Raw genomic sequence first — 248,871 nt, 5'->3', positions numbered from 1 at the left:
ATCTTACTGTGATTTATGTCAAAGAGTGTTCTTCCTTTGTTTTCCTCTAAGAGTTTTATAGTGTCCGGTCTTACATTGAGGTCTTGAATCCATTTTTAGTTTATTTTTGTGTATGGTGTTAGGGAGTGTTCTAATTTCATTCTTTCACATGTAGCTTTCACATGTAGGTCCAGTTTTCCCAGCACCACTTATTGAAGAGACTGTCTTTTCTCCATTGTATATCCTTGCCTCCTTTGTCATAGATTAGTTGACCATAGGTGCGTGGGTTTATCTCTGGGCTTTCTATCTTGTTCCATTGATCTTTGTTGCTGTTTTTGTGCCAGTACCATATTGTCTTGATTACTATAGCTTTGTAGTGTAGTCTGAAGTCAGGGAGTCTGATTCCTCCTGCTCCGTTTTTTTCCCTCAAGACTTCTTGGGCTATTCGGGGTATTCTGTGTCTCCATACAAATTTTAAGATTTTTTGTTCTAGTTCTGTAAAAAATGCCATTGGTGATTTGATAGGGATTGCATTGAACCTGTAGATTGCTTTGGGTAGTATAGTCATTTTCACAATATTAATCCTTCCAATCCAAGAACATGGTATATCTCTCCATCTGTTGGTATCATCTTTAATTTCTTTCATCAGTGTCTTATAGTTTTCTGCATACAGGTCTTTTGTCTCCCTAGGTAGGTTTATTGCTAGGTATTTTATTCTTTTTGTTGCAGTGGTAAATGGAAGTGTTTCCTTAATTTCTCTTTCAGATTTTTCATCATTAGTGTATAGGAATGCAAGTGATTTCTGTGCATTAATTTTGTATCCTGCAACTTTACCAGATTCATTGATTAGCTCTAGTAGTTTTCTGGTGGCATCTTTAGAATTCTCTATGTATAGTATCATGTCATCTGCAAACAGTGACAGTTTTACTTCTTCTTTTCCAATTTGTATTCCTTTTATTTCTTTTTCTTCTCTGATTGCCGTGGCTAGGACTTCCAAAACTATGTTGAATAATAGTGGTGTGAGTGGACCTCCTTGTCTCATTCCTGAGCTTAGAGGAAATGCTTTCACTTTTTCACCATTGAGAATGATGTTGCTGTGGGTTTGTCATATATGGCCTTTATTATGTTGAGGTAGGTTCCCTCTATGCCCGCTTTCTGGAGAGTTGTTTTTAATCATAAATGGGTGTTGAATTTTGTCAAAAGCTTTTTCTGCATCTATTGAGATGATCATATGGTATTTCTTCTTCAGTTTGTTAATATGGTATATCACATTGATTGATTTGCGTATATTGAAGAATCCTTGCATCCCTGGGATAAATCCCACTTGATTATGGTGTGTGATCCTTTTAATGTGTTGTTGGATTCTGTTTGCTAGTATTTTGTTGAGGATTTTTGCATCTGTATTTATCAGTGCTATTGCTCTACAATTTTCTTTTTTTTGTAGTATCCTTGTCTGGTTTTGGTATCAGGGTGATGGTGGCCTCATAGAATGAGTTTGGGAGTGTTCCTTCCTCCGCAATTTTTTGGAAGTGTTTGAGGAAGATGGGTGTTGGCTCTTCTCTAAATGTTTGATAGAATTCACGTGTGAAGCCATCTGGTCCTGGACTTTTGTTTGTTGGAAGATTTTTAATCACAATTTCAGTTTCATTACTTGTGATTGTTTTGTTCATATTTTCTATTTCTTCCTGGTTCAGTCTTGGAAGATGATACCTTTCTAAGAATTTGTCCATTTCTTCCAGGTTGTCACTTTATTGGCATAGAGTTGCTTGTAGTAGTCTTTTAGGATGCTTTGTATTTCTGCTGTGTCTGTTGTAACTTCTCCTTTGTCATTTCTAATTTTATTGATTTGAGTCCTCTCCTTCTTTTTCTTGATGAGTCTGTCTAAAGGTTTAGCAATTTTATCTTCTCAAAGAAACAGCTTTTAGTTTTATTGATCTTTGCTACTGTTTTCTTTGTTTCTATTTCATTTATTTCTGCTCTGATCTTTATGATTTCTTTCCTTCTTCTAACTTTGGGTTTTGTTTGTTCTTCTTTCTCTAGTTCCTTTAGGTGTAAGGTTAGATTGTTTATTTGAGATTTTTCCTGTTTCTTGAGGTAGGCTTGTATAGCTATAAACTTCCCTCTTAAAACTGCTTTTTGCTGCATCCCGTAGGTTTTGGATCATCGTGTGTTCATTGTCATTTGTCTCTAGGTATTTTTTGATTTCCTCTTTGATTTCTTCAGTGATCTCTTGGTTATTTAGTAACGTATTGTTTAGCCTCCATGTGTTTGTGGGGTTTTTTATGTTTTTTTCCCTGTAATTCATTTCTAATCTCATAGCATTGTGGTCAGAAAAGATGCTTGATATGATTTCAATTTTCTTAAATTTACTGAGGCTTGATTTGTGACCCAAAATGTGATCTATCCTGGAGAATGTTTTGTGTGCACTTGAGAGGAAAGTGTAATCTGCTGGTTTTGGATGGAATGTCCTATAAATATCAATTAAATCTATCTGGTCTATTGTGTCACTTAAAGCTTGTGTTTCCGTACTAATTTTCTGTTTGGATGATCTGTCCATTGGTGTAAGTGAGGTGTTAAAGTCCCCCACTATTATTGTGTTACTGTCGATTTCCTCTTTTATAGCTGTTAGCAGTTGCCTTATGTATTGAGGTGCTCCTATGTTGGGTGCATATATATTTATAATTGTTACATCTTCTTGGATTGATCCCTTGATCATTATGTAGTGTCCTTCCTTGTCTCTTGTAACATTCTTTATTTTACCTGTTTTTTTTTTTCTTTTTTTGTGGTATGTGGGCCTCTCACTGTTGTGGCTTCTCCCATTGCAGAGCACAGGTTCCGGACACACAGGCTCAGCGGCCATGGCTCACGGGCCCAGCCGCCCCGCGGCATGTGGGATATTCCCAGACCAGGGCATGAACCCATGTCCCCTGCATTGGCAGGTGGACCCTCAACCACTGTGCCACCAGGGAAGCCCACATTCTTTATTTTAAAGTCTATTTTATCTGATATGAGTATTGCTACTCCAGTTTTCTTTTGATTTCCATTTGCATGAAATATCTCTTTCCATCCCCTCACTTTCAGTCTGTATGTGTCCCTAGGTCTGAAGTGGGTCTCTTGTAAACAGCATATATATGGGTCTTGTTTTTCTATCCATTAATGAAGCCTGTGTCTTTTGGTTGGAGCATTTAATCCATTCATGTTTAAGATAATTATCGATATGTATGTTCCTATGACCATTTTCTTAATTGTTTTGGGTTTGTTTTTGTAGGTCCTTTTCTTCTTTTGTGTTTCCCACTTAGAGAAGTTCCTTTAGCATTTGTTGTAGAGCTGGTTTGGTGGTGCTGAATTCTCCTAGCTTTTGCTTGTCTGTAAAGCTTTTGATTTCTCCATCGAATCTGAATGAGATCCTTGCTGGGTAGAGTAATCTTGGTTGTAGTTCTTCCTTTTCATCACTTTAAGTATATCATGCCACTCCCTTCTGGCTTGTATTGTTTCTGCTGAGAAATCAGCTGTTAACCTTATGGGAGTTCCCTTGTATGTTATTTGTTGTTTTTCCCTTGCTGCTTTCAATAATTTTTCTTTGTCTTTAATTTTTGCCAATTTGATTACTATGTGTCTCGGCATGTTTCTCCTTGGGTTTATCCTGTGTGGTACTCACTGCGCTTCCTGGACTTGGGTGGCTATTTCCTTTCCCATGTTAGGGAAGTTTTCGACTATAATCTCTTCAAATATTTTCTCTGGTCCTTTCTCTCTCTCTTCTCCTTCTGGGACCCCTAAAATGCGAATATTTTTGCGTTTAATGTTGTTGCAGAGGTCTCTTAGGCTGTCTTCATTTCTTTTCATTCTTTTTTCTTTATTCTGTTCCGCAGCAGTGAATTCCACCATTCTGTCTTCCATGTCACTTATCCGTTTTTCTGCCTCAGTTACTCTGCTATTGATTCCTTCTAGTGTAGTTTTCATTTCAGTTATTGTATTGTTCATCTCTGTTTGTTTGTTCTTTAATTCTTCTAGGTCTTTGTTAAACGTTTCTTGCATCATCTCAATCTTTTTTTTTTTTTTTTCCCGAGGTCTTGGATGATCTTCACTATCATTATTCTGAATTCTTTTTCTGGAAGGTTGCCTATCTCCCCTTCATTTAGTTGTTTTTCTGGGGTCTTACCTTGTTCCTTCATCTGGTACATAACCCTCTGCCTTTTCATCTTGTCTGTCTTTCTGTGAATGTGGTTTTTGTTCCACAGGCTGCAGGATTCTGTGCTCAGAATTTGATGCAACTACATTTTATTCTTTTTACAGTGATTTTGATGGGGACTTCCCTGGCAGTCCAGTGGTTAAGACTCTGTGCATCCACTGCAGGGGGTGTAGGTTGGACCCCTGGTTGGGGTACTAAGATCATGCATGCTACACGGCGCAGCCAAAAAATAAAAATAAAGTCTTAATATAATTAATTAATTTTAAAAAGTGATTTTGATGTGTTAACAGTAGTATGAGTTCTTATACATCTCTAACCTATTAGCATAACATTTTATTAAGTTAACATTAGGAAGGAAGTTAAAGAAAAAATAGTTTAAAGTAGCATTTGGTAACTTAGTATTCCACAGTTTTGTTTCTTTTTTGTTTGTTTGTTTTAATAAGTTTTTACATTTTTTAATATATATATTTTTATTTTTTGGCTGCGTCGAGTCTTCATTGAGGCATGCAGGATCTTTCCTTGCAGTGCACAGGCTCTTTCTTGCAGCACCAGGCTTCTCTCTAGTTGTGGTGTGCACGTTTTCTCTTCTCTAGTTGTGGTGTGTGGGTTTTCTCTTCTCAAGTTGTGGCTCACGGGCTCCAGAGCACATGAGCTCTGTGGTTTGCAGCATGTGGTCTCTCTTGTTGAGGAGCACAAGCTTAGTAGTTGTGGCCTGCAGGCTTAGTTGCCCTGCGGCATGTGGGATCTTAGTTCCCTAACCGGGGATCGAACCCACGTACCCTGCATTGGATGGTGGATTTTTTACCACTGGACCACCAGGGAAGTCCCAGTATTCCACAGTTTTGTATTCTTGATTAAGGAAGCTACATTCTTACATTTCCCAAATGAAAAGCTACATTCTTACATTTGTAAGAATGTAAAATGCTTACATTTGTAGCTTTACAAAAGCTACATTCTTACATTTCCTTACATGTAGGAAGCTACATTCTTACATTTCCCAAATGAAACGAAAACAGGAAAGCACTTAGCTACTACAACAATTAGAGCTTCAAACATGTGTAGACTAGTATGTAGACTGAGCACACTTACTGCTAAATAGAATTATTTTTTAAAAACACAAAGCCTTATTCTTCACACTGGATAATTAGGTTTTTAGATTTCTGTCATTTTATTTTATTTTTTAAATTAATTTATTTATTTTTGGCTGTGTTGGGTCCTTGTTTCTGTGTGAGGGCTTTCTCCAGTTGTGATGAGCAGGGACCACTCTTCATCGCGGTGTGCAGGCCTCTCACTGTCGCAGCCTCTCTTGTTGCGGAGCACAGGCTCCAGACGCGCAGGCTCAGTAGTTGTGGCTCATGGGCCCAGTTGCTCTGTGGCATGTGGGATCTTCCCAGACCAGGGCTTGAACCCGAGTCCCCTGCATTGGCAGGCAGATTCTCAACCACTGCGCCACCAGGGAAGCCCCTTATTTTATTTTTTAAAATAAATTTATTTATTTATTTATTTTTGGCTGCATTGGGTCTTCGTTCCTGCCCGCGGGCTTTCTCTAGTTGCAGTGAGCGGGGGCTACTCTTCATTGCAGTGCACGGTTGTCTCGTTGTGGTGGCTTCTCTTGTTGTGGAGCACAGGCTCTAGGTACACAGGCTTCAGTATTTGTGGCTTGCGGGCTCTAGAGTGCAGGCTCAGTAGTTGTGGCCCACGGGCTTAGCTGCTCTGTGGCACGTGGGATCTTCCCAGACCAGGGCTCGAACCCATATCCCCTGCCTTGGCAGATGGATTCTTATCCACTGCGCCGCCAGGGAAGTCCCAGATTTCTGTCATTTTATAAAATTAAGTACCAAGGATTTCTATACAGGCTCTTGCTAGGCTTCCTTGCAACCCCTCATCTCAGGCTTTTTTATTTTTTGAAATTTTGGTAAAATATACAAACAAAAAATTTACTCTTACCCATTTTTAAAAAATATTTATTTGTTTTTATTTTTGGCTGTGTTGGGTCTTCATTGCTGTGCGCAGGCTTTCTCTAGTTGTGGCAAGCAGGGGGCTACTCTTTGTTGTGGTACACAGGCTTCTCATTGCCGTGGCTTCTCTTGTTGCAGAGCACAGGCTCTAGGCGTGCGGGTTTCAGTAATTGTGGCACACGGGCTCAGTAGTTGTGGCTCGCGGGCTCTGGAGCACAGGCTCAGTAGTTGTGGTGCAGGGGCTTAGTTGCTCCATGGCATGTGGGATCTTCCTGTGCCAGGGATCAAACCCATGTCCCCTGCTTTGGCAAGTGAATTCCTAACCACTGCGCCACCAGGGAAGCCTTACTCTTACCCATTTTTAAGTGTGCTGTTCAGTGGCATTAAATACATTCACATTGTGTAACCATCACCACCATACATCTCTGGAACTTTTTCATCATCCCAAATTGAAACTGTACATCCATTAAAAAATAACTTTCCATTCCTCCCTTCTTTCAGCCCCCAGTAACCGTTATCCTACTTTCTGTATCTATGAACTTGACCATTCTAGGTATCTCATGTAAGTTGAATCAGACAATATTTGTCCTTTTGTGTCTGTCTTATTTCACTTAACAATGTTTTCAAAGTTCATCCACTCTGTAGCATGTATAAGGATTTCCTTCCTTTTTAAGACTGAAAAATTTAAGATTCCATTGTACATATATGTCACATTTTGTTTATTTGTTCATCATCCATCAAAGGACAACGGGGTTTTTTTCATCTTTTAGCTACTGTGCATAATGCTGCTATGAACATGGGTGTGCCAGTTCTCTCTTTGAGACCCTGCTTCAGATCTTTTGAATATATACCCGGAAGTAAAATTGGTGGATCGTTTGGTAATTCTATTTAATTTTTTGAGGAACCACCATACCATTATCCACAGTGGCTGTGCCATTTCACATTCCCACCAGCAGTTCACAGGGGTTCAGATTTTTCTACATCTTTGTCAACACTCATTACTTTCTGTTTTCTTGGTAATAGCTATCCTAATGGGTGTGAGGTAGTATCACATTGTGGTTTTGATATGAATTTCCCTAGTGATTAGTGATGTTAAGCACCTTTTCATGTGCTTATTGACATTTGTATATCTTCTTTGGAGAAGTGTCTATGTATGTCCATTGCTTATTTTTGAATCAGGTTGTTTGTTTTGTTGTTGTTGAGTTGTGGGAGGTTTTTAAATATATATATGTATTTTGGATATTAATCCCTTATTCAGATATATGATTTGCAAATATTTTCTCCTATTTTGTGAGTCAACTTTTCACTAACTTGATAGTGTCTTTTGATGCAAAAAGTTTTACATTTTGATGAAGTCCAATTTTTTTTTTGTCACCCATGCTTTTGGTGTCATATCTAAAAAAATCATTGTCAAATGCATTGTCATAAGATTTTCCCCTATGTTTTCTTCCAAGGCTTTTATAGTATTAGCTGTTTTATAGTTTTAGCTGTTTAACTGTCTTTGATCCATTTTGAGTTAATTTTTGCATATGGTGTAAGGTAAGGGTCCCACTACATTCTTTTGCACGTGGATATCCAGTTTTCCCAGTATCATTTGTTGAAGAGACTGTCCTTTCCCTGTTGAAGGGTCTTGGACTTGTCAAAAATCATCTCAAGCTTTTAACCACAGAAGGTTATTCTTATCTTTCTTCCCAGGCAAAGCCATATATTTGAAGAAATAACACTATAATTATCAGTATTTATGGATGCTCAAGTAACTATGACACAAGGGGTACATGGAGAAATAAGATATGGACTCTGGTCCTGAAACTATCAATTTGTTGGGGAAGATAGAATATCTCATTAAAAGACAACTACAAATACAGGATAGCACATGCTAATTTTAAAATAAATGACACAGAAATTACATGTCTCGAGAGTTCAGAGGTTGTGGTTTTAGGAATGGATTTTAAATATGAAGTTACCAGTATGTACACAAATGTTCATAGCAGCATTTTTCATATCAACCAATAAAAATAGAAACAATGCAAATGTCCATCAGCTGATGGATAAACAATATGTGGATATATATATACACACAATGAAATAGTATTCAGTAATTAAAAGAAAGAAAGTACTGACACATGGTGTAACATGGATAAACCTTAATAACATTACGCTAAGTGGAAGAAACCAGTCACAATGGACCACGTATTGTGTTATTCCATTTTTATGAAATGTCAAGAATAGGGAAATCCATACAAACAAAGTAAATTACTGGTTACCTAGGTATGGAGGATAGTGGAGGAACAGAAGGGAGGAATGGAAAGTGACTGCTAATGGGCATGGCGTTTGTTTTGGGGGTGATGAGAATATTCTGAAACTGATTATGATGGTGATTGTAGGTTGAATCGTGTGGTATGCAAATTGTATCCCAATAAAGATGTTATTTTAAAAATAAACACAAATAAAAACCTCACCAACCACATCTCTCTAGGAAAAAATACGAATTTTATCATATGAGATCATATATATCTCAATAAAGCAGTTAATAAAAAAGAAAGAAAAGACAGTAATCCAGAAAGAACTATAGTCTGGGCCAGATGACCTGTTTCTCTTAGGTTTATATAATCCTATCAGAAACAGTGCAAAAGAGTGTGAATTTTTAATATCTGAGGCAATGAGTAATTATTGAAAGTTTTTGATTAAGGTAATAAAATACTAAAACTGTGTTTTAGGAAGATTGATACTGGCAGCTCTCAGTAGGCTGGACTGGAATGGAGAAGGACTGGAAGAGGGAAGCCTGCTTGGGTGGCTGTTAAAATATTCTAGAACAGTAGTTTCCAAATTCTGTCCAACAGTGTCTGTATCACCTAGGAACTTGTTAGAAATGCAATTCTTGGTTCCCACCTCCGAGCTAGAATCAGAAACTCTAGATTAGGGTCCAGCAATCTGTGTTTTAATAAATCCTCCTGGTGATTCTGATGCAGGAAAATACTGAGAATATTTCTGCTCTAGGAGAAAAGTAATGGGTATCTGAAAGAAAGTGGTAATAATGTGAATGAAGAAAAGCTTATGATGTGTAGGTAATATATTTCCAGCCAGCTATTTGAAAATAAAGGCAAGAGGAAGGAAGGAAGCAAAGAAAATTCACAGATTTCCTTTGGTATCATTAACAGAAATAAGGAGGCAAGAAAGAGATGCAGGTATAGGAAGAAGACAAGGAGTTCAGATGTTTACATTCTGAGCTGATTTATGAAGCGAACACTGTTAATTGCCTATCCAAATTTATTTCCCTCACCTGCCCCATCCTCCTTCTTAGCCAAGTCCCTTTTTGTTCAAGCGTTCATCCTCCACGCAGCCGTGTGCTCAAGGGAGTCTAGGTCCCTCCTAAGACCTAAACGGCGACCCTTGATTGACCTAATAGCCATGGTCATCTTAATTAGATTAGGCATAAGCATGTGCCATAATTCTGGCCAGTGAGCAATGAAGGGAAATCTGTGGGGGGTCTGAGATAGAAGGAGCTTTCTTCAAAAGGACTTAAAGCAGGGTCATTCCTTTTTCCCTGCCTCTGGGTTATAACACTGAGGTGGAACTCATGACTGTGAGGGTACTATTTAACAGTGATCTGGAAGTTCTAAACAGTTCAAAATTCCAAGGAATAAAAGGAACATTTTGAGTGCTTAGTTAGTGTTAGGCATGCTTCAGGTACTTTACACATGTGATTATGTTATTAAAATGTAAATTAGGGCGTCCCTGGTGGCGCAGTGGTTGAGAGTCCGCCTGCTGATACAGGGGACACAGGTTCGTGCCCCGGTCCGGGAAGATCCCACATGCCGCGGAGCGGCTGCGCCCGTGAACCATGGCCACTGAGCCTGCGCGTCCGGAGCCTGTGCTGCGCAACGGGTGAGGCCACACAGTGAGAGGCCTGCGTACCACAAAAAAAAAAAAAAAAAAAAATGTAAATTAACTTTTAATCTATAATAACCTCATTTTGCAGATGAGGAAACTGAAACATGGCAAATTAAGTAACTTGCCCAACACAAAGTTAAATACTAGGAAGTGAAAAAGACAGGATTCGCATAGGTCTTTGACTCCAGAGCCTACACCCTTAACTTCAATGCTTAAATTACAGTGATCGGAAAACAAGGGACAAGATTATAATTATTTGTACATGCTCTGACTGTTTACAAAAGAAAGAAAAAGTATCAATTGAAAATTTTTTAGAAATATTGAATTCAGTACATGTAAAAAATTAAGTAGTGTAAATCTCAACTAAATAGAACTGGGAGATCAGAATAGGGAACTCTCACGCCCTGCAATGATAACAGAACCCAACAGGAAGGAGAAAGACTCCTTTTTTTTCCCCCGGCAAGGACTCAGCCAGTGAAAAGCTATGGACTCTCTGTTTACTACAACCCTCCCAAATCCTTTTGCATCCTATAAAAGTGTTCTCCTTCCCTTGCCATGAGGGGGACTGCATATGGTTGCAGATCCCAAATTGCAATCCTCTGCTGATCCCAAATAAACCCATCTTTGCTGAAGAGATATCTGGCAGAATACTTGTTTTAGGTCAACATTTTGGTGGCCCATATAGGGACCAGAGAAGACTCCAGAAGACTCTGGGGCTGGTGAGCAAACAGGTGCAGTTCCTACAAATTGAGCCCATTGTACTCACTGCTTTTGTCACCGACACTGAAGCTTGGAGGTACATCTTTCTCCAGGATCCAAGCTCACACCCTTTTTGCATTTTGAAGGTCCCCAGGTTTTTAAGGTTTTTTTCTTCCAAGTTAAGTCCTGGTTCTGTATTCGACTACTTGTTTGGCACTTTGTTCTGATTTTTAGATCAGACTGTTTGAATCAAAGGTGGCTGACAATGCCTTCAGCCCATTCATTTGGAAACAGGGGCTGCTTCATGGAAACTGTGCCAGGTTTTTCAGCTGGAAACTGGCTTTAAAAAGCCTTTGGTCTGGCTCCTCCAGGACCAAGCTGTTTCCTTAGAATTGACTGTGATTAACTTGCAAACAGTTTGAACTGAGCTGTTTGAACTGTAAGGTGTTTGAGCTGTTTTAAAATTATTCTTTAGGGACTTCCCTGGTGGTGCAGTGGATAAGACCACATTCCCAATGCAGAGGGCCCAGGTTCAATCCCTGTTCAGGGAACTAGATCCCGCATGCACGCTGCAACTAAGGAGCTGGTGAGCTGCAACTAAAGAGCCCACCTGCCACAACTAAGGCCTGATGCAACCAAATAAATAATAAAAAAATTTTTTAATAAATTAAAAAATAAATAAAATTAACCTCTGAGAATTGAAATCCAAGTTATCTAAATATTTTGAGGGTGCTCCCTCCACAGGTTTCCAGCTGATTTTATGTTTAAGAACAATGGTCCCTGCCATGCTCATTTCTAACTAAATGGACTGACCTGACAAAAGGCAATTTAGAATATCAGTGACCATTATGGGGAGCTCTTGAAATTCTCAAACTTAATTTCCTTAAAACCAAATTTAATTAAAATAGCTCAAAAATTTCAAGAACTGAGTGGAATGGTTATTTCATCTGGTATTTTGAGGTTTCCCAGCATTATCAGGAGTCTAAATTTGCCTCTGTAAAATAAAATTTTAAGATGAAATAAAGCAAACAATTAAAGACAAAATGACTCCCAAAGCTTCAGGCTCTTCTTCCTTGGCTTCTTTATTTCAGGCTCTGCCTCCAGTGCCATCTTGTCTCTCTCCTTCTGCTCCACCTCTGGTGCCATCTTCCCACTTCCTTTCTATGCCACCTATACCTCCTCTATACCCTCAAATTCCCCCACACAAATTCTGTCACCAAACTTCCTCTTTTCTCTGAAACTTTCCCGACTCCCTTTTCCTCTGAACTTGTCAGAACCTATCCCTTTAAAATTAAGCCTTCTGAGGATCCAAATGCCAAATCCTTCATTTCTTGTATTCCCTAGACTAAAACTGAACTGCAAGCCATAGTCAAATATTTTCCCAAAGTAACTGAAGATCCTCACAGATTTGCTGAGGAATTTAATATTGTCATTCAAACTTATTGACCTGGTTTTTCTGACATATATCAGCTAGTTCATATGCTTATTGGTGAAGGACAGGCCCAGCAATTAGATGAAAACTGTTAATTGGGAAAATCCTGAAAGTTCTCTAGAATTACAACCAGGAGACCAGTCTGCTAACTTACTATATAATCAGGTTTGGGCAATTGCTAGGCAACTTCACCAAGCAGTTCCTAGAACTTTTCCAAAGCCCATTGATTGGAACAAAATTCAGGCTTGCACACAAAAGTCTGATGAATCTGTTCATGTCTATCACAATTGATTTCGTATTATTTTTGAAAATCCGGTCTTCCATCAGATGTTGATTCCACCTGGGTAGCTTTTAATTCTATGTTTATTAATTGGCCAAACCAGGACCTTTCCCTCTAGTAAAAAGGACCAGGATGGAATGGAAAACTATATCCACTCCATATTTAGTTAATCTGTCAAATCAGCTCTCTCACACTCTAGATGAGTCACCTGAAAGGAAGACCACCAAAAATCTTAATCTTCAACTGCAGCAAATGAATGCTTCTAAATGAAACCAAAACCCTCCTAGTTTCTGCTATTATTGCAAGAAGCAAGCACATTGGAAAAGAGAGTGTTACAAATGTAAGCACTTTAAGTGTCTTCAGTCCTCTAATCAGCCTTTCCAACATCCTCCCAATTCTCAATGACAGGGTTCTGAGGAACTACAAGGGTTCTTCCCAATTCTCCCTTTTAATTAGCTTGGAGAGACATTTCTCCAGATTGGGGATTAATCTCTTTCAGTTCTAACTGACACTGGAGCCACACTTTTGATGCTTGACCCCACTGCTATAAAACAGCCCCTGCCTCAGAGTACTAAAACAGTTCAAATAGTGGGGATCACTAATGAACCTCAAGAGATACCTGTCTCTGAACCTGTTCCCATTTGTTTAGGCCCTTTGAGAGATACACACCCTTTTCTCCTAATTTCTCCATCCTTACCCATTTATTAGGCTTGAGACTTCTTAGAGAAATATAGTGCCAGAATTTCTCTCTCCCAAAAGTGCGAAATAATTCTAGAATTTGACAGTAGTTATCAAAATAACCCACCAGGTGAATTAAATGATCCTTTGACATTTTTAATTTGTTCTATCTCTGACAGTACTAGAACAGATTCTGGAAGCACCTTCCTAATGGACAAAATTTCCAGCTGATGTTGGCAGAATTCATAGCTCACTTCCCATCCCCATTCAAATAGATCCCTCAAAACCTCTTCACAGAATTAATTAATACTCTGTGTGTAAAGGAGCCCTTCAAGGCATACAGCCAATAATAGAAGATTTTAAGGCTTACAGCCTCATTATCCCTTGTACTAGCCACTGTAACAACTCCCAATTTACCAGTGAGAAAACCTAAGGGCTGAGGGTACAGGTTTGTCCAGGACCTCCAAGCAATAAACAACATCGTTATCAACACCCTGTTTTTCACAGCCTCCATACTGTTACTAACTTGCATTCCCACAGGATGTAAATTCTCTGCTGTAATTGATTTATGCAGTGCATTCTTTAGTATTTCAGTTGATGAAGCTAGCCAATATCTTTTTGCCTTTGCTTGGGAAGAAAAACAATTCACTTGGACAGTGATGACTCAGGGTTTTACTGAGAATACTTATGTCTCAAAGATCATGAAGGCTGATTTGGATGATATAAAGTTCCCTAGAGGCCCTACTTTGTTGCTGTATGTGGATAATTTGCTCTCCTTCTCAAGCCTCTTCACAGGAAGGCAGCATTCATTTACTAAATTTTTTTTTTTTTTTTTTTTTTTTGCTGTACGTGGGCCTCTCACTGTTGTGGCCTCTCCCGTTGCGGAGCACAGGCTCCAGATGCACAGGCTCAGCGGCCATGGCTCACGGGCCTAGCCGCTCCGCGGCATGTGGGATCTTCCTGGACCGGGGCACGAACCCGTGTCCCCTGCATCGGCAGGCGGACTCTCAACCACTGCGCCACCAGGGAAGCCCCATTTACTAAAATTTTTAGCCTTAAAAAAAAAAAAAACAAATTTAGCTTTAAAGTGACATAAGATAGCCAAAGAAAAATTACAGTTTGCCCAAACCCAGGTTTGATACTGAGGGCATCCGAAATCAAAACAAGGGTTCCACCTAGATCCAGATAGATTTCATGGTGTTCTAAGTGTCCCCAAACCCAAAACTAAACGCCAACTGCAAGGTTTTCTTGAGCTATTTGGTTATTGCTGAAATTGGATTCCAAATTTTTCTCTTATGGCAAAACCTCTATTTTACTAAACAATAACAACCTCGACCCAATTTTATGGGAAGAATGGGACCACAGGCCTTAAAGGAGAGTGTGATGAACCCACCTGCCCTGGGCATCCCAATGATCAGATTCCCCTTTTCCTTTTTGTATATGAAAAGTAGAGACTTCCCTGGTGGCGCAGTGGTTAAGAATCCGCCTGCCAATTCAGGGGACACAGGTTCGAGCCCTGGTCCGGGAAGATCCCACATGCCTGGGAGCAACTAAGCCCGCGAGCCACAACTACTGAGCCCACATGCTGCAACTACTGAAGCTTGTGCTCCTAGAGCCCATGCTCCACAACAAGAGAAGCCACTGTAATGAGAAGCCAATGCACTGCAATGAATAGTAGCCCTGCTTGCCACAACTAGAGAAAGCCTGTGTGCAGCAACAAAGACCCAACCCAGCCAAAAATAAATAAATAAAATATAAAATTACTTTAAAAAAAAGAAAGAAAAATAAAGTAATGTCCTTGGGGTACTCACCCAAAAATACAGGGACCACCATCAACCCGTAGAGTATTATAGCCAGCCATAGGGAACACACGGATACCTCCCTCATTGCCTTAGAACAATTACAGCCACCGCCCTTTTGATTAAGACCAAGAAAATCATCGTGGGATCCCTTTTAACTATTTTTATACCTTATGAAATAGAAATTCTCCTGAATTCTTATCACACTCAACATTTCTCATCAACCACATTACCTCCTATGAGGTCCTTTTGTTAACTGCTCCTCACAAAGCTCTTTTACAATGTAGTGACCTTAACCCTGCTACTATTTTCCCCTTTGTCACTGATGAAGTCCTTCACAACTGCTTAATGCTGATGGATCACCTCCTGACTCCTCATAATGATCTACAAGAAACTCTTGTAGGTAATGCTGACTTTTTATAGTTCACGGATGGTTCTTATTTAAAAGGTCAAATGATGGCAAATGTTGTGCTGGGTGTACTATTGCAACTCCTTTGATGTTGCTGAAGCAGCATTTTTACCTAAGGCTACTTCAGCCCAACACGCTGAATTATATGCTCTTACATGGACTTGTATTTTAGCCAAGGATAAAACTGCCTGTATGTATACTTATAGTAGATATGTTTTCAGAGTAACTCATGATTTTGGAATGCTGTGGAAGCATTTTCCTTCCTTACAAAAATAAAAATGGCCCCTAAGTTCAGGAATTATTAGATGCAATACTTTTACTTGCCCCTTTAGCTATTAATTACTAACATTTCAGGGAATTCTAAACTTGACTCTTCGGAAGCTAAGGGAAATTACCTTGCTGATATTTCCACAAGGAATGCTGCCCTTAAAGTGACCAACAGCAGCCAAAGCTCTGTCATTGTCCATAGGGATATTACCCCAAATGATAACTTCGAAAAACTGGCTAGAAAAGGCCAGAAATTGGCCTCAGAAAAGGAAAAACAAGATTGGAAATTCAACAATTGTTGGTTTGATAAAAAAGAAAAAGCTCTGGTTTGGACTAAATAACAACCCAGTCCTATCAGAGACTCTAAAATTTCCACTCCTCACCACTGGACATGAATTAAACCATGGGTCTACTGACAAAATGATAGCCGCCTTTTTTTTTTTTTTTTTTGCGGTACGCGGGTGCCTCACTGTTGTGGCCTCTCCCGTAGCGGAGCACAGGATCCGGACGCGCAGGCTTAGCGGCCATGGCTCACAGGCCCAGCCAGTCCACGGCATGTGGGATCTTCCCGGACCGGGGCACGAACCCGTGTCCCCTGCATCGGCAGGCGGATTCCCGACCGCTGCGCCACCAGGGAAGCCCCATGATAGCCTTCTTGAATCACCATTGATGGGAAAACATTAACAGGGCCACAAAAAGTGCCTGACTCACTTGTCCCATTTATCCGAAGTACAACCCAATGAAGTCTGTTTGTACTGCTCCCAGACATTTTGAAGTGCCCGATGGACCATTCAAGTTCTGGCAAATGTATTTCATACAACTTCCTCCTTCTCATGGATATAAATATATTTGTAGTCATGGTCTATTTGTTTTCACACTGAACTGAAGCCACCATTACAGTATCATACAGAAGTTTCACTGGCCTAAAATATCCTCTGTGAATGAAGTGACAAATAAATGAATGGCTGTCATAAGCCCACGTGGTCATTGGCTCTGAAACAAAATTACCTCAGTTTGAATCTCATCTCCCCACTTACTAGCTGTGTGATCTTGGACAAAATGACTTAACCTTTCTGTATTTCAGCTCCCTCATCTGAAATGGCTATAATTGTTACCTTATAGGATTGTTATGAAGATTTAAAATCTAGCACAGACTTCTCCTTCCTGGGAGAAATGGAGCAGATGTACTTTTCCCTATTCCTTCCACTAAATGCAACTAAAATCCCTGGATATTCTATATAAAACAAAATATAAGGAGACTCTAAGAAATGTAGAGGGAAAGCAGACCAGCTAAAGATGTCAGGACCCAAGGAAGAATATAGTGGTGAGTTCCTTGGGTTTTCTTTTCACCAAATATATTCCAGTCTGGATACTGGAGAAGCCAGCAGCCTGGAAACACCAATGGTTGCATACAGAAAAAAAAAAAAAAAGCCCCAAGAGAAACCTGCTCTCTCCAGCCAAAGGACCAGGAAAGGGGCAGTCTAGCGAAACAGAAAACCTTCAAACAATAACTGCTTTACTTTAGGCAAACATCACAGAAAAGAACTGAGGCTCCACCCACACAATCTCCCATAAAGGCCCAGTGGGGAGCCAAGACTTCCACTCTTTCCAGGCTGTAATGAGTCATCCCACACCCCCTGCCAGGGTAGTAACAGAGAAAGCCAAATGGAGAGCCATGACTTTCATCTCTGCTTGGTGGTAAAGAGCACCAGATCCTCCCCGCCCCAGCTGTCAGTGGAGACCTCACGGGGAGCCTGGACTTTCATCCGCACCCAAGGCACACATCCTCCTCCTTGCCCAGTGATGTCAGAGTAAGCCTAGTAGACAGCCAGGACTTTCACCACCTCTCAGTGGTAACAATGCCATATGCCCCTCCACGGAGTCGGCAGAGGCCGCAGAGGGAGCCAGAACTCCCACCCCAACTCAGCAGTAATGAAATGCCCCTCCCTCCACCGAGGGTATCACAGAGGAGAGCCAAGACTTCTTCTCACACCTGGCAGTGATGAGGTAGCAACCTCCTTTACCCACCAGAGCAGCGTCAGAGGAGGCTTGCTAAAACACAAGCTCTAAATAAGATCTAGAGTCTTATTAGAACATCCCAAATGCCCAGGTTTCAGTAAAAAAATCACTCATCATACCAAAAACCAAGAAAATCTCAAAGCGAATGAGAAAAAGACAATTAACAAATGCCAACACCAAGGTGACACAGATGTTAGAATTAGTTAACAAGGATTTTAAAGCGGCCATCAATTGCAATTATAAGCATACTTGAAACAAATGAAAAAATAGAAAGTTTCAGCAAAGAAATAGAACGTCTTAGAAAAGAAATAGGTTATAAAGGAGACCCAAATGGTAATTTAGAACTAAAAACTACAATAACCCAAATAAAAATCTTGATGGATGGGCTCAACAGAAGAATGGAAATTAGAAAGAAATTACCTAGCCTGAACAACAGAGAAAATGGATTTTTAAAAAAATTAACAGATGAAACCTGGAGATATATGTATACATATAGCTGATTCACTTTGTTATACAGCATAAACTAACACAACACTGTAAAGCAATTATACTCCAATAAAGATGTAAAAATGAAAAACAACAACAACAACAAAAATTAACAGAATCTTGAGGACCTGTGAGACTATAACAAAAAATCTAACATTCATACCATCAGAGCCCTGAAGGAGAGAAGGAAGACAATAGGGCTAAAAAAGCATTTGAAGAAATAATGGCTGAAAATCTTTCAAAACTGGCAAAAAAACATAAACATGCAGTTCATGACTATTTGACTGAACTCCAAACAGGATACTTAAAGAAATTATGTCAAGGCACATCATAATCAATCTTCTGAAAACTGAAGACAAAGAAAAATCTTGAAAGCAGTCAGAGAGAAATGAAACATTACCTATAGAGGACAACAGTTGGAATAATAGCAGATTTCTCATCAGAAACCACAGAGGCCAAAAAGAAGGCTCACAAAACTTTTGATGTGCTGAAAGAGAAGAACTGTCAACCCAGAATTCTGCATCCAGAGACAATATCCTTCAGAAATGAAGGATCAATTGAGACAACCTCAGATGAAGGAAAACCAATAGAATATGACACCAAATTCACTAAATTAAACCTACCCTAAGACAATGGTCAAGGGAAGTTCTCTTCTAAACAGAAAGAAAATGATAAAAGAAAAAATCTTGGAACAACAAGAAGGAAAAAAGGGCTTGCTTCCCTGGTGGTGCAGCTGTTAAGAATCCACCTGCCAATGCAGGGGACCTGGGTTCAAGCCCTGGTCCGGGAAGATCCCACAAGCCGCAGAGCAACTAAGCCCATGCGCCACAACTACTGACCCTGTGCCCTAGAGCCGGTGCTCTGTAACAGGAGAAGCCACCGCAATGAGAAGCCTGCGCGTCGCAACGAAGAGTCGCCCCCGCTCGCCGCAACTAGAGAAAGCCCATGTGCAGCAACGAAGACCCAACGCAGCCAAAAATAAATAAATAAAGTAAATAAATTTATTTTAAAAAAAGAAGGAAAAAAGAACACTGAAAGAGCAAAAATATAGGTAAATACAGTAGACTTTCCTTGTCTTGGGTTTTCAAAGTTATGTTGGGCAGTTGAAGCAAAAATTATAACACTGTCTAATGTCATTCTCAATGTATGTAGAAGAAATCATTAAGGCAATTATAAACTGGGGAGAATAAAGGTACATAAAGGGAGGTAAGGTAAAATGTCAACACCAATAAATTTTCTCCATATGTGTGAGAAGATGACATATAACTATGCACACACATTGTACTGATGTCAAATTCCTGGTTTTGTTGCTGTTCAATAATTATATGAGGTAACCATTGGGAAAAACTGGGTGAAGCATATGTGGGACTTCTCTGTAATGCAACTTCCTGTGAATCTACAATTATTTCAGAATTAAAAGCTATTAAAAAGTTAACATACAGGGACTTCCCTGGTGGTCCAGCGGTTAAGACTCCGCACTCCCAGTGCAGGGGGCCCGGGTTTGATCCCTGGTCGGGGAACTAGATCCCGCATGCAATGGGAAGAATACCTTTTAAAAGATATTTGTATAGTGAACAGCCTTGGAAGAAAGAGATAGTGTCTTCCTCTGGGGCAGAGGGCAGATTTGTTTCCTCTGCAGTATAATCAGACAATAATATGATACTGTCACTCTCCAAGGCAAAGGTTGGGCAGATTTGCTTGCAGCCCATTATAAAAGATTGGGAGGGGTTTTTTGTTTTCTGTTTTGGTTGTGGGGTGGGGTACAAAATGAGCTGTATGAACAAGAAGCTTATGCAGCCTGCTATGCTGTGAGTAATAAAATCCTCTATCTGTAACCTGGGAGTCTCATGTCTTCTGCTAGATCCATGAACTGTGTGGGCAAAATCTGAGCCTCTACAGTTTGTAACACTGTGCACAGAGGTGAATTCTGGGAAATGTAGCTTAGCTAAATTGACAACACAAATCCAATGCAGAGGACCAGAGAGAGAGAGGGTGCGGGGGGAGGAGAGACACAAATGTGGCAAAAAGTTAGCACATGGTGCATCCAGAGGAAAGCTATGTCAGTATAAATGGTATTAGTCTTTCAACTGAAATTTACAAAATAGAGGAAAAAATCACTCAGACTGCTATGTGAGACAGTAGAGTGGGAAGAGTTGAAGCAGGGGTATTAGTTAGGAAGTCTCAAACAGCTATCCAAATCACAAACCAGAAATCTAGTAATAATACTTCGGTCAGGACCTAGACTAATAATCTCCTAAATGGTGATCCTGCCTTGAGTCAAGCTCTCTACAAGTCATCCTTCATCTTGCTGCCAGGATGATTTTCAGAGATCTTTCTCTGACCAGTCATTTCCCCACTCAAAACCCTCTCATCCAGGGCAAGGTTCAAATTCGTGTACATGGCATATATGGCATCACAATCTGTACCTCACACTCCATTTACACACTGCACTAGAACATTGGTCATCTTTGTTTCTACACACATCATGTTCTTTACATGGCATGTCTGCTGTCTGGAATGTCCTTTCCACCTTCTTGCTGCATACTTATTCACTCTTTCATATCTGTGACTGCAACATTCACTGGTGTTCTGTGACACTTTCCTGAACCTCACAATGAGAATATCCTCTTTTGCACTATTTCACTCCCTTGCACATGCTTCACTTGTTTCACACATCACACACTGTTGTATTTTTTATTGACAAGGCTATCTTCCCAACTAGGCTTTGAGTGCCTTAAAGTCAGAGACTGACTCATAGTTATAATCCGATGCGAAGGACAGGCAATATGTGTGGCAGCTGTTCTAGAACAGTTCATTGAAGTGAACTGAAAATCCTGCCACATTAAGAGAATTTAGGAAAAGCAGAGAAGACATAAAATGCTGAACATAAACTTTGCAGTAGCTGAATCCTAAGATGCCCACCCAAAGAGTCAGCTCTGAGTCACCTCTTTTGAGTTTCAAAATCACATAAATGAGGCTTCCCTGGTGGCGCAGTGGTTGAGAATCTGCCTGCCAATGCAGGGGACACGGGTTCGAGCCCTGGTCTGGGAAGATCCCACATGCCGCAGAGCAACTAGGCCCGTGAGCCACAACTACTGAGTCTGCGTGTCCGGAGCCTGTGCTCCACAACAAAAGAGGCCACGACAGTGAGAGGCCCGTGCATCACGATGAAGAGTGGCCCCTGCTTGCCACAACTAGAGAAAGCCCTCACACAGAAACGAAGACCCAACACAGCCAAAAATAAATTAAAAAAAAAACCAAAAAACAAAAAACTTGTATGACCAGCACATATAATTTTTTTAAAAATCACATAAATGAAGCAACTGAATGTAGAACCTAACCACTTACTTTGAAGAGGGTTTCTTGCTAGCTATTTGGGGAAATAGAAAATTATGTAAATATCTTTTTTTAAATAGAAAACCTGTGGATATTCAAATCAAGTATTAAATTGCAAGGCTATCTTATCTCTCCAGAGAGAATGAATAACTTGCAAGGGGGGAAAATGGTCTAAACAAAATTTCTATTATTAATATACAATAGTATTTCTTTTTTTTTTTTTTTTGCGGTACGTGGGCCCCTCACTGCTGTGGCCTCTCCCGCCGCGGAGCACAGGCTCCGGATGCGCAGGCCCAGCGGCCATGGCTCACGGGCCCAGCCGCTCTGCGGCAGGTGGGATCCCCCCAGACCGGGGCACGAACCCGCGTCCCCTGCATCAGCAGGCAGACTCTCAACCACTGCGCCACCAGGGAAGCCCTACAATAGTATTTCTTATTTTTCCTGTATTATCATTTTGTACTTTCTGAGAGATGGAACTCAATTTCTATTTCTACCATTTAAACGGGCTTCCATTTAAATCTAAAAAAAGCTGAATGCAGAGAAACAGAGAGAAGAGTGGTGGTTACCAGGGACTGGGGGATATGGGAAATGGGGAGATATTGGTCAAAGGGTACAGACTTCCAGTTATACGATTAACAGGTTCTGGGAATCTAATATACAGCATGGTGATTATAGCTAATAATACCATATTATGTACTTGAAAGTTGCTAAGAGAGTTGATCTTAAGTGTTCTCACCAGAAAAAAGAAATGGTAATTATGGCACAGGATGGAGGTGGTAGCTAACACTATGGTGATTATCATTTTGCAATACATAAATGTATCAAATCATCAGGCTTGTACATCTTAAACTTATACAGAGTTCTATGTCAATTATATCTCAATAAAGCTGGGAAAAAAAGGCCTCCATTTTAACAATAAAGTTGTTGAATTGCTGTCTGATACTCTACATTTTAGAGAAAATGTTATAAATAGAATATAGTTATTATTTCATAAAAGAACAGCTATAAAAATGCTTTGAAATAGGTAAAATATTTTTAAAAGCAAGGTTTTGTACTAAGCTGCCTATGATGTATTTTAATAAATTAATCCCAAAATACTAACTTGTAATAATAGTGTTTAACAGCACTAATACATAAAGGCAGTGTCAGGAAAACTGATGTTCTGAGCAAGAACAAGGAACAGAAGTTGTAATGATAACAGATGACAGAGGAAAAAGCAGAATTTATCAGCTCCTACTTTGCTTTCATTTTCCATCACTGAGAACTATCCTCAAATTGGAAAGGGTAGGACCTACATGGGAAAGAGGGAATTATTATTTTTTGGCCGCACCATGCAGCTTGTGGGATCTTAGTTCCCCGACCAGGGATTGAACCTGGGCCCTCTACAGTGAGAATGCCGAGTCCTAACCACTGGACAGCCAGGGAATTCCCCTCATTTTCTAAAAAAAGAAACTGTAAGCCCGTGAGCACATTTTTCCTTGGCAAAATTCTGGAACGGATAATTAAGCAAATGCTTTGTGAATCTTTAGAAAAGTGGTAAAAACAAGGCCCAGCTTGAATTCACTAAGAAATAGGTGGATGTTGCTGATAGGTTTCCTACTCTCCCTGGTCTGACCCCTGCATGGTCGTACAAGGGGAGAAAGTGGGCCTTGGAGTGGAATGAGGCTGAATTTCCAGACACAGCTCCACTACTTACCAAAAGTGAGGCTGGACACAACTTCTCTGAGCCTGTCATGTAACCCAAATGTAATGGAGCTTCTTTGGGCTAACTCTGCTCTCATCCAGGGCCTTCTTGGAGACCAATCTCACACACATGGTCTTACCACAAAACAACAACAACAATCCAAACTTTGAAGGCATTGATAAATAATGGGGATTATATTATATATGACACATCAAAAACTTCATAAAAATCCCCTTATCTAACCTGACCCTTTCCCTAAGTTCCCCCTAGGGAATCTACATCATCTCCTTCACTTCTAACTCCCTCAACAGAACAACAACAACAAAGATACTCCACAGCTTCTCCACTTATACATGTGCTTTCCCACCAGTCAGTAAAAGAACAATACTTAGAAAAATACGTGGTTAGCCAAAACCAAACTACATCCATGTATGCCCTAGGGAGCCTGAATTATTCTACCATAGCAAAACTTAAAATAATAATGCCTACTTCACAGAGTTTTTGAGAGGACTATATTTAAAATAATATATGAAAAAGGCTTAGACTGGTTACTCAGTAAGTATTCATCACTATTATTTTTCATCACTACTCTCACTACTGTGGTAGATCAAGAAAATGGTGTGAACCTTGTTTTTTGAGGCATTTGACAAATCTTCACAAATAAGGAGGGCTGGATGATAGCACAGTTTGTTGGAAGTTCAAATGATTTCTACAAGGGTGAAATAGAAGTGTCCAGCAGTTTGTCAAAGCCCTCCATAGCCCCATCCTGTTAAGCATCTTCATGAATCACTTAATATGAATGAGCATACTGGAAGCTCATTATCAAGTTTACAGATAGTACAAAATGGGGAGTGTTTAATAGGTGATAAGCTAAATGACAGAATGAAGAATCCAGAAGATCTAAAAAGGCTGATCCAAAAGATAATTTAATACGGGTTAATGTAAAACTGAGTTGTGTGTTTAAAAAAAAACCCTGCTGCTTAAAAACAGAATGGTGAGGCTTGGATTTACTTGTATATCAAGTGAAAAAAAAACACAAAAAAAACTCCAGGAAAGTCTTCTTGACTACAAGATCAAAATGAGCATTCAGTATTGTATGAAAGTTAAACAGCAACTACAGCCCTACAAATAGAATGCAAAGAGAGGTGTCTGATTTTGAGTTACGTTCCCACTTCCTGTAGCATAGAGTAGTGGTGTCATAGCCTCAAGATCCCAGCTTCTCGTCTTGGCTCCGAGCAATCATTACCCGTGTGACTTTGGCAAGTTGGTGAACCTTTCTGGGAGCTCCTTAATCTTGAAAATCAAGAGAAGTAGGGAAGAAAGTTTAGACTAAATTATTTATTATTTTTTACATATATTTATTTATTTATGGCTGTGTTGGGTCTTCGTTGCTGCACGCGGGCTTCTTATTGTGGTGGCTTCTTTTGTTGCAGAGCACGGGCTCTAGGCATGCGGGCTTCAGTGTTTGTGGCACACAGGCTCCATAGTCGTGGCTCATGGGCTCCAAAGCGCAGGCTCAGTAGTTGTGGCGCACGGGCTTAGTTGCTCTGTAGCATGTGGGATCTTCCCGTACCAGGGCTTGAACCCATGTCCCCTGCATTGGCAGGTGGATTCTTAACCACCGTGCCAGCAGGGAAGCCCCCTGGACTAAATTATTTCTGAAAGAACTCTGGCCGTGAAGTTCAATTTCAATTATTTAATTCAAGTAGTTTAAGTAATTTAAACTAATTTACCTTAGGAGATTAACTGCCACTTTAGATATGAGGGATATATTAGTGGTTATAAGTGATATAAACCCAACTAAAATTATTTTAGGTAAAATGGAAGTATATAGGCTCTCCGAATGTGAAGAATGGTTCATGAAATCATGAGAATAACAGAGAAGCTGGACTTCAGGAACACTGATGTCCACACAAAGAGAATTTGGTTCTGAGGGAAGTAAGGTTTGAAACTGGTTAGCTGATGTAGATGGGAAAGTCAGCCTGGAGTGATAATTTAGGGAAAAAGGGAGAGGCAACAGGAACTAAGCTTTGTTGAATGTCTACTATGCGTCAGGTTCTATACTAATCTATTTCAAGTATGCTATCTTCTTTAATCCTTACTTTTATAGAAACTGAAATTCAGAGTGGTTTAAGAAACTTGCCTGAAGTTAAGTAGCAGAACCAAAGAAATGGCAATGGCCAATGTAGTTTTTAGTGGTGTGGCCTAAAGATGCTTGACTAATAATGTGCTTGTAGATGTTGCTTAATGATGCTAGCATAGGGAATTCCCTGGCAGTCCAGTGGTCAGGACTCCAAGCTCTCACTGCCAAAGGCCTGGGTTCCATCTCTGGTTGGGGAACTAAGATCCCGCAAGCTGTGTGGCAAGGCCAAAAATATAATTAATTAATTAATTTAAAAAAATAATGGTAGCACATTTATAGTGCTTACTGTGTAACAATAACTATTCTAAGTGCTTTACGTATGTTAACTTTTTAAAAAATATTTTATTTATTTGGCTGCGCCTGGTCTTAGTTGCAGCACTCGGGATCTTCACTGCACTATGTGATATTCTTCACTATGACCAGAAGGGGAAGTCAAATACAGCAACATTTCAAAAATGATTTTCTCTTTCTCTTAGTTATGGAATAACAAGCTTCTTATTTTTTTAACTTTTCAGTTTTTTCCAATTTACTTCAATGAAAAAGTATTCCCTGTATTCAGGAAAAACCTACAGCTTTAAATATATGTATATTTCTTTTTTACACTTATAATTGTCTTGCTTCTACTCTGGGGTGGACACACTCTATTTTGAAGGTCAACATTGCATTCTGGGATTGAGTTGAAAAGGTCATTAACTAGGAGAACAGTAGAAAACAAACACTGCACCAAGGAATTGGGACATAATGCTTCTCTCTAACATCATGCATGCATTCAAGATACGAATAAGGGTAAAGGTGAAAAGCAAAAGGAAGTACGAATGCCAAATGAGTTTATCCCCATTCTATTGGTAAGAAAGAATAGGTTAATTGATATTGGGTAGACAGTTTGAAATCTCTGCCTAGCAATTGAGACCTAAGAAATTATCTAATTCATACTCATTTTGCAAATGAGAAAACTGAGGCCTGGAAAAGTTTGCCTCCAGTCACATAGCTTATTAATTATAACAAGTTGGAGTAGAAAGAGCATGGGCTTCTAGAGTCATATTCTGGCTCCACCACTCCCTAATTGTGCAAATTTTGGGTCAGGTTATTTACTTCTCAGAGTTTCAGTCTCTTCATTTTCAAAATGATAGTAATCTTACCTATTGCAATTGATTGTTGTGAGAATTAAATGTATAAGTACATAGCTAATCCCAAATAGACAGTTGGTGTTCAATAAATTTTATCTTCAAATTCCTTCTGGTTATTTGCAAAGCAAGGTCACCATCTATAACTCGTAGAGATTGTACAGTATACTGCTTTGAATAAAGAAATTTGTAAGACTCAAATATTGAAATGATACCCTTGTTATAAAACAGTGGTGCTGGAAACATTTTAAAGAGTATGCAGGACAAAGAATTAAACGTATTAAAATTTTTTTTTTTAATTATTCTTATTTTTAAAATATTTATTTATTTATTTAGGCTGCTCTGGGTCTTCATTGCAGCATGCAGGATCTTCGTTGCAACCTGTGGGATCCCTCAGCTGCAGCATGCGGGCTTCTTAGTTGTGGCATGTGAACTCCTAGTTGCGGCATGCATGTGGGATCCAGTTCCCCCACCAGGGATTGAGCCCGGGCCCCCCTCATTGGGACTGTGGAGTCCCATCCACTGGACCACCAGGGAAGTCCCCATATTTTAATTTATATATACTGATAATACCTATGATGGTTAATTTTATGTATCTATTTGACTGGGCCACGGGGTGCCCAGATATTAGGTCAAACATTATTCTAGCTGGGTATGTGAGGGTGTTTCTGGATGAGATTAATATACGAATCAGCAGACTAAATAAAGCAGATTTCCCCCTAATTTAGAGAGTGGGCCTTATTTAATCAGTTGAAGCCCTGAATAGGGCAAAAAGAGTGACCTTCCCTCAAGTAAGTGAGAATTTTTCCTGCCTACAGACTCAAACTGAAACATCAACTCTTCCTGGGTCTCTAGCCTTCCAGCCTTTGGAATGGAACTGAAACGTTGACTCTCCTGGTTCTCAGACCTTTGAACGTGGACTGGAAGTACACCAGCTCTCCTGGACTTCCAGTTTAACTACTCACCCACCCTGCGGATCTTGGGACTTGTCAGCTCCCATGATTACATGAGCCAATGCCTTGTAATAAGTCTCTTTATAATTATAAATAATTATACACACACACACATCCTAACGTTCTGTTTCTCAGCAGAGCACTAATATCATACCAGAGGTATACACGTGCACATACCTATTCCTCATGTTTTCATAATAGTCAACAAGTAAGTATCCATTTCAAGGAATGCTTATGCAAATCCACAAGAAGTTGGGAAATACTGAGCAACAGTTAACGTCTCACATCTGATAAACCTCTTAAGAATATATCCGCCTCTCTGAGAGCACTGCTCTTCTCCAGAAGAACATGGCTAGTTCCAGGAGAAGTAGAGGTGACTTAGGAGCAGCAGAACCAAAGAATACATGTCAATCAACTCATTCTTAAGAGGGTTACCTTGAGGGATAGAAAGTTTGAGCAACTCTTTTTTAACCTTTCCTATTCGTGGTGGCCTCAAGCAACCAGCTTTTGCAATGCTCTATCTATGGCATTCTTTTTAGTGGACTTGGCAATATCATGAATCATATTTTCATGATCTGTCTCTTCACTGGTTGGTGACTGGTGGCAGCTGGATAGGGAATCCATTAAATAGAACACATTTTTCTAATCCTTTCATATGTTTGGTGTAAGTGCTATCATCAATTCAACATTAAATCCATGTTTTATGATTCTGGCTTTTAAATGGCTAAAATAGGAATAATAATGCCATCTATATATTTTTAAATATGGTAGGAAAATTATAAAAAGTAAAAACATTATAAAGTATTATAAGTTAATACTTTTACTTTTCAGATGTGTTGAAATGGTGCAAACACAAAATATTGCAAACACTAGAAGGCACTATTTCTCTACTGAGGCAGAAAATGTTCTACCACAAATTTCTTGTGTCCTAAACTCCTCCTCTTGCCTATTTCCTTTTCAAGAACAAAAAGTGCAGTGTGAGAAACTTTAAAATATACATTTCTGCAATGTACTAAGCAGTGTAAAGAAAAGGGAAAAGGAGAACTAGTGATATAAAGGACCCAAAGAAAAAACGTAAATCCAATAAAAAGAAGACAGAAACAAAAAAGCTGCAAAAGATGATAAAGGGGAAGACAGATAATGAGAAGAAAATGAGGTCAAAGCAAGTTTCTTTCTTTCTTTTTTTTTTTTTTGCGGTACACGGGCCTCTCACTGTTGTGGCCTCTCCCGTTGCAGAGCACAGGCTCTGGACGCGCAGGCTCAGCGGCCATGGCTCACGGGCCCAGCCGCTCCGCGGCATGTGGGATCTTCCTGGGCCGGGGCATGAACCCGTGTCCGCTGCATCTGCAGGCGGACTCTCAACCACTGCGCCACCAGGGGAGCCCAAAACAGTTTCTTTTATACAATATAATATGGGAATGGTTTTCCATGTCATAACTCTTTGTCATGTTATATTTAAAAACCCTAATTTATAATTAATCAGTGGCTCTCTAGGTCTGTGCTGTCTTCCCTTTCCAATCTTCTCACCCATTGCACCTTGCAGGGAGGATACTGGGGATGCATCAGAATCTATAATGAAGACAAGAGTGACTGAGGGGTTTGGAATTAACTGTGGAAATGCGAGTGCTGTTTTCATAGGAAGGAAAGTAGACAAATGTCCTACTTACCCCTCCCTAAAAAAATTGTGTCTGAACAATTGGTTCAGACTTACAAAAAAAATTGAGGGGATTGTGAATAATGGAGAACTAAACAGTCCTGGACTATTTGGTTAGAGGCTTTTTAAAAAATTTAACTTTTGGGACTTAAGGTTTCACAATAGCTTGAGGTTCATTTGTTGTTGTTGGTGGTGGTGGTTTTATTTTTCTCTCTTCCTCTGAAAGGATGCCTTCTTCACCTTTTAATTGTTTTTTAAAAAATATTTATTTATTTATTTTGGCTGCACTGGGTCTTCGTGTGGCATGCGGGATCCTTAGTTGTGGCATGCAGACTTCTTAGTTGCAGCATGCATGCGAGATCTAGTTCCCCAACCCGGCTCCCTGCATTGGGATTGCAGTCTTACCCACTGGACCACCAGGGAAATCCCCACCTTTTAATTCTTGACAATTAAAGGAATCCAGGAGGAGGCAGCACAGAGCTGCCTGGCTGCTGAGGATCTGACCTAGTTTTAAAGAGTGATCTTGAGGTTGGCTTCTACTAATCTATCTTTGAAATCAACTTAGAAAAGTAAACAGGAACTGAAAGTCACATTTGTCAAATCAAATATTGTACATTTAAGGGCCAAGGCGATCATGTTTGATTGAGACTCAGGAAATTTTACTAACTGTGCTTTGAGAACAAGGAAATCGAAGTGCCTCATTTAACACATTTAGATTGGAGGTTAAAACCCCTGGCCAAACAATTTCTCAGCAATAAATACTCTGTTAAGCTATGAGCTCTCAGAGAATCATGTCTTGCATCTTATACACCTCAACTTGTCTTTGTACCCACAAAGCCTAGTATATATCAGGCACTCAATAAATGGTAGTTGAATGAATGAACATGAAAACATTCTCCTGGAGTTAGGCATTCAGGCTATCAACTGTTTTGTTTTGTTTTGTTTTCCTCCGATCTTTTTTGTCCTTGCTTTCATTGAACCATGCTCTTATGTTGGAAAGTATTAATTAACAATCTCTTTCTCACCTCTTATCAGGAAGAGTGTCTGAATCCAAAGAACATAATTGAGACTGGTGCGAATCTCTGAGTTAGAGGGAGAGAGGAGACTTTAATAGCCAGTAAGTAAATTTGTGGTGCCCTCAAGTTCCTTGGAGGAGTAGGAAAAAAAATTGGGAAGTTATTAACTCAACTGGGGGTCTTGATGACAGAGGACACATTATTTCTTCAGTATGAATTTAGACTTTGATGCCTTCAAGAAAAATCATTAATGCAAGTCCTTGGGAGATATTCTCACCTCGTATATGACCAAGGGACTGGCAGTGTTAATGCTCACCTAGTTGAAGTTCAGAAAGTTCTTGTCCAGCAAGAGAAAATTAGTACTGATGTGCAATATAGTCAGCCTTCTTATAGTGATTTGTGCTGCCTTTCTTCTGCTCTTGTAGTCCCTCTTTGAGACCATAGGGCTAGACTAGGGAAGATTAAGGGAGACGGGTCCAGGGGATGAATCTCTTCCTATGGAAGGAACAAGAGCAGGTTTTTCCCCACCAGGAATAGGGTGAGGTTTGTAGGACTGAGTGTCTTAAAGAGGGGGTATTTGGGGTAGGGGAAGGGGCAGAGCCTGGAATTTCCTGTTAGGAATGGAGGGGAGGGCCCAAAGAGGACTCCCTCCTAATGAAATCTTTGGGTGCTTTCCCTTTTGGAATGCAAGGGAAAGTTGAAGTTAGTTGATATGTTAACTCTTGCCTCTTCTATAGTATGATTTTCTATATAAATAACTAATTCCTATTCCAGCAGAGTCTGTTGTATTTATATGTGGAGGCTGAAGGAACAGGGTAGTGAGAAGGAATGGGCTCTTCTACCATATTCTTTTTAAGCACTCCAGTAGAGATAGGGTATAAGCCCAGCAGGTGGACTGTGGCTGTTGACTGGAGACCTCAAATCTTTGCCAAGTGGACCTCTTCTCATGATATGAGTGATCCAAGAAAGACCAACACAGAAGTGAGCCTTTACAACCTAACCTTGAAGTGGCATACCATCACTTCTGCCATGGTCACATAGACCAACCCTGATGCATTGTGGGAAAGCATTACAGAAGGGAGTAAATACCAAGAGACAAGGATCATTGGGGACTAGCCTGGAATTTGGCTACCGCAGATGAAATTCCTAAATTTATTTGATCATAACATCTTTTTTGAAAATAATAATTTCCTGGGGCTGTTATTCTATGGAACACATTTTAGGAAATGCTTTTATAGGTAATGGAAATCCATTGGAGTTTCTACAAGATTGTGACATGAATCTATCTATGGTTTGGAAGATTACTGGCAGAAACATGCTGAATGAATCTAAGGAAGAGGAAAGATTAGAGAGATTACAGTTAGGAGGTTTTACAGTGTTGTAGATGAGAGGTGATGGAAGTGGGGAATGGGAATTGGGGAGGAAAGGAGGAACCAAGGTGAGATATATTGTGGAGGCAGAAACAACAGAACGATGTGATTGCGAAAGAGGGAGGCATCCAAAATGACTTGGATTTCTGGCTTAGGTGATTAGGACCATAATAAGTCCATTAACTAACATTGGAAATACAGAATGAGGATCAGGTTTGGGAGAAGCTTTGATAAACTCACTTCTAGATATCTTGAAATTTTGTGTAAGTAAGCGTATTTACAGTAAGGAGCCTATTTACATGAATACATCAATTAACACATTTTGGGCCACAAACAACAAAAACCCCTATTCAAAATGGCTGAAATGATAAAGACAGTATTTGGCTCACAAATTGGAAATCCAGAGGTGGGATTGGCTTTAGGGTCGACCTAAAGTGTTTACAGTTCCATTTCCCAGTGATTCTCTTGGCTCTGCTCTCTTCCCTATGTCAGCTTCTTCCTTAGGCTGGTTTTTAAGAAAACTGCAACTATTCTGGCCTCACACCTGCACATGACTATACTGGAGAAAAAAGGGCCATCTCTCCCCCTGAATTGGTCTTTCCTCATTTGTCAAAGCCAAGATTGAATCTCATGTCCAGCATTAATCAGTCCCTGAGGCCAGAAGAATTCTTTGTGCTCATGTAAACCAATTACTGGCAAGGTGGTTGGATAGGATTCTTAGACCATGGAATCATTCTTAGACCAATGAAACCTGCCTCTGGAACTAGGGTGTAATGGATATAGAGGAGATAAAGTCCACTGGAATGAGTCCAGTAGGCAATTGGAAATGTGATTCCAGAGCACAAAGAGTTGCAGATTTGGGAATCATTTGCACTGATGTTAATTTGAAGACTTGGCAGAATTTGAGATCATGTAGGGTGACATTGTATGGTAAGAAGAACAAGAGAAAGTTGAGGAGCAGTTACATTAAAGGGTCAATGCTTAGTGATGGCAGCCAGCAAAAAAAGTGAGGTGTGGCCAGAGAGGCAGGTATTTGTGGAACCAGGGTAGTAACAGCTTCTCTGTAGCCATGAGAGAGGCAAAAGAGTTTATTTTTCATTTGTTTTTTCTTACCTCTCCAACTCAGTAGTTCTTCATAAGCAAATATGCCATGTCATTTATTTCCTTTCCTCTCTCACAATGTCCTTCAAAGTCTCATATATATGGCAAATGCTCAGTAATTATCTGTTGATTGATTTTTTTTTTTATGTTGGAAAATTTGGCTAAGAAAGCACATTTTATGTATAGGGAAAAGTGTAACCAAAAGCAAGAACATTTGAAGAACTCTGGATTTAATTAAACTCAAACATTGGTGTCATATTTAAAAAATTGTTTTTGAAACTAAAAGTTATTTTTGTGCTAGTAAAACCACTAGGAAGCATCTCCTGAGTATACTGCTGTCTTCAGAAACATTGTTTAAAACATTTACTAAAAATATGACAAAATTGTTTAAAATGTAAAAGTTTGCATTTGGAAAAAAGTCCACCTTATGTAATGTGAATTTAGTGGTTCTTCTGTTGCTTTTCTCCTCTCAGAATATGAGTTTAAGTGTGTACATTTTGCATATAAGTAAGATAAGGGCAAAGAAGCACCTCTTTATCAGACAGTTCAGCCTCTGTTTTAAAAACTTTTATTTTGCATTATCTAATTTTATCATGCAATGCCTTCTCAAAATTTGTGTAGGCAGGGATTGTTTTGCTTCATTGAAGGGAATGGGCACCTGATAAAATCCCCAGCACACTAGGAAGCATCAGGAATCACACTGGGAATTAATGAAACTTTTGATTTATTGACTGATTGATTCTTTAAGATTCTAGCATCTATGCCATGCACAGTTTACAATTAACACTGGATGATGATGATGATGATGAAGAAACTATTTTATAAAAGTGGAAATTTAATTGGTACTGTGACCTATAAATTATGCACAACTTATATAAAAAAAGAGGTAGAATAAAAATTCTTTATGATGAATTCTGCATTTGAAGTAATCACTTTTGGGTAACTAAAGTCTAGTAAGCTGCTTTATTTTCAGAAATTCTTTCTCCATTGTTGCCCCTAGCCACTCAGCACAGGTCATGAAACAATGGCCTGAAACAATGTAGAGACAAGAGTTTTAGAGAACAGAGATTAAAAGCTCTGGCTCTGAAGTCAGAAAGTTGGAGTGGAAGTTTTAAATTCCAGTTTTAAATTTCTCAGTTTCCTCATCTGTAAAAAGGTAATAATGTTATCTATTGCATTATTGTGAGAATTACACACAGCGTGAAAGCCGGACATCAAAAATGTTCAGCTATTGCTGGCTAGTGACTGTTAGGTTTTATTTTAGACTGTCCCTGATGATCTATCTACTCCATTTGCAAGGAATTCGTGGACATAGTCATCCATAATTTAATGGCAGTTGCTGCTTATGTGATTTCCAGTATTTGGGTGGAGAACTATTTATCAAAGCCAAGGACTCTGTGTTCTGTTTCTGTGTCATGTTTATTCAGTCATTAAGTAACCACAGTGTCTTGTCTTTGGCCTTATATTACTCAGTATCTATGATTTAATTGTTGAAAATGATATCTGGACCCAAATTATGTTTGTAAGTCAGGTCAGTCTTCCAGTAGAGAAAGCAGGCCTCCGCCCATATAGATCGTCTGCTCAGAAAACTGCATCCTAGATTTTGTTCCTGGTTCAAATACAAATACCTTGGTTTTTATAGTTTTAGAGTAAGACTTCTTTGTTCTTATACTGTACTTTCAAACTATTGCCAATATAATCTCTTTTTCATTCTTGTCATTTGGATCTAACTGATCTTATGCTGTCTCAAAACTTTTGCCCTAGATAACTTACATTCAAGAACTGAGAGTTCTGTGGGAGGTATCTGTTTCCAACTTCTTTCCATTTCAATTCATGTTGGATGCTACAAAGTATTTCATCAGACATACCAACTTATTCATGAATACCTCTCCTTAAACTTCCCCGGAGTCTCATTTAATTAAATTAATTAATTCGTGTATTTATTTATTTATTTTTGGCCACACCATGCAGCTTGTGGGATCTTAGTTCCCTGACCAGGGATTGAACCCCAGCCCACAGCAGTGAAAGCACAGTCCTAACCAATGGACCACCAGGGAATTCCAATCAGAGTCTCATTTTAGACATAAACCATGGTGTCCTTAGCTCGGAGTTAGGGGAGACTGTAGGATTATATGTTTTAAATATCATAAAATAATTTGTTGGAATCTGACCATACTCTTGGCCAACCACACTGTGATATCATAGCAGTTGAAAGTTTAGCCAAGTATTTTAATTTCAAATAAACTTCTATGTGTTGAAGATGGTTCTGACTGGAATTGGAGCAGCCAGTGTTGACTCTCCTCTTAAGTAGTGGTGGGTCTAGAGTCGAAATATTCTGCCTATTATTTTTTCTCCTAATTAGGTAACATTATATCCTTTTGTCATCCTTTCTTATCTTTTAAACAGAGCCCCTGATAATAACCTAAACTGTATGGGCTTATTGTCTTAGAATACTTTATTTAATGTGTAATATCTATACGTGCACTAACAGTAGTAGTTAAATAGAGTTTTATTGCTAAAGAAGATTCAAATGACTCAAAATGACAATGCTTGTAAATTTACAGTTTAAGGGCTTCCCTGGTCGGTCCAGTGGTTAAGATTCCGTGCTCCCAATGCAGGGAGCCCAGGTTTGATCCCTGGTCAGGGAACTAGATCCACATGCCACAACAAAGATCCTGCATGCCGCAATGAAGACCCAGCACACCCAAATAAATAAATAAATATTTTTTAAAAGATAAAAATATAAATTTACAGTTTATTACAGGAAAAGAATATATCAATGACATTAAAGTAAGGATTGCATCCCTGCAAATGCTGACTCACTGTAAGGGGTCCAGAGAGGCCAGGTCTTGCTGCCTTGTTCACCTTCTGTAAGAGTTGAGGTCAGATGCAGTGGTTGGGAACCACTGATGTGAACACAGAATACCTTGAAAGCAGAAAGCCCCAAATGGAGTCTTAGGTGGAGTTTTTTGTATTTTCTGGTCACATAGACAAATTCCTGCCGAATAACCAGTCTCAACAGCAGAGCTGAAACCAGGTGTAAAACACTGATCTCACTGATATTAATAATCAATGTTGACAAAGTGGTACAAACTGCAACTACCCCGAAACTCCTCTGACCCATGGTTACAAAACAGCACTGTTAATGAATATGTTTCATGCCTTGACCAGGGTCAGTGCCATGCAGGAACTTTAGCAAAACAGTTCAGGCTGATTCCTGAAGGTAAGGTTCACAGTAAGGTTTACCTGTCACAGTAAGGGTCACCACCCTAATCTGTGGTCAAGACCTTTCTACGACAAAACAATTATCCTTAGTTTGACAGAAATTAACTTGCCTTACAATCAGAACGCACACACAGATTCTAAATGTAATTTTTTTTTTTTTTTTTTTTTGCATTATGCGGGCCTCTCACTGTTGTGGCCTCTCCCATTGCGGAGCACAGGCTCCGGACACGCAGGCCCAGCGGCCATGGCTCACGGGCCCAGCCACTCCGCGGCATGTGGGATCCTCCCCGGCCAGGGCACGAACCCGCGTCCCCCGCATCGGCAGGCGGACTCTCAACCACTGCGCCACCAGGGAAGCCCCCAGATTCTAAACATTTGCAATAATCAGTGAGGAGTTGGTACAGATTTAAACAGAAACTAAACCATTCAATAAGAACAGCATAACTTTTCTCATACTTTCATAATGATTTTATAATTCTTTTGCCTCCCTGATCTATAGCTATCTGAACTTTAAGGAATACATCTGCTGAATGATTAAGAACCATGATCAATCTACCATTAATTAAGTTAACATCTTCCTTAGGCTAATTCTTCTCCATAAGAATAATGTCCTATGAAACAAAAATCAAAAGACATAGCCACATTAGTATTTTTCTATGTAGTCATAGTTAGAGATCTCCTTTTTCATTCATTTTGAGAATGTAGACTACTTCTGGATGTTTGTTTTTCATTCAGCTCACTTCTTGGCTCTTCAAAAGGGAAAAGGTTTCTTCAGGGTCTTTCTCCCCAACAGGCACTGAAGTCCAAGCTAAGACAGAATATTATTCTTTTGTTTTAAGCCTCATCAGAATTGCTGGATTTTCCCTTTTGTAAAACACATTTATTGGCTCCTTTCCTCTCAGCAATAATTTCACCTCTCTTTCATTAATCATTAATTTAAATCCAAACCTTTCCTCCCTGAAATAGCTCCCTGTGGTTCAACCACTGGGCTAGTCCATTTGACTTGTAGCAAGATGAGACATGGCTGGATTTCCCTTTCAGTCCATACCTAATTGTAGGGGGTCAGATTGGGTAAGTAGAGAAAAGGGAGCTATCCTGTCCACCAGCAACAAAACATTGGTACAGTTAGCCCCAATGTGGCAAAGTGGGGGAAGGGATAATCTATCCCACCAATCTCTTTGGAATTCTTGCATTATGTTCAAATTAATAGCAACAGTATCTTGTTTTACATTATCAGCCTCTGGAGCCCTTAATTACACACCTGGTCTAGAGACTACGAATTTGTCATTTGTTATGGACTGAATTTTGTGTAACCCCCCCCCAAATTAATATGTTAACCCCTACTCCCAACGTGATGGTATTAGAAGGTGAGGTCTTGGGGAGGTAATTAGGATTAAATGAGGTTATGAGGGCAGAGTTCTCAAGAATGGAATTAGTGTCCTTATAAGAGTCACAAGGGAGCTTGCTGCTCTCTGCTCTCTGCCTTGTAAGGATATAAGCAGGTGCAGTTTGCAGCCTGGAGGAGGGTCCTCACCAGAATCTGACCATGCCAGCACCGTGATCTCCAACTGCTAGCCTCCAGAACTGTTGTTCATAAAGCATCCAGTCTATGGCACTTTGTTATAGCAGCACAAACAGACTAAGACAGCATTGAAATCAAGAAAATTATGGAAGACTTGTATTTAAATTCCTGCATCATTCCTCATTCTCTTTTCCCTACTTCCACTGTAAAAGCATAACAATTTATCTAATGGAGACATGATGTTAGTCAACTTCGTGTTAAGTTGCAAAATACAAACTATAGGTTTGTAGACCAATCCTTCAATCCATCGTCACCCCTACATCTTTTTAAGCAGTTGTGTTTAGTTCAATTGTCTATTAATCTACCACTTTGAGGGTGATAAAGAATATGATAAGTCCAGTCCATTGAACGTGATGTTTCTTTGCCCATTTTAGTACCATGTGGGCAGAGAAGTGAGTGTCTTGATCCAAGGAAATGTGACTAGGAGGGCCAAACTGGTACAATATTTTTGTTCTAATATTTTTTTTTTTGGCTGCACCACGTGGCATGTGGAACTTCTCCGACCAGAGGTTGAACCCATGCCACCTGCAGTAGAAAGTGCAGAGTCTTAACCACTGGACCACCAGGGAAGCCCTATTCTAACTTTTTGATAGTATTGAAAACATTGGCTTCAGTCACTGGGTATGCAAAGCCAAACCCAGAATATGAATCAGGTTCTGTCAATACCCATCTAAGTTCCCCTAGGGCAATAGATAAAGGGTCAATATTACCTACTTGCCAGCTATGAACTGGACATTCTCCCTTGGGAATACTTCCCAGAGCTAATTGCAAACACTGCTTTTCTGATAGCAAACAGAATAATTATTATTAATGGTTTAAGCTTCAGTAAGGGGCACTGGTATATTTGTCATTTGGTCCATCGATGCATGGTTTGAATTCCCCCATGTCAGCTCATTTCATGGACCCAGGTTGCCACTTCAGGTGGTCAAGCTAAGTCATCAACTTGTTGATTCCTTGCATAAGGCTTCTTTGCTGAGCATTCACATGTCCCACTTTGGTTTGCTCTTAGAATTTACGTAAAGATTTCCAAAGAGCAGTACCTCTTTTATCATCCAGTTATCTATGGCCCACTTGCCAGACCAAATTGCATATCCATTGGTCAAGAGTCAGTACACACTCAAAAAGTAGGACATTTACTTGTATCTAATTCTTCTATCACTGACAGGAATACATCCTATAATTTAGCTCCCTGGACCAAGTTGTTCTTATTTTCCCTCATGAGAATTTTACTATCTGCTGGACACCAAACCTCAGCTTTCCTTACTGAGCCATGACCTTCAATTCTGGAACATCTATCTGTGAACCAGGCAAATTGCCTAATATCCTTGAAAAATTGGTTGAAGTGAGGGGCCCAATTCCACAACAGCAGCAGGCAAAGCCAGGTGTAGGTTACTCTAAAGGCTCCCATTTTGCATATTCAGCTAGTGTTGGCCAAAAGGTCGATGAATGTATCATTTCATTTTAAATTTTACCTAATAGAGGAGAAATTTCCATTCAAACATACCTATACCAATTATACATTCAGGTAGAGGTGATACTTTCACATAAATTTAAAAAATCATACATTCTACATTTCTTCTTTTTTGGCCACACTGCACGGCATGCAGGATCTTAGTTCCCTAACCAGGGATCGAACCTGTGCCCCCTGCATTGGGAGTGCAGAGTCTTAACCACTGGACCACCAGGGAAGTCCCATACATTCTAAATATTAACCATATTTTAACTTTCATTCCTTTTACAGTAGCATGCCATATCCCTTAAATTAATTCTATCACCCTAAGGGGTTGATTAGCAAGCCTAACCAGTATTGTACATTGTGCACATATATTCAATGAATCTAAAAGTTTATTCTTTACTCCCAAGCCATTTTATATAATCTTGGTGTTCAACTGATATACCAAATTATCATCTTGAGCTGAATACTGTAAGAAAAAAGAGCTCATAAATCAGTGGCTGGATAAAATACCCTATAGACAAACATTTTAAAATTAGGGGTGGAGGTTGCATAGACCACTCGACTCCATTAATTACACCTTTGGATTTCTTATTGATAGGAAGGATTCTCAAAGATTGTGAGTATGTAAAGCTGTAATAGGATTTGATCAGAGAAACCACTGGGAATAATATAGTATTTTTTATAGAGATTTGACCTTACACAATTGTGGAAACTGGTTAGATAGTTTATGTATGGCTTTTGCTTCTAGGTCTGGTGCTAGACCTGATGCTAGCATGGCAGGAAGTCAAGAAGGAAAGATGGACATGAAGTGGGGAAGAACAAAGACAAGCTGGAACCTGCCTTGGTCCCTTACCACCTCTAAGCCTCTAACCTTAGTGATTCAGATGACCTGCAATAGAAGCTAGTATCCTTCATTATGAAGCTAAATGTACAGTTGACCCAGGAGTAGAGTTGGAGAAACTGAGGAAGGAGATCCAGCAGGAGATGGATTGCTGTGGACCCAGCTGCTGCCTCACATCTCCAAAGTGAGTCAAAAAATCAGTGACAACCTGTGTGAGCTACAGCAGTACCTGATACTCTGCACTGACCCTCTGAGTGTAAAAAGATGACGACAATGGTGAGTTGTATGGTATGCGAATTGTGTCTCAAAAGAGCTGGGTTTTTTTGTTTTTTTTGTTTTCTTTTTAGATAGCTGCTGTTTTACTGCTGCCTTCTTAAATCTCGCACAAAACGTCTTTTATTGTCCAGGCTAACCTTGTAAGTATATAGGGGAGGGAATTTCTGGGAATCATAGCTCCGCTTAAATAAGTTACCACTGTATAAACCTGCTGCAAATGTTTTCTGTTCGGTTATATAAATTTTTTAATTTAGTTAATTAATTAATTTATTTTGCTGCACTGGGTCTTCGTTGCTGCACGTGGGCTTTCTCTATTCGCAGCGAGTAGGGGCTACTCTTCCTTGCGGTGTGCGGGCTTCTCATTGCGGTGGGTTCTCTTGTTGCAGAGCACCAGCTCTAGGTGCGCAAGGTTCAGTAGTTGCGGCTCGCGGGCTCAGTAGTTATGGCTCACAGGCTCTAGAAGGCAGGCTCAGTAGTTGTGGCGCACGGGCTTAGTTGGTCCGTGGCATGTGGGATCTTCCCGGACCAGGGTTCGAACCTGTGTCCCCTGCATTGGCAGATGGATTCTTAACCACTGTGCCAAAGTCCCAGATTATATAAATTGTGTTTAAAAATGTAAACTTTGAAGCTAGATGGAGAATCCATGCTCTAATTCTAATAAAATCATCATTGGATATCAGTAAAAGGTTCTCTATCAATATCTTTGCACTTTAAAAAATGGTGTGCTTATAAAGGTAATTATAGGACTAAATAACATGGGAAAGCGTTAACTAGTACTAAAAGTTATATTTGTAAATACTTACACTTTTTTTTTGTCCCTAAGAATAATACAAGCTATCTATTATTGTACCAGGAATCATTATTTTTCAAAAAGCAAATACAGGGCTTCCCTGGTGGCGCAGTGGTTGAGAGTCCGCCTGCCGATGTGGGGGACACGGGTTCGTGCCCCGGTCCGGGAAGATCCCACATGCCGCGGAGTGGCTGGGCCGGTGAGCCATGGCCGCTGAGCCTGCGCGTCCGGAGCCTGTGCTCCGCAACGGGAGAGGCCACAACAGTGAGAGTCCCGCGCACCGCAAAAAAAAAAAAAAAAAAAAAAAAAAAAAAAGGAGTACATAGTGTATGAATTCATTCATAATATATAAAAGTCTAGAAAATGCAAAATAATCTGTAGTTACAGAAACTAAGATCAGTGATTGCCTGGGGGGGGAGAGACTCCGATGAAGAGGAAGGAGGGATTACAAAATCAACACTTGGGTGTTCTACATAAATTAGTTTCCTTGGTTGTGGCAATAGTTTGATGGATGTATACATATGTTAATTCTCATCAAATTGTACTCTTTAAACATGTGCAGTTTCTTATAAGTTAATTTTATCTCGCTAAGATTGTAAAAAAAAAAAAAGAAATCCTTGATCTTTTGCACAGAGTTATAAAAACTTCTTGGTGAAAATTGGTATAGTTTTAGTGAACCTCACTTCATACAGCAGACTTATTTATGAAAACTTGCAGTAAGCTAAATATGGATAAACAAAGTAACATTTTTAAGCATCAAGGAAATTCTTTATGCAGAGAATTCTTTTTTTTTTCTTTTGAATTAAAAAATTTACATACAAAATTGTGTGTATGTGTGAGTGTGTGGGTACATTTCTAGGAGATTTTATACACCCATAAGTTCTTGTAACTACCACCACAGACAGTCTAGAAAACAGTTGAGCACCTGAATGAATTCCCTCCCGCTGCCCCTTTGTATTTACATCATTTTCCACACCCAGTCTTGCCTACCACTGACCTGTGTGCATTATATCTGTTCCTATATTTTAGCTTTTTTCAGAATGTCATATAAAATGGAAACATACAGCATGTATTGGGTTCTTTCACTTAGCATAATGCATTTGAGATTCATCCATGTTGTTGTATGTATCAGTAATCCATTCCTGTTTATTGTTGAGTAGTATTCCATTGTGTGGATGAACTACAGTTTATTTATCCATTTATCTATTGAAGAACAAGTGGATAGTTTCCAGTTTGGGACACTTATGTATAACAATACTTATACAGAGAATTATTTTACAAATTAAAAACTATTTGCAGTGTAAATAATCGTTATTTCCTTTAATAGTTTTGTAAACTTTAGCCTCTAATGTATCAAACTTCCTTCAAGAGGGGCACCTTTTTTTTTTTTCTTTTGGCTGCGTTGGGTCTTTGTTGCTGCACACGGGCTTTCTTTATTGCAGAGAGCGGGGGCTACTCTTGTTGCAGTGCGTGGGCTTCTCATTGCGGTGGCTTCTCTTGTTGCGGGGCACGGGCTCTCGGTGCGCGGGCTTCAGTAGTTGAGGGGCATGGGCTCAGTAGTTGTGGTGCACCAGCTTAGTAGCTCCGCGGCATGTGGGATCTTCCCGAACCCGTGTCCCCTGCATTGGCAGGTGGATTCTTAACCACTGCGCCACCAGGGAAGCCCTGGAATCTTTATATCTTTTATATCTTGACCTGGGTGGCGGTTACATGGGTATTTACATATGTAAAAATTCAAGTTGTATACTTAAGTTTTTTTTTGTTGTTTTTTTTTTTTTGCGGTACGCGGGCCTCCCACTGCTGCGGCCTCTCCCATTGCGGAGCACAGGCTCCGGACGCGCAGGCTCAGCGGCCATGGCTCAGGAGCCCAGCCGCTCCGCGGCATGTGGGATCTTCCCGGACCAGGGCACGAACCCGCGTCCCCTGCATCGGCAGGCGGACTCCCAACCACTGCGCCACCAGGGAAGCCCTATACTTAAGATTTTTAACGTGGATTCCCAGTTGTCCCAGCACCAGCACAGAACTCCACACAATGATTTGCTCATAGAAGGCGCTCAATTTAATTGAACTGAACCAAGACTGCAACAGCAAGACCTGTTCTTCTACAAGCACTCAATAGGTGTTTGTTATCATTGCAGACTGTGATGACTATTTGTGGACTGTGAACCTTCTTCCTGGTCCAAGAAACATTTGCCTGGAAGTCAGTTACATAATGATTAACTAAAGCTACAGTTATTCCAAGTTAGTACTTTCTCTTTTTCTCCTTGAGATTTTTAACTCAAAATGGAAGATTTGGGCAGGAAATGGAACATGTTTTCTTTTTACAATAGGTCATGTTCATGATTTCGGTTTTATCAAAATATTGGTTGTAGATAACTGTGCTATGATGTCTCTCATTTCCTTTCCACCCTTTCTCTGCTTTAAATTAGCTTGTCTGTGCCTCTTCCTCCAAGAGTTTGCTCACATGTGATATTCCCTTTTCAGCCCCTAGCACCCAGGAGTAAACTAAGCTAGGCCAATTGGCTTTTCTCTCCCCAGAATTTGGAATTGGGATTTAGAAACCCCAGAAGTCTCTTTGGCTGCTTGAAATGGGTAATATAAGGCTGGTATGGGTATGCATTGCATATGCATTTGTGCATATATGTGGTAATGGGCCATTGTCTAGGACCATGCTATACCATGCAGTACCACTTGACTCTTGGGAATCTTTTCACCATTCCAAACAGTAGAAATAAAGAGTGCCCCACCACTCTGACACCTCCCTCTCTCAGCTTTCCCTGCTCTCTCATGTCTCTTTTTCTATTCCCTAGCAGCACCAGGACAATGGTTTGGCAATTTTTAGTCCAGAGGCTATCACCAATCTCAACTCATTGAAGCTGATAATGGTTCAGAGGGTTCAAGCACCCCTACTTTATTAGTGATTCTTTTGGTGACTCCCTCCCCAGTCTTAGAGAAGGGGAAAAATCTCTACCCTCTTTCACAATGTAAGGAGAGAGAATAACCTCTCTTTAGAACACTGCCTTCCCCCCAAAAGGCAACCTTCACTTGTTCTGTCTTCCCCTTATGTGAGGGAGGGGAGAGTGGTGCAGGTAGTGATGATTTTCTTAACTGGTACCTCTCACTGGGCCCAGTGGGGAAGGGATAGACTCCAAAAGCTGATGGTTCTTCAAACATAGAATAGGTAGCATTGTGTATTCTTAGCTTTGGGCTCAAAAACAGGATCTAATTTCACTTAAAATGAAAAAAGTCCCTGACATAGACAATGATATGAGTTGGACTCCTTTCCAATGTTGTTTCTTATAATTAGCAGCATAAGTGAATCATTTCTGGTAGTGACTTGCAAATATGTGCATAAGACAAATTTTACAAGTTTCAGTACTGGTTGGTTTTTTAATAGTCTAGTTCATTACTGTTTACAAAGCATTTTCACACATATTGTGCCATTTAATTAAGTGTCTGGGCTGTCACTGATCCACAACCCTATCCAGAGATTACATTGGAACCTTCCAGAGCACCCCTGATATCCTAGTTTACTTTCCAATTACCTTTCCTCCTCAAGGTGCATAGCCTCCTTTCCAGATCCAAAATAATTCTAGTCAGAGCTGATCATAGATTAAAGCCTGTCTCAGGAAAGAACATCTTTTCATCAATTTTATTCTCCCATTAATTTGGGATTTAGGTTATTTTTAACAATTGCATTGGAATCCATTTCAGGATTTTTGTACTGTCTGCATATCTACCTTTATTTATCTTTGTTACAATATAAGAAAAAGCACAAGGCCCTGTGGAATTCCTGGGCTTCTTGACCCCTCCATGATTCTATTTCCTCTTTTTTTTTTAATGTTTATTTATTTATTTGGCTTCACTGTGTCTTAGTTGTGGCATGAGGGATCTTCCGTTGCGGCATGTGAGATCTAGTCCCCTGATCAGGGATTGAACCTGGGCCCCCTGCGTTGGGAGCATAGAGCCTTAGCTGCTAGAACACCAGGAAAATCCTATTTCCTCCTCTTTTTAACTCTTACAACCTTTGCTAGTATGCCATTTGGATTGTGGCTGAAGCTAAAAGACTGTGGATTTAATCACATAAAGAGATAATATAATGGTTAGGAAGAGGCATTTAAAATCCTCCTGTAATACTTGGGGGTCCTTCAAGATTTACAATCCTAAATATCACATTAGGAGAAAAAATATCCTGATAGCAGAAGGTGATATCCTTTTAAACTTTAGGGAAAAAGATTGAAATACCTTTGTGATGGATTAGATGGAGATTGGGGAATAAAAATAGACATAGCTTAATGAATTCCAGAACTCAATTATCTCTTTGTGTGTGTGTGGGTGTGGGTGTGGGTGTGGGTGTGTGGGTGTGTGTGTTTAACATGCTCCAGAGGATGAAATAAGTAATATTTCTAAAAAGAAGAAATGTTGAAGCGCAGTTGGCAATAATACTGAAGCTATCACATCTGCTTCTCCACACTTATTATTAAACATTATCCCCAAGGTCAGAGCACAAATAGTTTGCCTTGTATTTATTTCATCCTAAATGTCTTTCTTTATTCCCATAAAATTTCTGAAGTCTTCCTTATTTTCCTTCAGGAGGCCCCCTTCTTCAATTTTTTATTACACAAAATCTTGAAAAATCATTCTATTACTTTCTTAAAAATTGGTACATAGGATATTGTCAATATATCAATTACTATATAGCAAACAATGAATATATAAAATCTTGTTTGCCTTTGAAGTTTTAAATTATGAAAATACAACTCATGTTCTCTATCTTCAGGAAATAGTAAGATAGCAATGAAATGTCAAACTTTTCAAAATATAGGAGTAATTTGATTTATTCCTATGACTATAAAAGTGAACATGCTTTCTCAAGATCTATTTCTACTGAATTTAAGTTGTATAACTACCTTCAACAGTGAAGGTTTTACACCGAATAATAAAACAGCTCTACTGTGAATTTGAACTGCCTCATTAACTTTACTGGAGTAGCATTTTTAACCAAAATTAATTCCAAACAAATTAAGAGTTTAAATATAATAAATAATTCAGAAGTGAGAAGACATTTGAACTAAATATTTATTAAATGTTTGGATCTGAATGTTCTTTGTAGGCCTCAGGATTTTCATATTCATAAATGTGCCCCTAGTGCCCAACACACAGTAGGTATTCAACAAATACCTACTGAAATGAAGATAACCTTCTAGCTCAGAAGTAAAAAACAAACAAACAAGAATCTCAAAGGAAAATAGGAAGCAATTGACTAAATTTTTAAAATTTAATCTTAGTACATTAAACTTATAATGAATAAAATGAAAAAGAAGATAGTGAAATGTAAGAGTATTTGAAGAAAATTTGAGAGATGAAAAGTAGAAATCTTTATTTAAAAAATTCCATTTGGGCTTCCCTGGTGGCGCAGTGGTTGAGAGTCCGCCTGCCGATGCAGAGGACACAGGTTCGTGCCCGGTCCGAGAAGATCCCACATGCCGCTGAGCCTGCGCGTCGGTAGCCTGTGCTTTGCAACGGGAGAGGCCACAACAGTGAGAGATGTGCGTACCGCAAAAAAAAAAAAAAAAAAATTTCCATTTATAATAGCATCAAAAAGAATAAAATATTTTGGAATAAACTTAACCAAGGAGGTGAAAAACTAATACACTGAAAACTAGAAACCACTGCTGAAAGAAATTAAATACACAAATAAATGGAAAGACATTCTGTGTTCACAGATTGGAAGATTTTATATTACTAAGATATTGATACTATCCAATGATACTATAGATCAATGCAATTCCTATCAAAATCCCAATGACATTTTTTTTGCAGAAATAGAAAAATTTATCCTAAAATTCAGATGGAATCACAAGAGACCCTGAAGAGCCAAACCAATCTTAAAAATAAAAAGAACGAAGTTGAAAATCTCACATTTCCTGATTTCAAAACTTACTATAGAGCCATGGTAATCAAAATAATGTGGTACTGGCATAAAGATGGATATATATAAACACAAATGTAATAGAATAGAGAACCTAGGAAAACAACACTCACATATATAATAAAATGATTTTTGACAAGGGTACCAAGATCACTCAATGGGGAAAGAACAGTCTTTTTAAACAAATGCTGGGAAAAATGAATATCCAAATGTAAAAAATGAAGTTGGACCCTTACCTTATACTGAAAATTGATTAAAGACCCAATGCAATAGCTAAACTATAAAGATATTAGAAGAAAACAGAGGAAAAGCTTCATGGCTTTGGATTTGGCAATAATTTCTTGGAGATGATACCAAAAACACAGGCAACAAAAGAAAAAATAAATTAAATTGGACTTCATCAAAATAAAAGATAAATTGAACTTCATCGAAATTAAAAACTTTTGTGGACATTATCAACAGACTGAAAAGGCAACTCACGGAATGAGAGAAAATATTTGCAAATCATGTATCTGATAAGGGATTAATATCCAGAATACATAAAGAACTCGTACAACTTAACAACAACAAAAAAACAACCAATTAAAAAATGGGCAAAAGGGACTTCCCTGGTGGCACAGTGGTTAAGAATCCTCCTGCCAATGCAAGGAACATGGGTTCAATCCCTGGTCCAGGAAGATGTCACATGCTGTGGAACAGCTAAGCCCATGTGCCACAACTACTGAGCCTGTGCTCTAGAGCCTGTGAGCCACAACTACTGAGCCCACGCAGCACAACTACTAAAGCCCGCATGCCCTGGAGCCCGCACGCCGCAACTACTGAGCCCACACACCGCAACTACTGAGCCTGCGTGCCTAGAGCCCGTACTCTGCAACAAGAGAAGCCACTGCAATGAGAAGCCGGCGCGCCACAACGAAGAGTAGACCCTGCTCGCCACAACTAGAGAAAGCCTGCGTGTAGCAACGAAGACCCAGTGCAGCCAAAAAAAAAAAGAAAGAAAAATTGGGCAAAGGACTTGAACAGATCGTTCTCTGAAGAAGGTATACAAATTGACAATTAGCACACGAAAACATACTAATTATCAGGAAATACAAATCAAAACCACAATGAAATACCAACTCACACCCATTAGGATGGCTAATATTAAAAAACAAAAACAGAAAGTAACAAGTGTTGGTGAGGATGTGGAGAAATTGGAACCCTCATGCACTGCTGGTGGGAATGTAAAATGTGTGCAGCTACTGTGAAACAGTATGATTATTCCTCAAAAAATTAAATACAGAATAACCATATGATCCAATAATTTCCCTTCTGGTTATATACCCAAAAGAATTGAAACCAGGGGCTTGAACAGATATTTGTACAGCCATGTTCATAATAGTGTTATACACAGCAGCCAAAAGGTGGAAGCAAGCCAACTTTTAATCAACGGATGAATGAATAAACAAAATATGGTGTGTGTGTATATATATATGTAACATGGATGACCTTAAATTATGCTAATTGAAATAAGTCAGTCATAAAAGGATATTGTACAAGTCCCCTTATATGAAGTACCAAAAGTAGTCAAATTTACAGAGACAGTAAGTAGAATGGTGGTTTCCAGGGACTAGGAGGAAGGGAGACTGGGGAGTTACAGTATAGTAGGCACAGAGTTTTAATTGGTAAAGATGAAAATGTTCTGGAGATAGATGTTGGTGATAGTTGCACAACAAGATGAATGTATTTAAAGTCACAGAACTGTACACTTAAAAATGGTTGAGATGGTAAATTTTATGTTATATATATTTAACCAGTTAATGGATTGACTTGTGTCCACCCAAGTTAATATGTTGAAGCCCTAACCCCCATTGTGACTATTTGGAGATAGGGACTTTAAGGGCATAAGTAAGGTTAAATGAGGTCATAAGGGTAAGCCCTAATCCAGTAGGAATAATGTCCTTATAAGATAAAGAGAAACCAGGAGTGCCTTTGCATTGGAGGAAAGGCCATGTGAGGACAAAGTGAGATGGTGGTCATCTGCAAGCCAGGAAGAGAGGTCTCACCAAAAATCAACCCTGCCTTGATCCTAGGGATTTCCTGCCTCCAGAACTTCAAGAAAATAAATATCTGTTTTTTTAAAAAAATAAATTTACTTTTTTTTTTTTTTTTGGCTGTGTTGGGTCTTTGTTGCTGTGTGCAGGCTTTCTCTAGTTGCGGCAAGCAGGGGCTATTCTTCGTTGCAGTGCGCAGGCTTCTCATTGTGGTGGCTTCTTTTGTTGCGGAGCACGGGCTCTAGGCGCACGTACTTCAGTAGTTGTGGCACATGGGCTCAGTAGTTATAGCTCGTGGGTTCTAGAGCTCAGGCTCAGTAGCTGTGGCGCACAGGCTTAGTTGCTCTGCAGCATGTGGGATCTTCCCGGACCAGGGCTTGAACCTGTGTCCCCTGCATTGGCAGGCAGATTCTTAACCACTGCACCACCAGGGAAGCCCCTAAATAGCTGTTGTTTAAGACATCCAGTCTGTGCCATTCTGTTATGGCAGCCTGAGCAGACTAATAGAACCACAATTTTTTTAAGTTAAAAAAAATTATTAATGATATTTTGAATTGTAAAAATAATGCATTGATATGAAAAAATTCAAATCACACAAAGGGTAAAAAAATCATAAGGAAGCCTCTCACCCCATCCCCAGAGTAACCAATGCCAATAGTTATAAGAATATCTTCCAGAAGGCTTTTATGAATATATAAAACATATATTTATATTATAAACACTTTCTTCTTCTTCTAGCAAGAATCAAAGTAGGGTCTGGTTCAGAAAGGGAAGATACCTTCAAGTTTGTTAATGCCTAAAACATAGTTTAACATATTCATCCATTCCATCCATTGTATATTTAGATTATTTCTAGATTTTTTTTCCTCTGTCATAAAATGTGATTAACTTCCTTATAGTCACTTAAAATTATTTCTGTTCTGGAGTTTTTTAGATCCTAATGTACAATGCAACATTTAGCCTTTCCATTACTATTGTTTACATAGGTTATTCCCTATTTTTCTCCCATCATATAAATGTAATTCATATCTCTACAATGTTACTCTTTTAAATTATTTCATTAAGTTCCTAGTAATGAAAATCGGTCAACAGATGTGATACGTTTATGGAACTTGGTATATATTGCCAAACTGATTACTTGCCAACTTACATTTCTACAGCAGTGTTAACAGTACCAATATTAGATACTCCTCTTTAAAAATATCTCCCTCTCAGGCTTTCCTGGTGGTGCAGTGGTTGGGAGTCCACCTGCCGATGCAGGGGACACGGGTTCGTGCCCCAGTCCGGGAAGATCCCACATGCTGCAGAGCCATGGCCGCTGAGCCTGCGCGTCTGGAGCCTGTGCTCCGCAACGGGAGAGGCCACAACAGTGAGAGGCCCGCGTACCGCAAAAAAGAAGAAGAAGAAAAAAAAAACTCCCTCTCTGCTAAAAAAAGAACTCCCTAAAGTAGTAGTTAAAAAAGGAAATCTTAATTTGCATTTTTGATTACTACTGAGATTGAAGATTTTCAAATATCTATTAGTCATTAGTATCTCCTTTTTGTGTGTAAACCATCAACTCATACTCTTTACTCATACCTGTATTAGAGGCATTAATATCTTTCTTATTGATTTGTATGAGTCCTTCATACATTATATTACTCCTTTATCTATCAATATTTATTCCAAATATTTCCCAGTTGGTTTCTGTCTTTTAATTTTATGTGTCCATCCAACAAATATTCACTATCTACTATGTTCCAGGTACTATGGTCGGAATTCTAAGTTATTTTCTAAATTACTTTATATAGAGAATTACACACATACTTTTTCATTCTTCCATTGTTTAAAGTTTTGAAAGGTTGAACTTAGATCAGGGCAAAAACCCACATATGATTCTGTATCACTGTCTGCGTGTCAGAGCTGGGCCTTTCTATCTCTCATGAGATTGCAAGCAGATGTTGGGCAAGGAGTCATTGAATGCTTGTTTGGGGTTGCAGGATGAGCCCAATCAAGGTAGTTCACTCACATGCGGGTAAAGTGGTGAAGCTGTTGGTGGAGGCTTTTGTTCCTCTCCACATGGGCCTCTTTATACACAGGTCTGCTTGAGTGGAGTTTCGTGGAGCCTAGCTTCCTCCAGAGCAAGCAATCCAAGAGAATGAAGTGGAAAGCTGCAATCAGTGCCTTTATGACCTAGCCTCAGAAGTCACACACCTTCAGCTGTATTCTACAGGTCAGAGTAGCCTTCATTCAAAGGGCTGGAGGAGTATATATTTCCAGAGTGGAGAATCACTGGGGGTTTTCTTGGAAGCTAGCTACCAAAGATCCTAACATCTTGATTTTCCTGTAATTTACTTTATAAAGCAAATACTGATAATTTTGCAATATTGTGTACCAGTCCAATTTTGCAGCATACTGTTCTTTTAAACACAGCTGTGTTTTCAAACACATATGTGCGCATGGGTGCACCCAAGTATTTGAGACTTTCTGTTCCACAATTAAGGTTCCACAGATTAAAGACCCTCTGTTACAAGGTCAGCCTATGAACTTCATTAGGGCACTAGATTCCACTTCAAACTCTGAAATTTGAGTAAACAGAGTTCAAGAGTGCAGAGTAACAGCCAAGTAGCTGGACTTCTATCTACTTGTAACCTGTTAATTAACTAGGAAACACTTTGAGTCTTACCAGAAATTTTCATTTTCTAGAAAATTTTACCTGCTTTAATTAAAAAGCTCTTCTCTTTGTTTACCTACCTTTATCTAGAACAGGATTTTCTAAGTCCATGTGGCATTTTATGAATATTTTATTTTAAAGGCACAGCAATTATTCCCACGTAGGTTATTCTAAAAGAACTCAGGGCACAAGGAGACTTGGCAAAATAAGCAGCCAGACATCCCCAAAAGATTGTCCTCGGGTCTTGCCTCCAGCTTAGTCCCAGGTCCCCTCCCGGATGCCTGTTACCTCATATGCTCTAGAGCTGTTCTGTCTCATACGGTGGCCACTAGCCACACCCTACACTTGCAATATTGAAAGTCTGAATTGAGCCTTGCCCTAAGTGTAAAATACACACCTGATTTTGAAGATTTAGTATGAGGTAAACATTAGTATGTCATTAATAATTTTTATATTGATTATATGTTGAAACTAATATTTTGGATAATTAGGTTAAATAAAGTGTACTATTAAAATTTAAAAAAAGCTCTAGCAGATGATACTAATTTACTGAAGGTGATTCAGCTAGTTGAGGTGATTAACCAAATACTGAGGTAGAAGGCCAGGTTAGATGAAAAGGTCAACTCAGAGTAAGGAAGACACTTTCTTACAGCTAACCTTCACCTCTCCTGCTGGATAGGCAAATAGGCACCTTCGTGAAATCTTTGTTTGGAACTCACACTTTCATTTTACCACTAGTCCCTCTTTAAAGTCTGTCAATTCATGGACCCAAGAAAACAACAGAGTAGCCCTAAGTTTTCCCAAATTGGGAAATCTCTTGGGTCCCAGTTGTTTAGCAGGGAAACTAAGAAGGTTAGAATGAGAGAGTAGGAAGCACCAACTTAGTTTACAAAGAAATGAGGTTCTTACACCACAAGTATTATCCTTATTTCAATCCCTAAGGTCAAAGCAACAAAGGTTTAAGCTGACTGCCTCCCAGTTCCCCACTATCTCTGGATCAGCCTTTAATACTCGTCTTGAACTGATTTTTAGTCAGCTTTCTGGATGCACTGTTAGGGAGGGTACAGGGGAATAACTGCCACGTTTGACGTACATATTGTACGTCTTATATTGTTGTACATATAAGACCAAATCCTGATCCCCAATTTTCACCTGGGCCTGAGTGATCGAAAACAATCTCTACATGTCTCAGAAGACATCAACTTGCGCCCACGTCTACCAATACCCCCGCTATTCTAAAGACTCCGGCCGAGGAAAGGCATCAGCTTAGGCAAAGGGAGACACACTGCAGAGGACGTTGTCCACGACAGACGACACAGAGGACACACTGGCCACTTCAACAGACACGTGACCTCCCTCTCCACTTCAGAACGCTCGGCTCCACCCCTCCCACCCGGAACTACAACCCCCGCGCTCCACGCCCGCACGAACCGCGTCGCTCGCGCCCGCCCCGCCTACCCGGACCTACTGGGCAGGCGCAGGGCGCGCGCATGCTCGGCAGGCCGGCTGCGGGGGGCTTCGGGATGCTGCAATCTGTTGCGCCGCCACCCGCGGAAGCCGGCAGATCCGGGCCTTGTGGCTAAGAGTGACGTGGTCAGTCGAATCAAAACAGAGGAGGGGAGGAAGCAGCGGCCAGGAGCGGCGGCGGCAGGGACGACCGGAGCAGCTGCTGTGTTCCGGAAGCTTCAGGCGGTCTTTCTGCCGAGGCTTGGTCCCGGCCCCCATCTTCCCCGCCCTATCGGTTGTTGTCTGGGCGGGTGAGTGTCTGCCCCTTCTCCCACCGCCGTTTGCCGGCCCACCTTCCCCTCACCCCGGTTTTTCCTGGTGGCTACTCAGGCTCTGGCGGACTGCGGCAGCTGTGGCAGAGCGGGGCTGCTTCTCGGGCTTGGTGCGTCCCCGGCTGGGCTGGCGACTCTGCACCTGGAGAAGCCCGCTGCTGCCGAGCCCGCGTCCCCCGGCGAAGAGCGAGGCGAAGAGCCTGAAATTTGGCTTTCTCTGCAGGAAACCAGAGTCGGGACTTGGCAGGGAAGTGGACGGTAGCCAGGGATGGTTTCATTTTTAGGGCAAGCAGTAAACTCGGGTGGAGGCGTATAATGGAGTAAAAAGAAGAGAGTCAGTCGTAGCTGGAAGGAAAACCCCACAAACCTTGAAATTCACACTATATAATTTACCTCTGTTACTCAGCCTTTGCCGGGTTTGATGAAGTCACTAGGTTACGTCCTTTGTTGTGATTAATGAGACTAGAGAGCTGCCGTCCAGAAAGCGGGAGCTTTTAGCTCTGCTCTTACTGTGTTGTGAATTTGAAGGATTCCATTTTTCTATTTGTTCAGTAAGTGGAACCAGAGCCGACAGTAAAGAGGTAGCACCCTTTATTGGAACAGATAAAGTGCGATAAACTGGTTACCAGAGTACCTGAAGTCTTATGTTGCCATTTAAAGCCAGTTTTCCAAAGTGGCTGTTTCTGTGTGTTTTTTAGCCAAGATGATGTTTGTTAGCCGTAGAGAATCAATAGGATGTTTTCAGTTGTCCTAGTTTGCAAAATCGAAGATGTGGCCTTAAGAGAATGTCTTGGCTTTGCAAAAAGTCGGATGAGCTTCCTGCACGTAATACCTGTGTTTAAAGAGATCTTCCAGTTTTTGTGTTATTGTTAGAAACCACTGGCAGCTGTACGTAGAATAACTTGGATGGCGTAAGACCTTTCAGACGTAGTCTCGAGACCCTTAGGAGGCGTTCTCGCTGCCCAGTCTGTGGAGCTTGCAGAAGGCTTGTGTTCCCTTCCACTTTAGCTGATCGGCCACGCAGATTCCTCTAGTGTAGCCTGCTTCGAGCCCTGCCGCTCTCCGCACTTTTCCACCGCAGGAATGAGACCGGAAGACCAAACCTCCCTTTTGTCCTAACTTCGTTTTAAAAAAGAATATTTTTCCCCAGAGAACTCATTAATTGAGGTGTTTCTTTAGCAAACGGCAGGAAATAAAAACAGAGCTATGTGCTAAATTGATTGTCACTTATCAAATCCAGGTCTTAGGAAGTTAGACTACTCCCTTGAAGGGTATGTCCTTGTGTGGCATAACATGGACCTCTTCCTAACAAATTTCTTCCTTCCTTGTGTGCAACTGGGATCTTTTTTTCTTAACACCACAGTTGGAATCCTGCTGATTTACACACAAACGAAATTATGTTTTCTTGAAGTTCTTTTTTTTCTTTTACCTTTAATGCTAACCTATAACTGAATATTTTTGTTTATATGAAATAATTTGTGATAATTGGAGAAAATGTTGATTAAAGCAGATAAGCAAAAAAAAAGAAGAAAATAAGTCATCAATATTCTTGCCATCCAGAGATCACCAGAATGTCAGTAGTGGTTTTATATCCTTCCAGACTTTTTTGCATTTATGTATTTTATACAAAAATGGTATCATACTGCATATGCTTTTCTGTAACCTGCTTTTCCACATAGTAGTCCTTCATTTTTGAGTAACAAAGTTTAAATTTTTGCAGATAGGGACTTGTAGACCTTAACTTTTAGGGAATATTCACTGTATGTTTGCCACCATAATGATTAAAATCGTGCTTCTAAAAGATTTCCTTTCAAATCTCTTATGATGATATTGTAAGATTTATGAAATTAATATGCACTGTGTGACAAGACTTTGCTTGTTTAACTCTTGAAAGAGCAGGCACAGAATAGCCTGAGATGACAATATGGAAGTTTAAAAAGTTTTTGTTCATTTAGTGATCTGATTCAGGTAAAGGTTTAGTTCTATTCCATAGCTGCTATATACTCCATATACTGACCTGCTGTCCAGGCTTCTGGGAGTAAGATACTAAAAGATTTTACTTTACTTTAATATTCTTTATTAACATTGAGTCTTGGATGTATGCCCATTTAGTCCAGTGCTTTATCAGTGGTGCCAAAAGAGAAGAAAGTTTCCCCTTCACCTCAATTTCAAAGGATAAGTACATACTACAAAGTATCCTAAACATGCTAATAACGTATTGGGGTCTGTTAGTCATAAACTTAGCTAAATTTGCCTTAAATTATAGTGTTCAATATATATTCTGGATTTGTCCACTTCTTCCCATCCCTACTGCTACCACCTTTGCCAGCTAACCATCTCTCACCTGGCATACTGCAGCAACCTCCTGGTCTGGTCTCCCTGCTTCCACTTTGGCTTTCCCCTTGCCACAGCCTAAGGGATCCTTTAAAATGTAAATCAGATTGTGTCACGCCTCTGTTGAAAAGCCTCTCCTCACGTTCGGAATGAAATCCAAACTCTACCAAGGTTTGCCAGGCAGTACATGTTTTGGCACTGCCTTCCTCTCTTATCTTGTATCCGAATGCCTAGATTAGTACCCAGGAGCCTGGTCATGTGGCACTAGCATTGTCCTAGGAACTTGCCAGGCTTGTTCTTGCCTCAGGGCATTTGCATTTGCTGTACCGTGTGGATTCGATCTTTTCCCAGATCTTCCCATGGCTGATTCCATCGTGTTATTCAGGTCTCAGTTCAGCTTCTCCTTCACGGAGATTGCCCCCACAATTATCTCACCGTCCTCTCTTCTTTATTCCATCACTGTCTGGAATTTCATTATTTTTTGTACTCTGTCTCCTATACTGGAAGTTGAACTCTGGGAAGATGGGGACCTTGTCTGTCCTTTTCACTGCAAAGTAGGTGCTCAACGCATGTTGGTTGAATGAACAAACCTGAACACACCTGCATCACTCTTGAACGTACTGTCTATTTTAAACCAGTTCTTTCTATGGAAAACCCCTTATTTTCAGCTTCTTTTTGTAGGGCTGTACCTTGATTCTCCAACTTCAGTAGTTCCTGATGTTTGGGCCAGAGAACAGTCACATTCTACTTTAGACCTATAGAACTAATCCCTGGGAGGAATTGGTCCCAGGTATCTGAATTTTCAACAAGCCCTTTAGGTGATTTGAATGCTTGTCAAAGTTTGAGAATGTGTTAATATTTTAATGGCTTTTCTCTGGGAGATTTCTTCTTGCTCTATAGTAGTAATGATAGCTGTCATTTTGGGGAACACTTTGTGTCAGGTACTATGCTAAAAACTCTAAGCATGTTTTTCATTTAACTGTAGAGCAATTCAGATGTAGGCATTCCAGCTCCCACTTTACAAATGAAAGAACTGAGACATAGTAAGTAGCAGAAAGTTGGATTTGATCCCATGTCTGTTGTCTTAATCACTGTACCCTACTGCCTCTGAACTACAGTGTTTAGAACTGTACACAGTACTTTGGTTTTGATAGGCCATGTTTTTGTTAAGGCCAAAGTAATGTTTTTTGTCCTGTTTCCAGTCGTGTCCTTAATGAAGTCCATTGTTCTGTTGGTCTTTTTGCCTGAGGTTGCATAGCTGGTAGATGACCTCAAGAAACATTCTGCAAAGGTCTTCTTGCTTTGTTGTATTGAATTTTCAGAGCCTACCAGGTTTAAAGTAAATTTGGATTATTTTCTCCTTCCTATGCATTACCTTGCATTCCACACCCCAGAAATCCATCTATCACTTTTTACCTGCTGGTATAGTCATTTGAATTCTTCCTACATTTTTTAAATTGATTTGGGTGTTTTAATATTTGGACAGCCATTGAATCATCATAAAGTGAATAGATTTCTCACTGCAAGACCTCTTTCCAAATGAGTAAAAAAAAAAAAATTGATTGATGCATTAATTTGGAGCAGTTAATCCAGAGAAATACCAGTTGTCTTTACTCTCTTCCTAGTCTTGAAGCCTGACTAACTATGTTTATCTGTTGAAGCTCAGGTCATACATGACCTTTAGCAGAGCTCTATCCTAATCCACCTCAGGATTCTGTAAAGAGCCCTTTGTGGCTCCCATCACTTCACCTTCCATATTATCAGTAAATTGTCTGTGGCTCTCTGGCCTATTCGATTGGGAGGCCCATGAGGTCAGGGAGAACCAATTAAGCAATCAGTAGGCTTGCTGATGGAATAAATAAATGAAGAAAAATCACAACTTTACCTGTATCTGTAAAAAGCAGTACAATGCTAAAAGGAAGTACAGTATTTGTAATAATCTTTTCCCATATAATGTAATAAGACTTAGAACAAAAACTTCAATAAAAGACACTGAATTGTCTAAATTGATAATTAATAGTGATATATTAGTATACGAGTTGTAAAGACTTTGAAGAAAATTAAAGACTCCCGACTGTTACATTGTGGCTTATATTAGGATTTTTTTAAGATTGTAAAACTTCTTAGACAAATATTACTACAGGCTTGTGAGTAAAGGTATTCTTTTGGTGTGTGTTTATGTGCATATTCATATTTTGGCCCATACAAAAAGTGCTAATCATCTGAAATGGTTGGGCATATGTCAGTAGATCCTAACGTAGGTAAAGAAAAGCTTGGGCACTTCAAAGGCATTTTAAAAGAGGGCTGAAAATTATTTGAGTCTGAAATTTAAAAAATGTTACCTGTCTGAATATCAATAACAATGGCATTTACTATTCATGGAGTATATATGCCAGCCTCTTTACTTTCTTTACATACTTTATGTTTAGCTTACACATCGGCCTTCCAAGTCAGATATTGTTACCCCTAATTTACACTGGAGGAAACAGGCTCTGGTTAGGTAAGTTGCCCAAGGAAAAGCCACTGGAACTGTTGGGATTCAAACCCAATTTTCTTTGACCCAAAATTCATATACTTTATATTACAACAGTGTTGACCAGTCTTTTTGTCTTACACAATCATGGAAGTTATAACAAGTAAACGTACTTGTTCTGGCTGTCAGAATATGCTAATAGAACTGCGATCATGAATTGTTTTGTTCTATTTAAGCCTAAATTGGATATGCATTTCTAGTAGTCCCTCTTTCTTTTTTTTTTTTAAACACAAGACACGCTTGTTACTGAAAAGCTGCAAAGGATAGTAATATATAAAGCCAACAACAAAAGCTATAATCCTGTCATTCAGAAGTCATCTCTGTACATGTATTTCCTTCCAGTCTTTTTAAATTCATCTTTGGTACAAGTGAGATGTAATACTCACATAAGCTTGTATTCTTTTTCGGGCATTGTGGAGGGGGTTAACATAGTGAGCTCTTTACTGTGGCCTTAGAAAATTTCTAAACTTGATTTTAAATGGCTACATTTTATAAGATATTTTGAATAAACTGGTTTACTCGAAGTTTTCATTTTATGTTGGACATGAATGTAGTTTCCAGTTTTCACCATTATAAATAATGTGGTGAACCATGGCTTTAAATAGTCAACCAACCAGTCTAATTATTTAAAAAGTCATAATTGGGCTTCCCTGGTGGCGCAGCGGTTGAGAGTCCGCCTGCCAATGCAGGGGACGCGGGTTCGTGCCCCGGTCCGGGAAGATCCCACATGCCGCGGAGCGGCTGGGCCCGTGAGCCATGGCCGCTGAGCCTGCGCGTGCGGAGCCTGTGCTCCGCAGCGGGAGAGGCCACAACAGTGAGAGGCCCGCGTACCGCAAAAAAAAAAAAAAAAAAAAAAGTCATAATTATGACATTTAAATGATTTGAAATGTGATTCAATCATAGTTCAGCAAGTATATATAGCATACATATACTTGTAATCCGAGAAAATTTACATGAGAGTTTTTAATAGAGGTTGCCTGTGAGAAGAGAGTACCTTTTACTTTTGCTTTTTTTTTTCAACTTTCTGTATTTGAATTTTAAAATTAAATGTGATTGCTTTCAAAATTTAAAAAAAATGTTTAACTCCTTGGAAAAGTGTATATTTTTCTATACTAAAACCAATTTTTAGGTGTGTAGCAGGGCTTATATTTTGTTTATAACATTTTAAACTTCATTGCTTTTGTTTTGAAGAAAGTTACCTTCTTATTATTTTCATATTGAATTTTCATTTCCTTTTTTAAATTTAGGTTAAAGAACAGATGTGAGTCTCAGTTTTGTAAAAATACAGAATAAAGCTGGGTTTTGCTCGACTGCACTCATTGACAAGTATTACAGGTGCAGCACTTTCAAATTTTAACAGCTAATAAAGATGCTTCAAATCAAGTTAGGGATATAGTAAGCATCTTCTTCGTAAATGAAGACTTAGAGGACAGTGTTCTGGTTGCTGTCTTGTTTTAACTTATACTTTTAAAAAACAGTAATTTTTTCCTATAGTATGTATTTTGTTGCTTTGTACTCTGGGCAAAGGTAATATAGAAGAAACTGACTTGCTTGAAATTTAGAAGACTTTTTTTTCTGTGGTGCTTACTCAAGTTTCATTTTTTTAAATAACATTGCTTTCTTTATCACAGAGGTTCTAAGCGTTTTTCCTGTCATCATGAATGGCATTGATGTGCAGCTATGTGCAGATATGTCATCTAGGCTATAGCATGGGTGAGAGAAGCTGTGAGTTACCTGAGTTGGGAGAGCAGTAGCCATAACTCCTTTCTGCTTCCAAAAATCATATAGGCAAGGAAGTGAATGGGAGTGATAGTGAGGAAAAGTCTTGATTCTGCTCTAGCTTATTTGAATGGTGTAAATCATTCACAGATTTGTAACATCACTTGTGATATACCTCAGAATTTCAGAACATACTAGTATTTTGTAATACAGCTATTGAAAGCTGGTTTTTTAACATTTGTAAGTAATTTATATCCACTATGACTTGGGGTCACAGAATATGGAATTTTTATATCATCTGTTGAATTTTTCTGTTTCTTATGAAACAACAGCCTTTTTTCCTGAGTTTAAAAATTTTTATTCAGAATATAACTAAGTAGTACTCGAGTAGAAATTTCAGAAAATACTTTTAGAAGATGAAACTTTGGGTTAAGATATTGAGTATAAACAAAAATGATTCAGTTGGAAAGTTTTCCTTTGTTTGACCATTTATAATAAATTTTACCCCGGGATCTTGAGAGAATCTATGAGATTGTTTAAGAGCAAAGAACATCTAGGGAAGGACAGGAAATTTGTAGGTGAGGGACCAAGGTTCAGAACAGAAGACTTCTTTCTTCCCTTTTCGCTTTTATGCAGAAGAGTGATAGCTGAGCCCCAGGAGAATACAAACACCCCAAAGCAGTATACAGAGAACTTGGGCTGAAGGTTGAAGTTACATTTCAAATCTAAGGGCTTAAGAGTTACTGGCTCAGAGCATTTTACAGTTTATAAAGCACTCTTACAAATTCTCACTTGATGAACAGCCCTTTAAAATGAATAGTTTCAATTATCACTCTTGTTTTATAGATAATCTGAAGTCACAGAGAGGCTAATTTATCAATTTCTCAGTAGTGCCGTAACTTAAGTCATTTATCTGAGATATATTCTTTCTGCTATCCCATGCTGTTTTTAGCAAGTGTTGCCTAAGGTGATTCCTAGAATACAATCAAATACAGGTAAGGGAAAAAAGGGTCGCAGAGGAAAGTAAAGGTAATGTCTAAGGTGTAGGAAAATAGGGTCACATTAATGGGGAATTTCCAGAAAAGTGGTGGCAGCCCTGGGGTGGACCTTTAACAGAGTCCTGTTCTGCAGAGACATCAAGGAATTAAGGAGGTAAGGAAATTCTAAATAATCTTGAAGAGTTCAGCTTTTAATAAACATGGGATAGAAGTTAAGTTGGTTAAGTAGTTCTCCTTTTGATCTTTCTCCAGAGAGATTATCACAGAAGTCATTTGTCTGTGATATTTATTTTGGCCATTAATTATATACTGGTATGTGATTATATTATTATATGAATGAATTATAATTAATAATTAACTTGATAGCAAGCTCTTGGAGGTGGGGCATGCCTTTTATTTCTTCTGTATCCTCCTCTGAACTCTTCTGCTAGTTACCTAGTCCCCTGGCGACTTGTTAGATATATCCTTTTCAGGAAAGGAGAAATGAGAGAAGACAGGGGTTTGAAGCCCAGCTCTACTGCGTGACTTTGGGTAAGTCACTGACACTCTCTGGGCCTCAGTTCTTTCCTCTTTATTTTAATTTATTGATTGATTGATTGATTGATTGATTGTACACGGGCCTCTCACTGTTGTGGCCTCTCCCGTTGCGGAGCACAGGCTCCGGACACGCAGGCTTAGGGGCCATGGCTCACGGGCCTAGCTGCTCTGCGGCTTGTGGGATCTTCCCGGACCGGAGCACGAACCCGTGTCCCCTGCATCGGCAGGCGGACTCTCAACCACTGCGCCACCAGGGAAGCCCCGAGTTCTTTCCTCTTTAAATGAGTGGATGAGAACTGGTGCATCCCCAGAGTTTTAAGAGTAACACTTGTCAAGTTTTGGTTTGTTGAATATAAATAAAGACTTAGCATCCTCTAATCTGTACCTTATCTATACAGTGATATCTTGCACAGGCCTCCTGGTCATACTGACCTTGTTTCTTCTATACATTCCCATTCCCATTCTATGAAAAATGAACATTTTGTTGTCATTCTTTCTAGCGTGCTCTAGTCTCTTCCTTTGGAATAGTATGCCCCCAGAAAGAGTATCTATAAGTTTTTTGTTATCCTGTAAAAATGTTTTATGGTAAGATTTTCAGAGGTGGTTTTTATTGTAGTTTTCTCTTGTAAATAGCTAATTCTAGATGGGCCTGTTGATTTGAAAAAAATGTACAACGTAAGAGCTGTGAGATGAGTTTATTCAGTGTCTTACTGAGGACTGTAGCATGGGAGACAGCCTCTCAGGTAGCTCTGAGGAACCGTTCCAACGAGGTGAGGGAGGAGCTGGTGTGTGTGTGTGTTTATGCAGTCAAGTGAAAGGTTACTGCTAGTCGCAAGGATCAGATATCTCAATTTTAGTGCTTTTCTGTGCATGAGAAGATGCAAGAATCTGGGGTCATTGGAATTCTTCCTTAGATATGCATTTTTGACTATCTAGGGGCCCATAAATCCAAAACGCAGAATACTTCATCCTAAATTCTTTCAGTGTGTACTTATAGGTCAGCAATGGTTGTGGCTAATGATTTGATCATTATAGAACTGAATGGTAGGCAACATTCTTTGTTTACAAACAATATAGGGTCACCCTATTGGATCAATTTGGGAGTATTATAAGGAATTTGTTATTGTAATTGCTTGGCTATTAATGTGAATTTTAAAAATTTGTCATGATAGGGACTTCCCTGGTGGTGCAGTGGTTAAGAATCTGCCTGCCAATGCAGGGGACACGGGTTCGAGCCCTGGTCTGGGAAGATCCCACATGCCACGGAGCAACTAAGCCCATGTGCCACAACTACTGAGCCTGCGCTCTAGAGCCCACAAGCCACAACTACTGAGCCCACGCACCGCAACTACTGAAGCCCGTGTGCCTAGAGCCTGTGCTCCACAGCAAGAGAAGCCACCACAATGAGAAGCCCATGCACTGCAATGAAGAGTAGCCCCTTTTTGCTGCAGCTAGAGAAAGCCTGTGTGCAGCAACAAAGACCCAAAGCAGCTAAAAAAATAAAAAAATAAAAAAAAAAATGTGTCATGATAGAATTCAGTAAGTCTTAACTCCTAAGCATAAAGAATTATGGTATTTAAGGTACATAATAGGGTTTATTTCAACATTTAATTTTTAAAAATGACTTTAACTTCCCAGGCATAGCTTTACCGTTTTTTAACAAATAACAGTTGACTGATTTGAACTTGAGTCTGCATCCTTTCCTTGCCCTCTTCCCATCAGAGAATCAGAGATGCAAATGTAGTTTAAGAGAAAAGTATGTCACTAGTAAGAAGTATTAGGAAGTTGGTTGATGGTTATCTCATTTCTGTACTGCTCTAAAGTTGTGTTTATAAGAGTGAAACAAATATACCTAGCATGATTGGTCGTATCTGACAGATGTGGAATGAGTCTTGGTCAGGAATTTACATTGTGACTTCCTGTCCAAGATCTGGCTCATACTGGATGGATGTGTGATCATGGTCAAATTGCTAGCTTATCTGAACCTATTTTCCTCGTTTTAAAACGGATAATTTTCCTGCTTTGACTTTGTCGGAAGGGCTGTTGTTAAGATATGAAAGTAGTTAGAAAGCTACAGGCAAATATAAACTATTATTAGGTATGGCTATGTTTGATTGAGATCCATTTCTGATAAAAAGAATAAAGCAAATGAATATGTTACAAAAAAGTATTGTATACGAGTGAATTTGAACACCTTATTGCATTGAGATGTTGAGTCAGTTGATAAAAGTAATCCCAACAACTAATTATAGCATATTAGTACATAGTACAGTAATGATAGTATTACTGAAATTGATAGGCAAATATTTTGTTCTCCCTGTTTAATATGCAAGGTAGCCAGAGTTTTGGGATAGCTCTGCTCATTTGGTTAATCAGTTTTCTAATTGGCTACTGGGTAAAAACTTGGTATCAGAAAGCTATTTATAGAAAAAAAATATTTTTTAGAGGTAATTACCCCTTTGATATAATTGGGAATAAGATTAAAAATAGACAGCAAACTCAAGTGTAGTCTCCCTGAATGTCTGGGGGGCAGTTCCAGCAGTTTTTGGCACATATGTTTCACTTTCTTGGTTTTATAACTTTGGAGCTTTAATCAATAGCATTGATGCTTTTTAGATAAAAATGCATAGAATGCTTCTTCTGAGTTCCCCATTTCACTGACCAGCATTTCTATTTTCTGTCTTATAAAAACAAATTGCATGCGTTCTAAATTATTACTCTGTATTTTGCCCTTGCTCTGGGTTTTTATTATTTTTTAAGATTTTTGTTTTTGATGTGGACCATTTTTAAAGTCTTTATTAAATTTTGTTACAGCATTGCTTCTGTTTTATGTTTTGGTTTTTTGCCCGTGAGGCATGTGGGATTGTAGCTCTCCAACCAGGGATCGAACCCGCACCGCCCCCTGCACTGGAAGGCGAAGTCCTAACCACTGCATCACCAGGGAAGTCCCTGTTTTTAATTTTTAAATGGGAAGAGTTTTGATACTGTTCTTGATCACTGTAAAGATTTGGCTATTTGGAAGAGTGATTTTATCATAAATCACCTTCTTAAAATTACGGTAGAAAGATAGTTTTTATTCTCTGACCTTGAGTTAGGTTTGGTTATCCCTACTTTCTCAAGAAGAGCCCTATGTTTGCGTGGGGAGAAAGAAGAGTTTTTGTTTTGTTTGTCTGTAAAAATGTATTTATAAAAAATTTAGGTATGTTTGAAATTTTTGATACTAAAAGGTAGAATAGTATCATGCATCCGTATGTACCCATCAACTGGCTTCAACAGTTATTCAGCTTATGGCTGTTTTATTTCATCCATACCTCCCCCTTTGGACGATTATCTTCAACTGGATTCCAGGCATAAAATCTCTTTTAACTGGAAATACATAGTGAGATCTCTCAGAGATAATGACTCTTTTCAGATGTGTCAATTGACTTTGTAATGTTAAAAAAAAATTAGTAATTCCTAAATAACATTTAATCCAGTCAGTGTTCAAAGTTCCTGGTTGTTTCACAATTGTCCTTTTGCTAGGTTAGTTTGAATCAGGGTTCAGACAAGGTCTCTACATGGCATTTGATTGTTAATCTCTTAAATTTCTTCAACTGTAAGCATATCCCTGCCATCTCTTAAGAGTTTTATTTATTTTTTACCACTTATTTATTGAAAAATCTGAGTTTTTCTTAGTTTTGCTGCAGCCAACATTTTTCCTGATTTACAAGAGTTAATATATAATCATTATATGATATTGAAAGATAAAATATACAAAATGAAAACTAAAATCCTGTCACCCAGAGATACCCAATGATAGTTTTGGTATGTTTTCTTTCAACTTTTTTGAGTGTGTTTTTTTTTTTTTGTGGTTTTTTTTGCGGTACGCGGGCCTCTCACTGTTATGGCCTCTCCCGTTGCGAGCACAGGCTCCGGACGCGCAGGCTCAGGGGCCATGGCTCACGGGCCTAGCTGCTCCACGGCGTGTAGGATCTTCCCGGACCGGGGCACGAACCCGTGTCCCCTGCATCGGCAGGCGGACTCTCAACCACTGCGCCACCAGGGAAGACCCTGTGCTTTTTAAATATGTGCATGTGCTTTGCTTGTTTTTATATCCTATTTAATATACCTCTGTGTCGTGTTTATTTCCCCATGTCATTATGAAAGAAAATGAAACATTTGACTGCATAATACTTCACAGTATGTGTCATAATTTAAATATTTCCTTTTAGCCAGAAATTTAGATTGTCCCAATTTTTCACTATGATAAAGCTATGATAACCATGTTAGTACATAAATCTTTGTATTTCAGATTTTTAAATTTTTTTTAATTTTTTTGGTCGTGGTGCACGGCATGCGGGATCTTAGTTCCCTGACCAGGGATCGAACCCACACCCGCTGCAGTGAAAGTGTGAGTCTTAACCACTGAACTGCCAGGGAAGTCCCTCAGATTTTTTTTAAATGAAAGAACCTTAGAAGTGGAGTTATTCACAGGACATGAACATTTTTTGACTTCTGGATTCGTATTGCTGTAAAAGTTATAGCTTGTGATCTCAAATGCAGTCTCCACTTTAAGAATCTGTTTGTATATGCTCCATGTTATTAAGATGTCTTTGCTTGTATTAATGGAATGTGTTTTTCTTTAAATTCTTTGGCTCTTTTAATTGTATTTGAGAATTTTTTTATGCACACATTTTTATGTTGTAAGTTTGTTGATATTTTTCATTGTGTGTATCTTTAGGAAATTCTTCCACTAGAGGCCAAATAAATACTCACCTAAATTGTCTTCTGGAATCACTGATGGGTGTTTTTTCCTTCTTAATTGCTAGCCGATTTTCCTAGGGACCATTTATTAAAATGTTGATCCCATCCTCATTTATTTGTAATTCAAGTTTTGATATATAAATATATATATGGTTGGTATGTTCAGAAAATTCTAGAAAAAAGAATTGATTTCCTATTTACTGGGTTGTAATATTATCTCTTATCTCTCTCCTCCCTCCACCCTCTTTTTTCTGCCTTCCAGCTATAGTATGTATCCAGATGTCTTTGATTCTGAATGTGCCTTGGGAAAAAACCTGAAAGAAAACTAGTCTCATCTTCATCTGTTTTCTTTTATTTTCCTTGTTTCATGTGTATTTTTAAAATGAATTTAAAAATGAATTCCCCCCCCAAAAAAAAATTCCCATTTGCTTTTATTTTAAACTCAATTTACCAAACATTACCAAAACATTATACCAACATTAGTAGTTTGTGACATATACTCTGTTGTTTCAGTATTTTGATTCTCTTAATTGTTAAAGCTTCCACCAGAGAATGAGTAGAGGAAGGGAAAGGTAAAACACTGAAAACTGATTTTACAAAGAATGGTTACCCAGATTTAGGGCAAAGGTTGACTTTAGAAGTATCCATTGTATGGTCTGTTTATATACTTGGTCATTTCTCACTGATAATGGGATTTGGTTTATTTTGTAACACATTCACTTACAGAGTTTAGAATACCTTTTTGTATATATTAATTCTAACCAGGAAATTCAGTGATGATGGAAGGTCAGATAGAGGGTTAAAATAATTTAGCATGTTCAGTTCAAGAGAAAAATTGAAATGTAATTATTTGTCTCTAGAGCTAATGGTTCTTGTACGGGAAGAACAAGACGCTTACTCTAAGGTTATTCTTTTTAAAAGTTAATAGTTTTTGAGTAATTCAGAAGATACAAAGCAGTATACAGTGAAAAGTTTCTTTACTACTTCTGTCCCCTGAATGCTTAGGCTCTCTTCGAGAGGCAACCAGTTATATAATTATTTTTTAATAATTCTTTTTTCCCCCTAAATTCTTATGGTTTTAAACCGTTCGCAAGCATCCATAGAAGAAAATTTATCTGTGAGTTATTAATGCAAGGAAGTTCGGCATCAACCTTTAGTATTTATTTTGGGTAGAATCTTTTGTTTACATGTGTATGTAAATGTTTACATATACGTACAAATTTATGTACCCGTATGTAAATATGTGATTTGATTTAAAAAGTAAAATATAGAAAATTAGGAAAACAAGAAGAAAAAACATCTGATAACCTTAACAGAACCAAGTATAATCGATTTAATGTAGAATACTTCTTCCCTAGGTTTAAATTCTAGACACATAGTAATTTTACATACTTTTTTTCCCATAACTACAAGAATTTCACGTTGAGCATACTGGGTTTCTGACTCATTTCTTATGAAGGATATGAATTTCTTAGTTATATTGCTCTTGGAAGCTGGAGCAGGGAACTAACCCTTATTGAAGACAAGAGGAAATGAGAGGTTGGCAAGAGTAAGGAGGTTAAATAAGGGTACATATTTTTATAATTCAACCTTGAGAAAAATAAAGGAAAAATCAAGCTGCAGTATTTCTGGGTTCTTAGAACTGATTGCTCTTCTTTTTTTGATTTTTTTTTTCTTTTAAGGGAGGATTGGATCTGAGATGTGTAGAGGATAAGCTGACATTTTATTGTTTTGAATGCTTGCATGGAAAAACAGAAATGCCTAATACACAGTACTCTGCCTCTAATCAAAATTAATTTATAAATTTCTTGGTAGAATTTCTTTGAGGGCAATCCCCTAAAGTTTCTGGAGAACAATGAATGTTTGTGGAATTAGTAGTACATTACCCAGGACTTGGCGGTCCAGTGGTTAAGACTCCACTCTTCCACTGCAGAGGGCGCAGGTTCTATCCCTGGTCGGGGAGCTATGATCCTGTATCCCATGCGGCATGGCTAAAACAAAAACCAAAAAAACAAAAATAGTACATTACCCAGTATTACTAACTTAAGTAAAATGTCAGTGCTGATTTTTTTTTTTTTTTTTTTTTTGGCGTGCTGTGCTGCATGTGGGATCTTAGTTCCCCAAACTGGTGCCCCCTGCATTGGAAGCGCAGACTCTTAACCACTGGACCACCAGGGAAGTCCTAATCTATTTCTTTTTATCATTTATAAGGACTTTCCTAGGGTCACCTGGAAGTAGTGGTAGTCTGCTTTGTCTCCTCTGTTTTGTAGGCTTTCCTTGTTTTTTTTTTTTTGTTGTTGTTTTTTTAATGTCCTTGACAGTTTTGAGGAGTATTTGGTTAGATATTTTGTAGAATTCCCCTCAATTTGGGTTTGATTTTTCTCATGATGAGATTTGGTATTATGGTTTTGGGGAAGAATACCACAGAGGTGAAATGCCCTTCTCATCACATCATGTCAAAGGGTATGTGATATCAACATGACATATCAACATGATGTTTACCTTGATCTTTTGGTTAAGATAGGGTTTGCTAGGTTTCTCTACTATAAAGTTACCTTCTTCTGAATTCTGTTCTTTAGAAGTGGGTCACTAAGTCTAGTCCACGTTCAAGGGTGAGCGAGGGTTAGACTTCACCTCCTAGAAGGTGATAAATCTACTAATATTAATTGGAATTCTATAAGGAAGATTTGTCCGTTTCCCTCCTTCTACTTTCGCCTCCCTCTGTGAGAGTATTTTAAAGCAAACCACAGATAACACACATCATTAATAAGAACGTTTTTATAGTTCTTGATACATATTGCCAAATCCCTGAAGGGTTGTAGATGTTAACTGTAGGACTAGCAATGTATGACTGAATTTTCATGGTACTTTTTTGGTGTTTTTCTTTTAGGTGAAAGTTTACATTTTTTTTTAGAAGTGAATTTTTAAAAAAATTTATTCATTTTTGGCTGCTCTGGGTCTTCACTGCGGCGCACAGACTCTTTGTTATGGCGAGCAGGCTTCTCTAGTTGCGGCACGCAGGCTCTGGAGTACACGGGCATAGTAGTTATGGCTCGTGGGCTTAGTTGCGGTATGGGATCTTAGTTCCCTGACCAGGGATCGAACGTGGGCTCCTTGCATGGGGAGCATGGAATCTTAACCACTGGACTGGACCACCAGGGGAGTCCCCAAAGTTTACATTTTAATTTGCATTTATTTGATTTACTTAGGGTGACCTTTTAAAATGTTTGTTAATTAGCTGTAGCACCTCTTTTGGGAATTATCTTTTCCTTGGTCTTTACCTATTTTAAATATTTTTTAGAGACTTTCTTGGCTATTTTAACTCTTTTGTCTCATAGACTTAAGAGATTTATTTACCATTTTGCTTACTGGCCCTTCATTTTTTTTTTTTTTAAATTAATTAATTTATTTATTTATTTTGGGCTGTGTTGGGTCTTCGTTTCTGTGCGAGGGCTTTCTCTAGTTGCAAGCGGGGCCAGTCTTCATCGCAGTGCGCGGGCCTCTCACTATCGCGGCCTCTTTTGTTGTGGAGCACAGGCTCCGGATGCACAGGCTCGGTAATTGTGGCTCACGGGCCCAGCCACTCCATGGCATGTGGGATCTTCCCAGACCAGGGCTCGAACCCGTGTCCCCTGCATTAGCAGGCAGATTCTCAACCACTGCGCCACCAGGGAAGCCCCTGGCCCTTCATTTTTAATCATCTTCAGGGTTTTGTCTTTTATTCAGATCTCATGACCACATCATTCATAGTCCTGTTGTATTCTTTTAAAATTTTTTCCTCCTTCTGTTACATTTACCTACGTGTATGATAAGGAAATTTGCTAGCTGTTGGTAAAGCAAGAAGTAAACAAGTAAGGCTATTTTAGGTAAAAGTCATGTAATGGTAGTTCCATTCCAAATGAATGTGAGAACTATTGTGGGTTAATCTAGCATAATTTAGCAATAATCTAAGATTATTTGCTTTAAAAATTCATGACTGATTCTCCCAAGCATTTTATGTTAAAAGTACTTTTAAAATATTTACTATTTTGCAGTGTGTTACAAAAAACCCATTTCAACCCATTTGAAAATTACTTTTATAATCTTGAAACCTATGTTGACATTTTATTATATTTTGGGAATTTTTGTTACCCCTAGGTATTTGTAAAATACTTTCTTTTAAAAAAGCATAATTTATTTTAAAGAAGAAACTTAGGAGATAACAGCTTCTTACAAAGATATATCCCAAACCAAATATTTACTTCTGTAAGAGGAACCAAGATGAACTTGCACACACACATACAAATGTATTAATGCTTTCCCCCCTAAATCTTTGATGGCTGGAAGACTTTTTTTTTTAACTTCATGTTAGTCCTTAACACATATGGCAACAACAAATAGCTCTAAAATAAAAGCTGAAGTAAAAGTGTCAAAAAAAAAATCCAGGGTTTATGTTTATCCTTCAGTTCTTCTAGCTTGTCCTTGGAAGAAGTTAGTAAGTTAAAGCATTAAAGAAAATGAAAATACTCTCCAATTAATATTTCACATTGTCATTGGATGTTATTTCCAATTGCTCTCTTGTGATTTTAGATCTATTATTCTGTGATTTGCAGTTCTGTTAACTTTTTAGTTAATAGTCTGATAGATATTTAAATAGAAAAATTTGTCAAAAGAGACCCTTATAAATCTGGGTTTGGAGCCATCTAGAAGAAAGGGAAGCAAATAATGTATAACAAGTTCTCAATCTTACTATGACATAATGGACTAATACTCAGTAATACAAAGAGCTCCTAAAATCAACTAGACAAAAAGAGTTTGAAAAAGAAGAAATACAGATGCCAATAAACTTGAAAAGATGTGCAGCCTCATTAGATAGAAAATAAAAGCAATGAGACATATTTTGGGGGTCTGACATTCTGGCAAAAATTTTTTTTAATGTTATAGCCATATATTATTATACTATTAGTGATAGTAATAATGTATGTAATTACGATGCTATGCAATTCGTGATATGTACTATGTGCTATTGATAGAAATAAAATTGGTAAAGGCTTTTTGTGAATGCCCTTAGACCTAGAGATTTCATTTTTTTGTACTTAGTCCTACAAAAATATGGGCACAAAGATGTTGCAACATTATGTTAACAAAAATGTTGGAAAGGCCCTAAGTTATCTCTACTAAAGGAATGCTAAAATTGTATGTTTGTGTTTTGGAGTATTATGTAACCATTAAAAAGAATGAAGTAGAGCTTTATATATTGGAAGGTCTCCAAGACTTTTTATGTTATAAAAAAGCAAGTTGCAGAACATGTATAGTACTCATAAAACCTACTAAAATGATGGGTATAAATACATATAAAAAGACCTGAAAGTATTCACACCTGGCTGTTAACTATGGTACCTCTTGGGAAAGGGAGTAGAATTGGGGAGAGAGGAATGGGAGGGTTGGCATTCGTCATTTTACTCTCTGTGCTTCTAGGGATACCACTGATACTAAATATATAACACTGGTAATGTTGCTGTTTTACAAATATTTGCTACTGAGAGTATTTGCCCTAATCAAGAACCACTTTTGAGAAGTTTATTTCCCAAGGAATCAATCCTGTATATAATAAGCATGCAGTTCCATGGCATAATCCTAGAAAACACAGTAGTAGAACTACAGTATCTACTTTTCCACCTTTTCCAAAGTTATAAATAGGCAGTTCAGTTTGACTCCCCAAAGATGAAATAAGGTAGGTTAAACCCACCCAGCATGAGCTGGAGAGTTTAAGGTTCTATCGGCAGGTAACAAATTGGTTAACAGCACTGGAAAATTCCTTCAGCTCATACAGAAACAGGATGACTCAACTGACTTATTACAGCTGAACTCTACCAGGAAAGGTTTGTTAGTTGTAGTTGAAGGAAGAAATGACCTGGATCTGAGGGATATGGGGAATTAATTGCATTTGCCCTCCCAAGATACAGAGTGGATTATTTTACTGCTTTCCTGTGCTAAGAGTTGTTTAGGAGTGGATGGTTTGAGAGCTTTAGATGTATTTTGTCCTTTATGCTGCATAGAAAGTTATCTGTAAACTGTTGCTTAATCTACCCCCAGAGTCAGATTGCTATCACAAATATTCATTATACTGGGAAAATACTGATAAGTTAAATACTTATTATGGAAAATCTTAAAACAGAAAAAAGTAGAAATGTATAAAAGCTCTCCTGTACCTATCACTCAACTTCAATAATTATCAACTCAAGGCCAGTTTTATTTCTTCTATGCCTGTATTTACTTCCCTCTCTCCTCTCCAGGATTATTTTGAACTTAGTGCACTATTCTTATTTTTATGACTTAGGGCTTTTGTGACCAATTGGAATAAAGCTGGTTGTCTCAAGGGTCAGACCCATGTCTTTGACATTATTTAGCATTGTTCTTACATTAGGGGTATATATCGAGGAGGTGAATAACTCCTCTGAAACATGAAAAGCAAAAGCATTGTTTTAAGTTACTTTCTATCAAAAGCCTCTTCTAGGCTGATTTACCAGAATTCTGACTCAGTAACCCGGTTTTGTCTTACTCAGGATAGAGCAGCTTCTTAATGTCTTTGGACACCAAAGGATTTAAATGTGGGGTGGGATTGGGTGAGTTTTTTGCTCTAGTGCTTAGCTGGTGGTGTGCATTGACACTTGCTCTGAGGTCCGAGCCAAAAGAGGACTTTCCATTCTGTTTTTTTAAAAAGTAATTTTAAAGTGGAAACTATTAACTGAAAACTGTATAGTACTTAAAACAGCTCAAGTTTACATGCAGAAAGTTCCACAGAAGCATAGCACTATTGAGCAATATCCTGTTTATAAATGCATTTTCTCATTTTACTGGAGGCTAATTAAGACCAACAGATACTTTAAATTCTAGCTGATATACATGTTCCTGGCATATATAGATACAGAGAAAATAAACATTGTCCAAAATTCAAAAATATTTATTCATTGCTATGGCTTAAGCAATGAGGGAGGTGTTTAGAGACAGAGTGATGACTAAAATAGGTTCCTGCCTCCAAGCTGTATTTTTTTTTGGGGGGGGGCGGTGGTAGTGGTGGAATCTAATTTTGTAAGTCAGATGGATTAAAAAGAGACTTAAAATACCTGTTTTACAATTTTTATGGGTGATAAAAACAAGTCTCCCTTTATAAAAGTCAGTTTGCTAGTACTTTGCATTTCTGTGTCCAGGGGCTATAGAACTGGATAGACATTGGGCATTTTAGTACTTGAATTTTATTTTAAAAAAACTTAGGACTGTATCTTTTAATTTCAACCAACATTTTAGTGGCCTGGCAAGGCATTGAGAGGGAGGAAGGACCAGTATCTGTAAGTGGACACTTGCATATGTCCACACCCAGCACAGTCTGAGCCCTTGTTTCCTCATGGACAGTTTGAAAAAACAATTGAGAAAGACTTTCAGGGGTGAACTTTATCTACATATAAGGGTAAATTATATATTTTTTCAGGGTTTTCTGTGTTGGGATGTACAGTCAGTTGTCTAACATGAAGGCTTATCAATTAAAAAAAAAAGGGTGGACACAGAGTGGCCTCAGACAAAACTGTGAAGTAGTCAGAGTTTGTGTTTGGTATTTCCTACCTTCTGGAGAGTAAAACTCTCCAGCTTAGGTTGCCTGCAACTCCACTTCCTTCCCCTTCCAATCCCACCTGCCCTTAACTCAGGCAAGAAGATATTAGATGGGAAGTAGGATTTCCCTGACTGTTCTGCAACTAGACTTCACCTCAGTGTATCTTGGATGTTTCCCCAAATCATCACATAGAAATTTGACTCATTCTTTTTAACAGCTGTATAGGATTTCAGGTACTCATACTATTGTTTATTTAATTAGAGCTACATAAATAAACACTTAGAATTACCATTTTTTGCTCTTATAAAAAGTGTTGCAGTGACCATTCTTATACAAAAATTTTGCATGCTTATTTGGATATGGATATCTAAGTTATCTACATAAATTTTCCAATTTTCTGATAAAAGTGTTTAGATTTGCACTTCTTCCATTTTGTATTTGCTTATTGGCTCTGTTTTCCTGTGAACATGCTCTTTGCTCCTTTTTTTCTGTTAGATTGCCGTTTTCATATTGATTTTTCAGTTATCTGTAAATTAAGGAAATTAACCCTGAGATGTGTTGAAGTTTTTTTTCTTTAAAGTTCTTTGTCTTTTTATTTTACAGTATATTTTTGGCTTATAGAAACTGGATATCATTTTTGGCTGTCAAAATGATTGGTCCTTTATAGGTTCTTGGATTTATGTTCTTCTACATGTATCCCAGTGGTCTTCTTGTAGTTATACATTTGTGACTTTTTTAATTAAATTTTTTCCATATTTTAAAAGTTTTAATATATAAGTACATAGTCATTGTAAGAAATGTTTAAAAATTGACAAAATGAATGGCTGTCCCCCAAATTATATTCTCTCCCCCAGAGCTAACCACTCATTAAGTTTGATGTATTTTCTTCCAGTCCTTTTGTATGCATCATACTTTAGTTTAAAAAAATAGACAACTATTCCACCATTTCTGAATAGTTATGGTTTAAGATGGCACCTTTATCATATTCTAAATTCTAAATAGTCCATGGTTTAAAATAGCACCATTTTAGAAACACAGCTGAAGATTTTGGCTCTGATTTTTACTAAGAAATTTCAGACAGTAAACTAGGAAATTTTTCAGAGTGACAAAATGTATAAAATCAAACCTTTGGATATGTAATCTCTCACAGAAAACTATATTTCAGATTATTACACCTGTGTCATATGTACAACACAGTAGTCCTTTGAAGTTCATGTTTTCTGGAATAAATGACTTTAATTTTCTTGTCCATAAATAACAAATAAGTAATTCTTGCTTAAGAGATTCAAAGAAACATATATGATTCCATTTATATGAATTGTTTGTAATAGGCAAATTCATGGAGACAGAAAGCAGGTTAGTGGTTAACTAGGGCTGGGAGGAAGAGAGGGAAGTGAGGAGTGATTGCTAATGGGTATAGGTCTTGTTTTGGAGTGATGAAATGTTCTAAAATTGTGGTGATGGTTGCACAGTTCTGTGAATACACTAAATATTGATTAGTACACTTTCAGTGTCTGAGCTGTATAGTATGTGATTTATCTCAAAGAAATTGTTATAAAAAAATCTAAGACATGTATATAGATATAACAATAGTAAATATTTGAAGAATAACTTTTATAAATATTCCAAAAATAAATAACTAAAATAAAACAGCACCTTTACACATTATACATCCTGCTAAAATCATGGCGTCCGTTTGTCAGCATTCTTTTCTGATCCATTGCTCTAGTTGACTATTTCTGTGTGTGGCCTCATTTAAAAAAATCACTCATACATCTAGAATTTGTTTTGGTATAAGGAATGAGGGTAAGGAGTCAGCTTTCCCCAATACAATTTATGGAATAACTTGTCTTCCCCCCCAGTGATTTGATGTGCTGTCCTCCTATAAATTTCTATAATGGACGTCATCATCACTGACCTATTGAAGGAGCATTTTGACTAGGCTCCCTATGTTGTCTTTAGCTTCTTTACTGTCAGTTTTCCATAGTGCAACCAAGGTGATCTTTTAAAAACACACAGGCATTAAACCTTATGGACTTCACATTGATCTTTGGATGAAGCCCTAATCTTGAACATCGCCTGGAAAGCTGTGTGTGGCCTGGCCCATTGACCTCTCTGGTCTCATTTCAGACCACTCTTCTTGTTGTCTGGATTGCTGTCTGAATTCCAGCACGTCGCGGCTTTCTTTCAGTTCCTTCATCAGGTTATACTCTTACTCACTACAGGGTCTTGCACTGCTCTTTACTTTGTGTCTAGAATGCCTCCAGCCCTAGATCCCCATACCTTCTACTTCCACCTTACCCTATTGTATTCCAGTGCATCCTTCCACTTTCAACTCAGCATTAACTTCTTTAGTAAAATCTTCCTAACTCCCTAGATAAGTTTAGAACGTGTATATACTCTATAGGCACCTTTTATCTTTTTTTTTAAAGTAAGAGCTTTATTGAGATATTCACATACCACACAGTGCACCGTTTAAAGTGTACAGTGGTTTTTAGTACATTCATGGAGTTGTGTGACCATCACCATAATCAATTTTAGAACATTTTCTTCACTCGAGAGGAAAGCCTGTACCAATTAAGCAGTCACTCCCCATTTCTCCTCAAGCCCCTCAGTCCTGGACAACCACAATGATTTTTTTTTTATTATGATAAAACATACATAAATTTCACCTTTTTAACCATTTTTTGAAGTCTGTAATTTAGTGGCATTACATTCACAGCATTGTACAACTATCTCCACTATCTGTTTCTAAAACTTTATCACACCAAACTCTTAAGTTATTACTTATTAAGCAATAACTCCCCATTCTGCTCTCCTCCAAGTCCTGGCAACCACAATTCTACTTTGTCTATATGAATTTGCCTATTCTAGATATTTCATATAAGTGGGATCATATGAGTCCTTTTGTGTCAACTTATTTCACTTAGCATAATGTTTTCAAGGGTCATCTGTGTATCAGAACTTCATTAATTTTTGTGACTGAATAATATTCCATTGTATGTATATACTGCATTTTGTTTATCCATTCATCAGTTAATGGACATGTGAGTTGTTTCTACTTTTTGGCTGTTATGAATAATGCTGTTATGAACACTTAGCATACAAGTATCTGTTTGAGTCCCTGTTTTCAAATCTTTGGAGACAAATAGCTAGAAGTGGAATTGTTGGGTCATTGATAATTCTTATGTTTAACTTCAGGACCCATCAAACTGTTTTCCTGAAAGGCCATTTAGGAGGTTTCTAATTTCTCCACATTATTTATTTCCTTTTTTAAAATTAAAGTCAAAAATAAATAAATAAGTAAATAAAATTAAAGTCACCCTAATAGGTGTGAAGTGATATCTCATTGTGTTTTGTTTTGTTTTAAATTATTTATTTATGGCTGTGTTGAGTCTTCGTTGGCTGTCCACGGGCTTTCTCTAGTTGCGGCGAGTGGGGTCTACTACTGTTCGTTGCAGTGCGCGGGCTTCTCATTGCGGTGGCTTCTCTTGTTGCAGAGCATGGGCTCTAGGTGTGCAGGCTTCAGTAGTTGTGGTGCATGAGCTCAGTAGTTGGGGCTCGCGGGCTGTAGAGCGCAGGCTCAGTAGTTGTGGCACACGGGCTTAGTTGCTCTGCGGCATGTGGGGTCTTCCTGGAACAGGGCTTGAACCTGTGTCCCCTGTATTGGCAGGCGGATTCTTAACCACTGTGCCACCAGGGAAGCCCTGCATTGTGTCTTCATTGCTGCACGTGGGCTTTCTCTAGTTTTGGCGAGCAGGGGCTACTCTTCGATGTGGTGCGCAGGCTTCTTATTGCGGTGGCTTCTTGTTGTGGATCACGGGCTCTAGGTGCGTGGGCGTCAGTAGTTGTGTTACACGGGCTCAGTAGTTGTGGCTCGCAGGCTCTAGAGCACAGGCTCAGTAGTTGTAGCACACAGGCTTACTTGCTCCATGGCATGTGGGATCTTCCTGGACCAGGGCTCGAACCCTTGTCCCCTGCATTGGCAGGTGGATTCTCAACCACTGCACCACCAGGGAAGCCCCCTTTGTCCATTTTTAAATTGAGTTGCTTTTGTTATTGAGTTAGAGGGGTTCTTTATGTAGTCTGGACATTAAGCCATTGTCAGATATATGATTTGCAAATATTTTCTCTCATTTTGTGTGTTGTTTTTTCCAGTCTTTTGGTCCATTTATCTTTTATAACATTTACAAGTTTGCATTTATAATTTTTAAAATATTTAGATTAATATCTGTCTCCACTATTAGAATGTGAACACCCTTAGGGTAAAGACTATCAGTTTTTGCTCACTTTTATATTGCTAATGCCTAGCACAGGTGCTAAATATTTTTTGAATGAATGAAGGTCTTTTAAGTTAATTTACGAGTTCCATTGATTGCCTATTCCATCTTAAATATCTGTAGTACTCCATCTTGTTACTCTTATTTTTCAAAATCTTCCCAGCTATTTCCTGGCTTTTATCATGTTCATTCATGTAAATTCATGCCCCTCCTGCCCCCCACATTGGTATCATTTTAGATAACTCATTTTTTTCTTTTAGAGGGCTTTCTTGGTAGGATAAAGGCTGCAAAGTTGCCATAGTCAGCTTAGGCTGTTATAGTAAAATAGCACAGACTGAGTGGCCTAAACCAGCGGTCCCCAACCTTTTTGCACCAGGGACCAATTTCATGGAAGATAATTTTTCCACGGGGGGTGGGGAGGGATGGTTCAGGTGGTAATGTGAGCCATGGGGAGCGGCAGATGAAGCTTAGCTCACTCACCGGCCACTCACCTCCTGCCATGCGGCCTGGTTCCTAACAGGGCGTGGAGCAATAGCCGTCTCGGGGGTTGGGGACCTCTGGCTTAAACAACAAACATTTATTTCTCACAGTTCTGGATTCTGGGAGGCCCGTGATCAAGGTGTTGGCAGATTCAGTGTCTGGTGAGGAATCTCTTCCTACTTTGTAGATGGATGCCTTCTTGCTGTATCTTCACATGTTAAAGAGAGAGAGATATCAGTCTCTTCTTTAAGGGCACTAATCACATTTATAAGGGCTCCACTCTCATGACCTCATTACCTCCCAAAGGCCCTACCTCCAAATATCATCCCCTTGGGGATTAAGGCTTCAACATACGAATTTTAGTGGGGACACATTCAGTCCATAGCAGTACTGGGGCTAACAAAGTTTAAGGATTTGGTAATTAAGCAGAGTAGGGCTCTACTATCATCAGCTTCACAGATGGGGCCAGTATAGAGTATCTGAAGACATTTGCATTTACAGGAAATCAGTTTGATGGTAAAGTGGTAGCCAACCATTTGTATAGATTCATAATTCATATAAGATTAGTAATAAATTCATAGATTTAAGTCAATAAATATGAACTATACTTAATTTAAGAAAACTATTATGAATCTATACATACATGAATTCTTTATAGTTCAAGAGAAAGAGTAATTCTGAATAGTAGTCTTATGATATTTTTTCCTTCCTCCTAGATTTAAACAGTCAAGTTAAATCAAGCTGGGTAATCATGGCAGAAGGTGGATTCGATCCCTGTGAATGTGTTTGCTCTCATGAACATGCGATGAGAAGGCTGATCAATCTGGTGAGATGAACAGAACAGTCCTATTCAGAACTCAACTGTACCGCTCTGTCTTGTTTTGGGGAGCATGTTGTTTATTGGAAGATTTTCATCTGATGGGCACTAAAAATTATTTCATAATTGAAATTCCACAGTGGTTTAAGTCATAATGGTTAAAATGCTTGCCAGCAGTTCTTTTATTAGAGATAAAAACAGATTGCTGTCTTTATTTATGGTAGATGTTTGTTGGCGAAATTCACCATCATGGGTGGGAAACACATTTGTGTAAAGGCTTTTCTGTTCCGTATTTTTTTTTTGGCCACACCATGTGGCACGTGGGATCTTAGTTCCCTGACCAGGGATCGAACCGACGCTCCCTGCATTGAAGTGCGGAGTCTTAACCACTGGACCGCCAGGGGAGTCCTCTGTTCTGTATTAATGCATATGATTTTTGGCTATATGGAGCTTGTTTACCTGATAAACTGCTATGAAGTCACACTTCCTCTTATGGTATAGTTCAAATCCTACTCCAACAAATGGCATGACAATAAAAATCTCTATATAGTTTATTTCCAGATCCAAATCAATTATTTGACAGAGGCAGATTTCTGAACAACAGGCTTTGAGTGTAGTGAGATTTCAACTGTAGGTTTTTATAGACTTTTTTTTTTTTTTGCTGTACGTGGGCCTCTCACTGTTGTGGCCTCTCCCGTTGCGGAGCCCAGGCTCTGGACGCGCAGGCTCAGCGGCCATGGCTCATGGGCCTAGCCGCTCCACAGCATGTGGGATCTTCCCGGACCGGGGCACGAACCCGTGTCCCCTGCATCGGCAGGCGGACTCTCAGCCACTGCGCCACCAGGGAAGCTCCTTTATAGACTTTTAAAGCTTAAATACAGGGCTGTTTATGTACTGTACTTTATACTTTTTATATACAAAGGAAACATTTGACCATTATTAACAATAAAGTACAATTGACCCTTGAACAGCATAGGTTTGAACTCTCAGGGTCCACTTACATGCGGATTTTTTTTCAATAGTAAATACTGCAGTACTACACCATCTGCAGTTAGTTGAATCCAAGGATGTAGAACTGCATATTTGGAGGAATTGCGTTTACTGAGGGCTGACTATAAGTTACATGCGGATTTTCAACTGTATGGCGGGTTAGCGTCCCTAACCCCTTCGTTGTTCAAGGGTCAACTGTATATTATTATTATGTTATACATTATAACAACATTTTGCTGTTTTAAAATACTCTTGTACTAGGGTATATTATTATAGGCCAGTTAATAAAGGCAGGTACAAACATTTGCTGGAATACTTGAATAAGCAAGTTTTCTGCTCACTCATTGTCTGTGTACAGTGATCAGAAGTACATTGATTGTGAATGATGTTCCTTCGAGAATTAGCATATACTAGGACTTAGGATCCTTAAGAATGCCTTAGAGGGATAGAAACAAACTAAGAACTTATAAATTAAATCAGACTCCTGTGAGTATAGAAATAAAATGGCAATGTCATATCTGGTAATTGATGTAAAAATAGATTAATCTGAGAAGAGTTTAAAAAATATTTTCTCCTGTTTATGAAGTTTGAGCTGATAGTTTTTAATGTCTTATTTCAATCAAACATAAGGCAAATTTTTTTCAAATTACTCTGATACTAGGAACAAAAAATAGACTTGTAATTTAATTGTGGTAAAATTTCCCAGTAGATTAGTTTTTAATAAGGGCTACTACCTCTTTTTATTTCTTAGTATAGTATTTTTTATTTTTAACATGCTTTATTCTATTAGCTTTGCTGCTTTTTAAGAGATGACTAAAACTAAGCCCTACTTTTTTAGGATTCCCTGTACACTTTACTTTAGTAGATTGTCAAGGAAGCCATGTTTAGCTTTTTTTTTCTTTTTCTAATGGGCACACTAAAATACATGCTTGATGGGACACATCAAGCTTGATGTGACATTACATGCTTGATGGGACACACACATGCTTGATGGGACATTACTTATAGCATTCTTGGTTTGAAATACTTCGTAATTGTGTGAATTGGTTTGAAACCATTCTTGGTTTGAAATACTTCGTAATTGTGTGAAAATAGATTTTAGATTTTTACAGATCTTTTAAAAGTCCACATTTTTTAGTGTAGGGTGGATATTTTCACACAATATAAATTACTGATGGGTGATCCCCTTATGTATAACATGCTGATAGCAGTATTGAAGATTCCAGAGGGAGGAGAAACTCATTTGATTCATTAAGGAAACTTGCTGGCAAAGTTTGGTAGATGTTTGTTTGAATTGAATTGTGCTTTTTAATTTTTATTTCATGTGTATTTCTTCTTCTTTTATTTAAATTCAGAATCAAGCAGCATTTTTGGATCATATCTACATTGTTGATATTTAAGTGGTTTCTAAACATTTTTCCTAAGAAGTATCGTTAGAAATATGGTCTCTAAATTCAGAAATTCAAAGATTTAGGAATAATACTATTTATTGTAGCATTATTTATAGTAATAAAAAGTTATAAGCAACCTTAATGTTGACTAGTAGGACAGTGGTTATATCATGGAAATTCATATGGTAAAATCTTGTTTACAATAGTTGTCTTTGAAAAATATTTTAAAACAAGGGAGATGTGTGTGTTATATGAAATGAAAAAAAAAAAGATATACAAATGGCGTTTAGTAGATCTTGCGTTTGTGTACACATACACCCACACACCCACCCCTTTCTTGTACATGTGTGCATAGGAAGAAAGACTAGAAGAGAGTACACCGAAATGTTAAAAGTGGTTATCTCTGGATTCTGGAATATGGGCTGAGACTTCTCTTTTATACTTTCTTGTATTTTCTGTGATAATAAATCTTATAATCAGAAAAAGGTTATCTAACAAAAACTATCAGTATTTTCATTTAAACGTCGTTGTATTCTTTTGTAATATGTCAATACTAGACTTTTCTGCCTCTCATGCATCCATTATCTTCTACTCATAATTTATAGGACCTTTTTCCCCCAGTATCTGTTATCTTATTACCCTGTGGAACTCTAAGTCTACAGCCTATATTTTATTTTATTTTATTTAATTAATTTATTTATTTAAATTTATTTATTTTATTTATTTATTTTTGGCTGCGTTGGGTCTTTTGTTGCTGCGTGCGGGCTTTCTCTAGTTGCGGTAAGCGGGGGCTACTCTTCGTTGAGGTGCGCGGGCTTCTCATTACGGTGGCTTCTCTTGTTGCGGAGCACTGGTTCTAGGTGCACAGGCTTCAGTAGTTGTAGCATGCAGGCTCAGTAGTTGTGGCTCATGGGCTCTAGAGCACAGGCTCAGTAGTTGTGGCACATGGGCTTAGTTGCTCCGCAGCATGTGGGATCTTCCTGGACCAGGGCTCGAACCCGTGTCCCGTGCATTGGCAGGCGGATTCTTAACCACTGCACCACCAGGGAAGCCCCAGCCTATGTTTTAAAAGCAATTTATCTGAGGGTATAATTTTTCTATATTAGTTATAACTACCAGAATTTAGATGTCTGCATGCTTAGGAAGCTCATAGATACAATAATACTGTGTTATAGTATGATAACAGTGCAGAGATTTATTCTCATTTTTTAAAAAATGGACATCTAATTCATCTTTGTAATAGTGTACCATGTCATTAATTTCAAGTTCTAATTTGGAATTTTTATTATTTTTGACCTTATGTAATAAAATTGGATTTTCTTGTGTATGATGGATATTTTCACACAATATAAATTACTGGTGGATGATCCCCTTATGTATAACATGCTGATAGCAGTATTGAAGATTCCAGAGGGAGGAGAAACTCATTTGGGGAAACTTGAGGATTTTAATGATTTTTTTATGGTTAGCTCATTAGTTGTATGTTGGGTTGCAATTTTTGTTTTGCCTGTTCTGTGGAAATAGATGGGCTTTTCCAAGGGATATATTCAGCTTAGAAGCAGTTAAGATTTTACCATTAGTTCCTTTCCATTTTAATAAAGTTCTGTTCATTCACAATTTAAAACTAGTTTATTTTCCTGATTTAGTAATGATTTCAGTTAAGGTTCTTCACTATAAGTAATAGTTTTAGGTGATTTAAGCAGAAAAGGACATATTAAAAAAAATATTATGTGGCTCACATTGGATAACCTGGCATGGAAAATGAATAGAATCAAAGGGAATGTAAATGCCAAAACGAGCCCATGCTCCAAAACAGCCCAGCCAAAAAGCGGCTGCTCCTGAATTCCAGACTTTTGTGTATCCAACTGTTGATGCAACATCTCCATTTGGACAAATAGTAGACATTTTGTACTTGATGTGTGCATAACTGAACTTTTCTTGTCCCCAACCTTATACTTCTGTCTTCTCTATTTTTTTTTTTTTTCTTTTGGCCACTCCATGAGGCTTAGTTCCCCGACCAGGGATTGAACCCGGGCCATGGCAGTGAAAGCACCGAGTCCTAATCACTGGACCGCCAGGGAGTTCCCTGTCTTCTCTATTCACTCCATTATTCTGGTTGCTCAGGCAACAGCTTTTGTGTCATCTTTTACTCTGTTCTTTCAACCCCATGGCTAATGCAGAACCAAATCCCTTTGGCTCAACCTTAAAAATATATATCCAGAATCCAGCCATTTCTCACACCTCCAGTGAAACACCCTGGTCTAACCTACCATCATCTCTTGCCTAGGTTATTGAAATTAGCCTCCTTGTTGGTCTCCTTGCTTCTACCCTCTTGTCATCTCCATTTTCTTCAACTTTAGTCTCACTACAGGAGTTGAAATGATCTATTTCCGATAAGTCAGGTAATGTTCCTCCTTTCCTCAAAATTCTGCAGTAGTTCCCCATGACACTCATAGTGAAAAAAAAAACAAAATTTATGTGGCCCTATGTGATCTGTCCCCCTTCACTCCCCTGGTTCCCGTTTGCTCACTTTGTTCTACCGTTTCTGGCTGCCTTGCCATTCCTGAAAATACAGGTCACATACAAAGGATCAAGTGTCTAAATGGCTTTTAGACTTTTCAGTAGCAAAACTGGAAGGCATTAGCACAGTGACTTTAAATTCTGAATGGAAATTATTACCAATCCATCATTCTATATGCAACCAAACTATCAAATAGGAGGAGAGTCTTCAAAATTTTTACCTCATGTACCTTTTCTTAGCTGGTTACTAGAGGATGAACTGTTTTTCACCAAGATGTAGGCATAAACCAAGAAAGAAGAGATTTCGAGTGTAGAAAGCAGTAGATGCAGCATATGAGAGAGGCAAAAGTAATTTCCAAGGTGATGGTGAATGGAGATCCCAGAATAATGGTGAAGGGACATTCCAGGGTTATAGCTACCCACATGCTTTCTTGATAAAGGAAGCTGTTTGTATACCCTAACTGCTCACCCAGCCTAGTCCTTCATTAATAAATATGAACAGAAAAACAAGCAAAGAGTTGAAGAAAATAAAAGGACTACAATGTGGTCGCAGGTACAGCTACATTAGAAGACAAGATGAAATAGTTAGATCCTTCTAATATGAAAAGTCATTATGAATGTATAGCTATAAATGCAGACCCATACAAGTATGTTATGCTGTTCTTAAGTACCATCAGCAACATGATTTTTTGAAATGGTAAAGTTTCAAAGTCACCAAATTCTTGGTAGAGTCATAAACAAAACTAAGTATAGTCTTCCCTTGATTTAAATGTGAAAGTCCAGTTAAATTCCTCGATAATTCTGTGTCGAGTATAACCATCCAAAAAATACTTTGTGTTTTTCTTTGAAATGGAATTAGATTATATTATAGGCTCAAGTTTTTCACTTAGTGCATGTGTGGCAGGACCTTTGAAAGTTAGGGGGGATACAAGCCAGTCACAACAACCAAAGAACTGCCTCTCAGATATCCGTATGCCCTAGTACTGACACATTTGAGAACCTTTGAATAGGGGGGAGAATTAGGGTTTATTTAAAAAAAAAAAAATAGAAAAAGGAAAACCAAGTAAGCTGAAGGCAGGCAGGAAGAAAGAAGAGAAGCATAGTTAATAGAAAGCATAAAGTAAAATGTTATGTGTGAGTGGATTATACTTATTAATAGAGACAGGTTGGAGTTTTTAAATGCTGTTATTTATCAAGGGAGACAGACACTGAAAACAAAATCTCATAGATAAGTGATAAAAGGAGCAGGGGTGTAGGGGAAGCTGTCCCCAAAGAATATGATACTCTTAATCTCAGACAAAATTAATTCAAAGCCAAAACAGTTGAACACAGGAATACTACTGACAAAAGAGAGAATCCATCACGTCTGGGACAAACTGTTTATGTCCCAAACAACAGAGAATGCAAAAACAATTAGAAATAAAAGAAGAAACATATTTTAGAAGTATCTGAGAAATGTTAGTGAAAGCCATAGAGATGCCTTTGCAGGTTAAGGTTAGAGTATGTGTAGGTCAGGATAATGTTTGTAAATGCATAGAAGAGGTTCCAAGGAATATATCTCAGATTCATAACAGTGGTTATATTGGGGAGAGTTTGAAGGGAATGTAGGCACTATTTTAAACCCACAGAAATCCTCTAATGTCGATCCTCCTTTTACAAATGAGGACACTGAGGTTTTCCCAGGTATTGGAGCCGGCCAGGGAGTGGCAGAGGCACATTCGAGCTTGGCATTAGCTCTAGGCCCTGTGCTGTTTCTTTGGTACCATGATCTGCTCTGCTTCCTGTCGGTTTCCTTCAGGTACCTTAAAAAAAGCACTATATTTGCAGTCAAGGAGGCGGTAGGAGAAAACTGTGGGAGAGACTCTTCACTGTATTTTTACCTTTTAAAACTATGAGAGTACATTACCTATTCGAATATTAACTTAAAAATAAAACTTTGTAAGCATCTTCAGAGGTATTATAAGCAGGACAGTTCTATAGAAAAACTAGTAATCACAGACTTTTTCCACTGAAGAATAAAATTTTTGAATGCACTGTTATGTGATTTGCAAAGAAAATATATTCTACCATGTTTAGCTTTTTAATAATTTTAATAAGACTGTATTCTCATCTTACCTTTGTTGATTTCTAAATTGGTACAATTTTTTCTCATGTTAAAAATTTGTATGCCTTCTAAGGCTAAATGGACATAAACAGCAATTCAAACTCTTTACTATTGCCTCACCAGTTCTATGTACATTTTGATTATTTAACTGCTAAGCTGTACCAGTACAAAGAATATAAATCTGATTTTCATGCATTTTATTGTATTGGGTTGACCAAAAAGTGCCTTTGGTTTTTAAGTAAAAATAAGAGACACGTTTTTCATTTTCACCAAGAACTTTATTGAACAATGTAGTCACCCTTTTGTTCCACTACCTTCTGTCATTTTTCAGCCAACTTCATACTTCCATCTTCCCAAAACTATCTTTTTTATAAATTTATTTATTTATTTTTGGCTGTGTTGGGTCTTCATTGCTATGCGCAGGCTTTCTCTAGTTGCAGCGAGTGGGGGTTACTCTTCATTGCGGTGCACAGGCTTCTCATTGCGGTGGCTTCTCCTGTTGCGGAGCACGGGCTCTAGGCGTGTGGGCTTCAGTCGTTGTGGCGCGTGGGCTCAGTAGTTGTGGCTCGCAGGCTTAGTTGCTCCGTGGCATGTGGAATCTTCCTGGACCAGGGCTTGAACCCACGTCCCCTGCATTGGCAGGTGGATTCTTAACTACTGCACCACCAGGGAAGTCCTTTCCAAAACATGTTATCTTTTTGAGCAAAGAACTGTTCCACGTTCCTTTTACGGTCTTCCAGGGAATGGAAATTTTTTTCTATTAAGAGAATTTTGTAAAGACTGAAATAAATGGAAATCTGAAGGTTCAATGTCTGGTGAATACGGCAAATGAATCATAACTTCCCAGCCAAGCTGTAACAATTTTTGCCTGGTCATCAAAGAAACATGTGGTCTTGTGTTATCCTGATACAATATTATGCATTTTCTGTTGACTAATTCTGGATGTTTTTCGTCAAGTGCTGCTTTCAGTTGGTCTAATTTGGAGCAGTAGTTGTTGGAATTAATTGTTTGGTTTTCCGGAAGGAGCTTATAATAGAGGACTCCCTTGCAATCCCACCATATACACAATCCAACCTTCTTTGGATGATAACCGGCTTTTGGTGTGGTTGGTGATGGTTCATTTCACTTGCCCCACCATCTCTTCCGTTCCACATTATTGTACATTATCCACTTTTCCTCACCCATCACAATTTGTTTTAAAAACAGAACGTTTTCATTACGTTTCAAATGCAGAAATATGGTCAAGAAGGTTTTTTTCTGCTTGACTTAACGCAGAACCCAAACATCAAAGCGATTAACATAACCAAGCTGGTGCAGATGATTTTCAGTGCTTGATTTGGATATTTTGAGTATGTGGGCTATCTCCTGTGTGGTATAACGTTGATTGTTCTCAATTAATGTTTCAATTTGATCGCTATCAACTTCAACTGGTCTCCCCGACCGTGGAGCATCGTCCAGTGAGAAATCTCCAGCGCGAAACTTCACAAACCACTTTTGACATGTTTGATCAGTCACAGCACCTTCTCCATACACTGCACAAAATCTTTTTTTGCATTTCAGTCGTTTTTACCTTTCTTGAAATAATAAAAGCATAATATGCCGAAACTGTTGCTTTTTTTCTTCCATCTTCAATATTAAAATGGCTACACAGAAGTTCACCAGTTTTGATAAGTCTTTTTTTAAATGCACGCTGATATGAGAGCTGTCACATACAATCTAAAAAAATTGTTTCGAATGAAGTTAAAGACAACTAAGTACTACTAGAGCCATCTTAACGGAAAAGAACGAACGAACTTTTTGGCCAACCCAATATATCTGCAATATGGACTTTTAAAGCAAATGACTGTATCACTGTATTTTTATAGGAGTGTTTTAAATGATACCTTATAAACAGTGTTTCAGTTCAAGGTTGGTAAGACTGCAGTACAAAGAATGCCCATTTTGGGGTGCTCATGACAAGTAAAGCTTTACTTATTCTATTGGCATGTTTCCTTCCTATGATTTAATTACACCCTTGGGTTACACAGGTATTAGACTGTTTTTAATGCAGTTGTATTTTGCCAGGTAAGTGTTTTGCCAGGATTTGTTTGCCAGGTTCTGTTTGTCTCAGGAATGTTCAGAAACATTAAAAAATGGAGGCATTATCTGACATTACAGGCATTTTTCTAACCTAATCTAATACTCTAATTAGAACTTTAATGTTTTACTCATTAAATACTGGCTAAGAAGACTTAAAGGGGTGGATAAGAATATACAGTGAGTCCCTTTCAATTAAAATCGGATATCTTGGGAGACTTCCGGGAAGATGGTGGAAGAGTAAGACGCAGAGATCACCTTCCTCCCCACAGATACACCAGAAATATATCTACACGTGGAACAGCTCCTACAGAACACCTACTGAATGCTGGCAGAAGACCTCAGACCTCCCAAAAGGCAAGAAACCCCCCACGTACCTGGGTAGGGCAAAAGAAAAAAGAATAAACAGAGACGGAAGGATAGGGACGGGTCCTGTACCAGCGGGAGGGAGCTGTGAAGGAGGAAAAGTGTCCACACACTAGGAAGCCCCTTCGCGGGCGGAGACTGCGGGTGGCGGAGCGGAGGAGCTTTGGAGCCGCGGAGGAGAGCACAGCAACAGGGGTGCGGAGGGCAAAGCGGAGAGATTCCAGCACAGAGGATCAGGGCCGACCGGCACTCACCAGCCAAGAGGCTTGTCTGCTCACCCGCTGGGGCGGGTGGGGCTGGGAGCTGAGGCTCGGGCTTCAGTCAGAGCACCGGGGGAGGACTGGGGTTGGCGCCGTGAACACAGCCTGCAGGACGTTAGTGCGCCGCGGCTAGCCGGGAAGGAGTCTGGGGAAAAGTCTGGACCTGCCGAAGAGGCAAGAGACTTTTTCTTCCCTCTTTATTTCCTGGTGCGCGAGGAGAGGGGATTAAGAACGCTGCTTCAAGGAGCTCCAGAGACGGGCGCGAGCCGCGGCTAAAAGTGCGGACCCCAGAGACAGACATGAGACGCTAAGGCCGCTGCTACCGCCACCAAGAAGCCTGTGTGCGAACACAGGTCACTATCCACACACCCTTCCGGGGAGCCTGTGCAGCCCGCCACTGCCAGGGTCCCGGGATCCAGGGACAACTACCCCGGGAGAACGCACGGCGCGCCTGAGGCTGGCTCAACGTCACGCCGGCCTCTGCCACCGCAGGCCCGCCCCGCACTCCGTGCCCCTCCCTCCCCCGGCCTAAGTGAGCCAGAGCTCCTGAATCAGCGGCTCCTTTAACCCTGTCCTGTCTGAGCAAAGAACAGACGCCCTCCAGCGACCTACACTCAGAGGCGGATCCGAATCCAAAGCTGAGCCCCTGGGAGGTGTGAGAACAAAGAAGAGAAAGGGAAATCTCTCCCAGCAGCCACAGAAGCAGCGGATTAAAGCTCCACCATCAACTTGATGTACCCTGCATCTGTGGAATACATGAATAGACAACGAATCATCCCAAATTAAGGAGCCGTGTGGATGAAAGGCTCTTGGTGCTGCAGCCAGGAGTTAGTGCTGTGCCTGTGAGGTGGGAGAGCCAACTTCAGGACACCGGTCCACAAGAGGCCTCTCAGCTGCACATAATATCAAATGGCAGAAATCTCCCAGTGATCTCTATCTCAATGCCAGCACCCAGCTTCACTCAATGACCAGCAAGCTACAGTGCTGGACATCCTATGCCAAACAACTAGCAAGACAGGAACACAACCCCACCCATTAGCAGAGAGGCTGCCCAAAATCATAATAAGTCTACAGACACCCCAAAACACACCACCAGATGTGGACCTGCCCACCAGAAAGACAAGATCCAGCCTCATCCACAAAACACAGGCACTAGTCCCCTCCACCAGGAAGCCTACACAACCCACTGAACCAACCTTAGCCACTGGGGACAGACACCAAAAACAACAGGAACTACAAACCTTCAGTCTGCAAAAAGGAGACCCCAAACACAGTAAGATAAGCAAAATGAAAAGACAGAAAAACACACAGCAGATGAAGGAGCAAGATAAAAACCCACCAGACCTAACAAATGAAGAGGAAATAGGCAGTCTACCTGCAAAAGAATTCAGAATAATGATAGTAAAGATGATCCAAAATCTTGGAAATAGAATAGAGAAAATGCAAGAAACATTTAACAAGGACCTAGAAGAACTAAAGGTGAAACAAACAATGATGAACAACGCAATAAATGAAATGAAAAATACTCTAGATGGGATCAATAGCAGAATAACTGAGGCAGAAGAACGGATAAGTGACCTGGAAGATAAAATAGTGGAAATAACGAATGCAGAGCAGAATAAGAAAAAAGAATGAAAAGAACTGAGGACAGTCTCAGAGACCTCTGGGACAACATTAAACGCACCAACATTCGAATTATAGGGGTTCCAGAAGAAGAAGAGAAAAAGAAAGGGACTGAGAAAATATTTGAAGAGATTATAGTTGAAAACTTCCCTAATATGGGAAAGGAAATAGTTAATCAAGTCCAGGAAGCACAGAGAGTCCCATACAGGATAAATCCAAGGAGAAATACGCCAAGACACATATTAAACAAACTGTCAAAAATTAAATACAAAGAAAACATATTAAAAGCAGCAAGGGAAAAACAACAAATAACACACAAGGGAATCCCCATAAGGTTAACAGGATCTCATTCAGATTTGATGGAGAAATTAAAACCTTTACAGACAAGCAAAAGCTGAGAGAGTTCAGCACCACCAAACCAGCTCTACAACAACTGCTAAAGGAACTTCTCTAGGCAAGAAACACAAGAGAAGGAAAAGACCTACAATGACGAACCCAAAACAATTAAGAAAATGGGAATGGGAACATACATATCGATAATTACCTTAAATGTAAATGGACTAAACGCTCCCACCAAAAGACACAGATTGGCTGAACGGATACAAAAACAAGACGCATATATTTGCTGTCTACAAGAGACCCACTTCAGACCTAGAGACACATACAGACTGAAAGTAAGGGGATGGAAAAAGGTATTTCATGCAAATAGAAACCAAAAGAAAGCTGGAGTAGCAATTCTCGTATCAGACAAAATAGACTTTAAAATAAAGACTATTAGAAGAGACAAAGAAGGACACTACATAACGATCAAGGGATCGATCCAAGAAGAAGATATAACAATTGTAAATATTTATGCACCCAACATAGGAGCACCTCAATACATAAGGCAAATACTAACAGCCATAAAAGGGGAAATCGACAGTAACACATTCATAGTAGGGGACTTTAACACCCCACTTTCACCCATGGACAGATCATCCCAAATGAAAATAAATAAGGAAACACAAGCTTTAAATGATACATTAAACAAGATGGACTTAATTGATATTTATAGGACATTCCATCCAAAAACAACAGAATACACATTTTTCTCAAGTGCTCATGGAACATTCTCCAGGATAGATCATATCTTGGGTCACAAATCAAGCCTTGGTAAATTTAAGAAAATTGAAATTGTATCAAGTATCTTTTCCGACCACACGCTATGAGACTAGATATCAATTACAGGAAAAGATCTGTAAAAAATACAAACACATGGAGGCTAAACAATACACTACTTAATAACGAAGTGATCACTGAAGAAATCAAAGAGGAAATCAAAAAATACCTAGATATAAATGACAATGGAGACACGACGACTCAAAATCTATGGGATGCAGCAAAAGCAGTTCTAAGAGGGAAGTTTATAGCAATACAATCCTACCTTAAGAAACAGGAAATATCTCGAATAAACAACCTAACCTTGCACCTAAAGCAATTAGAGAAAGAAGAACAAAAAAACCCCAAAGTTAGCAGAAGGAAAGAAATCATAAAAATCAGATCAGAAATAAATGAAAAAGAAATGAAAGAAACGATAGCAAAGATCAATAAAACTAAAAGCTGGTTCTTTGAAAGGATAAACAAAATTGATAAACCATTAGCCAGACTCATCAAGAAAAAAAGGGAGAAGACTGAAATCAATAGAATTAGAAATGAAAAAGGAGAAGTAACAACTGACACTGCAGAAATACAAAAGATCATGAGAAATTACTACAAGCAACTCTATGCCAATAAAATGGACAACCTGGAAGAAATGGACAAATTCTTAGAAAGGCACAACCTGCCAAGACTGAATCAGGAAGAAATAGAAAATATGAACAGACCAATCACAAGCACTGAAATTGAAACTGATTAAAAATCTTCCAACAAACAAAAGCCCAGGAACAGATGGCTTCACAGGTGAATTCTATCAAACATTTAGAGAAGAGCTATCACCTATCCTTCTCAAACTCTTCCAAAATATAGCAGAGGGTGGAACACTCCCCAACTCATTCTACGAGGCCACCATCACCCTGATACCAAAACCAGACAAGGATGTCACAAAGAAAGAAAACTACAGGCCAATACCACTGATGAACATAGATGCAAAAATCCTCAACAAAATATTAGCAAACAGAATCCAACAGCACATTAAACAGATCATACACCATGATCAAGTGGGGTTTATTCCAGGAATGCAAGGATTCTTCAATATACGCAAATCAATCAATGTGATACACCGTATTAACAAATTGAAGGAGAAAAACCATATGATCATCTCAATAGATGCAGAGAAAGCTTTTGACAAAATTCAACACCCATTTATGATAAAAAACCTGCAGAAAGTAGGCATAGAGGGAACTTTCCTCAACATAATAACGGCCATATATGACAAACTCACAGCCAACATCGTCCTCAATGGTTAAAAACTGAAAGCATTTCCACTAAGATCAGGAACAAGACAAGGTTGCCCACTCTCACTACTCTTATTCAACATAGTTTTGGAAGTTTTAGCCACAGCAATCAGAGAAGAAAAGGAAATAAAAGGAATCCAAATCGGAAAAGAAGAAGTAAAGCTGTCACTCTTTGCAGATGACATGATACTATACATAGAGAATCCTAAAGATGCTAACAGAAAACTACTAAAGCTAATTAATGAATTTGGTAAAGTAGCAGGATACAAAATTAATGCACAGAGATCTCTGGCATTCCTATACACTAAGGATCAAAAATCTGAAAGTGAAATCAAGAAAACAGTCCCATTTACCATTGCAACAAAAAGAATAAAATATCTAGGAATAAACCTACCTAAGGAGACAAAAGACCTGTATGCAGAAAATTATAAGACACTGATGAAAGAAATTAAAGATGATATAAATAGATGGAGAGATATACCATGTTCTTGGATTGGAAGAATCAACATTGTGCAAATGACTCTACTACCCAAAGCAATCTACAGATTCAATGCAATCCCTATCAAACTACCACTGGCATTTTTCACAGAACTAGAACAAAAAATTTCACAATTTGTATGGAAACACAAAAGACCCCGAATAGCCAAAGCAATCTTGAGAACGAAAAACGGAGGTGGAGGAATCAGGCTTCCTGACTTCAGACTATACTACAAAGCTACAGTCATCAAGACAGTATGGTACTGGCACAAAAACAAAAATATAGGTCAATGGAACAGGATAGAAGGCCCAGAGATAAACCCATGCACATATGGTCACCTTATCTTTGATAAAGGAGGCAGGAATGTACAGTGGAGAAAGGACAGCCTATTCAATAAGTGGTGCTGGGAAAACTGGACAGCTACATGTAAAAGTATGAGATTGGATCACTCCCTAACACCATGCACAAAGATAAGCTCAAGGTGGATTAAAGACCTAAATGTAAGGCCAGAAACTATCAAACTCTTAGAGGAAAACATAGGCAGGACACTCTATGACATAAATCACAGCAAGGTCCTTTTTGACCCACCTCCTAGAGAAATGGAAATAAAAACAAAAATAAACAAATGGGACCTAATGAAACTTCAAAGCTTTTGCACAGCAAAGGAAACCATAAACAAGACCAAAAGACAAGCCTCAGAATGGGAGAAAATATTTGCAAATGAAGCAACTGACAAAGGATTAATCTCCAAAATTTATAAGCAGCTTATGCAGCTTAATAACAACAAAAAAAACCAACCCAATCCAAAAATGGGCAGAAGACCTAAATAGACATTTCTCCAAAGAAGATATACAGACTGCCAAGAAACACATTAAAGAATGCTCAACATCACTAATCATTAGAGAAATGCAAATCAAAACTACAATGAGATATCATCTCACACCAGTCAGAATGGCCATCATCAAAAAATCTAGAAACAATCAATGCTGGAGAGGGTGTGGAGAAAAGGGAACCCTCTTACCCTGTTGGTGGGAATGTAAATTGATACAGTCACTGTGGAGAACAGTATGGAGGTTCCTTAAAAAACTACAAAAAACTACCATGTGACCCAGCAATCCCACTACTGGGCATATACCCTGAGAAAACCATAATTCAAAAAGAGTCATGTACCAAAATGTTCATTGCAGCTCTATTTACAATAGCCCGGAGATGGAAACAACCTGAGTGTGCATCATTGGATGAATGGATAAACAAGATGTGGCACATATATACAATGGAATATTACTCAGCCATAAAAAGAAACGAAATTGAGCTATTTGTATTGAGGTGGATGGACCTAGAGTCTGTCATACAGAGTGAAGTAAGTCAGAAAGAGAGAGACAAATACCGTATGCTAATACATATATATGGAATTTAAGAAAAAAAAATGTCAGGAAGAACCTAGGTGTGAAACAGGAATAAAGACACAGACTTACTAGAGAATGGACTTGGGGATATGGGGAGGGGGAAGGGCAAACTGTGACAAAGCGAGAGAGAGGCATGGACATATATACACTACCAAACGTAAGGTAGATAGCTAGTGGGATGCAGCCGCATAGCACAGGGAGATCAGCTTGGTGCTTTGTGACTGCCTGGAGGGGTGGGATAGGGAGGGTGGGAGGGAGGGAGATGGAAGCGGGAAGAGATATGGGAACATATGTATATATATATAACTGATTCATTTTGTTGTGAAGCTGAAAGTAACATACCATTGTAAAGCAATTATACTCCAATAAAGATGTTAAAATGAAAAAAAAAACATAATCAGTACTGAAAATGAATTAAAAATGAGACATAAAATGCAAAAAAAAATCGGATATCTTTATCATGTTACATACAGTTCTGTGTTTCATTACTTGTTAACATGGGAATATGCCTATGGATAAATTTGGGTTTTTATTGATGTAGTAGTAGAATACTACTAGATATGTAGAAAGATGCCAACACAAAATCATAGTCTAATTATAAATCATTCTTTTAAGTTGTAGGTTTTTTGGTGTGTGTCTCCTCTGAGGTTAGTTTTGTTTTTAAGGAGGTATTTCCTTATAACTGATATATCTAGTTGTTTGGTTTTTTTTTAAATCACTTATATTTCCTTACAACCATAAAGATGGCCTGGCGAGAGACTTTTTCTGTTCCCCATTTGCAGAATTATTCTGTTTTTATCCTCTTCTGCTCTCTTGCCACCTACTTCTCCTGTTCTCCTTGACTTGGCTGTCTCTTGGTATACAGTTTCTTCTATTAATGATAGGAGTTCCAGAAAGAGAACAGATGGATTTAGAAATGTGAATTTAGGTTATGCTTTGTGTTTTTCCTCCTTTCTGTTGTAAACTAAGGTTTGGAATGCAGATAATCCCCCTTTTGTTTGTTTGTTGAGCTCTGTATTTCAGCTCTAATCTAAACCGTGTAACTGAAACTTCTGCATCTCTAATTTACTTACATTTGTTTCCGTATTAAAGTACTGTAAGCATGTGATCTGGGAGATCATTGGTCAGATTCCCCTTACAAGCCTGAAGGCCTTGTAAATTGTGACTAATGTCCACTGTACTTAAATAAGTCACGTTAAGTAAGACCTATTATTGGCCTTTTCCTGGAAGATGTATGCCTGAAAAGTTTGAGAAACTTCTCTACCCAGCAAATATATCTACTGTTAGTGTATTTTCCTATTAATTTATATTTTTGTAAAATGTTTATTAATATGAATAATATACTAATGTTTTTTCACAAAATCAATACATTAAAAGTAAGCCCAAACTTCTCACTCACTTCTCTATATCTGGCATGTTCCTACTTCCCTAGATGAATTTGGTATGCACCTTCCCGGATCTTTCTCACAAATAAACATTTAGATACTATGGTATATATATTTTATCCCCAATTTAATATTATTTAGCAAGTCCAAGGAACAAAGGAGAGGGACATTATTTTATAGAGAAAAAGGAGTAAGTTGGGAGGTGTTGTTTTGAACAAAAACCCATTGGAGAAAAGTGAGAGCTCAGGGTGATGATGGCTTCTCATTGGCTGAGTTGCTGGGGTAGTCAGTTTCTTGTAGGAGATGCAGTGTACATCTTTTCCTGTTGGGGCCTGTGATTGATGATCTTCTGTTGAGGCCTGTAATTGACAATTCTTCTTGTAATTGACATCAGGTTGTACTGTGTGAGGGGACCCCCTTCTGGCCTCCTTCACAGAAGTGAGGTTATGTTTTATTTAAAAGATAAAATAGCGGGCTTCCCTGGTGGCGCAGTGGTTGAGAGTCTGCCTGCCGATGCAGGCGACGCGGGTTCGTGCCCGGGCCCGGGAAGATCCCACATGCCGCGGAGCGGCTAGGCCTGTGAGCCACGGCCACTGAGCCTGCGCGTCTGGAGCCTGTGCTCTGCAATGAGAGAAGGCCACAACAGTGAGAGGCCCGCGTACTGCAAAACAAAACAAAAAAGATAAAATAGCTAGTGCATGTCCTCATGTCACAAAATTCAAGCAGTACTAAGTGTAGAAATGGAAAAGTGAAAATCTCCCTATTTTCCCCAGCCTCTCATTGCCACTTCACTGATTTTAAGCTATTTACAATTTCTCTTATATTCCCGTTATTATGGCTGTATAACAAATTACCCTAAAACTCAGTGGCATAAGAAAAACCTTTTAATTAAGTTAACAAATTGTGTGTCTAGAGTTCATACAGAGCACAGTGGAGATGGCTTGTCTGCTGCATAATGTCTGGGTTCTTAACTGGACGACTGAGAGGCTGGGAGCGAGAAAAGCATCTGGAGGCTTGCTCACTCACTGTCTGGCAGTTGATGCTGGCTGGTGGCTGAAACCCTACCTAGTACTGTCAGCCAGAACACCTACATACAGCCTTTTCTTGTGGCTGCTTGGCTTCCTCACAGCACAGTGGCTTGGTGCCAAGGGCAAGAAGAATCCATCCCGAGAGGATGGGGGAGGGAAAGAACCATGCAGCCTGGATACTTTTTATAACCTAGCCTAAGAAGTCACATACAACACTTCTACTATACTTCCGGTTGTAGCAGTCCTGAGCCTGCTCAGCTTTAAGAGGAGGGGAAATAGACTTCACCTCTTTTTTAAATTGAGGTATAACTGACAAATAACATTAGTTTCAGGTGTGCGACTTGGATATATGGGGAAATGATTGTCACGGGTAAGTCTAGTTAACACTTGTTTCCATACACGGTTACAGTATTTTTCTTGTGATGAGAACTATTAAGATCTACTCTCTTAGCAACTTTCAAATATGCAATATGTTATTACTAACTATAGTCACTATGCAGTGCATTACATCCCCATAACTTAAATTATTTTGTAACTGGAAGTTTGTACGTTTTGACCCCCTTCACCTATTTCACTCACCTCCCAACCCCCCCACCTCTGGCAACCGCCAATCTGTTCTTTATATCTTTGAGCTTGATCTTTTGTTGTTGTTTTAAATTCCTCATATAAGTGAGATCATGTGGTATTTGTCTTTCTCTGACTTATTTCACTTAGCATAATTCCCTCAAGGTCCATCCATGTTGTAGCAAAAGGCAAGATTTTGTTCCTTTTTAAGGCTGAATAATAATTGCATTATATTGATATATATATGTATGATGGATATATGTGAGGTGATACCTCATTGTGGTTTTGATTTGCATTTCTCTGATGATTAGTGATATTGAGCATCTCTTCATGTACCTGTTGGCCATCTTTATGTCTTTTTTGGGAAAATGTCTATTGAGATCATCTGCCTATTTTTTAATCAGATTGTTTATTTGGCTATTGAATTATATGAGTTCTTTATATATTTTGGATATTTAACCCCTTATCTGATATATGATGTGCAGATATCTCCTCCCATTCAATAAGTTGCCTTTTCTTTCTTTTTTTTTTTTTTTTGCGGTACGCGGGCCTCTCACTGTTGTGGCCTCTCCCGCTACTGGAGCACAGGCTCCGACGTGCACGCTCAGCGGCCATGGCTCACGGGCCTAGCCACTCTGCGTCATGTGGGATCTTCCCAGACCGGGGCACGAACCTGTGTCCCCTGCATCAGCAGGCGGACTCTCAACCACTTGCACCACCAGGGAAGCCCGCCTTTTCATTTTGATGATGGTTTCCTTTGCTATGCAACAGCTTTTTAGTTTGATGTCGTCTTACTTATTTGTTTTAGCATTTGTTTCCTTTGCTTTGGGAGTCAGATCCAAAAACTTATCACCAAGACTGGTGTCAGGGAGCTTACCACCTATGTTTTCTTCTGGGATTTTTATGGTTTCAGGTGTTACATTCAGGTCTTTAATATATTTTGAGTTAATTTTAAACCATTTTTGAATTAGGAGACTCCACCTCTTGATGGGGAGTGGTAAGATTCTGGAAGAGCGTGTGTGGTTAGAAATACTGCTATGACTGTTTTTAGAAAATACAGTCTGCTATATATCTCTTTCTAGAAATTTGTTTTCACATAGACGGGATCATAGTATATTTATGTTTCTGCAACTTGTTTTTTTTTCACTTCATTTATTTTTTCATATTAGCAAATTTCTTAGTTCCGGTTTCTATAACAGAATACTGTAGATAAACAACAAAACAACAAAAACAACAAAACAACAAAAACAACAAAAATTTATTTCTCACAGTTCTGGAGGCAGGACGTCCAAGATCAGGGTGCTAGCATGGTTGGGTTCTCGTGAGAGCCCGTCATCCAGGTTGCAGATCTTGTATCCTTATATGGTGAAGAGAGGGCAAGAAAGCATTCTGGGGTCTCTTTTATGAGCACACTAATCCCACTCATGTGGGCTCTACCCTCGTAACCTAATCACCTCTGAAAGGCCCCACCTCCTAATACCATCACATTGGGGATTAGGATTTCAAAATATGAATTTTGAGGAGACTCAAACATTGAGTCCATAACAGCAAATCAGAGTCAGCCTCATTTTCAAGTATCATGGTATTGGAATTTTGTCTTTCCTTTTAATGATACTTGTAATATGTGAATATCTAAATTACGGACACTTGAAATAATGTAGAAATACAGAGCAAAATGTCAGAGTCCCCTTTCCTCTTGGCCCCCACTCACATATCCCATTTCATGACATTTATTGCTCTCCTAGCCAGATGTTGCATTGAGTTTGTGGACAGTCATGTATCTATATCTATATCTTTATATATAATTAAAATAGACTGTACCATAAAGGTATAGCATATAAGTTATGTTGTTGTCTTGTCAGTGGCCATAAATTACGTGATGACTTTTGGTTCAATAATTTAATTAAACTCAAATTTAGAAGGTATTTTTGTAGGATTTGGGAAACTATATGCATATCATTTGGGCAACCTATTAGTGTTAGACATTCAAAAACTGTTTTCAAAATACTCAGACTTGGGCTTCCCTGGTGGCGCAGTGGTTGAGAGTCCACCTGCCGATGCAGGGGACACGGGTTCATGCCCCGGTCCGGGAAGATCCCACATGCCGCGGAGCGGCTGTGCCCGTGAGCCATGGCCGCTGAGCCTGCGCGTCCGGAGCCTGTGCTCCGCAACGGCAGAGGCCGCAACAGTGAGAGGCCTGCGTACCGCAAAAAAAAAAACAAAAAAAACGCTCAGACTTGCCTTTAACCTGATTATTTGAAGTCTTCAGGCTTAAATGTACATGGATTATTGTGGTCCTTCCAAGTTATTGAATATTTTTGTTAATATTGTAGGAAAATATGTAGAGATGCTACTTAGTCATTAAGAACTAAATGTGATCAAACAACCCAATTGAAAAATGGGCAGAAGACCTAAATAGACATTTCTCCAAAGAAGACACACAGATGGCCAAAAGGCACATGAAAAGATGCTCAACACTGCTAATCATTAGAGAAATGCAAATCAAAACTACAATGAGGTACCACCTCACACCAGTCAGAATGGCTATCATTAAAAAGCCTTCAGAGAATTCCCTGGTGGTTCAGTGTTTGAGACTCCAAGGTTTCACCGAGGGCCTGGGTTCAATCCCTGGTTGGGGAACTAAGATCCCACAAACCACGTGGCATGGCCAAATAAATAAATAAATAAGAAGAAAAAATAAAAAGCCTTCAAATAACAAATGGTGGAGGAGGGGGTGGAGAAAAGGGAACCCTCCTACACTGTTGGTGGGAATGTAAATTGGTGCAGCCACTATGGAAAACACACAGTATGGAGGTTCCTCAAAAAACTAAAAATAGAGTTGCCATATGATCCTACAATCCCACTCCTGGGCATATATCCAGACAAAACTATAACTGGAAAAGATACATGCACCCCAGTGTTCATTGCAGCACTGTTTACTATAGCCAAGACATGGAAACAACCTAAATGTCCATCGACAGATGAATGGATTTAGAAGATATGGTACATATATACGATGGAATACTATCCAACCATAAAAAGAATGAAATACTGCCATTTGCAGCAACATGGATGGATCTAGAGATTATCATACTAAGTGAAGTAAGTCAGAAAGAGAAAGATACCGTATGATACCACTTATATGTGGAATCTAAAATATGACACAAATGAACTTACCTACGAAATAGAAACAGGCTCACAGGCATAGAGAACAGACCTGTGGTTGCCAAGGGGGAAGAAGGGATAGGGGAAGAAAGGATTGGGAGTTTGGGATTAGCAGATGCAAACTATTGTGTATTGAATGGATAAAGAAGATCCTACTGTATAGCACAGGGAACTATATTCAATATCCTGTGATAAACCATAATGGAAAAGAATGTGAAAAAGAATGTACATATATATGTATAACTGAATCACTTTGCTGTACAGTAGAAATTAACACAACATTGTAAATCAGCTATACTTCAGTAACATAAATTTAAAAAAAAAGAACTAAATGTGATCAGATACAGTTAGGTTTTAGCTGTCTCCCAGTTGAAACACTGGGCTTCCTCAGTGGTGTGATTATGCAGGAATAATTGAATTGAATGTACTTTGTATTTTGTCATTTCTTTAAAATTCCCCTCCTGTAATTTGGCAATGTATATCAAAACTTAAAGTGTACATACCTTCACTATAGCAACTCTACTCCATATTCTAAAGAGATTAATCAAGTGTGTAAGACTGTATTTATATGAACATTCGCCACAACATTGTTTTTCATATACAAATTTGGAAATGATGCAATTAAATGGAATGCTGTGCAGTATTAAAAATTAGGGGGAGCTGGGTTTTGGCAGTCTAAGGTTATTTCAAGCTAACCTGTTACTGTGAGCTGTGTGAGGTCTGGTCAGAGGACATTGACCAACTGTTTAACCCCTGATTTGAAAGTACTTTTTTGTTGTTGGTTTTGGAATTTCACTTTTTGAAAAAATAGTAGTGATAAATATGAATAGGCTTATTTGTACAAACAGGCAGCCCTTTCCTGCATATTGCTATAATCCGAAAGCATTCTGTGGGCCATGACCTGAGTTTTTATATACATTTTATATTTAATTTTATATAATATTAATTATGTCATTTAATACTCACAATGACATTAAGGTTGATAACAGATTGTATTTATCTCTTCTATAGTTTGAAACTCTGCCTAAGAAAGTAACAGACACAGAATTTGAAACCAGATACCTCTGACTTTAAAGCTTCTCTTTTGAACCACTGTTCTGTACCACACTGTTTACCAGTCCACAGGTAGACCCGGTGCATGGGAAAGAAGAGCACCTCCAATATACATGAGGTTCTTGAGCAGACATAGAAAAACAGCAGATAAATTCTTGTTTAGGTACTGTCTTAGTTTGCTCAGGCTGCTCTGGAAAAATACCACAGACTGGGCAGCGTAGACAACAAATAATTATTTCTCACAGTTCTGGAGGCACTGGGAAGTCCAAGATCAAGATGTTGCCAGATATGCCAGGGTGATTTGGCTCTTTTCTTGGTTTTCAAACATCCACCTTGCTGTACCCTCACATGGCACAGAGAGAATGATGGCTCTGGTCTCACCCTCTTCCTGTATGGGCACTAATTCCATCATGGTGGCTCCACTCTCATGACCTCATCTAAACCTAATCACCTCCCAAAGGCCCCCATCCCCAAATTCCATCACTTTGGGAATTAGGGCTTCAACATATGAATTTGGAGTGGTGGGGGAAACACGAGCATCCATAGCAGGTACCTTTTGATAACTCCAAAGAGAGACTTTCTGTTTTTTGTAATTTTCTTCAAAGAATTTCTCCAAGGTAAGCTTCCTCATAGAAGTTCCATTTATCTGCTTTTTGTCATTAGAGTCTAATTTTGATCTATGGTTTTTCCATCAGCCTCTGACAGCCAAGGTTCTATATGAGGCTTCCTGGATATCCTAAGAGACTATTTTAGGTTCTACATTTTCCCTAACAGGAACTCTCTGCCAAGACTCTTGTATTCTTTAAATCTCTGTTTTCTGCCTTTTTCCCCAAGGAAGAAAAACGTTTCTTCTAATCATACTATGTTATCTCTTCGATTTTGAAGCTAACTCATCTAAGGAACTTTACATGGCCATCCTGGTTAGCTGGGGAAGATCCCAGATCTTCCCTGGGATCCTGGGATCAGTGTGGGCATGAAGGTTTACCTAGGCAGCAACCATTGGCTGTAGATAGTCCACATGTGGTTCCCGCCACTCCACTGTAATACAGAAAATACTTGAAGTTTATGGCTCCATCTTGTAGATACTGCCATGCCTGTTTCCTTCATTTATTATCCTTGGTTTTCTTTTTTTTTTAATTGAAGTATAGTTGATTTACAGTGTAGTGTTAATTTCTGCTGTATAGCAGAGTGATTCAGTTATATATATATATATATATATATATATATATACACATTCTTTTTCATATTCTTTTCCATTATGGTTGACTGCAGGATTTTGAATATAGTTTTGAAAATAGTAGGACCTTGTTTATTGGTTTTCTTTTAGTTATGTTTGCTTTCATAAATGGTTTCCTTTTGGAGTAGCCAAAATCAGCATCAGTAGTCCCACTGTATTCTTCAAATAAGTCAAGAGAAAACTGAGATGCACTGTAAGTTAGGTCTCTCTGTTTAAAGAGTTCAATCAAAAGACTCTCTCATTTTACTAAATGTGTTTTTTAAATTCTTTAAAGACTATAATTTACCCATCGTGTTTGAATCTGACATACTGAATATATATTCCAACACGCTGGTTTGGGTAAAACACTAAGTCCTGGACTAGAAATGTGGTCATGATACTTTGGCACCTTATTATTCAGAGCCTGCAGCATCATCTGCTTGTGAACATGTAGAGTGTAGCCAGGAACCCATAGGACATCAGCCAGAAGAGCAGGATCCAGCTCCAGCTCTTGGTGGAATGCCCCAAAGATTCACTGCAGCTTGGGCTAGAGATGGAGTGCTTCAGTCAGCCAGGCTCCCAGTGAATAATTTCTTCTCATTCTTGGTCGTGTGTGTGTGTGTGTGTGTGTGTGTGTGTGTGGTGTGTGCGCGCACGCGCGCGCGTATGCGTGTGTGTGTGTGTATGCATGTGTGAAGGCACTTTTTAACAATTTTCTTAAAGCTGAAAAGGCTTCTGCCTGCATGGCATGAGTTATAATTTGACCTGCTCAAAGTCGTAATTTGACCTCCCACTCTGTGGTTCCCCTTACCTAGAAAAAAATCATTTATGAACCAACACAGCTACCACATAAAGCTGACATCATTTCTATATTTACCAATTGTGAGTGAATTAGTTTTCTAGAAACTTGTATAGCAGGACAAATTGTACATTACCGTTTTTTTTATCATAGTCCCAAAGGGAAGCCTACTCCTCTGGTGACACCTAAAGGGAAAGAGATCTCTTTTAGTGCTGAAAGAAAACATTGGCTGTGTTAATCTTAGAGGTTATTAGGTAATTACATCTATGGTCATTTTCACTTTACTCTGAATTTGCTTCAGTTCAGTTTTATATCAGTTGATTATCAACTCACTGGAGTATTCTGTAACCATGCAAAATTGTGAAAAACAAATTGTGGTTGGTTACACAGTGTTTAATGATATGTTAACTAAAATTATGATACAAAATTTTGTATGTTGTAAAGTAGAATGGAATTGAGATTAAAAATTTAGACTCTGGAGTTAGTATTGGATATGTTAGCCAACCTCTCCCAAACACGTTTCTTCATCCATAAAGTAGGAGTTATAGCACCTGCCTCCTGCTATTGAATGTGAGGATTAAATAAATTAAAGTTCTTAGTATAGTCTCTACCACATAAAAGTTCCCAGTAAATATTTGTTATTATAATGATTGTAATTATATGAAAGTATGCATATTTTAATGCTAGAAAACATAATGATAATTGTACTAAGTCAGTGAATTAATCCACATTAATTTCTAAGTATTCTGTAATTTTATTTTTATTATAATGTAATATAAATAATAAATTATTTAAATTATAATTTAAAGTAATATAATTTATAAATTTATCCTTAAAATATATTTGTATTTAAATGTATTTCTAATGTGATAATAAGAAGGTACCCCTATTCCACATTGATAAAACATATAGGTATCTGTTATATGTCTTAGAATTGGAGGCAGTCAGACTAATGCCATTAACAGAAAACTGTGCTGATTTGTGCATATCTAGAGAGCATTTGGTTCTGAGGTTGACTAAATACAGCAGCTAAGGAATAGTGCTTACACGCCCCAGCCACAGTGGCCTTGTGGTTCCTCAACACCAGCTCGCAGGCACCTTTTCATCTAGGGGCCTTTCCTAGTTGTTTAGTCTGTCTGGAATTCCTGAATGCTCATCTCCTTGATCTTTTACTGCTATTATTGTGTAGATAGTCCCTTAAGTGTTACTGCCTAATTTAAAGTGGCTACTGGACTGCCACTGTATGCCATCCTACTTTCTCTGTGTGGCTCTCTGACATTTTTATAATATACTTGTTAATTGTCTGATTTCCCCCACAAGACTGTATGATCCATAAGACTAGAAACTTTGCCTTTTCAGAAACTTTGTCCTTTTCACACCATATCCTCAGTACCTGGAACTGTACTTGGCATGTAGTAGGCATTCAGTAAACATTTTGAATGAATAAGTAAATAAACGATTGTTGCATTATAACTAGACATAATTAATGAGCATCTCACATTTCTAAATGAACACTTTCACTTTTATATAGCTACACAAGAATACTTGTTGTTTCTCATATTTCATGGGTATTTCCTAGATGTCTTTAGCTGGTTGTCATTATCAGTAGTGTTGAGTAATTTAAGGGCCAGATAGTAAATATTTTAGGCTTGGAGTCTCTATGGCAACTACTAAACTCAGCTGTTGTAGTGAAAGCAGACATAGACAATATGTAAACAAATGGGTGTGGCTATGTTTCAGTAAAACTATTTATAAAAATAGGCCTCCAGCCTACAGGTTTTAGTTTGGTGACCCTGGCTATAGACTACAAACCCACTGCAAGGGTGTGGGGTGAAACCCAAATCTGCCAGCATCACAGGGAGGTCAAAAACGAACACAGTGAGCATCTTATCTGGTAGATCCACATTGAGAAAGGAGGATGAGACTGATGGAAGCATGAAGAAGAAGCCTAGAGCTGGTGGTGTGGCCCTCCATGGAAGTAGATTTGTGAGGAAGTGGATATGTAAAGACTTGGGGGCTTTTCACATGGAAATCATGTCATTTGTAACTATCATTGAGCTACAGACAGCCAGCAAGTCAGACCTGAAGACAAGGGCATCAGTTCAAGTAGAGCTATAGCCAAAAGCCAGGGCTGGCACTTGAGTTACATAATGTACAATGAACTGATAATTCATTGGTCATTTCGATCACAGCTGTAGATTTTGGGATATGCTGTGTGATTGCTAAATACTAAACCCAAGAAAGTTATTTTTACTCCTTATTTGATATCTTAAGTAATTAGATAGTACTTGTTCAATCCAAAGACCTAATAAATCTTTTTGTTTTACATTTGCTACAATGCTACTTAGAGGTGGAAGAGTAATGGGAAAAGATATATATATGCTTATAAAAATGTAAGGACATCTCTGGAGAGATTCACAAAAAAACCTGAGTGCTGTGGAGGCTGAAGGACAGAAGAGAGCAAGAGATTTACCTTGCATAGAGTATCCTTTTGTACTTTTGAATTTTGTACTGTGTATACGTATTACTTATTGGGAAAAAATTAATAAAACTTAAAGTATATGTAAAGTAGGAGGTTCATTAGGTCTGATTTGTGACCCAAGGGTCTAGTAATCTTTTTTTCAATTTCTTTAGAATGTGTAATTTTTTACAATATTATTAGCTATAGTCACCATGCTGTACATTACATTCTTATAACTTATTCATTTTTTAACTGGAAATTTGTATCTTTTTGACTACCCTTCACCCATTTTGCCCACCCTCCTCCCCCTGCCTCAGGCTACCACCAGTCTCTTCTCTATATCCATGAGATCTTTGTTTTTAGATTCCACATATAAGTGGATCATACAGTATCTTTCTCTGACTTATTTCACTTAGCATAATGCCCTTGGGGTCCATCCATATTGTCGCAAATGGCAAGATTTCATTCTTTTTTATGGCTGAATAATACTCCTCTGTGTGTGTGCGTGTGTGTGTGTGTGTGCGTGTGTGTGTGTGCGTGTGTGTGTGTTTATCGATTCATCCATCAGTGGACACTTAGGTTATTTCCATGTCTTGGCTATTGTAAATAATGCTACAGAAAACATGGGGCTGCATTTATCTTTTCGAATTAGTGTTTTTGTTTTCTTTGGGTAAATACCCAGAAGTGGAATTGCTGGATCATATGGTAACACTACTTTTAATCTTTTGAGGAACCTCCATACCGTTTTCCATAGTGGCTGCGACCAATTTATATTCCCACCAACAGTGCACAAAGGTTCCCTTTTCCCACGTCCTTACCAACACTTGTTATTTATTGTCTTTTTGATAATAGCTGTAGAATGCATAAATTTTTAAAGAGGTTTTGGATTGATTCTTTTCATATTTAAGAAGGTTTAAGGTACCCAGCATATTTTTACATTAATTAAGATCTGTTTTCCCATTCTAAATCAAGTAGAACTACTTTGGGGACTTCCCTGGTAGTTCAGTGGCCAAGATTCCACGCTTCCAATGCAGGGGGCCGGGGTTCGATCCCTGGTCAGGGAACTACATCCCACGTGCCGCAACTAAGAGTTTGCATGCCGCAACTAAAGACCCCGCATGCCACAACTAAGACCTGGTGCAGCCAAATAAATAAATATTTAAAAAACAAAAACCAAAAAACAAATAGAACACCTTTAGTGATATACACCAAAGCAAGCCTGATCATCTTAGAGAACAACTTACAAGATGATTTGTTCTGTTAATTCCAATAATTGTTTTAGATGAGGTCATAATTTGTTTGGCACAGTAATAATAATAGCTAACGTTTCTTCTTTCTTGGGTTGTTACGACATTTCATATGCACTGTGTATTTTAATTCTCACTTGTACTCAGATATAGGTAATATCATCCCCATTTTACCAGATGAGAAAACTAAAGCTTAGAGGTGTTAAAGAATTCACCCAAGGTCTTGAAACTCTAGAAAGTTGCAGAGCCTGACTTTAAGTCAAGATCTGCCTTTTTGCAGAGCCCATGCTTAACCAGCTAAGCACAACTGCTCTGTAGTTGCTTCCCCAAACAATTGCAGGTTATGCGTTAACTGCTTTAATGGAGAGGGGGTGTCATTATAAAGTAATGAGGCCGAATTGAAAAGTTGCATGTTCATTCAGTTTACTGTGTATCATCTCTTTTAAGATTTATGAGATGATCATTTCTAAACATCCTAAAAGCCCTCAGCATAGGGTGAACATTCATAAAAGGATGATATATGTTTATTGATAGATGGGTTTTTACTTTTCACTTATCTTTAAAATTCATAATCATATGTTTCCAAAATTAAATTGTATATAAAGATAGACATTGAAAACTTCGGATCCCTTCTCATCAGAGCCTACTCCATTCCTCCATCCCACCCCCAGCTCCTGTGGTATCATTTTTATGTTTCTTCCTTGTCTAACCACTGTTTATGCAGATGTAAGCAAAAAGGAAAAAAAAAAAAAGCCTTCCTTTCAAAGGTGCATTTTCTACAAAGAGAACCTATTTTTTCTATTAGAAGCAGAGGCTTCTAATTTTCAGGGAGAAAAAAACCTTATTAACGAAGTTTACTCTTTTTCTAGTAGCTCTCCTCTACAGTTAAGTGCTTTTCCTTTGGGAAGTCTAATAACATACGGCAGCAGGAGTTTCTGTCACAGGTGACGTTTTTTTTCTGAATTTTAAATTTTATTTTATTTTTTATACAGCAGATTTCTTATTAGTTATCTATTTTATACATATTAGTGTATATATGTCAATCCCAATCTCCCAGTTCATCCCACCACCACCACCCATCCACAGGTGACTTTTAAAAATTCCTAATTTAAATAGGTTAATTGCACTAGATCACAGTATATTTGAATATTATGTTGAGGAGAAAATAATCCCCCCAAACTGAACAGCCCCTCAATATATTCTATGTTTTTATCTAATTTTGAAGGTATGATATATACTGTAGTAGCATTCATTAAAAAGCAAAACATGATCTTTCTAATAAATAGTATCCATTTTTGGTTAAGTCCAGTGGCTAACTTTCCTTTCTTCTTATTCATTGTAGTTGAGGCAGTCCCAGTCCTACTGCACAGACACAGAATGTCTTCAGGAATGTAAGTAATGATGGGACAGGAGGAGGCTTGGCATTGGGGGCAGAATTAGAGACCAGAATAAGACTGAATTTTTTGCCAGAAATTATTCTTACAGTTTGCCCTTTAAGGAAATGGTTCTTAGTAATGTATTTCCTACTTAAATATTTAATTTTTTAACTTAAAAAATTGTGTTTTTTGGTCCTGCCACAAAAACAAAACCTGTTCATTGAATAAAATTATAAAATCACAGATAAAAAAAAAGAAAAGGAAAAACTTCCAGAATAATAAAAGATGACCACTGTTAACAACTTGGTGTAAACCCTTCCAAGACCCTTTTTTGGGCAAATACACGTGGAACAGGGCACTTCTGGCTCGTTGAACTGAACACCGAGGCTGCTAGCACAAACCCCTCACTCTTTCCCTACCATCTATTTGCATCCATTGGCAACTTTGAGAATTTGTGAGTGAAGGCAGGGGGAGCCATTTTTCCCCAAGGTTTGGAAGCTTTGGAGACATTGGAGTCATTCCTTTGCCTCTGACATTAGGATTCTCAAGACGGTAAGGGCAGTAGGGAGGTTTCTCCATGGCTTTATGGGCAATGGTGATGGTAAAGTGAGAATCAGTGCAGGAAGATGGATTCCGCATGGTGAATGTAGCTGACAGACTTATAATATGAGGCATCTTTTTTTCAGGACAGACATAACTTGAGGGATACTTTGAGGGGAAATAATAGCGAATCCAGTCTTATACCATAATAATTTGACTGTAAGAATGGAAGTATGACGTTTACAGGATGGTGAAACCTGGCACAATTCAATTTCATATATACTTACAAATACGGGATCACTTTGTATATGTTGTTTTTCACTACTGTATTGTGAGTATATCAGCATGTATTTACCTTAAAAATATTTACTGACTAAATAATAATTCATTATGGGGATGCACCAGTGTTCAAATAATTCCCTTTTGTTGGAATCTTAGGTTGCTAATATATTTTTGCTGTTATAAATAATGCTTGAACAAACATCCTTTTGCACTTTTTAAGGCTTTTGACATATTGCCAAATTGCATTTATTAATAGGCTAGTTGCTTATACTTCACATCTCTGAAGCTGAGCACCACTTTATTATGTATGTGAAACTAAAACAAAACACAGTAAGGTATCATTATAAAGGAACTTGTTAGTACATTATTAATTACTGGTATTACTGTGTGAACTGGGTATCCCATCAAATTCTGTAAATGTAGCAACTTAGAGAAACAGGAGCTAGTACAGTGCCTGTCCCAAAGTAGAAACTTTGTCAGAATGTAGTCCTTTGGTGCAGCAGGGTAATAATTATATGCTTCTGGGCAAGAAAGTAATGGGCAGACTTGCGCTAGGTTTTGGGGATGATGGGTGGTGGTTCCCCAACTCCAGATTTCTTTATGTTGTCTCTTCAGTAGCGTTCATTAATCTGCAGTGTGCCCTCTGATAAGCGTCATAAATTTTTGCCTCAGCAGTAAAGCTAAAATGTGTTCTTCTAGTTGAAAATAATCTTATTGAACTCCTTATGGGAAAACAAGTGTTTATTATATTTGTGGTATTTGTGACCCTTGAGCCAGTCCCACCTGTAAACCAAGTATACTCTTATTTCTGTAGGTGAAATTTCACTTCTTTAATCCAAATATAAAGGCACAACTCTAGAGCTTGAGTATTAATTCAGTTATCTTGGCCAGTCATTCCACCCCGCCCCAGTTCTTTTAGCATTTGGTGGAAATCCTTTCTAACAGCCATGTCTTTAAATGGTTTAAGCAGTTGTTTCCTCTGAGCGATATAATTACTTTTCTGTGTATTCTAAATTTTCATGAATGAGATTATGCTGTTTTCATAAAATATATATTAATCGGGGGTCCCCGCAACGCCTTCTTCTGTTTCAATAATTTGTGAGAATGGCTTACAGAAGGCAGGAAAACAGTTTAATTACTATTACCAGTTTATTACAAAGGATGCAACTTGGGAACAGCCAAATGGAAGAGATGCCTAGGGCAAGGTATGAGGAGAAAAGGGGTATAGAGCTTCCCTGTCTTCTCTGGGTGCACCACCCTCCCAGCTCCTCCATGTGTTCACCAACCGGGAAGCTCTGTGAACCCTGTTGTTTAGGGTTTTTATGGAGGTTCCATTCCATAGGCATGAATGAGTAAATCATTGGCCATTGGTGAATAACTTGGAAGCTGGAAGTTCCAACCTTCTAATCACTTGGTCAGACTCCTAGTGAGTCCCCATCCTGAAGCTTTCTGGGGGCCCACTAAGAGTCACCTCATTAACATCAACTCAGATATGGTCGAAAGGGGTTTATTATGAATAAGAAAAGACGTTCCTGTCACCCTTATCACTCAGGAAATTCCAAGGATTTTAGCAGCTTTCCGACAGGAACCAGAATGAAGACCAAATATATGTATTTCTTATTATATCATAATATCACAGTATCCATTGTGCCTCCCATGACGTGCTGCATGTATTTGAGATGATTTAATAGAATATGAAGCTCATTACTTCATGTGGTAGCAGAATCTAGTTGCAATCTGTGAGCATATCTAGTTGCTGCATGATTCTTTATATTGAGCTACATTCCACTTCATCGTGATATTTACCCACAGTTTTGTTCTCTAGAGCTGCATAGAATGAGTCTGCCCACTCTTCTGAAAGACTGTCTTTCAGATAAAGAGTTGTGGAAACCAGCTCTATTGCTAATTTAATTTTGGAGTAAATCAAAAGATGGGTTAAAAAAAAAAAAAAAAAAAGATGGGTAGATGTTCTGAGGATATTGTAATTACTGTATACAACTCCAAAATCACAGGGTTAAAGCCTGCTGGTGCACTGTCCAATTTCACTGCTGTTCTGTTTCTGCCTTTCCCACTGGAAACCTGTATACATTTATAGAAATAATCCCTCAGGATCTGCCAGCTCTTAGAGCCTCCCTCTCTTTCATCTTCCTGGTGTCCAGCTAAGTTAATAGCTTCACTGTGAATATTCCATTTGACATCTTATTTGTAATACTTTTTCTTGTAACCAAAGACTTAACCCTTGAGCAAAATGGAACCCTGTATTTTGGTGTACAAAGTCCTTTTACATTTTTATGATTTGACATTTTTCTAGACCATAGAGTAAAAAGTATTTACCCTTTTAAGGCAATTAATTCCTAGGCAGTGAGGGGAACAGACTTTATATCCTGCATGTGATTGTGCTTCTTCTTTTTTTTTTTTTCCAGTACGCGGGCCTCTCACTGTTGTGGCCTCTCCCGTTGCGGAGCACAGGCTCCGGACGCGCAGGCTCAGCGGCCATGGCTCATGGGCCCAGCCGCTCCACGGCATGTGGGATCCTCCCGGACCGGGGCACGAACCCGTGTCCCCTGCATCGGCAGGCGGACTTTCAACCATTGCGCCACCAGGGGAGCCCAGATTGTGCTTCTTAATATCTAGATTACTTGGCACTACGTTAATATTTAGAATATTTAGTGCCAAACAGTTGTCACAATAAAAACCATAGTGGTCAGCTCATTCAAAGGCCCTTTCAGCTCTGTGTGTTGACTTTAAAATAGCTGCTCCTGGTATTTGTTTGTATTAGCCGCATGCTGTGTCGGGGAGTTTGAGTAGCATGCCTGTTCTGAGACTTCACGAAGAAGTAGATCTTGTCACAAGGGACTGCGAATAATCACAGAAAGCCTATAGTGACCCCATTCATCCCTATTCCTGGATATTTCAAAAAGTCTAAGTCAGTTCAGATACCCAGTGTCTCCAATCCTAAGACATTTTAGGTTTACTGTTTTTGCTTCATTCAATTTAATGTTTTTATATATGGTTCAAAAATCAAGAAGTTAGTGTATAGTGAAAAGGTGTCTTCCTACTCATAGTCTCCCATCTAACCATGTCCTATCTCTAGGTATTATTGGCCTTCTATGTAGCTTTCCAGAATTTCTTTATGCATGCACAGGCAAAATGTATATTATTTGCCCCCCTTTCTTAGTACACACTGTTTTTCACCTGCTTTTTTTCTCTGTCAAAAAATAGCATATCTCATGGAGACTTCCCTCAACATTGTTTTATAACTTCATAGTATTCCATTTTACAGATATACCATAATTTCTTTTTTGTTTTTGAGAATTACATTTTATTTGATAGACTTGCTGAGGACTTAAGCCTGGAAGACAGCCTCTCAGATGACACTGAGGGACTGCTCTGAAGAGGTAAGGGAGGAGCCAGGATATATAGGAGTTTTTGCAAGAAACCAGGTAGTAGGAACATCAAAAGATTATTGTTAATTAAAGAAAGACAGGGACTTCCCTGGTGGTCCAGTGGTGAAGACTCCAGGCTTCCACTGCAGGGGGTGTGGGTTCGATCCATGGTTGGGAAACCAAGATCCTGCATGCCATGTGGCGCAGCAAAAAAAAGAAAAAGAAAAACAGACATCTCAAGTTAATGAAGTCAGCGCTTTTCTTTGTACGGGAAGATGCAAGAGTCTGAGTTCATTTAAATCATTCCTTGAATACGCACCTTATCAATGAAAAAAAATGATGCCTGCCAATTCAGTAAACAAAGGATGTTGCAGCCATCAAGCCATCAAGCCATCTCATTACAGCTGCCTGAGGGTGAACCCTGAGGGAACTCAGCATAGAAATAGGATGCCTGCCATCAGACACTGCAGCCACCACCAGCCCCCCATAGTGCACCCTGAGGAGACGCAGGATGAGAAAACATGGGAGAGAAATATACCATAATTTCTTAATCAGACACTCTTGGCAGACGTTTAGGTCTGTTTCCAGTTTTTTGTTAATAATCTTGCACTGTTTGTCCGTGTGAAAGTACATTCTAGAGCCAATCTTAAGTTTGTGCTACTGCTGTAAACAGAAAAACATTGACTGTGATCAAGAGGTTCGACTATAATTGGTTCAGCTATTGTCCTTTATTCTGAGATGGGCCTTAAGTTATTAGAGAATAAGAGAAATGCTCTTATCAAACCTGGGAGGTCAGGTCAAACCTGGGAAGTCAGATCAAACCTGCATCCATTTGGCCTGTTAAGTGGAGAATTCTTCTGCATGCTACCGCCCTGCAGAAATTTTAGAGGCACCCTTACTTTTTCTTCCTCCTACCATAACCAGTCCAGGCAGTCGCCAAGTGTTGTGCTTCTTTCATCCTGTTACCATTTGTGTCTGACCCTTTTTCATTCTCACTTCACCATCTTATCCAGCCTAGCTATTCACACAAGGAATTTTCTGCACTCAGTCTTTTCTGTGCTCTAGTTGATCCTAATACTGATTTTAACTACAGCACAGATTGATAATGGTTGATGTTTTTTTAATACCTACTGTGTACCAGGCACTGTGCTGCTTTCCATGTACTGACCGTTTCTCTCTTCTATCTTTCTAACTACCCTATGAGGTGATTGTAATATTTCCATTTCACAGATAAGGAAATCGAGGCACAAAGATTATATATCTAAGAGGTGGTGGAGTCAAACAGCTATGAGATGGTCTCAGTTCTTAAAAAGTTAATGACCTAATTAGGAGAAGTAGGAAACCATTCCTTCAAACTAGAAGTGCTATACTAGTCTAGAGAAGAAAGGAAAGAGTGGGCAGAGAAAACGGAGGCTTTTTTACAGATGAGAGAGGGGTGTAATTAAATGAGATTAGTTGTAATATCATGCCAGATGGGGAAGAATAATCAGTCCCCAGAAGGACTGAGTTTGCAAAGTTGGCAAGTGCTGTTAGTCACACTAGCATTGAACTATTGCATCAGATTCGTTTGGAAAGCTTTAAAAATATTGTTGATTCCTGACCCCACCCCTGAGCTGCTCCTGAATTAGATGATGTGAGGCAGGGCCTTGGAAACTGTGACATTGGCATCATCACAGGCTATTCTGATGGGCAGACAGGCCAGGGAACCACTGGCTAAAGAAGGAAGAAAGAATGGGGTTGACTAGACCAGGGGATGCTTTTTCTGAGAAATGGTAAGAGGTAATATTGATGAGTAGGGCCACATCTGATGAGGAAAGGCCAGGCTGAAGAGTTCTGAGTTGAAGCAGTAGCAGTGGAAAGTGAGTCACTGGATTAGCCAGCAGATATGTGTTAAGAGCAGTGTTTTTTAAGCAGACTTTTTTGGCAGTAGTATGCAGGAAGGAAAGGCTGCAATAAGAACCAAGCTAGGAGACAGTTATGGGGAACTAGGAGTTGTATTATCACTATGAGAGTCTTAAAATGGAGCGGGCATTTTGTCAGTGTTGCTTTATCTAGAAATAGGCATTAGTAAATTTTTGATAACTCTCTGAAGCTTCACAATCTTTTACCTGTGAAGAGTATCAAAAAGTAAGGGACCCATTTTCCAAATTGAATAACATAAGAATTGGCGTTGGGCTTACACTTCTGGTCTGTACAATTAATCTAGCATTTTACTTCTGAGAGGGCACTATAAGAAGTGATCATGTATAGAAGGCACAGTTATCTTTCTCTGACTACTTTTAAATAATCTAGTTTTACCTAACAGCTAGTTATGAGTTTATCTATCAAAATTCTTTTAAAATCTGTATTTTCCCATTTTTATTTTTTTAATTTAATTTTATTTTTTGGCTGCATTGGGTCTTCGTTGCTGCTCATGGGCTTTCTCTAGTTGCGGTGCGTGGGCTTCTAACTGCAGTGGCTTCTCTTGTTGTGGAGCACGGGCTCTAGGTGCATGGGCTCGGTAGTTGTGGCATGCGAGCCCTAGAGCATGTGGGTTTCAGTAGTTGTGGCACTTGGGCTCAGTAGTTGTGGCTCACGGGCTCTAGAGCATAGGCTCAGTAGTTGTGGCTCACGGGCTCTAGAGCATAAGCTCAGCAGTTGTGGTACACGGGCTTAGTTGCTCCACAACATGTGGGATCTTCCCAGACCAGGGCTCGAACTCTTGTCTCCTGCATTGGCAGGCGGATTCTTAACCCCTGTGCCACCAGGGAAGTCCCTGTATTTTCCAATTTTACTACCCACAGGAGTAGTAATTTTCAGGGATCTGTCTTCTAATGTGATACTGTCAGAAATTATGACAGCAAAGAGGTTAAGAGCACAGTCTATGGAATGAGACCACTGTATTTAAATCCCAGCTTTGCCACATGCCAACTCTATGACATTGGGATTTAACCCCCACTTTTCCTCAGTTTCTTCATTTATAAAATGAAGATATGATAGTACCGACCATAAAATAAGATTGTTGAGGAATTCCCTGGCAGTCCAGTGGTTAAGACTCGGCGCTTTCACTGTGGTGTCTGGGGTTCAATCCCTGGTTGGGGAACTAATATCCCACAAGCCTCCAGGCGTGGCAAAAAAAAAAAAAAATTGTTAAAAGGGATTAAGAGAGAATGCCTGGTTCAAAGTAACAACTCAACTTTTAGCTATTATTTAGTAATAAAAATAATAGTATTTGATTTTTAAAAAAATACCATTCTTGGAGCAGCTTAAAGGACAGAATTAGAGGAGGCAAGAGTAGGTATGGGGAGATCAGTTAAGAGACTGGACAAGAAGTGATGGTAGCTTGAGCAAGTGTGGGCACGGAGCTAAAAGTGGACAGACTTGAGTGATATTTAGGAAGTAAATATTTACTTCCTAAATATCACTCGACAGAAACTTCATGATGGGTTAAATAGAGGGTCATTGAGGGAATAAAAGGTGTTTTCATAGGTTTCTGGCCTAGGCAGTTGGATGGATAGAAATCCAATTTGGTAGGGCATGGAGGGTGGGGCAGGGGAGATGCTCGTGATTTTAGTTTGGGATATTGAGTAAGTTAATTACGAGGTGGGGTTCAGGTACATTTTTAAGAAGCATTGGCTCTACAGTACAGCACCGTTTAGGAACTGTTGATATGAATATTTAAAAAAAAATAGAGAACTACTGATGTAGATAGATAATTGGATACTGGGTTTGAAGTTCAGGGAAGTTGGGGCTGAATATAAATTTAGGTGTGGTCTGCATACAGAAGGTAAGTGAAGCCACAGGTGAGGATGATAGTATGCAGAGAAAGAAGAGAAGGGAACCTAAAACTGACCATGAGGAATTCCAAAATTTAAAAGCCAGGAAGAGGAAAATGAGCATGTAAAGGAGTGGCTAAGTGTTAGAAAGAAAATCTGGCAGTGGTAATGGCACAGAATACAAAGGAAGAAAGTCTTTTAAGGAGAGCATGGTCGTGGAAAATGAGGACTGAAATTACCCATTAGGTTTAGCAGCCTGCAGGTGTCATAGGTGACCTTTCAAAGAGTTGTTTGAATGTTGATGTAGGTAGATGCCAACCTAAGGAGTGAATGGGAGGTAGTGAAGTGTAGTTGTAAATATAGACCACTCTCAAGAGGTTAGCTTTGATAGCTGGACAGAGAAAGAGGTTGAGGGAGGGATATATATATTTTTTAAATATGGGAGAAACTTTATCATGTTTAAGTGATTATGGGGTGGCTGCAATGGAGAAGAGGGTGTTGAATTCACAAGAGAGAGGATAATGGATAAATTTCTGCAAGAGTGATGGGATCTAAAACTTAAGTGGAGAAATTGGTTTTTAGTTATGAAGGGAGGCACATATAATAGGAGGGAACAAGGAAAGGAATGAATATGGATATAGAGGGGGGAAATGCTGATTCATTGTGTGATAAGCATTGCAAATTGATGACCCCTGAGTACTGTGGTACTTGTTCCTGGAGAAGTGATTGGGTTGGAACAGAGACTAGGTTCCTCTCCAGTCTGCTCTTGGGATAGCTCAGCTCTTTGCTTGACTTTGTCCCCTTTGGCCTCAGCAGTGCCACCTCGGCCCTGGGCCCCGTGGACCTCAATGTAATGCATAATGCATCTGCTTAGTTTCAGAATCTTGTCTGGATTTCTTTTACTTTTTCCTGAGGCAGTGAGACCAAAACCAAACATTTATACATAGTCTTGACAGGCTATTTAAATCTAATCTTCTAGAATTTTCATTTTTGATACTTTGAGTTCTCTAATATACATTTCATTTATTAGAAATTTATTAAGTTCATACCATGAACTAGGCACTATGCTAGGTACTTAAATAAATATTTAAGATATGGCTGCTTTAAGGAGCTGGAAAGACTGATACCTACCCAGAAACCTGACTTTTTTCTCTTGATAAAGGCATAGACTATAATATCTAGATCTGAATCCAAATTCTTTTTGCAAAAAAGAATGCCAAATTAATATCTATTTGTTTGAGAATGTCATAAAGGGATATTAATTCATAAATTATACAACGTGGATGTCCCCTTTTCCTTAAGCTCTGTTATTTTTTCATGCTACTTCTGTAATTAAAATGCATAATTTCCTCACCCCTAGAGTGTTTTAACCGTGTATCATGTGGTCTTAACCTGAGTTCTGTAGATCTCAGTATATCTATGGATTGGTGGCTTTGTGGGTCCATGAATCTTCTGCAATTATATGCAAAATTGTTGAATGTGTATACATGGATTCTTATAGTGGAAAGAGTACCAGGACCCCCTTTTTTATCAAATTCTCAAAGGATTCTATTGCCCCAAAATATTAAGAACTACTATACTATTAAAAATTTTTATTTAATAGGCTCTGGCTTATGAGTATTTTACACCATTTACCATTTAGATTTCCTCACAGGAGGAAAGGGAAATTGAAGCTGTAATATTTAATAATTCTTAAAATTACTAATGCATTTTTTATATAATTTTTCAAGTTGCTATTTAAACATTAGGATTTGTTTTTACATTTATCTAACAGTATTATAATTTTTCTACAGTTTTTGTTGCAAATACATTTTCTGTTTGTCTTTAGTACCAGGACCCCCTAGTGATAATGGCATCAGTATTACTATGATCTTGATGGCCTGGATGGTTATTGCAGTGATCTTGTTTCTACTGAGGCCTCCTAATCTAAGAGGATCCAACCTAACTGGAAAACCAACCGGTCCTCATAATGTAAGTGTTGTGGATTAGAAATGTTTTGGGGTGGGGGGATGGGTGTGGTCTGGGAAAGGGGAGGAGTTTGTTTTGACGGAAATATCTGAATTAGCAAAAGGAAGATTTATCTCACGGAGTAAGTTCTTCCTATGTAGTCCTAGTAAGTCTTGAAACCCCAAATGGCTTAATCTTCGTGGAGTTACATTTAGAGAGAAGTACAGACCAGTAGCCCCCAAATCATTTTAAGGTGAATTCCAGTCTTTACTCATGTGAGAAACATAAAAGTGATCCAGTTCATAATAATCCACAGCAGTATTTCTCAAATCTCAGTCTTCCACTACCCAGTTCTATCCACCTCACAGTTGATCCCTTGCCTCATATGCTTCCAGCTCCTCCTCCCCAAATTCTCTTACTAGCTACAGTTCAAATGTTTCTACACACACATTCTTCATTTTCTCCGCTTCTGTCCTCACTATCAAATACAACAGAGACACTGAGCCTATCTGGCTAAACCTGTTTTCCCATCCTATTTCTCTCAACTTCATTCTTCCAGTTCTGCATCACAATAGGTCAACTGAGCTGGCAAAAGGAGAGGTAGGAATCATTCATGTTGATAATCTTGATAGTCATGATTACAGCCATTTTTAGAACCTAACTGAAAGTATGATAAAGTGACCCAACAGGGAATTTTTGATAGAGCCTCCATTAAAGGATTCCTTTAATCATTTTCAGAACCAGTGTTTATATTTTTTTCTTTCCCATTTGATTTGGATATTACGTCTAAAAATATTTCCATGACAGATTTACTTGTTGAACACCAAATTATCCCACTAATTCCCTTCTCCAACCTAAAATAATTGCTTCTTTTCCCCAATCCTTCGTTGTTACTATTAAAAAGAAGTTTGGTTAGACCAGTTGCTTATACAGGAGAAAGCAAATGTGCAGTGTTAACTGGTCAGTGCTTTGGGGTTTTTTAGGATTAAAACATTTATATATGTAGCATGCTGACTTTAGTTAAGAAAGAAGGCATCATTAACACTATATAAAATGCCTTAAATTTATTTTAGGGTTTTCTTGGAGAGGAGGGTATCCATAAAACAGCTTGTATATTGTCTTGATAAAGTGCTTTCTCCTAAGCCTTTTTTCTTACTTTCTGTGCACAGTTTTATTACTTTCATATCAAAAAGCAACATCCTCAATGTTTGGAACTAAAGAAACCCAACTCAATTAGAAGCCATTCAAAAGAGACAGTCCCCTGAACCTTAGTTCATTGTAGACCAGCAGTTCTAAAAATAATAGTCCCACAGCTCTAGGAATAAGCAAGAAAACATATTGACTAATTCCAAGTAGAAAAATTCATTATCCTCAACTAGGGCCTCATATAGCATGTCAGAGTAAATAAATGGAATCTTCCTGAAGATTCCTAGGTCTGCTCTTTCCTTTACAGTTCAGAAGCTTTCTATTACAAGTAACAAAAATCTGTTCAGGGGCTTCCCTGGTGGCGCAGTGGTTGGGAGTCCGCCTGCCGATGCAGGGAACATGGGTTCGTGCCCCGGTCCAGGAAGATCCCACATGCCACGGAGCGGCTGGGCCCGTGAGCCATGGCCACTGAACCTGCGCGTCCGGAGCCTATGCTCCCCAACGGGAGAGGCCACAACAGTGAGAGGCCCGCGTACCGCAGGAAAAAAAAAAAAAATCTGTTCAGCCTGGTTTAAGTAATTGGCTTTATTGGTTTACACATTAAAAAATCCAGAGGTAGGATTAATGTTTAGAAAGTTTAACAGCGTCATCAAAGATCTGGGTTCTTTCCTCAGACCATTAGCTTTATTCCAAAGTGGGCTCCCTTTCTGGTTCCTATAGGGTGGCTGCCAGTTGCAACTGGTGCCACATACTTCCTCATTGACTGACATTCTGTAGTGAGAATTATGTCTTTAGCTTCACTTTGTACTGTACTTAGTCACCTTAGCAAGAGGGATGAGACTACCTTGATTGGTTTAAATATCACCTCTGGAGCTGTCAGGGAGAGCACTTTTACCTAAGTCAACATCACTGTTACAAAATTTTCCTTTCTTCCATGCTACAAGGAAGAAAGAGACAAACATCGGTGAATCACAGTGTTAATCTAGTGCGCTCCCTTGTGCAAAAACGTACAAGAGGTCCAAATAAGTATATGATTTGGGATGGGAAGGTGAGGGGCATTGCTGCTCAATTCTTACTGTATGTGTTAGACTGGTTGCACTGGGAGATTTAAGAAGTCAATTTCATAATTCCTCTCTCTTTAATGCCAGGGACAGGATCCACCAGCCCCTCCTGTGGACTAACTTTGTGGATATGGGAAGTAAAAATAGTTAACACCTTGCACGACCAAATGAACGAAGATGACCAGAGTACTCTTAACCCCATTAGAACTGTTTTTTCTTTTGCATCTGCAATATGGGATGGTATTGTTTTCATGAGCTTCTAGAAATTTCACTAGCAAGCTTATTTTTGCTTCCTGTGTTATCACCTTTCCTATATTTGAGTAAATGATACATTAAAAAGTTACATGGGGCTTTTTTGGTTATCCTAAACTTAAACATTCCATTCATTCTGTTTCTAACTGTGATCATACTTTTTGTGATAATTTCTGGCCTGATTGAAGGAAATTTGAGATCTCTACATTTAAATATTTTAAAATAGTTTTGATGGGTTTAAAGATTGTTTTTTAATAAGGTATTTATAAAGTTACTTGGGGTTATCTGAGATTGTATGAAAGAAAATTAGAACCACATTGTATTTACACTTAACCTTGGTAGTTTATTTGTGGATGGCAGTTTTCTGTAGTTCTTGGGACTGTGACAGCCTTTGGAATATTTTACAAGTTACAGCTGAAATCTGTATCATCCACTACAACTGGCTTATGTGGCAAAGAAAAGGAGGAAAGAAGGAATGAAGTAATTGTTTGCTAAGTTTTTATTCCCATAAAAATGTCTAATATAAGAAAACTTAAACATGATTTAAATATGGTGGATGATTTACAGTCCATTATATGAAATTTGTAAGCCACTGTACACTAGCCTTACACAGTTCATGAAAGGAGGAAAAAATTTAATTCTTTCTGCATTTGCCAGGTGTAATCTATACAGTAATAATTTAAGCTATAATTTATTTTTGAAGTGGATGCCTCTCAGGAAGCTGCTTTTCTGTTGTAAAACTTCCCTGTTAAATGAAACTATCTTAAAGCTGTATTGGGGGCCTGTTTGGTTACTGATATTTGAATCCTGTTTACTTATTTACTCTATTATTTTCTTTGAAGAAAAAATTTTGAGTCTTGTTATCTTTCTGACTTTAAACAATATTTAATGAATTCTTGATTTACTCCAAGGGAAAGGAGGAAAATGAGAAACATCAAGGATCTTTTTTTTTCTCAACCTCTGTCTCATTCTTGTTTGGTAATAGGATGGATTGGGGTGGGGAGGAGCACTAATATAAGTAAAAATTTGAAATGTGAAAAAATGTAAAAGGTTGCATTGTTTTTTTTTCAGTTTGATAGAAAATGAATACAAATGGCATAAAAAAATTCTGCATGACCTGTGTGGTTATGGAATTTTTTCCTAGCAAGTGATTGCAGATGATTTATGGGGGCTGGAAGATATTTTGCTATCAATGTAAGGATTTTCCCCCACTAGATCAGTTTAGCTTTTAGCTGTATAGATCTGAGAAATTACTTGTATGAATTGAATAAACTTCTCTGTATCATTGTACTGTTTAATAGAGTCTCTGATACAATCATGTGATGCTCATAGGGTATTTTTTCCCCTTTATTATGATTATATTCTAGGCTATAAACACTGTAAGGGCTTCATTTCATTATATAATCCATTATTGACTGCTTGCATTCCTCCTGTGCATCTTGGCTTTGTCCTCAACTTCTTGAAATAATATAACCTACTCTTAATTACTTGTGTTAATTGAGAGGTATTGTAACACAGGTAAGTCAAATCCTGGATAAATGAACACCATAGATTTAAGGGTTTTTCTCTCAATATGGCCTATTGGAAGCCTTCCCAGCTCTACAGCTCTTAAAGCATTTAAAGCAGAGAGGCAGGAATGGCTTAAATGGAGCTAAATCCCTATAAGCATTCCTTTTTCTGTCCTTGCTCCTGAACTTTGAAGGCTAGCACATATGTCCTAACAATCTGCTGTCTAAGCTGCTAGAAGGCTAGTCTGTGGATATGATACTGATGTGTTCACTGAATCTGTGGCTCACAAATAATTAAGAATTGACTTTGGTTGAAGAAGTGGCTATGACATGGAAACAGAATATGTAGCGTTAGCTAGAGACCTAGAAATCTGGGTTCTTGTTCCTAGTTCTTCATTTCTGTCACATATACTTAATTGACATTACATTAGAATATTAACGTTTTCCTATATGGACCATCTATTTAATTAGTAACAAAAGTTTTTAGTGAAGTATTAAGTCTTGGTTTTTTTGCTTGTAAAATTTCTTTGCACTCCTGACAAAGACGGTGTGCAATAGCACATAAAGTATTTCTATTAACCTAACTAGTAATTCATATTATTCTCTTTAATTCCTAAAGCTTCTACATGTGGCCTTTTTATTGAGCACACTCTTACTCATTACTTGGCTTGTAAACATTCACCTGAACTGTGGCTACTGTCATTTTTAAATAATCTGGAAAAAAGAAAGATAAACCTTCACATTTTAATCACTTTTGGCTCTTAAACATTCCACAAATGCCATTAAGAGTTTATTTTGTTTTAGAGTTATTTAATGTTCTTTTATGCAAAATAATGTTTTTTTGCTTTCCACGTGGAAAAAGTTAACATTGGAACGTGTATAGTAAAAGATTTTATCATGTATTTATCCAAGCACTATCCCATGGTCAGCAAGTCATATTTTAAACTACTTGGAGAAAGTTTCAGAAGTAACTATTAAATACAGCTCTTCCATGGTTACTTTTAGTGTCTTTGTGGTATGCGATATTACAGTGTTTATAGAATTATCTTTATCTTACATCTTCAAAGGAACCTCAGAAGTCTGTCACCCTGAATCAAAGTCTGTCACTCTAAATGAATATGTGCTAAAATTTGACAAGCTCAGCTTAAGACACAGAACAACAACTTGAAGGAGAAATGGAGAGAGTTTAAGTTAATGGGTTAAATTTTTGTTGTTGCAATAGTAGGTTTAGTCTTAACATTATAATATTTCTAAATGAAAAGTCATATGTATTTGTTACCATGTCTGATGATTACTTTGTTAAAAGCAAAGGTGGTCATGTGATGTACCAAATGTTAATTGCTGTTTTTAAATGTTTAAATCATGCCAAACAAATCATGTCTGTGCCATCCAGGGTTTATTGTAATCTTTTACTGAGTACTTGGATTGGGATAAAGGGCTTGTACTATGCACTTTTTATTAATGAATAAATAGAAAACATTAGTAACACTCACTGTTATCTGTTTGGCTTTTGTGGGAAGAGAAGTGAGCATCTTTTGCTTAGTAAAATGTTAACATCCTTTATTAACCAGTTTCTTTGTAAGACTTTTTACCCCTAACTAAAAATTCCTAAGATGAACTTTGAGTTACAAGAAGAATATTTATGTAATAACAGTATGGGGCCAGTATTCAAAAGTAAGGATTCTAAGAATCTCTAGGAAATTAGGTTGCAATTACATTTCTTTTGTTACTTTTTATTTCTTCCTAGAATACAGGTTCAATAGACATTTGCTTTGAGGGTATAATATCCTATGTGTTAATTATTTGAGCGGACATATGTTACTCAAAAGGAGCTAGACATGTAACTGTACTGAAAACACCCAAAACTGAAAGTTTGTGTTTGCTCTATGACCTGGAATGCATCCAGATACTAAAGATCAGGGACTTACCTGGTGGTCCAGTGGGTGAGACTCTGCACTCCCAGTGCAGGGGGCCCAGGTTCGATCTCTGGTCGGGGAACTAGATCCCACACTCATGCCGCAACCAAAGAACCCACATGCCACAACTAAACATGCCACAATGAAGATCCCACATGCCGCAACTAAGACACAGCGCAGCCAAAATAAATATTTTTTAAAAAAAAGATCATTAATAACCATACACATAAAAATAGTATAGTTTTGCTGGTATGATTATGATGTCAATGTCTGTGTGATACTTAAATGTTAAAATAGCAAAATTTGTGAAATATATAACTTCCTGGAGATAGTGACAAAGTCTCAATCTAAACTTTGTCATTGTATGTCAGTGCATATCTGAATCCCCAGCAAAACTGTTTTCATTAAATGGCTCTGCAATACTAGTTTTCCACCCAGAAAATGGAATTCTAATAAAATAAGTTTTTGATCCCTGCCATTTCATCTGATAGTTTTCTCAACTCAGAATCTCAATTTATAAAATTGGTTCTCCCCCACCCCCCAAAATGTTCTGTAAACACCAACCATGATTATCTCCCATGTTTAGGTTTTTTAAAAACTGGAGTTATCAATGTGATTTTTCCTCACAAGGAACTTAACCCTGCATATCTTTTCTCAAACAAATTGATTACGTCTGTTCAATAAACATTTCAACAAGTGTTTATTTTTATTGCTTAACTGTTTATGCTTTAAAATGGGTGTTATTCAGGACTAGATTATAGAAACCATTTTAAGCCATCAGATGCTAAATTGAGATGTCTGTTGATAGGGAGGAGGGAGATGTCTGGAGGCAGGGAAAATGTAGGGATGCACAACACGTGTAGTTTTAAGAATAAAGCAACTTTCATATCAAGTAAGACTTATTATTCCCTTAAAAACTCTGCTTAAAAAAAAAACTCTGCTTATTTTTAGAAAATTTAGGAATCAGAAAAAGTTATTTATAATCCTTGTGATGCCAGAGGTCTGACCTCTTAAATATATGGTCCTACACCCTACACTGCTCATAAGCTAAACTCAGGCTATGTCTTGATAATGAAAGGATTTAAATTGCATTGTTTCTATTCACTTTGAAAAACTGAGCAGAATTAAAGAACATAAGTACTGCATAGCAGACTCAGCATTGTGGAAAAATCTGTGTTGTTTTTAAAGAAATGTATCTGTTATATAGTCACTCATTAATTCAGTGACAAAGAAAGAGATGCTTTTATAATACATACAAAAGGCATTACCCTAGACTGAATGCAGCTTTCCGTGACTAATTAGTATGTAAGCATCAAACTTTGGAAGTCTGGATGTCATAAAGGGGATTCCTTACAATCCAGTAAGTACAATTTTGTGGTTAAAACATACAGGACGGGGTGTTTTAGTAACACTAAGTCATGACTGTGCTTTCTTTCTTTAAATTTGACGTTTAAGATGACCTTGGAGTGGGGAAACAGGAACAGAACTGCTCTCACTAAAAGTGGGAGACTCCATACGTTAATTTCACTTCCTTTTAGGCGGCACTTACATCTTGCATGCTCTCTGCTATATATCATGCACAGACATCTCAGATCCCGCATTTGGCAGGAGTATTTGGAAAATGTGCCTGGAGGGCCGTCCCACTTCTTTACCCAGGGATCAGGACGGGGATCACTAACTGGTCCAGTCATGACGGGACTCAGCATCCTTTTGACGTGAGGCGCCTCCTTCCCAGAAGCGGCGGGTCGGAGGTAATGACTAAACCCTGGGCCGTAGGCCCGGAGGGTGCGGCGGACCCATGGGACCGGAAGGCGTGGGAGTGGAGTAAGCCGCTGGCCACGTCTGATCCACAGAGTCTAGGCGGCCGAAAGACGAGGCAGGCCCTCTAGGCTGCTGGGGAGACCGGAAAGGGGGCCTGGACCTTCCGGTCCCCCTGGGCCGCAGCCCCAGAGTATGGCTGACCTGGCGCGCACGCGGCACCACCTCAGCGCTGTGAGGCAGGATGGGGACACAGGGAGGGAAGAGGGGGCCAGACGGCAAGAGCGAGCTCTAGACTACCGGGAAACTAGACCCTGACCTAGGCGTAACTGGGAGGCTATCCCTCGGTCCTTGGCTGACCTGCGGCGCAGACAGCTCAGCCCAGCGCCGCTCGCGGCAGGGGCGGGGCCGCTGAGCTGGCCCGAGCGGATTTGCCCAGGCTCGGCCGGGGGGTGGGGTCTGCCCCTCCCAGCGACGACTAGTCACGCCCCCGTATCCACCGCCCCTGGGCCCCGCAGGAAATAGGGGCGGGCCCCGGCCTACAGTGGCGGGAGGGGGAGCAGGGATGCAGCGGAGGGCCAAGTCCGGGAGGGCTTGACTGCGGGGGAATGAAGCCTCCGCCTTCTCGGGTGGAAACCTTTAAATACAGGCTCGGGCCCGGGACTCGGGGTGCGGCGCTTGGCAGCCCGAGAAGGGTGTGCGGTGAGGGGAGATCAGACGGAGCAGGGCGCGAGTGCTGAAGCTGCGGCTGCGCGGCCCAGAGCGAGGAGCTGTCCGAGCGGTCGGGGTTGGAGCGATTACCGCTCTCTGTGCCTGGAAGTGGGTAAGCGCCTTTCCCGGGCTGGCTCCGCCACCCCGTGGGGATGCTCCCGGGTCTCGGCGGAATGTGGAAGGAGACGGGCGGGGTGTGCGCGCTGCTTTTAGTCGCTCCCTGCGCTCGGTCCCAGGCTCCCAGTGTCACGACCCCTCGTCTCCTCTTTTGGGCTCTGGGCGGGAATAGTCTTTTGGGTCTGCTGCCCTGGAAGAGGGAGAGCTTGGGCTCAAGACTCGTGAGTCTTCCAACCGCTTCTCTTTCTGCTTTTCCCCACTTTCCGACTTAAATGAGATTTCCCTGGCGCCTCTGAAAGCCGAACGTCCACCAAAGGAAGTGGTCCTCTGGTCAGGGACCCCATTTTGGTCTCAGAATCATAGTCTTTTGTTTGTGTTTAGAATCTGCTCACATGGAGGGCTGCTGATTTCCTCACGTCGCTCGTCTCTCTTCTTAAGAAACTAAAGAGAAAACGAACCAGAGAGCCCTTCTGAAGGCGAAATCCTAAGACATTGATTCTGTCGTGACATCTGTATGGACTGTCCTGGAATCCATTGTTGGCCGCCACACTGTATAATGGCTTTATTTCATATTAGGGAAGGCCTTTCTTGGGTGCTTCAGGAGATTGCGTTTGTGTGAGACCTTGAAAAATTATTCCTCTTTATATATAGGAAAATAATTGAGTAAGGTCGAGAATTCTGGTATATAGAAAAGAGGGATTCACTGGTAGGGAACTTTTCAGGGATATACAGAGGAGTAGCTGTTCATTGACTGCCTGCCCTCAAAGACACAGTGAGTCTTTGAGTTTCTTCAAATCCCCTATGAAATGGACAACAGTAGTCTGGTCTGTTTCTTGGGGGATGCGGGGAGCGGGGGGTGGTTCTAGAAATGAAAGAGGTTACTGTCTGCTCTGATATGTGCTTGTTAGTGCCCAGCATCTAGTTTAAGGTAAGGGATAGACAACCCTGATTGAAAGGATCTCATTTCTTCTCCTATTGCTGTACTACTCTTTTCTCCAACATAAAATCTGTAACCAATAAGCATACTCCATCTTCTCTCTTGCTATTTCCACAGCTTTACATGATACCCTTTAGATATGAGGTTAACAGTCTTTCTCACTGATTAAATATTTTTCCCGGGGCAGGCATCTGTTAGTATTTAATTTTTGGAAATATCTAAGATGATGTGTGAAGTTGATGTATCCATCTGTAACGTCCATTGCCTTAGATACTGGGTATACTGAAGAGGGGTGGAGGTGGGGGGATTATATTCAGTTTAGATTGTAATAGGAGCTTCGCTATTTGTTAGCCGCATCTTTTAGGCTGAAATATTGATCTGAATTTGTAAAATTTTAGATGAAAAGTAGTTTTGAAATGGCCTGGTTTGCTGTGACTTTCCCAAAATACAGAGGTAAAAACTCATTTCAAACTGACTCATTTAGTAAGCAGACATTCTCATTTCCCTGACAGCACAGTAGAGGGTCAGAAGGTAAATAAAAGTAGAAATAGAAAATGGAATCAGAAGATATCTGTGTCAGGCAAAGTATATCACTAACACTGTATCAAGCTCCGTATTAAAGCTTATTGAAGATTTTGTTGAAACTTCCAAGTGGTAATTTATTTGGACTTGCACAGATTGTACATCTAGCTTCTTCAGTAATTTTCCCATTGTCATCTGCGAGCCATACTTCATACTTCATGTGAAAGAGCAACGCAGGGATACCCTAAAACACATGCAGTTCTATAATACAGACCCACCTGCCATCAATAGTTTACCCCAGCTGCCGTCTGAAAGGCAAGCTGAATATGGCGTGGCAACCAAGGTAGATAAGTAGTAGCTCTGAGAAGACATGCTGAAGTTCTACCTAAAGAAGAAAGATTGATAGGATTGTGGACAGTCTGCAGAAATACTCTGATTGAGCATCTGAGATAAAGATATTCAAATACCAGTCTTCATCTCAAAAAGATAGGCCCTTATTGAGTTACTCATTCAATTAATATTTATTGAGAGCCTACTGTTCTAGGTGCTGAGGTGAACAGCAGCAGAGAAGTGTTAGCCTGGGAGTACCTTATAAAACTCTTGAGCCCAAGAGTTCATCATGGGCTCAGCCCATGTTCTGGTTCAACCATGTTCTGGTTGAGACTGAGGGCATAGACTGCCCTTATAACCTCTTGGCTGTGGATTAAGTGGTAATACCACAAGATCCTCTGGTCTAAAAATCCTTTGAGATTTCACTTTTTAGGTATTCCAGATATACTGGTTTTGATTAGAGAGGCCACCTATCCAGTAAGGGGTTACTGTTAGTGGTAGTCCAGGTTCATGACAGTTCAGGACTTGATCTTCAGCCTTGCAGATCTGGAAGGTTGTTTTTTTTTTCCTCCCACAAGCCTAAGGGTTAATGAGGCTCTAGGTAACTTATGATGACTAAGCTCATAAGAGACTGATGGATACTCTAGAATGGAAACTTGCTATTACAGTACGGAAACTTTATTCCAGTGTCTGGAATACTTATGTCTCAAATCCAGGCCATCCCTTTCTAGTATTATGATTCCTGGCAATCTGAACTCATAAGGCATAGTGGAATCAGAACAAAGAATTTGGGGGGAATATACCATCCAAGCATTGGGAAAGCTTTTTTCTTGCCCCACCTCTCTGAAACCAGAACACTTCTGACTTCCAGATTCTGTGTCACTCTTTAGAAGCACTGAAATAAACACTGTGTCATTCTTATTCATATTCTTTTTTTTTAATTAATTAATTTACTTTTGGCTGCGTTGGGTCTTTGTTGCTATGCGTGGGCTTTCTCTAGTTGCGGCGAGCAGGGGCTACTCTTTCATTGCGGTGCGTGGGCTTCTCATTGCGGTGTCGTCTCTTGTTGCAGAGCACGGGCTCTAGGCGCATGGGCTTCAGTAGTTGTGGCACGGGGGCTCAGTAGTTGTGGCTCACGGGCTCTAGAGCGCAGGCTCAGTAGTTGTGGCGCAGGGGCTTAGTTGCTCCGCGACATGTGGGATCTTCCCGGACCAGGGCTCAAACCCGGGTCTCCTGCGTTGGCTGGCGGATTCTTAACCACTGCGCCACCAGGGAAGCCCATCATTCTTATTCTTTTTTTTTTTTTTTTTAAAGATTTTTACCATCATTCTTATTCTTTTTTTTTTTTTTACATCTTTATTGGAGTATAATTGCTTTACAATGGTGTGTTAGTTTCTGCTTTATAACAAAGTGAATCAGTTATACATATACATGTGTTCCCATATCTCTTCCCTCTTGCGTCTCCCTCCCTCCCACCCTCCCTATCCCACCCCTCTAGGTGGTCACAAAGCACCGAGCTGATCTCCCTGTGCTATGTGGCTGCTTCCCACTAGCTATCTATTTTGCGTTTGGTAGTGTATATATGTCCATGCCACTCTCTTGCTTTGTCACAGCTTACCCTTCCCCCTCCCCATATCCTCAAGTCCATTCTCTAGTAGGTCTGTGTCTTTATTCCTGTCTTACCCCTAGGTTCTTCATGACATTTTTTTTTCTTAAATTCCATATATATGTGTTAGCATACGGTATTTGTCTTTCTCTTTCTGACTTACTTCACTCTGTATGACAGACTCTAGGTCCATCTACCTCATTACAAATAGCTCAATTTCGTTTCTTTTTATGGCTGAGTAATATTCCATTGTATATATGTGCCACATCTTCTTTATCCATTCATCCGATGATGGACACTTAGGTTGTTTCCATTTCTGGGCTCTTGTAAATAGAGCTGCAATGAATATTTTGGTACTTGACTCTTTTTGAATTATGGTTTTCTCAGGGTATATGCCCAGTAGTGGGATTGCTGGGTCATATGGTAGTTCTATTTGTAGTTTTTTAAGGAACCTCCATACTGTTCTCCATAGTGGCTGTACCAATTCACATTCGCACCAGCAGTGCAAGAGTGTTCCCTTTTCTCCACACCCTCTCAGCATTTATTGTTTCTAGATTTTTTGATGATGGCCATTCTGACTGGTGTGAGATGATATCTCATTGTAGTTTTGATTTGCATTTCTCTAATGATTAGTGATGTTGAGCATTCTTTCATGTGTTTGTTGGCAGTCTGTATATCTTCTTTGGAGAAATGTCTATTTAGGTCTTCTGCCCATTTTTGGTTTGGGTTGTTTGTTTTTTTGTTATTGAGCTGCATGAGCTGCTTGTAAATTTTGGAGATTAATCCTTTGTCAGTTGCTTCATTTACAAATGTTTTCTCCCATTCTGAGGGTTGTCTTTTGGTCTTGTTTATGGTTTCCTTTGCTGTGCAAAAGCTTTGCAGTTTCATTAGGTCCCATTTGTTTATTTTTGTTTTTATTTCCATTTCTCTAGGAGGTGGTTCAAAAAGGATCTTGCTGTGATTTATGTCATAGAGTGTTCTGCCTATGTTTTCCTCTAAGAGTCATCATTCTTATTCTTAATGTTCCTTTTCCAGGCTCCAAGCTGATCATTCCCTTTGCCCCCTCCCCCTTTTTTTTCTTCAGTGGAGTTTATTAGATTTTAGCTAATATATTAATGACTTGATTGTTATGGTCACTTTCAGCTGTGTTACCTTAAGTTATTAAATTATAGCCTCATGGATTTTTATGGTCATGCTTTCCTGAAAGGGGCATTCAAGACTCACTTCCAATTCATTCCCACCCTGAGACAGTTTTTACCTCTCACTACTTCTTAACACCCATGTTTTTGTGCAACCTGGCATATCTCACTTCTTTGGACTCATTTCTTTCTTTTTTTTTTAAATTAATTTATTTTATTTTTGGCTTTGTTGGGTCTTCGTTGCTCTATGTGGGCTTTTCTCTAGTTGCGGCGAGCGGGGGCTACTCTTTGTTGTGGTGTGCAGGCTTCACTAGTTGCGGCGTGTGGGCTCAGTAGTTGTGGCCCATGGGCTCTAGAGTGCAGGCTCAGTAGTTGTGGCGCACGGGCTTAGTTGCTCTGTGGCATGTGGGATCTTTCCGGACCAGGGCTTGAACCCGTGTCCCCTGCATTGGCAGGCGGATTCTTAACCACTGTACCACCAGGGAAGCCCTGGACTCATTTCTGTATATAAGTCCTTATTTATTTCCTTCCTGTCATCTGGAATGCCCTCCCCACTTATCTTTCCTTTTAAATCCTACTCATTCTTTAGGTCAAGCTTAGATTTTACATTTACCTTGATATAGATACTTTCTTATTTTGATTTTTCCCCCCTCTGGACTTTAATCCTCACTTTGTCATTTAATTGATTATACTGCCTTGTGTAATTTAACCATGTTACCTGGATGCAACTAACTCCATTTTATCTTTTAAGTCAGTTTAAAAGTCACCTTCTCAGAGAGTCCTTCTTTACCCTCACTAAAATAGTCCTTTCCCCATATACAGTCTTTCTCTTTTAGCTACATGTTTATTTCCTTTATGTGGAATTTACCACAACTGCCATTATTTTGTTTGTGTGCTTTCCTACTAGAATATAACTATGTAAAGGTAGGAGCTGTATCTGTCATGTTCACTATTGTATCTATAGTACATAGAACAATAGTGGCTGTTACATAGTGGGGTCTTTAATAAATATTTTTCAGTTGAATTATTTGCTGAATAAATTGTTAAGTACTTGAGTGTCAGGACCCATATTATTCTATGGCCAAATTCTCTGCTGTGCCCACACAGTAAATCCTTAAATTGGGAATATTAATTTTTCATGAATGAGAAGAAGGGAATAAGCCTGAAGCAAGTTGAAGCAATTTTTCTGAAACCAGATGCCAAGACTTTTCTGCTGTAGAGGTGGGGACGGCAGCAGTGAATGCTGGAGACAGATCTTTGGTAAGCCTGGTCCAGGCCAGCTGTCCCTCCCACAGGTGGGAGCTTTTCAGAACATCCGGCTCAGTCTTAGCCACTTAGCAATCCCAGTGCAGTCTATCTCCCCATGCATTCTCCTCATGTATAGGGCACTTGAGGCCTGGAGAGTGTGAAGGGCAGAACTGAAAAGCAGAAGAAGGGTGAAGAAAGATATATTGTTGCTAAACGTAAATTTTTCTAGGCTCAGTGTTTTTGCTAAGGTGAATCTTGGAATACTGATAAAGAGGTTGCTTGTAGAAGCAAAGTAGAGGGTAGCAAAGTAGATGTGGATGGAGTAGGTGTGTGGCTTCTGAGTGTTTGCCTTGTTATAGAGATTTAATGAATTTTTTTTTTTTTTTTTTTTGGCCACACGGCCTGGCTTGTGGGATCTTAGTTTCTTGACCAGGTATCGAACCTGGGCCCATGGCAGTGAAAGCGCCAAGTCTTAACCACTGGACCGCCAGGGAATTCCCCAGATTTAATGTTTGAATCATATGAATTATTACCTATTCAAAATAAAAATACATTTAAAATATTTCTTTGTATGTATATTGCTAAGAATATTTCTTTCTTTTGGGGAATCATTAGATTCCAAATTCTGTTCATATTTACTGGTTTACTAAAATTCTGTTTCTTTTAGGTTATTAAAAAGTCATTAGAAGGGGGCTTCCCTGGTGGCGCAGTGGTTGAGAGTCCGCCTGCCGATGGAGGGGACGTGGGTTCGTGCCCCGCCCCGGGAAGATCCCACATGCCGCGGAGCGGCTGGGCCCGTGAGCCATGGCCGCTGAGCCTGCGCGTCCGGAGCCTGTGCTCCCCAACGGGAGAGGCCACAACAGTGAGAGTCCTGCGTACCGCAGGGAATTCCCTGGTGGTCTAGTGATTAAGACTCCGCTATTCCACTGCCGGGGGGGAGGGGCTGGTTTTCGACTCCTGATCTCGATCCCTGGTCGTGGACCTAGGATCCCACAAGCCATGCGGCCAAAAAAAAAAAGTCATTAGAGATCAGACTCTATGAGTTGATATCTGCTAATCATAACTACTAAAGATCAATTTATAAGCCAGATTACTTGCTTATTAACACAGACCAGGATACTTGTTTGGGTTGTCAGCTCATTCTCTTCCAGTTGGGAACTCTTACCCAGAGAACCAACCAAGATTAGAGCGTTGTTTGATTAATACAGATTCAGACCAAAGGGAATTGGATCATCTTAATTATGTGCTTTGTGTATCTTTTTTCATAATAGGGATATACTTGCCGGGCATTGTAATTAGATCAGCCTTCCAGAGTACCTTCTCTGATCCATGCAGGAATATACTAACAAATGCTTAAACTCTCTAGGACAAAAATTCTAAGAATCTTATCAGTTTGACCGTTCTCGTTCTCATTACTGAATAAACTGAAATTCTTACATATAACTCAGTCCCTTGTCATTTTGATTCGAGTGAATCAATTCACTGGTTTTTGAAAAACCCATCAAAATCTGTGTAACAGCTTTGCTAACTACAGAAATCACTTTCTTTTAACCATCTCCTGGTTTCTGATTAAAGTTGAAATAGAGTCTAAGATCATCGTCCAGTACCTAAAAATGAATTGCTGAAACCAAATTGTGCAGGGAACATAATCTCAGAGGCAAATTCTGGACTTAGGAGCTAATCTTAATATCTGTCATTTTAGTCTAAACCTGTTGTAAAGCTGACCTTTGTACACCAGCATTTAGTTAAGCAAGAATTGCACTGGTGTGTTCACCCTTGAATTTTCCCTCAGCAATCAAAGTTACCCTAGAGTGTTAGAAGATTAAGTAAGGTTTTATTTTGCTTCTTGACTTTCTATATTAGTTCATTATAATCTTTGTGACACTTCTTTAGTAATATCAGTTACTATAATTTTTTCCATATTTCATGCTGGTACAGCTGAGAACAGGCTAGGTCATCCAATTGGAACATTATTTTTTTTTATTATCATTGTCTTCATAATTCTTAATGAGTGTGAATGTAGGAAATCTTTCCAGTATTTGTCACCTTGACAGTTTTTATAAAGGGTGATGAATGTGCAGTGTGATTTCTTTAAATTTTCTGTTCTCAATAGTTGGACGGTCTTACTGTTTCCCTTCTAGTACAATCATGTTTGAAATTAAGAAGATCTGCTGCATCGGTGCAGGCTATGTTGGAGGACCCACATGTAGTGTCATCGCTCATATGTGCCCTGAAATCAGGGTAACAGTTGTTGATGTCAATGAATCAAGAATCAATGCATGGAACTCTCCTACACTTCCTATTTATGAGGTAAACCATATTAAACAATGCTTTGTTCTTATGCTCTTTGTTTTCTTACTCTTTTTGCTAAGTAATTTACTTTTAATATAAAATTCTATGACTTCAACTGATAAGAAATTAAATGAAAAAACATAAATACACAATGTTATGGACATTACAATTATAATTATGTCAAATATGCCCAGAGAAAATGCCTAGAAAAAAGTATATTGAATATTAATAATGGTTATATTAGTGAAGTGAGATTATGGGTAATTTTCTTATCTTCTCTATTTTCTAATTTTGTTTGTTAGTATGGTTACCATATGGTAATAGTACAATTAAAAAGTGACATCTGGGGCTTCTCTGGTGGCGCAGTGGTCGAGAGTCCGCCTGCCGATGCAGGGGACACGGGTTTGTGCCCTGGTCCGGGAAGATCCCACGTGCCGCAGAGCAGCTGGTCCCGTGAGCCATGGCCGCTAAGCCTGCGCGTCTGGAGCCTGTGCTCCGCAATGGAGAGGCCACAGCAGTGAGAGGCCTGCGTACCGCAAAAAAAAAAAAAAAAAAAGTGACATCTGTAAAAATTAAAAAACTGTGGATGTTTATGATATTAATTCATGTAAGTATTATATTTTTGGGTGATTGTATTTATATCAGGTAAACCTTGGATGAATAAATGGTGTCTTTCATATTCAGTGTTTAGTATCACAAATTTGTTTAAATTGGAATTTCAAAATTTCTGTGAATTTAGAGAACTCAGAGTTAGGAAAATATGCCTCTATTTTATTAAGCAGGGTTCCATTTTTAAAAATTTTCACTGTAAAATGAGTTCATGATATTATGCTTTTGACATACAGAGAAGCACTTGAAAATTTGAGGGTAACATTTTCTCTCTAACATTAATATATTCTTTTCTCTTTTTTTTCTGAAAACTTTTATTATTTATAAGACTCTTATCAACCATAGTCTTTAAGTGATCTTTAGAAGGGGAAGTCTCTGTAAGATAAATCTGCCTGCTATTTATAGGCCTATGAATAGAAATACATGAAAAAGTATCCATAGATTAGTAGCCACTTATCACAGATTTACCAATATCTGAATCAGATTTAGGATTAAAAAAAAAAACCCTCTGTGTGTGTGGTAGCTTCTGTTTATGCTTTACCCTTTCTTCCTCTACCAGATTAACTTCCCATAATAGTTATTTAAATACCTCAGTGTTACAACATTTCTTTTCCTGTTATATAAACATAACATTACTACTATATTAGGTCTTGGGGAATTTTTAAAAACATTTTAAAAAACATTTTGGAAAGATAACTTGATTAAGAGTTTTATAATTCTGATATCCATAAAAGGGCTGCAAGTCATCTGAAACCTTGTGAGCCATATTTATATCCAGTCATTCAGTAATTAATTATGTCAGCAGTATACTCTGCTTTTCAAACACAAAATGTACCAGAATGGCTAAAATTATCACTACTGCTAATACCAAGTGCTGACAAGGATTTAGGGCAACTGGAATTTTATACACTGCTGGTCAGAGCGTAAATTGGTATAGCCGTTTTGCAAAACTGCAGCAGTATTTACTAAAGCTGAAAATATGCATATCTGACCCAGAAATTCCACCTGTAGGTGTATATCCAACAGAAAGGCATACATTTATGTGCCAAAAGACAGGTATTAACAGTGCAATTCATAATGACCCCAGATGGGAAACAACCTAGATGTTAATTAGCAATAGAATGGATACATAAATTGTAGTATAATCCTGCAGTAAAATACTATACTGTATTTAAAATCCATGGAACTACTTCTGCATGCAAGCATATGTTTAAATTCTCACAAAAGTAATGTGTTGTCAGACACAAAGTAGTCCATGCTATATAATCCCATTTGTATAAAGTTCAAATATAGGCAAACTAATTTCTGGTGATAGTATTCATCATGATGGCAGTTTGAGGGGTTGTAGAGACTAGGAGAGGGCATACTGCAGGCTCTGATTTACTGTTTAAGGTTTTTGGGGTTTTTTTTGGCCATGCTGTGCAGCTTGTGGGATCTCAGTTCCCCAGCCAGGGATTGAATCCAGGCCTTGGCAGTGAAAACCCAGAATTTTAACCACTAGCCAGCAGGGAACTCCCAGTTAATGTTCTTTTAATTCTTGTATGGATAATGGTTACACAAGTGTGTGCACGTGTGAAAATTGAGCTATACACTTTTCTATACTAAAATATATGCACTTTTCTATATTTTTGTTTTACTTCAATAAAAATTTTACATAAAAACAAAATAAAAAGGTTATCTTGAGCTAGAAAAAAGTATAAACTATAATATATTGGATTTAGACGTTTTTCTTGGAGAAAACAAAAATATTAGTTGGCCAGGCACATTCCCTGGCCAGATTCTTATTATTAGTACTATTTCTATTATTTGAAATCTGAAACTCTTTTTCCTAAGACTTCAGTGCTTTAAATTAAAAATAGTGTGTTTGGACTTCCCTGGTGGCACAGTGGTTAAGGATCTACCTGCCACTGCAGGGGACATGGGTTCGAGTCCTGATCCGGGAAGATCCCACATGCTGCGGAGCAACTAAGCCCGTGCGCCACACTACTGAGCCTGCGCTCTAGAGTCTGTGAGCCACAACTACTGAAGCCCTAATGCCACAACTACTGAGCCCATGTGCCACAACTACTGAAGCCCATGAGCCTAGAGCCCATGCTCCACAACAAGAGAAGCCACCACAATAAGAAGCCCGCGCACTGCAGCGAAGAGTACCCCCGCTCAAGGTAATTAGAGAAAGCCTGCACGCAGCAACAAAGACCCAACGTAGCCATAAATAAATAAATAAATGGGAAAAAATAAAAATAGTGTGTTCTACAGATATAGAAAACAAACCTGTGGCTACTAAAGGGGAGAGGGAAGGGAGGAGGGACAAATTAGGGGTAAGGGGTTAACAGGTACAAACTACTGTATATAAAATAGATAAGCAACAAGGATATACTGTATAGCACAGGGAATTTTACCCATCATCTTGTAATAACCTATAATGGAGTACAGTCTGCAAAAATACTGAGTCACTATGCTATAGACCTGAAACTAACACAATGTTGTAAATCAACTATACTTCAATAAAAATAAATAAAAACCAAAAAACCCCAAATAGAAACAACAGTAAGCCACAAAAGAAGTGAGATGATCTGAATTTGCCATGTTATACTCTTGTTACTTTTTTATTTTTTTTATATTTTTGCGGTACGCGGGCCTCTCACTGTTGTGGCCTCTCCCGTTATGGAGCACAGGCTCCGGACACGCAGGCTCAGCGGCCATGGCTCACGGGCCCAGCCGCTCCACAGCATGTGGGATCTTCCCGGACCGGGGCACGAACCTGCGTACCCTGCATCGGCAGGCGGACTCTCAACCACTGCGCCACCAGGGAAGCCCTCTTGTTACTTTTTTAAAAATTAAAAGTTAAATTCCTCCAAAAAAGAAAATAGTGTGTTCTACATTGATATTGAATCCAGTTGGGATATATAGTTATATTAAAAGAGCTAAGATCTAAGATGATTTTTTTTCCACATCTTACTTGTTTTTCTCAATAACCTAGCTTTTATAAACAAAGAAACAAAAGTATTTCTTGTTGTTTCACAGTTTTATTTCATGAATAAATTTTTTCTTCTTTAAATCTCTTTAAATAGAATATAAAAGATTTCAAAGTCTAGCTAGCACTGTGCTCATTAAAGGCAACTTCTGAGTTCTCAGAACTCTAATGTCCCGTAATTGTATTGGCTTTATTTAATGATTGTAATTATTTGGTCTTTAAAGTCTTATTTTTATCTCATTTTTAATCTGTCTACTCCACAAAATTAGATGATGACAACGGAGGCAGCTATTTTAGTTCTGCACTATTTAGTTGTAGCCTGCAAAGGAAATGGAATCTTTAAAAAAAAAACAACCCAGCTCACTTTGGAGGTTAAAAATATGGCACTGCTACTTCAAAATTCTAGAAGGAATCTTTTTAACAAGTAGAATGATTTTCCTCTTAGCAAATGACTTTAGGCTTATAATTTTCATGTGTCTTTCTTACACATCAGTTGTTAAAAGACATCTGCTTAAGAAATGTATAAATCTGAAGAAAATAAATGATTTCTGTAGCGTGTATTTAAAAAGACAAAACAAAACAAAACTGTGTGTCCCAATTATCCATTTTCAAAGATACGTTAGGCCTTTGTTCCATTTTTTGTTTATTTTATGTTGTAAAACTAACTATTCCTGCACATTTCCTTGGCCATATAGGAGATGTAAAATGTTATGTGAAATGTCAAACAGGAAGAACTATAAAAGAAGAAAAACAAAGGGCAGGTTTAACCAGAATTCATGCTGCTTTCTGAATTCCTTTATTGAGTAGCTTATAGATATTGTTACTACTTGTGATTTTATACTGATCTACCTTGGACAAGGCAAAGAAATATTTTTATTTCCAGAGAAACCTTAGATACCTTTGCAGTCAGCCTCCTCCTTAAATTTGTATTCTATTATGCATTAAAAAACACACAAACAAGGGACTTCCCTGGTGGCGCAGTGGTTAAGAATCTGCCTGCCAATGCAGGGGACACAGGTTCGAGCCCTGGTCCGGGAAGATCCCACATGCTGGGGAGCAACTAAGCCCATGCACCACAACTGCTGAGCTGGTGGAGCCTGTGAGCCACAACTACTGAAGGCCGCGTGCCACAACTACTAAAGCCCGTGCACCTAGAGCCCATGCTCCACAACAGGAGAAGCCACTGCAGTGAGAAGCCCGCGCACCACAACAAAGAGTAGCCCCTGCTCGCTGTAACTAGAGAAAGCCAGCAAGCAGCAATGAAGATCCAATGCAGCCAAATAAATACATACATACATACATAAAATTTTAAAAAAATACACAACCAAGCAGATATTTGTTTTCAATGATATTATAAAAATCTATGGCATTGATTTTTCATTGTAAATACCAATTTTTCATATCAGAGAGTCTCTTTTGGTGACTAATGTTTAACTCCTGGTTACTGATAAAGAAAAGATAACTAATATGTAATCATAATATTTAATGAACTTTTGAGTACACACCCTCCTTGATAGTTGTTCCACCCTCACTCCATTCAGTCCGAAACTCACTAGACTAATTGGAGAAATTTTTTTTTTGGCCTTACCCCGTGGCTTCTGGTATATGACCAAGGAATTCCCAAGATAAATATTTAGAAGGAAAAATGATCAGACTTGATTGTTGATTCAAGAAGGATGAAGTAGAGGAAGGAATCTAGAATGATATTCAAGAATTCGGGGCTGGGGAATTCCCTGGCAGTCCAGTGGTTAGGACTTAGCACCTTCACTGCCATGGCCTGGGTTCAGACCCTGGTCAGGGAACTAAGATCCCACAAGCCGTGCAGCATGGCCCAAAAAAAAGAAATTCAGGGCTGAAGACGTAAACTTAAGATTATTCAGGAAGTTAAAAAAATAAATTATGCAGGCAGTAGTTAAAATCAGAGTAGTTGAGCTCTCCCAAGAAGAGCCTGTAGAGAGAACAGAGCGTGGGGTCAAAATGCTAATGTTTGATGAGGGGTGGAGGAAGAAATGCCTTAGAGAAGCACTGAAGAGTAGTTCAGAGAAGGTGAACCAAAAACCAGAAGAGTTTTAGTAGTGCAAGCTCCATAAAGATGTATATGTTTTGATTATGAGTGATGAACACAGTGACCAGTACTTAGTAAGTGCTCAACAAATATCGGTATTTGCTGAATGAATGAGTAAGCTGTCAATTCTGCCAAACACAGGAGAAATAAGAACAGAGACATACTCATGAAATTCGGTATTATGGGGGCCATTGTAACTTTTACAAGAACAATTACAAAAGGTAGGAGATTGAAGTGAAAGAGTGTAGAAAATGAGTAAGACTCTTCTTTTAAAAGGTTTAATTAGCAGGAAATAAAGGGGGTGGTCACCGGAGAGGGACACAGGGTAAAAGCAGTGATTTTTTTTTTTTAATTTATTTTTGGTTGCGTTGGGTCTTTGTTGCGGTGCGCCGGCTTCTCATTGTGGTGGCTTCTCTTGTTGTGGAGCACAGGCTCTAGGCGCACAGGCTCAGTAGTTGTGGCTTGTGGCTCTAGAGCGCAGGCTCAGTAGTTGTGGCACATGGGCATAGTTGCTCCATGGCATGTGGGATCGTCCCAGACCAGGGCTCGAACCCGTGTCCCCTGCATTGGGAGGCGGATTCTTAACCACTGTGCCACCAGCAAAGTGCAAAAGCAGTGATTTTTAAACATATTTTTTCCTATGGTTGATAAAGAATCAAGCATGTTAATAAACTAAGGTAGACAAATCACATAGAGAAGGAAAGGTCAAAAGTATAAGAAGAAAGGGGCTAATTGATGGAATAAAGTCTAGAAGAATAGCAAAGATGATGGGATCAAAAACACAAGAAGAGGAATTGGCCTTGAAAGCCTTTTTCTCAGACTGGAGGGAAGTAAACAAGGGTGGATGAAGATACTGATTTGTTGGTGGGAACAGGAAATAAAAGTGACTGAAACGTTGGTCATCTCAATTGAAGGTGGGATGCCAGCTACTCTAAAGAAGATGTAGTGGAGGTTGGAGCAGTAATCTCAGAATGAGAGGACAAGTAAAAAGGTTACCAGGCTACATTGAAAAAACCCAGCTAAATGTACTTAGGGTCCATGAATTTATGTGTTCATTGTGGTTCTTTCTAGTCTTATAGGCTTATATTTTATGGGTCAAAACTATGTTAATAAAAAGTAGTCATTTTTACCACCTGAGAAGTAAATAGTAATGACTATCAGATGAAATATGGTAATAAGATATTCAAGGTTTTACTCGGGGAACAGCATAATAGAAACTCTTAATATTTAACAATGAAGGGAATTCCCTGGTGGTCCACTGGTTAGGACTCCACACTTTCACTGCCAAGGGCACGGGTTCAATCCCTGGTTGGGGAACTAAGGTCCCACAATCTGCACAGTGTGGCCAAAAATACCCAAGCAAACAAAAAAACCAATGGAAACATTCTGTTTTGTGTTGCCATATTTATTGAATAGTCATTGCTTTTTTGTTAACTTTGTTCATTAAAAAAACAATGTAAAAACTACTTCTAAAAAGCCAAAATGGATAATTTGCTTTGCCTTTTCTGAGTAAAATGAAAGCTAATTTTATCCTTTGAAAGGATTTTTCTTCCATAAAAAGTGCCATATAAATTATAAATACTAGTTATGAAAATTACATAATGAATCTAATAAGAGGTAGAACCTATATTATCAACTGCTTCTGCATCCAGTTTGGATATCTACAAATATCCCATTGATTTTAACGGAATAATGTAGTTGTTCATTTTGAGGTCTTATTAAGACTTAGTATAAATTCTGCGTTGCTCTGATTTTAGGTTACTTTAATTTAAATGTTAGGAGATTATATAGGATTGAATTAAATCTTCTCTGTAAAATTCCAACTCCATAACCTTTTACTCTTATTTTCTAGAACCTAGTCAAAATAACTAAGGAACCAGTTGCCATAATTAGTGACACTATATTCATGGTGCAGTGGTTCATATATTTTGCTGGTCCTGTTATACATTTTAGCCAAACTAATAGAAATTTTGAATTTTCATTTTACACTTTCTCTGATTGCTTATGTTAAAAGTCCACAGAACCATGAAGAAAAGCGAATTACCTCTGGATATAATTCTAGACCTATGCCCCTGAATTGACTTTTTACTTTGCTATATAGTTTTCTATACATCCATAATATTTTGGATATTATTTGAACCTTCTCTCCCAGGAGAGAAAAAGGTCTGTTTTGCTTTGGTTTTTAAGAATTCTTAAACATGTCCTTCCCCTTCATGGTTTATTTGAATCAGAATCCAAGTAAGAGCCATATATTGCAATAGATTTGTATCACTTAAGTGTCTTTTAAGATCACTATATACATATATATAATATATATATTATATATAAAAATATATAATATATATTATATATATATTTTTTTTTCTTTGCCTCACTGCACAACATGTGGGATCTTAGTTCCCTGACCAGGGATCAAACCTGTGCCCCCTGCAGTGGAAGCACAGAGTCCTAACCGCTGGACCTCCAGGAAATTCCCTAAGACCACAATTTTTTTTTTTTAATTTATTTATTTGGTCGTGTCGGGTCTTAGTTGCAGCACGTGGGCTCCATAGTTGTGGCTCCAGGGCTCCTTAGTTGTGTCTCACTGGCGCCTTAGTTGCGGCATGCAAACTTTTAGTTGCGGCATGCATGTGGGATCTAGTTCCCTGACCAGGGATTGAACCCAAGCCCCCCGCATTGAGAGCGTGGAGTCTTATCCACTGTGCCACCAGGGAAGTCCCAAGACCACAGTATTTTAATCTCTCTTTGTTTTTCTCTTCAGTTTGTTTATTGAAGAAACCAGGTTGTTTATCCTGTAGATAAACAGATTTTGCTGATTGAACTGGTCTTATCAGATTTAGACCTGATTTTTTTGGGGGGTGGAGGCAAGAATACTTGTTAGGTGGTGTTGTACAGCTCAGAATTCTTAATTATATCTCCTGTTAAATTGTATGGGAAAAGTAACAAATTTTTTAATAGAAGTGTTTCTTATAATGGGACTTAGAAAAAATATATATTTATGTGTAAAGACTGTTTCACAACCACTCTGAATGGCCTGTATTCTATGGCCTGAATTCTTGGGAGTAAAAACCTGTATTCTAGTGACAATGCAAAATCAAATGTTTGCTTGAAACCACAAAGACTTTTGACTTTTCTGATGATTGTGTTGATACTTGGAGTTAATTGTTAACTCTTATGAAGAAGTCCAGAACATGGTAAAGAATGACATGCATTAAATTAATCCGCTGCTTTAATTGTGGCAAGTTCAGGTTTGCTTTATTTGTTACATAATGTACACCTGATGGCCTTCGGTACCAGTATAATCTTTGATTTTTCTACAGAGGTGTTATTTGAGAGCAAATGTAGACCTTTAAATTACACATGACCTTCCCCTTAATGAATGTAAGTCATATGGGTTATCTCATATGACTGGTAAAATGTATGTACAACTTCTTTTCTTTTTTCTTTTTAGCCAGGACTAAAAGAAGTGGTAGAATCCTGTCGAGGAAAAAATCTATTTTTTTCTACCAATATTGATGATGCCATTAAAGAAGCTGATCTTGTATTTATTTCTGTAAGTATTTTCCTTTGCTGTGTGAGTTTCTATGTATTCTTGTCTATATAGAAGTTTCATTGTATTTTAATAGTAAAGCCATTGGTATTAAGCCATAGCATTACTTAGTACAGAGTTGTCCAATTGAATTTTGATTATCACTAACTTTATCCAACACTTCACCAAACTCTATAATCATCTGATCATTTCAGATCATTGAACAAATAAGTTCAGAGAAAGTTTCTAATATGAGATCTAGAATTAGGAAGTGCTGGTAACATGTGAGCATGTGTGAGCACATATGGTGATAGTATATGTATTTCATCATTTCTTGTTTCCACTGCGTGGTGGAAGTGAGATAAAAAGAATCAGGTAAAGTTTGCTGCAAACTTACAGGCATCTCCTATTTAGATGAGTTTATGTTCCAAAAGTCATTTTAAATTAATTATTTAGAACTTGGCATATGTTTGTTAGGTTATTAGGCTAGTCCACAGACACCTTCAGCTCATAATAGGGCTTAACTGTTTTACCTTTGTAATGAAACAAGTAGAATGAATGCTTGGGAATACCCTCTGATAATTCAATATTTGAACCAAGGTAACTTTTTTCTTGCTGTCCTGGTAACCATCTACTCAAATATTCTGTGTGTGATGGTATAGTTATCACCAATTGGTGGCTGAGCTAAGGTGTTATATAACTCAAGACCTGTACAGCCTTAAGGAATAAAGGGAAAGCCAGTGGTGTGAGCTTTGACTGGGCTCCATGAGATAAACACCATGGGGTCCATAGAGCAGAGATGATGTTGAATTGATTGTGTGTTGAGACAAAAGCAATACTGTGAAGAAATAGGAACTCCAGAAGAAAGTAGTAATGAAACCCTTGGTAAAACTGTGTTACGAATTCAGTCTCTCTTTTTAAAAATTACTTCAGAGAAAATTGGTGCCACTTCTATGACTCATCTACCCAATCTTCTACTTAAGGTTGCAGGAGGTTAGGGTAGAGGCATAGAAAAGGAGAAATTATTTTGGAGTAGCTAGATGCTTGGAGAAAATCAAGAAGTTACCTTAATCCAACATTTGGATAACCATAGCCTGGAATAGGAATAGGGGACTTTTCTATACGAAAAAAAATTTTTTTAAGTATCTATTCTTAAGGCAATAGAATTCACCTTAGTGTGGTCTGGCACAGATAGCTGATTTTACGCTTGCTTCTCTGCCGATCTAGCCTGAGCTGCCTTAAATCTTTCCAAGCTATTACTTTGTGTGCCTGTTAGGGTAATTTATTGTAGTATAACTCCTACCTAGTTCCCATTATTCTCTGCATCAGTTTTTTTTTTTTTTAATGTGCTTGTTGTGTACTTTTCATTGTGGAAAACACCAAACATACAAAAAATGAAACCAACAATATAGTGAACCCCATTGTCAACAGTTTTCATGGCTGATCTTGATTTATTTACTACTTCTCTCCCTTTCCTCCCACCCCAGATTACCCAAATTATTTTTAGGCAAATTCCAGGTAGAAATAGTTTTATACCATTGAATCAGTTTTCAACCGTTATCTTCAGAGCTCCTTTCCCAGGGAAGCCATCTGATCATCCCCATCTCTGGCATGTTTCACATTATCTCATTAACCATTTTTGCCCTTCTGTGTTCCACTGCACCCTTACTTCCACATCTAGGTCTTTTCCTAAGTTGTTTCATGTGTATAAACCACTTTTTCCTCCTGCTTTTTACACCTCAACCCAATCTTCACGTTTTGATTTATTTTGGCTTGATTCCTTTATTTAGTCTCCCATTAAGTTATAAGCTTGTCAAGAGAAGACACTTGGTGCTACTTACTGGTTCAAAAATTATTCCTACATAGAATTTTAGACTTTTCAGAGTACTTTCATTTTTACGAGAGTGTTATAAAGCTTGTGTGTTAGATTTTAGAGAGTGTGTTATTCTCATTTTCCAATGAGGTCATTGAGACAAAGGCAGCCACACTTCTCCAAGTTTACATGATACAGCTAAGCCAAAACTAAGCCTAGACTTTGGACTCATGATTTATTTTTCTTTCTATACGATAGTCTTTGTCCACATAGTATTCTGTATCCTGAAGGTGCTAGATAATTTCTAGCTCTAATGAGCCAAGAAAGCATTTGTGAATGATACTGCAGACATTTTAAAAAACCTATTGATATAGGCCTATAAAAAAGGAGATTAAAAAGGAGTTTAAAGTTTAGTTTTAAAGACCAGGATAATATATTACATACCATCAAGAAAGGAAGAAAGAGAAAACTTACATTTCATTTCAGACTGTGAACTCCTTTTGGAGTCTCTTTCATCTTTATATCTGCAGGCTTAGCTTGGAACCTGCCTGCCCTGATTCTGGCACGTATATAGTAGCTTCTCAACAGAAATGTACTGAATGAGTTCTCATAAAATATTATTTCCATGGAACTAATAGAGGGTGAAACCAGGGCTCCTAATGATGTTAACTTCCCAGTTGACTAGTCAGTTGATGGTCCAGGGCAGATCTTGAAATCAGTGAATATCTCATACTCTGTTCTTAATCCCGTATACTTTCATCAGGTGAACACTCCAACCAAGACCTACGGAATGGGGAAAGGCCGCGCAGCAGATCTGAAGTACATTGAAGCTTGTGCTAGACGCATTGTGCAAAACTCATACGGGTACAAAATTGTGACTGAGAAAAGCACAGTCCCAGTGCGGGCAGCAGAGAGTATTCGTCGAATATTTGATGCAAACACAAAACCTAACTTGAATTTACAGGTATAAAAAAAGGAAGCATTAGAATCTGGCTCTTCTTATGTAGATATCGATGCTTTAAAGTTGTCCGTAATTAATTCTAGCTTAAAACTTTCCTTTGCGTTGGGAGTCTAGGTGCTGTCCAACCCTGAGTTCTTGGCAGAAGGAACGGCCATCAAGGACCTGAAGAACCCAGACAGAGTACTGATTGGAGGGGATGAAACCCCAGAGGGTCAGAGAGCTGTGCAGGCACTGTGTGCTGTGTATGAGCACTGGGTTCCCAGAGAAAAGATCCTCACCACTAATACTTGGTCTTCAGAACTTTCTAAACTGGTTGGTACACAGCACTCAACTCTCTATTAAATTTAAAGCCAAGGAGTTATTTCTGTTAACCCTGATAAGCTACACAGGTACTTTCTTAATATTAATAAAAAGATATGCTTTTGAAGATAATATTCTTGTATATTATGAAATAATATTCACAAGGGGATCAAATATTTGGGTATAAAATATTCTGGAATATGTAAAAGAAAATAGTAATTACATTACTATTAATGTAATTAATTAAAATAGTAATTTAAAAAATCACTCTTTCCCTTCTTTTACCCTTTCTTCATCATCTTTCTTCTCTAATTTAAAACATTTTCCCTTACCAACCCACCCATTGCCTCCGCAAATTGAGCCCATCAGTAACTTTTATATCTCCCTCAGTAATTTGGATCAACTCAATGAAATATAATACAGATATATAAAATTTTAATTTTAGCTCATCGTGTTCTTCCTTTTTTTTCCTTTTAAGGCAGCAAATGCTTTTCTAGCACAGAGAATCAGTAGCATTAACTCTATAAGTGCCCTCTGTGAAGCAACAGGAGCTGATATAGAAGAGGTGGCAACAGCCATTGGAATGGACCAGAGAATTGGAAATAAGTTTCTGAAAGCCAGTGTTGGTAAGTTGAAATTTTTCTGTACATAAAGTAGGTTCATTTAGCTAGGTCTCTAACTTTAAGGAAGCCTTTGCTTAACTTAAATGCCCTTAAAATAATGATTCCATTATACATGTAGGCTTCAGCCTATTAGGAACTTTCTAAGTGAGGCAACTGTTACTTATATTGTTTAATAATTACTGACTGATTGGTAGATAAACATAGTTCAATGTTTTAGGAGGAATGTATTAGTATTTTGTTAGAACATTTAGGTAGAATAAGTTTGGGAGACCACATAGGAAATCATGTAACACCTTACTGAAGCAAATAGGAAAAAATTCCTTATCATTTGCTTTTCCTACTAATACAATTATGGAAATGTGACCTTGGTGAACTACAGTCAATCCTCATTATTTGTGGATTCCATATTTGTGAATTAGCCTACTTGATAAAATGTATTTGTAACCCAGCATCAATACTCATGTGGTCATTTGCAGACATGAACAGAGCAGCAAAAAATTTGAGTCACCCAACACATATATTCCCAGCTGAAGTTGAATAAGGCAATACTCATACCTTCTTGTTTTAGCTCTCATACTGCAAATAGGTGCTCTTTTTGTGGTCTATTTAGTGCTGCATTTTTGTGCTTTTTTTTCCTGTGATTTCACTGTTTAAAATGGCCCCCAAGCATATTGCTGAAGTTTTGTCTAGTGTTCCAAAGCATCAGCAAGCTAGGATGTGCCTTACACATGTGGTTTGATAAGCTTCATTCATTCAGGCATGAGTTATAGTGCTATTGGCTGTGAGTTTAATGTTAATGAATCAACAATATTTTTAAATAAGGTGTCTTTAAACAGAAATACACATAAAACAAGATTATGTTGATCAGTTGGCAAAAATGTGACCAGAAGCTCACAGGAACCTAATGCTGTATTTCACCTAGGAGCGGTGCTTCAGTATTTGCTAATTCAGCGTTTGTGGCAAATCTGTAGAACATAATTACTGAGTTTAACAAGAACTGACGATGTTTCTTTTGCATATAAGTTAATAAGATTGATGTAAAGGTAAATAGAGTCTTTTACAGATTGGGCCATAGACAGCCTTTCCTGTATTTCTGGGGCTTTATGACATTTCTCAGTACTGATTTCCCTGGCCTTTTGTATCTTTTTGATATTTTCTCCTAGTGGCCATTTAATAAAAATAGCTCCTATTTACTAAAGGCGTATTATGCACCAAGTTCTGAACTTTATATATCTTAATTATTAATCCTTATAACTGGGACTTCCCTGGTGGCGCAGTGGTTAAGAATCCACCTGCCTTTGTTATACAGCAGAAACTAACACAACATTGTAAAGCAATTATACTCCAATAAAGATGTTTAAAAAAAAAAAAGAATCCGCCTGCCAGTGCAGGGGACATAAGTTTGATCCCTGGTCCTGGAAGACCCCGCATGCCATGGAGCAGCTAAGCCTGTGAGCCACAACTACTGAAGCCTACACACCCTAGTGCCTGCGCGGCAGGACTACTGAGTCTGTGCCCTCTAGGGCCTGCATGCCGCAACTGCTGAGCCCGCATGCTGCAACTACTGAAGCCCGTGCACCTAGAGCCTGTGCTCAGCGACAAGAGAAGCCACTGCAATAAGAAGCCCGCGCACCGCAACGAAGAGTAGCCCCTGCTTGCTGCAACTAGGGAAAGCCCGTGTGCAGCAACGAAGACCCAACACAGCCAAAAAAAAAAAATCCTTATAACCTTTTACTTAGGTGTTGGTATTTCTAGAGATGATTAAGGATTGGGGGAATTTTTGTAACTTGCTCAAAGTCATAAAACTAATGAGTGGCTAGATGTTTCTGACTCCAAAGCCCACGCCAACCCTCATTGTGTACTGCATTGCAGTAGAACAGGGGTGGGCAAACTACAGCCCCCAGGCCAAAATGCGGCCCACAGCTTGTTTTATTGGAAAATAACTACGCCCATTTGATTACATATTGTCTATGACTGCTTTTGAGCTACAAAGGCAGAGTTGAATAGTTGTGCCAGAGACTGTATGGCCCATAAATGCTAAAATATTTTTTACCTGGCCTGTAAAAGTTTGCCAGCTCTATGTTAGAGTTAGAGATGCAGGGCAGTGATACCAGCTGAATGAAGGGAAAAAATAGAAAATATAGCCACAATAAAACTTAAGCTAGAAAGTGATTTATAATTACTTAAGATTATTTAAGATTATTTAAGATTATTTATAATTATTAGGAAATTATTTATAGAGTTGATTAGTTGCTTGCAAATTTCATACAAGTTATAAACCCATTAATTTTCCAACATTCAAATTTTATTATTAAAAATCCAAGCATAGGCCCTCTGATTAGTATGACAAAGAAATTTATAATATGATTTAGTTGTTTGGTTCCTAAATGAAAATATTATCTTTTTTTTTTTTCCTTTCTTCAGGTTTTGGTGGGAGTTGCTTTCAAAAGGATGTTCTGAATTTGGTTTATCTCTGTGAGGCTCTAAATTTGCCCGAAGTAGCTCGTTATTGGCAGCAGGTATTAATCTTTATAGTCAACAGCTTATGATTAACTTCTAATTAAAACATGTCACCCTTTTCTGTCAGATGTTTTTGATAGGATTAATTTTTTCCAGGAACTCAATTATTATTATATTCAATATGTTCATTTTAGGTTTATTTGCTGGGGTTCTGTGTTTATAATCTGTCTTTTTTGGTAATCATCTATGATGGAAGTTTATGATAAACCAGTATTCCTTCTAATTTTAATAACTAAATTTGCTCCCTGAGTAAAGCAAGAAATATTACTTTTAATTATAATTCTTCTCTATCTTGAAAGGCTAAGATAAAAGTAAAGGCAAAAGAACCTCTATTGTCATGCTTCCAAGTGGTTTGCATATGTTGATATTTGTTTTGTCCCTTTGAGATTCACAGAGCTAAAATTAGAGACCCTTCTCAAACTGGAAATAGAGTTAACATTTATTGCATGCTTACTCTGTGCCAGGCACTCTTTTAAGCACTTTACATGTAGTATCTTAGTCCTCATCGTTAATATTATCCCTCACATATAGATGAGGAAGCTGAGGCTTAGCAATGTTAAGTAATTTGTTCAAGATACCAGCCAGTGTATGTAACTTTCCCAAATATTTTTTCCCCCAAGTTTACAGTTTTTCAGATTTCAGCAGTGAGTAGGAATGGAAGGAAATTAACATTTTTAGGGAAATGTACACTTTTAGGTTCATTTCACTCAATCCAGTATGATGGCTTTATCTAACTGTCCGTTGTGGGGAAAATGCAGATAAAGGCTTGATTTTCAAAAACTTTCGGCTCATTTCTCAAGCTCTCAGGCTCTGAGACGGCTTCTAGAGCTTAGAGCCTTAAAAAAAAGTCTTTCCTTATATCCATCTGGTCACCAGTATGATGTCTTGTTTGTAAATTCTTAGGAGAGTAACAGATTAGGTGATCAGAGACTATGTTATGTTTTACTCGTAACATTTAGTTAAAAATTTTGCCAGATGTTTGTGCTGTTATGGTTCATCCAGAGGCAGCTATAACTCTGTACATAGTTTGACTGTTCTCTGTCCACTTTCTACTCACACTCAGTTTTGGTGAGGGGCCGGGGGTAAGCATATGAAGGAGTACTTTGGGGTTTAATTGCTTCCACAGTGTTTGGAGAAGTTGGCTATGTGCCTTTTTTTAGGTGGACTCATGGCTGGACCTCAAATGGGGTTAAAATTTAGCTGTGCTCCCCACCCTAACATCCATCCCAGCCCAATGCATGGAAAGTTAAGCCAAATGAAAATGAAAATTTTCAGGCAGGCTATAAGGAGTGGGGGGGTGGGTAATTCTTTCTTTCTTTACTTTTTTCAGTCTGCAGATACTAAAGAGGTTGTTAATCTTTGTCTCCTGTTAATTTATAAGGCTTGTATATATACAAGAGTACTCACCATAAAGCTGTGAGCAGTGTATGGTACAGGCTGCACCTCTTCTAACTGATCCTTGCATAATTGTCCTTGTTATTTCAGGTCATAGACATGAATGACTACCAGAGAAGGAGGTTTGCTTCCCGGATTATAGACAGTCTGTTTAATACAGTGACTGATAAGAAGATAGCTATTTTGGGGTTTGCATTCAAAAAGGACACCGGTGATACGAGGTACCAGTTCTTTGAAATATTTCAACCTTTTTGAGAATGTTAACTCCTCATCTTATCCTGATATTTTTTTTTTTTTTTTTTAGGTAAGAAGTGGATATATTTAGAGAGAAACACACTCCACAGACAGAGTGTGGGCCATCTCAGAAGGCGAGAAAGGCCTTATCCTGATTTTTTGATGGTGGTTGTGTGTGTGAAATACATGTATGTATATAGTATAAAGAATAAAAATAAAGTGGACATCAATATCTTCACAAGAAATAGAATCTCACCTGTATATTAAACCCCTTAGGTATTAGAATATATGCCATTTATGGGACTTCCCTGGCGGTCCAGTGGTTAAGACTTTGTGCTGCCAATGCAGGGCCTGTGGGTTCGATCCCTGGTCGGGGAACTAGGATCCCACCTGCATGCGGCATGGCCAAAAAAAATAATAATTAAAAAAAAAATTTAGAATATATGCCATTTAAAAGTGCAGCAATACTGATTTTTTTTTTTCCCTTCAGAGAGTCGTCTAGTATATATATTAGCAAATATTTGATGGATGAAGGCGCACACCTCCATATATATGATCCAAAAGTACCAAGGGAACAAATAGTTGTGGATCTTTCTCATCCAGGAGTTTCAGAGGATGACCAAGGTAAGTAGGCTTTGAGTCTCATGTATCACTTTGAGTTTGGGCCCCCAGACTTTGTTCTCTAGAAACCTTTGGTTGTTCAGTATTTATCATTTATATCATTGGTAGGCCCCTCTTTTCAACCTTATTTCTCTAAAATTAAACTCTCAGACATTGTTTCATCAACTTTGATTTGAAGTAATCAGCTGTGGGTTAGTCTAGTGATTTTTCCAACATATTCTAAAAAGTCCCGGAGATTCCAGGGTGTTGCTTCTGGGGCAAAATTGGGAGTACTCCAGGCCCCCCCCCCCATTACCCCTACTCACACTTCAACCAGACCATTCCACTTCTGTCAGACCCTCAACTCCTCCAGCAATCTTAGTGTTAAAATGCATAATTTCAAATCACTCCTTTCTTATTCCAACTTTCTGTTGGGCTGTTATAGTGGCCCGGCTGGTGACCATTTCCAAGGACCCCTATGAAGCATGTGATGGTGCCCATGCTGTTGTGATTTGCACTGAATGGGACATGTTTAAGGTGAGGTGACAGTAGTGAGATTAAGGAAAATTTTAGAGGTGTTCTAGTACCATTTGGGGTTGAGTATGTGTTCCCATACATGCTCTACTTGTTTCTTTGGTTCTGTCTTTACAGGAACTGGACTATGAACGCATTCATAAAAAAATGCTGAAGCCAGCCTTTATCTTTGATGGACGACGTGTCCTGGATGGGCTCCACAATGAACTACAAACCATTGGCTTCCAGGTAAGCATGATCCTGGATTGGTTTTGTTTCATTTGTTTGGTCATTTCCTTTTTAAAGGCTTTGAGTTTTAGAACTTAAAATTTTTTTTCATTTAGCAATAGCATAACTCTGGGCAACATGTCAGTCAATTCTCTGGGAAGTTCTGTGGTATTTGTGAAGTACTACACTCCGTCCTTAAAATTGTGATCTAAAGGTCATTCAGTGTTGGTCTTTCTTACATAATATCAGTTGCCTATCATATGGGGCCAAGATATACCTTGCCTTAACTCATATAAACATCAAATAAGAAAATATACACATAGAAAATTTTTTTTCTTCCTGGAGCCTCCAAAGCTACTCTGCTGCACTGTCTGCATCACACTGACCCGCTCTGAGGCCAGGTCACTTATTCCTTTATGAATGTTTTGAAAACTGCAATATGCAATATAGTTGTCACATGTTGGTATAGGATCCTATGCCTCTGGGTGCTCAGCACTGTGCTGGTGCTGTGAGAGGTCTGAATGAAAAGTATGGGAGCTGCAGTGGTGCTGGCCCTCTTTTAATTCAGAGTTTGTCAGTTAATTATGGAACGTTTAGAGAGCTGAAACAAACCTGCACAGTACATTTTATGTTGCATCCATTTCAGTTCTACCAGGGGCTCCAAAAGTATTAATAAGCGGGAGCTACTTTCCATTTCCTCAGAGCAGAAATGGAGTGGGAGGCTTGGGGGGCGGTTGGGAGGATAAAGAAATCTGCCGGGAGATTGCTGTCAGCATAGTCCTGAATCAGGGCAGAGTGCAGCAGTGTTTAGAGCTGGCTGTGTGCGTCTGCTCAGCACCAGCTGTCTTGGAGAGGTACTGATAAGCCTTCATCCACTGTTGAAAATATCTGATCTGGTTCTCTTAACCTGTCACTGACTTGTTGAAGATCCTTCTTATTTAGAATTCAGTGCCCATGTCTCATTCATGAGAGATTAACTTGCAAGAAAAATCAGATGACATCCTTGTCTGTTCACACTCCATCAAAGACCGTGGGGACCCTTTTTTAAAAAATAATTAATTAATTAATTAATTAATTTATGGCTGCATTGGGTCTTCGTTGCTGCATGTGGGCTTTCTCTAGTTGTGGCAAGCAGGGGCTACTCTTTGTTGCGGTGTGCGGGCTTCTCATTGCGGTGGCTTCTCTTGTTGTGGAGCACGGGCTCTAGGCATGCGGGCTTCAGTAGCTGTGGCACACGGGCTCAGTAGTTGTGGCGCACAGGCTTAGATGTTCCACAGCATGTGGGATCTTCCTGGACCAGGGATCGAACCCATGTCCCCTACATTGGCAGGCGGATTCTTAACCACTCTGCCACCAGGGAAGTCCCCCTGGGGACCCTTTTATCCTATTAGTCCTTAGTGAGTAATGTGACTTTTTCGCAGTCATGACTGAAACTCAGCAATGTTATTTTTTAAAGATTATTTGCAGGCACAGACACATTTTCTCTCATTCCTGTTTTACTCATCTAAAGGAGAAGATATGTAGAGGTACATATATTTAAAATGAGTTTGAGTTCTTATAAAATTAACTTTTCCAAGTAAGGACTAAAAAAACAATTAGACTGGAATTACTAAATAAAGGGAATTTATAAGCCACTAAATAAGACAATTGATGAATATAAAGCAGAGCCCTTTGTGGTACGAGTCAGCATTAAATATTAATTTTTAATTAAAAAGACATTTATGAAGATTGTTTAGTATATTTATCTGTGCTGTGTGGAGAGGAGATAAACTTATGACTATTAAAGAAGCAGTTTCTTTAAAGATAAGATTGATTATTTTGGATAGAGGGGAAAAATTTTAAATGTAATACGCAAAATGAAAATTGACTACCGTTGATTTATTGAAGGTTGGCTCGCATGCCTGATACTGTGCTGAGCGCTTTATCTAATTGAATCCTTACCACAACTCTTTGAGGTAGATGGGTAACACCATTTACGACGAGGAGGAAAGACCTTTGAGGGTTTAGGTAACAGCACTTATCAGTCAGGATTCCAGCTGGAGCCTTTCAGACTCTGAAGCCTGAACTTCTAAAAAGCTATGCTGTTATAGCTTATGCAAGCTTTTTAGAATGAGGGAAACAGACATTAGAATAGAGTTTGAAAGAATGTGAATTAACTGGAATCCAGTCTATTTATTGCTTTCACATGTGCTACTGAAACAATCGTGGCAGGTGGTTCCCTATTCTGTTTGAGGGGGTCTGGTGTCGAGAATGACAGGAGTCAGTGTGCCCTGTTATGAATATGAAAGGGGGAATGCAGACTGACTCTAGAAACATAAACAGTGTGGAAGGAACCAAAGATCTTTCATAGCAGCCCAGACGACTTGAGAAACTTTTTCTGCCTTTAAAAAGAAAAAAAGCATTTAGGTTTTAGCCCTTATTATACTACATTACAGAGTGTTTACATTTAAGTATTGTAATTGTTAATAATTTTCTTTCTAAAATCTTTTTTTCCCCTCTAGATTGAAACAATTGGCAAAAAGGTGTCTTCAAAGAGAATTCCATATGCACCTTCTGGTGAAATTCCAAAGTTTAGTCTTCAGGATCTACCCAACAAGAAACCCAGAGTATAGACATTGCCATTTTTATTTGTAATTTTTTTGGTACTTCAGGATAGCAGATATCTATCTGATATTAAATGGTAAATGAATCAAGTGCTTTTAAGGAAACAAAACTATTTTTTTAATAATCAAATTTATACTAGCTGTATGGGAATTAGCATATCTGGTAATTATGAAACTAGAATATTTTTTACATATTTTTATAATATTGTTACCTCAGTGATTGGATGCATAGCAAATAATTGTGTTGGTTTTAATGGTGTCAATTTTTGTAAAATTAAACTTCAAACACTTTTTACTTTATGTCTTTAGGCAGCACTTGAATATCACATTGTAATGGGAATGGCATGCTTCAGTTTTTCTGATCATTGGTTTATCTACTTGTCCTTAAGTATGTATTTTAAACCATGAAATGACTATGCTAAATATTGGGCTAAACCTGTTAACCTTTCCAAAAGTGTCATGGAAGTTTAGAGCTTTCTGGATTAATTGGGTAAGATGTTTTCCATGCCATTTCTTGTCTCTCTGAACTGAGGAGCATGCAATGGACAGAATGTGGCCTTTGAGCTTTTTTTTCCTATGCTTCCATGTTAGAAGTAACCCTACAAGTATGGTTTGGTTATTGTTCTTTTGTTCCTTTTGTTTTAATGAGCTGTGTTGTTGGTTTTCTAGTCCAAAAAGATCATCACTGCCCACTTCCAATCAATCCAAAAAAGACTAAAAGGCAATATTTTTTTAACATGAAGAGAAAATCAGTGTAGCGAAATGAAAATCTATTTCACCCCACTTCTTGTTTTTCCTCACTGATCACTATGTTTTTTTAGTCCAATATTTGTTTCTTTTACTTTGCATTTTCTTCCTGTAACTCATTGTAATTTCTCCCTTTTTCTTTAAGTAATAAAACCAATATAATCTCATATATAAACTTGAAGTAGATTTTACAAGTTATGTGTAGCATAATCCTAAAATAGGGAATTTTGTGTCTTCAACTACTTTTTTTCTTATGTCTCTTTGACTTATATTTGATTTTCTCTTGTGTTTATCATTATTGAAATATGTCAGATGTCCATTTGATGCTTGTGCTCTGCTGAGCATATACAAATTGAGTTAAACAGTCTCATCCTTTAGGAATTTTGCGGTTCAATAAGGATACAGAGACAAAGATGAGGACAGAGACACCTATAGAGGTATCAAATACATAAATAAAATATTCTGCATAAGCCACTGTGTGGGTTATTTTTTGTCTAGTGCAAGTAACTAATAAGTCATGACAGTATGACATTAGACAGGAAAACACTCCTTACTTTTTTGAGAAAGCGGAATTATATTGTTCTTTCAAATGATGCAAGAAAGCGAGGGAATTTAGCAAACAGACCAGGTATTGGCAAACTAAATCCCATTGGCCAAATCTGGCCAGCCACCTGTGAGCTAAGAATGTCTTTTACATTTTTACATGATTACATTTTAAATGGTTATATATTGCTATCTGGTCCTTTAAGAAAAAGTTTGCAGACCAGAGTGAAAGAAACAAAACACCAAAAAGATAAATGCCAGAGTATTTGAACATAAGATGATCCCTTGCTCATAAGACTTTGAAGTGAGGATGAGCTTATTAAGTAGAATTTGCTTTACATTTTTGCTTGAAAATATTTTTGTATTGTGCTTAATAATCTTGTATTCTAGTAAAGGGATTATAACCCAAAGCTGTCTTGCTAAAACAGATAGAATTAGGCACTGGTTTCAAGTTGAAGGATGCTTCAATGCCTAGGATTGATAAGTAAATTGATAAGTAAACATGTAAAATACAGTTACTGATTAGAAGGTAGGAGAACTGGTAAGTGGAAGAAAATACAAAAGACAGTTCATAGAGCCATGTAAACTGGCTCTTTGTAATGGGGAAAAAATCTCCCAGTGACTGGGCAGGTAACTCACAGCTATTTGAGGCCTTTGTATGAAAAGTTGGAATAAAATGGTTAGCCTTGTTCTCCCCTATTGAGAAAATTAAAGACCATGTGTATTTTAAAAGCTGATACAAGATTTCTGTTTTTAGGCGAATTCCCTGGTGGCCTAGTGGTTAGGATTCCAGGATTTCGCTGCCGTGGCCCGGGTTCAATCCCTGGTTGGGGAACTGAGAGCCCACAAACTGCACAGGTGTGGTAAAAAAAGATTTCTATTTTTATTAGCTAGTACTTTATGTGAGATTATTAACTAGTAATTAAAATTGAAAATAATACATGGACATGATTTTTAAAAATTCAAATAGATACAAAAGAATATATAAAAAAGTAGTATCTGTCTCCCACAATATGTTCTCCAGAAATCATGTGTTATTCCACTTAAGACTTCCAGCTTTAAATCCTGACTGCATTATTTTCTTCATCCATAAAGTAGAGATAATTCATCTCTAACTCAGAGCTGTTATGCGGATTATATGAGATCAGTGACTACACAGAGATCTTACTGGCAGTGGCCGGCAGGTGATGGGCACTCCCGTTAGGCCCACTGACCCAGAGCCACGTGTAGGCTCTGGAGTCACTAAGAGTACAGTAATTAACACAGCCTTACAGGGCAGGCACTACACTGAGTGCTTTAGGTGCATTTTCTCATCTATTCCTCATGTAAGGCCTTTGAGGTAAGTTCCATCCCATTTTCAGGTGGAGGGCAGAAGGCTAGAAAGATTAAGTAACTTGCTCACAGTCATGACCATTTGAATAGGAGCTTTTCTTACTTGAAGTTGAAAGCATCCTAATTTCAGAGGTATTAAGAGTGGGCACTTGTGACCTTAAGCAGACTGATGGGATAGCATCCCAAGGGAAGAAACAGATGATGGATAGGGCAAAACAGCATGAGCGGCAGCAGAGAAGGATGTAAATACTTGCCTTTCCCCCTCCCAGGGACTCCCAACTACTAGAAGAGGGTCTGAGGTTCTGCAGGGGGTAAGGATGGGGAAGAAGAGGAGCGAGGTTCAGTAAGACAAACTATTGAAGTTAAGGTCTCATTTTCTATGTAAGTTCATTTGTACTCACATTTGAGTAACCCTATTTAAACTATTTCAAATTGGGTGTCTGTGTACCCACTATAAGGCAGATGCTGTGTGGTGCTAAAAAATGGAGAGCACAGATGAATGAGAGCAATTTTGTGGAGAAGCTAAGATACATGCAGAAATAACTGACAAAATATGAAAATAGCCATAAATGATAAAAACAAAATGCTATCTGGGCACTTGAAGTGGGCCTTAACAGACAAACATGATCTTGACAGGGAAAGTGGGTCAAATGAGCACGTCAGTGGCAAAAGCAATGGGAGCAAAAAGACGCCTGCAGGAAAATTCAGACTGGTTCTAGGGAAAGCAAGTTGCTTTTTGTTTGGGGTTGGGAGCATGAAGAGGAACAGCTGGAGAAGACTGGAAGTTTAGACTAAGGACAGATTGTAGAAAGCCTTGAATTTCAGGCTGAGTTTGGGCTTCACTTAATAGTCAAAATGGAGACACCAATGGTTACACAACATTGTGAATGTACTTAATGCCACTGAAGTGTAAACTTTAGAACTGTTAAAATGATAAATGGAGGACTTCCCTGGAGGTCCAGTGGTTAAGAATCTGCCTTCCTAATGCAGGGGACGTGGGTTCGATCCCATGTCGGGGAACTAAGATCCCACATGCCGTGGGGCAACTAAGTCCGCGCCGCAGCTACTGAGCCTGCGCCACAACTAGAGAGCCCATGTGCTGCAACTACTGAGCCTGCGCGCTCTAGAGCCTGTGCGCCACAACTAGAGAGAGGCCTGCACGCCACAACGAAGATCCTCCGTGCCGCAACTAAGACCCAATGCAGCCAAATAAATATTTTAAAAAAATGATAAATGGAATCACCAAAGGTTTTCTTTTTAAAATGCAGTCATTTTCTTTCCTTTTTTATTTTTTTGCGGTACGCAGGCCTCTCAATGTTGTGGCCTCTCCCGTTGTGGAGCAGAGGCTCCGGACGCGCAGGCTCAGCGGCCATGGCTCACGGGCCCAGCCGCTCCGCGGCATGTGGGATCTTCCGGCACCGGGGCACGCACCCGTGTCCCCTGCATCGGCAGGTGGACTCTCAACCACTGTGTCACCAGGGAAGCCCTGCAGTCATTTTCTTAAAAAAAAAAAGAGATATTTGTTAGTCATACTAAAGGACAGACTCAAACTTGCTTTCCAGAGTTGCTGCCCCAAACTAGATGTTACCATCTAGTTTATTCATACATTGACACTGTATTAAAGTTTTAGACCAAAACCCAGGCATGAATATATCATTAGTGCCGACTTGCAAAATAATACTTACAAGGGACCTTTAAACTTCAGAGGATAAGTTGGATACAGTGACCTCTTGCTGTCTTCCTCCCTTCCTTTTCCTGAATATAGTCCAAAAGATCAGTCATTGTAGATCTGCATTTTACAATATACCACTAGTAACAAGGCAGATTATTTTAGGTGAACATACATTTTTCTTAATTTTAATAGGCATTTATTTTAAAGGCATTACAATAAACATGACTTACAAATTATATTAGTATATAAACTTGACTGCTCTAACAGAGACCAAAAATGATAGTGTTTTAAACAGAACGGAAACATATTTCGCTCAGACATGGAAGTCCAGGTCAGTGGTCCACAGCTGGCAGAGCACTTCCATAGTCATCAGAGGCTCCGACTTCTTTACTTGGGCTCTGCCACCCTTTACACAAGTCTCCTATCTCATGGTTCAAGATGGCTGCTCCAGCTACAACATCATGTTCTCATTCCAGCCAGCAGGGAAGGGGAAAGAGAAGGGAAAAGTAGGACCCACCCTTTAACAGCACATTCAGAAGTAGCACAAATCATTTATGCTCACATACCATCGGTCCCAACTTAGTCACATATCCACAACCGGCTGCAAAGGACTCTGGGAAATACAATTTTTAGCAGGATAATCAACCACGCGCCAGCTAAATATTCTACATGAAGTTTCACTTTAAAGGAATTTAAGTTTAGAAATTTAGTCAATTGTAAAAAAAAATTAATATATAATACTATAGTTCCCATTCAGATAGGGCAAAACTTTGTGACAGTTTTACATGAATGACTGGAGTTTAGGAAACAGTGGTAGGTGATGTATTTTAATTAGTAACACTAAACATAGTGTTTGTTAGTTTTTCTAACACTAATGAGCAAGCATACATAATGGCAAACATACAGATGTAAAGTGAATATTAAATGTTACTTGTTCTCTACCAATGATTTTCAAACCATGACCGACCCAAGCATCCAGAGATGCTTCAGGAATTCAGCAAATGACTGATTTAAATATAAACATAAATACATATATACACACATAGATAATTATATATGTAAAATTATCTACAAAGCTACTATTAAAAAGACAGCAAGCCGAGTTCTTGGTCAACATGGCAAACTGAGCACACATTTATATCCTCTCCCTTCTAAGGACACCATTAAAATTACAGTGAGGGGGGGAAAAGGCATAATCCAATAAAGCAAAGAGAATAGGAGGAGGCCATCAGTGGTGAAGAGATTTAAATAAATTTCTGGAAAGCCTTGAGTGGATAGATGTACACGGACTAAAGAGAAGAGTTGCTTCCTGGAATATTGATGTGAGGGCCAGAGGAGGAGGCCCTGCCCAGCAGAACAGCAGAGGCTCTACCCAAAAGGAGGTGGGAGAGAGAGGGGCACCCACCAGGGCCTTAACTGTAGGTCTTTAACTTGAACAGTCAACCTTCTCATCTCATCCACCTCTAGAGGCACAATGACAGGCAGCCTGGCATTTACACCCATGTGATTACATCTTCCAGCCCCCAGGGTCAAGGGGAAAAAAAAAAAAAAGGTAGGTGGAGGCAGGGTGAAGTTTCTTCTCTAAAGAAATTGATTCGACTGCCTGGGGAGAACTATAACAATGAGTACTGTTCTCCACCAGAACAAACCCTAAGTCCAATACCAGCTGTCTGCAAGTTTGCCCTAAAGCAAAGCCAGCAAGTCAAAGCACTGTCTGCACTTTTGGGTTACGTGCGTTGAATTAACCACATGCACTATATTCATTCTCTCCTGAAATCTCACTAAAACAGCAGTAAAGAAATAAGAAAGCTGTAAATAGATAAGGACAAAGAATGAGAAAGGAGGCACCAGTAGATGAGAGATGTCAAACAATTTTTAGAAAGTGGACCAGGGGAGGCTAAGTAACTTACTATAAAGAGCAAGCAGAAACTTCAATGCCCACATAAGGGACTGCCTTCTAGATGTAGGCAACTGGTCCCTGAGAAGATCACAAGAATTAGAGGCACCACATACCACAACAGGTGGGGTTTAGGTGTGGGGCTAAACACAGGGGACTTTGATGGAAGGCTGTATAAGGAAGAGTTGACTGCACCCAAGTCTCTACCCTACCCACACCAAGAAACTCCCTTTCCCACCCCTTACTCTCATGGGATATTAGAGGTTTATTTTCAGGAGGAATAGAATTAGAAAGGTTCAGCCTTGGGGAGGGTGTTAGTAAGTTGCCAGACTGGAAACGAGGAAACTAAATAAAAGCCTGCCTATGGAACAGAGACCCATGCTCCCCTAACCAGCTTGCTTTTACTCATCTGGCTCTGAGTAAGCAGGCAGCCAAGTTTATAACCCTCAAGGCAGGAGACTTGAGGATTATAATTATTATTTTCAATCCTGACATTTGGGAGTCACTCATTGAGAAATCTAGCTCATGCCCCAAACACGCTCCAGTGGAGCTCTATCAATTAGATAGCTCCCCCCACCCCAGCTTCCAAATAGCTTTAGAGTGGCTCATCACTTAGTATGTCTGTACAGCCAAGGAGATGAAGGAGAGCCACACAAAAGGCAGAGACCAAAACAAACAAAGGAAACAGAGACAATGCTCAATGCAGAGAATGACACTATCCTCAGAGAGAAAAATGGAAGAACTTGTAGCTAGGAAACAAGAACAGAATGCTATTTAAAAGGGGGAAAAAAAAATCAGAGAACTGCTCTTGAAAATTAAAATGTGGTGGCCAAAATTTTAGCAAGAGAATCATCATCAAATGAAATTTTCATGGAAATCCAATACAAAATAGATTAAATGGTATTTTATTAGCACAAATGTATGTGTGGCTTCTGAGTAGCTGGGAGTCCCCACAAGGATGAAGGGCATGTACTCAAATCTCTCTCAGCGGCTGCTCCTGCTGTTCTGCTCTACTCATACTCTGAATCTTTCTTTGGGGTGTTATTCCCATTTTTCTGCCTAAGTCCACTGGAGCTCATGCTTCTTAATGCAGTAATACAAATAATATCTCTAAAGTGAAGATGTTTTCAGGGAATTCCCTGGCAGTCCAGTGGTTAGGACTCGGCACTTTCACTGCTGGGGCCTGGGTTCTATCCCTGGTCAGGGAACAAAGATCCCCCAAGCTGCATGGTATGGTCCAAAAAAAAAAAATAATAATAATAGTAAAGATATCTCACCAAACAGGAATTGGGTTTCAGGGTTGGCTGATTCAGTGGCTGGAAAGGGGACAGTGGCCCCTGTACTAATTGATTTCTTAAAAACCATGTGCATTTGTCACTTTCACTTTCTTAAAAATACTATTGGTGCTACAGAAAGAAAAAGATCAGACATACTGAAATGGGCACATGCCAGATACCACTGATGCATTAACTTGTGCTGCGCGATCAAGAAATTTTGTATAGGCCACCTGCCATGTCTGTGCATTTAAATACACTTCTTTTTAATGCATCATTGTTTACGAAGGTCAAGGCTCTGCCTTGGCCTTTTAAAATTCAAGCCTGTCCATTCTTGTACATTTATGCAAGGGACTACACCTCTACAGCACCCACTCTCTACGCTCAAATGTCCAGCAAGATCCAGGCATTTGTTCACATATTCTAATGAGTGAATGAATAACAAATTCAGAAGATACTATTTGTGATTCCACTTTGAAACAAACATTTCCTGCTAATCATCTTTCAGGTTTTTGGATTAAATTTAACTGGAGAGTATGCTGAGATTACAAGATGTTTTAAATTTTAAAAATAATTTATCGGGCTTCCCTGGTGGCGCAGTGGTTGAGAGTCCGCCTGCCGATGCAGGGGACGCGGGTTCGTGCCCCGGTCCGGGAGGATCCCACATGCCGCGGAGCGGCTGGGCCCGTGAGCCATGGCTGCTGAGCCTGCGCGTCCGGAGCCTGTGCTCTGCAACGGGAGAGGCCACAACAGTGAGAGGCCCGTGTACCGCAAAAAAAAAAAAAAAAAAAAAAAAAAAAAATTTATCATTATTTAGCTGTATCAGTCAGGATTTTTCTCAATACTATATAACCAAAATAAAACAAAGGAGTAAGTAGACTGTTGAGGCCTGACAAAGACTGCAAACGTCATCCATGACTCCCAATTTCACATATGTATCAAAATAGCTTCATCTTATCATTCACTATTTTTATGTGTAGTTGTTACAAATCTAAAACCTTGACATACATTTGTGCTAATAAAATGCCATTTTAATTATTTTACATTGGGATACCAAACATTTCATTTGACAAAATGACTCTTCTGCTAAAATGTTTCATTACCAACTGCCTACACTGTGCAAAATTAGGAAACATCAGATTATGTTACAAAATCAGAGTCTGAAAAGTAATCCATTTTTCCGGTGAAATAATAGATTTTGAAGGAGGGTAGTTGCCGGAGATGTTAAAATGGAAAGTTGATGGGGTTAATTTTACACAGCAAAATTTGTTAGGATCTATAAGGAAAGTGAGTCAAAGTATATATGGCTCCCTGAGTTAAATTAAAATGTAACTAATTTTCAAAGTTATGCATTTTATAAAAAAAAAATTAGTTCACTTATTTAAAACTTCAAAACAAAATTGGCTATCCAAATTACATATTTTATAATACTGCCATCTAAGTACTTCCTTTGTGAGATGTAGTAGAAAAACAGGATTCAGAGTCAAAAGATGAATTTGAGTTCTAGTACTCAGGAAAGAAATTCCTCATTCAGGTCATTACTATGATAGAATACAGCCACCTCACCAGAGTGGTGAGAGGAATGAAAGGAACAAATGGATAGTGCATGTGATGTAGCAAACTATTATAAAATGAGAGTTAATGTTTTATTTTTAGGTTATATTTCCCCATCTTGGACAACATCATGGTCTTGGTTTAATAGAGGTCCTAAATAAGCAATCAGCATAAAACTCTTCTGTAGGTATAAAGTAGTCATATCAATGTGAAGAGTCAACACTGAAACTCTTAAGTCTTTCTACATTATTCCAACGATGTTATGCTATTATGCAAAGGACATATGCTACTTATAAGTAAACAGATACAATCTCAATCTATTTTGACTGTTTCATCACAGTATGTCATTTTTCAGAAATGAAACGTGACAATGATGTATAGAGGCTTAAAAGATTTTCTACAAGTTTTTAATGTATTGTTTAAACTACACTATTAACAGTAAACTCTTACAAAGATGTTTTATGATTACATCATAACAAGCAATTGTTTACTGGGACAAAGAAGATATGCTAAAAGACAAATGAATTATGATAATTAAATATGCACAGCTTATTGATATCTTTCGTAAAACAAAAAGACTGGGATATATCCACTGAAGTTTAGGCATTCTGCCATCACTTCTGTTACCAACTGGAGTCAAAGTTTTAAAATTCCTGTGATCTTGAATGTCTTGTTAAGTGTTAGAGGGCTTTTGTTTTTCTTTTAGCCACCAGACTTTTCAGGAAAAATTCACCTATTTAGGAAAAATAAAAATACATTAATAGCAATTTAAAGTAAACTTCAGAATAATTATACTTCAGTGTTTCCCTTTAAAGAAGACTTTTGTATTTATTGGTGTTTTTCTCTTCTCAAATCTCAATGGCAATAATTTTCTAACCTCACATATCTTTGGTACTTTCCTCAACCATAATGCTTAGTCATTATTCTTTTTCTTTTAAAAGAGCTTTTTTTTCCATAAATTTATTTATTGTTCGTTTTTGGCTGCATTGTGTCTTTGTTGCTGCGCGCGGACTTTCTCTAGTTGTGGTGACCGGGGGCTACTCTTCGTTGTGGTGCGCGGGCTTCTCACTGCGGTGGCTTCTCTTGTTGTGAAGCACGGGCCCTAGGTGCGTGGGCTTTAGTACTCGCAGCATGCGGGCTCAGTAGTGTGGCGCACGGGCTTAGTTGCTCCACGGTATGTGGGATCTTCCCAGACCAGGGCTCAAACCTGCGTCCCCTGCATTGGCAGATGGATTCTTTTTTTTTTTAATTATTTATTTTATTTATTTATTTTTGGCTGTTTTGGGTCTTTGTGGCTGTGCGCAGGCTTTCTCTAGTTGCAGTGAATGGGGGGTACTCTTCATTGCGGTGCACCGGCTTCTCATTGTGGTGGCTTCTCTTGTTGTGGAGCACGGGCTCTAGGCACTCGGGCTTCAGGAATTGTGGCTCGCGGGCTCTGGAGCGCAGGCTCAGTAGTTGTGATGCATGGGCTTAGTTGCTCTGCAGCATGTGGGATCTTCCTGGACCAGGGCTTGAACCCGCATCCCCTGCATTGGGAGGCAGATTCTTAACCACTGCACCACCAGGGAAGCCCAGCGGGTGGATTCTTAACCACTGCACCACCAGGGAAGTCCCTAGTCATTATTCTTAAAAAACTTTTTCTATCACTACAATTTTTACCATTACTCTTTCTAGTAAAGAAATATTATAAAGGGTGACCCTATTGTATCTGTGGGCTGCTTCTGTGCATTTATTCCACTTCATGTACACCATCTATTCCTCATCACCGACAAAGTATTGCTGTTGGCACAATTCATTTCAGAGAGCGATTCTGCTACATTATTAGCCTGGATCTGATGTTTATAAAACAGACCTTGCTGCAGTTGAGCAGATTCATTTGATGGCATCTCTTTAGCTTATTCCCCTCTAGGGAAGCAAGAGCTCTCATTTATAATGGGCTTGCTTTCTCTCCACCCCCTAAGACGTGCCTATGCACTAAGTTAGCTGCTTAGAGGGGGCCCTTTCACTTTTCCGGTCATTAGGGTTCCATTTAGTCTATCACTGTTATAGCACGGCTCAAAGCTTATTGGCAGAGTTCAGCACTGCAGGCCCGACTTTATGAGGAGTCTGATGAACTTCTCTGCCATCTTAATACATGAGTAGAATTGTGATGATTGTATCTGTACACAATCACCAAGAATCCTAAGACTCATAATCTTGCCAAGTAATGGAGAGAATAATCCGTGCTGCCCCATGCCTCATCTAAATCTGGTAAGAGTAGAACCATATTATTAGATCCTAATCCATTATCTAAATCTAATACTTTCACCTTTTACTGGTAATTTTAAAGGAATTAAAGTTTATAACTCACTTCCTCATAATTGTTAGAAATTTTCCTTACCAAAAACAAACAAAACAAAACAAAAAACAAACAAAAAAACCCAAACCAACAAAATAAAAAGTCCTTTCAAATGACATTATTCTACTTTGACCACCCTGGAAGCTGATGTTGGTCCTATCCTTTATATATAATCTTAGCTTGCCAATAGTGCTCCTTAAAGAATAAATCACTTATCATTATTGGTTTCCAAAATTCCCACATCCTGTCAGTCAGTGTTGAATCAAATTCTTGGGTTTTATAACTAAGATAAGCTGTTGTTAGTTCATTAAAATGTCTTCAGTTTCTTTACAGGAACACACTGAATATTACTAACATCAGAACATTAATTTTTACAAATAGAATTTATGCCTAATTTTAACACATCTAGGATTTAGACTCCACTATGTAAGTCATTTAAAAGATCATTAATAGTATAACATGGTTTGGACATACCCAAAAAACAACTAGCTGTTTATTCTTGTAATGGCCATTACCACATGACTTTATCTCTTGAAAAAGGCTTTTAGGACTTCCCTGGTGGCACGGCGGTTAAGAATCCGCCTGCCAATGCAGGGGACACGGGTTTGATCCCTGGTCCAGGAAGATCCCACATGCTGTGGAGCAACTAAGCCCATGCTCCACAGCTACTAAGCCTGTGCTCTAGAGCCCGTGAGCCACAACTGCTGAGCCCGCGTGCCACAACTACTGAAGCCTGTGCGCCTAGAGCCTGTGCTCCGCTACAAGAGAAGCCACCGTAATTAGAAGGCTGTGCACTGCAATGAAGAGTAGCCTCCGCTCGCCAGAACTAGAGAAAGCCCGTGTGCAGCGATGAAGACCCAATGCAGCCAAAAATGAATAAATAAATTAAAAAAAGAAAAAAAGAAACTGGCTTTTATTTTTATAAGTCAGCTCAAGCTACTGATCAAAATAAGAGCCGAAATTACAGAGGTAAAAAAATTGCATTGTAGGACTTCCCTGGTGGCGCAGAGTGGTTAAGAATCTTCCTGCCAATGCAGGGGACAGGGTTCAATCCCTAGTCGGGGAAGATCCCACATGCTGCGGAGCAACTAAGCCCGTGCGCCACAACTACTGAGCCTGTGCTCTAGAGCCCGTGTGCCACAACTACTGAAGCCTGTGCACCTAGAGCCTGTGCTCCGCAACAAGAGAAGGCACAGCAGTAAGAAGCCCATGCACCGCAAGGAAGAGTAGCCTCCACTCGCCGCAACTAGAGAAAGCCCGTGTGCAGCAACAAAGACCCAATGCAGCCAAAAGTAAATAAATAAATTAATAAGTTAAAATAAATAATTGCACTGTAGATAATAAAATTACACTAAACATTTCCATAGGGAAAATAACCTTATGGATTTTTTTTCCTGTTGCTTCTGGGAGGAAAAACACAAAGATATTAATGCAAGCAGCAATGTTGTCAAATAGATACTTACCCTTACGGAGCAAAGTTCCTAAAGATATTTCAGGAAAAAAAAAATTTTTTTCTTCCCCACAAAAGACAACCACAGCTATTATTATTTTAATGTGGAAAATTACAGACTAAATAGAACCATGCTCTGCAGTCTAACTTACCTGCTTTATATGAAGAACGCACCAGAGGGCCACTTGCAGTATAATGAAATCCAAGTTCATTTCCTACTTTTTCCCAGTATTTGAACTTTTCAGGAGTAATGTATTCTTCAACCTAGATTTAAAGAATTAATTCTAGATTCTAGAATTTTCATAAATCATTTCGGTTCTATACAAAAATCTACTTGTTGGCTACTCGGTCAGAACGTAATTATAGTGAAATTAGAGAAGAGGGGAAACATATCAATTTGGAATTATATTAGCTATTCCAAAAGGGAAAGAAAATGAGACTATTTGTAGAGATTATATATCTGTATCATTCCTTTATTGACCAACAGGTACAATCAAAAATTAGTCACACCTATTTCTATAAGATTCCTGACAGAAAAAAAAAAAAAGATTCCTGAGGACAAGACTGTGTTACTAATCTTGTATCTTCTGCTCGGCACTGTGTATGGCACATGGTCACTACTCAAGAAATGTTTTTTGAATGAATGAATAAATGTCCAATATAGAAATAGGGAGACCTACTTTTCTTTCTTACTTCACCTCTGGCTCTCATATAATTCTAAAACAAATCACAAGATCACCAAGTGTGAATGAACACAACTTTCCAACTTAAAAATTTTTTTCCTGTAGGTCACTTAAGTTATACAATTTGGGGGGCAGCAAATAAATGCCAGTGTAGCTGCTTTATGCAGATAATAAAATGGAAACTGGAACATAGAAATATCCACGGAACACTACACTAAAAAGCCAGCAGCTTCTTAATTTTACCTAAAGAAAATAAAGATTTAATTCAGATTACCATTAAACATTTGGCAATTTATGGTAGTTGTACCTTAAGGTGGCGCTTTGTTGGCTGCATATATTGTCCTAAGGTCAAACAGTCCACATCTGCTTCACGAAGTACTACAGGAAAAAAAGCACACGTTACATAAGCAGATGTTTTTACAATGCTAACTGTATGCATTGTTGTAAAGAGCAGCTTTTAATTATTATTTGAACTTATTACTCTTTGAACCAATAAATAACTGTAAGTTGGCCAAGGATCTTCAGGTAAAATAAAAGCTTTCATATTTTAAAATTTAAGAAGCGCAAGAATCACAAAGCAAATGGATTTAATGGACTAAGGTTCAGCGAAGTCCAAAGCACACCATGTTGTGTAACAATTCTATAAGTAAGCACTTCCTCAAAGCCTGAATTCATCCTAGTCATCTTTGGATTGTCAGTGCTTGACAGAGCTCCTGGTACGTGGCTGGACTCAGAAACTGTCTAATGAGTGAATAAGTGGACAAAATCATGTTTTTAGTTGATGAAAGGGTAAGAAATAAAATGGGATGCAAATTTCATATCCTGAGCATCCTGTACCTCATTCCATAAAGTTTTAAGAAAACATACTTCCTTTCCTGCTGTTTACAACACATACTATACATATGTTCTCACTGGCACTTTCACTGAGACTATGGAGAAAGCATAACAGGTCCTTCAAAGTGGGACTCCTGCTATTACTCAAATTAAATGGAAAAGAGTTTTCATTTTCAATTTATTTACCTTTCATCATTGCATATACTTGCTCGTCATTCTCACCTAAACCCAACATTATAGATGTTTTAGAAATAACATCAGGTCGAACTTCCTTGGCATGTTTCAGTATGCGTAGAGACTGGTCAAAATTGGCCCGGGGATCACGAACCTTCCTTGAAAACAGCAAAGCTGTTGTCAGCATGAATAACCACAAGCTCAACTAAGTACATAATTATGCAAGCAACGTGAAAGACCAGAAAAGTACATTCTGGACATCATGCTACATCATATGGTTCAATGGTAACATTTTTGCACAAATGTCTAAGTGCTACTTTAGGAAAGAAAATCAGGCTTCACTAGGCCCCCAACTCTGTTGACTTTTCAGGCCTTTCAAGCCTGGGGCAGAGAAAATGAGAATGGAAGTAATGAATGAAATAGTTCATTTTATGAATTACTCATTGAGAAACCAGGATTCCGAAGCTGAGAATAAGTGATTAGAAGAGTAGTCAAGAGAGAAGGGGAAAAAAGTGGAAGAAAATCTTGATACTGAACAAAGAAAAAACCATTTAACCTGAACCATTTCAGAGGAATGAAACTTTTATGTTCATTTCTAAAGACTAAGCTGCCCTCTGCTGGTAAGTATATAGCTTGACATCTCTTAAGTAAAATAATACATGATTCTGGAATTTTCACTGCAAAGGATAATGTTTTTTATTATTTTAAAAAATTAATTAATTAATTTAATTTTTGGCTGTGTTGGGTCTTAGTTGCTGTGCGTGGGCTTTCTCTAGTTGTGGTGAGTGGGGGATACTCTGTTGCGGTGCACTGCCTTCTCATTGCAGTGGCTTCTCTTGTTGCGGGGCACGGGCTCTAGAGCACAGGCTCAGTAGTTGTGGCGCACGGGCTTAGTTGCTCCACAGCCATGTCGTATCTTCTGGGACCAGGTCTTGAACACGTGTCCCCTGCATTGGTAGCTGGATTCTTAACCACTGTACCACCAGGAAGTCCCAGATAATGTTTTTAAAATGAAAACAGAGAAACTGGCACCCACTGGTGGTGGTATCATGAGATATGACAGGGTTGGAACAGGCTGTGTGCTAGACTTCAACAGGGGCCAAACCAACATGGCTTAAATGGATAAGGCCCAAAGGACACAAAGTTGGTGATGTTAAATCAGCCTTCATTTGAATTCTAATGTACCTTTATTCTGTGTAATTGATTTGTTGTTATGGTTGTTATTTTTAATCAGAGACCAGTTCACAGGGAAGAGAGGAAACAAATTAATAAATTTTAAAATAATCACAGAGACTTCTCTGGTGGCCCAGTGGGTAGGACTCCATGCTCCCAATGCAGGGGGCCCAAGTTTGATCCCTGGTTGGGGAACTAGATCCCACATGCATGACACAATGAAGATCCCTCATGCAGCAACTAAGACCAGGTACAGCCAAGATAAATAAATAAATAAATATTAAAACACACACACATACACACACACAATTGATAATAAGGAAATTACTTTTTGGAAGTTATTTCTCCACTGAATTCAAGTCATGCTCCCTAATATATTTATGATTTAGTGGAAATCTTGGTTATTGTTTATCCTACTTCTTTCTTTAACACAGAATAATGTGTAGAACCTAATAAAATCACTATCAAATGCTTTACTAAAATAATGAAAATGAATTATTAATCTTGCCCCAAATTTTTCATTTTTCTGAAATATGAATGTACTTATTGATGTAGAATAACAATCTGTAATTATTCCTAACTACTAAAATCATTAGGAAGAGTAAGACAGCATAGTATCTACTTTTTAAAAGAGATCTGAAATACACCTGAGTGTACTAGGTTTTTCTTCAGCATCATTTACTGCATATATTATTGCCAAGTGGATGGTAAAAAGTCTTTTTTTAGAACTACAATCAAAGCAATTGCTCAAGTAAGTTTTTCTTCTTGAAAACTGTTTTTTGAAAAAAAACAGCTCGTTGGTACCTGCAATGATACTTTACCAAAAAAAAAAAAAAAGAAAGAAAAAAAAGATGCTCATTATGTGTGTGTGTACCAAAACATATACACACATGTATAAATATATAAGTATATATACTGCACTTAGATGTTAGTAATTGATACTACTAGGTGGAAATATTATGGGTGATGTTTACATTCTTTTTGTTGGCTACATTTTTAAATTTTTCTGCAATAGACGTATGTTGTTTTTGTTTAAAAACAGAGTTCACTTTATAAAAGCGAATTACGAAGTTCTCCCCTGAAACAAGTGAGAAAATGTAGCAGATTCTGACCCTCCAAACTTCCCAACATTACTCTGTATATGAAATCACCTTTGTAATTCTGGAACTGTTTCTACATTATGTGCATACACATCTAATCCTGACAGAGCAACTTTTTCTATTGCTTTAAGATCTCCTCGGAAATCAGGGGTGAGACATTCCACAAGGATTTTCGGATTCCTAGGGTGAAAAAGAGATAAGTATCAAACTGAGGAAAAGAATTGACATAACTGTTGCTCAAAATAGAAGCCACCAGTACTCATTCAGTATCAGTTTCAACACGGTAAGCTTTAGAACCTTGCCAAGAATAGCATGAACACACAAATGTTTATATATGAACTGTTAAATGAAAAACAAACAAAAAACCCCCCAAAAAACCAATCAAACCTAAAACATCAAATAATGTGCACACTGTGGTTAAAACACATATGCATGTAAATAATGATCAGAATAAATTTTGGTAAATTTTGGGATTATATAGAATTTTAAACTTTATTAAGTAGGTATTAAAAATTGTTTAAAGGAATTAAAATACAAATATAAAACATTAAATATAAAATAACCTTTGTATTTTTTTAGAAAATAAATTGGGATATCTCTTATGTGAATGCAAATATTAATTCCTTTAATTCTGCATTCTTTTAAAATTCATGAATAGTGCCCTCCTCGCATCCTCTAGACAAATATTTCACAAGTGCTCTGACCTTTAAAAACTATCTTCTGAGTTGCTGAGTCATGAGCTTTGCTTAAATGAAATACAAGCTAAACATTAATCTTCCTATTTATATTCTGGCTATATTTATGCATTCAAGCATTAAAATATGAACTAGGTCATAAAGCTGTTCCCTTTGACAAGTAGTAGAAATGACTGGGAAACTAAAACTTTTTCACAAACCCAACTGCAAAGGTTTTTTTGGAGCTGTTTCATGCGAGAACAGATGTAGAAAGGACCACATACACACCCTCCCATGGATACAAGAGATGTTCAAAGAACACATCTTGTAACTCACTGTTTTTTTAACTGCAAGTTGAGACTCATTAGTAGTTTGTCAGATCAATTTTGTGGGTGGCAAACAAAACTTTTTTTAAATGAACTATAAAAAAATAAAATAGAAAATATTGGGGGAATCACTGAAAAAACATTTACTGAGGGTGCTAGACTAGTACTGAGCTGTAGAAAATAAGCATAGGACTTTCCTGGTGGTGCAGTGGTTAAGAATCTGCCTGCCAATGCAGGGGACATGGGTTCGAGCCCTGGTGCAGGAAGATTCCACATGCCGTGGAGCAACTAAGCCCATGCACCACAACTACTGAGCCTGCACTCCATAGAGTCCGCAAGCCACAACTACTGAAGCCCGCGCACCTAGAGCCCGTGCTACACAACAAGAGGAGCCACCGCAATGAGAAGCCCACGCAGCACAATGAAGAGTAGCCCCCGCTCGCCACAACTAGAGAAAGCCCGCGCAGCAATGAAGACCCAATGCAGCCAAAAATAAATAAATTAATTAAAAAAAAAACAAACTCCTTTTTAAATGCTTTTTAAATACATAGAATTTACATGTTAATAAAATGTGAGTTATGGGTAAAATTCCCAGGGCATATCAATAGTGATAAAATTTATATCATGATTACATATTTTAACAATGTGGGAGTTTATCTCATCCTAACTTCTTCTAGATGATGGTTTATTTAAATCAGTGCTAGGAAGATTAGTTTTATACTTCTCATAAAATTACTCAAAGTTTAGACTGATACTCAAATATGAAGGAGGGGCTCTATGGACTAAAGGTCCATGAATAAGTTTGTGTCCCTACATCCCTAAAATTTCTGCGAATATGTATCTGTATGTTTGAATACCACTTTTCTGGAGAAAAGACCACATAATTTCCAGCAGATTATGAGACAGGTTTATAATCCCCACAAAAGGTTAATAACCACTGCTTTAAGGTAAAGACCTAAAATAAACTGAATTTACATGGATCAAAAGTCCTTAAATTACACAAGCAAATACAAAAACAAGTAAGTACCTTTCCTTTAAGTAAGACACAGTCTTTGCAAAGTGCTCAGCTCCTCCATCAGGCAGATCTAGAAACAAAAGAGTCCATTGCTTAAGATGATGTCATAACTTGATAAGAGCCAATTTCTGGAAGAGGTAATGACGATGCACTAACCGTCTCGATCCACAGACGTCAGGACTACATAATCCAGACCCCACTCTGCAATTGCCTTTGCAGTACTGTAGGGCTCATTGGCATCCAGTGGAGGTGGATTTCTTGCAGTCTTAACAGAACAAAATCTACAACCTCTTGTACATGTGTCACCCATCAACTAGAATAGAGATGTTACAATTTAAATCAAATAAACAGATGACTTAGAGAATGTAATGTTTAGGGAATAAAACTGCAATGAATGTATAAACTTTGATTCTGTTTTTAAGAAATTTAAAACATTCAAAGCTAAACAATACAGTTAAGGAATACAAACATATATGGTAAAACTAAAGAAAAAGAAAGGCAAGGGATAAAACCAGAGATTTCCATTATGGAGTATTCAGAATCACTCCTTCCTTCAAGAATTGACATTGCATAACTTAGATAAACTCTCTGGTTGGCTCTGTATTATTCCAGAAGGAGCTCTATCTCATAAGAAGCCCCAGCTCCTCGTCTAAATAGTCTCTTGCTGATATAACTCAACAGTTTATCAGACATTCCCCAGACAAGTATGAACTTTCAGTTGCACATAATTTATATTTAACCCAATACTTCAATCTCCAAACTCCTCTGTATAAATAATATGGTAGATTGCATTGTTAATCCCATTTCTTACTCTATCATATTAAGATTATACATCTCACCCACTGCCATGTAACTTGCAGGACCTGCCTACTTGGGGAGGAAGTTATGTCTCTACTCCCACTCATGCTTGGCTTGAGTGGCTTATTTTGGCCAATAGAATGATAGCAGCCATGATAAAGCAGAAACCTCAAATGTGCATGGATGGCTTGCCCTCTTGTGCTCCTTCCATCCTCCATAATAAGAATATGCCTTGGAGAGCCACCGGTCCATGAATAAAGCTCTCTAGAGCAGACCTGAATCCAACCTACTTCCTACAGTCCAGCTTAGCCCAGTCAAGAACAGATGAACACAGGCCAACTGAAAGTCCCATGAGGGAGAAAAATAAATGCTTATTATTTAAGGGGCAAAATGAATAACAAGTTAAACCAACATGAAGAACATTTCCAAAAATTAATAGAAGAGATATGTCAAGGCAGCACATGATTAACCATCAGGTAGATGGAAGAATCAATAACAGACTTATTCAGAGAAGGGTGAGATCATAACAGGCTGGATTATTCTGTCGGGTTTTTTCCCACATTTCTCATAAACTCATATGTAACAAGAAATCTGATCAGAGATTCATAATGTACATTTGTAGGAGAAAGACACAAAACATTTCCTTTCAGTCTCTAGACTTTAGAATTTGAGGCTGGGCTTACCATGATTGTGGCAGTGGCAGTGGCATGTTCTCCGCCCCCCCAACACTCTCCAATATTGGGACATCGAGCTTCCTCACACACCTGTGGGTAAAAGGGAACTGAATACGGTCAGGTTGAAAAAACTTACCAACTGAGCAAATTAGTCAACAGGCATGTTTACACTATCCATTCTTCACAGCATATTTATGGAGAAATTCACTATTCAAAAATGCTGTTGAAACTGTCGAAGTATATAGATATTAGGATTCCATTTTTAAATTAAAAACTATATGAAGGGGGCTTCCCTGGTGGCGCAGTGGTTAAGAATCCGCCTGCCAATGCGGGGGACACGGGTTCGAGCCCTGGTCTGGGAAGATCCCACATGCAGCGGAGCAACTAAGCCCGTGCGCCACAACCACTGAGCCCGGGCGCCTAGAGCCCCGAACCCCGCCACTGCAATGAGAAGCCTGTGCACCGCAACGAAGAGTAGCACCCGCTCGCCACAAGTAGAGAAAGCCCACACGTAGAAACGGAGACCCAACGCAGCCAAAAATAAATAAGTAAATTTTTAAAAAACAAAAACAACCAAAAAAACCTATATGAATGTATATATTTTACATGTGCAAATAAAAAGCCCTGCAAGGGTATATGTTGAACAGTTAAAGTGGTATAACAGTTAAACATTTGAGATTGCACATAGGATGCTTCACATTTAATATACCCTTTCCAACAAGCATGTACTTAATTTGTAATATAAAACACACAAAAACCCTCATTCCCGAAACTGCAGAAAAAAAATTTTTTTTGTTTGTACTGTTAAATGAAAGGTTAAAAAATACAATTACTTTTTGTTTCTTTTGCAGGGAAAATAATCTTTAAATATTTCCATTACTGAGAGTAATGTATCACTAAACATCTTTATTTACTTTCCTTGCTATTTTTGATATGTATTTTATTAATTTTTAAGTTACATATATATGGAAAAATTATGGCTTCTGGTAAAGAGGGATATTTAACCCTCTGATAACTTACTGTATGAAGATTTAAATTCCGCAATGTATTTTTCAGTTTATTGTAATTTTTCCCCATGGGAATCTCTGTCTTTAGCCATGGAGGTAGTCTTAACCTGAGGAAAGCCAAATATAACTATACATTAACAAGTATGTTCCCAAATAATCACACAGCTTTGAAGTTACTCTGCTCTATTACAATTCCTAGTTAGGAATTTTCCCCCCATAATCCTGGATTAACTCTTTTAATTTCTCCCATAGGAGTAATAACAGAGAATGAAATTTAGATTTGCTCAAACCACTTTAGAAAACACCTATAACTGTGTCTAGCAGGGCACTGTGCTCATGTCTACTTTTGCAAAGGCACAGAGTAACACCAACCCAATAAAAAAATGAAGAAGCTTTTGAACATTTCATTCCCTAAAAAATAATACTGACAAAAAGTTCTATATTTGTTCAGATTAAGGAGAGACCCCCCACAAGTGGACTTTCTGCTCTACATTCCAGATTTTGATAGTTATTAAGTGGAAAAAAATCTAAAATTTGGAGTGAAGACTACATTTCCTCAGGTTCCCTTTGACTTCCACCCACCTGTGATCTATAAGTTGCTAGGTAAAGTATCTCCCAATACAATTTGCTCTCTGCACTAAATTCCCTTACAATTCTTTTAAACTAAGGCATGCTATCCATAGATCATATGTACATTGACTAGGCGAAGCAACAAGTTAGATCACCGACACCCAGTAACAATGAAAAACTTATTAAAGTTTAATAGACTAGTAACAAGGTGATAATCTTTGCTCTCTGAAGAAATTTGTTGCTGGGTGGAAAATGGGAGATGGTGGTGTAGGATGGCTAAGTCCTAGGAAGGCTGAAGAAAAACTGTCAGAGGGCAGAGAGAAAAGAAATAGATTCCAACAATCTCACCTATTCTATGTTTGTTATCACTTCTTTCTAATGATGTTTAGCTAAATTTAACAAGCTGATTAAAAATATACCCTAGGGCTTGGTTATATCTGAAAATGATGCACTATGAAGAAATGGGACATTAAAATTACCTCAAAATTTCAATTACCTTTCTCCTTTCTGGCGTTTTAAGTCTCCTTTATATTCGTCCCAGGTGCTCTTGTCTGCTAGATCACCAGATACAAAATCTTGAAGGTCTGGTCCATTCTGCAAAAATTTCTTTTTTTTATCTGGCAAGGAACTTACTTCTCTGACTGGACTGCATAAATATCTTCCAAATACCTAAACAAAGGGTTCATTATGACATTTATTTAGTGGGGTTTGGAATAACTTAGTTTTAACCTATTTTAATACCTAAAAGTAAGGGTAAAGCCCAGAGAACTGATTCAGAAATTATGTCAAACTATTTACAAGCTCTGTGTAGGAGCTGAGAATCTAAGATTAAGGAGGACCCAAGGGGAACAAACCAAACCTAAAGGAGAATGGGAGCTGACCATTTCCTGCTGGATTTAGAATAGATTTGGAAACCATTGGAACTGGCTAACATGCCACACTTTTCATGTAACCCATTTAGGTACTAAAAGTCTGTTTTTCAAGTTTAAATTGCAATAAGGGAGAAGACGCTACAGCTTTGAATTTTCTATTCCTGACTTGAGTCAAGGACGTTTAAATGAAATTTGAAGTAAATCTCTCTGCTTTGGACTTTGGATAAGCATATGTGTTAAAACGTAGAAGTGCTCAACTAGTTTCACAGAACTTGAAGAAGGGAAACCAAACCTAATGTTTTAATTTTCTAGGTTACATTCTGTGTTTAAAGGAAGTCACTCAGTATGTATTTGACCATAAGAAGCCATTGGCTTCTAGATCTGAACACACACGGACAAGACAGCCAAAACACTATAAAATTCAAGTCAGTACTTATAAACCAAAAGAACCTTCAAGAATTAAAAAAAAAAAATACAGTGCCTATTAATGCTGCACGATTGCTATTGTACTTGCCCAGGTCTCCCACTCGAGTCTAGAGCATAGATTTGGGTTCTAATTGCCCAAACTGGTGTCTAGTACACAAGAGCTCAACACAAAGCAGTAATCTGGAGTGCTCACCGCAGTGGTCCTATAACGCTACAATAAATACAGAGTACAAATCACTGATACGCAGAAAAAAAGCTCTCAGCGCCAGCCAGAGAGACCTACAAACAAACCAGTACCAGAGACTTAACCTCGCTGGGGTGTCGGAAGAATTAAATGAGATACCACAAGAAAAATGTTTAGAACAGTACGTGGCTCGAAGTAAACACTCAGTAAGTGCTGGCATTATTGGGCGCTCTAAAGGGATGGGAGCCCCCTCCCGCCCACGCCCGCACCCTGCTCGCCCCGCAGCTCACCCGGGGGCCCACGGTGCGGACCGCGCCCCCGCAGCGTAGAGACATCTCTCTCTTTTTTTTCTAGCAGGGCCGAGCGATCACTAATTCCCGGGAAAAAAAGATGGAAAAACCGTCACTCGATTTATGACCGACAATCTGAGCCACACCTGACCCTGTGAAACCTGCGCTGCTCCGCGATTGGCTGCTTTAGCCTAGTAGCGTCGCGCGCTTATGACGCAATACGCAGTACCCCTACGGCCTATAAGAACGTGATGACGAAAGACGCTCTCCCTTTGCCGCATCTACTGCGAGGTGAGGTTGGTTAATGTGATCGGTGGGCCTTGGGAATCTGAAGCCATCGGCTCGGGGAAAGCCAGCGGAGCCAGTCTGGCCCTCGGAAGCCCTATTTTGGTTGTCTCCCCAGGCGGCGAACGCCGTATGAATTTGGTGGCGATGGCATTCGAGCCCTGTGCTGGGCTTTTAGGCCTACTCCCGCTCCTCAGCCTTGCTGGGATGGCGCCGGCTTGATGGGAGTCCCAGGGTTGCGTTGAGCGGGAGTTGGCCCGTTGGGCTTATAACACCCGCAGAGGAGCTGCTCCTTCCAGGCCAGAGCGTAGTGGGGGCCGCTTTCCCTGCTGGTCCTCCCGTATCCTTCCCGGGATTTTTGCCTGCGGTCTCCGGTAGGAGTGGAGGTCCGTGCATCGTAGTTTGGTCGAAAACAGGTCCTCTGCGGCCTTCTTACCCCAAGTGTTTGTGTTTCAGAATGAAGACCATTCTCAGCAATCAGACTGTCGACATTCCAGAAAATGGTACGAGACTTGGTGCTTGCATTTTTCTTACATCTTTACTACACGCTCTATACCTTGTTCCGAGACCTCACGAATACGTTCTCTCCTAGTCGACATTACTCTGAAGGGACGCACAGTTATTGTGAAGGGCCCCAGAGGCACCCTGCGGAGGGACTTTAATCACATAAATGTAGAACTCAGTCTTCTTGGGAAGAAAAAGAAGAGGGTGAGTTTTTGTTTTTTGACACTTCAGTTGCTTGTTTGGAAGGTTGTGATTTAAGAGCATCAAATTGGGTTGCTTTTAAAATTATGGAATTGAGGTTCAGTGTTTTAACTTAAAATTTGGTGTCCAGAAGCGGAACTAGTTTCGGTGTTGTTGCTTCAGTGAAATTGGAAAACGAGATTCTGAACAGAGTGGGTTATAAAAGATCAATACTAGTAGTTGTCATTCGTATCAAGTATTATTGCTGTTACAAGTTAAGTTTATTTTTCTTCTGATTGTTTTGTAAGAATCTTAGGAATGCAGCAGTAGATCTTTTAAACCTGGTATTTTAGTTTTCCAGGAGTAAAGTTTGATGCAGCTTCTACAAAACTTGTGTTCTGGGTTTTCATTCCTTTGTGAAGTAGTAGTGTACCTGTAATGTACAGTAACAAAAATGTTAATTGAGGGCTTTGTGGTTTAATTTTTCCTTGAAAATCGTGTTTTAATTTGGGCAAATACTAGAATCTAGAGTACTTACTGTGAATAAATGGACTTTTTCCCAAGCCTACTTACTACTGGAAAGAATTTTCTAAAGTTTTTGTTCTGTTACAGCTCCGGGTTGACAAATGGTGGGGGAATAGGAAGGAACTGGCCACTGTTCGCACTATCTGTAGTCATGTACAGAACATGATCAAGGGTGTTACACTGGTAAGCAGGTTAACCAGACTACTTTGTTTTGGAAGGGGAGGTTTCTCAGCTGTGATTTACGTATGCAGCATAAATGTCTCCTGCAGAGAATAGGTTATGCATGTAACTTAGTTATGTGTGCTTATTAAGTACGTGGGAAAAAGTGATCTTGGCAAATGTGTTTCATAGGCATTCCTGGGTCTTAGGATTAAGTGATGTGAGTAAAGATTGAGTGATAAATAAGAGTAAAGACCAGATGGTCTTAATAGTATGCTGATGGTGTTTTTTCCACACAAAAAAGGACTCATCTTCGGGGTGAATTTTTTTTTATATATATAAAAAATGTAACATACAGGGTAGGCTTTGGTTTCTTGTTTCATCCCTGTCACCACCAGGACCTCTTGTAGGGATAGAAAAAGGTGGACCTAATTTCTGAGCTCCTTGTCCATTTCCTTAAAAACATAACAGGTTAGGTTCCTTGAGGGCAGGGGGCCTGTCTTGGTGTCATCAGTTCTTGGAATCTGGCGTACCTTAGTAACTCAGTATGTTAGCTTGATGTCCAAGATGAAGGGCTTCTCCTTTAATGGGAAACTAGCATTGTTTACTGTGGGCATAGCAGGTGGTAAAATACATGCTTCCTTAAGGAGCTTCACAGTCGTGAGGAGACACAGAAACACATGTTTTTGTGTAAAATTGTTGTAAGGATTGGTATAGGTGATACATTTTACAAAACCTTGACAATGAGTGCTGCGTGAGAACTGTTTCAGTTTCTTTTGTCAGGAAGGAGGAAATTTTCCTCTAAAGTCTCCATTGATAATTTCTAGAGATTTGGTCATCCTTTTCTAGGTGCAGGGAGGGAGACAGCCTTGACAAATATGTAAATGTTCCCTATAAAAGGGCAACTCCTTGGTTTTCAGAGAAAAACTGGAAATCCTATCTTTCAAATTTCTCAGCATTGCTAATAGTTTGTTTATTTTGTTTATTTAACCTAGGGCTTCCGTTACAAGATGAGGTCTGTGTATGCTCACTTCCCCATCAACGTTGTTATTCAGGAGAATGGTTCTCTTGTTGAAATCCGAAATTTTTTGGGTGAAAAATACATCCGCAGGGTTCGGATGAGGCCAGGTATGGTTTAGAAATTTTCTTTCTACTTGTGAAGGCTGGTATTTTGGGTTAGCTATAAATAAGACCAGATTTATTTCAGAATTATCCAGTTTGATTATGGCTTTGTATCATATTTATACCAGTTGTGGTTCCTGAAGGCTTACATTTGGGGTAGTTTGCAGGCCATGGGAGCTGTGATTGGTTTTGCAAACTGAAATCCAAAAAAAGACCCATTTGAAAAGAGGTTAATACCTAGATTTCCTAGTTTCAGGTCTCAGCTCTCACTGTCAACCTTGGGCAGATTACCTATATGTAGCTCATTTTACTCATCTGTAAAATTGGGAACATCTCATGATTAAATGACTTGAAATTGAAATGCGTTTTAAAAATAGTTCTTGTCTGATACATAGTTAACACTGAAGCATTAGAAAGTTTTAAAACTTAGTGCTCTTGATGCTTTTTGATTCCGTTGAATTGTGGGGGTGGGAAGAAGGGATTGTACCAATTAATGGCTCTACAGAAATATTACATGATAGTTGCTATGGTCAGCAGTACTTAATGAGAACCCTTAGGTGAAAAATGAGCTTTGAGGGAAAGCAAATGTACAGTAGAAGTAACACTGGATACAAATCTTTGTACAGCTAAATCCTACTAGCTGGATACCTTTTTCTCATATTCCTTAATTGAATCATAGTCTGTAATCAGTCTGGGACAGATTCATTCAAGCAGGAATACAAGATTGGCCCAGATAATACAGATTCTGTTAAAAAACAATTCTTTTGGTGTGTGGAATTTTAAATGGAATAAATTGCTACTTAATTTAAATATTTTAAATAATGCTACAAATCTTATCTTATGTTGACACTATGCACATGCTCTCTTACCTTTTTAGGTGTTGCTTGTTCAGTATCTCAAGCCCAGAAAGATGAGTTGATTCTTGAAGGAAATGACATTGAACTTGTGTCAAATTCAGGTTTGTATGTTTACTGTGCCTGATTACGCCCATAAAATCTTACCTAAATCTTGTAGTTGAATACATGATATATGTTCTTTTAGTGAGCTTTTTTTTTTTCATCCGTTTATTTTACTTACAGTGTTCCGTGGGGATTTTGTAAAGACACTGGTCAGTCAATTAAAAACAGACCTGGGAACTCTGTGTACAGAAAAACAATTAAACATGTGAAGGCACAAAAGAAAAGACTCTTAAGTACATTGGATATTAATAGGGACAAAAGGACTCAAGTTTAATTTGTTATACCTCTAATAGAGCAATCAAACATAAGTAACTAAATAAAAAATATTATGGGGAAGGAGAGAGAAATGAGATAGACAAAAAGATTGGTGAGTTTTTTTAAATTGTGGGACCCTAATAAACTATCCCAAAGATACTTGGGTTTTGAGTATATAGCATATAATAAAATACTTGCTTATGATTTGGGTTTGACTGATAAAATAATTGCCTTATCTTTTTCACTCTTACAGCTGCTTTGATTCAGCAAGCCACAACAGTAAAAAACAAGGATATCAGAAAATTTTTGGATGGTATCTATGTTTCTGAAAAAGGAACAGTTCAGCAGGCTGATGAATAAGATCTGAGGTAGGTTCTTGTAATGTCCATATAAATTTTATTAACTGCTTTAGTTGGGGGTCTTAATTGATCAAGAGACTTACACTGGACGTGTAGCAAAGGTAGAAAATGGAGACCTACATTCTGGAACACAGTAAATTTGGCAGAATAAGAGATAGAATTGACACATTTTTACTATGAACCAGTAAGTCATAATTTTAAAGTATGTTTTAGATGATTCAGAGTAGAACTTTTCTGGGCAAGGATATTGATGGAGATTTACTGACATTTTCATTTCTTTTTACAGTGATCCAGTTACAGAAACCACAAGAGGCCAGGCTCATATGTGATATTTTAAAAATGAATAAAAGCTCTTTTGACTTGAGACTTTTTCTTAAATTGATTACCCTTTCCAACTATTTGGCCAGTAAGCAGCTAAGTAAATTCTAGTGTGCTAAGAACAATAACAGAAGGAATAGGAGGGTTTTTTTTAGTAAGACTTAATGGGAGAAGTGGTTTGAAGGAATAGCAAGGGTATTTCAGGCAAGAGGAATATGGGTAACAGTGACTGGCAACACTGTGGTTGTTCATTATTGGATGAAGAACTTTGGGAGATGTCCTGAAGGTATGTGTAATTTCGCAGAGGCACGAATTTGAATATTTGTGAGGGCAAGTGCCTGAGTTGCAGTAACCTTGTGTGAAAAAGCAGCTGAGAAGTAATACAGTCTTAGTAAGAATTAGAAGATGGAGTTAATTTATATTCATGATAAACATGGTTGCTGTGGCCCAAGGTTCTCTGTTTTAGCGTAATTTCAGCCATTTACTCCTTTGTCCTAGTCCTTGATATCTAAAAAAAACTTACAACCCTTCCATAGTCTCTTCATTCCATGTGTCATGCTTTAGGTGCACTACTGTACTAGACTATCTTAACTCAATAGGATTGCCTCTAAATCTCTTCCTTGATAGAAACTCCAACTTTCTGATTTCTCAGGCAAAACTTAACATTCAAGTTTGATTTCTCTAACATCCTGTGTGTCTAGTCTGTTAGAAAAATCTGTGGGCTGTGCCTTCAAAGTAAGGTATGTTCAGGGCCTAAGCAAGGAAAAATAAAACCCATTTGGAGCATAAGGATCTTAAAAGATCTTCATTTAGATAAATGAAATTAATTTTTATATTGAGTTAATAATCTTTGGTTTGATAACAATGGTTAAGTATTTAAGAAATGGATGAAATTGTAAATGCAAGTTTGGCTTTGAAATATTTTAGATGAGGTTTGGGGTAGGCATTGGATGGGGTTCTAGGTCTAGGGTTTCAATACATTGATATTTGTTGAAGCTGAATGATGGGGATTCATTATACTATTCCTATTTGCATAAAGTTTTGAAATTTTTCACAATTAGAAGATGAAGCCAAACCCTTTAAACTGATCCACCCTTGCTCCTCCCTCCCCCATCTGTTCTCAGTAGTAGCCAGAATGCATTTTTCAAACTCTCTCATAACCTTTCTGACCACACTGACTGAGCTGACCTTCCTGCTGCTCAATACCACTGCCTTAAAGCCTTCAAGTTGTCTTTCCCTTTGGAGTGACAGGTTATCTTGAAGTCTATAGTCCAGTGTTTTCAGTGAAGCCTACGTTGACCCTCCTATTAATTGTGCTCATTCCTTATGCCCATCCTAGCATACCCTTGCTGTGCTAAACTTGTTTTTGTCCATTGTATTTATAATGTAATATTAATAGTTTACTTTGTTATGTATTGATTGTATGCTTTTTTCCTGCTAGAGTCTGACCTTCATGAGGATGTGGTCTTTTCTATCTTTTCTACACTGGGATATTCCAAGTAAAGAACCTGGAAAAATGTCTGGCATTTAGCTGTTTGCTGAGTGAATGGTTCCCAGATTGCCAGGCATATTCAAGTTATGCAGATTCAGTAATAGTAATGGGACTAGAAAGATGTTTTGGAAGGTGTTGACAGAATTTGAGGGTTGAGGAAGTAATTTCCAAGTGGCAACATTGCAGAGGGATAGAGAGGTGTTACTGTTGAAGAGTGTCAGCATATAGGCGGTAGTAGCAGCTGTGGGAGTAAGTGTGATGCTCTCCAAGAGTGAAGTGGGTGGTGTGAGACCTTCACAGCATTACTATTGCAGTCTGGTTGTAGCTAAGGGGTTATTTCCATTCAGTAATTTGGGTGTGGTAAATGAAAGTCTAGTTCTCCCCAGGGAAGACCTCCACGTTTTCTGTGTTCACTATGGATAAGCACATGTGTGTTTTTTCAGTTTTGAGGTGTAGGAGTCCACGTTGTATAATCAGAAAACATACTCAGGAGTAAGTTACCCAGTTGGCACACGGTTTGGGAGGATGGGGGAGGCAGTGTTGGGGCACAACCCAGTTATAGCACCAAACCCATTCACATTCCACAGTTCTTAAAACTGACCAGATTGTTAGTTGAATATAAATAATCAGCATAAACTGGTTTATTTGGAATAAATTACATCGAGAATTAAACACCTAGTCACAATGTACTGACCTCATTTTCCAGAGGCTCTTTAAACACCATAGTTGTGATATTTCCATATGTATCAGACTTTTTAGTGAAAGGTTACATTGAATACAACAGCAATGTAACAATATACAAAGTAACACAAACTACATTTTAAGATGATTTTTTTCCAAGTCTCAGAAAAGCTTAAATTTAAAGATCTTACCCTGTCAAAAGCTATCAACAGTTCCTAATTGACCCTTTATGATTTTAAAATGAGTTTAAGAAAAACCTGAATAGTAAATATAATTGATCATGAGCCAGTTCTAATGTTTACCTAGGGACTTTCGTATGATGATGGCTTAAACCAGTGGTTAAGACTGCACTTCCACTTCAGGGGGTGGTGGGTTTGATCCCTGGTCAGGGAACTAATTCCCATATGGTGTGGCCAAAAAAAAAAAGTAAAATAATTCCCAAGTGGCCAAAAAAGGGAAGAGGGTAAGCATTGGGTTAGGGACTTTACTATTTGCAAGAATTTATGGCAAGGCAACAAGTTTAAAAAAGGGGGTCACAAGTCAAGCTTAAGCACTAAATGTAAAGACATAAAATAATGCTGTTTAGTGGAGTTACAAACAATGAATACAAGATACTTTAGTCAAAACACAAAGTAGAGACCATAAAAGCAAAATCTTAATTCTAAAGCTTTGTTATTCCTATGACTGAATATGCATTTCTTTTTCAAAACCTTGGATGTTAGAGGTTAAAGAGTTGATGAGTTGCTCAACTGATAATCCATAAAATTAAAATAATTGACTAGTTATTGTAATTGTGTATAGCCTCAAGGCCAATAACTAAGTGGTTCTCAAAAAGAAAATACAAAAAATTCCTTGCATAACCTAAAATCTGCTAAGTTTGAAGGAGGGGTGCAGTTGGAACAAGGAGAATAGAAGAACACATCTGCCAAATTTTACTATTTGAATTTGGCCAGCCAGAGATAGCAAATTGATGTCTCATCACTTTTGCATTTGTTTGAATTGACCAATTGTTATTTGTATCTTTGAAACAATGCTGTTATCAACTAGTATCTCAGTTATGTAGGAAATAAGAGCTTTCCTTTGACTTTTTTTTAAGATTTATTTATATTTACTTATTTTGGGCTGCGTTTAGTCTTCATTTTTTTTTAAATGAGTGTTTGCTCCTTTTTTAAAAATTCATTTTTTGGCTGCATTGGGTCTTTTGTTACGCGCGGGCTTCCTCTAGTTGCGACGGGGCCTACTCTTTGTTGTGGTGCTCGGGCTTCTCGTTGCAGTGGCTTCTCTTGTTGCGGAGCACAGGCTCTAGGCACAAGGGCTTTAGAAGGCAGGCTCAGTAATTGTGGCACACGAGCTTAGTTGCTCTGCAGCATGTGGGATCTTCCCAGACCAGGGCTTGAGCCTGTGTCCCCTGCATTGGCAGGTGGATTCTTCACCACTGCACCACCAGGGAGGTCCCTCCTTTGACTCTTAAAGTCAAAATTCCAGGAGAGTAGACAATGGTTAGTTATTTAAATACTGACTCACTTAAAGAAAGAATGTGTATAAATGGGTTTAGATTCAGGTTTTCTTCCAACATTGAGAATACAGTGAATGAATATTAAGCATAGAGTTCAAGAAAGTCAAACTGCAAATTCAGGTTTAAGAATTTGCTTAATCCTAGTTTCAAAAGTTGCAATGTAAGAATAGTTTCCACTTATGCAGACCACCAACGTTCTGAATTGTGTCCAAAGAGACACAGTTGAGAGGTCCAGAAATGGCTGCAGTCTACAGGTCTCTCTGTGCATGTGTCAGAACAGTGAAGCACTTCAGGGGAGAGAGCAAGTCTTACGGGATAAATGGTCCTTTGGTAACTTGATAATTTAAAACTTTTCATCTTTTTAGAATGTTTTAATTTTCCTAAGTATGATACATCTTGTCACCTCAGAAAATTCAAGTGAAGAATAATGTCAATTTGTCTAAAGAAGTTGCTGTACGTGTACGGTGAGGTTGAGTGACTTCCCTGTCATCACAGGCAGTTGGGTCCAGCTGGGTTTTTTTTGCACAGTACGCGGGCCTCTCACTGTTGTGGCCTCCCCCGTTGCGGAGCACAGGCTCTGGACGCGCAGGCTCAGCGGCCATGGCTCACGGGCCCAGCCGCTCTGCGGCACGTGGGATCTTCCCGGACCGGGGCACGAACCCGTGTCCCGAACCCGTGTCCCCTGCATCGGCAGGTGGACTCTCAACCACTGCGCCACCAGGGAAGCTCTCTTTTTAATCTTAGTCATCTGATATTTAACGTAAGATGAGTTTTGGAAATTAAATGTTATTTTTTAAAAGTCATTTGGAAAAAGACCTCACAAAATTAGATGTTTTGTGAGTGCTTAATTTAATTTTTATTGAGAAAAACTAAGGGATTGATGTGCTACAGTCTGTATTGTAACTGGCTATACACAAGCACTACTTACCCTATTTTTTCTTTCCATTTGAGAAACACCCTCACCAAAGGGGAAAGCACCTTGTTAGAAGTGACAGAATTTATCACCGACTATCCTGTGTTAAGAGTTAAATCTCTGCTATGGAGTTAACAAAGTTGCACTTTTTTCAAAACAATTTCTTTTATCATAAGTAGCTATTGGTATTCCTAGGAAAAAACTGTAGAATAATGATAGGAAACAGCTCATCAAACTCCATGAAACAATGTATCAGATAATCCTCATACCTTACCTTCTAGGGAAGCCTTTACCTTAGATCCAAGAACTGAATTCACTGATGTTAACACATAAGGGAAAATTTGAACCACATAGCGGAGACATTTATTGTCATTACCTTGGCTATCACTAATATCTCAAAACTTGTTTTTCTACAGTATAGGTGTATCTTCTGTAAGTTACCAGTGTATGGAACTGGAGTGAATTTTTTAAACTTTTCCATCATGCAGACAGAAATATGGTAGGATCAGCTTAGCTAAGAACTCTCATGGCCTTTTTTTAATGGTATGTGTTGTAAGTTCTTTGCTTTCCAAAATTTTCTTCTCTTTCGCTTATGAAAAACGGTAATTGATAAAAGTAGAAGCAGGGTGGAGAAGAAACAACATCCAAAGAATATCAGTGGTTTCTTCTGTACAAGAAGTAAGCAGACAATACACTCTGTGTTTCTTTGAGTCTGACTGCATCTAGGACTACTGTTCTTAGAAAGGAAACCATTGTTGCTGATCAGTTCGTTGTAAAACTGGATTGAGGATTTAGCTTTGAAATCAGATGTGAAGAATCCAAATCTGGGTCTAGATTTTTCTTCAGTCAGTTTGAATACATAATAGCCTTTGATTTTGATTTTATCAATCAAGTATGCTGAAAAATATCAGAAATGAACATTATTAATCATAAGTGGACTATAAAATGTCTTTGAATAAGAATTTAGTTTTCATTGAAACAATCTGAAACTCATGCCCATAAAATGTGATTTTCATTAAAGGTTTTTTTGACATTCTTTTATGATCTTAAGATGAAAATATGTGTAATGCTATAACTTTAAAAAGAAATTTGAAGTAAAACTTTGATCTATAATAATACAAAAACACCTGGAGGAAAAGCAGATTTAAGAATTGGAGCCATGAAGCTCAAAGGACTTACTGTTACTTTTGTTCCTAGTGTCAAAAGCAGAAAAATCTTGCCTATTTGGCCTGATATTAAATCTCAGATGTGCCCTTTGTGCTGCCCAATAACTACACTTGGTTTCCCCAGCCATTTACTCTAGCTCTCCTCAACTTTTTTTAAATAAATATATTTATTTTTATTTTTGGCTGTGTTGGGTCTTTGCGGCGCGTGGGCTTTCTCTAGTTGTGGTGAGTGGGGGCTACTCTTCGTTGTGGTGCCTGTGCTCATTGCAGTGGCTTCTCTTGAGCACGAGCTCTAGGCACGCGGGCTTCAGTAGTTGTGGCTCGCAGGCTCTAGAGCACAGGCGCAGTAGTTGTGGCACACGGGCTTAGTTGGTCCGCGGCATGTGGGATCTTCCCGGACCATGAAGGTGCAGTCTCTCCTGCATTGGCAGGCGGATTCTTAACCACTGTGCCACCAGTGAAGCCCTCTCCTCAACTTTTTCACACCTTTCTGTCCTCAAACTGATAGACCCTACTCTGTCATCCTTGCTTTGAAGTGATGACCTTCCTCCCTACTTCTGCTGAGCTAAAGCTCTCAGGAGAGCTTCAGTCTCCTATAATCACATCTACCCACCTACTGGCATCTGCACTGGTATTCTGCTTTCTCTCCTGTTACTATGGATGACCTATTCATGCTCCTGGAGGAAGCTGACTTCTCCACTTAAACATTCACTAAGTTTATTCTCGTCTACTCAAGGACATCGCTCCATTGTTCTTTCTGTTTTCTCATGTATTTTCCCTCACTACTGGATCATTTCTATATAAATATGCTATAACTTTGGTATCTTAATAAGCAAAAACAACAACCTCCCTTGATTGCACGTCCTCCTCTAGTTATCTTTTACAGTATTGGCTCCTGTTTAGTCTTTTTTTTTTTTATACTGATTTCTCAGGGCTCAGCCCTCTTCTCTATGCTTGCTTTCTTAGTGATCTCCTTCAGCTTTATTGTTTTAAATACATCCATTTGCTCTTGATTCCCAAATTTGTGTCTCAGCCCCAGACCTCTCCTCTGAACCTGAGGTTCCTATCTGTTAGCCTACTTGACATCTCTAATTGGGTGTCTAAGAGACATCTCAGACTTAACCTTTGCACAACAAACAACTCATCTCCAAAAACCTGTTCCCCAACCTGATAAATGGCCACTCACCCTTTTAGTTACCCAAGCCAAAATGTTGGAATCATCTTTCTTCTCTCATACCCACATCCAATCCTGTTTGACTGCCTTCAAAATACATCCAGAACCTGGCCAATTCTCACCATTTCCACTCTTAATAGCCTGATCAATCCACTGTTATCCTTACCCAGACCAGTGCAATTCTCCCTGTTTCAATTCTTGCTCCTTTACAGTGTATTCACAAAGAGTAACCAGAGTAATTCTTTTAAAGTGTGAGTTGGAGCATATCACCCTTCTGTTTAAAATCTCCTAGTCTTCCTATTTCACTCAGAGCCACAGTTCTTACAGTGGCCTACTAAGCCCTACCTGATTTGCCTCTTCCCTTACCTCCTTGACCTCATCTTCAGTTACTTTCCCCCTTGCTCATTATTTTCTAACTATCCTGACCTCTTTCCTGATCCTCAAATAGGCCAGGCATGCTCCAACATCAGGGCTTTTGCATTTGCGCTTCTCTTACCTGAACACTTCCTTAACTATCAGTTTGCTGCCTCACTTCTCTTTGAGGATCTTTGAGGTTCCCAAGCCACTCTATTTAGAATTGTAACAACTCTCCTGTCTCCCACCCTGAGGCACCCTCTTCTCTGCTGTTTTTTCTCCACAGACCTTTTCACCCCTGACATGCTATATCTTATACTTGTTTGTTGACTCTTACTCCAGAAAAATACAGGCTCCATAAAGGACAGTAATCTTTATTTTTGTTCAGTGGTGGCATAGTGCCCAGAATAGTTTTTGCCCAGACCAGTTTTTGCCCATACTGGGTACTCAATAAGTATTTGTCAAATAAATGAATAAATTTCTAGGAACTTTTGCAGCTTCAACAAATTGATCATGAACATTTAAAAATAATATTTTTAAAAAATGTGATATTAACTGATGCTGGGAGGAGTATGTGAGATAAGCACTCAAACACTGCTGTTTATAATATATGATCCAATAATTCCATGTTGGAGAATCCATCCCAAGGAGATCATTAGAAATGAAGACAAAAATTTATATACAAAGATACCTATTTTTTAGTAGTTGAAGAAACACCTAAGTATCAAACATGAGAGAGGTGGCTAAGTACACTGAGATATGTCCCTATAATGAGATATTAAGCAACGATTAAAATAATGTTAACAAGGAACTTTTAATGACAACACATTTATAATGTGATATTAGGAAAAAAGTTGGCTACAAGACTATATTGTAGTATGAGCTCAATTGTATTAATGATATCTAGTCAGCACGAGCCTAGGCACTTTTTTCGGGGGTGTAAGATTTCAGGTTTTAAAAAATATTTTTCTGTACTTGCCAAATTTCCCATAATGAGCTGACACTGTCTGTCATTAATGAGCCTATTCCCCTCATTCTTCTGTTCATATTATCTGGGAATGTCATACTTCACTGTATCTGAAATAGCCCCCGAACCTCACCTTTCAAAGCCTCCTGAATGTATTTCTCTAAGTAGTATTTTCGGAGTTCATCATTTTCCAGAGACTGGTCGTCGATGCCACTGGCCGTGATGTAAACATCCACGTCTCCATAGTTCCTCCGGATCCACTTCAGCACCTTGCGCCCTCCCCAGGGTATCACGGCCAGGCGGGTGGGGGAGCTCAGGCAGGTGATGTCCTGCAGAAACTGGATGTCCCTGTCCGCGTCGTAGTTGCTGCCATTCTGCCGCTCGTGCATCACGAACCTGGTGGTGAAGTGGTTCAGGGCGTAGAAGTCTGCAGTGCCCTTGACCAGCCTCCTTTCCTCCTCGGTGAACTGAGGCAGTGCGGAGCGCGTGAGCCCTTGCCTATTCTTGGAGGTGATGTACTCCCTCATGGCCAACGGGTAGTCCCCAGTCTTGAAGAGGGGTTCTGCGAACCAGGCGATTTCGAACTGGAGGAAGCGCTCGGCCGCCTTCCAGTGCGAGTCCGCATAGGGATTGGCGGGTTCGGCCCAGTCCGAGTGGAGAGACAGCGACACAACCCCACGCTGTGCAGGCCTGTACTGCTGGTCGTAGAGGTGCCAGGCCAGGGCGTGGGCGATCATCAGGTGGTGGGCTGCCCAGTAGGTGTCATTACTAGAGCGGTCATAGATGTCACTCAGCCGGTTAGGCTCGTTGATGGTGATCCAGAGCTTCACGAGGTCCCCCAGCTCCTGGAAGCACAGGTCGGCATAGTCCTGGAAGGCCTTTGTGGTTGACCGGTTCAGCCACCCTCCGCTGTGCAGCAGAGGTGCGGGGAGGCCTAGGTGGGCGTGGGTTGGATAGTACAACGTGACCATTGAGGAGATGTTGAGCTTTAGTCCCTCACTGACCACACACCTGTAGTACCTCAGAGCCTGTCGGTTAACCGTGGACAGGTTGCCAGTGGGAAGGATTGAGGGCCAGTCCAGAGCAAACCTGTAGTGGGTGACTTTCATTCTTGCCAACATCTCAAGCTGTCTTTTGACACTGACAAAATCCGTGCATTGAGCTGGTCGTGTTTTCAGCCTCACTCCTTCCACTCGGTGCAACAGTCTGTTGCCTGTCACATTCCATACATACAGGTGAGGATCGCTGAACTGTGGGGAGGAAGCCACCGACTCTGGCTGTGAAAAACAAGCACATTCAGGTAAAGCACACCCTGGCAGACAGACTTGGCATACATCCTCTGAGAAGAAGAGCCTGATCTTATTTTGCCTCTCACTGACAACAGAGAAAATAAATGATGCACATGTCCTTCATAACAACATATGTCTTCCTGCTATTCTGGCGATGTCAGAAAAAAGGCCTGATGGGTTGTCCTCCCTCTCAGCCCTTGAAATTTACTAGGGAGACCAGAAAACGTAGAGAAGGAACTACACCCAGGGCTTGCCTTGGAAAACAAGTTGTCTTTCAGAAAACACTGAGGAGGGACTTTGCTGGTGGCACAGAGGTTAAGAATCTGCCTGCCAAGGCAGGGGACGTAGGTTTGAGCCCTGGTCCGGGAAGATCCCACATGCTGCAGAGCAACGTAGCCTGTGCACCACAACTACTGAGCCTGCTCACCTAGAGCCCATGCTCTGCAATAAGAGAAGCCACCGCAATGAGAAGCCCGCGCACCGCAACGAAGAGTAGCCCCTGCTCGCGGCAACTAGAGAAAGCCCATGTGCAGCAACAAAGACCCAACACAGCCATAATTAATTAATTAAAAAAAAAGAAAACACTGAGAAGCTGTTTTCCAGTTTGTCGGTCCTAAAAACACAGTAATGTAGTAGGGGTCTCTCATGTGATTCTGGTCAAATGCATCAGGAAATTGGCTTAGTCCTCTCAGTTAAAAGGAGTCACAAAAGATAGACCTTCCAAACCCTGCCATAAATTGAAGGCAAAGTTAACATTCCAGTTGTCGAGGATTTCACTGAGATAGGCACTTGGGTTTAGAGGGGACTGGTTGACCCCAGCCACGTTTCCTAAAAGAGGACAGTGGGACAGGGTGGGGAATGACCCCTTGCATTTGCTGAAGGCATCTCTCTAATGCACCTTGTTTGAAAAGTCCCAGTGATATCACATGTGCATCATTCTGTTTCTCCCCCACCCATGTGCCTGTGAGAACAAAGCATTTATTCATCTAAAGGGAGAATACTCAACGCCCTCCTTACATAAGGTACTTGAACTATGAAAAGAGAGGACCCTAAAATAACCGTGAGAAGCTCCCAAGTTGACTCTTGGATCTGATGGCGTCCCATTCCCTGCCCCTCCAGCAGGGAGAGAGCCCTGGATTCCTGTTCTAATTCTGTCCCTTTAAAACTCAAGGCTTGGCAACTCTGTATAGTGACAGAGCAATCTCACGCACCTCACAGGTGTGATCTGGGCAACTGCTCTGTCAACTCTAAAGCACTCTACAAACAAGGTACTTATAACTTGGGTTTAGTTTTCCTTGCAATAATTGCCAGCTAGGCCCTTGAGTCTAAACTAAAACAGAAAAGGGCTTAAGAAAAACATCCAAATTCAAGCTTAATTAAAAAAAGTAAAAGTTCTGAACTTGTATTAAAGTGCTTTTTCTTCCCATGACTGAATTTAAATACACCTGAAATAAATGGGTAATTAACCTTTGGTAAATATTTTCCCTCTTAATTGTTCTCTCGTGTGTCATCTTTCATAGTCTAATTACAAAATCATATCATTCCCACTTGCCATCTGCCAGCCAGTTATCTAGAACATTAAACTGAGAGAACATTGATCATGTGAGCATTAAGGTAAATCTGTATATAATTATTTGAGTAAAACCCTCCTAGCCTAGATGGTCAGTTCCAGTGTTTTGAAATCGCAGAGCATCATGATATTGAAAGGGTATTTACAAAGGGAAATCCTGCCATAAGGTAAGGCAAGATCAAATGAAAAATCTTACTTTTTTTTTTTTTGGCCAAGGCACGGTTTGCAGGATCTTAGTTCCCTGATGTGGGACTGAACCGGGCCACGGCAGTGAAAGCGCTGACTCCTAACCACTGGACTGCTAGGGAATTCCCCAAATCTGTCTTACTTTTAAAAATATCCAGAAAGCATTAGTCTTAGCCAGTGTGTGATTAATCTGCCAATAGATATAGTTAAAGTATTGCACCCTGATCTCAACCCTGGCTCCCAGAGCTTGGTTCTAAAGTTCTATTTTCCACTAAAAGGATCCTGGGGTTTTTGGAGTAATGGCTTTTTCCAGGTCTGGGGCAGGAAAAGAATGAAGTGATGCTGGTACATCTTGTGCCAGAAAAATAAGGAAGTGCTTAAAACCTAAAAGGGAAATGTCAAAAAGACACAGGAGCAGCTTCAAAGAGTCCCATTGGCCAAATTTGAGAAAATTTGAGTAGCAAAAGGCCCAATGAAACAATGACAACAATGAATTACAACACATTGAATTTAAAAGAATTCACCTAATAAATATAGAAGGAATAATCTAATTAGAAATTCACCATTTTGCAATCTACAAAGTAATCATTAATTCAGGCAAGGTTATTGTATCAATGTTAAGACCATTGGTTAAATGTTGTTGGGGAACAGGATATTTATATGGTCTCAAAGTATCACCATCAGATTAATTCTTAATTACAAATGGAAAAGCTACTTTTCAGTTAAGAGATCTGGCAAATGCCACCTTAACCAAGAAATCTGTGACTGTTACTTCAACTAATGTCTTCAGTAATGAAACAAACTGATTTTATGTGCCTCCTAATTTGATGTATGGGAAATACACAACATCATCTATGTAGTATTATTTCCAGAAATGCTTAACTAATCTAATAAAGAAACAGAGAAATCCATGAAACACTCTACAAGCAACTGGCCTGAACTCTTCAAAAATGTCAATACCAAGAGATTAGGGGGATTGCTCTGAATTAAAAGGCTAAAGATACACAACAACAAATATGTGTTCCTTATTCATGATTTTAAAAAAAAGGGTTTTTTAATCTATAAAGGACATTTTGGGGACATTTAGGAAAATTTGAATATGGATTATATGTTGGATTATATTGAATAAATATTAAATTTCCTGAGTATGATAATAGTATGAGATAGGAGAATGTCACTGTTCTTAGAAGACATATGCTGAAATATTTTGGGGTAAAGTATAATGATGTCTGCAACTTTTTAATGGTTCTGAAAGAGAGAGATAAACCAAACATGGCAACATGTTAACAATCAGCCAATCTTGATGAAGGGAATATGGGTGTTTATTGTACTAGTTTGAAATTTTTCAAAACAAAATGTTGGAGAAGAATATTGAAGCATGGGCTTCCCTGGTGGCGCAGTGGTTAAGAGTCCGCCTGCCGATGCAGGGGACACGGGTTTGTGCCGCGGTCCGGGTAGATCCCACATGCCGCGGAGCGGCTGGGCCCGTGAGCCATGGCAGCTGAGCCTGCACGTCTGGAGCCTGTGCTCCACAACGGGAGAGGCCACAACAGTGAGAGGCCCGCGTACCGCAAAAAAAAAAAAAAAAAAAAAAAAAAGAATATTGAAGGAAAATAATGTTGGAGGAAAATAAGATGTGCGTGGGTAGGCATAGCAATATTTTTAAAATATTACTTTCACTTTATTAGTCTTCCTATAGAGAACATCTACTCTTTTGCCTACCCATCATCTTTTCATACACCATCTGGCTGAGTTTTCATAATGCACCCTAATTTTTCTTGGCGAGCCACTCATCCTCACTCCTGGTTTAAGTTCAAGGGACGCTGACTCCTTGATGGGCTCCAGGTGTGAGCAAGAAACCCAGGCCTGATTGATCACAGAATTACTTTCCCCTGACCCAAGTGATCAGCTCTTTCCAGCTCTTTCTCTGAGTAATAGGAGTAGGGTCCTCAGAGGGGGCAGACATTCACAGTGTCAAACACTGGGGAACAGATGGGTCTTCAGAGGAAGCAGGAACTTACAGGTTGGGTCATGTACAGGCTGGAACTCTTGTCTCCCCTGGGGCCTCTCTTTGCTGGGTCTGGAGTTTTGGAAAATATAAACCTACTTGAAGTGGTATGGAAAAGATGGCCTGCCTGTGCCATGTGGAGGAGGAGATAGACACTGGGTAAGTAGGTGGCTCTCCAGGGGACACAAACTGAAGGTGAGTCACTGTGTTTATATTACTCTCTGTATCTTTCCCCCTTTTATCACCTCTGAGCCTTTACTAAAGTCTTATTTAAATATCGATAGGGGTTGAGATTCATAACTTTGCCCACTAATGGTTTGGGCCCTTTTGTCTGGTCCTATCACTTGCACATCTTGTTTTTCCATATGCTTCTAGAATACAGGTAATAGTGTGGTATTGTGGGGTCTTATAGCATAATGTTCAGGAGACAGACAAATCTGGGTAACCCGGACAAGTTATGTAACCTACCTAAACTTCAGTTTCTTTGCCTATAAAATGAGGTTTGTTTTTTTTTTTAATTTTATTTTATTTTGCAGTATGTGGGCCTCTCACTGTTGTGGCCTCTCCCGTTGCAGAGCACAGGCTCTGGACGCGCAGGCTCAGCAGCCATGGCTCATGGGCCCAGCCGCTCCGCGGCATGTGGGATCTTCCCGGGCCGGGGCACAAACCCGCGTCCCCTGCATCGGCAGGCGGACTCTCAACCACTGCGCCACCAGGGAAGCCCTTGAATTTTACTTTATTTATTTTTTATACAGCAGGTTCTTATTAGTTATCTATTTTATACATATTAGTGTATACATGTCAATCCCAATCTCCCAATTCATCCCATCACCACCAACCCCCCTGCCACTTTCCTCCGTTGGTGTCCATACGTTTGTTCTCTACATCTATGTCTCTTAAAATGAGGGTTTTAAGATTAAGTAGACAGGGACTTCCCTGGTGGTGCAGTGGTTAAGAATCTGCCTGCCAATGCCGGGGACATGGGTTCGAGCCCTGGTCCAGAAAGATCCCACATGCCGCGGAGCAACTAAGCCCCTGTGTCACAACTACTGAGCCTGCACACCTAGAGCCTGTGCTCTGCAACAAAGAGAAGCCACCACAGTGAGAAGCCTGCACACCACAACTAAGAGTAGCCCCCGCTCACCGCAACTAGAGAAAGCCTGACCGCAGCAAAGAAGACACAACACAGCCAAAAATAAATTAATTAAATTAAAAAAAAAGATTAAGTAGACAGAATGCACATACATACAGCGGTTAAGTGCTTGGTACATAGTAGGAGCTTCAAAAAATAGTTATTATTATTTTGGAAAGAGCATTGTGCATCTGGGGCCTTGAAGTTTGCCTGCTACCGTTCTGCCACTATTTGTGTTACCTTGGGCAAGTCACTTAGGTCTCAATTATTAATTGATGGGTCTTACTTTCCTCAGCTATAAAATGAAGGATTTGGAATAAGAGGTTTCGAAGGGCTCACCTGGCTCTAAAAGTTGACCTTATTCATGCACTATGCATTGAGCACCTGCCATGTGCCTTACATTGCTCTAGTAAGGCACACAGCAGGCAGCAAAGCCTCAAACCTCTCCACCCTCTTGAGGAGAAAGTTTGCATTCTTGTAGAGGAAGACAGGTGATCAGTAAGAAAAATGTGTAAAGTGGTTATTAGGGGCTGAGGGTGGGGGAAATGGGGAGATACCGGTTGAAGGGCACAAACTTCCAGTTATAAGATTAACATGTTCTGGGGGCCTGTTGTACAGTATGGTGACTATAGTTAATAATATTGTATTACATACTTGAAAGTTGCTAAGAGAGTAGATCTTAAATTTTCTCACCACAAAAAAAGAAATGGGAATTGCGTGTGATGGTATGGAAGTGATAGCTAATGCCATAGTGGTAACGATTTTGTAATATATAAACGTATCAAGTCATACTCCTCAAATTTACACAATATTGTATATCAATTGTATCTCAGTAAAGCTGGAGAAAAAAGGGAAATGTGTAATGTACATAGTATGCTAGAGAATGATGAATGCTATATAGGAAAATAGAGCAGGAAGGGGGAATGTGCACTGATAGTGATGGAGTTATGCTTTTTGGAGTGGAGGGAAGCCTTATTGAGAAGGTGACATCAGAGTAAACATCTGAAGAAGGTGAGGAATGAGACAAGTCAGGAGGCCCCACTGGGGTATAAAGACTTCATAAGGCAAATAATCCAAATTTATCAAATAAGAGGAATCACTTAAATAAAAGGCCACTAACAATTTGCTTTTGACAAAACAAAAATCTAGGGAATTCCTGGCGTTCCAGTGGTTAGGACTCCGTGCTTTCACTGCTGAGGGCGTGGGTTCAGTCCCTGGACTAAAATCCTGCAAGCTGTGCAGTCCAGCCAAAAAATTTTTTTAAAAATCTATCAAATTATTTTCCTTTAATTTTGACACTACTAACAAATGCCTCTCACAAAAATGACTGTAAGTTCACTCTAGACTGTATACAACTTGAGGGCAGTATGAAAAGCTCTCAGTAAGCATGAATTCTTCCTCTTCCTTCCTCTTTCCCTAACTTCCCCTCATAACCTCCAGGTGATCATGGTATTTGATATTGTCTGACAGCTATCTCCTAGATGTCACTGAGTAAAGTGAAAGAAAATATTGTGTACTATTTGCACCACTTTATAGTTAATTTGTAAGTAGCCAACTTACCTTAAGGACAGATTCAGTGACGCCCCAGGAGAAATCACAGGGAAACTGACCCTGCACATCTGGTGTGGACTCTTTCAAAGTGAAACCATTTTCTTGTATGATCTGTTTATAGTAATGTGCTGAAGACTTGGGCTTTCTTTCTTTTTGTTTACTATTAAAATCCACATAAAATAATCCTCGGCGAGTGGTGTAAGCATCCTGCCATTCAAAGCCATCCAGGAGGGACCAGGCAGTGTAACCAAACACTCGTATTTCATCAAACTTGATTGCTGCACAGAAGGAAAAAAGCAGAGATGTTCAGAGGACTACACACTCTGGTTCATGTTTACCACTTCACTAATGACATGCCAGGGGCAGCATATTGTGAAACCAACCTTTTTCCTAAATTTGCAGGCCCAATATATCAAATAGAAAATTTATTTTTATATTTGAAAAGGGGCCATTATTTTCATCTATCGTGGTCTTCCCAAGTGAATGACACAGTTAAAGGATAAAATTTAAAACATTCCTGAGGCTTAGTGTGCAAATGTGTGTCAGAGGACTTCCCTGGTGGCACAGTGGTTAAGAATCCGCCTGCCAATGCAGGGGATGTGGGTTCGATCCCTGGTCTGGGAAGATCCCACATGCTGTGGAGCAACTAAGCCTGTGCGCCACAACTACTGAGTCTGCGCTCTAGAGCCCACAGGCCACAACTGCTGAAGCCGTGTGCCTAGAGCCCGTGCTCTGCACCAAGAGAAGCCACCGCAGTGAGAAGCCTGTGCACCACAAAGAAGAGTAACCCCCGCTCGCAGCAACGAGAAAAAGCCTGCGTGCAGCAATGAAGGCCCAACGCAGCCAAAAATAAATAAATAGCAGTTGAGGATTTATAAGAAGAAGAAAAAAAAAAGTAAAATACTGAATTAAAATAGTTAAAAAAAAAAAATCTGTGTCAGAGGGCATGATGATTTCCAGAACCCTTTGGGACCAATGTAGACGTCTGCTCGTGACCAAGAGTTTCTCATTTCAACCTTGGACTGGTTCACATTTGTGGACAAACTATCTTCTGTGAAACAATCCTCAGGGACTGAAATATCAGCTTTGAGAATGAGCATGTGTGAATGTAGATTTAAGGAGGAGAAAGAAGCACAGTGATGTAAGAGAACAAGAACTGACTGGGCCGAGGGGCAGGAGGGGAGAGGGCTTGCTCTACTGTGCTCCTGGGATGGGGCTATTGGGCAAGTTTCTTGATCTCTTGTTTCCTCATTTGTAAATAGAGAAGTTTGGAAAGATGATCTCTCAGGAACTTTCTAGCTTTAAATTCAATAACTTTTAGGAACTAGATAAAAATGAAATATGCAATAAAAACAACAAATACCCCAATCAATCGTGAACCATTTTTCTTTTCTTAAAAGCTTTCATTTTCTCATGGTAATGTCTCATTTCTGCACTTTGGGGGTTTTATCACTGATATTCTTTTCCTAAAAGGTGGAGTCAATGTCAAGGGAACTGATGTCAAGAGATTCTGATGTGGGACTTCCCTGGTGGTCCAGTGGTTGGCACTCTGTGCTTCCACTGCAGGGGGCGTGGGTTCCATCCCTGGTTGGGGAATTGGGGTCCTGTATGCCACATGGCACGGCCTAAAAAAAGGGGTTCTGATGAAATAAGTATGTTTCAGCAGGCCCTGGTTCTAGTCTCTCTGGTGTCGTAGGGTCCTGAGGAGTGGTGGAATGGTAACGCCTGGGGAATGACACCACTTTTGCCAAAGTGCTTGGCATTTGGCCCAGGCCCTGTGGGCAGAGTCCTCTGCTCTGGAGGCCCCCATGTGCATGTGCCCCATGGCTGGGCAAGGCTGTGTTCCATGTGCTCCTCCTGCAAGTTGGGACAGCACATCTTGCTCTCTCTGAGGACCCTCCCTGAACACTCTCTTCTGCAGAACAAGGGAGTTTTCTCCAAGCTTGTGACATTTTTTTTTCTTTTGGCCATGCTGTGCCACTTTCGGGATCTTAGTTCCCTGACCAGGGATCGAACCCAGGCCCACAGCAGTGAAAGCCATGAGTCCTAACCACTGGACCTCAAGGGAATTCCCTCCAAGCTTGTGACTTCTAAAGAGAGCTACAGAGTTGTAGAAAGATCCACTGAGAATTCCTTTATATAGGAGAGAAATGGAGCCCAACTCTGTAGGAGACAGAACATCGTAATTCGAGCTTGTCCTCTGCTCCATTATTTCAGTCAGCCACCTGCAGATGTCACTACCTGAGTAAAGGAAAAGGAATGAGGGGATGGGCAGGGGTTAGAGAAATATCCAAGAACAATAGAAGTTGCTCACCTTAGCCATTCATGGCTCATTCATTGTCTTCAGACTTTTCGTCATTGAGTCATGTAGTAGAGTAAAAGGAGCACAATCAAAAGAAGCTTTCAGCATCTTAGACTAAAGTCCTACTGTTAGAAAACTTTTGACATGTCTCCTTTAGCATTATGTCCTTTTAAAAGGAATGAAACAGCATCCTGTTGCCAATTAAGGATGTATCTACAGTCTAAAATTATTGTTTTCAAACCTTTATTTAAAAGGACACGAGAGTGGGACTTCTCTGGGGGCGCAGTGGTTAAGAATCCACCTGCCAATGCAGGGGACGTGGGTTTGATCCCTGGACCGGGAGGATCCCACATGCCACAGAGCAACTAAGCCCGTGCGCCACAACTACTGAGCCTGGCTCTAGAGCCCGCGAGCCACAACTACTGAGCCCACGTGTCACCGTGCCACAACTACTGAAGCCCGCGTGCCTAGAGCCTATGCTCCGCAACAAGAGAAGCCACCGCAATGAGAAGCCCGCGCGCCGCAACGAGGAGTAGCCCCCGCTCGCCGCAGCTAGGGAAAAGCTCATGCGCAGCAATGAAGACCCAATGCAGCCAAAAATAAATAAATACATACATTTATAAAGAAAAAAGGACGAGAGTCACGTTAAAAAATTCTGTCAACATTGGAAAATAGAGAAGTCCAACAATGACCGGAACAACAATAATCATATATTCAAAGGTGACTTTAAATACCCTATAGCATAAGTATTCAAGACAGTTGTTTTGAGCTAATGTGCAACCAACCTTGGAGAACCTGGTTGAGGAAGTTCTTCATCATGTAGATGGCTGTGGTATCCTCTGTTTTCACATGACTGTCTGTGAACCAGCCATTCTCGGTGATCAGGATTCGGGGATTGCCATATTCCAGTTTAATCCAGTTCAGCACGTCTCTTAAATTGAGGGACACATTTTGTCCCATTTTAGCCATGGTGTTGTAGGGCTTGAAATTGTTGGGTCCAAAGGAAAAGGCAAAGAAGTCAGCTGTGCCCCTCACCTCATTCTTCTCTGCTTCAGAGAAAAGGGGTAGAATGGAGAACAACTTCTTTTTCATCACCTCTGGATAGTTACCATCCCCGTGGATAGGGTTGGCAAACCACCCGAGCACAGAAACCATGGATTGTTGGCACTTGAGTATATCCATTGTGTTTTCTGATCTGTTTGGTTCAATCCAGTGGGATCCCAACGTGATTGATAACAGACCCTTCTGATGTGGGCGGAAATTTCTATTGTAGTTATGCCAAACTTTCGAATGAGCCTAAGAACAAGAAAATATTGTTAATCTTTACTGTCCTTACTCAAAGGGTTGTGACTTGGCTGATAGAAGGTCTTCTTGTGGACAAATTAGTGAAGCGTCGGGTGCTGCAGGGGAAAGCTGCCAGGGAACCCTGATGACCGCAAAGTCTGCTCTCTGTTCACTTCCCCTGTGCTTCCAACCTAAAGCCTCCCCTATAGGATTACCGAGAGGCAGGCAGAGAGCTCTTGTCCCAGCTCCATCTTACTTCTCCTCTCCCTGGCTCCCTTCCGGGCTCTCTCGGGGCTGGGTACAGGTGAGACACTATGTGGATTATAGGGTTTCTTCCTCTGCATAGAAAGACTCAGAGCAGTGCTCTTTCATTGTTCTACAGAGTCTTCTTTTGGCCCTAACTTAGAAGTCCAGGATAATACAATTTCTATATTCTGTAAATGGATAATAATAGAGCTCACCTCCTAGGCTTGTTGTAAGGATTGAATGAATTAACGCACTCTAGAATGGTGGCTGGCACACAGTATAGCTCTATATAAGCCTTAGCTATTATTACTATTATTATAAAAGGGTGGCAGGCATGGCACAACTCAGAAAACCAGTGGAAATAGTGTAGGATTTGGCATCAGCACAGTTGGGCTTGAAGTTCAGGTATTAACTATAGTAGCCTTAGATAAGGCACTTAACCTGTCTGAAATCTCTTCGTATCCTCAGCTGTAAAAGGAAGTTAAAAATAATAATACCCTTTGTAAAGTTGTTGTTAGATGTAGAGCTAATGTACATATTAAATATGTAGCATAGAATAGAGCACCTAGGAGCTACTGCCTAAAGATGGATGTTATTATTATTGGTCCCCCTGGAATTTACATTTCCTGTTGCATTCACTTAAAACACCCTGGGAAGAGATATGGGAACATAGGTATATGTATAACTGATTCACTTTGTTATAAAGCAGAAACTAACACACCATTGTAAAGCAATTATACCACAATAAAGATGTTAAAAAAACAAAAAAAAACAGAGCCTCACGATCAGTTTCCAGTCTATTTACTAGGTACTTACTGAGCGCTGACTCAATGCCTGTCTTGCCCTGCCCTGAGAGGCTGAAATAAATGGTGCAGGGATTTGCTCTCAGGAGCCAATAATCTTAATGGGAAAATAAAACTAAAATGTATGAAAGAGAAACATATAAAACTGAATAAAATAAGACACTAAATTAAGGCAGAGGCATGGTTCAGTAAAGAACCATGAGCTAGCTGTATGGTTCTTAACTTGAGGACTCCAGTTAAGGACTCAAGGCCAGTTAAATGTGCAAGGTCTCCTTCCTGCCTGGCCAGCCAGAGTTTGCTCCTTTATGTATCTGCCTCTCCTCCTCTCAGCACCTGACTTGCTTGTCTCTTAATGGCTCTTCCCAGGACTGCTAATTTCTCCTCTACTTGGGTGTTTCTAAAATAAGGGCACAAACCCTTACTGTTTTTAACCCACAAAGTCTGCTTTCAGTCTTGTTCTTTAACTTTCCTTTTGCTCATTGAAGATGTTTTATATTGGGCTGAATTATCCAAAAGTGCCTTTTTGAAGGTCAAAAACAAAAAAATACAAGCAATGGCTCAAACTTAATAGATCCTGTGGACATTAAAAATGTTCCATGAACTCTGTTAGGTGGGGAAAGATAGACATTAATTTAAGGGCTGAGGATTCCAAAACTGGTGTCTCCTTGTTTTATGCAAGAATAGCTAATTTAAATAATTCCATGAAAGATTTTCTGAAGAAGTAGATGCCTCAAGGTATTACCTCTATCTACCTGTTCTTACTCCATTTTCATTGGAAGATCCTGGAACCACTTAGCACCCAAATGTTCCCAAAGATCCTTACGAATGTCCTTCTCAGAAAAGTGTTCAGGCTGTAGCCTCCTCCCCTGCCTCCACCCCTAGGTTCCAGCTTCTGAAAGGAATCTCAGGGCAGCCCAGGGCAGATTCCACCTTAAGTGGTCTCAGCAGCTCTTTCTGGACTTTTCTGGGGCTGGAATCATAGCAGAAAGTCTTTTTTTTTTTTTAACACATTTATTAGAGTATAATTGCTTTACAATGGTGTGTTAGTTTCTGCTGTATAACAAAGTGAATCAGCTATACATATACATATATCCCCATATCCCCTCCCTCTTGTGTCTCCCTCCCACCTTCCCTATCCCACCCCTCTAGGTGGTCACAAAGCACTGAGCTGATCTCCCTGCGCTATGCGGCTGCTTCCCACTAGCTATCTATTTTACATTTGGTAGTGTATACACAGCAGAAACTCTTAACTGCATTTTTCCTGATTTGAAACAAAAGTAATCATGCATTACTAGAATTCACAGGGAGGCATTCTTTGCTTTATTCTAAGCGGTCACTTAATCCCTTGGTAGCCTCAGCGCTTTCAACCATAAAAGCCGCAGTGAGTGATCAGTACGCCTCTTTAGGGTGGGTGTGTACCTCTTATGTGTAAACTGTGAAGCACTAAACACACGTAAGATTCTGAGCCATAAACTAGCTGCCTTGTGAATATGATGCCATCAGACACTAAAGGGAGAGTGAGATGAAATTAGTATAAATGTAATAAACCAGTCCTAATAGCAGTTAACCGGTTCTAATAGGGAAAAAAAGCAGGGGGGCTTTTCTTTGAAATAGATATTCTATTGCATATTTCTGTAACTATATGAAAGATGACCTAAGCTGTGATGACAGACATGTACCTTTGCAATAGCTTTCCAAGCGAGTTTTCTGGAGATATATATCTCTCCATATATCTATATATACATGTGTTGTTATGCCCCAAGTTGACCTTGGTGTTTCACAGTGTCTCTTTCACCTTTGCTGCTATTTGCATAGGCTATCAAGGTATCTAGGGTTATCTTTGCTCTGGGCTGAAGACAGCCTCTCCATCCTCATGTGGAGAATGTGGGGGAGGTTCTTTTTGCAGCACTTGTAGTTATAACCTGATCCTGTTCGCCAGGTAACAGGGTAAAAACTATTGCTCTGAGGCAGTGAGTTTGACATAACTCCTGATGAAACTGGGGTATCTATGCGTGTGCTTTGGTCCAACGCTCATAAAGGAGGTCTGTAGGGGAAACTGAACTGGGGTTGGCGGGGGAGTGCAACCTGGGCCCTGCAACCTTGCACAACAGTCATTCTGTGATTTTCCAAGGTTACCCTCTATCTTGTACAAGGCCGTCTACCTTTGGAATGATTGATTTAAGGGAGCTTCAACCTTTGTTCTTTAGATTCAGTAGCTTAAAGGGGAAGTCAGCTTTTTCTTTTTGAGGCAGATAGCAGGGCCTAATGTCATTGAGAGACAGCCAGGGGCCTAATATCTCATTCTGTTCCCTCCTCTAATCTAACGTAGCAGCTCTTTGATGCCCCTGGAAGTCCAGACTCAGATAAGTTCTGTGGATGATAGGAGGCAAATAAGATAGCTGGACAACTTTAGACAAAGATGAAGAAGGGGTCAAAGGTCAGGGAGATGTGGTGGAAGGGACACGGGTGGAAGGCAGTGCTTTGGAAGGCATGCATTGAAGAAACCTACCTCATCACACATGTCTGTATTTAAGGAACACCCAATCATTTGTCAAAAAATAAATTTTTGTTAAATTTTCAAATCTGTGCATGAATTTAGCCACATTTTGGCTGAAATATTTTCATGTGAACTATAAACTTGTCTATTGTTAAAGCTATTTAATAAAGTATTAAATGAAAATCATTAAAGAAAATATACTTTAAAACTCCACGGAGCAAACTGTTTTCATACTTCTGTGTTCCCCCCAAATTTTCCAAATATATTTCCCAGCTAAAGTCACTCTAACATTTTCCATGTTATTTTTAGTTTTCATAATAATCTTCGTATAACAATTCATCAATCTGATGAAATATGATTTACTTAGTCATCTCCCTCTTTTCATAAAAATTAGCTTGTTTTCCTTTTCCTGCCATCTTTCCTTCCTTCTTCCCTCCCTTTACTTACCCTCCTTCCCTCCCTCCTTCCTGTCTCTCTCTTTCTCTCTCTTCATGCCTTCCTTCCTTCCTGTCATAAATAATGTAGTAACTAACTTTGGTCATATAGCTTTTAATTTGTTTGAATCCTTTCCTTTTTTGAATCCCAGGAATGAGCTACCTATTTTTTGAATTGTTTTGCATGTTTCCAAATTGATTTCCATACATTTTGTCCTTCACTGAGAGTGTTTTCTGACCACCTGCTTGGAATCATTGATTGCTCTTTCGGGGGATAACTGGCCATCATGAATGATATAAAAGTGCTACTCACCTACTTGGTACCACAGGGGACAGGACCCGGGTCTTGAAAGCAGGACACCCAGGCTCTAGTACTGGCCCTGCTACTAATTAGCTTTACGGTCTTGGATCAGTCAATTCCCTCTTAGCAGCCTCAGTTCCCTCCTTCATTATACTGAGCTAAAAATAAACACTCTAGAGAATCGTTGTGAACATGGAATGAGGTAATACATGTAAAGACCCTGTGAAAACCACATGAACCTAAATTTGAAGGACTTTGAAAGAGCGAGCTGAAAATTATTTAACCTGCTGTGCAGAACGGTGGGGTGTTGTGTAGGCTTGAGGGGTGTTCACAGATGGCGCTCCCTGACCTTTCAAGGCTCGTAGCTGACCACTTTGTCCTCATTTATTTTTTTGCTGCTGATCAAAATTATTCATTGTTCATTTGGGCGAGGATTCATTTCAGTTTGATTTATTATTTAATTTACTCAGCACTTCTTTATATTAAGTATCAAGTTTTCTACTAGTTACAATTGCTGCTCTTCCAGATTATTTAACATTCATTCATTCCACAAATATTTATTGGGTGCTTAAGATATGTGAACTTTATTGTTCATTGCTAAAAATAAATTATGTGATTGTCATTTTCTTATTAATTTTTTGATAATCTTGAAACTCTCTTGTAAACAATATCTTACCCTCATTATTCTTAGGAGAGAATTTAAATATTAACAAAAGTTACCACCTTTCATAAAGAAAATACTTACCCATTCTATTTTTAATAGTTCGAATTCATATTTTCTATGGTTGGACTAACTCAGTAATGATCATATTAAAATTCGTTTTCCTCCTATTTTCTTTTCAATCATTATATTTTCAACTTATTCTAACAAATCATCTATTGTTATCAATTTGCCTAGTGTCAGGATTTCCACATAGAAATCATGTAAAAACTAAACTCTAATATATTTGTTCCTTTAAAAAAGTCCTATTATTGTTATAGAATTCTAATTTCAATTATAATATTACTAAACTAAACCAATGCCTGAGCCAGAATCTAAGCCTGGCAACACAAAGGGAAAAAGGTCTAGAATAAAGTTCATAATTTATTAAATGAAGCATCTGTGGGTTTCCCCAGATATTAGAAGGGCACTTAGAAGAAATCAATATCAGTAAATTGGTACCTTACTGAAGTTCAGGTTCTTTGCCCAAGGAGAACAGTTGCATGCCAACTTTGCAGAAGGTGAAATGACATTTTAAGCTTTCTGTTAGTACTAAATTAACAATAGTGATCCTATTAGTAATCTTTTTAATGCAAAAAGACTGTATCTCCAAGTATAATTGAAGCTAAAATGACCTGGGTTGGAGACTTTAAGCCTTTCCTGAGGATTTAGGAATAAAAAGTTAAAGATAGTCAATATAGAAACCACTCTGAAAATTACAAATAACATAATTTGTACAGAAACAAAAATAAGACCTACCATTTGGGGTCCTGCAACAAAGGCAGACTGACCATGAACCTAAGGAAGCTGAAACTTCAGGACTCCTCACTCGCCTGAGTCCCCATGAAATGTGCTGGGAGGGTGGGGAGCCAGGTAGTGATTGGAAACATTTCTAAGTAAGTATCGATATTTCTGATAAATTCCTTGAAGAGACCTCAGAAAATAAGGAATCTGAATCTCCAAGACCACAGTAATTTGTTGTAATATTTTTCTCATTCTAAATAGATGTTTACTTTTGTACCAACTTTTGTGTCCATAATTTTGAATTTTTTCCTTATGAAAGTCTCAGGCCCATGCAACATAGATCCACTCCTGGCCTACGAGCTTCTTGAGTGCAGGAACTGTATCTCTTTTGTTCACAGTTATACATACAGATGTCCAGGGAAGAGCCTGGCATAGAATACTTGTTGAATAAATGCCCACTATGGATCAGCTAGTTTGTTGGTGACCTGACATACATTGTTGATAATACAGCCTCTGCAAAGCAGGTTTTTTTCCCCCCATTTTAGAGAAGAAACAAGTTTACAGAGGCTAGGTAGTCATGGAGACAGGATGTGAATTCAGGCCTCTCTGATCACTATACTAAACCATCGTGCTTTCTGTATGTCCCACCAGTTCTAAATTTTGAGTGTTGGGGAAAGGCCATTTGACATGAACCACAGCATACTGTTTTAAAATTATATTTTCTTTCGGCTGTACTTGGTTATTAAAAGAACTAAACAGTCCTAGAATGAGGGTCCCACTCTCACCTGTTGAGAATAAAATATCTATATGTGTCTGGAATTTAGGATCACCTAGTTCATGGAGGACCTGCCAGCAAATTTGAGGTATTCAGAAAACCATGTAGTTGTCCAAGTGTCTAGTACAGCATGTAACATTTATGTGTAATTCCCTGTACCTCTTTCCTAGAACCAGCGATGTTGACATTGGATATTGTCCTTACTGGCGTCAGAGGCTAAATGAGTCCCTTAGGAACCATTTCTACACTTGACTGTCTTGACCAAGGATGGTGATCATTACACCCTTGTCAATGTTAGACGGAAAGGGCAGGGACGCTGTGGTTGCATAGCAGTTAGCCCAGCATCGCCTTTGAACAAATCATAATTAAATGGTCCTTAAAGATGAGTGACTTTCATGATCAAATATAACAGAATAGTGGTTAAATTACAGAACCATAGAAAATTTACAATATAAACAGTAATAAGAATGAACATATATTTAGTGCTAAATGTGCTGAGCACTATTCTAAGCACTTTCCATGTACTATCTCATTTAATCCTCATTTAAATCATGAGAGGTAGGTACTATTATTATTCCCATTTTATAGGAGAGGGAAGAGAGGTTAGGTAGCTTACTCATAAGCAAAGTCAAGCCCAGGCTGTATTGTTCCAAGTTCTGTGTTCTTGCCTGCTAATTAGAGGTAGAAGATGGACTTTAGAGATCATTTGGTCCAATTCTTAAAAACTATCTATTATAGATAAGATGCTGAAGCAAAAGAAATAAGTGACTTGGGAATTCCCTGGTGGTCAAGTGGTTGGGACTCTGTGCTTCCACTGCAGGGTCCCGGGGTTCGATCCCTGGTCAGGGAACTAAGATCTCACAAGCCGCATGGCGCAGCCAAAAAAAAAAAAGGAAAAGAAAAAGAAGTGACTTGCCCAAGGTCTCTGTTAGTGCAAAGCCAGAATTAGAACTAAATCCTTCAGCCTCTAGATCACTGTGATTTCTGGACATGATGCAAATTAAATTATGAGCTTTTGAAACACACTTTTACATCTTAGACTCAAAGGTGATTGAACAGGCTGTGCAAATGCAAGGGTATGTAACAGACATGGCACAAAAACAAGCGCCAGTACATTGAGAAAGCCATCTGACAGTGTTTGGGTGCCAGGAACACTCTAAGAGACAATCTGAGAGTCATGGTTTTGATTATGCCTTCATCCAATCCCCTCAGTCCCCAGTCAAACAGTTCATCGGCATTACCTTCTGTTCTGCTTAATTATTTTTCCCCTTCAAGAAATTATACACATCAGCAAAATCAAGTTTAGAGAAATTATTTTTACTTATCTCTTTCCTTCAACCCATGGCTATTTAAAAAAAAAATAAATTTATTTATTTATTTTTGTCTGCATTGGGTCTTCTTTGCTGCACGTGGGCTTTCTCTAGTTGTGGCAAGCGGGGGCTACCCTTTGTTGCGGTGCGCGGGCTTCTCATTGCGGTGACTTCTCTTGCTGCAGAGGACAGGCTCTAGGGGCGCGGGCTTCAGTAGTTGTGGCACGCAGGCTCAGTAGTTGTGGCACATGGGCTCAGTAGTTGGGGCTCGCCGGCCCTAGAGCTCAGGCTCAGTAGTTGTGGTGCATGGGCTCAGTAGTTGGGGCTCGCTAGCTCTAGAGCTCAGGCTCAGTAGTTGTGGCACACGGGCTTAGTTGCTCTGCGGCATGTGGGATCTTCCTGGACCAGGGCTTGAACCCACGCCCCCTGCATTGGCAGGTGGATTCTTTTTTTTGTTGGAGGTAGGAGTTTTTATTAATTAATTTATTTATTTTTGCTGTGTTGGGTCTTCATTTCTGTGCGAGGGCTTTCTCTAGTGTGGCAAGCGGGGTCACTCTTCATCGCGGTGCGGGGGCTTCTCACTATCGCGGCCTCTCTTGTTGCGGAGCACTGGCTCCAGATGCGCAGGCTCAGTAGTTGTGGCTCACGGGCCCAGTTGCTCCGTGGCATGTGGGATCCTCCCAGACCAGGGCTTGAACCCGTGTCCCCTGCATTAGCAGGCAGATTCTCAACCACTGCACCACCAGGGAAGGCCTCAACCCATGGCTGTTATTTTATCCTTTCCTTCACTCTTCATTCATTTATGTTGATTGACTGCTTAAATTCAAGTCTATAAACACTTATTTAACAAACACAAGGTAGCTTTGTGCAGTGGCAGTATCATAGCCAATGAGGTTTATCCGAGGCATGATTATTGCTAATTGAAAATTTTCCTAATACCCTGCCATGAAGACTTGAAATATAGTTGGCATTGGCAATTTTTGAGAGTCTCTATGGAGATTGCTTAAAAAAAAAATGCAAGTCACCTTAGTAGACATTTAGAAAAAATATTAACAAGATAGCTCCTGCCTTCAGATGAACTCTGACCTCTAGTAGGAGAGAGAAGTATAGAAATAAGTAGAAGAAAAACAGTATACGTCTACATTTCAATTAATTAGAAGTGATAACAAAAGCTTAATGTAGTAATATTCAAATTTGTTAAAAAAATGACTATATGTATATGCTTATATATACATAGAAAAATACTTGGACATTGAACAAGCTGCTAGCAGTTGTTACTTCTAGGGTATTGGATTAGGGAGTATGAAAAGAGGAGAGCTTTCCTTTTTAACTTTATGTCTTTCTGTGCTGTTTGAATGTTTTGCAGTAAAAATGCATTATCTTTGAAATTTAAAAAAGTCATGAGAATTGGTTGAAACAGATGGTTTCTGTCAGTGAATTTAATTGCTCTATGCTATTACTCTTCACTTCCTCTGAAGTTCCAAAAATCTCAAAGGAAAAAAAAGAAACTTAAATTAAAAGTTCTGTTATTCTGGATTTCATTATGTATTTGTACTCCGGAATAATACGTTGATATTCAAAGGTAAAAGGAGGAGGCATACAATACACACATGATTAACGTGGAAGAAGAACTGATAACAGTAAACCCAGCTCTTTATTTAAGATTCAGTCACATAATCTGTGGTCAAGATATGATGCTATAAAGAACCAATGAATGGAATCCTCCAAATACTAAAAGATCCTGGTTTTCATCAGCCTTAAGGCTCCCCCAAACAAGTAGCACTATTAGATCACCCAGGAAATCACTTTAATTACTTCTGTGATTCACTGTTTATTGGTTAGTAAGTTAGAAGGTTCTGATCTATTCTCAGCATCCCTCTACTTCAGCAAGAGAATTGTTGTTAATGTTCAATAATTTTAATTACTCCTTTTTAACATAGACTATTTTCTAATATTGAGTTTTCTCAGTAAGATTTTTTACATGCAATTAAATGATACATGTATTATATTATAAACGAGTGTGAAGTTTCCCTCAGTTCATAATTTTGTCATATCTAGCACTGTTTCCACTACTTACAATATTTTCTGTTCTCCAGTTGGGCCTAATTTCCCATGTATGAGAGTGTTCATATCAAATTAAGCTGTTTAAATACGATCATAATGTTATTCTCTGAACATTTATAATTACATTTATTTAAACCTGTTAATCATTCACTGAAGTATAACTTTTTCTACTTAATGATTAGAAAAGGTAAATACTGCTCTCTTGAAGGTTATAAAATACCAATTGCCATCTACAAATAGTTTTTTTTTTACATGACTCTTCTGTCTAACAATGGTATTCTGGTTATTGAAATTTTTTAGCAATTCTTATCCGAAAGCTGTTTTTACCTTTTATTCAAATTTGATTAGGAACATCTATAAGAATACTAGTTTTAACTTGTTTGATCATTATTTCCTATATTTTGTTAGAGGTGTCTTAGATCCTAATGAAGATGAGTTGGGATAATAATATAGGTACTACGGGGAGTTCCCTGGTGGCCTAGTGGTTAGGATTCTGGGCTTTCACTGCTGTGGCCCGGGTTCAATCCCTGATCAGGGAACTGAGATCCCAAAAGCTGCGTGGCATGGCAAAAAAAAAAAAAAAAATATATATATATATATATGTATGTATTTTTATATATATATGTACTATGCATTAGCTAATTAAATGAATGATTGTTTTAACATTTTTAAACTTTAGATGGCGTCGCAGAGGACACACGTATGTGATTTCACAGCACTTTAATGGGACACTAAAGTTTTGAGCAAATAAAAAGTAAAATCATGGGGACAAAGGAAAAAACTAACGGTTAATGTATGGGTCAGTGATAAATTGTTCATAGGTTTTGTGGACAAATAAAACATGTAGATAGATTTTTAAAAATAGATCTTTATTGGAGTATAAATGCTTCACAGTACTGTATTAGTTTCTGCTATATAACAAAGCGAATCAGCTATGTGCATACATATGTCTCCATATCCCCTCCCTCTTGCGTCTCCCTCTCACCCGCCTTATCCCACCCCTCTAGGTCATCGCAAGGCACCGAGATGATCTCCCTGTGCTATGCAGCTGCTTCCCACTAGCTAGCTATTTGACATTTGGTAGTGTATATATGTAGATGCTACTCTCGCTTCGTCCCAGCTTCCCCCTCCCTCCCCGTGTCCTCAAGTCCATTCTCTATGTCTATGTCTTTATTCCTGCCCTGCCACTAGGTTCATCAGTACATTTTTTTTTTTTTTTTTAGATTCCATATATATGCATTAGCATACGGTATTTGTTTTTCTCTTTGGACTTACTTCACTCTCTATGACAGACTCCAGGTCCATCCACCTCACTACAAATAACTCAATTTCGTTTCTTTTTATGGCTGAGTAATATTCCATCATATATATGTGCTACAACTACCATATGACCCAGCAATCCCACTACTGGGCATATACCCTGAGAAAACCATAATTCAAAAAGAGATGTACCACACTGTTCATTGCAGCACTATTTACAATACCCAGGACATGGAAGCAACCTAAATGTCCATTGACAGATGAATGGATATACATAGATTGTTTTGGTCATTTTTTTTCTTTTTGCGGTACACGGGCCTCTCACTGCTGTGGCCTCTCCTGTTGCGGAGCACAGGCTCCGGACGCGCAGGCTCAGCGGCCATGGCTCATGGGCCCAGCCGCTCCGCGGCATGTGGGATCTTCCCGGACCGGGGCACGAACCCATGTCCCCTGCATCGGCAGGCGGACTCTCAACCACTGCGCCACCAGGGAAGCCCTGTTTTGGTCTTTAAATAGGGAATATGAGTCAAATATCTATTGAGTCTGCATCAACACAAGTGGCTGCAATGGAGTTGTAGGCTGTAAATCGTTTTTCACTGAGGCTGGGTAGCTGATTCATGTCATTAAACCTGCTAGCTTGGATTCGGACAGATGAAATTTAAATTTTGGATCTGACACTTATTATGAGTAAAAAACCCACACTTGTACCTCAGGCAAATTTCTGTGGGCTTCAGTTTCATCAACTATAAAATGCCTATAAGAATATCTACCTGGCAGGGTTGATGTGAGAATTGAATGAGCTAACATATATAAAGTACCTAGTACAGTTTCTGACAATACATTAGGCGTGTGAAAAAAATTCTGCTTAAAATAATAGTTATTAAGAATAGTATGATAGAATGTCAAAAAGTTATCTGTAGTAATTGTCTCAAGTCTCCATTTTAAGACTTAAGACCAATCTCTGTCCTTTATGCTCCCCATTTCTGTGTTCTTTTTTGTTTGTTTGCTTGTTTTTGGTGTTGGCGGGGACGTGGTGGAAGGTAGCAAGTAAGTTTGTTTTTAACCTTCTCACTGACAGAAAAGCTTGGGCTAGTTTTTTAGCTACAAGATTTAGCAAAAATTAATTTTAATGTATTATTGTCTTGCAACCCAACTTTAATAAGGGAGTTTTTAAAAATTCCTTTTTTTTTCCATGGAAAAAAAGCGTTTCAGATGATCCTTGAAGACTTTGCTTCTGTCTAACCAAGGCAAGCTAAAAATGCTCCAGCTAGAAATTCCATTTCAAAATATTACACTTAGTCTTCAAGATATTGGTAGGGGGGTTGGGCCAAAGAGGTTTAAAAATGACATTTAATCTATTTAAATGTGCCTGTAAAACACTGCAGCCTTCTTGTTCAAGAAAGCAAGGACTTCTCTGGTGGTGCAGTGGTTAAGAATCCGCCTGCCAATGCAGGGGACAAGGGTTTGAGCCCTGGTCTGGGAAGATCCCACATGACGTGGAGTGACTAAGCCTGTGAGCCACAACTACTGAGCCCACGTGCCACAACTACTGAAGCCCGCACACCTAGAGCCCATGCTCCACAAAAAGAGAAGCCACCGCAATGAGAAGCCCCTGCACCGCAATGAAGAGTAACCCTCCCTGGCTGCAGCTAGAGAAAGCCCACATGCAGCAATGAAGACCCAATGCGGCCCAAACAATAAGTAAATAAAAAATAAATAAATTAATAATAAAGAAAAAAGAAAGCAATGGCAGCTGTCTTTTGCCAAAGAAGGCTTAGCTATAAATCATGTGAATGGTGGCTTTTTCACAGCTATTTTTGCAGTTTTAGCACTGAATTTTGGTTAAGAATTTTGACAAGTCCTTAAGAAGTGTACTATATAAAGATGATTGTTTTCTTTTCTTTTCTTTTAAAAATACAAAATATTCTCATTACTTTCTTATGTATTCTTCTTTTGTCACAACACATAAAAATCGAAAGAATAGTATGATGACCCCTCAAAACACATCTCTCAGCTTTAAGGATGATCAACATTCTGCACCTTGTTTTGAGATGGGCTTTCAATGTAAACTTTTTAATAGAAGCTGGTATACACAGAAATTGATTTGCATGTTCTGAAAAGACTATATGTTTATGCCAGTATCTGGGTTGGTGTGCGTGTGTGTGCATGTGTGTGTGTGTGTGTGTGTGTGTGTGTGTGTGTGTGTGTGTCTGAAGTCCACTTTTATTCAATTACAATTTTAAATACTTTCTGGGGCAAGGCAGGGCTCCCTTAAATAGAAAATAATTAATATTATTTATTGAACACCTAATACATATGCAGCTGCTTGTGACCTTCTCTGAGGAAATGACGCCAATAAATGCTAAGACAGAGTTCCTCAAAGAGGTGGAAAAATAGGGAATAAATCAAGTCTTATCGTAGGCTCAGGAACAAATGGGTGAGGCCTTGACCTAGAGTAGAGTTTCCCAACATTTCTTGTCCTGAAACCCTCTTTCACAGTATTAAGAAATCTCTTGAGCTCCGGAATTTAAAAAATCATTTCATTATTTTTGTGTGGTATACAAACAAGTGTTGACATATATTTTATTTTATATAAGTCTATTTCTTTAAAGATTGTACTGAAAAGTTTATTTCAAAGAAGTTTAAAATATTCAGAAAATAAAATACTCATATATAAAATACTCATATACATAAACATAAGTATTGACATTTTCCCATTTAATAAATATTTTTATATTTTTAAAATTATTTCAATTACATAAGAAAAAGCATTTTATGACACATTTTTAAATGACACAATGTGTTTGGTTTTACGACTGAATATATACTAAAATGCAGAATAAAATTTACATATTCAGTGGTCTTTTCCAAGGCTGGTACACCTACCTCTTTTTGTATGGGATATGACATTGGGCATAACAAAGATGAACATTTTTTTATTTTAAATGTTACATATTTATTTTAAGGATATTAGAAAATACTGGTATTTCGTGTATAATAGGATATAAAATTTCCTTTCTAAATAACCTTTTTTTTTTGTTTTTTTGGCCACACGGTTTGTGGGTTCCCTGACCAGGGACTGAACTCCGGGACACAGAAATGAAAGCACTGAATCCTAACTACTAGACCACCAGGGAACTCCCCTCAAAATAAACTTTTTTTTTTTTTTTTTGCCGTACGCGGGAGTCTCACAGTTGTGGCCTCTCCCGTTGCGGAGCACAGGCTCCGGACGCGCAGGCTCAGCGGCCATGGCTCACGGGCCCAGCCGCTCCGCGGCACGTGGGATCCTCCCGGACCGGGGCACAAGCCCGTGTCCCCTGCATCGGCAGGCGGACTCTCAACCACTGCGCCACCAGGGAAGCCCCAAAATAAACATTTTTAAAGAAAACTGTTTTAATAAATAATAGTGCATGTGGTACTTGGATATACAAACAAACAAAAAAGCCAGCAAAAAAGCCAGCATGAAGTGATGCACAAAATAACCAAACTTTGTGAAACACAGTGGTATGGCATCAAAAATGGATAAATATTTATATATTTATAATATTGCTTCTATAACATTCTGTTTGAATTCTTGAATTTTGCTCTTAAAAAAGTACAAGCTTTCAAAAAGTAAGTTTACTGTTTTGTTCATAAATAACTATATAAGAGAAATAGTTTGGGGCAACTCTTTCAAGTATTTTACAAATAACACAAAGTTAGTAGGAACAGTCTTTATTCCCAAAGTGTGAAAAGCCAAATTAGATACAATCATCAACATTATCTCCTCATTTAACATTTTTAAAAGAATTGTTTGTTCTCTAAAAACATCCTGATATGGCATAAATTAGAGTCTATGTATGCGACTTACAGGTCTGGTGAAAATCTCCTTGAGTCAATTTTGTAAAACTGAGACAATTTTACATCCTTCATACTGATTCTATTTCAAACTTCTTGTTTTTTATGTTTCATGTCTTTAACCAGTTGCCAATTTATAGGTTTAAGTCAGTGGTTTTCATGGGAGGGAAGGGGGAGAAATTTTATCCCGCCCCCCGCCCCCAACTCCAGGGGACATTTGGCAACGTCTGGAGACAATTTTTGTTGTTGTAACCCTGTGGAGGAGGGTGCCACTGTCATCTAGGGGGTAGAGGCCAGGGATGCTGCTAAACGTCCTGTAATGCACAGGACAACTCACGACAAGAAAGAATTATTTGGCCCAATATGTCAATAGTGCCCAGGTTGAGAAATCCTGGTACTATGTAAACAGTTCACATCTATGAAAGATAATAATTTAAAACCATGAAGTGGTCAGAACTATCATGGAAGCTGGCAGTATTTAGTGGAGAAATAAACTGAATGAGTTACCATCTTATGAGCAATCTCATATCCTCCAACCTCCCTGCATGTTTACTCAGAGGCTCTCAGATATTTCATTTTAAGGAGGAGGGGATGGAATCTATAAATTTCAGTTATTATGCATATTTACTGCTTTAAAAATAGAATAAAAACCGACACCATTATTGCCTTTACTAATGTGAAAACTTGTGGCTCTGCTGCTCTGAGGCACGAGTGCATAGGCCAAACAGGCTAGGATCTGTCTCTGGGGTTTTAAAAACTGAACTTGGGAGAGAGAACTCTCCTCTACAAAGGAGAGAATGAGGAGAACCCACAAGAAGAAATGGACATGAGAGACTGAGATAAAGGGCTTCTGAGAGTGTCCTGGTTACTGGGTCCATTCATCCCTGTGATCTGGTTACAGGAAAATGCACATTTTTGCTTGAGCCAACTTGAATTAGGTTTCTGTCTCTTGCAACCAAGAGTCCTAACTTATAAACACACCACTGGATTAATATAAGCAATATTTCAAGAATTAGCAAGAATGCAATGAAATATGAAGTTTGAACTTGAGATTGGTTCTTTGATTACAAGGTTTAAGATAGAAATCCTAAACCACTCATTCCTCAAATCTTAATACCTATCACGTACCTAATATTCTGTGCTACGTGCTGGAAACATAAAACACATGAAAAATAGTCTCTCCTTGCAAAGAACTCTCAGACTAGTTGGGGGAGATGGAAAAGTACCATATGAAAAGACTGCTATGATAAAAGCAAGCACATTTTACTATGGGAGCCCTCAGGAGGGACACTAAGCCTAACGAGTCCAGGAGAACTTAGAGCTGGTGACTGCCTAAATTGAGTATTGAAGGACATTAGATGGATAAAGCAGGGAGTAAGGAGGGTGTCCTAGCTGGATAGAGAGTTGGTAGAGGCTGAGTGGAGAGGAATAGTAAGGTAAAATTAAGGCACTCCTAGTCATGCATTATTGTGGAGTGTAGGGTACAAGGGGTCGGCATTAGTGATGGGGACGGGAGAGGGATGGGGATGGCCAGGAAGGAGGGAATGGAGGCTGGGGTTGTGTCTTGAAGATCTTGATGAAAACTTGGGACTTGATCCCTAAAACTTTGGGAAGTCACTAAGGGATTTTATGCAAGGGAGTGACATGATGCTTGGTAGAAATGTCACTCTGTAAATGGAGATAATAATAGGTACCTGGCAAGGTTGTTGTAAAGATTATAGATAATATATAAAGCTATGATTACAGTGCTTAGAGATGGTTAAGGCCAAAAAAGTCACCCTCTTTCTGTTCCAAATATTGTAAAAAACTCAGAGTGGAGCATCTATTAGTCGGGGTGGTTATGGTAAATTTCTACCTGAGAGACTTGCTCTAGGTGCCACCAAGTCCACATAAAGTGGAGTCTAGATTCCAGGTCAGTCTCAGGACTGCCTAGACCATTTAGGTTTCCTGCAAACCAGGACATTTCAGACTGAGTTGGCGTTTTCAGCATCATCCTGGAGCTAGAAACATTGCAATAGGCGCTGTGAAATCTTTTCAATATCTGAGGATTGGGGAATAAAGTGGTCTATAAACCACCCATGAATTTAGTTTTATATTAATTTTTTTAACTCAATAAATATTCTTGGACAAAAAACTAGTCCTAAAGAATGCTTCTTCTGGGTCACAAGGTGGCATAATAAGGAAGAAATACTTCATTGCAACATAAAATATCAAATTAATCTTTTCTATGTTAGAAGGAGGACAGAGAGGAAGCAAGTGAGAAAATCTAGTTCACCTCAGGCCGCCAGACTATTGCAAGATTTCTCTCTGGTGCTGTAAGCCACTGGGTTATGCAGCAGAGTTCACTTTCTAACTAATTACAAGGGACCCCTCATGCGCCTTATGTAGGTTTTTGATTTAGAAACTTTAAAGGGATGAAAGAAATTATTTGGAAAACATAATAATTTAAAAATGTAATCCATCAATTTAAAACTATAAAATTTATCTTACTATCAGAGAGTGTTAATCTTGTGTTAGAGGCAGAGTTTATCTTAAATTAGAGGAAAATGAAAAACATCTGAAAATATAGCTTTGATAGGATAAGTTTGGAAGCAGTATCTATTTGTTAGTTATAACTTTTTCTTGTGTATTTTTGTCAGTCAGTTTTTAAGGCTTTAAATGAATCACTGAAACATATTCTTCATGATAATTCTAATTGTTAACATTTTTCCAGGTAACCAAAAACTTTTTAACAATTTAGCATATTTTTCTTTACACAAAAGTTGAATAAGCATATATGTGCATGTATTTGCATAGACAACTTTAAAAAGACTATATAAAATACTACTAATACTAGTTTTCTTGAGGTTGGGATTATCAGGTGAAGAGGGAGGGAGAAATTTAACCTTTTCATTGTGTACCCTTTGGTACAATCTGATGTTTCTCCGTTTACACAAGCATGTATTGTTTTAATAATTGAAAGAACTAAATAAAAGGAATATTTTTTCTAAAATATATATCATAACCTTCATAGTTAATAGCTATAATTTTTCTCCCCTTGAGGCCTATTTGCCAAATCACAGTATACCCACATATTAATAATATGTTCTATATACAGCTATATTCAAAGCTATGTAAATGACCTTGAGATTGTAATGCAATCTGTTAACTGCAAGGACAGATGTGACTGAACCATAGTGCAATGCACACGTGTAATAAACCAGAAAGTTCAAAAAGAAAAGAAGGATTAATATATTTTGTATGTGCAAATTTAGACATGGAGTAATTTTATGTTCCTATACATTTTTCTGTTTCTATATATTTAACATTTGATTATTAAAAAATCAAATTACGTCTCGAAGCACATTATGAAACCCTACTAGTAAAGCTTTTTTCATTTTCAACGGGTAGCAGGTGTCCAGGGTAATTTATTTTTCCCAAGCAAACTATTTAGCTCAAAAAGTGAAGTCTGATTCTAGATATTAGCCTCAATGTGAGATGAAATCTCTTGAAAATTCCTGAAAGATTGCTCTTTTAAAAATATTCTTAATAGAGGCATCCAATGTTTACTAATGTTGTAATTTATAAATTCCATGTTGACAACAGCTCATTTTACTCTGTAAACTGGGCAAGTTATTTAATCTCACTAAGCTTCAGTTTGCTCATCTTTAAAATGGGGATAATAATAGGACCCAGTTCATAAGGTTATCATGAGGATTAAATGTGATAATGCATGTAATATGCTTAATGTCATCTGTGGTAAATAGTAAGCACTCAATAAATATTAGCTATTATTTTGCTTACATTTTCACTATTGTTTTAATCATGTTAGCATTTCCCAGCATAAACTCTAGCTTTTGAAATATGCTCCTTTAAAACACTTAAAGCATATTCTTCCCAGTTTTTATGGTACTAGTTTAATTTTATCTCCTAGAACAAATAATCTCATCTTTTCTGCCATGTAATACAAATAAAACCAACTGTGAAATACATTTATTTCAATTCCTGCATTTAATATGTATCATCAGTTAGCTAACATTTATTTAGCTCACTATTTCTAAATATCACTAAGAATAGCAAGACTAACAACAAATACATATTTGAAATGGTCATGCCTTAATATAAAATTCTGAAATTGTTGCATGTGGTCAGAAAAGGGTTTCAACAATTAAATTTATAGAGGACTGGTTTTCCACAGAATGAAAGTAAACTCACATTCTCATGCTCTGATGTATAATAGTAGATTTAAAAATAGTTAATTTAAAAAGTGCAATATTTAAGGAAAATAATTGGATTAATATATTAATAATAGCTGAGATAGATAAAACATACACTAAGAATGAAATTTGAGGATAGAACTTGTGAATTAGACTAAAATTAATTGAGTTGATTTCAATAAAAAGAGTTATTTAAATGGAAGATACATTTCTTAGAGTTTCTTTTAAACTCCTGCTCTTTATCCTCTGAAGCTATAATAAGTCAGCTGTACAGTACCTTGATCAGGTTGTGTCCCACGGTGTAGATAGCTGCTAAATTTCCCTTCTCTCCAGGGGCATGGATACCTGTCCCATACCCATGCCAAGCGACTAGATATGGGTTGTGAATTGTAATCCAATATTTGACTCGGTCCCCAAACGTCTGGAAGCAGTATGTGGCATAGTCATTGAAGATATCTATTATGGTTTCATTTTTCCACCCCCCATATTTTTCTTGCAGCGCCAAAGGCAAATCCCAGTGGTATAAAGTAACTATAGGTTCAACGTTTCTAAGTACCAGAGCGTTGAGAAGAGTATTATAGTACTGGAGACCTTTTGCGTTAGCAGCTGATACTGTTCCATTGGGGAAAAGCCTTGGCCAGGAAATTGAAAATTGATAAAAAGAAACGCCTAAAAAATCCAGGGCTGATAAGTCTTTTTCCAGAAAAATGTAACTGTCACTGGAACTATTTGTCCCGTTGACATTTTTAAGGTGTGTATGGATGAAATGATCCCATATAGAGGGTCCTTTTCCATCTGTCTTCCAATTCCCTTCCACTTGAAATGCTCCAGTCCCAGCACCCCAGAAAAAGTTTTTAGGAAAAGTGTCATAGAGAAACAGCTGACTTTCATTTACCGGACTAAAATTAGGATTTTTAGACCATATAGCTCTTCCGTCTCCAGAGAATCCAGTAACAGCTTGAAGGAGAATAAATGCTGACAGGATGACAGATCTTTGCAGTCCCCCGCTGGACATTGTTTTCCTATAGCGTATGTTTCTTTCATCGGTGCTGAAGAAAATCCATTCATTCCCTGGAGATCATGCCGCACAGCCTGGCTTCATTTGCCACTAGCTTCTCGACTGTCTTATCAACGCTTCAGTAAAAAAGCTTGTGATTGTAAAGCTCTGTCAATGATTAGCTTGAACTGTGAGACTTAGGATGGGTCATGGAGAGCAACGTAATTTGAGGGAGGGGGCTCTATTACACTCACCAACACGTCACCTTCTCTCTTATTATTGGAAAAATTAGATGGAAATGCATGTGACAATAGTTCCAATGTGTAACAAACACACATCAACAGTGAATAAAATGCCAGTTTCTTTGTAGCCTTTCATATGGATCCAAATCTTTTCTGAATGTTTTGGACATTATTGAGCAAAGTGTATATCTTTTCTATTTTTATAGTTTTTGAGTGGTAATTTTATTTTTCACATTTCAGGAAAAACAATCTTATGGACAAATAAATAGTATTCCTATATGCCCCAAATAAAGAATTAAAAAACATAAGATATTACACTTCCACGAAAATTACAACACATCTAAGAATAATCTTATTAAATGCTATCTATTTTAAGAAAATTATAAAAATGTCTTTATAAATTAAAAAAAAGATGAATGAAGAAATATATAACACTGAAACATTGAATAATTGTTTGGGTGGAAGCATTGAGTCATTTCCAATTTAATTTATACATTTAATGCACTTTTAACCAAAGTCCTCTAATCCCAAATTTTAGTTCAACAAAGTTATTGTGGGGGTTCACTTAAAGAATAAATAGGCAATCATTAAAAAAAAAAACTGAAAAAGAAAATAGTGAAGCTGTTTACTACCTTCAGATATAAAAACATTAAAAAACAATTTAAAGAACATTATCTGCAAAAAGAATAAATAAAAAGAAATATTACAGAATCTATAGCCTCCAAATAACCTTGAAAATAGTTAAAGTTTTAAATATTTGAAGCATCGCATACTAATGAGAGGCAGAGTGGTTAATAGTTTGGCCCCTGGAATTAGACTGCCAGTCATACAGCTATGTGACTGGGGACAAGTTCTTTCACCTTTCTGCTCCTCAGTTTCCTCTCATGTAAGATAAGGCATAATAATAGTATCAACTGCCTGAATTATTGTGAGGATTAAATGAGTTAATACATGTAAAGCACTTCGAGCAGATACTGACACATACATAGTAAGTGCTCAGTGAACATTACTTATTTTTATGTGAAAGGTAAGGATTATTCAGGAAGTGACGCTAGGATTTAGCATAAGAGACACTAAGTTCTGGCTCCTGCCTACATTTTTAGCTTCATTTCTCATCCGTTAACCACAAGTAACCCCCTTCCCTGCAGCCATAACAAATAACTTCTAAATAGCTGTGCACACATTGATCAGTCCCATCCCTGTGCCTTGGTACGTGTGCTCTCTGCTCTCTGCATAGGATGTGTTCTCTCTCCTTCAACTAGCTCATGTCTACCTGTTTTTCAAAACTTCAGTACCTCTTCTGGAAAGCCTTTTTGACTCCCCAGTTTGATTTTATTTATTTTAAAATTTAGATTAAAAATTTTTTTTAGTTTATCAATCCTCTTGTGAAAAATCTTCACAATCGCTGCAGATAAAGTCACTGCAGAATCTACTCCACCTGTGTCCAATCTCCAGCTCTCATTATGCCAGTGTTAACATTGGCCTTACAGTCTCCTGACTTTTCTTCATTCTGTTCTTGCATTCCTTTTGCTTGAGGTATGCTTCTTCTTATACAGGCCATGTCTTGCAAGTCTATGTCTGCGTTCATTTTTTGGGGTGTAATCTAAGGAACTGTAAATCAGCTGTCTTGTTACCACCAAAATAGGTTCTGAATCCAAATACAAAGATGACATCTGGTGTGGTCTTGTACATTTTAGCTAGTTTTTCTCGAATTTCTGTCTTAGGTACTGTTGTGTTCCCAGGAAGAAGGACGTCAGTGACCAGTTGTTTCTGCTGAAGTAGTCATTTGGTTATGAACTTCCTGGTCCAGATAGTTACAGTGTCATTCATGCTGGCAGTTGATCCTCAGGCAGCCAGGGAGTGAAAAAAGCCAGTTTGATATGATTTAGATGGATATTCTCTGTGTCCCCATGGCAGCCCATGCTTTTGCTGTTTTGACACTTAACATACAATACATTTATTTGTATCCTCTGTTTGACTGTCATCTCTCTCTCTTTTAAAAATAAGGACCGTTACTGTTTGGTTCCCTGTTGAATAACTGGGGCCTAAAGTATATGTTGAATGAAGGAATGTACCTATGGTATACTATGTATACCTCTATCACTGTATTTATCACATAATCCGGGAATTCTTTGTCTCCCTTACTAGACTGTAAGAATATCTCTTATCTAAAATTTTATCATCACTTATCAGAGTAAATGCTTAATCACTGTCTGTTAAGTGAATGGAGTTGATGCAGTTAATTCCCTATTTTATTTTATTTTATTTTATTTATTTATTTTTTTTGTGGTACGCAGGCCTCTCACTGCTGTGGCCTCTCCCGTTGCGGAGCACAGGCTCCGGACGCGCAGGCTCAGCGGCCATGGCTCACGGGCCCAGCCGCTCCGCGGCATGTGGGATCCTCCCGGACCGGGGCACGAAACCGTGTACCCTGCATCGGCAGGCGGACCCTCAACCACTGCGCCACCAGGGAAGCCCAATTCCCTATTTTAAAATAAAAATTTTCCAGGTTTGGGACTTCCCTGGTGGTCCAGTGGCTAAGACTCCACGCATCCACTGCAGGGGGTGCAGATCTGATCCCTGCTCGGGGGACTAAGATCCCGCATGCTGTGTGGCGTGCCAAAAAAAAAAAATTTCTAGGTTTATTGAGATTTAATTGACGTATAACATCGTTTTAGTTTAAGGTATACAACATAATGATTTGATATATATGTATATATTATGAAATGATTATTAAAAATAAAAAATTTAATGTAATAATTTGAACCCTCATAAATATATTTATTTCAAAAATATATAGCTACAGACATTTAAGATGGTAAATTTTATGTAATGTGTATTTTACCACAATTTAAAAAAAGTATATATATATATATATAGGGAATTCCTTGGCAGTCCAGTGGTTAGGACTCTACTTTCACTGCTGAGGGCCCAGGTTCAATCCCTGGATGGGGAAATAAGATCCCACAAGCCATGTGGCACAGCTAGGAAAAAAAAAAAAAAAAAAAAAATATATATATATATATATAGAGAGAGAGAGAGTAAGAGAGAGCCACCGAACTCTAGAAGAAAACAGAAATAAATATGAAATTATATAAATATATATTTTGTATGATCTTATGTATATATGATCTCATATAATTTATAATTAAAATATTTGAAAAAATAAAAATTGGAAGACTAATAACAAACTTGAAAAATGAGCAGATATAGAAAGAAAATGGCCAACTTTTTGTTATATAAGTATTTCATTGCAAATCAATAAGAAAAATACTCTAAATCAAATAAATGGGCAAACAACATGAATGAAAAATATACAAAGAGGACTGTGTAGCTAATGAAAAATATTTAAATGACCAATAATTAAAAACACATACAGGGGCTTCCCCAGTGGCGCAGTGGTTGAGAATCCATCTGCCAATGCAGGGGACACGGGTTCGATCCCTGACCTGGGAAGATCCCACATGCCGTGGAGCAACTAAGCTCGTATCCCACCATTACTGAGCCTGTGTTCTAGAGCCCGTGAGCCACAACTACTGAGCCTGCGTGCCGCAACTACTGAAGCCCGTGCGCCTAAAGCCCGTGCTCCACAATGAGAGAAGCCACTGCAATGAGAAGCCCGCACACTGCAACAAAGAGTAGCCCCCACTCGCCGCAACTAGAGAAAGCCTGCGTGCAGCAATGAAGACTCAACACAGCCAAAAATAAAAACAACGACAAAAAAAACACATACAAAAAAACTATATAATATTTTCTTTTATAAAATTAGCAAAAATAAATATAAGTAATGAAAATCAGTGTTGATGAGATTGTAGGACATTGCTGCTTAGAATATAAATTTGTACAATATTCATGGAAAGCAATTTTTCAATATATCATGAATCTTAGATTTTTTGTCATATCTTTTAATCTAATAACTTCAGAAATGTATCATAATAAGTTATTACAAATATATAAAATGCTATATGTGCAAATATTTTTATAGCAGCATTATTTATGACAGAAGGAAATTAAAAATAATTTAAGGATTTATTCATAAGAGAATAATTACCTAAAGCATAATTACATAATTCATTTGGTGAAATGTTGTAGAGTCATTAACATTTTCAAAGAATATATAGTAACATTAAAATGTTGAAGATAAAAAACTAACTGAAAAAATCCAGATAATAAATTGAATAATAGTATGATTCTAATGATGTAATAAAAGCTATAACCAATACATAGAATTATAAGAAAATACCCACATTTTACCATATTGTGTTTGGATGGTGAAAAATAGGTTATAATTATTTCCTTTATTTTATATATTAAAAAATTTTACTTTTAATAACAAAAATGAATATAAAAAGTCAATATTAGATATAAAACTTTATTGATGAGCAATTAGATAGTTTCCTGCTAAGATTAGGAACAAGGCAAGGATTTCTACTCTCACCACTTTTGTTCAACGTCATACCAGAAGTCCTAGCTAATGTAATAAGACAAGAAAAGGAAATAAAAATTATTACTTTTATAGATCGGGAAGCAAGAAATAAGACTGTCTTTGTAGATGATGATCATTGTCAATGTAAGAAATCCCAAAGAGTTAACTAAAAAAAAAAAAAAATTCTGGAACTAGTGAGCAACTATATCAAGGTTGTAAAGTACAATTTAATATACAAAAATCAATTGTTTTCTTATTTACCAGCAGTGGACAATTGGAATTTGAAATTAAAAAGATAATACCATTTACATTAGCACCAAATAAAGTTAAATACTTAGGTATAAATCTAACAAAATATGTGCAAGATCTATATGAGGAAAATTACAAAACTCTGATGAAAGAAATCAGGAAGATCTAAATAAATGGAGAGAGATTCCATGTACATGGATAGGAAAATTAAATATTATCAAGATGTGAGTTCTCTGTAACTTGATCTATAGATTCAATGCAATCCCTAAAAATCCCAGCCAGTTATTTTTATGGATATTGACAAATTGATCCTAAAGTTTATATAGAAAGGCAAAAGGCCCAGAATAGCCAACATATTATTGAAGGACAATCCAGGGACTGATGATACTTGACTTTAAGACTTTCTCTAGGGACTTCCCTGGTGGTCCAGTGAGTAAGACTCTGCGCTGCCAATGCAGGGGGCCTGAATTTGACCCCTGGTCAGAGAACTAGTTCCCACATGCCTGCCACAACTAAGAGTTTGCATGCCACAGCTAAAGGTCCCACATGCCACAACGAGGATCCTGTGTACCACAACTAAGACCTGGCACAGCCAAAATAAATAAATAAATATTTTTTAAAAAAAGACTTTCTCTTGAGCTACAGCAATCAAGACAGTGTGATATTAACAAAAGATACACAGAGAAATGGTACAAAATAGACAGCCCAGAAATACACCCCCATAAATATGGTCAGTTGATCTTTGACAGAGGAGCAAAAGAAATTCAATGGAGTAAGGATAGCCTTTTCAACAAGTGTTGCTGGAACAACTGGACACCCACTTGCAAAAAAATGAATCTAGTTAAAGACCTTATACACTTCACAAAAATTAACTCAAAGTGAATCACAGACCTAAATATAAAGTGAAAAACTGTAAAACTTCTAGAAGATAACATAGAAGAAAATCTAGGAGACCTTGGGTTTGACAATGACTTGTTAGATATAACACCAAAAACATGACCCAACAAAGATAAAAATTGACAACTTGAATTTCATTTAAAACAAAACAAAACAAAACAAACAAAAAACCAAAAGCTTCTGTTCTGCAAAAGACATTGTTAAGAGAATGAAAAATTATCCACACATTAGGAGAAAATCTGTGCAAAACAGATAAATATCAATAAAGCACTAGTATCCAAAATGTACAAAGAATGCTAAAACTCAACAAAAACAATAATAAAAAAATCCAATTAAAAGGATGCAGAAAACCTGAACAAACATCTCAGCAAAGAAAATATACAGATGGCAAATAAGTATATGAAAAGATACTCTGCATTATTTGTCATTAGGGAATTGCAAATTAAAACAATGAGATACTGGTACATACCTATTAGAATGGTCAAAATCCAAAACACTGACAATACCAAATGCTGGCAAGGTTGTGGAGCAACAGAAACTCTTATTTATTGTTGGTGGGAATGCAAAAACTTATGGACGATTTGGAAGGAGGCTTGGAAATTTCTTACAAAACTACTTATAAATTTCTTACAAAACATACTCTTATCACACTATCCAGCAATCATACTCCTTGGTATTTCCCCAAATGAACTGAAAATTTATGTCCACACAAAAACCTGCACATGAATGTGTGTAGAAGCTTTATTCATAATTGCCAAAACTTGGAAGCAACCAACATGTCATTTAATAGGTGAGTGGATAAACAAAGATGTGTAATATCCGTACAATGGAATATTATTCAGTGATAAGAAGAAATGAGGTATTAAGCCAGGAAAAGACATGGAGGAGCCTTAAATGTACATTACTAAGTGAAAGAAACCAATCTGAAAAAGCTACATACTGTATGATTCAAACTATAATATATGTTAAGCTGTAAAAAGATCAGTGGTCCCCAAATACTGGGGAGAGGAAGGGATGAATAAGTGGATCACAGGGGATTTTTAGGGCAGTGAAAGGAATATTTTCTAGGATACTGTACTTCCCTGGTGGCACAATGGTTAAAAATCCACCTGCCAATGCAAGGGACATGGGTTTGAGCCCTGGTTCAGGAAGATCCCTCACACCATGGAGGAACTAAGCCCATGTGCCACAACTACTGAGCCTGAGCTCTAGAGTCCGTGAGCCACAACTACTGAGCCTGCGTGCCACAGCTAAGCCCATGTGCCTAGAGCCTGTGCTCCACAACAAGAGAAGCCACCACAATGAGAAGACCGTGCACTGCAAGGAAGAGTAACCCCGCTTGACACAACTAGAGATAGCCCACGTGCAGCAACGAAGACCCAACGCAGCCAAAATAAATAAATAAATTAATTAATTTTTAAAAAAAGAGTGAACCCTAATGTAAACTATGAACTTTAGTTAGTAATATATCAATATTGGCTTACCAATTATAACAAATATACCACACTAATGCAAGATGTTAAAAATAGGGGAAATGTGCGGGGAGGGAGTGATGGAATGTATGGAAGCTATAATTGCTCAATAAAAGTCTTTTAATTAAAAAAAGTTAATTGACAAAGGGAAGTTTTGAAATGTGTACTGAGTATTTTTTAAAATTTATTTTTATTTAACTATAGTTTATTTACAATATTGTGTTAGTTTCAGGTGTACAGCTTCAAATTCTTTTCCATTATAGATTATTACAAGATATTGAGTATAGTTTCCTGTGCTAAAAAGTAAATCTTTGTTGTTTATCTATTTTATATACAGTGGTATGTATCTGTTAATCCCTTACTCCTAATTTATCCCACCCCTTCCCCTTTCCATTTGGTAACCATAGGTTTGTTTTCTATGTCTGTGAGTGTGTTTCTGTTTTGTAAATAAGTTCATTTGTGTCATATTTTAGACTCCACAAGTAAGTGATATCATATGGTATTTGTCTTTCTCTTTCTGACTTACTTTACTTAGCATGATAATCCCTAGGTCCGTCTATGTTTCTGCAAATGGTAGGGTTTCATTCTTTTTTTATGGCTGAGTAATATTCCATTATATATATATTATAGTATATATTACTATATATATTATACATACTATATACATAGTATGTAATATATACATTATATATATAATGGAATATATATATCACATCTTCTTTATCCATTCATCTGTTGATGGGGCACTTAGGTTGCTTCAATGTCTTGGCTTTTTTTCTTTTTCTTTTTTTAAAGAATGAAAGAGAGGGCGCTGGCCATGGCTGCAGCGTCCGTCGTATCCACTTTGGCCACCCTGCTGCTCCAGCCCGGCACAGAGCTGTTGCCTCCACCATCGCCCCTTCCAGCAATCAGCAGTCCGAAATGAAGCTATTGTCAATGCTGGAAGGAAACTTGCCAAGCAGATCAAGCAGGACGTGCAGCAGGAGCTGGAAGTGTGGGTGGTGTCAGGCAACAAAGGACCGCACCTGAGCGCGGTTTTGGTTGGCGAGAATCCCGCAAGTCACTCCTCTGTCCTCCACAAAACCAGAGTAGCTGCCGATGTGGGAATCAACCGTGAGACAATTGTGAAACCAGCTTCAATTTCAGAGGAAGAACTGTTGAATTTAATCAATAAACTAAATAATGATGATAATGTAGATGGCCTCCTCGTTCAGCTGCCTCTTCCAGAGCACATTGATGAGAGAAAGATCTGCAATGCTGTTTCTCCAGACAAAGATGGTGATGGCTTTCATGTAATTAACATAGGGCGAATGTGTTTGGACCAGAATTCCATGTTACCAGCTACTCCATGGGGTGTGTAGGAAATAATTAAGCAAACTGGCATTCCAACCCTAGGGAAGAATGTGGGTGTGGATGGAAGGTTAAAAAATGTTGGAGTGCCCATTGCAGTGTTACTACACACCGGAGGGGCACACGAACATCCTGGAGGTGATGCCGCTGTCATAATTTCTCATCCATACACTCCCAAGGAGCAGCTGAAGAAACATACAGCTCTTGCAGATATTGTCGTCTCCGCTGCAGGCATTCCAAATCTGATCACAGCCAATATGATTAAGGAAGGAGCAGCTGTCATTGATGTGGAAATAAATAGAATTCAAGATCCCATAACTGCTAAACCCAAGTTGGTTGGAGATGTGGATTTTGAAGGAGTCAGGAAGAAAGCCGGTTACATCACTCCAGTCCCTGGGGGGTGTTGGTCCCATGACAGTGGCAATGCTAATGAGGAATACCATTACTTCTGCAAAAAAAGTGCTGAGGCTTGAAGAGCGGGAAGTAGTGAAGTCTAAGGAGCTTGGAGTAGCAAGTAATTAACTATTGTGTCTTCTGTGTCATGCACAGCACTCCAAGCTAGTTCACGAGGAAAACCAGGCCGATAGAAGTGCAATATTTATTCTACTTAAATGATTTAAAACAATGCTTTGTATTTATTTGTAAGCTTAAATGGGTGGGTATTTGCACACATAGTTCTGCAGTTATCCACCAGGGAGCACGCTGCTATCGTGCAGGATCATGCGATCCAGCCAAGAGAAGCCATTAACCTACTGATTAACAGGGGGACACTCTCACATTGAGAATGGCTGCCTAACTTTGTCAAGCCACTTCGGTTAAAATTTGTCTTTTTTAGGAGGGCAGCTATGCTCACTAGACCACCAACGCTGCACAAATTTGTCTTTTCTACAATTGCATTTCCCAAGTGCTATTCCAATAATGAGTTGATGCTCACTTTAGGTTCCAAACCTCTTGAGTTCAACTGGTCAAGCCAAAGGAAAAATGTTGCAAGAGAAAATTAGGGAAAAGGTAAAAAGAAAGAAATGATGGTAATTGAGTGGAAAAAAAATTACCCTAATTTAATATATGTATTGATTGATAGCCAGAAGAAAAACTACATGTTAATAGTCTCCTAAGCTGTCATTTTGTAGCTTAGTCATTAGGAAAATGTTTGGGGTTGTTTCATTTGCTATTAGCCCTCGTTTTATGTTCGTTACTGTTTCTGAGGTCTCCCCATTTTAGTTTTCTAGGATTGACAGTCTTATTTTATAAATTAGTCACGTGTGTTGTCATACTTGACTTTCCTACATCCTTCAACTTCATTGTCAAAGTTTTATACTGGTGGGGGTGTCTGTATGGTTTCTTTAGTGTATCTTGAAACCTGTATTTGGACAACGTAACTTGGCCTTGATGATCATTAGGGCAGCTCGTATAAGTATGCAACTTACTTTTCCACCAAAGAACTGTCAACAGCTGCCAGCTTTTCTCTGATGCACCTGTTGGCTTTCCTCGATTGATTTCTGAGAACTTGAGTTAATACTGAATTTAATCAGAATGTCTGATTAAAGGACTTTTTGCTTCATTTTGTTTTTTTAAATGAAACACTCTGACCGGTATAGAATAATAAAAAAAAAAAGAATGAAAGAAAAAACACATGAAGAAATTTTATGATGACAATGACTTAATACTGAGATTAAAAATTTCTAAATATTTATGAAAACAGACTATGAATCCATGAAGTATTTATCATGACTTAGTGAATCAGGATAGGGCATCATCTTTCCTAAACAATTATCAAATATTTATTCAATATTTTACTCATAAAATGACCCATCTTAGGTCCTAGGAGAGAACTATATATATGTCCCTGCCCTCAAAGAGTATACAGTTTAGTCAAGGAAAAAACATAATAAAAACCATAAAATGTCTAAGAATATAAATAATGTCTGCCAAGTACCAGGTTAAGTGGGACAGATATACACACTCTAGGAATTCTACATGCAAAACATCACTTCATAATGCTTTGTACAAATGACAGAATTTTACAGCTGGAAGGGTCTTTAGAGATCATCTAGGTCAGCCCTTTATTTTATAGATGAGTGTTTTGAGACCAAGATATTAGAGGCCAGAATTCATCATTTAATCATTCATCTATTCATTCAACAAATCTTTGTTGACTATCTCCTATGGATCAAGCACTTTGCTGGAGGCTGGAATTTAAAACTGAAGATGTCACAGTATTCCTAAATCTTATAGATTTGTGGCCACCTGTAGAGGAAAGTGCAGCTGGACACTCTATTCTCTACTCTATATTCAATGCTCTGGAAGGGAGAGCACACATTTTGGTGTTTAGCTGGCATCCTCTGCCACAGGAGAGTGCCCTGATCAGATCTGCACTCTAGGAGAATCACTCTGGCAGGGAGTGGGTAATCCTGGGGCAGGGAGATTGGTTAAGAGGCTCTTCTGTTAACCTGAGTGAAAAATGATTTGGCTTGAACAAAGGTAGTAGTAGTGTAGGTGGCGAGAAAGAGACAAGTTCAATAACTAGTTAGAAGGGCTTCCCTGGTGGCGCAGTGGTTAAGAATCCGCCTGCCAATGTAGGGGACACGGCTTCGAGCCGTGGTCCGGGAAGATCCCACATGCTGCGGAGCAACTGGGCCCGTGCGCCACAACTACTGAGCCTGTGCGCTAGAGCCTGCGAGCCACAACTACTGAGCCCGCGTGCCACAACTACTGAAGCCCATGAGCCTGGAGCCCGTGCTCTGCAACAGGAGAGGCCACCTCAATGAGAAGCCCGAGCACCACAACGAAGAGTAGCCCCCACTCGCTGCAACTAGAGAAAGACCGCGCGCAGCCGCGAAGACCCAACGCAGCCAAAAAAAAAAAAAAAAAAAAAAAAAAACTAGTTAGAAGATAATATCGACAGGCCGCAATAATCAGTTGGATGTTGAGACTGAGTTTAGGAGAAGAAGGAGCCAATGGTGACCCAGAATTCTGATTTGGGCAACTGGGTAAAACAGAATACAGAAGACTTTGGAAAGAAGATGGTGTTTCAATCATTTTGAGTTTGAGGTATGAGATATCTGATGACCAAGTAATATTTGAGACTAAAGTTTGAGGAAAGATTTTTTTCTGAAGGTATAGATGTGTGCATTATCAGTATATAGACAATAGTTGAAGTTTCAGAAATAAATGGAGATGCATCACACAACAAGAAGTGAAAAAGTAGTTTTTCTCAAGTCTTTAAAAACATTTTTATTGTAGTAAAATATGTGTAACATGAAATTTACCATTTTAACCATTTTTAAATGTACAGCTCAGTGACCTTAAGTGCATTCACATTGTTCTGCCACCATCACCGTCATCCATCTCCAGCATTCGGTCACCTTCCCAAACTGAAACTCTGTACACATTCAACAATAACTCCCCATTTTCCCCTCCCCTGAGCCTCCAGCAATCAACAATCTACTTTCTGCATCTATATGAATTTGACTTCTCCAGGTATCTCACATAAATAGAATCACACAATACCTGTCCTTTTGTGTTTGTCTTATTTCACTTAGCATTATGTTTTCATAATGGTTCATCCACTTCTAACATGTGTCAGAATTTAATTCTCTTCTAAGGCTGAACAATATTCCATTACGTGGCTATACCACATTTTGTTTATCCATTCATCCATTGATGAACATTTGGGTTGCTTCTAGCTTTTGCTTATTGTGAATAACGCTGTTATAAACGCGAGTATATAAATACCTGTTAGAGTCCCTGCTTTCAGTTCTTTGGAGTGTATACCTAGAAGTGGAACTGCTGGATCATATGGAAATTCTGTGTTTAATTTTTTGAGGAATTACTGTACTGTTTTCCACATTCTCAATTTTTGCTATGCATCAGAATCACCTCTTGAGTTTTAAAAAATACATATGCTCAATCTCCATCCCTGGAGACTGATTCAGAAGATCTGAATAGATACCTGACTTCCGTTTCTTTTTAGAATTCAAATTCTTTAAAATACTAGAAACAAATTATTAAGAGGTGATTTAAAAGACTAAAAATAAAAGAATATGGAGTAAAAAGCTGAAGTCCCCCCTGTTAACATTCGGAGTCTATCTTTACACACACACACACACATACACACACACTTTTTGTACTTTTAAAAACCATAAATATGATCACACACCATACACGGTATACTACAACATGCTCTATTTTCTTTTTTTAAAAAATAAATTTATTTATTTTTTTTGCTGAGTTGTGTCTTTGTTACTGTGCGCGTGCTTTCTCTAGTTGCAGCGAGCGGGGGCTACCCCTCGCCGTGGTGCGCGGGCTTCCCACTGTGGTGGCCTCTCCCGCTGCAGAGCACGGGCTCTAAGGGTGCAGCCGTCAGTTGTGGCTCGCGGGCTCTAGAGCGCAGGCTCAGTAGTTGTGGCTCACGGGCTTAGTTGCTCCGCGGCATGTGGTATCTTCCCAGACCAGTGCTGAAACCCGGTCCCCTGCATTGGCAGGTGGATTCTCAACCACTGTGCCACCAGGGAAGCCGTCTATTTTCTTAATAATTTATTGTGAAACTCTTTTTATGTCAGTACACATGAATCTAGCTCAATGGTTTTCAATAGATGCATAATATTCCATGGCATATATGCACCTATATATTTTATTTATTTAACTATTTACAAACTGGTAAACATATAAGTTTTTCTATTTTTTCTATTACAAAGAATTCTGCAATTAATAACCTTGAATCCATAACTTTGCATATGTGGGAGATACAAGAGATTGCTAAAACTGGAATTGTTGGGTTAAAGAGTATGTACATTTTCTATGTTCAGGGATATTTCCCAACTGCCTTCAGAAAGGCAGTAGATACTTTCAAGCTCCTACCATTAGTGCATGAGGGCCATTTTTCCCTATTTTCCTCAGTATTGGGTATTATCAATAGTTCTCTTTTTTGTCAATATGGTAAAAAAATGTCATTTCATTTTTGTATTCATTTGGGTTTCTCTGATTACTAATATTTTCATATTTTTATTGGTCCTTTGAATTTCTTCTTCTGTGAGTTACCTTTTCATCTCCTTTGTTTACTTTCTTATTTTTTCTTTTTCTAAAGAATTAGAGGAAGCTCATTATATATAAAGTATTAAATCCCTTGTCCTATGTATATGTTGCAAATATTTTCTCCCAACGATCTAAGTCTTTTTAAAAACAGCTTTATTGAGATATAATCCCCATACCATACAATTCATCCACTAAAAATATACAATTCAACAGTTTTTAGTATATTCAGAGTTGTGCAACCATTACCACAACCGATTTCAGAATATTACTGAACTTTGCTTTAAAATATTTACATGTGCAAAAGGCTTTCACTTTGTACAATCAAATTATTCATTTCCTTTTGGGTTTCTGGGCTAGGAAAGCGGTCTCCACTCCAAAATTGTAAAGATATTCTCCTATATATTGTTTTTAGTCCTTTTATAGTTTTGTTTTTCATGCGTGATCTTCTTAAAATTAATTTTTATTTTTATTAAGGTATTTACTCCCATGTCCCCTCCCCTATTTTCAACTCTGTAGCTGTTTGTCTAGAATTTGTACATCACCACATTTGTATTTTGCATAATACTCAGGTACTGCTACCTGTCAATTCATTAGTTTTAGACTATCTATTGATGTCCTTTCATGGTAGATAAAGATTTAAGTTTCTGGTATCACCGTTTTCTGTTGGTTAAAAAAATTACCTTTTTGTTAAATTGATATCTAGAGTTTACATTATTTTTTACATAAATATAATTCATTGCAGAGTACTGTAGTATACTATGATTATGTTCTCTCACTTTCTTTTTGTTTTTCTTATAGGTTAATAATTGCCTTGTTTTTCATTTGCTTAGTTGTCTGTACCTATTGCCAAGTTCCCACACCTGCCAATAGCTCTTAGTACAAGGTCAATCTCTTCTATTACTAGCTTCAATCTTTTTTCTTGGAGTTACTCCTCCTGCAGACCTTTGTTCCCCTCTATCTGCTGATGCTCTGGGCCTGCACCATTCTGCCTCTTTGTCATTTTGGGACTTCCCTTTGCTGACAACTTAGGAATTCCTTTACCTTTTCCTAGTTTGGATTCCATTACATGAATCTCATTCTTTCATTTTTCCTGGTTTATTCCCTCCTTGTCATGGAGTAAATGTCCCAGTAGCTTTGTCCAGAGGGCACAGTGATGACAGCCTTTGCTACGCGTGTCTCCTAAGTGACACTGCTGCAGTCCGGACCGCTTGCCCTCTCTCTACACCTGGGGCACACCTGGGGATTCCCCTCCCTTTTCTTTTTCTGTGCTAGATTGCCTTTTTCTTTACCTGATATCTTCCTTTTCGTTTGCCCCCTCATTTTGATGAAGCACATTTTCTAGTAGTTTCCTGAAAAAAAGATACAGAGGGAATATATTTTGGAGGACGGGAGGGCGGATTACATGTCTTCCACCCCCCCACACTCATTTGTTTGGTTGTTTGGCTGGTTTTAGACTTCTAGTTTGGGGATCATTTTCATATAAACTTTCGAAAGGAGACAGAGGTGATGCTTCCTGTGATGGTAGAAGCTGATGGGCCACTTCTAGTACCACTAGTAGTTGAAGCAGCCAGCTCCACGTTCCCCGGACTGACTCCAGATTCCTAAGGGTGGGAGGCCTTGGCAGTGGCAGGGCTCGTGGAAGCAGCAAGAGTAGTTGCAGTTTCCAAGTGTGACCTTAAAGCCAAAAGTCTAGCGATGGTGTCTGGCTTCATTTCTTAAACCTCTGCCTCTCCAACATATTAAGTACTAAATTCCTGTAAAAAGCCAAAACAGTGCTCTTTTCTGAGTGAAATATCCAGAGTGATTTCTGCTTCCTATACTGTTGGTCAATAGATGAAATGTTCGTTTCTGTGATTACGTCTGTAAATACTCCATACATAGCTGTTCTGTATTCTGAATCGCTAGTTATTGGGAACCTAAATCTGTTTTTTGTTGTTTTTTTGCTGACTCTCACTCACGGTGCTGGTGTTTGGTCGTCTTTGATTGTGAGTAGAGGCTTTGCCGTGGTGAGGAGGTGAACTATACAGATAGTTGAGGGAAGAGCACTCGGCAGGGAGTGAGTAGAGAGTGAAAAGTCCTTGAAGCAGACGCATGTCTGGCACCTTCAAGAAATAATGAAGAGGTCAGTGTGGCTGAGGTGGAATGACTGAGAGTAGTAGGCAGTAAGTGTAGAGAGGTAATAGGGCCAGATGGTGCAGGGGAACAGGGAGGAATTTGTCTTATACCCTTAATGAGAAGAGGAGCATTAGAGAGTTTTCAGCAGAGAGTGACACAATCTAACTCACATTTGAAAAGAATCAGTCTGGTTTCTGGGTTCAGAGTGTACTGTGAGGGGAACAAAAGCTGAATCAGGGCAATCAGTCAAGAGATGATAACCAGGTGAGAGCTGATGGTGGCTTGGACCTGCATGGTACTGGTAGACATAGTGAGATTTGTTAGGTTCTGGTTATGTTATGTTTTTTTGTTTTGTTTTGCGGTGTGCGGGCCTCTCACTGTCGTGGCCTCTCCTGTTGCGGAACACAGGCTCCGGACGCGCAGGCTCAGCAGCCATGGCTCACGGGCCCAGCCGCTCCGCGGCATGTGGGATCTTCCCAGACCAGGGCACGAACCCGTGTCCCCTGCATCGGCAGGTGGACTCTCAAGCACTGCACCATCAGGGAAGCCCTGGTTATGTTTTGAAGGTAGTGCCAACAGAATTTGCTGATGGCTTGGATATGAGTGTCTGTGTGTGTGTGTGTGTGTGTGTGTGTGTGAGAGAGAGAGAGAGAGAGAGAGTGACAGAGAGACAGAGAGACAGAGAGAGACAAAGTAGGATTGCTTCAAAAATTTTTGACCAGAGCAAATGGTAGGATGCTATCAGTTGAGATGCAGGTTTGTGAGGGAAGATTAGGAGTGTAGTTTTGGACAGAGTAACTTTGATATGTCTATTAGACAGCCAAGTGGAGATGTGAAGTTGGAAAATGGATATATAAATCTGAAGGTTACAGGAAAAATCAGCAGTTGATAGAAATTTGGAAGTGTCAGTATTTATATAGTATGTAAGTCTATGAGATTGGATGAAATCACCAGGCAGTGAGTATAGAAACAAGCCCTAGGGTAATCAAATATTAAAAGGACAGAAAATTAGGAGCAATGAACATAAGAGTCTGAGGACTGACTATTGACGAAAGAAGGAAACTAGGAGACTACAGATGTCCTTGAAACAAAGTGAAGAAAGTATTTCATCAAAAAATACTTCTCATGAAGAAATGTTTTGTTGAAATCATAAATATTTAAGTTCCAGGTTACTAATAATTTATTAATTATACCTTCAATTTTTTTTTAAACAAATGATCTTTTTTTTTTTTTCCTCTGGCACGCGGGCCTCTCACTGTTGTGGCCTCTCCTGTTGCAGAGCACAGGCTCTGGACGCACAGGCTCAGCGGCCATGGCTCACGGGCCCAGCTGCTCCGCGGCATGTGGGATCTTCCCGGATCGGGGCAGGAACCCGTGTCCCCTGCATCGGCAGGCGTACTCTCAACCATCTGCGCCACCAGGGAAGCCCAATAAATGATCTTCTTAAAAATTTCATTAAGCTTCATAGCCATGTTATACATTACTTGGACATAAATACAAATTTTCTAATTTCTTTGTTCATGACTATTTCTTTCATTCCAAGTCTAAAAGACATCTCAGATTTAACACGTCCAAAAAACAAATTCTTGTTTCCTACCTCCAATCCTGTTTGTTTAACAGCACAGCCATCTACTTTGGGGTCATCTTTTTTTTTTTCTTTTTACTTAAAAGTAGTTATAGGGGGCTTCCCTGGTGGCACAGTGGTTGAGAGTCCGCCTGTCGATGCAGGGGACACGGGTTCGTGCCCCGGTCCGGGAAGATCCCACATGCCGCTGAGCGGCTGGGCCCGTGAGCCATGGCCGCTAAGCCTGTGCGTCTGGAGCCTGTGCTCTGCAACGGGAGAGGCCACAACAGTGAGAGGCCCGCGTACCGCAAAAAAAAAAAAAAAAAAAAAGTAGTTATAGGAAAGTTGCAAAAAGAGTACAGAGAGTTCACACGCATCCTTCACTCAGTTTTGCTTCATATTAACTTATAATCACTTGCAACGATCAAAACTGGGATACTATGCTATGCTACTATTTACTAAAGTATGGATCTTATTCAAATTTTACCTTAATTCCTTCTAATGTCCTCTCTGTCCAGGAAGCCATATTGCATTTAGTTACTGTGTATTTTATTTATTTATTTTATTTATTTACTTTTGGCTGTGTTGGGTCTTCGTTGCTGCGCACGGACTTTCTCTAGTTGCAGTGAGCGGGGGGCTACTCTTCATTGCGGTGCGTGGGCTTCTCATTGCAGTGGCTTCTCTTGTTGCGGAGCATGGGCTCTAGGCACGTGAGCTTCAGTAGTTGTGGCACGTGGGCTCAGTAGTTGTGGCTTGCAGGCTCTAGAGCATAGGCTCAGTAGTTGTGGTGCACGGGCTTAGTTGCTCTGCGGCATGTGGGATCTTCCGGGACCAGGGCTCGAACCCGTGTCCCCTGCATTGGCAGGTGGATTCTCAACCACTGCGCTACCAGGGAAGTCCCCTATTGTGTATTTTTAGTCCTCTCCAATCTGTGACAGTTCCTCCATCTTTCATGGCCTTGCTTTCATGACCCTTCATAACTGTTGCTGAATCCTGGTCAGTTAATTTATAGAAGGTCTCTCAGTTTTGGTCTGTTTAATGTTTCCTCATGATCAGATTTAGATTATGCACCCATGGTGCAAGAAGGGAAAAGAGGTGAAATTCAACTATAGTAATGGTTTCAACATACAGTAATGTTACGTTTTTGCAAATCATATTCTTAGACTAAAATAAACATTTTCTGAAAAATGTCTAGGGAATCCCAGGTATTAGTGATACTCTGTATTTACTTTACCAGTTATAACGCTTCCCACCATCCCAGAGCTAATGATAATATTTATAGAAAGGCATCAAACCAGGTAAAATATTTTAAAATAGAGTCCAAAGCACTTGACTTTGTCTTAAAGCAAGGTTAGCTCTTCCTATAGGAAGTAGCAATTTAAATGCATGTTAAAAGTATTGTTTACATCCTTTTTGTGGCAATGAATCATACTTCATATGAATAAGATTTTGCTGTATATTTTACGGAAGATGAGAATTTATGGGAATTCCTTTTTCATGCGTCTTTTCTATTCTGACTTGTGTTCATTTACAAGATTTTTTTTTAACCTCTAATATACACTACTCTGTATAAACAGTGATTACATTCAATTCTGTTTAAACTGCATGTTGAGAAAGATGACCTGTGAGATTTCCATGGAAGTTCAAAAATGTTTTTATTGCAAACTTTGTTGAAATATGAATAATAATTCTAGGTGTATCTTATTATAGAAGCTCAGATTCTCAAGAGTCTTAAAGGTCTATAATATCCAAGTATGTGGTCATTCTTACTATAGCAGCAGTTCTCAAATAACTTATAGCAGCAGTTCTCAAATAACTTATTGTAGTTTCCTTTATTTGCTACGCCTCACATTATTCCTATGAAACAACAAAAAAATTCTAGAATTACTTTGATTTGTAGGACTTGGAGAATGAAAGATTAGCCTAATCGTAAAATCTACCATAGCTACAAAATACTGTTGGCATTCCTGTTACTCTGTCTATAAACACCTTTAAAATTGCCAATGAATATTTTAGGGAGTTAATTCACAATTTGAGATACATTACATATATAATCAAATGTGTATGTCAATAGTAAAGTTATATGCTTTTTGTTAAATTTACTTTTTTAAATGTAAATGTTTCTTCTAACTTAAGTGAAGAGACTGATTTATTAATGTAACAAACTTTATTATTTGTAAAATATCATCAGTCAAGTTTATATAAATTTAGATTACTCAAGAATAATCATATTAATATGATTAATATGATAATCTTAATTCATCCAAGAATTAAGATAAATGACATAGTGCCTAATTTCTTAAGTCCACTTTAATGGTGACAGATTATGACTTAATGATTATGTTCATAAATGGATTACAAGGTCAACATCATTGTTCTGGATCTCTGCAGGTATCACAAACACAGAAAAGGACAAGCTGCCTAACGGATTGTTTTCTATAAGGAAAATGTTCCAATAAACCCTGACAAAGCAGGACATGCTAATATTTATCTAGAGGGCAGAAAGTCACATTTGTTGTTGCACAGTGAAAATTCGATTGATTTCTGCCGATTTACAAAAGTCTATGTGAAAGACAATGTAACTATTGTGCTCTTGAAAAGCATTTCCAAGTGACTCCAAGTAAAGAGTTATTCCCATCACACAGGTAAGTTAACTAAGGCACAGGCATTAACGCTGAGAATTTATACTGCCCTTTGCAATTGTTTTTCACTTATATATGGCAGTAGTTAGTTAGATTATAAAGAATGACCAAAATTCAAGTCATGCGCTTTCTAACACACAGCTTTTGAGTCATTTTGGGGAGGGCAATGATTTAACTCCCTGTATATGTTATGGAAAGAGAACCAATTATTATTCGCTTAATCCAACTATTCACACATTTAGAAACATACTAGTAGAGATGTCACTGTCAATATTCTAACTTTTCAGGTAAAGAGTTCTTCAGGGAATGTCAACAATTCTTCTACCAGTGATATATCCCTAAGTGGAGGAGGGAAAGAGATCCCTAACTTTCACAAAATTGGCTTTGTTTGAAGCCCTTTCTTTTAAGGATTAAGAGAAGGCCAGTGAGCATCAGGTGATCAGATCCAATACATAATATATCCCTTAAGATGGGTCTTCTCTGTGGTAGGTCTCAAACCATTATTAAAAGAAAAAAATATTTAAAAAATATTTTAGGCTTTTAAAGATGCCCTTAATTCTGGAAACTGCAGTATTTATTCAATTGCTGTGTTATGTTACCAGTGTTACTCTACAAATGAATTATTGGTCTTATTTATTCATCAGCTGGTTTCAGAAACATTTATACCAAGAAGAGCTGAACTAAGGAAAGCATGACTAAGGAAAACATGAGCAGACAGTTTTTATGAAAATACTTTCAAGAAAACATGCAAGGAATCTTTGTTAGCTAATGTTTACATCACCGATAAATGACTTTCTGGGCTTCTCTAAAAAAACTATCTAAAACTCAACAGCCCTATTTTGTTGTATTCTTTCTTTGTGTATCCTCAGTTTCTTAGAGATGCATTATTGTAGTCTTTCAGTTAATAGTGAGAGATGGGGAACTTCCCTGGTGGTCCAGTGGTTAAAACTCTGCACTTCCACTGCAGGGGGCATGGGTTCCATCGCTGGTCAGGGAATTAATACCGCTTGACACAGCCAAAAAAACCCCCCTGAGAGATGGGAGTAGTTATGACCTATTATCATTTTATTCTCATTGTCGAAGAAAGGCCACACAGAGATGGAAGGGGCTGGTCTTTTGCCTGGAATAAATTCAAATTAGACACTGTTATAGACTAGTGCCCTGTAAAGGTTAAAATCCAGATGCAGTTATTATGCAGAAACAAACCTAACAGGAGACTCTGCTGCTCTCTTACAAACAAATTAAAAAAGAATCATGTTTGGTAATCTTTTCAGCACTCTTCAAATTTCTCTGCCATGGGAAACAAATGAGTATCATATTTTGCCACAAAACACATAGCAATCTTTTTTTTTCTTTTTTTGGCCATAAAATACAGAGTGTAAAATGATGGGATCATAGCAATCTTTTGGCTTGAAGTCTTATGAAGCCTTTCTTTATAGCACTTACCTTATCTGAAAATACAGAATTTATTTTTGTCTACTTACTTATTTTTCTCTTTTCCTCAAAAATATGAACTTTAGGGAAGCTGGGACTGTCTGTCTTGTTTACTATGGTTTCCCAGCATGCACATAAAAAAGTGCCGACACACAGCAGATGTTCAATAAATATTTGTTGAATGATGCATCAAAATCACCACAGTGGAGAAAATAAGCATGAATATTCTGTTCCTGCTTATTTTATGTTACACTTTGGGTTCTTTAAAACATTTCTGTTTATCTATTACTTTACAACAATCTACCCCAAACTTAGTACCTTAAAAGAACAGTAATTTTATTATGCTCACACTACTGTGGGTCAGAGAATTTAGGCAAGCCTTGACTAGATGATTTTTCTACTCTACATAGTGCTGACTGGGGTCACTTAGTGGAATTCCACTAGCAGCTGGTATGGTGGGTCCAAGATGGTTTCACTTACAAGCCTGGTACCTGGCGGAGATGGCTGTAAGCCTGGGCTCAACTGGCCCCTTCTCCTGCTTTACATGGTGGCTCAGGGCTTCAAGAGAGCAAGATAAGAGTTGCTGGTCCTCTTAAAGCTTACATTTGGAACCGTCATAGTATCATTCCCACCGTATTCTTAGATCAAATCAGTCACAGGTCAGCCCACATTTGGGGAGAAGTATCAAAGCATATACAGCCGTTTTAAATCTGGAACATTTAAAAAAATTTTTTATTTTATTTATTTATTTATTTATGGCTGTGTTGGGTCTTTGTTGCTGTGCATGGACTTTCTCTAGTTGCAGCGGGCTACTCCTTGCTGTGCTGCGCAGGACTCTCACTGTGGCAGCCCCGCCTCTCGTGGAGTGCGGGCTCCAGGTGCCCGGACCCCAGCAGTTGTGGCACGCGGGCTCCGTAGTTGTGGCTCGTGGGCTCAGTAGCTGTGGCTCGCGAGCTCAGTAGTTGTGGTGCACAGGCCTAGCCTCTCCGCGGCCTGTGGGATCCTCCCTGACCAGGTCTCGAACCCATGTGCCCTACATCGGCAGGCGGATTCCTAACCACTGCACCACAAGGGAAGTCCTGGTACATTTTTGAGATAGAATATTTCCAAGTAAATGTTCCTAAAGAGAGCTCCCCTGGTGGCGCAGTGGTTGAGAGTCCGCCTGCCGATGCAGGGGACACGGGTTCGTGCCCTGGTCCGGGAAGATCCCACGTGCTGCGGAGCGGCTGTGCCCGTGAGCCATGGCCGCTGAGCCTGCGCATCCGCAGCCTGTGCTGCACAACGGGGGAGACTGCAACAGTGAGAGGCCCGCGTACCGTAAAAAAAAAAAAAAAAAAAAGTTCCTAAAGAAAACAATCCAATGCCACGGGGCAACTAAGCCCGTGCGCCACAATTACTGTGCTTTAGAGCCCACGCGCCACAACTACTGAAGCCTGTGGGCCTAGAACCCGTGCTCTGCAATAAGAGAAGCCACCGCAATGAGAAGCCTGCTCACTGCAGTGAAGAGTCGTCCCCGCTCACCGCAACTAGAGAAAACCCTTGTGCAGCAACAAAGACCCAATGCAGCCAAAAATAAATAAATAAACAAACACACAAATAAGTAAATAAATTTATTGAGGAAAAAAAGAAAACAATCCAACAAATTCAGTTCAGTATGTTTCTGGAAGTTATAGTCTTCTGACTTAATTCTCACCTGAATTCAAGGAAGGCTTCAAAATACTAAAAAAGGAATGCAAAAGTTTAAAGTAGTAAAATGTAAAAGATATGTAAAACATTTAATATACATCTTATTTGCTTATTTATAACACAATGAACATTGTAAATTGGTTTAGGTTCTCTGAAGTTATAGGCAAAAATTTATGTGATGTGTCTGCTATGTACAGTTTTCTGGGGAGTAGCTTCATAGCTTATTGATTTCTCAAAGGATCTAATGACTCCCCTCCTCCCCAATCAAGTATTTTCCTGAGTAAAATTATGGTGTAGATAAGTTCATTTTTGGAAACATCTCCCTTGATAATACCTAACCTTGTGTAATAATAATGATAATAGCTGACTTAAAAAAAAAGATTATTATCTGCTTATGTGCCAGGAGCAGTTTCATAACCTTATGAAGAACATAGTACTATTATCCTTGTTTTACAGTTGAGGAAACTTGAGGCATAGTAACTTGCCCATGGTTACACAATTAGCATGTGGTGGGGCTAGGAACCCTAGCATATTGGCTTCAGAGAGTCCCATGCAATGAGGCCCTGTTCATGAGCTATAGTTTACTCCTTTGTAAATTGGGGATAATAATAGTAGCCAGTGTCATTGTGGGTATTAGACGAGTTAAACTGGGATAGTCCATAGCTGCATGCCTGGCACATACTACAGTGGGCAGTTAATAAATAGGAGCTCTCCATGCTTAGCCTCTGTTTTATTCCTGAAGACTTTGCTATCTTTCACTGTAGAGATATGGGTGTGATAAAATGCAAGACAGAACAGGGGGTGGGTGGATAAGGATTTGAAAGTCTAGGGCCAAAGCTGGAGATATTGCTCTTCCCATTAAACTCCTTAAGGCCTCATGTCTTCTCTTAAAATTGTATGCAAATGTCACATGCTATTCCACAGTTCAGTTGCTTATCTATTAATATAAAACTTGTTTACTCCAAAGCTTTCGGGATCATTCTTCTTCTACGGAGAAGATGTACCTTGTTTATGTCTTGGTTTCACACACCCCTTTGAGGGACTCAGCCACGCAGGTTTGGGAATTTGGAGGCCTAGATTCCCAGCTAGGACCCTTAGCTTGTTTGGGCCTTATATTTTTCACTTATAAAATGGTGTGGGTAGTAATGACTATTTTATCAAAGTCTTTTTTGCCCTGGAATTATACAACATAAAATTGTCCTAAATGTGCTTTCAAACTGTGGGTCTCCACTTAAAAGTAGGCGAAAAGACCAATTCGACTGGTCAAACATTAAAAAAAAAAAATCGGGGTAAGTACTGTTTGGTGAAATTTTTGT

At 38.8% G+C, this 248,871-nt stretch overlaps 5 protein-coding genes and 1 pseudogene across 7 annotated transcripts; 4 read left to right on the top strand and 2 right to left on the bottom strand.

Annotated features, from left to right (window-relative positions):
* Window positions 1-52,741: 52,741 nt before the first annotated feature.
* Window positions 52,742-124,367, top strand: SMIM14 (small integral membrane protein 14). The gene is made up of 5 exons (XM_082838852.1): window positions 52,742-53,012; window positions 78,962-79,071; window positions 108,969-109,017; window positions 118,794-118,936; window positions 121,207-124,367. The coding sequence occupies exons 2-5, from the start codon at window positions 78,997-78,999 to the stop codon at window positions 121,237-121,239; spliced, it is 300 nt and encodes a 99-aa protein (XP_082694978.1). The 5' UTR covers window positions 52,742-53,012; window positions 78,962-78,996; the 3' UTR covers window positions 121,240-124,367.
* A 2,840-nt stretch (window positions 124,368-127,207) lies between these two features.
* UGDH (UDP-glucose 6-dehydrogenase) lies at window positions 127,208-157,639 on the top strand. 2 transcript variants are annotated; one of them, XM_082838842.1, is made up of 12 exons: window positions 127,208-127,376; window positions 135,305-135,473; window positions 144,555-144,656; window positions 147,209-147,409; window positions 147,521-147,718; window positions 148,185-148,332; window positions 150,754-150,848; window positions 152,335-152,465; window positions 152,969-153,102; window positions 153,524-153,615; window positions 153,730-153,840; window positions 156,321-157,639. In XM_082838842.1, exons 2-12 carry the CDS (start codon window positions 135,312-135,314, stop codon window positions 156,429-156,431), a joined length of 1,485 nt encoding a protein of 494 aa, XP_082694968.1. In that variant the 5' UTR covers window positions 127,208-127,376; window positions 135,305-135,311; the 3' UTR covers window positions 156,432-157,639. The 2 variants fall into 2 exon arrangements, with proteins under 2 accessions (XP_082694968.1, XP_082694967.1); XM_082838841.1 differs by lacking the exon at window positions 127,208-127,376 and having other exon boundaries at window positions 135,234-135,473.
* Window positions 157,640-164,687: 7,048 nt separating this feature from the next.
* On the bottom strand, window positions 164,688-180,157 carry LIAS (lipoic acid synthetase). Its single transcript, XM_082838843.1, has 11 exons — window positions 180,030-180,157; window positions 178,754-178,926; window positions 177,701-177,794; window positions 176,690-176,770; window positions 175,365-175,521; window positions 175,221-175,278; window positions 173,245-173,373; window positions 170,933-171,078; window positions 170,220-170,290; window positions 169,382-169,493; window positions 164,688-166,174 (listed from the first exon to the last, which is right to left on the bottom strand). The coding sequence occupies exons 1-11, from the start codon at window positions 180,072-180,074 to the stop codon at window positions 166,122-166,124; spliced, it is 1,119 nt and encodes a 372-aa protein (XP_082694969.1). The 5' UTR covers window positions 180,075-180,157; the 3' UTR covers window positions 164,688-166,121.
* A 589-nt stretch (window positions 180,158-180,746) lies between these two features.
* RPL9 (ribosomal protein L9) lies at window positions 180,747-184,741 on the top strand. The gene is made up of 7 exons (XM_082838851.1): window positions 180,747-180,817; window positions 180,907-181,022; window positions 181,611-181,706; window positions 182,678-182,810; window positions 183,682-183,762; window positions 184,272-184,386; window positions 184,664-184,741. Exons 1-6 carry the CDS (start codon window positions 180,772-180,774, stop codon window positions 184,376-184,378), a joined length of 579 nt encoding a protein of 192 aa, XP_082694977.1. The 5' UTR covers window positions 180,747-180,771; the 3' UTR covers window positions 184,379-184,386; window positions 184,664-184,741.
* Window positions 184,742-189,375: 4,634 nt separating this feature from the next.
* On the bottom strand, window positions 189,376-224,546 carry KLB (klotho beta). The gene is made up of 5 exons (XM_082838835.1): window positions 223,725-224,546; window positions 203,782-204,292; window positions 200,704-200,972; window positions 193,092-194,235; window positions 189,376-190,194 (listed from the first exon to the last, which is right to left on the bottom strand). Exons 1-5 carry the CDS (start codon window positions 224,460-224,462, stop codon window positions 189,812-189,814), a joined length of 3,045 nt encoding a protein of 1,014 aa, XP_082694961.1. The 5' UTR covers window positions 224,463-224,546; the 3' UTR covers window positions 189,376-189,811.
* Window positions 224,547-232,547: 8,001 nt separating this feature from the next.
* Window positions 232,548-233,602, top strand: LOC309961502 (bifunctional methylenetetrahydrofolate dehydrogenase/cyclohydrolase, mitochondrial-like; annotated as a pseudogene). Its single transcript has one exon. The product of its transcript is annotated as a bifunctional methylenetetrahydrofolate dehydrogenase/cyclohydrolase, mitochondrial-like (transcript).
* The last annotated feature ends 15,269 nt before the right edge of the window (window positions 233,603-248,871 follow it).

The sequence above is a fragment of the Leucopleurus acutus genome (assembly GCF_964270905.1).
Source record: "Leucopleurus acutus genome assembly, chromosome: 4".
NCBI classification, from domain to species: domain Eukaryota; kingdom Metazoa; phylum Chordata; class Mammalia; order Artiodactyla; family Delphinidae; genus Leucopleurus; species Leucopleurus acutus.
Note: the sequence above shows the minus strand (reverse complement) of the source record. Positions and strands in the feature narration are given on the sequence as shown.

Excerpts from the sequence above, each read along its gene's own strand:
- UGDH (XM_082838841.1), top strand. The coding sequence starts at position 135,237 with ATGTGCAGTGTGATTTCTTTAAATTTTCTGTTCTCAATAGTTGGACGG. Across the intron at positions 150,849-152,334 it reads TAGCTCGTTATTGGCAGCAG|GTCATAGACATGAATGACTA; the intron begins GTATTAATCTTT and ends TTGTTATTTCAG. Across the intron at positions 153,616-153,729 it reads CTGAATGGGACATGTTTAAG|GAACTGGACTATGAACGCAT; the intron begins GTGAGGTGACAG and ends CTGTCTTTACAG.
- SMIM14 (XM_082838852.1), top strand. The coding sequence starts at position 78,997 with ATGGCAGAAGGTGGATTCGATCCCTGTGAATGTGTTTGCTCTCATGAA. Across the intron at positions 79,072-108,968 it reads TGAGAAGGCTGATCAATCTG|TTGAGGCAGTCCCAGTCCTA; the intron begins GTGAGATGAACA and ends TATTCATTGTAG. Across the intron at positions 118,937-121,206 it reads AACCAACCGGTCCTCATAAT|GGACAGGATCCACCAGCCCC; the intron begins GTAAGTGTTGTG and ends CTTTAATGCCAG.
- KLB (XM_082838835.1), bottom strand. The coding sequence starts at position 224,462 with ATGTCCAGCGGGGGACTGCAAAGATCTGTCATCCTGTCAGCATTTATT. Across the intron at positions 204,293-223,724 it reads TGGGACACAACCTGATCAAG|GCTCATTCGAAAGTTTGGCA; the intron begins GTACTGTACAGC and ends TCTTGTTCTTAG. Across the intron at positions 190,195-193,091 it reads CATTCAGGAGGCTTTGAAAG|CATACTTGATTGATAAAATC; the intron begins GTGAGGTTCGGG and ends GATATTTTTCAG.
- LIAS (XM_082838843.1), bottom strand. The coding sequence starts at position 180,074 with ATGTCTCTACGCTGCGGGGGCGCGGTCCGCACCGTGGGCCCCCGG. Across the intron at positions 171,079-173,244 it reads ACAGTTCCAGAATTACAAAG|GAAGGTTCGTGATCCCCGGG; the intron begins GTGATTTCATAT and ends GCTGTTTTCAAG. Across the intron at positions 169,494-170,219 it reads CAACAAAGCGCCACCTTAAG|GTTGAAGAATACATTACTCC; the intron begins GTACAACTACCA and ends CTTTAAATCTAG.
- RPL9 (XM_082838851.1), top strand. The coding sequence starts at position 180,772 with ATGAAGACCATTCTCAGCAATCAGACTGTCGACATTCCAGAAAATG. Across the intron at positions 181,707-182,677 it reads TGATCAAGGGTGTTACACTG|GGCTTCCGTTACAAGATGAG; the intron begins GTAAGCAGGTTA and ends TATTTAACCTAG. Across the intron at positions 182,811-183,681 it reads CAGGGTTCGGATGAGGCCAG|GTGTTGCTTGTTCAGTATCT; the intron begins GTATGGTTTAGA and ends TTACCTTTTTAG.